Genomic DNA, 259,406 nt, shown 5'->3' on the forward strand with positions numbered 1-259,406 from the left:
GCAGCAGTTCTCTATCTGCACCACAGCACGTCAGCAAATTTACTTCAAGTGCCTCTCTGATGCCTGCACAACCAAGCACAGATTTTCTACATAGTTCTGGTAGACTTAGGTGCCTAAAACCTATTTAATTGCAGTTTAAGTGCTTACAGCCCTTTTTGCAGGTACACATGCTTCCAGTTTTCCCCTCCTTCCCTGCCTGTTGCTGTCCCATATGCTCACAAGCAGCAGCCCAACAACTTTTCTCTGTCTTAACTAGACCTGAAGCTAGCTTATTTTCACATGGCATGATCCTGAGGCGGATCAAGAGGGCAGGGCAACATTTACTTTCCCCCTCCCCTCTTCTCCTCTTGGAATGTGGGTTGGGGAAACCCATAATCATTATGGCTTGTGTGCAAAGGTTGATCTATTAGCAGATGGATACAGTTTAGGAACCTGCACAGACTGAACCCAATCAAAAACAAACCCTGAAACACTGGGGAGGGATTCTTCCCCTAAACTATTTTGCTATTTTTATCTGGTCTTTTACTGTCCTCCTGCATGTCCCACAGGACAGTTCCGCGTACTGTAATTGTGTATCACTCACTTGACTGACTTATGTGTTCCTGAAGCTGTATTCAGCCTTAGCTAACTCAATGAAGTCAGAAGGTAACCATCTTTTTTTGTGCAGCAGTTTGCGAAGTTTCTGCTCTCTGCTCAGTAACCCTTCCTTAATTTTTCTAATCTCCTAGCACTATGAGTATTGTCTGGTAACTGTACTGATCATTACTATAATTTTAAAATCTCTTTAAGGTCTCTTTGACCCCTCAGAATGAGCCTCTTAACTTTGCCTCAGAACTGAAATCATCAAAACGATTAGAGTTTAGTTGCTTTATAATGCACCTTTCTCCAAACATAACCTTCCTGAGACAGTGACCCATGCTCTGTGCAGTATTCTGGAGGGGCCTAATAACCATCTTCCCGAGGACTGTATTGCCTCTTTCGTAGTGCATTATAGCTCACTGTTCCATCGGTCTAGTGTCTTGTTTGCCTTTTTTATTGCAGCTGTGCACTGAAGTGACGGTTTCTATGATTTTTTTCCACAGTAACCCCTTTCTCTCTCTGATCAGCGTGCTGGATGTAACACCCATTCCCTACATTTGCTCTTTGTTCCCAGACTAATTACTTTTCATTTTCTATACCAAGCAGCATTTGCCATCTGCTGGCTCATCAACTAAATGATCCAAATCCCTTTTGAATCCGCTTGCATTGTTCCTTATCGCTTCTCTGTGCTTCCAGTTTTACCATCCAACCAGCGGAGATTTCACACACACAGAGCTCTGCTGAGGCACAGGAGCAGAGACACGGGAATCCACAGGATCTTCTCACGCCTTGGGCAGAGCGTCCCGCCTGGATTTGCCACTTGCTGCATTCATATAGAAAAGAAGGGCTAGCTTTGGCAAAAATTAGGCTCACATATGCTTCAGGCTGTTTGAGATAAAGGGTGGCTTTAAGCCCAGGCCCTGCGCTGGAGCACAGTTCAAGGCAGTGTCTTAGACCAGGGATCCCAAAGATTGTGGATGGGCTGCTGCAGCTTTCAGACACCCCAACTGGTGTGTCCGCACCGAGATACAGCACGTACTCCACGCCCCACCTCAGAGTTCTCACTTACTACTGCTGGAAGGAGAGGCACATGCTGCACCTCCTCCTCGCACCGCCTCCTGTTTTGTCTGTGTGTGTGTGTGTCTGCACGTGTGTGCACATGGGGAAAAGGAAAAAGGAAAGAGGGGCATGGAAACGTAAGAAGGACATGGACCTGTTGGAACTGGTCCAGAGGAGCGCCACGAAGATGATCAGAGGGCTGGAACACCTCTCCTAAGAAGACAGGCTGAGAGAGTTGGGGTTGTTCAGCCTGGAGAAGAGAAGGCTCCAAGGAGACCTTATAGCAGCCTGTCAGTACCTAAAGGGGGGGCTACAGGAAAGATGGAGAGGGACTTTCTACAAGTGCATGTAGTGATAGGATGAGGGATAATGGCTTTAAACTCAAAAAGGGTAGATTTAGATGAGATGCAAGGAAGAAATTCTTCACTATGAGGGTGGTGAGGCACTGGAGCAGGTTGCCCAGAGAGGTTGTGGATGCCCCATCCCTGGAAGTGTTCAAGGTTGGATGGAGCTTTGAGCAACCTGGTCTGGTGGAAGGTGTCCCTGCCCACGGCAGGGGGGCTGGTACTAGATGATCTTTAAGGGCCCTTCCAACCCAAACCATTCTGTGATTCTATGAAACAAAATGAAACTTCACCTGTATAGAAACCAGCACCACTATAGCCCCATAGGCAAAATACAAATTTTCTTTAAAAATTTCCTGGAATATAAATTTCCTCTCAGCCCAACAGTGCAATTTCTGAAAAACCATTACAAAGAACTTGTTCTGAATCGCCTCAGGAAATGTTCCATGCATGGAAAGCCAGAAGTGTGTGGAAGAAGCAGGGGTCAGCTGGGGACACACACTCTTTTCCCAGCTCTGAGCACCAGAATAGTGTGGGCTAAGCACTGATGCTTTTAAAGCAGGGTTTATGGGCAAGCCTTATGCTGTGCTGATGCACATGCCAAGTAGCATTCTCTTGGAAACTCTTTTCTGTCTTATCAGCAGCAAGCCTGACCTGCTGGTCTATTGCCTTTGCCTCATTTTGTTCGTCATTTAAGGAAAAAATTGTCTTGGATTATCCAGAGTGAGCAATCTTTTGAATGATCTTTTCCAGTCTTCCCTTGCAAGCATTGCACACACTTGAGCCATTATCAGTTGCCTATCCAAGACACACTCGGGTAAGAGAAGAACTAGACAACCTGTGCATTTTCTTGCAAATTTTCTGATCATTTATTTATGTGGAAAATGACCAGAGTGGTCAGTTCAGAAAGTTAAGATTTTGCAGCTGGTTTATGGTGCACATGTAAAAACATCTATTTTTTTCTTTAAAGTGCATTGACTTTTCTGAATGCCAAGTTCAGATAGACTGGGCTTGATTTCAAACAACATTTGCTGCTCCCATTTATAGCATTTTTACATGGTGATTTGAGTTAGGAGCACAAAATATGGATAAATCTTTAATAAACTACAGACTTCAAAGAAATAATTTGTGCTATGCCTTTCTCGGGCAGGAAACCAGCACACCCAACCTAACTAACCTGCCCTTGGCTATAATTGTGATTGGAGACACTACATTTTATCCCAAACTTTCCACGCACTTAAAATCAGCTGGTTCTAGGTGCTCGGCATTTCTGAAGAACAATTTTTACCTCTATTTGAGCATGGAAAAATTAGCATTTGCTCTGTACTACACTCAAATCCTCTGTTCTGCTTAGGACATAGTAGGAAAAAAAGAGTTTTGCTAATTCATGGCAGCATTCTGTTACTCTTTATTAATACGTAAGTCAAAGGAATTCATCACAGGCATGAGTGGAAAGATTTTTCATAGTCTTCCTCTTAGTCTCAGGTCTCTAAGAAGAAAATGAACCTCCAAGCCAAATTTCACTTAGTTTCACGTCTGAAGAGTTTGCATTCTGGCAGAACAGTGACAGCCAATATTCAGTCTTTTTTAGCAATAAAACTCCTGCAATCCGGTTTAGACCTGTTCCTGTACATCACAGCTGTATGATTTGTGCAGCATGAAGCCTCATAGAACTGCCTGGAATTCAGGAGTGTGATTTAAGCATGCATCTGTAATATTATTCGATTCACTGAAACTTTTGAAAACCTCCACTACCACAACGTTTAGACGCAGCCTGGCACCTCAGTCTTGCTTTCCCTTCTAGCACACCTGCATCCAGTGAAATGTTCCCTCAATGAAAGTACAATTTTCCCTATCTCATCATCTGAAGCAATTGAAATTCTCTCCAAGAGCATTGCAGAGGCCTCTGCCTACATGCAAAAAGACCCTATATTGATTAGTCTCTTTCTCTGGATCACAAACATCCTCCAGATCTTTTCCTACCTCTAGCCTCAGCACAAGGTTTTTTCTTTTCTACTACTTGCTCGGTTGTAACACACATGCCATTTCATCCTGCTCACATGCTGTCCTCTTTTCCTCATGTTACCATCCACATTCTACTTGTTTATCCCTTCCATAAGCGCTGTGGCAATTCTGTCTCTCTCTGGGACTCCACACGGGGCTGAGAGCCAGAGTAGGTCAGACCAAATCAAGAGACTGCTTTCTCAGGAGCTGCCAGTGGGTTTCCCGGCAGCCCAGAACAGTCAAAGGATAAAGTGGTCCCAATTGCCCTGAATGTGCCTTTGAGGCACCGAGACTTGCAGGATTCACAGGAGTGTCCAGAGTTGAGTTTGAAGACATTGTCTTACTTACCAAGTTCTTCTCATTTCAGACTCATTAATTTCTCCCACAGTACATTTCCCAGGTAGCCGTTATACGTGATACTTGGATGTGTAGCAAAGACATTTGTTTTGCCTTATCCAATTGTTTCTTTTCTCCCTAACCCTTTCTTTTCCTGTATCTTTTGCAAATAAAACAGAGACAGGTTCTGATCCTGTAGCCCATAATCTGACCTCATGTAAGAAGACTGTGATGCATGGCAGAGAAGTGAGAAGAAGATAAGAGACTGACTTTTATGAGTAAGATTCATCTTAGTTAATATCAAACATTCCAGAGTATAGACCTTTACATATGAGCTAGTCACCCTAGGGTCTCTTTATAGTCAGTGGAGACAGGTACATTCAAGGCTAGCACAGCTGTAGGTATCTAAATTAGGAGAAATCGATTCAATTCTTCATTTCTGGTTCCAATTGCATCTTCTGTGTCAGCATTCACTAAATCCACTGCATCCACTTCACCAATGCCAATGGCATTTTTCAACACTCGCATTCCTGGAGATACCACAAGACGTATCATGCAAAAAATTGCCAGAGTGCAGTTCTGTCTTCCAAATTACCTCAGGATCCTTCCTGGATGTTAACTGGAAGCTGCAATAGAATCCCTATAACTTGTTTGTTTGGATATGGCACTCACCATTATTCAGGTACCTTGAACCCTGAGAGACAGGACAAATGTACTGACTAATTTCCACCACTGAAAACCTGAGCTCTTCTATGGCTTTATAGAGAAAGAACCCCAGCAATAATGCCTTGCCGTCTGTGCAGAGAGTATGTAAGCCTGTTTGAATGCTGCCAATGGCACCCGTTAAATCCCTGATCACAATGCAAAAAAACCCCTTGGCAGCACTGAACGGAAGTAAAATGTATAGATTTCCATATAACTGAGATCTCAAACAATTCTGAGGACAAGGAAGACACTGACTCCAAGTAGAAAAAGGGAAAAATAGAACAGGGGGTAACTGACCTTGTAACAGAAAAATCCTTCCCCTGCCTTAACACAAATACAGACTACCTGGAGTTTACAGCAGAAAACTAACATTTCAGAGAGAAGAACTCTCCTCCTATGTAACTTGTAAACAGGCAGACAAGAGCCTGCCAAGTCCTGCGGTCAGGAGAGAGTCCATCTGCTTGGTCACTGTGCAGAGAGATCCACGTTTCTGAGAAACTGGGGAGTTAGGTGAGACACACAGCTTTCGGCTTCTTTATATTATTGTGATCCAATACACCTACCTAGGGTTTTTGTGTTGGTTTGGGTTTTTTTCCAGTTGCCTAACAGTGACTTTGTTGTTTTGAATAGACCATCCTCTGTTGTAGCACGCACCTGCTCTTGGCAAAACTCCATAAGAACGTCTGTGTCCAACAACACTCCAAGCTCAGTTAGAAATGATGAAGAAACTACAATAAGAAACACAGCAATTGAAATCAAGGACTCCATCTCAACTTCTCTTTGAAGTGGAGATGCAGAACTTATAATCAATAAGTGAATATTAGCCTAGGAAGGCTATGAAAAGGTCAACGGCATAAAGGCACCCATTATATTGTATCTATATAAAGCTAGTATATTATTACCTAACAATATCATTGAGTACTGAGTCATGGTTTCAGATTCATTGAGAACAGGGCTGCAGGTGGCAATCCACTCATGTATATTTGCTCTTCACAAAACCAATTTTGCATTGAGGGAGCTACTGAAATGGAGATGCCAGAGCGCTATCAGGATGATGTAGAAATCTTTGCAGATGTGCAATTTTCATCTAAAATAAGTTCCACTGCAGTGTCCTAGACTGCTTCAGCACAAAATTAGCCAAAATAAAACTTATTTTTATGTAGTCTTCCCAGTTCCAAGGGCAGATGCAGCCCTGACGTAGGACTGGGGGAGGACTCTTCATCACTCAGCTGTGACCACAGAGTCTGCACCAGTTAAGAGTGTTGCACCCGTCAGTGGTAATGAGCAAGGGAGGAGAGGACCGAGGGCTCTTTAGGCTCTGCAGTAAATCCACGCTTTGTGCAAAATAGGCCTGATGCATTGGTCTATTCTGGCCACTTTTGCACCACACCAAAATGACTACTGGGGAGTAAAGTGGGTTGGTAAAATAAAGCCATCAGAACAGGCTCACGTGCCAGCATTTTTGCTCTCCTTAGTTGGGCAGGTTGAAGACACAGCAGAAGTATCCATTGGTGACAACTTTCCCTTCAGCCACTGGTCTTGTGGACTGCAGCAGTAACGTAACAGCCATATTGCTCCATCATTAGCAAAATGCCTGGAGCTAACTGTTGGCTCTGATTCCTTCCAACAGCCTTTCCAGGTTTGTCTGTTTTTCATATTTGTTTTGCTTCCCACCATTTCTTACCTAGATCTTTGTTCTTGTCTTGAGAGCATCTTCTGTGCAAAGAGCCCCACAGCCATTTCCCCCAACGCCATGCCCAAACATAGACCGCTGCTCTCTGCAAGTTTTGATCTTACATTGTTTTATCCTTTCAGAACTGTGCTTAATAACATGCTCAGAAAAAGAAGGAAAACAGAAAAAAGATTGTTTGCAAGTATAGATTATCCTGCAGAGTTTTCTGTGGTGTTTAAAAATCATGCCAGAGAGATGGGGATTTCTATCCCTGGCTAGAAATCTTCCTTAGCTTCTTTCACTCTTGAAAGAGCAAGGGCAGCTCTGCTTAGCAGAACTAATTAATTATGATTGTAATAAAACATATATTCCACCTAAAAATATCTGACTGCGTTGCGTTTTAGGAGCTAACGAAAACTGTAATCACAGTTAAAAAGTACGCGTACGTAGCGATAGGCCTTACATAACATACTAATGCTAGAACCAAACGCTGCAGATGAGATTTTACAATAGCAGCTTCAGTGGTTACCATGAAACAATAGTGCTTGGTCAGGAAACTACTGCAATAATCCTGCAGCTTTTACATGTCAATATTTAGGGCATCGCTACAGTAGGCTGTGTTACTACGGCATTGCAGGAGTTGTGAAATGTGTCCCTGTCGTTCATAATTACCTCTACCCTGCGAGAGACGGGCGAAACCGCAGATGAGCACGTCCTCTCCTTTCCCCCTTGGCTGTCTGGCCCGTTATTCACCGGCGGGGGGGTGGGACGGGGACGAGGAGGGTTTTCACCGGGTCCGTTTAAGCGCTAACCCCGCCGCATCACTGAAGGACGTCAGGGAACCGCAGCCCGTTGCTCCCCCCCCCCAAACCCCCAGCTCCGAGGCGGCGGCTCTGCCGGACCCACCTCGCCCGCCCTGCCGCACAGGAGGGGCTGCAAGCCGGGGTGCAAGCCGGGGGTCCGCCGCCCTGGGGAAGAAAGGCGGCCCCGGGGAAGGGGGGAGGCAGGCGGGGCGGTCTGCGCCCGCAATGCAGCACCGCCTCGCCGGGAGAGGCCGGCGGAGCGCCGGGCTCCCCTGCAGTGCCGCCGCCTCCCCGTTAGGTGCTGCTGCCGCCGGCGGCGGGCGGAGGCAGGCACCGGGCCCTCCGTGCTGCCCCGCGGTAACCGGGGACTGAGCCCGCCTCGGAGACCGGCCCCTCCGCTGGGGTCCGGCCGGGGGGACCCCGGGTCGGTGCACCGTTACCTGGATGAACCCGTCCGGCTGCAGGCAGCTGGCTTGTTGCGGGAGGCGCGGGCGTACGCAGGTGTTTGGGGGTAAAAGAGCAGCACGTTGAGGGGCCAGGGCCTGAGCGACTCAGGGGTGGTCGTTTTGGGTGGGTTTGGGGATAAGTGCGCACATCTGTACAACACAGCCTTGTGTGGCTTCTGGGTAGAAGAATACCTGGGTGGATAACGCTGTATCAAACTGCTGAATTACAGGGCTGAACCTATCCCTATTAAAAACTCCAGAGAGCCCAGCCAACACTTGGAGGTGAATTCAGTGTCCCCCTACTCTCATCTCCATGCTTAGCTGAATAAAAAGCACCTCTGCATTTACTGCTGAAAACTGAATCTGAGTTGGTAGCCCACCTGGCATGAATTCAACACAGGCGACTCTTCCAAGAGCTCCTCGACCAGCACAACAACAGAGCGAGAAGGATATACCTACCCTATGACAAGGAGAAAGTCCATTAGCTGTCACATTGCAGCCATTCTCAGGTGGTTATTTGCCTGTCAGGGGACTGCTGCCACAGAACAAGAGCTGCAGAAGCTGCAGGCTGGTGACTGGTATGGAAAAAATCAGAGAGCAGCAACGGGTTGTCAGCTTCACGTTATTGAGCCTTCTTTTACTGTATGATCAGCTTGGCTCTAGAAGACTCAAGTAATTGGGAGTGCTTTTCTCCTTCAACTACCTCCAGACCAGCAACATAGCAAGCAATGGAATAGCCAATACTATTTTTTTCTCCTTTCTCTGTGGAATAGCAAAAGTTCGGCTCTCTGTTGGCCCTGGTGTTTATATGCACTATGACAGCCCAAGATCACTCTGGGAAATGCGTGAGACTAGAAGGAACACAGAGAAGTATCAGCATGCGGCGGGATCTTCTGTCAGTGGTTTTACATGCCTTTTCTGATGATGAGAGACCCAGGGTTATTCTATATTTATGACAGCAGCCTTCAGAGGCCATAGCAGCCACAATCACTGTTCGGTCATGTCTCCCATATTAGGCTGCAAGTAGCATGATGCAGAGCCTCTCGTATTTCACCTGGAAATTCCTTTGTGCTGAAGTTACTGGAATTACATCAGATGTACTTTTTGTACATTGGAGCAGATTTTGACTTAGGAAGTGGGATTTACAGGTAAAGGTTGCTCAACAATAATGCTTACCTCATTGAGATGCCCCAGCTAAGACCGTAGTCCCGCTGAAGGGAGGCCCATACATAAAGTGCCTCTCCCCAGCCCCAGATTTGATTCCAAACTCGGTGAAGACAGCAAGAATGCTTTTACTGAAGTCAGCACACTTTGAGCCAGGCTTCACCCTGTAAATATTTACCAATGAATAAGCATATGACCCAGTTCCCAATCTGGCTGCTGTAACCTAAGATGTTTCTCTGTCAGCTCAGGAGCAGGCTGGTGCAGATGCATTGCAACACGAGGGCTTTACAAGACATAGATGATCATTTACTCCTGTTAATATTTGGTCCTTTTCCTAAACTTTCCCATTTTTAACCTTAATTCCTTTCCTTTTTCTGTTCTTCTTAAACTAATATTGGCCTATTTTAACTAATTGCATGTAATCTTTGCTGAAAGTATAGGAAGGCTACTTCAGGCTTTTTCACTGTTAACTCTTACCCAAGCTTTACTTCACAAAACAAAATAGTTGTCCCCACATGCCTCTCTAAATAATTGTTGGCTCCTCTTATAATTTGCTTATATGTCAGCTTCTATTTAAAAATAAAATATAATCATTGACTAACCATTTTAAAGCTGTTCTTGCTAACCTAAATTAATCCCTATTCCACTTGTCTTTCTGCCTTTCTGCTCCACAACTGCCCCCTAGAGAAATAGCTCTGTAAGGAAAAAAATAATACACACATCCAGTCACGCAGTACTTTTAACAGTTAGTTTGCTCCAGACTGGCAAGGACTGAGATTGGTAGAGGCATTTCTCAGCAAAACTGGAAAATGCTGGCCCAGCAAAATGGATATATTTTAGATAACATATCTTTTCTGAACAAAGTGTTTTTCAGAACCTTTTTTTTCAGGTAATATAACTGCCGATGAAAATTAGACAGAAAGCAGCCAGCTACAATGTCTCAAAAATTTAAGAGGATAAAGCTGGTCAAAACTCTAGTTAGTTCTTCCCTCTGGCAGAGAACACCCCCATTTTGAAGATGAGTTTCATTAAAATACTGAGTCAAACCCAGATATTTGGGGTTTTCTCATGAAGGTGTGAAGAGGTTTCCTATAAATATTTTTCTAAGTGAAATGAAGAAACCACATCCTGGCTAAAACAGCTGATGGTCAACTGACCTAGGTAGACCTGAACTCGACTTTTCCTTATCCTACCTGGATACCTTGAGCAGTATGGAACTAGCTATGGGGAAAAGTCTGGATGTTCATAAAGGTCTTGGTTTTATCACTGTGCAGAGCACAGAAATACTTGAAATTGTAACATTTTTCACAGAACAGGACAACTGTTCCTCTGCTCTGGCAATGCAGGTGGAGAAAAGAAGGCTCCACATAAGCACTCTTCTTACAGAGAGAGACATGTACAGCTTCATCCCTGGAACTGGGTGCATGTGGGTTGACTTATGTGCTTCTAGCCACACTGGACTGTTGCCCAGTATCAATGGGGACTCCTAGCAGATCTAAGTGGATACAGTTTGTCCCGGTTTCAGCTGGGATAGAGTTAAGTGTCTTCCTAGTAGCCAGTACAGTGCTATGTTTTGAGTTCAGTATGAGAAGAATGTTGATAACACTGATGTTTTCAGTTGTTGCTAAGTAATGTTTAGTCTAAAGTCAAGGATTTTTCAGCTTCTCATGCCCAGCCAGCGAGAAAGCTGGAGGGGCACAAGAAGTTGGCACAGGACACAGCCAGGACAGCTGACCCAAAGTGGCCAACGAGGTATTCCATACCACGTGACATCACATCTAGTATATAACCTGGGGGGGCGGGGGGCATCGCCACTCGGGGACTAACTAGGTGTCAATCGGCGGGTGGTGAGCAATTGCACTGTGCATCATTTGTACATTCCAATCCTTTTATTATTACTGTTGTCATTTTATTAGTGTTATCATTATCATTATTAGTTTCTTCTTTTCTGTTCTATTAAACTGTTCTTATTGCAACCCACGAGTTTTACTTCTTTTCCCGATTTTCTCCCCCATCCCGCTGGGGGGGCAGGGGGAAAGTGAGTGAGTGGCTGCGTGGTGCTTAGTTGCTGGCTGGGCTTAAACCACGACAAGTTGTAGGACTGGGACTATTTTCTATTTATAAAACACACAGCATATAACAGAATTAGAACAGGTAACTTGGTAACTAACAAGTTTTCTGTAAGTAGCACAACTAATAAGGCCTGGTTTCCTACGGATTTGTGTCTTATTTCCCCTACATTCCCATACCACAGCAACACACACTTTCCTATACAAGGATCCCCACATACCCTTTGCCTTTCCCCAGAACTGGTCTTTCCTTCCTTCCAGCCTCCCCACAGACACACTTCACAGTATCCCCAATGCTCTCTCATGAGCTGTACCTGGGGAAGAACTGGAGGAGGGCCCACACAGGCTGTGACTGGTTTGCCACGAGAGCGTGACGGCTGGTGCTAGAAAGCTCGGCGAGTAAGTTACCTCACGCTACCTCACTGCTGCTCTTTCTAATGAAACTGGTGAAGCTTCACATTGTTGAGGCTGAGATCCCTTCGTCAAACTGGGCTGAAACGGCTGCTGGATTTTAAAGTTAGCAGGGAAGAGCAGGTAGCACCGCTGCACTTCTTTCAGAAACCTGGTTAATTAAAAATGCAGAATCACGTGTGAGGAGCCAGCGGGTGTTACTCTCGTCCCCAGCGAGCAAGGGGAACGAGCAGCCCCTTTTCCTGGGGGAGAACCCCCTTCCAGTGCGAGGCTGGGGAGGCCTGGACCTGGCTCAGCCACCAGGGCCCAGCCAGGGCAGGGGCCGGGCCGGGCCGTGATCCCCGCCAGCCGCTCCGAGGGCCCCGGTCGGGAGGGGGACGCTGCAGGGCCGGCCTAGCGCAGGCCCCGCCGGAGGGCCCAGCCCGAGGCGCGGCTGAAGTGCCGCCGCCACAACCCGACTCGGCAGCCCCGGGAGCAGCAACGGGTGGCGGAAGGGGGCGGGGGGGGGGGAGCAGAGGTTTGCCTCCGCTGCGGCGCGGCGCTGGCCGGCCCCAGGCAGGCGGGCCCTGCCCCTGCCCGGAGCAGCACTCTCCCCGCAGGCCGCCCGCCCTCACCGGGTCCTGCCCACCGCCGCTGCTGCCGCTGCCGCCTGCTGCGCTTACGGGAGACGCGGCCGCCCTGCCGATGGCTCCCGGCGGCCCCCGGAAGCGGGAGGGCCGGGCTGCGCTCGGCACAGTGATCCTCTCCGGTCCCGTCCCGTCCCGGTGTGAAATGTCCGCCCGCGCCGCCGCTGCACCGGACCCCGCCGTTGCGGTGCAGCCGTCGGGCCGCCAGGGGGCGCCGCCGCTCCGCGCCCTCCGCAGCCCACCCAGGCGAGGGGAAGCGGGGGGAACCGGAGAGGCGCGCGAGCTGCTCGCGCCCGCCCCGCCCCGCCCCTCCCCGCCGTCACGTGCCCGGTGTGAGCGCTCCCCAGCCCTCTCCGGCGCGAGCGGCGGTGGCGCCGCACGCGACTTTCCACGGGGCGCGAGCCGCTAGGGGGCGCCCCGGGGGGGGGCGGGCGGGCTGGCTGGCCTGGCTTGCCCGGCCCGGCGCGGCGCGCGCGCCGCTTGTTGACCGAGCGGCGGTTGGTGGCGCGAGACTCTCTCGTGACGCGCTCGCAGGAAGGGCGGGGGGAGGAGGGGCTGCTGCTGGGGACACCGAGAGGGGGAGGAAAAGGAGGGGGGAGAGAGGGAGGGAGGAAGGAAGGAAGGAAGGAAGAGGGGGGAAGAGAGAGAGAGAGGAGGGAGACCGCGGCCGGGGCTGAGAGCTGGGGAGGAAGAGGAGGAAGAAGGCGGGCAGGAGGCGGTGGTTGCTTGCGTCCGTGCCGGGGGGAGTCGCGATGTGAAGCCCCCACACGGCCCGGCAGGGCAGGCGGCGGCGGCGCCCCGGGAATGTGCGTCTGGGACGCAGCAAAAGGTGAGCGGCGGCGGGGGGGGCTGCCGGAGCGGGCGCCTTCCCCCCCCCCCCCTCCTCGCAGCGCGGCGGCCCCCGACCCCCATGGCCGCCCGGCGCTCGCGAGCGCGCCCCCGTGCGCGCGTGCGGGGGGCGGCTCGGGGAGGCGGGGGTGGTGGTGGTGGTGGCGGCGGCGGGGGGGAAGGAAGGAAGGAAGGGGGAGCGTGAGGGAGCCGCGGGGCCCGCCGCAGCCCCTGCCCTGCCTCAGCCCCTCCCTGGGCCCGCGGCCTGGTTCTCCCCCTCCTCCCCGCCGCAGCTCTTCCCCAGCGCGGGGCGGGTGGGAGGAGGAGGAGGAGGAAGGAGGAGGGTGGCGGCGGCGGCGGCGCGCGGGGTTATGTAACCGGCGCGGGGGCCTTGCTCAGCCCCGCTTTGCCCGCGCGGGCGGGAGGGTGTGCGCGCGGGGGGGGGGGCTGTGGGGGGGAAGGGACGAGGGGGCCGGACCCCTGGGCGGGGGCGCGCGCGCGCGCTCTGCAAGTTGCCGAGGGTGTGCCAGGTGTGTGTCTGTCTGGGTCGGGCAGCCCCGCTCGTCGCCATCCCCTCCCCCGCCGGCCACGGCACCTGTGTGTGCGTGTGTCAGTCAGCGTGTGTCACATGGGGCCTGCGCCTCAGACACAACACGGTTCCCGAGGCAGAGCCGGAGCGATGCTGCCAGCGTTTTGCCAGCTAAGGGGTCATTGCAGGGAAAGAGGTTGGAGGAGGAGAGCCCAAGCCCTGGTGCAGCCTTGCCCTCTTGAACACACCATTGCGCTGTGGCACTCGGCTGTAGCAGCGTGTATCTGTCTGCGGTTTTCCGTCGCGTTTGTCTCAAGTTGTATTTGCTGAGCAATAGTGCTGGATGTACCCAGTGTGCGGAAAAGGAAGAGGACCTCTGCTTGATAAGTAAGCCTGTGCTTACAAACACAGAGGGACAAATGTGTTCGCCGGTGCTTCTTCAGCCCTTCCCCGCCTAATGTTGATGCATTTTGCTATACGGTTACCGCTGACTTGACCTGTGATACTAAGCAAAAAGCCCCTGATGGGAGATGGGCGGTAATGGCAGAGATGCGGGGTAATGGCATGTTAACCTTAAGAAGGGAGAGAAAGATAATATCAGAAGCACGTGATCTTTTGGTAGAAAATCTGTGTGTTGTATGCTGTAATATTCCATTATTTCTGATGCTTTAAAATTAGTGTCAAAGTCTTCAAAATGACAGGGCTGTGAATACTCTGCTTGTGTTAATCAGAGATTTTTCTTCATGAAAGGATGAGTTAATGTTTGTTCTGCATCTTGGTTTAAAATCCTCGTCCAATCTCAAATTTGATACTGTAGTCCGAAGAAGCAAAACCAGGGGATTGTAATTTTACAGTCTGAATTCTTTATTCATTTAGATGCTATTGTTGCTCAGATAGAACCATTTTAAGCAGTTGCCTGATTACCATTAGCTGCAAGAGGTTATAGTTAAAGTTTATTTCTGGAACAGTCCTGTATGGTTTATGGTATTTAATACAGAAATCCAAATGTCTGACAAATTCTTTGCCATCTTGTCTCAAGCGTGTAGTTATTACCCATTCCCACCATATTGGTCTTCCATTCAGTCCATTTCTTCCACTGGACAATGTACCAAATCCTTGTTAGTAAATAATCCCAAGCTGTCAGACTGGAGGTCATTGGTAGGACAGTATTAGTAGAGGCACAGTGCAGACACCTGCCTTGTAACTCACTGAGGTTTAACTACTTGAAGAAAGATTGTTTTAAAAGTAAAGCTCTAACAGGAAAAATACATTAGCATATTTCAAGCCTCAATAGTAAACTGATTGTACATTTTTCTGTGTACAGTATATGCATGTTCAATACATTCTTCAGTAATTGGCCTTTCAAACATAGCACCAGTCCATCTTTCTGGGTAGTATGTACGTACTCTTAGTCACAGCTTGTTCTGATGCAGCGATAGTATGTTGTAACTGAGTGCTGATTTTGATTAGTCTTTTCTGATCCCTTAACCCAGATGTCTTTTTAAAGAAGTTTCATGGCAGATTTTCAATCTTTCTACCATCCCTTTCAGTTACTAGAGAGATATCAAAAAAAAAAAAAGTAAGAATGATTCAAACACGAAACCTGGTTTTGAGTAGGTAGAAAAATTTAATATGATTACACAGACTTTTTTTTTTTTTTAATAAATCAGTTGTTTAGGACAAGCAGGAAAAGAATAACTTGCCTGACCCTGCTGTGTGCTTTCCCCATTTAATTTGTTAGCTATTGTTTATTTCATGAAGAATGACTATTTTGTATTGAACATTTTTCTGTTTTAATTAAAGGTGTATATTATTATCACTGAGATCTCTGTCAGCTCTTAGCAGCGTGTTTGCCTAGTATAGATGTAACAAGGGAGCTAAATATCCAAATGTTGAAGCCCTCCCTCAAGAATACAATGTAGATTAATTTGGTGATAGTGCCGTGTGTTTACCTAAGCATAGCAAAATGGGGAAAAACTGGGAGCAAATAGAAATGAGAGTGGCCATGGAGTTATAAAGAAAGTTGAAAGTAAGAGAGCAAATCTAAGTGAGTGCAAAAAAGCGTGAGGAATTCTCAGACACGTGTAATACAGTATACTTGTGGAAGTGTCTTTTTTTAAGAGATGAATTTGTGCAGTGCTTCTCCCCGAGAGCAGCTTTCTGCTCTGTTGTGGAAACCAGACAGCATTTTAATTGGAGACACAAATGATTTTAGGGAGGAGGGCCTCCCATGTCTGTGGTCCCCCCACTTCTTCATTTTATGTGGAGTAACAGGTGCTCATAAGATAGAATTAGGAAACCCTTCTTCTTTCTCACTCTTCAGTAGAAGAGAGGTGAGTGTGTAGAACAGCTTTAAATTCTGGGCTGTGATGATAACTACCATTCCTGTGACTTGTGTTTTCAAAACTTACTGAAGGACTGCTGCTGCTGTAGTAAAGGAATCTGTGACCATTAAATTCATCTAGGAGATACTTTTAGTTTGGTATACCCATAGAAAGGATTGTTGTAACTTCCATATTCTTTTTTTTTTTTTTGCTGGGGTGGGGGGAGCTCCTTTCCTGTCTCAAAGCTTCAGCTCTCCCAATTGGTATTCTACCTATTTAGTACTGCTGAAGCTGGTGATTTGAAATTTAGTTGCTTGCATAAGTAAAGCTTAAAGCTTAGCTGTATTGTAGCCAACACTTTGTGTTGGTTTTGCTTTCTGTTCCCAGCTATCTGTAAATACTTCGACCAAATCCCAGCGTAAAGGAGTTATTGGTTGTAACTTCCTTATTTGGTTTGCTTGAATTCACGCAGACCTTTTCAGCTTCTTGATTTATGAAAGTAAATAGTCCTGAAGAGAAAGCTAATTTTGCTTAGGAGAAGGCACTGCTCAGGTACCTTGCAGAGTCATTCTTGCAAATGCAGGGGGATTGGTTTGAATGCCAAACATGAAAGTAGTGCTGAAGCTGCGCAGCGTAGAGTTGAGAACTGCTCTAAGGTTTTTCCACATTGACTTGGAGATTGGCAGCACTCTGGCAGAGTGAGGTATGCGGTGTATTTTGGCAGGATCCTGGGGACTGTTGCCAACATTTTTGGTCAGGTTTTAGTTGTCAATGAATATCCAAAGTAAAATAACATTCTGTCAACAATGTTCATGACTTCATCTTTTTGAGGTGACTCAGATCAGCTGTTCGTCGAGGGCATGATGAGTCAGCATCTTGGACAAATGGTTGTACTCCACTTACATCCTTTTGGAAACCTAGGAGCTGTTGCTGTTTAAAGGAAGTCATGAAATTGCTGATAATTCTTACAAATAGGAAAGCCCATGACCCCATGGCATGTAAGGTAAATGGTTAGTGCAGTTAACCAAGTAGAGTGAATGTGTTTTACCTTTATGTGCTTATGAATGCAACTCCCACTTGAAGTAAAGAACTAAAATAATGGTCTCTATTGAAAGGATATTGTTCCTTGTTTCTGAATCTGCCTGTTGTTTTCAGGAAACATTAGAGCATAGGGAAACTGGAAAGACTGGCTTTTCAGTCACTATTTCCTAGATTTCCATGCTGCAATTGCATTATTTGGTAAGCAGTTCCAAGAATCCTCTTACAAAACAATACTGGGGGAGAGGTAGGGGTAATGACTTTTCACTAATTTCTGGCTGATCAGTGTTGTGGTTTAACCCCAGCCAGCAACTAAACACCATGTAGCCGCTAATTCACTTCCCCCCCCCCCCACCAGTGGGATGGGGGAGAAAATCGGGAAAGGAAGCAAAATACGTGGGTTGCAATAAGAATGGTTTAATAGAACAGAAAAGAAGAAACTAATAATGATAACACTAATAAAATGACAACAGTAGTAATGAAAGGATTGGACTGTACAAATGACGTGCAGTGCAATTGCTCACCACCCCACCGACCAACACCCAGCTAGTCCCCGAGCGGCGATTCACCACCCCCACTTCCCAGTTCCTATACTAGATGGGACGTCCCGTGGTATGGAATACCCCGTTGGCTAGTTTGGGTCAGCTGCCCTGGCTGTGTCCTGTGCCAACTTCTTGTGCCCCTCCAGCTTTCTCGCTGGCTGGGCATGAGAAGCTGAAAAATCCTTGACTTTAGACTAAGCACTACTTAGCAACAACTGAAAACATCAGTGTTATCAACATTCTTCTCATACTGAACTCAAAACATAGCACTGTACCAGCTACTAGGAAGACAGTTAACTCTATCCCAGCTGAAACCGGGACAATCAGGAATTTGAAGTTACAAGTGTTGCCCCTCCATAATGATTCCTGTAACTTCTATGTTGATTTTTAACCTAAGTTCTACAAGCATCGTGTTTGCCTGGGATAGGCCATTTTTGCTCTGTAGACTTTTTGTATCGATCTGTCTCCACTAAGCAGCAGTGTAGCACTGTTGTTTCGATATCAGAGACACTTAAAATATCAACTTAAAACCTCTCCACGTCAAGAATGCAATTTAGATTTGAGTTTTATTTGGGGATCCTAAAGAATTAGAGCATTTTTGTTTCGTCCTAAGAACTTAGAACTGTGTTACTCCTGGAAAACACAGAAACGCTGTGCTCTATCTTTTCACTTTCCTCTGAATCTAGGAGGAAACTTGAGAATGTATTGGATCAGATCAAAAGTTCACCTAGGTAATAGTAAAGAAACAAACATACTGAGATTCTTTGCCTTTATATTCTGACTTCCTGTAGTTTGTTACCTTTTTTAAAAAGAAAAAAAAAATGGCTTTTTATTCCATTGATCTGTTCAAACCGTATGAACTTTAGCATCCTCGGTGTCCTCTGTCAGAAATCCACAAATAAATTAGGCAGTAGATGAAAAATGTTACCATTTGTTTTGATCTCTTCATTTACTAGTTTCATCTGATTCCTCCTGATCCTGTTGGTCTGCGTTGATAAAAGTAATATTCATGGACTAGCGAAAGATGTAGAAAACTTGAGTAGAAACTTAAAACTTCAAGGCTAAGCATAGAAGCCATATCTTGCAAGATTTTACTTCAGAAAAGATTTTGCAGCTTTGAGAATTTCAAAGGCAAATCCAGGAAAACATTTGGGAACTTGGCTACGCAATGTCAGCTGGAATAAAGTAATGTCAATCAAAAGCTGCCATGAACAGAAAATCTTACCTATTTAAATACTGAATCTGTAATCATCAGTACTTTTGCTGGTAAAGTTACTTGAGTTCTTAGAGTTTTGCTGCTGTATATGTTTACTGCTGCCCTTATGTGAGTAGAGAGATGGTCCTCCTTAGTATCTGACATCAGCTACCACTTGAGATTCGCAAAGTGGATGTCTTATCTCTTTTTTTCTCTGAAAAGCCTGGCCTGATCAGCACCTGCTCAGTGTACACTGATAACATTGATTTGAGCATAAAGCACAACTGCCCTGGGCACTTCTTCTAAAAAAACCCCAAAGATTTGTAGAGAAGAAGTGGTGCCTTCTCATTACATTAGTTAAAGCGTTGGCCCAGAGAGTGGATTTTTTTCCATGCCATTCTGTATTACCAAAGCAGTTAATCTGGGTAGCGAACAATCAAATTGGTCAGCAGCAATGATAAGGATTTTTGTGTGTATATACATGCACAGGTGTGCGCACACAAAACACACACACAGATATATATACATATGTATATCCAAACAAATACATACAATCAATCAAAAATACGTAGTCACTTTTGACAAGATTTCACCAATCTGCGGGCCTGAAGTCCAGGGAATCTGGGGGAAGCTGAAGATAGCGTGTCTCAGAGGTTTTCACCAGCACAGTTCCTCTGAATTCAATGTTAACAAATTCAGAGCCTTCACAGATTCCTTGCTTTGATCACCTCATGAAAATTTTCCAGTTATTTATTTTCGAACTGTTATACCTCCACTTACCCATTTTTCCTGCCTTATTCAGTTTTTCTTTAGCTTTACAAGGACACTTCCTTAAGTTGTGCCTAGGAAGTCTTAGGAGGTCCTAAATCATTCAGCAGCAGCAACTCATTATTTGGGAAAAGGGATCATGGCTTACTTATGCTACCTCCTGACTGCTTGACATACACTTCATATGTAAGACGTGAGTTGTGGGACTGGATTGTCGTCAGACTGAGGAGTGCGCAAACTAAAAACTTCCTAAACAAGTTCTGTTGATTTGTTAGGTAGAAAAATCAACATTCCACTCTTCCTTTTCAAAGAAGAGAGTAGCACAGTTCTCTGATCTCAAATACTGTAGACAGCTAAACATAGGAGCTTGAAGGAAGACTACCCAACTCATATACTTATTCATCTTGTTTATTGTTTCAGATACTGAAGTCCAAGAGAGAAAGAGAATTTCCTTTTGGTGATTTACAATCCATTCACTATGTTGCTATTGAGAGTCCTAATGCCACAAGCTATGCTTCTTATTCTGATTTTACTTAAATGAATTTTATTCTGGAATCTAGGCATTTAGAAGCTGGCATAAAGATTGTGAGTGTGCGAAGTCCTCTTGGGGTTGAAGCCCAAGAGAATGTAAATGCAGAAGAGAAATAATTAAGCCAGTTGCTGAAGTTGGCTGAAACATGCCAGTGTATTGTGGCAGTAAGAACAGTTATATTAAAGAGGTGATATTTGAACTAAAAAGTGAATTGAGCTACATGGTTAAATATAGCAATGAAAATTTATGAAGAAGAGCCACTCATCACTGAGGAACTCTGAAAAGTGAGGGGGAAACTTTATCAAAAAATGCAGAAATGTTGAAACTGAAGCCAGAGTCTTCTGTGAGCAGAAGAAAAATTCAACCAAGTTAAACCACTACTTGTGACAAGCTCCAAATGGACTGTAGCTGCTACTGAGTGTTATTCCTAGAGGGGAATGAAACATTGACAGTTGGTCACAACTCGAATCTGGCTTGCTATTTCTCAAAGAACTAACCATCTCAAATGCCACGTATAAAAGCAAAAAGAGTATCTTCTTGGAAACAGATTGCTCAAAGCTGGTGCAGACTGTGCAGTGATGCTGTTTTCTGTACCTCGTGCTCATGGTTCCTTAAGTTGTGACAATTAAAACAATCACCTGTCCCAGACTCCAAGTCAGTTTTGAAATGGTCTGAACACTTTTGTCTTGCAGAGCTCTCATATAAATGGTTACCTGCTGTACAACTGCTTTAGGTCATTGTGATGATTTGCCAGCAAAAGGAATGTATATTTCTTAGTTGTCACTTGTATGTAAAGTATTTAGTCCTTGATGTTGAAGTAAACAGATCTGAAGTAAAGACCATTTGGAGTTGCAAAAATAGTCAGTTTGGAAACTGGATTAGTTTAGCAAAGAGTTCCTGTGTTTCTATCTGGGAGAGTGATTGAATTGAAGGTCAGAGTATCATTTCCTTGCTGTCAAGCTCAAATGCACAGTTTTAGAATAGTCATCTACACATAAAGGAGTTGACTCTGAAGGATTTGATTTTTTCCATGCTTTATGTGGGCTGTATGGTATTTCACCTTTCTAGCAAATGCCATGGGTGTTCATATTTTAGAAAAGCACTATTTCTAAATTTCTCATTCTCAGTAACAGTTTTGTGTCTAATATTTAATTTTCCCAAGATCTTAATGATTGTTCTTTCCTAATTTATACTCTTAAGTTTACTCACAGGAGATGAGGGTGGTGTTGGGTGTTTTGGGGGACAGATATTTTTCAAGTGTCCTTCAACTCATTTCATTTCTGTTGCTCTAAAATATCATCAAAGATTGAACTGCAAAACAGAACTTCCTGGTTGACCCTGTAACATCAGGTGCTTGTAGTTAGAAGTGATTATCGTATTGGCATATGTGGTGTAAGATGGGGAGCTGTTCAATTGTAACTTTCTTTGAAAACTCTTACCCTATGGAAAAGGTAAGGTAGCCTACCCCTCTTGTTTATTGGGGGGAAAAACATAAGCAGGGCTGGTTGGTGAAGAATAGCTAGCTCGCTGCAACTCCATATCCACATTTACACGACAGTAAGTTAGTTATAGCCATGATCCTAAAAGTCATTTTCTAGAAATGGCTAAGGTAATCTTAAGATCCCACTGGCAATGAAAGGAACAGTTCCATCCATTCCTCTATTCTGGCCTGTCTGCTTTGGCTTTGTCTGATGCTTTTGTGAGTCAGTTCAGCTTGCTGAACTGGCAGGAAACTAACCCATAAAATTATGTCAATTTTCTATTGATTTAATGAGCTGAATTGCACATAGCACCTATATGAACATAGCGGTTGTGAGTTTGGAGGTAGTGTAGAGAAGGGATAAAGCTTGTTAGGCCAGCAGAGGTTGAAGAGCAGAACCATCCGTTTTGGTGGCAGTCAGCCATCAAGTTGACTCAACCATCTAATGAAACTTCACCCTGAGACTGTTTCCTGCCTAGAATAAAATTCAGTTGCTTTGCAACATACCGATTAGTTTATTTTTATATGCAACAGTATGAAGTGTCCAAAATCACGGGGATTTAAAAATACAGTATCTTAGAAACAAACTTTTCAACTTTTTTTTTTTAAGTTCTTTTGCTGGATCCTGAACTTTTCAATATGTGGTAGAAAACAGCTTTAGACCCTGTAGCAGCAGCTCTTTTCCAGAAGACTCAGCCAAGAATAGGACTCTCTTGTGCTGAGAAATGTGTAAACACGTAAGACAGTTCGTTCCTCAAAGAGCTTGCAGACTAGTGCCAAGTAGAGTGGCGAGTTTGATGTGGGAGCTGGAATGTAGATGCATGAAACTCAAACAGGCCACAAAATACCCACTTGATGGAAACAACTTTTAAGCCCTGCTGAGCTGGGCTGGATTCAATCTACAGTTCAAGCAAAAGATTCTGATACTCATTAGCAGTGGCCCAAGATATCCATACTTCCGTTAGCAGTAGAGTTACACCTTCAAGAATAAGGCTTGTGGTGTTTGAATATGTTAATTAAATCAAGTTCTTTTGCGTTAGAGGACATTGACAGGATGTTCACTCTGGTCAGAAATGCAAAATAGCTGTTACAGTGTGTTATACTTTCACTCAGCTTTCAGTTACCCAAAATTGGATTATGTGGATTAGAAGTTACTTGTGCCATGTATTTAGACACAAGTTTGGCAGGGTTATTTGTTGAGTCACAGTGCAGCCTCATTTTGTCTTTGGAAATAGTTCATATGCTTTCCTGTAGTACAGAGCCATAAAGTGTATGTTCTGCCAGATTCAAGTTGACTACTTGAAGAGGCAGCAGAAACGTCTCTGTGTCATATACCTGGAAAAGGGAATGCTGAAGAGTATGGCAGAGACAACTTAAGTTTGGGCAGGACTAGTACTGACCTGGAATTAAAAAGCCTATCGGGATCCATATTCACTTCTTACAGAGTCATTGAGGTCTGTATTCTGTGCTTCCAAGCATTTTTCCCCATAATACCTGTGGTTTGGTCTGGGTTTTTCCGTTATCTGTGTTATCTCAGCTGCCCAAGATAATGGAAAGCCACTTGTCTTCCAACCACACCATCCTGAATTTAAAGTATTTTAAAGAAATAACTTCCCTGCATGAGACTGTATGTGCTACAGATGAGATTAAAACAAATATTAACATCAACATTCACATCTACGTTCTTTTTTGGGGGATCTAAAATCTCACAGTTGCTGTGCAGCTCTTCTATACGCTCAGATGTGTTTATAGAATTCATAAAATGTAGACTTAACTTTTCATTCCATTACCTGATCTGTAGGCTTTGATTAACAGTCTTTAATAATAGGATTAAGTGCTTGTGGATTGGGAAGTATAATGCTAGGCCTATGAAGCAGTGTGCAAAGGGATGTTGCATATCTTTTCCTAGTGAGCTGCATTGAGTATTTCTGAGCCACCAGTCATTTACAAAGCATAAAAACTCTTGGTTTTTCTTCTAGCTTCAGTTTTGAAAAGGATCACCCAATAGAAATTTGAATTTTAAAGAACCCTATTTTGTGCAATGGTAAGGTTTTACCATTTGTATGTGGTCTAGAAAGAGATGCAGGGCCAAATTATGTTAATTTTGATCACAGGAGTTCTTAACTTGACTTTTTTTTCCTTGAAACATTGTTTCTCTTGCACTGAAAACTTGGATTCTGTTCCTAGGATTACTGTTTCTACCTTTACAGGCTTTTGTGCAGTTTCAGTTTGTTGAAGATTTCTTTGCATTCACAGGTCCAGACTGAGCATTTCAGTTTTATTTAAAAAGCTTTTTCTCTGGGCGAAGGGTCACTATAGCTTGTCTTTCAGGCTCTGGAGATACCCTGAAAACTGTTAATTATGGTGGTTCACTTTCACTGAGTCACCGTGCATTTGTGCTCTTGAGTTTGTGAAAACAGAGAAAACTGTTCTGAAACAAGTTAGATACTGTAATCACAGAAAACATGAACTCTTGTCTAAAATTGGCCTGCTTGTGATGGCTGTTTAAGTCCCGTCTTGATTTTCACCACCACCCCCAGCCCCCACTTCAAGGATTCTTTACAAAGCATTTCTCTTACTTATCCCTTCATCATGATTCCTATAGCGGGAGCATTGTATCGTCTTTACATTTCTTATTTCATGAACCAGTAAGCATGTTTCAAATCTTGCTTAACTCTTCCTCTGATTGTCTGTCACACTTATTTGTTCCTTAGGTTTCAGCAAGGCAGCTGTAGAGGTTGTCTTCATTCTCAAGGAAAAATTCTCACTGTAAACACAAGTCTTTAGCAGTGGGGATTCTCCTTAGTCCTGAAACCTTGGTTCATCATTTAGTTCCTGGAACTACAAAGGGAGAAATTAGCCTCCTCGGTTTTCATATCAGCTGTAAGAAAATAATCCATGACTCTCAAGACTTGAGCCAGAGGCATCTAGTAATCACTGAAGTACCATGTTCCTAATTCCTGTGTTTAGAATTTAAGTGGACTGGCTGAGTCAAAAATCATATCTGCCAAGGAAATGGTAAATCATTATCAGATGTTGTAAGTAGGCATTACAGCCTAGCTTCTCTAGTTTTGCAGGCTCTAGGAAGACAACTTTTGAGCAGTTGATGTGTCATGTTTTTAACACACTAACCTGAAGTAGTTTTGTTTTCTGATTCCTAGTTTTAATCAAACCAGGCATATACCCATGATTCTGATTTTGATTGGCCCCACTGGTTGTGGTGTTCTGATCTAACGGCTTTTAGACTAGACATCTTTCTTCCTCACCTCCCAGTGTCCTGAATAAAAGTTAAATGTGTTTCAAGGTTTCAGAAAAGCTTACCCTCATGAAGGCAGTTCTTCAGTTTATCAGGCATTAGATATTTTGGTTTAAGCAAGAGGTTGTCTACAATAGGGGTCAGAGTTAACTACCTATCAAATCCTATCTTCTCAAGAACTCAGTGATTGGAATAGAGAACATCTTTGTTAGACTGATGTTGTGATGACTTACAGTGTTCATTTCATACAGTCTTGAAGGTTCTTTGGTTTCTTTTCAGAGTAAGAATTTCTTTTTGTATGAGATTTTCTTTTTGATAGACTTAGAATCATAGAACAGCCCAGATTGTAAGGGTCTTTAAAAGACTATCTAGTCCAACCTTTCGTGGGTAGGGAAGCCTGGATGAGATTATCTAGCACCCTGTTCAGTTGCAGCCTGAAAACCTCCAGTGATGTGGGCTTTACTGTGTCCCTGGGGAGGTTGTTCCAGTGATTGATTGTTCTCACTGTAAAAAATTTCTTTCTTATATCGAGGTGAAACCCCTCCTGGTACAACTTGTACCCCTTGCCTCTTGTCCTCTCTTTATGGCTCCTTGTGAAGAGAGAGTTTCTGTCCTTGTAGCCACCCTTTAAGACTTTGTCAACATTTATTAAGGAGAAAGGGTAATCAGTAGTTAAAATTCTGGTGTCTCTTATGAGCTCATACACTGATACCTATAGTATCTAAAAACACTAGATGACATTTCTATTTTTTTTTTTCTTGAACTTATACTTTTCTGTTTTCTCCAAGAACTTCTTAGCCATAAGTGATAGATTTGAATTACAGTTGACTTCAGCTGATGGAAACATACAAATTTTCCATATAAAAGAAACCATCTAGCCATTTCCAGTATGCACTGTCCTCTACAGGAAAAATGTCAATATTGTGTTTCATGTGGTCATCTAGCTCGTCTCCTCTCATTTTTCTCACTGCTCCTTAAGAGTTCTGTGGTATCTATGAGATATAATCCAAACCACTAAAAATTCATTTCAGAAAGCCTTGTGTCTTGGAAATTGGTCTCCAGGTAAGAAATGCAGGTACCTAGAGAGAAAATACAACATACTGAAGAGGGGTTGCTTTGTTTTGGTTGTTGGTGTAGAGCTTATCTCCTTGACATGTGATTAATCTTCATAATTATATATGTGTGTAGGTTAAGTATCAAATTACAGCAACTATAAGAAGAATAGAACCAGGTGCATCATGATCTTCCTGTGTTTGCAGAGGTCCTGAAACATACAACTGAAGCTTGTCTTTTCAAGGTAGTTATACCTGCTTTGACTATAATTCTATGGTTGCTTAATTTGACATATTTGCAGTATTCCATGAAAATAATTTATGAAAACTTTCCTGTGGCTGTGTCTTGTTCTGTAATCAAACTTGCCTGCAATCCAGGGTGGTTTAACTGGATTTTAGACTATGCCTGCTTGGTAACTCTAGAACAAAGGGGATTTAAGAGACGAAAGCTAGGATTCAACTTTCAGCCAGGTTCAGAGTAAACAAAATTTTAATGTGATAAATGAGGCAGTCTCCAGAACAGTGCAGTACAAGGCCTGGATAGGAATATGACCAAAATGCATTGTTATCTCCATCCACAGCTCTTTGTGCTTTCTGGTAGGCTGGAGGCTGAGTGAAGCTTATGCGCTGTGTTACTGGATGATGCTATGGGTAGTCCAGAGAATAGGTATCTTCTCAAAAGCAGACAAGCATGAAAAAAACCCAGTTGACTTCCTTCTGTGTATTAACTGTAGTTTTGTGCGGTTTTATGGAGGGTAGAGGAATAGAAGTTAAATATTTAATAAAATAAAGGTGACTGACTTAAATCTTCTGCCTTTTAGTTTTAGTGTCCTGTCCTCACACTCAAAGAGCTCATAGCCCTAAAAGACAAAACTGTTTTTATTTAGGGAACAGGTTAGAGTAGAAAGTGAGAGATGTAATAGCAGGCAGTGACCTCATGATCCTACTATATCATTAATCAATATTTTAAAATTGGTGTTACAACAGCTGTAGTTAATGTGAATCACTGGGGTGCAGTGAACAGTTGGCCACAGTCCAATACATTTCTTTTTCTCTCCACCAGTTCTGTTCTAGCCAACTAATAGCTCATCTGGGGACACTGCTGTGTACAGCTCATGGTCCAGGGATAAGTGTCTTGCATAAAGGAAAACTGCAGTTTGGCCGGTTGGGTTTGTTTATTTATTTATCTATTATTAAGCAACACAAACAAACAAAAAACCCAAAGAAACAAATCACAAACCTAGCTATAGATCATACTAGATCATTTAAACAACTGGCTTTTCATTGACAATAAGATGGCCTTTGGTTTTTTTGCTTTTATGTGATGTGTTGCATTGGAGCAACAAGTATTTGGACCTTTATGATTAGCTGTAAATCCATTGGTGAAATTAATCTAGTGTTGAGTACCAGGAGGTATTTGCCTGCATCCCACCATGTAGGTAGTATCAAATAGGAAATAAGAGTTTGTTCCTGACTTGGGCAATATTTTGCATGAACGGTGGCAATTGTTTTTAAGAACCTTTTATTACTGCTTTTTCATAAGAGATGTATGATGAGCAGGAAGAATTTAATAAATCATAATGGAAACTGAACATTGTAATGAGTTTTTTGTATTCTGGGCGAATAAAACAAAAGGTTCATGTGTGGTTTTTTGATACATAGCAGGAGCTACAGTATGCATTACTACAAAATTGAGGAACTACGTTTTTATGCAATTTTTCACTTCTAGGTTAACTGTGTAGCTCGTATACTTCAGTGAAGCCCATTGAAAAATGTAATCTTTGTGATAATCTGTAGATGGCCCGTAATGCATCATTGAAATGCCACTGATGGTATTAGTAAACATCTAATTGATCAAGCATTGTTCTTCTATGCAGAAGCTTCAGTATGAGGCGGGGTGGATGGCGGAAACGGGCTGCTGATGGCGATGGCTGGGGAATATGGGTATGTTGAAAAGCAAGTGGCTTTTTTTTTTTTTTAAAGAGGTAAATGGCACTGTGGTTAAAAAGGGTTTACAGTTTTGTTATATATGCTAAAGGTATGCTATAAATTAAACTCTTTCGCTTCACTTGAAAACACATAATTAAGTTCAAAAGAAATTTTTTAAATTACCAGGTTTTGAAGTCTTCGTTCACAATAATCCGCTAAATTGCATTGTTAATAATCGCAGACCCTCAAATAGCTTTAAATCACCGTTTAAAAACTAAACTAAGTAATTTTAAAACTATTTATGGTTGTCTCCACCACATTCTATATAGTGGGACAAACAATAACTGAGGCACCTAATTTACATAAATATTTACAATACTACTGTCTCATATATATTTAAGAACTGAAAATACATGGAGCTTAATGAATATTCTTTACATTTTTTCTTTAGGCAATGAGCCTCCAATTCAGCATCCAAAGTTGCATCGTTCCCTTTTTTTTTTTCTTCATTCTTTTTATTCTATAAGAATTTTTATATAGATAGAATCTTTTTCTTATAGGATAAGATGAAAGAAGTATGAAATAAATCCTGCCATGTTGGTAACAAGATGCAGTTATCTTGTAGATAAGAATTTAGGGTGGAGGATTCGCTATTTTTCATTTGGAAAAAGAGTATGTCTTTTGTATGTCAACCAAAATCAATTTGAAGGAATGCTGCTTACCTTTCCAGTCTTAAAATTGACGAGTTTCTATCTGTAAATGTTAGAAAATAAGACTAGCATCATGGGTTTGGTTTTGTTTTGTTTTAACTTAAAAACTAGGGTGGGTACATGTCGGCAAAGGTTAAGAAATTGGAGGATCAATTCCGGTCAGATTCAGCCATACAGAGGGATGGAAATTCATCAAGTATCTTCAGTGGAGTCGCCATCTATGTCAATGGCTTTACAGGTGAAGTTTTTGTTTTTTTTAAGGATCTGTTCTGTTTTGTTCTAGTGTCTGTTTACCATCCTAAGTGGAGTAAAGAACTAAAACACATGAGTTTGCAGCAACTCAGTTTGCAGCAAAGTAAATGCATAACAATTACTGTATGTGTTTAGTATATTATGTTCCTTTGTATTTCAGGATTAAGGTTTTCAACATAAAATCAGCTTTAGGTTCTGAATATAAATATTACTTTACTAAATCTACATGAATGGTCACTGATAGAAATAGGAGTAAATTTTTCCACCTTTCTGCAATCTTATTGTATGAAATGAAACCTTTTAACTTCCTCCATACTCCTACATATATTAATTTTTTAATTTTCCAAACTATTGATGGTTGGAGTATATGCATTAATCTTATGTTTGGGTGGATATACTGGGGTTTTCTTGCTCAGAGTGGCATAATGCTTGAGACAGTGAACCCATTAATAGTTGAAAGAGGAACAAGAGAAGAGGTAAGACATATATATGCATTGTCTGTAATGGACTGATAGTGCATGTTAACTGGAGTAAGATTTTTAATCTACCATACTTACATTCATATTTCTCCTGGGTTCTGTAAAGCAGCTTAATAACCTTTTTGAAATTTCCCAGAAGCCTTTTTCAGGGACCTATGCCAGGAATGTTGTGACTATTACATAACTGACACATACAGTTTCTATGATTTGGAGCAGTACTGGTTTGAGCACAGGGCTCAAACAGACTGAAAAAGGTTAAGGTGAACATGTTAAACTATTAATACATCTGAATCAGTTATTTAATACAGGTAGTTTCTTTAGTGAAAATCTAGCATTTCCATATTCTTCAAGGTGCTAGTTCCTAAATAGAGCTCTACAAGATGGTTGTCCAAAAGGCTGGAGTATGAAAGGTAACGCTTGGAGAAAATGTGTGCTATTTTTAGTTGAAAGTTAGAGGCATAATCAAGTGTTAGAAATATTATGAGAGTTGACAATAGGCCACTGGGAGGAATTGTAACTGTATTCTTTAAAAAAGAAGTCTTCCTTCCCATATTGATTTTTTTTTTTTTTTTTAGTATCTTGTGCCAGATGTACTCTTCAGAACATTGTTTGTGTTGACCCAAACCTTTTAGTGTCAGTGTGACACCATTGCAAAGGTTTTCCAAAAGCTAAAACTCCCCCCCCATAGCTCTGCTTGCAAAATAATAAGTACTCTTTTTAACATGATTGAGGGGATAAGAAGAGATGTTAGTTTTTAAGGTATTCTCTGTTCCCTGTAACAATTCAAGAATAACCTGGTAAAGAAAGAGTGAGTTAACTGCTTGAGTAAATCAGAAATTGTATAGTAGGAGTTCTGTGCTTTTGCTAAACCCTTTTGATGTTAATTATTTTCTATTATTTCTGGGTATAAACTACTCTCCCAAACTCTGGTAAAAAGGCAAGTGAGTTAATCTAATTTTGTGTTACGTTGATGTAAATTGTTTTTTAATGTATGTTAGCATTAAATCTACTTGAGTATTGCCCCCCCCCCCCCAGCCCATTTATGTTGTGGAAAGATCCTCTATAACAAGTAGAATGTTTACATGTTGAATCAAGTCTCTTCAGAAACAGTTTTCTACATTTCAGAAATGCTTTTCTGATTTGTTCTTTGAAGAACTTGTAAGGTTTTTCAGGAGAAAAACAATAGTTTGCACTCTTTCTGATGATGGCATCATATTTCTTAATTAAAGTTGTTTTTCTTACTGTACTTGCTGACACAAAACAGGAATATTTCTGGTTTTAATTTTATAGATCCCTCAGCTGATGAATTAAGACGGCTAATGATGTTGCATGGAGGCCAATACCATGTGTATTATTCCAGATCAAAAACAACTCACATCATTGCCACAAATCTTCCAAATGCCAAAATAAAAGAATTGAAAGGAGAAAAAGTAGTTCGGCCAGAGTGGATCATGGAGAGGTAAGTTTAGGTTTACTGCTTTTGGAGATTTCTCCTTTTAGAGGAAAAAAAAAGAAGAAAAATCTGGAAAAACAGCATTATAGAAGATTGCATTTTGAGATTATGGTTTCATTTAAAATAAACCTGTCCTTGCACCAGCAGAGTAAAAATACCACTTTTACATTGAAGATATGCTTCTTAATGATTGTTCCTTAAGAAACTTCACTAAGAACATTCAGAAAGTCTCAGGCATATCAGGAAAATTAACATTGCCCTTCTGATTCCATTTAATATTCAATCAGCCTGCATCTCAGTATGTTTAAATAAGTGCGAGGTGATTGTTTTTTAACCTCTTGCCTTGTGTGTTGCATAAGTTTCATCTGTAAATAAAGAAGAATGTCAGTTGAAAAGCATTTTCATAAAATTGAAATTAATCTATCTAAACATTTATTATGTTGTGACTTTGTAACAAAACGAAAGCAAAAAGAAAAAAAACCCCAACCCACTAGTTTTATGATAGCCAGGCTCAGAGCAGTTAATCTGGCTTGCATCTGTCTTCTTCCATCTGAGGAACTCATGGGAAATAGAACAGGCAGGAATATGTTCTGGAAATCATTCTGTCAGTGTCATGCTATTCTTAACTAGCCTCTTTCCTAGATGACCAGCAGAAACAGGCAAGGAACTGTTCTGCATACATGCTTGTAAAATGCTATTTGCAGTTCCTATTTTCAGTTTGCTGATTTTCATCCCTTTGGATTCAGCTGTTTCATATTATGTATCTTTACGGTAAATTTTTTAAACTTTAGTCAGAAATTATAGGTTCCTCAATTTGAAAAAGACTTTAGGTACATTTTTTTTAAACAGTTTCAGGGCCTCACCCATGAGTTTAAGGACTTCAAAAACTGGTGATAGGTGTGTTTTTATTTGAAAGATATGGCTGTTTTCATTGATGCCATTAAAGCTCGTTATGATTTTAACCAAGTTGGAAAAATCAATTTGTATACATTCAATAGAGACTTGCTAGAACCTAATGTATGAAATGTCCCAAAATTTTCCTTATGTCATCTTCTGTTCAGGTTCTGCATCTCCTGGTTCTAGAAGACTGTACTGTAGAATAAGTCAGAAGAACTGAGTATAGACAGATACATGGGGTTGGGCACAAGGAGACAGGGAACTCACTGTCTCAGTAAAACAGGGTTCATGTCAGAATCTGGAATAAAAGCTAATTTCACAACAACCCCTTATTTTTTTTCCTTCTTCTCAACAGTACTGAAGAGCACTCATTGGTTAAATACTCCATCTCTGCATATGGAATACCAAATGATGTTCTCCTCAGTAGATTAGTTGGTAAAAATCAGTGCAGTGGATGTAGAGGTTCCAAATTTGTTGAATATTCATGTGCACATCATGTTAGTGCAATATGATGGATTTGGGGTTTTCTAGTTTGGTTAAGAAACAACCCTAAAATGTTACTGTCACAAATTGCTGGTAAAGCAGTGTTGTTACATCTTCAGTCTTGTCATCCAAAGTTGCAAAAGATTGTTTGTCTGCGGAGTTTTGATTTATTTCTTTGTGTGCACACATTATGATCTAGTCCTTAATTACATGATCACATGCCATCTTTTTTCACTGTGGTACCTGCCACATTCTCTTCACAGAAAAGACTGAGTTCAGGCTGCAAATTGCTAATATGGTGACTTGGGTTTTGCTTCTTGTCTCTGTAACCCTGTTCCTTACTTACTGCATGTGATTCAAATTCTTTGCTGATAATGGAATGAATAATTAATTCCTGTCTTTTATTGGTGCTTATCACTCTAGCATCTGTCTGCTTTCCAAAGATTAATGAACTTACCACGGCACTTATTACAATGGCTATTATTTTCATTTTTTGTTTGAGAGCCATCAAAAAGACATTAAGGTAAAACACAAAAAAATCTCAATAATCTGGAATATGCTATGTGAACTGTGTAAGATAAGAAGTTTCAGCCTTACTTATACAAGGATGGGAAGGCATATTTTGAAGTTCATTGCTGCATTAAAAGCTTTGCATATTCTGAACTGTGAACATTCTGAACTATGGTCTAAAGTCAGACTCTCATAAACTTGTTGTTAAATGCAAGTAGCTCTAGAATTTTGGTTTAATTGGCATCACATAGAGATCCTGTGGTAACAGTAGTTGCAAAATCCAGTATTGCAGAGTAGTACGTGGTTGCTTTAGCAGCAAAATCATTCCTTCTGCACTCCCCTTGTGTGTTTTTGCTGCCTCTCCATTTCTGCAACAAATGAAGGAAGAGACTTGCAGGCAGACCTCCTTTCTAAATCTTTCTTCCTTTATTTGAAAAATAAATGACATAATTAGCTTGGCAAGGTTGTTGTGCAGTGTGCAATGGAAGCCAAATTAAGGTGATCTGAGAGCTTTACTTTCAAATTTCAATACTCTTTTAACAAACATTCTTTGACATTTATAATAAAATTACCTTTCAAAGGTTGAGGATAACTAACCACTAAAAAGAGCTACCCGTAGAGTTTGTGGATTCCTTATTTTGAGTTTCAGATTGAGTGAATGTTTTTCTTAAAGATCTGTGTTAATCTAACACAAATGTGAAGAAAATAGTTTAAAATAATTTCCCCAGAAAAACAAAAAACTAGTCTGGTACATCTCACTTAATTTCCTTTTTCTGATGAGGATTCAGAATGCAAAGTATTTGAATAAATAAAAGCTACCTGTCTTAAAAGAGTACAGCTTTCAGAAGAGATGCCACATTACTTTTACACAGTAACTTTTTTTGGAAACTAGCAAAGCATTGAAGGGGAGCGAGATGGCTTTTATAGCTATATCAGAAGCAAATGGAGCAGGCCTGCTGTTGAATAGTGGGGCAACCTCATGATAAAGGAAATGGAAAAAGTTGAGGTACTCAATACTGCCTTTTCTTCAGTGTTTAGTGGCAAGGTCTGCTTTCATGTCGTGAAGGCCTGTATACCTAGTGGCAGAGTTTGGAGAAAAGAAATGCTACCAAAGATACAGGAAGCGTAAATTATGGTTTACTTAAGGAAACATGACATATACAACTCTACAGTACCAGATAGAATGCATCCAAAAGAGCTGAAGAAGCTGGCTGATACCAGTGCTACACCACTCTGTCATCTTTGAAAATTCATGGCAATCAGAGATTTTCCAGAAGGCTGGATAAAAGGCAGATGTCATGCCTGTCTTCAGAAAGGAAGAAAAGAAGGATCCAGGGAACTGCACTGTGATCAGCTTCACCACAGTCCCTGAAGACTATGGAAGATACCTTCCTGGAAGCTATATATCTAGGGTGGCAAATCATGCCTGACCAGCCTGGTTGACTTCTATGGTGACATGATGGGATGATAGGAGAGCAGTAGATACCATTTGCTTTGACTACAGTAGGGCTTTGGACATGGTCCCCCATTGCATTCTTTTAGTCAAATTGGGGAGATATGGATTGGATAGTGGACTGCTAGCTGTATGAGGAAATGGCTCAACGGCCTGGCTCAGACAGTAGTGGTCAAGAGTTCACAGTCAAAACTAGCAAATGGTTACAGGTGGCATTTCTGAAGGGTTGATAACTGGGGCAAATGCAGTTTAATGTCTTCATTAACCATATAGACATTGGTGATGCAGTGGAAAGTACCTTCAGCAAGTTTGTGGATGACAGCAAATAGAAGGGAACAATTGATACAGTGGTGAGCAGGGGTGCCCTTTGGAGAGTCTCAACAACTGGAGGAATGGGATGACGGAAACCGTGAAATTCAGTAAAGTTAAATGCAGAGTCCTGCACGTGGGACAGAATTAATTCCATGCAACCAGACAAGCTAGGGGCTCACTGGCCAAGACACACCCTTGTAGGGAAGGACTTAAGGGTCCTGGTGGACTACAAGTTGACCATGGAGCAGCAGGTGTGCCCTTGTGGAGATAAAGGCTAACAACAGACTGGGTTACATTAGCAACACCACAGCTGGCAGGTCAAGGGGAGTGGTTCTTCCAGTCTGTTCGGCAGTTCTGAAGCTACATCTTGAATCTGTGATTTCGGGCTTCTTGGTACAAGAAAGATACTGACAAACTGGAGTGAGTTCAGAGGAGAACCACCAACATGAATAGGGGCCTGGAATATGTGATATGTGACAAGAGGCTGAGGAAGCTCGTTTTGTTCTGCTTGGAGAGAATACTAGGAGAGGATCTCATTGTTGTCTTTCATTACCTGTATGGAGGTTACAGAGAGCGTGGAGCCAGATTTTTCTTCAAGATACACAGCAAGAGGACCAGAGGCAAGTTGCAGCAAAGAAAATTTTAACTGAGTATAAGGAAAAGATTTTTCACAGTGAAAGAGAGTAAGCAGTGGAACAGTTGCCTAGAGAGGTTTTGGAATCTCTGCCCTTGGAGATCAGCCCTGGGAAACCTGATCTAACTTTAAAGATAACCCTGCTTTGAGCAGTATTTGGACTAGAGACCTCCAGAGGTCCTTTCCAACCTAATTTTTTTTAGTGATTATGAATTCTGTGATCCAGGGAGTGTGGAATGGGGAAAGATGTTGAATGATGCATCTAAAACAGGATTCCTGTTGCTGCATCTTAATACAGTTTGGAAAAAACCAAACCATGTATTGATCTAGTAATGCAGCTATGCCAGTAGCTAAAACCTTAGCATAAACAAGTTCTTAAATAAATGTGGGGTTTTTTATCATCTTGAAATTGCAGTAATGATTTCTGAAATGTTACCTGGGCTGTTATGCACCCAGGTTCACGCAGTGTTACAAGAAACAGTCTAACCAGCCATTGTAAAAGCTTAGCTGCTGCATCACCACTTTCTTTACAAGAAAGCTTTGGAACTCTACCATGTGTATTTTTAACTCTGTTTGGCATGTTTAATGTAAATGTTGTTCCTTTATGAATGCTATATATTCATGTATCAAACAATATTTAATTGAAGTATTTTTAGGGCTGTTTTTACTATTCCATTCCCATAGAAACCTTACCAGATCTCTATGTATATGCCTAACTAGTTTTAATTTATCTAATTGGGAAATGCGATCTCCCACTATATTCTTCTCTAATTGCAGCAAGAAAGCTCCTAAGGGCTTTTGTTCCACTGTCCAGCTCCCTTGACAGTAGTACAGATTTGAGCTAGTTAAAAAGCACATCTCCAAGAGAAAGCATTCAGGTGTTGAAGAACAGAAAAACAGTATCTGTCACTGACCTAAATTCTCTTTAAAAATTTGAATCCAATTGTATCTTCAAAACTGAACACTGGTATTAAGTTTCTTTGATATGAGAGAGGTTCTGCTGCTGTAAGAAGTTTCAGCATCTCTGACCCAGTGTTCAAAGTATAGGCCGGGAAGGCTGTTATCTCTACTGCCAGCAACAGGCGTTGGGGTGGAGAGATGAAATCATGCTGTGGTGTATTTTTGAGAGGATTCCACTTTAAAGTCCATGACTTCCCTAAGGAATTTAGTAGTTATTGAAGTATAATTGCAGTTTCAGTGGAAGAAGAAAAAGAAGAGGGAGATACATAGAACAGTGGAACACACAGGACAGAACTGGAATGATTGTGGTAGATATTTATGGAAGGTCTATTTGGAAATTATTCTTCTGTCTAGCTTTCTTCAGTGAATTTTCTCACAAGAAGGGGTAGTTATCCTTTTGGAATGGAAAAAGTAGTTCCTTTAATAGTGAACCACATCCTAGCTGACCTCCTTCAAATTCTGCCCATATTGGCTTAGAACACATGCATTTGCATTGTTTCAAGTTAAAGAGCTCAGTCAGCATTGTTCAGTTAGAATAACTTGGACCACTCAGCAGGGTTTTTTTGACTGGGCGTTGTTTATTTTGTTTTTGAAATTAAATAGTTAGGGGAAGAGAAATGGATGTAGACAACTGCCCAACACAACCGTGCAAATGTCTTTTGTAGTACCAGTCTCCACATGACAAATTACTTTTCAGGTCAATCCAGTCAGTAGTGGGAAAGGGGTTGTGGGACTGCAAGTACATATAGCAGAACAGCAAAAGGTAATGACCAAAGTAATAGTTTATTGTATATGAGGTATTTTTTAGCGTAGAAGGTTGGGTTTTTTAAAATGTCTTAAGTAGTAACCTATTCCTTTTTTGTTTGTTTGTTTCAGCATTAAAGCTGGACGTCTCCTCTCGCACATTCCGTATCAGCTTTACACCAAGCAGTCAAGTGTTCAAAAAGGTCTCAACTTTAATAGCATATGCAAACCTGAAGATGCCATGCCAGGTCCAAGCAATATAGCTAAAGATCTCAACAGGGTGTAAGTGTTTCTGATCTTGTAATGCAGATGCTAATCATTCACCCATAATGGGTTTGCATTTATAACTCTCTAGCATTTTTAAAATTCATTTCAGCTTTATAAGACAGAAGCTCTGAGGCACTGAAATTAAAAAGAAGGTATAGCTATATGAATAGTTGAGGACAGAACTACAGTTACCTTGACTCTGAGCCTTGTCTCTGGTCTTTGGACCACACTTTGCTTGATAACATGACCTGGGAATCCTAGGATGTAGCATATCTGTATAGAAGCAACAGGCATACATTAACAGATTCTGACTAGTGACACTAAAAAGTAGGTCTTTATTTCAAAAACAAAAAGCTGGTATGATTTGATTACTTTTGCTAAAGGTTCCTAGGAACAAATGTAAATGCATACCAGTTAAGTTCTTTTTTAAAAAAAAGTCACAGCGTACCTTAAGTATGCTAATACCAAGGTTTAAGTCATGCTTGAGAGAGAAGATGGATTAAAATATCCAATTACAATATAAAAAATTCTCCTAAAAGACCTTGAGAAGGGAATAGAACAGAAAGCACCAGCAAAACTTTTAACTGGTAGAGGAATACGAATTTGGAAATAAACCTTCCACTTGAACAGACTATTCTGTAGATTTTTTTAAGAGGGTTCCTGCATCTTTTTCAGAAGCACATGTTTGTTGTTTAGAGGCAAGAATCATAAAATTATAGAATGGTTGAGGGTGGAAGAGAACTCTGGAGGTCATCTGGTCCAATGCTACTGCTCAGAGCCAAGGATACTGTACAAGATGTTATACTTTCTGATTTGTGATGGTGATCTGTGTTCTTCCACAGTCCGCTGATCTGTTTAAAATCCAGTTCTGCAAAATGCTGAGAAGACTCTACCACATGAGTGGGATTTGACTATATATAGGAAAAATAAAACCAGTGCCACAAAATGAATATCCTAAGCAGTATTTCTTACCCATATTTTAAACAGAGTGATACAAGCACCAGCACCTGTTATTATTGTATTGTTAATATTTTTCAAATGAGAATATGCAGACTTCCAAAAATATCAATTTAGTCTGAAAAGCATTAGTTTAAAAACGTGCCCTAGCCACTGATACTAAATATGTACCACTGGATATACCACTTTCAACCATGAAACTCCTCAAAAATATTCTGTTTAATTTATGATTGTGATAATCTTAACCAAATTGTTGTCACAGTTAATTGGCTTTCTGATTTCACTGGTATACTGGATAGCTGATCATTTCCCACCTTTTTTTTGTGTACTTAAATTGCTACCTTTGCGAGTTGGGAGTGATGGTTGGGGTTTTTTCCGCAGATCAGGAGTATGCACAACCCTTGAAGGCTTTGGTTTTAATTCCACTTAGGGTTTGTTACACAGTTACTTTTTTGAATGAAAGCTTTGCCTCTATACTGTCAGAGTAAATGTAAATTGCCAGTGCATTTGTGGCAGAATACTTTGGTTTATATGCTTAAAAGATGAAAACTAATTTGTTTGGGTTTTTGTCAAAAGCCAAGAATATGTTTGATTTATAGAGTTTGAACAGATTTTTCCTTGAAAGAAAATAAATCTAACAGGTTAATCTAAAGTAAGTTTCTAAAAAATGTAAGTTTTCTATGTATACTTTCTTTTTTTCTTTGTTTGTTTGTTTGTAACTAGATAAGGAAAATCACATCTCTTGATAAAAAGATTACTCCTTCTGATGGTTTGCATATTCCTGCACTGTTCATGCTGCCCATGGTAGTACAGTTCTGTTAGCAAATAAGTAATTATTGTAATTCAGTTGGAGACTGCTGGTCAAATTACAGTCCTTGGAAATAGCTTTTCTAATGTGAGCATGATTTTGGTCACTCCTGTGTAAACTTCTGGTAGTGCTGCATTAATAATACACCAAATCTATGAAATCTTTTGTACAGCAATACAATATTTTGTGACATTGAGAGGACAGAGTTTGAGATAATTGTCTTGAGGATGTAAAAACTACTCAAGTATATACTGATAACAATTAGGAAGATAAATACTTAGCACTTGAAATGACCTGTAAATGTGCCTTTTTTATAAAAGATATGGTATTAAATAATCATATCTGTTTCAGAAATCATATTAACAAATGTGAGATGGAAAACGAGATCACACCTAATGGAGTAAGTAGCTGGAATGAAGAAGAGGAAGAAGAAAGCAATGATTTTGGGTTTATGGAGCTGGAGCAGATCCTTCCTGGACGGAAACAAAATGGGATTCAGTCTCACAAAGACAGCACTGCCATTTTTAATGGACACACACATACTTCTACCAGTGCCTTAAAGACACAGGATTGCTGGGTGCCCTCCGGCAACGGTGTTGCAAGTAGGTTCTCTCCAGGCCCTGTGCAGGAGGAGGGGAAGACTGAAAAAGGCATGGTTGACTTTAGAGACTGCACAACGCAGCAGTTGCAGCAAAGCAACAAGAATACAGACTTCTCGTGGAATCCACATAGGACTATGAGTAATTCATCCTCATCTTCATCTTTGCACAGTAATGCTAAAATAAATGGTGCTCACCACTCCACTGTTCAGGGGCCTTCAAGCACAAAAAGCACTTCTGTACCTACTCCTAGCAAGGCAGCTTCCTTACCTGTGTCCAAACCTTCAGATTGTAGTTTTATTTCTGACTTTTATTCACGTTCAAGACTGCATCATATATCAACATGGAAGTGTGAATTGACAGAGTTTGTCAACAGCCTGCAGAGAAAAAACAGCGGTGTCTTTCCAGGAAGGGAAAAATTAAAAAAATGGAAAGCAGGCAGGTCCGCACTTAAAACTGACACAGGTAGATACTTGTTTAAGAAGGTTTATGTTGAGAAGGTGACTTATATCTTTGTTTGTACATTAAAAGTCTAACTGAGACTATGTAGGTTAGTATTCAATATTTACATTACAGTCAGGCTATGTGGAAAAGTTTGGTGACTTTGATGCACTGAAAACTAAAGAATCCAACTGCTTTTGGGTTTGGTTGGTGTTTTTTTAACTTCAAATGTGACTTAATTTGATACTCTGGTCTATGTTCAATTCCTCCTTGTAGAAATAATATTCCTGACTTTACCAAGATACGTGGATTGATCAAGGGGAAAAAATACTATATATATCTAAATACACAAGTCTGTAGTTGCTGTGTGAAAATTGAAAGGGGAAAAAACAGAAGAAAAACCTTGCTGCTTATAGTTTAGTGTGAAAATTTAAAAGATGAGTAACATGTGGAAGTGAACTAAAATCTAAATTTTTTTGTTGTTGTTAGTAAGAGTTTTATATACCTCTGGGTCTGTTTAAATGGGTAGCAATGTCATATGAGACTTCTGAACCTGGCTTCTGACAGAAGAGAAATGTTTTATGTCATTACATCAAGGGCCAAAATGAAAAAATATGTGTAATTCATGAGAGACAAAGTGTTACAAGTACAGATAAAGTATTTTGCATCTTTAGAATCTCTCATTTACAGTCTTGCTCAATTAAAAGGCTAGCTCTGTACCATCGAAGAGATTCTGACTCTGTTGTACTGTAAAAATACTCACTTGTAATCTTATGAAAATATGCTTGACGATAAATTACCACATCCTAAAAAATTACTGTTTAGATAAATTAGCTGATTCTGTGTTTGTGCTAGGACACCCCAATTATAAAACATGTTAGCTTATGAACTACCTTGATGTGTATTTTTTCCATCAAATTATGGTATAAGCTAATATATTTTTATTTTCTCTTTGATTTGGCCTAGTGTATTCAAATAGTTAATGACTGTGTTGCAGTTGATAAGTAGCAGCTTAAGCATTAACTTGATCACTTGATTTGTAAATATGCCCTTTATAAGACAGTCCTTATTTTTCAAAGAATGAGTTCAAATGGTAAATTATTAAAAACAGGAAAACATTTTTCAGATTACTCAGTAATTAACTCAGAAGTTAAGCAGAACAATTCATTTGATGTATTGAAGTATTTTTTCACTGTTATACTTTATGCATTGTTCAAGTTAAGATGTTGTTGTTGTTAGATATAGCCTCCTCGGGTAGGTCAGAGGAGACATGCAGACGTGAACTTCTAGAATACTTGACACAAGTGTTTCTAGTGCTTTAGGCATGTAAGTTTTTCAGTCTGGAGCTATCTTGCTCATCTTTGCTGGACGTTTGCATGAGTGTAGGTACAGCAATGACAAAATCCAATTGCCTGAGAGGTTTAAAACTAATTTTGGTGTGTTTCATGAAGAATTAATGGTGGCTCTTAGTGCAGCTAAACTTTTTTTTTATCTTTTGGAACAGTCTTCTGATTGATGAACAAAAAGAAGTAAAGTTCTCTGTTCCAGATTCAGTGTTAACATAGCGAAATTAAGATCCAGTTCCCACAACGTGCATTAATCTCCTTGGACTGGGGGAACTTGTTAGGTATAGGGTGTTAATTATGAGAAAATAAAGTAGAAACTTTAAGTTGATGCATTTTTAGGCTGTTTGTCTACTGTTTATGTTTACATTTCTCTGAGAATTTTGTAAATGTAAATATCTTCTTGGTGAGAAGAAACAAAATTCTTTATAATTTAACGTTGTAAAAACTTGATAATAGTCCTTGATGACTACTGTGAGTAGTACCAGAGTGTGTAAATTAGGGTTCAAGTTTTCTGTTGGTGTATCTTCATACTAGGTAATGTGTCTGTTGCGAGCTCAGCCAAGCCACAGAGCTGTATAATGCACGTGGATATGGATTGCTTCTTTGTGTCTGTGGCTATCCGAAATAGACCAGATCTCAAAGGTCAGTATTTAATTCTATCTACATGTTACAGTTTACTCAGTTAAGGCTTTAAAAATAAAACCAGAATTGCACACTTACAAAATGAACTTTCCATGTTAATCTCTTTTACTGGCATCTTTGATAGTCAGACCGTGCAACTTTCATATTCCTGCTTACTTTCTTACAATCCAAAAGCAAGTGGAAGAGAGAACTGGAATTCTCCTTGTTGTCGTCTTTCATTATCTAAAGAAGAGAGAAGTAAAATGTGGAGCAACCATTCTCTGTAACATTGCACGTATCTTACTGAGACTTAAATCTACCATATTAGAAATTGGAGATCAAATTCTAGTTGTACCAAAAGTGGGTTTTGGTCACTCTCTGTTAAAAAAGAAAAAAAAAGGGGGGGATATCCTAATAGTTTTCCTGAAGTAACATAAGGAGCTTTGTTTAACTAGAAAAGTGGAAAGGTCAAGGCTGAGAATTAATTGTCTCTTTGCCCGATGTATCTTTTTCAAGGGAAATTTGCTTCTCCTTCCCTTTTCTATCTAAGCTCTTACACATGAAGTATTATAAGGCCTGGAGGATGAACAATTCATTTGCCATTTAGAAGTCTGAGTTGTGTGATCATCATTAGGGCATAGGAAGAGTTAGTGGAGCTCCTTAGCAAGTTTTGGTGGGTTTTTTACAAGTGTACAATTCAGAAGTGGAGATAGTAGTTGTCCTGTGCAAACATTGAACTCTGGTCATGCACAAGTCTGAAGATTTGGTGCAGTGGTGACCATCTGACACCCAGCTATTGTAGGCCCTGGGAAAGAATAACCTGTTATATACAATTCCTTTGCTCTCTTCTGTCCAAAGGCAGGAGCAATTGTATCAGAGATACTCCTGGTATGTTTGGGTCTTTAAAACTTTATTTCCTGCCAAGTTTCAAATTCCATTACTGGAATATAAAGAACCTAGGACTTTTCTGCAAATATTTTTTTCTGTTCCATGGAAGTCTGCCAGAACTTCCAGTGCATAAATTAGCTTCCTGTGGAAAAATTATGGAGGTGTTGATACTACTAAGAAGTCAAAAGTTTATTAAAGATTTGATGTTGTACAGTTAATTAAACAAGTGGAACTGAGTGTGTTGGTATGTGTATACTCTCCTAGTTTACTTAATAAACATGATAAAAGTATTTAAAATCAGTACACTGCTGTGTCTTAAACTAATGAATCGTTAGGGTGTTGGTGAAGTTTCACAGCTTCCAGTTATACTTGTTAATAAAGACAAACTAGTATGGCTGTATTTCCACTGTTTAAAAGCATTTGTTTACACGTGACTGCGATTAAGACAGCAAATTGATAGTCACAGTGCAAAGTCACTTCATAGCTGTTTCCCCCTTAATGCTGTAAGAGTGTATAAGCTTGAAAAAAATTATAAAAAAATAAAGCGGGCATCTTTATGATCTTACCCTAGTTTTGCTATTATTAAAATGTAAGCTATTATAGATGTTGACTTACAAGTATATGCATTTCTTCTCCACAGGAAAACCAGTAGCTGTTACTAGTAACAGAGGTGCAGGAAAGGCACCACTGCGCCCTGGTGCAAACCCCCAGATTGAACAGCAATATTACAAGAATAAGCTATTGAATGGCAAAGCAGGTACAGATAAGTCTGTTTGTTTGTCTGTATGTTTTTAACTGTCATTATTGAACACTTTTTCCTTAAAGTTATTAATAAAGTGCACAGTGGATGAATTTGATTTTTTCATGCAGGGGATTTCAGAAAAGAAGTATATTTGGACAACATGGTGCTCTGTGGCCTCAGTAATAACATGCCACTGTGACTTCTTGTTAGTTAGCTTTGCTCAGTATGGATGAATTATTTTAGAGTAGTTTTAGGTTTTGCTCACATTCGTTGAGGTTGCGTATAAGATATAATGTTAAGTAATTATTTAAAATAAGAAATAAATACAGATTGTCTGAGATCACTTTGTTCTAAGTAAGTCTATTAACAGAGAAGGTACAAAATAAATTTTAAAAGGCTACTGAAACGTTTTTTGCTATAAAAGTAGAAATGACAGCACATGGCCAGTGAGAAATTGATTGTTTGAAGTTGGCTTTTGAATTGCTTGTGTACAATATCTGTGTACAATGAGTTAAGTTGGGTGGTCGTAAGAGCATTTTACGTTTCTAGAAAGTCTGTGCAACTTCATGAGTTCTGTCTCTCCAGTACTTTCTTTCTTCAAAACCAGGGCATCTGTCGTAGTTGGAGAATTCCTTACTTGCCTGAAGTAATTCAGAAATGTGTAACTTTCTGTGTCCTCAAGTAGTAGTATACTAATGGAAACAAAGCATACTTTTATTACCAAGTTTTATTATTATTATACTGCCTGAACTGCATTTAGTATGAGAAAGTATATTGCTAAACATAGGCAACTTGTTTCTCTTTTTTTCTCCACCACTCTGCTTGATCAGCTTGAAACTTAGTTTTTACCACAAGGTTGGTAAAAAGTGTATATATAAGGGGCAGCTGCTATTTCATTTCAGTTTAGATGTGAAAATTGAGTTTCTCCTTTGTCCCTCGTACATGCACTTTTTACCAACCTTGTGGTAGCAAGTACTATTGTTAAAAAGCTTACAACTCAGTGTTATTTTGTTGATTCAAGAGGTGGATAAAGACAGGTTGTTCTTCCATGGTTATTTCTGAAATGTTAGTACTTTAAAAAAAAAAACAAAAAACAACCAAACTAATAAATTCTGCCAATTTTCAAAGACATTTGGAAACAAGGTATTACAGGAAGTGATGCCATTTTATTTGTCTTTGTTGCTGTAGTTTTAAGAACACTTCAAAACTGAGGTAGAATATACGTTTGTGGAACCCACTGGCCTTTAACTTTTTAAGGACTTTTCAGAATCCTCCAGACTTTAGTTTCTGCTGTGTTGTTTGCAATGCCATATATAAGTGCGTAACAAAGATAGCTGTGGTTTTTATGGAGTTGGATTTTCTGTAGTATAGCTTGTGTATGAACTATTTATTGGTAGTTCAGGTTTAGACAGTGACTTCATAATTTTTGTTAGGACCTTAGACTGGATAAGGGTGTGACTTCATACAATCAAGCAATGTTTGGAGAGTGAGGCAGTTAAATTACAGAAGTTTAGCTGATGCCTAGCATGTTCTTTGTGATTCACAAATTCAGTAGTATCTCTTCTACTATATTTATTACTTAAGGCTACAGCAGATTTCAGCCTCATTGTATAACAAACTCAGTTTCTTACTGTGGCAGCTTTTTCTGGATATCCACACATTCATTTCTTTAACTTCAGCATCCAATCTCACTGGCTTGCACACAGGCAGGCAGCTAGCTCTTTCTTTCTTGATACTTAGTCTGATTGTGCAACCTATTGTTTTGGTGAAAGGATTTTTTCCTAACACTCTTTTTATAATCTCTATCTCATTAGCTGCAGTTCCTAATATTTTTTTAGTCTCTTTATTAATTTTTTATCTCCATGTACAGTGGTTTTATCAACAAAAAATAAAACCTGTTGTTTCTGCTTGCATTCTCATATGTACGTGGCTTGTCTTCCTTTTGGGGAAAAGAAATTACAGTTAGTTATGGTCTTAGATGAAAAGGTGGAATTGCAGGTTAGGCTGTTCTAACATTACAGTATCTTAGAAAGTTATGTGACACACTTCACAGCATGTGTTTAATTTTGCCATTCCAGAGGTAAATATGGTCCAGTAGGTACATGTATCACATGGAAAAGTACTTTTTCTAAAATATCAAAAATACAGAATGCTAAATTATGCTGTTAAACATACACAATTCTGTTTGGGGACATGTTACATAAATGAAATAAAAAGGTAGTTGGGACCAACTTTGAACATGAGCATATTTTTACATCCATGCTTTAACATGGAATCCACTTCATTTTTTGATGCTTCATGCTTTCCAGACTGTTCTCTGATTTTGCCTTCTCCAGGTCTTGCTTATTAGAAAAAAAGTTCCAAATTAAAACCAAACAAACGAAACAAAAAATAAACAAAATGAAACCCTTATGAATCACTTTTTACCAAATACTGGATTCTGCTGCTTCAGCTACTTCTTTTTTTTTTTTTGCAAATTACTTCTTTAGTGGTACTGGTTCCTGCCTTTGATCTGCATTGCTACACAATTACCTAGTGTCAATAGAATCTTGAATCTTTTATGCAATACTTTCTTTTTCTTGTTTGAGTTCATCCAAGATTGTATAACTTTTAAATTTAAAAACTTGCTATCATTCTCACCCTAAGTCTCCGAATTGGAGATAGACTTTCTGGGTAGTAGAAGTTACTTCTCTACATACATGCCATCTTTAACATTCATGTTCTAAAGATAGAAGATTAACATATGTTAATCAGGATTCATAGTTTGGGGTCTCTTTTCCATGGCCAGAATGCCCAAGATGTGAATGTTTTCTAGGCTTCCTTTCCCTCAACCCTAGTATCTCCCTTTTTTTCATTCTAAAGAGCAGCAGATTTTAACCATCATATTAGTCACAGATTTATTCTCAGCGATTTCTTTTTCACAGACTTGGGTCCTGGCCTCTGATTTCTCCATCCGTTGCTCCACATTCACCATGTGCCTGTCTAGTTTCCCAGCTTTTGATGAGAGGTTCTCTACCTTGCCTTCCATTGAGGACAATGTGTTCTGCATTGCCCTGAATTTCACATGAAGTGACTCCATCAGCTCATGGGGGGATCTGCTCTGCTGCGATGTGGAAAAAGTCGACGAGTCCAATGAAGATAGACAAGATGACAGCATCATCTCAGGCCAGGGCACAGGAAGGCATGGACTAAGGAAATTGTTCTTGTCATTCTTGTCTTTATTTGGGGCATAATTTTGCTCTAATTTTCAGTTGCAGACATCTTAGGTAACTTACTGAGCTCATCATACATTAAAATATTTAAGACATAAAAAGGTGCACGAATTTAGCAGAAATTCTGAATAAAAGCAGTTTTTCACATGAGTCAGGCTCTAACCCTGCTGTCTCCACTCACTCATTACAACACTTTCTCTGGTCTGATAACTACTCGTGTGTGCACATAGCTCCATGTTTCCTTTCAGTTAAATTGTCAGTGTGTAAGTTGTTAGTACCATGAAATATAATGAAGCATTTTGGCACTCTGAAGAAAACTACCTGTTTATTATATTACAAAGTTGTATGGTATTAAACAGACTACAATAATGAAAAAGAACTATAACATATATATTAGATTTCATTTTAAGTAAATAGAAGCTTTTTGTCTGTATGATACCTTGTTGTCTTGATTCTGATGGGGAGTTTGGGAGGGCATAGTAGTTTTTGCATCTAGCCTTTTTTTCAGGCTGATCTGTATTTAGAGTATAGGCATGTGTCTTTCAAGGTTTACATACTGTGAAAACCCAGACAGAGAGAAATAGAAAATGCTTTACTTGATTCCAGTATTCAGTGTCGTGGAATTCTGTTCTAGTACCTAGTATGCAGTGGGCCTGGAGGACTCTTTAAAATTTATCTAAGAGCATGCAGTGAAGTTTTATAGAATTAGGGAAGGTCTGTCTCGTTTTCAGTCTGGGGTCGCAGTATTTGTAATTGTATCATTTTGATCCAAGATAAATTTATGGTGATATTTGAAAGAAGTTGACATATCCTAATAAGAGAATTATTAGGAAGTAACAGCAGAAGTTTTGTCGATTAATATTCCCCATAAGAGTGTTAAAGGAAATATAAGTTTCTAGCTAGCACTTTTTAATTTGAGCTAATTAGCATTCTGGTTATTTTACTTTTTAAAAATCACTTTGTGGTATCTAGATTATTAGAAGAGTTTTAAGTAAGAGGTTTTAAGTATGATAAAATGTGGGTTTCTATTCTGAATTTAATTTCTGTGTGGTAGTTGTGCTTTTTGTAAAAAGAAACGTAGCTAAGTGTCTTCTTGTTCAGCCAAGCAGTTGGTAAATTTTTGAGTGTCTTGTATTCGTTTACAGGATGTGGTTGTAGCAGTGAGCCTCAAGTGTTTGACCATTTTTATTGTCATTAAAGCTAACTGAGATCAGTCTTACTTTACAGTATAGTGTATGTAGTCACCAACAAGCTTCTGTCTAGTAATTAGCAGGAAAACAGACATTTTCTGTAGCTTAACACTCTTCTCAGTAATATGTACATACCGATCTGCAGAGAGAGATTACTATGTGGGGGGTTCTTTTTTTTTTTTTTTTTTTTTCCTGGACCATGATATAAATCCATATAGTATCAAGAACCTCTTCATCAACAGGTAGCAGTATAGAAATTGTATAAAATAAAATCCATAATTTTTATTTTATTCACATTCATTCTGTTGAACTCTTAAGAAGAATAACATAAAAACAAATGTAAATGTTATTTTCCAAGCAGAAATTAGAGTACCTGATAAGTTGGACTCATCAGTTTGGGAGCATCCAGATTCCACACATGTGAATGGAGCTGACTTTGATCTCACTGTTCTGTCCATGGCTGAAATAGCTTCTTGTAGTTATGAAGCCAGGTAGGTAAAAGTTACCTATCAAGTTGCTTGAAAATCTCATACAGATAGGCATAAAATGTCCAAAAATAGCAGTTGTTAAGTCAGTTTCTTTAAATTTAATCTAAAGAGGAATTTGGGGGTTTTTTATGTTTTCTAAAGTTGTAGTTATATAGGTTGTTAGAATTTAACACAAGGTCTTCCCTATGGATGCTGCTGCTTTTTAAACACTGCTTAATAGCTCTCAACCTAACCTACATGTTACTTGAAACAAAGCCTGTTAAGGAAAACCTTACGCCATTCACTGTGATATTGTTGATTTCATAATGTTATCTTCACTTCTTTGTATCAAAATTGCATTCTTTTATGGATTTAAGAACACTTCATTACTGAAGGTTTTAGTTAAAATCAGACAGTAAGTGTGATTACTAAACTTAAAAACCATTTCTTGCACAGATTACCTTGAGCATCCCCAATAACATAGCTTATAAATGTTCAGAGTATGAAACAACTTGTCATAAATATAAGCACAGTGTTGGAAATACGATTTTCTTCCCTGATGGAAGTAATACTCCAGAAATTACTCCTTCATTGGAACCTTTCTCAAGTGTGCTAGGAAAGGCAGGCTTAAATTTGTATCTCAAAAAGTTAAGAGTTTATTTATTACAGGAGCATAATTTGGTAAGCTTGCACAGTGGAATATAAGATCCAGTTACCTTAGTCACTGTAGTATATGCGTGGTTTTAATTTGAAACAGAAGATAGCAAGTAGTGCATTCTGGAGACTTTTTCTTAAGCATATTCCCAAAGGCAGGCTCTCCATGCTGCATGCCTGAATATTATACAGCTAATTCAAATACTCTATTTGCAGTTATTTTTCTTACCTATTAAATTGCTAGCAGTTGGACTAAATTCCTTTATATTGATAACTCTTTTTTGTGGGAAAAAACAAATACTTCATTCAGGTATACCCCATATTAATTTGTGGAAAAGTTGGTACTGTGTTTATTTGGGGTCTTTTATTATTTAATTTTAGACAAGTCGGCATAAAGAATGGAATGTTTTTCGGCCAAGCAAAAAAGTTGTGTCCAAATCTTCAAGCAGTTTCGTATGATTTTGACGCATACAAAGAAGTTGCACGGACAGTATATGAAATATTAGCAAGGTAACATGTGCTGTTTGTTTACATGATCTTTCATGGTAAGGTTATCAGGCATATTTTATTTGCCACTGCTGAATGCCATTATTTGATTTAGTATTTTCATCTCCATGTTACTCTTCAGCTTTAATAAAGCCATTCCTATTCAAGAACTTCCTTTTGTAGTATTTTTGTTATTTTGAGCACCGTGCTTTCTCTGAGCATTCTTTCATCTTGAAGCCAAATCCTGTAAACAGTCAACATCTGACTTCCAAAGGAGTCATTGTTAAATTTTTTACTGATTACACGATGAGAAGCAGATCCCTGCTTATTAGTGAGATTCCTCCAAGAGCTTTTTTGAGTAACTTCAGAATGGGTTACTAGAGTAACATCTATTAGAAACTACTTTCTGGTTTAAAATGCACTTGAACAAAACTGGAAATTTATTATTCTCAATGAAAAATAAGTATTCAACTCCTTCTCCAGCTGTTCCCTTTAAAATCATGATGCATGTTCAAATTAGTCATACAATAGTAGTGTTGCTGTAATTTGCTGGTTTAGCATTTTTAATATATAAGCGATGTGTGATACAAAATAAGCAGGGAAATGCCAACACAAAAGGAAGACTTTATTTGCTACATATTTGTTTTAACAGATGGTGAGCAGTTGCTGGTGTTTCACCTCCTTTACTTTGTGTTGATAGCTATACTCATAACATCGAAGCAGTCAGTTGTGATGAAGCACTAGTAGATATCACTGAAATCCTTACAGAGACCAGATTGACTCCTGATGAACTTGCAAATGCTATCCGCACCGAAATCAAAGCCCAAACTAAATGCACTGCTTCTGTTGGGATGGGTAAGTACCTATTTCATTTCTGTTTACAAGAAGTGCCTGCTATTGTTAGGTGTAGCACAGCTATGTAAGATTGCTAAAACTCTTAAGCGTTTATGTGGTACAGAATATATTGCCATTTAAATTAAATTAGTGTAAATAAAAATGCAAGAAAAACTTCGTAAGTGGAAACTTTTAAGCAAAAATTTATAAAATTGCTATCACTTCTCCTTTGTTATCTGAACAGTATGCTAAAATTCCATCTGTATGATATTCTTACATTCATTTTTATGAAATGCTACTGTATTTTTCCAGTAAATAGAAAAATTAGCAAAGATTCTGTTCTTTATTGGAGATGGCAGTAAGAGTTTATAGGGTGGTATGATTTAGCATAATTATTAGAAGGTATTGAAAGCAAAGGTTTGTGTGATTTGTAGTAGGTGTTGTATATGAAATAACACATCTGAAAAGACTTCCTTGATTTCTTTTCACTTGGCCCCTTCCTTTCTTGTTTGTTGTCCCTAATTAACACTAGACTTGAATATCTGTAAATAAATATACTGAGTGTATATAAGTGTATGAAATCCACTTACTAGACAAGCTGAAATTCATGACTGTAAGCAGAATTCTTCCTTTATTTGTTATGATATCATAGTACAGAGATTGTAATTCCCTGGATTCCTGTTTGTGTCTTGTTTTGACTTGAAACACATTTGTAATCTGTTTTATATGCTTATTTAGTGTGTTTTTTCTATAGAAAGAGCAGAATTAGTTTTTAAACATTTATTTTCTAATTTGATATCATAGTTCTCTTACTGATTCAAAGAGGCAAATAACTATGAGCATTTTTTTTTCTTTGCTAATAATCAGTTTGTGTGAGATATTGGAGAATTATTTTGGTATCCTTTCTAGAAATTCATATGGTAGGTACACAACAAGGACTTTGTCTCTTCACTCATCATTCATTAAGTAAATAAATTAGAGGAAACAATTGTACTATTACATGAATGTAGAGACCTTATTTCAAAAACATGGTCTGCCAGAAACATGTATCTTGTGTAAGTGATTTATATGTTGCCCAGTGCGAAAGTTTTACCCATATAATAAAATGTAAATTTGAATAGATACTGTTATACTATTGAGATCTCCTCTCAACACTGTTGTCTGATTGGAGATAAACTTAAGAAGCTCGTGCTTAGGCCAGTTGGATAAATTTAATTTTTACCGTAAAGATTTTAGTGGCTCAACTAAACTGATTTAAACAATGCTAGTGAAAGATTAAACGCTCATCTATAAACATCCCATATCTTGGTTTCTCATTTGTTAAGTGAGGTATTAGTTGTTTCCTACTTCACTTCAGTGTTGTGGGAATAATACATTGCAGAAGGTAAAGCACTGAGATTCCATGGTATTAGAGGCTATGTTGGTATGTTTGATAGATAAGAGGATCAAAAATCTTCAGTACTCTATAGAGAAAACATGGATCCCCAAGGTTAAACAGGAAATTGAATGAGAAATCTGTCATTAGTTGTTTCATCAATTTAACCTCTCAGGAGAAACAGTGGACATAAAACTCTGTTACTGTTCTTAATGACTAAAATTTTAGAATAGGCAAAAAGAATGTGAACACAGGTGGGAGGAGAAGAACAATAGTAACACACAGTGCTGTGAGTCGTGAATTCCCCTGTCCTTTTATTAGTTTGCTTTATCTTAGAACAGGATGTTTGAGTGGCAACAATGAATGTGTTTGGGTATCATTCCAGAGATCTTATTGGCTGGGCACGAATAAGCCTGTAAACAGGGAAGAAAAAGTGCTGAAATAGGTCTTGTTCCCACCACACTTCATGAGTGCATATAATAATTTAAAAGTCATTGGGTTTTTTTAGTGAATACTCAGGCCCAAATATTAGCTTAATTCCAGTATTTCTTGTATAATATACTTGATAGAATTGTCACCTAAGTATTATTTACATTGAACACAGTGGATTTTTTTGAAGTTCTGCAGTGTCATTTGCACTTAACTGTTTATCCATACCTCTACACATGTAGAACATAACCAAGACAAATAAATACAGTGTTCTTAGTGAAGTGTCCTGCACTTACTTCTTGGTTGGTTTGGGGTTTTTTGGTGGGTTTTTTGTTTGGTTGGTTTTAACTCTGCAATTGCAGTTACCAGTACAGTTACACTGCTGTAATCACAAATATGGCTAGCTGCTAATTTGGAATTAGATAACTGCAAATATATATGAAAATATTTCATTAAATCCTTTGTAAAAGATAAAGAATTTGACTGTACTTTGTGCATTTTTTTCCTTGACTGTTGAACTGCAGCATTCTACTTGAGAAGACAGAAGTTAACACAGACATACTTTGTTGTTTATACAGGTTCCAATATTCTGCTGGCCAGAATGGCAACTCGTAAAGCAAAACCAGATGGACAGTATCACTTAAAACCTGAAGAAGTGGATGATTTTATCAGAGGGCAACTTGTTACCAGTCTTCCAGGTACTCCTTTCTTTTAGAGGACGTTTTGCCTCCTGATATTAAAACAGTTTCAGCTACAAATCTGTGTGCTGGATCAAACAAGATTAGATGCTATTCCACGGTTATGATCTGAAAACAGAAGATATACTGATTTCTGAAAATTTCTGAAATTTCTGAAAAGAATCTCTGTGACTTTTTTGTACCTTTGAGAAGCATCTTTTTTAGTAAAGAATTTTATGGATTTACACAGCATGCTCTACAGAAGAAACTCGGAGTTTAGTATGTTATGCAACCTTATATCCTTTAATAAAATTATTTAGATGAGTCAAGTGAGTGCTAGCTTGCTGTATCATAATGAATGTAATAAAATGAGTAGCATCAGGTACTTATCGTTGAGAGAGGCAGGGTTTGCTTAGAACTAAGAACTAGTCCAAGAGAGTAAAAAGGAGCATATGAAGTCAGGAGTTGGAAAAAATAGCACAGATGCCATAATAAAACAGAATATCTGAAGGGAAAAAATGAGAGAGAGAGGAGTTTGTTTAATCTCTGCTGCATCTAAGAAACTCTGAGGGATTTCAAAGAGAATAAGGACAGAAGGAAAATTAAGAAATAAAATTTGGTGGAGGAGAATGTTACCGAACTAGAGAAGTGTTTCTGCTTGCAAAATGAGCTGTATTAGAATGGCTGGTAAATAGAGAGGAAGGTGGAAAGTAAGGCTACTGTGGGAGTATTACCACTGTTATGCTTTGCATCCAGCTATAGACAGTTTTTGGTTCTGGTAGAACACACATTAGGCATTTGTTACACAGGTAATTATTTTTTTGTGTAAGAATCTTTAGTCAATGGTATACTGCAAACTGTGACAGAATGTGTTGATTCTTTTAAAGAACAACAGGTTTGTCAAATTGCAACTGGTTTTTTTTGCCTAGTTGTCTGAAGAAATGATTGTGACAGTGATTATGATTTCTAATTTGCAAGTATGAAAGTATTAATAGTTTTATGAACTGTTTGGCTGTTTCAGCCAAATCTTGCTGAGGGAGAGAAGTGCTAATGACATAATGTTTCCGCAACTTTTGTGAAAAATGACAGCTTGACAGAGGAGAGTGATCCAAGTGAGTACATCCTTTGAGGGACAGGCAGGCAAAATTCAGCTATTTTATGTTTTTGCAGTAGTTCCCAGTCATCATATGTATAGCGAGAGTATGTGTTTTCTGTCCTGCATTCCTGGGTCAGATAGGAAAGAGAAGGGTATTTCAGTAAGGGAGAACTGGAGCGATTGAGTGGGATGCCTGTGGATATAGAGAAGACCAAGGAGAAAGCTGGAGGGCAGGAAAGAAGCATTTCTGGCCCACAGATTTTAGGGAGGTTCTCCAAGGCATAGCAACATTCACAGAGAGATGGCAGGGAACTGGAGTTACTGTGCTGGGAGAGTGATAGACAGTAAGGACATACAGAATACACCTGTATGAAAACAGGCTTTATAGTTTTTTATTGTTCTAGGAAAATACTTTAAAATGGTTGTAAGCGAAAGTGTTTATTGGCATGTAATTCTGTATTGTATTGTTATTCCATACTTTAGCAGTATAATGTGACACAGACATAGTGCAAAAAGTGCTGAGTAAAACACTCATTTATGCTTTGTATGTTTGTGATCAGCTGAGCTCAGCTTGCGTGTGTACGCACATATTTAGTGTTAAATGTTCAAAATAGTATTTTTCTCCATTTAAGAAAATAAAAAAAGAGAAGGGAAACAAAAAATAGACAGCAATAGACACTGAAATGACAAAGTGGTAGGAATAGCATACATAGACAGGTGCAGGTTTACCAGAAATTCTCTTTATGTATCCCCTTCCATGGCCAAACATAATATTACAGCACAGCACTATTTCTCTTTGGCATAACTTATAGGAGATATTTTTCTTCTAGAAAATTATTCATATGGTACTGTGCTTTGACTTGAGTATTTTAAAGTTTTCAGAATTCACCTTCATGTTCATAGTAAAAACTTCTTAAGTGTTCCTGTCAGTAATGCCACTTGGACAAAGAAACAGATTGTTAAAGATAGCAGCTGATTACCTGAGATTTCTAACTTTTGCTGACTTTGGTAAACTCAAAGGACTAATATTTTTCAGAAGTAACAGGCAATCTCTCCAAAACCCAGAAATATACTTAAGTTTATCACACTTACATATGTGCTGTTGCCATGGATACCTACGATTTCTAGTGCTTGGTAATTCAAAGCACAAGTGATATAGGTATGCTATCACTTCTACTTGAAATACTATTTTTCTACCTAGGAAGCAGTGGAACAGTAGTCAAAATATTAGTTAGTTTTCTTTTAGATTAAATTACTTGTAGTACGTTTTGCCATAATATACATGTTGGACACTCTTTGGACTGAGTGTTGTGGTGTTCAGAGCTATATACTCTGTAACAGGCAGTACCTTGTCAAGAAGATTTGCAAGCAGGAGTCATTCACATTTTACCCAGAAATAAAGAAACATGCTGCAGTATGACATCTTAAAATAAATATATAAAATAGATTAAAGAAATACAGGTGAAGATAGCAAAAGTTTCCATTTGAACCATGTTTTATTGAGTGGAATTTTTTTTTATGGTGTATATTTATTAATTTGATAGGACCTGGTATAGGTTTAAAAAGACAAATTTTATTCGTTCAAAACCTGACTGGCTCTGAATTGTGTAGAGTTAACAGAACTAATTGCTTTGTTGTTAGGGGTTGGCAGGACAATGGAATCTAAGCTGGCTTCTTTGGGAATTAAAACCTGTGGAGATCTGCAGTGTGCTTCAATGTCAAAACTGCAAAAAGAATTTGGTCCAAAAACAGGTCAGATGCTCTACAGATTTTGTCGTGGTTTGGATGATCGACCTGTTCGTACAGAAAAAGAAAGAAAATCTGTTTCAGCAGAAATCAACTATGGAATAAGGTTTACACAGGTAAATTGAAACTTACTTCCTTTTCTGCAGTGAATTCTTTCAGCTGTGGATGAATCTTCTCATATTCTGATTATTGTCACTTACACTTTGATCTGTTAGAGCACCATCTTAGCCACCAAATAGAAATGAGGAATATGAAGAGGTAGGAGACCACACGATAAAATGGGAGGAGAGACTGCAAAAGTATTGGACTGAAAAGAACCTAGCACAAAATTAGCTGGCTATTCTGCATTCATTATACAAGTCTGGTACAGAAAAAGAGAACCACAGTAGGTTTGTCAACACCTGGCATTTTCTTTCATTTAAATGCTGATTATTCCAAGATGCCAGTGCCTGAAACCATAATGAGCTGCTCCAGTACAACATTTTTATTAGACTTTTTACAAATATTGTAGAGGGGGGAGTGTTGTTGACAAAATTGTATTAAAAAATAACTCGGCTCTTTGTTGAGAACTTAAGCATTTATAGAAATTATAGAAAAATCAGCTTTGGAGAGACCTTATGATGTTGTGTAGTCCAGCCTTTTGCTCAAAACAGGGGAAGCTATGAGATCAGACCAGTTGCTCAGGACCAGTCTGGTGGTGGAAACCTCCAAGAACAAAGACTGCACAACTTCTCTGAGCAACATGTTGACTGCTTGACTTTCCTCATGGTGAAAAAGATTTTCCTTATAAGCCCTAAGCTCTTCATCTTCTACGTGTGTGCTTAAAGTTAGACTTGCAATTCTGTGTTGGCGTTTCTAAATACTTTTTTTTTTTTTTAAACACTTATTTCTAAAAGGACTTAGTATTTCCTACTTATTTCAGCATTAGGATAGGAATCTACCATCTCGCCTAACTACAGCGACCTACAATGTAAACAAAACACTTGAAGTTAAATTAAGACAATTGCCTGTGAGTCAGCTTGCTCTTTTCAGCTTACACAATCTGGATTGCATTAACCCTTAATGATTTACCTTCAATATTTGAAAACTGGTAATTATCTAAACATATTGTTGTTTTTCCCCTTCAGCCTAAGGAAGCAGAAGCTTTCCTTCTGAGCCTCTCAGAAGAAATCCAACGTAGACTTGAAGCTGCTGGTATGAAGGGTAAACGATTGACCCTTAAAATTATGGTCAGAAAGGCTGGGGCGCCAGTGGAGCCTGCAAAATATGGAGGTCATGGAATCTGCGATAATATCGCCAGGTAACTACACACAGAAAAAAGAATGGTTGGTAGTAGTCATGAGCACACTTCTGCAGGATGTTGAGTACCAAAACTTACAGAAAGACAGGACAGAAATTTTAAAGTGCTTGGTACCTCTTTGTCTACGTATCAAACCTGCACCAAAATCAGAAGTAGAATATTATTATCAAAAGTCATCTGTGTTTGGGTTGTACATATGTGGTCTTCTAGTCATCAGCATGGAATGTAAATTCCCCCAATGATAAAAAACAGCATATTGGGAGGAGAAGGAAGGAAGAGACTAAAGTATCTGAATCGGAAGGAGAGAACAATTTTAACAGTCATCTTTTACCTTTGAGTTTCTTCAAAGACAAAAATGGGCAAAAAAGAAAATACATCAGAAGTTGAAAAGTTTTAGGGCATAGAAGAAACAATTTGTGGTTTTCAGAGGAAGCAGGAATGGGAAAGAAGGAATCTGACTCCACAAATGTATTCTTTGTGGTTTGAAATTGCTTTCTTGAGAGAATGTACTCTTGCATGCCTGTGGATGCTACTTAAAAATTCAAGTGATTTAGTGAAATATTTTCAATGAATCATTGTGACTATCCACTTCTCTTGGTAGGGAGGTACATTTTTTTTCTTTTGACTTCAATAATCTGTAGTTTAAGGTTGCTTTTAATTTGATGATAGTCTCATGAAATACTAGCTAATAGAGGCATTTGATCTTTTAAAGGATTTGTCTTCAAACAGTAATACGTACATACGTGTATATTGTTGGTGTACATTTCTCCAGCTTGCTTAATATTGGAGCTGGTTTTCCTTTCGCAGTACTTGTAGAAGACATATTTACATCCTGCACTATGACACGTATGCAGCAGTATTTTTATTTCTTTCAGTGACCAGCTGAGTTGAAATGTTCTGCTGCAAACTGTTTCCTCTCCCTGAGCTGTGTAGTGTTGAGTACTTCCCTTTTCTTGAGGGCTTTCTGCTGTTCTTTGATAGGTTGTTCGTCACATGCCAATTGTGACAGTTGGAGTCACTTCTCAAAAGAAAATTGCCTTTGTACTTGTCAAGAAGGATAACTGATCAGTACCATTCTGCTTCAAGTCTAGAGTGCATGGGGACTAGGGCAGTATGTGCAGAATTACTTGCTGCAGAAGAACCAAGAGGCCACTTTGGATTCTGAAGATTGGAGCTGGCATCAGACAGCTTGTACTGCAGTTGTCCATCTTAGTACAGACAAGTTTCTTTGTGTCAAATCTGTCTTTCGTGTTGTGTCACCAATAAGTCTGCAGAGAATTTTTTTGGTCCCGGAAGAGAAAAGACAAGCTCCAGAGTGGAGCTAAGAAAGTTGAACCTCAAAATATCAAGGTCAGAGACTGTGCCCCATGTTTTGGCTATTCAAGAAGGCAACTTGTTCGTGTCTCTTGACAGCTTAAGAACATACTTTTAGGATTGAGGGTGTGTTGAGATAGAGCTTTATGCCTCCTTTATTGGAACTAATGCCAGACTGCTTTCTCATGAACAGGTCAGTGCCTTGGACCTCATTTCGGTGGTCAGGCATGCTAATGTACATGTGCCCTGAAATTTCCTTAATTCATAAAGTCTTCATTAAGGTAAGGTGAGGGGGCACCCAAGGATGCTAAGTTGTTCACACATAGCTGAAGCAGTTCTGATGTCAGGATCTCATTTGGCAGTGTCTCTGTTTCTGCTTCTGGCTTTACTAATGAACTTGGTAACCCCAGTCAATCCAAATTATGTTATTTGATGATATAGGTGTTGTTTTTGTTAGAGCATTTCTGTTCAGTCCAGTGAAAGGCTTTTTAGCAGTAGCAGGGTAAACTCTGGAAGTTGCATCCAGGCAAATGAATTAGAATCAGAGGAGGGTGGTGTTCCCTCAAGTGTGCTTTCCCTGTGTACAGACCAGTTCCAGCAGTTTAGTATTATTTACTGGAGCTAAAAGTGACCAGTTTCTCTCTTCAGTTGAAGATTTTATATGTAGCTATAGTTCGTGACCCATTTCTTGCCCCCTTACTTCACAGGTGAATGAGTTGCTATGCTTTCTCATCCTACAGGTCAAGATTTCCTAGAATGATAATCATAGTCCTACAAAGGATTCAGACTCACAGACACACCTAAAATCAAATTCAACTTCTGAGATATTAATGGTATTTTTACTGCATCATTGATATCAAGTCCTGATAGTACAGCATAGACCTTTGTAAAATACTCTTCTGAAATCATGTGTACCTTTAAACCCATCCTGCATTTCTCCCTGATATTTTGCATAGTTGCATCTTAATGGTGATACTGATCTCCTTTTTCTTAAAAATGTTAATGTGTAAGACTCAGAGAGGTCTTCATGCCATTCACAGCAGAAAGGTTTTTCCTTTCCATATTAGCAGAACCAAACCTTTCTGGATATAGCTTGGCTGTTCACAGTGGTTTCTGACAGATTCAAAAGTAGAGCAAAATTTAAGGAGACACCATCAAAGTATTTAGTAAGTTGTCAGCATGGCACACTGTCAAAACACCAAGGTGGAATTTCCATTTGTCCATAGAGCCCACTCCATCAGAGTTAAAACTGCGTCGGTTACCTCAGTGAGAAGACTTTACATCACTCCCATACGTTTGATTAGCCACCTGAAATTCTGTCCTTATCTGTCTCAAGTGTTAGGCCATTAGAGAATCCAGAACTACCAAGCACTACTACTGCCCTACCAAGCTCTCAGGTGGCAATCTGTAAAACCCATAACCAGGTAATTTTGTGAGTTGTTGCAGAAAATCGCTCACGGTGTAAGATGTGTATTTGGAATGTTGTTTAAAGCTACTTACCATTAATTCCAGTTCTTTGTAATCCACATGCACATGCCTATATCTGCTTCTCCCTCAAGAGTTCCTTCTGAAACTCATGCTTTAGACATTTGACAATTGACAACTGAAATAATACTGAGCAAACTCGTATGAACCAAGCTTGAGTGAAGGATAGTGCATGAGTGCATTTCTATGAGTACTGTAAAGTGCAGCATTTTTGTCTGGCTTCAATAGGTAGCATGTATATAAATATATATTGTATTTGACAATTTAATGTGCGGACTGCACACTGAGAATGTTCAATTAGTAAGTAATCTGCTTTTTTTTCTGTAGAACATGCTTAGTTCTAATTACCTTTAAAAAGAAACCACAGAACAAAAAAACAGTGTTCAGTTTCTGTATGCCAAGAAATTATGATCTGTCTTTCTTTGAGGTCCTCTCTGGAATAAATACAGAATTGTTGCTGTCTTTAGGATTTGTGAAACAGTTTCCTTTTTAACCATACTTTTTTATTCTTTGTAGGACTGTGACTCTAGACCATGCAACAGACAGTGCAAAAGTAATTGGAAAAGAAACTCTAAACATGTTTCACACAATGAAACTGAACATATCAGATATGCGAGGGGTGAGTTAATGGGAAAACTGAAATTTATTCTCTTTATCAACCTTCTTTGTTGTCTTTCATAAATTTTCAGTTCTCCAGGGTAGACATTAACCAAACTGACGCAAAAGTGTGGATAATTGTAGTGGTTTAACCCCAGCCAGCAACTAAGCAGCACGCAGCTGCTCACTCACTTCCCCACCACCGAGTGGAATGGGGGAGAGAATCGGGAAAAAGAAGTAAAACTCACAGGTTGCGATAAGAATGGTTTAATAGAACAGAAAAGAAGAAACTAATAATGATAACACTAATAAAATTACAACAGTAATAATAAAAGGATTGGAATATACAAGTGATGCACAATGCAATTGCTCACCACCCGCTGATTGACATCCAGTTAGTCCCTGAGTGGCGATCCCCCCCACCCCCACTCCCCCCAGTTTATATACTGGGCATGATGTCACATGGTATGGAATACCCCTTTGGCCACTTTGGGTCAGCTGCCCTGGCTGTGTCCTGTGCCAACTTCTTGTGCCCCTCCAGCCTTCTTGCTGGCTGGGCATGAGAAGCTGAAAAATCCTTGACTTCAGACTAAACATTACTTAGCAACAACTGAAAACATCAGTGTTACCGACATTCTTCTCATACCTAACTCGAAAACATAGCACTGTACCAGCTACTAGGAAGACAATTAACTCTATCCCAGCTGAAACCAGGACAATAATACAAGGCTTATGTAAGTTAGGCTATGCAATCATATTACGTTTTGTATGTTTACCTTTGAAAAACATGGTTACGAAGCCATAAATGCAAAAAAAACCAACATTTTATTGTGATATGGATTAATCCACACCTTAAAACAGCCTGAGATAACAAAGTTAGACTGTATCTTCTGCAGTTCTGTTAGCACATGTAAACTTTATTTTGTCTTAGAATTTTCTGTAAACTTCTGCACAGGTATTAATGAAGTAACTAATATAAATACTGCTTGTAATGCCAATCAGAGATACAGATCAGAGGAGCTTTTGCCCTAGACTGGAAGTCTTGGGGCCAGGAAAGTTAACCAACCCATGGTTTGGCCTTTGTTTGAAGGTGAATTGCTGGCTGTTTTGAATTGTGGTTTATTTTAGAACACCCTTGCTCATCTCAGTTGTTTTGTCATAGTAATGTGAACCCATGATAAGACTATTTTAGCATCAGCCATTTGTCAAAACGGAGCACAGAGGTTTTCTAAAACAAACCTGCATTTATTGGTCATCTGGATGTAGAAGTAGAGTTTTGATTCACAATTTTGCCTTGCAAAGTCAGCTCCATGGCTTGGGTTTCTTCTTGGAGTTGAGGAAATATTTATCATCCTCTCCCTGTCTTTTTCTAGTTTCTTGTCTGTCTCCTTTGCTGTCTTTCTTGACTTCTTACCTTGTTCTGTTTCACTTGATTTCTGTAGCCCTTGTTTTAGAGGATTCTTCTTTAAAGTTAGCATCCTGTGGGTGTTTGTCGTGGTTTAACCCAGGCCAGCAACTAAGTACCACGCAGCCACTCACTCACTCACTCTCCCAACTCCCAGTGGGATGGGGAGGTGAATCAGAAAAAAAAGTAAAACTCGTGGGTTGAGATAAGAAAGATTTAATAACTAAAGTAGGAAAAAGTATAATACTAACAATAATAAAATATAATAATAATAATTGTAATGAAAATTAACGTAACCAAAGAGAAAAAAAAACAAAACAAAACAAGAAAAGACAAGTCATACACAATGCAACTGCTTACTCGCTGACCATGCCCAAGCTGCGATCTGCCCCTCCTGGCCAACTCCCCCCAGCTTATCTACTGAGCATGACGTGCTATGGTATGGAATATCCCTTTGGCTAGTTCGGGTCAGCTGTCCTGGCCAGGCTCCCTCCCAGCTTCTTGTGCACCTGATTGCTGGCAGAGCATAGGAAACTGGAAAATCCTTAGTTTAGAATAAGTGCTACTTAGCAACGACTGAAACATCAGCGTATTACCAACTTTATTCTCACACTAAATCCAAAACATACTGTTCAAGCTAATAAGAAGAAAATTAGCTCTATTGCAGCCGAAACTAGGACAATGTTGCACATGTTGTTTAGCAAGACAGTGTACTACTTGTGAGCAGGTGGCTCTGTTCCATTCTGGAGAGGCCATTCAGTTCTAGATGATATAATAAAGTGCAGCTATATCCAAGGTCCCTTAGTGGTATTCCTTTGAACTGACTTCAGACACCTCCAATGTATATGTCTATATTGGAGTTACTCCCCTTAAGCTTTGCTTATACATGAGGTGAGTCATGCTTTAAAGTGTCCTTTTTCTCTCAATATCTAGAAAAGGTCCTAAAATGATACCCTTAGCTGTTCGTGCCCACACTTGGGCAGGTGAATCTACTCACTTGTCCCATAGACTTCACATAACACTTTAACTCAAACGCTTGTCCTAAAAGGCAAAAAAAATCAAGGCAAAGTTGTCATGCAGCACAGCAAACACAGTATTGCAAAGGCTTCTTTTAAGTTCTAGAACTCAAATCTAGAAGTATTTCAAAGCAAAAAGATACAAGTGCAAAGAAGAGCTTTTTACAACAATGTTTCAACATCCCATTAATTGCAACTAAGAAAGTATTAACAAGCAAAATCCTTGCTATGTAATTAAGAGGAAGACATCGTGGAAATACATACACTAGCTCCTTCATGCTTTCTGAGACCTATATACAATTTTTTTTAAGTTCTGGGTTTTTTTCTCAATAATTATTGAGGATTAGCAGTAAACTTGCAAAATGTACCAGTGCATTTTTAGATGAACACAGTTTTGAACCCCTGTTGATTTGGTATTTAAAAGTTAATGAAAAGTGAGGATGTCTTTCAAAATGAGGAACACCTCATCTGATAAAGACTACTTTCACCAAAGTACTTTCATCCATTGAGACTTTGCGAGAACCATGTCTAGCAGTGAAACAACATTATTTTTCTCATTTGTAGACTGAAGTGATAGATTTAGTATAGATTTTCCTCAGGAAAAACATTCCTTTCTTGTACAGGTAGCCAGATTTAATACTAATCACTTCCTGGTCAGTACTTCTATATCAGTGTCTGAGATATTTCATAACAAATGCCTTGTTTCATGATCCTGTTGACAGCACTTTTCTATATCGGAGAAGTTAAGATGGTATTGTCTTTGTAATTTCTTAGTTGTTGGATTGCAGTGGATAATCCTGGGATTTGTTTGGGATGTTTTATGGAGCTATTTATGTGTATTTCAACATACTTTTATTCATTCTCTCCCCCACCCACAACAGGCAGACAATTTCAGGGAAGGCAATGCTATTATGAAAGAATTACAGAAATTTTGTGTTGTGGTTTTTTGGGGTTTTTTGTTTTTTTAAACTTCATTGAATGAATGTATTAATGTTTTGGATTTAGGTTGGAATTCAGGTACAGCAGTTAGTTCCCATCAGTAAAACCACTTCGGCTCACTCAGCAGTACAATCTGGACACTTACCTGGTGGATCGCATTCAGTTATTGATCTTTTTCATGTTCAGAAAGCAAAAAAGTGCTCAGACGAAGAACATAAGGAAGGTCAGTAAGCTTTGTACTTTGCATGTGTGATAATGATCAGTTCTGAAGGGATCCAACATCGATTACCTTTTGGAATACTTATTCAATATTATACCAGTACAAATTAGTTAACTCTCTGAGAGCAGGTTTTGCTGCTGCAAATAAAAATGGTACAAATAAAACTTCGTATAGGATCGTTCCAATCGTTTTTGAAAGTTAATAGTAACAAAGGATTCTTTGAAATAGAAAGTATTGTAATTATGCTATATATTGTATAAACTATTTAGCAAAGAGAACTGGAAATTAGCTTCACTATATCTTGAATCTTCAGAGTATCTTTAACTATTAGATGATCTTTCTGTATTTTGTTTTCATATGTGTAGTATTTGTGGCTGCTATGGACCTTGAAATATCTTCTGATTCAAGAACTTGCACTTTTCTTCCATCTCGTGGTACCCATCTCACATCTGGTGTCAATTCTAATGTTAACAACACTGAGTCTGCTGTCAAATGGAATGGCGTGCATTCTCCTATCAGTGTAAAATCCAGGCTTAATTTGAGTATTGAGGTTCCGTCTGCTTCCCAGGTAAAACCTGAGAATATAGAACATCTGCAAATATACTGTAATAACTTGAGGTTGTTTATCTTATTTGGATAGAGCAAAAAAGTTACATTACACTTTTTTTAAATAGAAGGAGCTCTAGTAGACTATGATGCACAGTAAGAAACTGTTATTGATGCAAAACTGTTTTGCCTTAATAAAAGGATTTTTTAAAAGCAGTCATTTATAGGCTAACTCAAAAAAGATTCTGTTTATTCAAAGGAAAGACATTTAGTTTTCCAGTATCCTTTTTCCCTTCCCATCACTTGCAAAAGGATTGCAATGGAACAGGAATGGAAAAGATGCCAAGGATGAAATATTAAAAAACATTGCCTTTCACAAACAAAGCCTAGTGCCTAATTATAAAAAACAAGCAATAAGCTTTAGGAAAACTTCCATCAGAGAAATTAGACACACTCTATAGTTAGTGCTCAATGTTTATGTGATTATGCTATAATGCAGATTTGTAAATTCCCTTTTCTTATGTTAGCTCTTAAAAATTATTTCTGATTAGCTTACTCACTGATGAGTGGCTTAAGAATTTTGACAAGTACTTTGTGTCATTTTCATGAAGACAGAACTTTTAAATGTTTTCCATCCCTCTTTATAGCAGCAATATTCTTTGGCACAGATGCCAATAAATGATAATCAGGTAGTCTTCTCTACATAATTTCTTAAAGTCATGTATTCTATATCAGTCTTTAAATTACAGTATAAATCTGTCTTCAAGCTTTACTCAGTGAGAAGGAACTGAACACCAACTAGTCTTACACTACCTCGTATACTTTTACAATGGCTGTGCTCTAAGTTTCTGCCTAAAAGAATGTCAAACTTGTATTTAGCTTTAATTATCCATCTTCTTGTGTTTTTTTCAAATTTACTTCAAATAATATTGAAGTGAAGATACACACTTAACATTTGTACAGGGTCTCACCTTTTAGATGAGAGGAGGACAATCTTTATATAAGTAAAATATTTCTGTGGAGTTTGGGCAAGGGTATTGTGTGTTTTAACAAAGGAAGAGCCTCCTTATTTCCACCCCACATGTTATTCAAGCAGACATCTGTTAGAAGGGTCTGCTATGAGCAAGCTGCACTGAATTCTGTAGGTATTTTAGGTATAAGCAGATTTACATGCTTTTCTGTAAAAATCTGTAATTTTAATTTCTGTAATTTAAATCTGTAAAAGCATTTGTTGGTGTTCTGTTAACAGCTTTCCCAAATATTTATACATTTTTAGAAGCACATTATGCTTCTGGCAGAAAACTTTTGTCTATGATGCAATACCCAAGCTAGCTCAGGATCTGAAAGCAACTTGGCTGAACAATATGAAGCTCCATACACTCAGATTCTGCTATAGGAGGAATATGTTGAACAAGCAAAAAATGCACTAGCTGTGCAGTAGAGTTCCTAAAGCCTTGGTGGCATTAGAGCACAATATGCTCATCTTTCCTTCTGCTTTATAACCATATTACAGTATGGAATATAATATGGAACTCAGTACAAGAAAGGAGTGGTGAGAGTTAGTCGCATAGTGCTGTTTGCCTACTGTGTGCTAGGAAAGCAACAGCAAGATATTTTACACTCAGGATTTCCAGAAAATGTTTATAGAGGTATGTATGTAGCAAATTTGGAAAGAGGGAACACAAACAGAATGTAGAAGAATAACTGAAGGGATTAGTAGTACAGACAGCTTTCGTCAAAACCTCTTAGTTTACCATAAGCCAAGTAGCTTTTCATAGATATTTGTAGTTCTTCTGTGTAAATCCAGAATCTGGTCATAAACTCCACATTTTCTTTTTAAAGGTAAAAGATAAAGTTTTCTAACACTGCTATGGAGTCTTATTTAGCAGAACTTACAGGCAAACATTAGCATTTATCTGCATCGTTGTACTCAAATTTTACTTGTGAGAAAAATGATGCTGTACATCTGCTTGTCGGTTATATTCATTCTGTCACTTGTGCAGCTGTCATTGTATACAGCAACTTTTAGGCACCAAGGGGTCATTTCAGTTGTTTCTAGTCCATAATTGATGGTAAGTAGCAATTAACAGCAAGCAAAAATTTGAATCTAAAGCTTATTTCATTATCAAAATCTATGACAAGAGTCTTGACAGTATGCAAACATACGTAATATCATTAAAGTAAATTAGTAACATGTATCCTAGAACTATATAAAGAAAGAAATTAATTGCTTACTGCTTTGTACCAATTTAGTATTCATATCAACACATTGCCTATATAATTTGAATTCACAATTTGGGTTTTCTTTTCACTACGTAGTTGTGAAAAACTTTTCACTACGTAGTTGTTGAAAACCTTATATATGATTTGTGATGAGAACACTGAACATTGTGAAAAGATAAAACTGAGCATTCATATTTACTGAACTACTTAGTCTTAAATGTTATTTTTACATTTTGCTGCTGCAGAGTGTAACTGTCAGATTCCTAAGTATGTTTGCATACACAGATTGAAATTATTTTTTTAAAAAAAACAATTTGAGAACTGTAGAACTAATTTTTTACTAAAATTAATTCTTTTATCTATTCCTCAGAAAAATCTAAAAGCTTTTATATATTTGTAGCTAGATAAGTCTGTGCTAGAAGCTCTGCCACCTGATCTCCGAGAACAAGTAGAGCAGATATACAGCCTTCAGCAAGGAGAGAGTTACGGAGATAGCAAAAAAGAGCCAATAAATGGATGTAACACTGCACTTCTGTCACAACCAGTTGGAACAGTGCTTTTACAAATACCAGAGCTCCAAGAACCAAATACAAATACGGGAATTAATGTAATAGCCTTGCCAGCTTTCTCACAGGTAGGATGTTTGCAGAGTACCAATAAACATCAACCTTCCACCCATAGGAAGAGTTAACAGTTTTTTCTTGAGACAGGATTAACTAGAATCTTTGACTTCCCAAAATTATTTATGGTCCTTTAATATCTTTAAAAAGTCTGCTTTCAAACGTTAGTTAATCTACCACAAACATAGTGTGATAGTATTTGTTAAAGATTTGTGGTCATCAGTTTGCCTATGTTTTTGCTGTTGTTTAATGTAAAACCTCCTCATTTAGACTTTGCTTTGCAATCTAGTGTGTAAGTAGCCTTTTTTTCTGCATTGCAGCTGAGTTACACTGCACCATAAGTCTGAAGCAGTCCTAAAATCTTAGCCTAGCTAGTCACAGGAGATAGCAATACTCTGTTTAAGTGGATGTTTTGATGGTGTAAAGCCAACCTCCTAGCTTCTGTAGATGCAACTGTTTATATTACATTCCCGGGAGAAGGGCAGGCATGGCTAAAGATTGTGCATATCTCCATAATTGCTAAGTGAGCTCATGTACAGCATGTCCAGGATGTGGAAAGTTGTTTCTCAAAACAGGGGCCTGAACTGGGGAGTAGGTAGCAGTAATGATGCTTCTAATGATATTCCACCCTTCAATCCAAGATGGTGCTGAACAAATGTACAGTAATAAAAAATCAAAGATTGGGTTACCCAGAAATACGATATCTTGCATATGCATCATTTAAAATAGAGCAGTATTTTTATTTTTCTATTTGCTGTGCCATTGCTCCACTGCTGTTCTCAAACAAAATGATATCACCTAATTGGGTTTATAGACAGATATTTGTTGCTGTTTCTAAGGTGTAATGCTGCTTAGCTGACAAAGAATCCAGATAAAATTAGATAAAAATTCCTGACCTGTTTTCAGTAAACAGTAGTTAATGCATAACTGTTATTTAGATGTGTAGTCTATTTGACTACTAAAATTTCTTCACCTTGATTCAAGTTCATTGGTTCAAAACAGCTGTGTCACTTTTTATTCCTGAACTGCAAAGTTGGGTTTCCTCTATGGAAATATTGTGTGAATAGTATATGAACTCTCCCTAGCCCAGCTGTTTGAAATTATGTAGTTATATTCATTCATAGGCAAGTTGATCTTGGACTTGTGTGTTAAATTATGCTGTGTTTTAAAGTACACCCCTCCCCACTTGTTTACCACTCAGTACTGTTTTTCAGGGTAAATTTTAACTGTACAGGGCTTTCTGTAAAAATTGCATTTAGTTTGTGTTTATGCTTTATCTATCTATTAATTAGGTAGTTGAGAATTGATTGTTGTTTTTTTATAACAGCATTACTTCTTGAAGTTGTCTTGGAAATACCTAATTTACACACTCAAATGCACTGGTTTTCCTGTCTCTATCTCCTCATGCATTTTGTGACTGTTTTACTTGATCCAAAAATGTCAGCTTAGCAGAGCAGTCTTTTTGTTTGAAGATGTAGTTCAAGAAGAATTGGCTACTTCCTATTTATGTGTCAGGGATATTCATACTATCTATTTTAGAATGGCTTATGATCGTACTCCAGATTTTCTCCTGAAAACCATTCAGCTTTCTTTATTGGCAAAAGAGAACTAAGATTTACAATTTTCATTTCTGAGTTAGGTCGAAGTTTAATACCTAGAATAATATGGTTGAATAGCTTCCTTAAGCTTGGTGAAAAAAATGCTAAAACCAGTTCATTAGAACGGGAGGAATTTTTTCTGTGTTAGAATCAAACATGAACTTAATTCAAAAATACCATCTTTGTCTAAATATAGTTTGACACATTTTTTTAATTGTTAAAGTCTTTGTGGGAGTGTATATTGTATGAGTGCACACAAACATTTAAGATTACTTTCTTTCAAATGATGCAGTTAACTAAGTACTAATAGGTTTCAGGTACAGAAATATTGCAAGCCCCTCCAAATTGAGTACTTTAGCTACATCAACTCAGCAAATGTAAATGGTGCCATGCCATCTTTTTGTAGCTTAATTAGGTCTGTTTTTCAACCCTTCATTCCTTTTGTCTGAACTGTGTTTTTATGACCAGGTGCCAAGTTAATTGGCTGATAGTGATTTATTCATTAGAAAACATGTGGAAAATGTCCTTTGTTGGGCAAGGTTCTCCCATAAAAAGAATCCAGACAGGTTGCGTTCATTTCCATCAGCTGCTGAAGTAATCTTAAAATTTAGAAGAGCTATGTATCTCTGTAGCAGCTGAATACTGTAAAAGCATAGAATGCAGGAAGAAAAGATTACAGATGCTTAGAAATTAATGACATTTCTAAGTGGAGTTAATTACTGGTGGCAAATTTACACCTTGTCCTTACATTGTCTTAATACGGTATAGATTCCTTCTAAGGAAATTTATACAGCACACAAAAATACTGATAGCTGTATGCTGAGGTAATGCATGAGTTTATAAAATCAAAGTTCTCCGTAATGTGAATGTGATACAGCTATGTGAAAGCTATGTTAAGACAATCTGGCTATACAGTAAATTACCTGAAACTCCAATTAATTAGTGTAGAATTCATATGAATTTGACTGATGGCTCTTCTAACCGAATTTTTACATGTTAACACTTTCAGAGGGCAATGATAGGGGGAATAACAAAAACACATCCAGTTCCCTGTACTGCATTATTTCTGCATGAATTATTAACTGGTGTACACAAAAACCAGTGTTAATTCAGAGCCTCCCAAATTCCTGACTCTCAAATGCTTAACCAGAGAACACTAACCTTTTTAAAATAGTTTTAGTAAATAAAATCTATATTTCAAAAATAGCTTAAGCCTCTGGACTTAATTGGCTACATTCCACTACAATGCTTTGTTCCGTGCAATGTATGCAGTAATTGAGGTCAGAGTTGTTCCCATTTCCTCTTTTAATTAGCGCGTATTTTGTGTGGTGAAAAATTTGTGTTGGCACATGGAGTTCTAAAAATGGAAAAAATGTTGTGCTAAATTGATGAGTTTTACCTGTGGGAGCATGTTCATGTTTATTATCTATATAATTTAGACATCATACGTGTAGATATCACAGCCTACCTTCCTGACATAACATACATATTTTGGTTTAAAAAAAAGATCAAATCTCTATTGAAAATCAGAGGTAACTTTTAATATATATGCATACTGCCGTATAATAAATACAGTATCTCAGATAATGGTAGAAACTGTATTGTGCCCTTAGAATAGTAATAGTAGTTTTGAATTTTTTTTTTGTTGTTGTTTGTGCACATCTCTGAATTTTACCACTGAAATTAAGGGTACTCTCCCACTGGGCAGATTTAATCCTCTAAATGATAGGTTTGCGGTTTTGAATTAGATTTTGCAGATTATGAGCTGCAAACACTGTCCGATAATATTGGGAAACTCAGAATACGAGACTAGTCTGTCACTAATTTGCTACTTCAGATACACAGTGAGGGAAGATAACTGGTAGATAATACATGAAGTTTTACTTTGTCCATATGAGTGTATATGGCAATTGGCAACAAATTATTTCATGTCTAGAATTCAAGCCCCTAGGACAGTTGGAAAGGACTGCGTTTTCATCAGTCAAACAAGGGGTGGACAACTGTGGGAGAAAGAATTTAAACCCTTCTGTGTTGGTTCAAAATACAAGGTAGCTGGACTTGTGTTTCCTGTCCCTAAAGAAGCAAGACTATTTCCAAGGATATTTTGTTTGAGGACTGTAGCAGCTTCTAGGAAATAGAAGTATCAAAAGAAAAGGAGGAACAAAAGTCTGATTGTCACAGTGTTTGAGTTTGGAAATTTGAAGGGAGTGTTCTCTGAGTTAGGCTTAATTGTGCTGTTAATATAGCTGTACTGTATATCAGTAGGTGAATAAAGATAGTGGTCAATAAAGTAGGTGAATAAAGACGGTTAGTGTATTATAGGCCCATAAATACTAATTTTATAAAATAATAAATGTAGAGTAATGTTAAATGGAAAATTTTATGGTTTTTAGCAAGCTAAACTACATGAAGATGATGTACAACATATTTTACAGCATTTCAGTTATATCTCATTTATTTTTGCTTGGCATAAAATGTCAATACCTTTCTCATGTGAGTGATCTGGAGGAAGGCAAGCAGTGTTGCTCACTAGTAAAATAATCAAATGAATCTTTTGTTACTGTTCAGGTGGACCCTGAGGTTTTTGCTGCGCTACCTGCTGAGTTGCAAGCAGAGCTGAAAGATGCATATGATCAAAGGCAAAAGCAATCAGAGCAGCAACCCGCTAACACTTGTGGTGAGTATATATAGTTGTACAGTAGTTCTGTATAGGAGTTGTTTACTATTCAAAGAGAGTTATGCAACTCTAAATAACAAACTGGAAAATTTAACTAAAGCTTCTATGAAGATGCTGTGTTAAATCGAGTTTCTGTATTTATTTTTGACAGACTGTCAATTACAACCAGCTGTGGTCTCATTTTGCAAGCAGATGCCTAGCTTTACTTAAATGGGTAATTAATTCAATTCATGGGGACCGTGGCACTCAACTTACCCATGTCCATATGTTTGCAGAATGGAATCTAAACTTGATATGTCTTGTGATTTAAAGTATTGCATCTTCAGTACCTAAGTTAGTTAAACTATGTTCAGACAGCATTCTCATGGTTCCCTGAAACCCATAGCACTGGTATGGGTTTCAGGCAACTAGAGATATGATACATCTCACCATATGTCTGATAGCCAGATGGTTTTACTCTGAGCTGATCACCCAGGTCTCCCTTTTATAATCAGTAGAAAGAAGTAAGATTAATTCCCTGTGAACATGCTTTCTCATAAAATAGGTTGGAAATGTCGTTGTGTTCACTGCCAGTTAAATACTGCATTATTATAATCAAATCTTGATGGAATAAGAGCAATTTCCTTGGTAGACTACAATAAAAGCAGTTTGGGGAGGGAGGGGGGCGGTAGCTGCTGGTTTTGCTGATACCCGCTAAGGCTTCCCACCAGTGGTTATCTAGGTGGGACAGTGCTCTGATTGAGGCGAAGCAATTTGTCCAGTAGGCTTCAGATTTCACCAGCTGCTCATACTCAAGCACTGAAATGCTCGATATTAAAAGGCTTGTGAATAGTAGTTGAGTATCCTCTGAGTACACTAATGTCTAGCAGTGCTTTTCAAATACTTAAAACATTGCCCATATCTGGAATGGCATGTGAGTGTTAAAGACGCATTATCTAGGTTATGTTGTCCCAATTGTTCCATAGATTTTTATGGAAGATAGAGTCCCCCTTTCAATGGAAAAGTATTAAATTTTAGATGTATCAACCACTAACTATTCCTGTGTGTTTCAGTGTCAAAAAATCCTTTCCTACACCTGAAGCATGCAACAATGAAAAATAAGAAAAAAATCAGGAAAAAAAATCCAGTCAGTCCTGTAAAAAAGATTCAGAGTCCTTTGAAAAACAAATTTGTTGGTAGCCCAGCAAAAAACATGCTGTCTACATCTGGAAGCCCGCAGAAGCTAATAGATGGTTTCTTGAAACAAGAAGAAACAGCTGCTCAGGTAATTTTAACACTAACAGCTTTCAGTAAAGCTATGTCTGTTTCTTTAGACAGTCCATGTTCACAAATGCAGCTTGTTTTCTTTACTGGATTCTTTACTAGGTGCTTATCTATGTATATGTATGGTGTTACCATATTTGTCAGACTGAGCATTATCAACTTTTATGTTTGGAACAGCCAGAAGCAGTTCCGTCAACTTCAGATTCTTCAGGCCCATCAGCTCTGCAGACTGAACAGGCTGGTTCATTTAGGCCACAAGCACCCAACTTAGCTGGAGCTGTTGAATTCAATGATGTAAAGACGTTGTTGAAAGAATGGATTACAACTATTTCAGGTATGGGATGTCATGCTAGTGGTGTTCTTGCATGTATCACAAGGAAAACTTTCTCTTTTAGTAGGCTTTTTGTACTTCCTTCTTCCTTCACTCATCCTTTCAGTGGTTACTTTTCACAGTAATCTTGAAGTCTCACTGCCTTGCAATCTTGGAGTAACTTGATTCTTCCTACTTGGTTGTTATTCTGTGTTTTTGCTAGCTCCTGTTTCTTGCTTAACAGGATGAAAATCTACCTGCTCTCTCTTCAACCCATTTGTCAGGCCCTTGTCTTATGCCTTGATGTTACTTGTGGGGGAAGTTTTCTTATTTTGTCCAACGCATTACAACCACTAGGATGAAAACTATTGAAAGGGAATTCCTGTTTTATGAAAATGTCATTTTAGAGGCAAAGGAATGTGGGGGTTTTTTTCAAAATAACTGCTGGAAAGAATTCTGGAATAAAGTGCAAAAGTGTAACACCATTGCTAAACTGTGATTTGAATTTTAACATGTCAAACAATTAGCCACGGTTTAATATCTTGGGAAATCTGACCTGCAAGATCCTTCGTACCCTGGATGTTGCTATTCTCCTAAGAGTTTCTAAACAGCCATTCCATTCTAAATCCCTATTTCTTTTCCTTTTGGTTAATATTATCTTGGCTGTCATTTGTTCTTACTGAAGAAAAAGAAGAGGTCTACGAGACAGATATTTCAGGACCTTGCAGCCCTTTTATGTACACAAATTCTGATGTTGGGGGGAGGTGTGGGAATACAGCAATTGTCAGATTGGCCCCTGATGCACTAACACTGCAGAATTTCTTTCTATTATATTCAAATTATTCTATGATTGTATTCTAAGTAAAGTTCTCTTTTTTTTTAATTACAGATCCTATGGAAGAAGACATTCTACAGGTTGTGAAGTATTGTACTGATCTAATAGAAGAAAAAGATTTGGAAAAGTTAGATCTGGTTGTTAAGTACATGAAAAGGTAGCTTAATTGCTAGTATTTGTGACATTTGGACTATTTTTGTTATAATTTATGCACTAGATGCTTCAGTGAGAGGCCACAAGCCCATTAGACATTCCATTGATAAGTGTAAATATTTTAAGCTTAAATTTTATTCAAAAACAGGGTGGGGGGAGAAGTTGGGCTGTTAAAATAGGTAACTTGAGAAAAATTAAGAGTAGCATTTCATAGTATTTGCTACAGTCTTTTGTTTCTAGACAAAGGATATCGTTTTTGCCAGCATTATCCCTTTTCTTCATCCTGTTTTCATTCATTTTTGGTGGCACCTTAGATCTTTCCTTTGTTTCACCTGATTTCATTCTCCTGTATCCAGATCCTGTCTGACCGCCAACCTATTAAATCCATTTTTAATACTTAGTTATTGTGCTCCTATTACTCTTCCCACGAGTCAGGAGGCCCAAGTTCCATTTATGAGTTGCTTACTAACTGATACTTAACGATAGACTCAGCTTTCTGTGTCTTAGATCTGGAAAATATTTATTTCACAGAATTAACACCCAAAAGACTACAGCAATGTAAAAACTTCACTATGCTTTTATATAATGGGATGTCTTTAGGCCTCAGAAAATGCAGTGCAGTTAACTGCTTTGTTCAATGCTGTCTAGTAAATTCTTTATAAAACCCTTCAGAAAGCATCCTGTCCTGTTCATGTCCCATTCCTGGTCCCTGTATGTGAGATTTGCACCAATAGCAGTGTGTCTTTCCAAAGCCTGGTAACAAGCGTACGACAAGGAATCAGGAGTTGGGTGATACACAGTTGTCTGTATGATACTGAAATTAGGTCTTCTAAAGCTGTAAGTGTAGGAACCCTCTGCTCTCCTGTAATAGTGATGTGGAAGGGGATTTTGAGAGTACAGAGCTGCTTTGTTTTCCTTAGGCATTTCCTTAATTTGCTTCTAGAAGCAGCTGAATGATAGACTTAACTTGTAGCTCTCTGTGGGCCTCCATGATTTGGTTCCATTTTTAGCAATAAACACAATATAGTGCCCCCCAAACCTATTATTTAAATGTCTTAATCACCCTTGGCATTCATTGGAAGAAAAAAGTAGTGTATATGTCTTGGGATGAGGAAGGAAAGGTCAGGATCCAGGAGCTTCCCATTTCTGATGCTTCAGTATGAAGTTGGTAGAAGGTCACCGGTTTAATCCCAGGCTTACAACCACTTTAGAATGCTAACATTTACAAGCTGGTGTGACACTGCTCACATCAGAAATTTCACCACTGAATGGCAGAGGAATCTGCGGCATTAGGGTAAGACTTGTTATGTTTGGAGAGATAGGGTTTTACCAAGATTGAATCAAAATACCATTCATAGTGAACTGTTGTGATCTTGTTCTCAGCATAAAAACCAAAACTCACTGTAAAAAAGACTGGTTCTGTAATGGTAATTGTCTCCCTCTTCTTCCTTTTCCCCTTCAGGTTAATGCAGTCATCTGTGGAATCAGTTTGGAATATGGCATTTGACTTCATTCTTGACAATGTTCAGGTAGTTTTACAACAAACTTATGGAAGCACATTAAAAGTTATCTGAACTTGTAGTAAAGAGCTTGATGAGAGCCTGGAGCTCTCTGCTAGCTGTGCCATAAGTGCTTGTGAGGTATTTGCAAAGTGCATGATAGTAATGCCCTGAGTTTTTATAATTTCAAATTTCTTTTTAAACAACAAAGTGTTTTGTACATTTCTTTTCAGAAAGTGCCAAATTTGTCAGTATTGCATGTAAATAATAATTGTGTTAAAATTCTTTTATTGTAGTATAGAATCTATTTACAAAATGTTTGTTTATAAAGTTTTATGGATTTTTACAGTGAAGTGTTTACAGTTGTTTAATAAAGAACTGTATGTATATTTTTGTACTGATTCTATTTTGTGATGCTTCAGTTTGAATATAGCTAATCCCTTTTATTAAAGCTGCAGCTTTGATTAATTTCACAAAGTTTTACACAGTGATACTGCCTGAACACACGTAAGAGACTGCTGTACATTCACCTGGCTGCTTTTTGTTTCTTCTCCCACTGACTTTATTACAGAGTTTAAGCCAAGGAAAGAATATTAGCTCATTTTCAGTTTTATCTTTCAAAGACAGAAACCAGTGTGGCCAAGCCACTCCCAAAGCACCCACGGTGCTAGCTGAAGTGTAAGTGTGTGCTCTGAGCTCTGTGTATTCAGGTGTGCTGTCACCTCTGGAGATGTGTGCTCATGGAGGAGAACAAATGGAGATTTTTAAACAGTTACCCAAAAGAAGCACTGTAAAGGAGCTAGGGAGTAGCCTGTATTGGTCCTCTGCGTTGCTTCTACTCAGGATAAGAGCCACGTTCCACTTGTAAAATACCATAGTTCTCCCCAGCCTGTGACATGCATTTCCTTTATGTCACCTAACAAAATAGCTTGTAGCGAGTAGCAGAAGAAGTGAAACAAATAGTCCTCTCTCTTTGTGTCCGTGGTAGAGAGGGGTATGCTTGCATCTCTGCAGTTTCTGTTTTGGGCAAGTCTGTTTTTTCCAGATGTACACCAGCCTCCTATAGTCATATTTGGCCCAATACGTTGAAGCAAGGCTCTTCAGGTGCCTGGAAAGAATGAAGACCACTTGAAGAAAACCCAGGTGGTAAGAAAAATCTTTTCATTTTCTGAAGAAATGATGGGGGCAGGGAGAGAATCAGAAGTACCCCACATAATCCTGGATGGGTGTGGGCCCACCTGACTGTAGAATTGAAAGCTGGAATGGAAACTGGAGCTAGCCCTGGAGCAGGATTTGCACCACTAGCTTAGCTGGAAGCATCTCAGGAGAGGAAGCACAGGGCAGGAGCTGCTGCACTCTCAGGAACGCTCTGCAGTCGCTTCACTGGCTGCAGCACAGGTTACAGCAGTGACAGCATTTTTTAGCTTTACTTTGTGCCCTAGGCCTCCCTTGTAAGGCACGCTGGGGGAGGCACCAACCTGGCAGCCTTCTACAACAAGGCGAGGGATGAGGGAACATTAGTAGGTGTTTCCCTTGACTTTAGTAAGGCTTTTCATAATATCTCCTGTAACATCATCACAGACAGGCTAATGAAGTACAGGCTTATGGATACACGGATTGAAAACTACCTGGACAGGCAGGCCCTGGGCATGGTGATCAGTGGCACAAAGTCCTGTTAAGAGGCCAGGCCCAAGTGGTGTGCCCATACAGTCAGTACCAGCTCCATGTTCAGTGTCTTCATTAATGACCTGGATGATGGGGCAGAGTGCACCCTTGGCATGTTTGCTGATGAGACAAGATTGGCTGATGAGACAGAGGGCTTTGCCGCACCTGGAGACCAACAGGCTGGGAGAAGCAGGCTGCTGGGAATCTTGTGATGTCCAGCCAGGAGAATTGCGAAGTTCGGCACCCAGGGAGGATCCACCCCAGGCACTGGGGGCCAGCTGGCTAGAGACCAGCTCTGCAGAGAAGGAAGGCCCTGGGGATTGCTTAAGCCAGCAAGATGCCCTCACAGCAAAGGCAGCCAGCAGCCTCCCAGGCTGCCTGAGGAAGAATATCACCAGCCAGCCAATGGAGGAGATGGTCCCCTCTGCGCAGCACTGGTGAGATACAGCTGGAGTGCTGGGTCCAGTTCTGAGCTCCTCGGTACAAGAGGGACATGGACATACAGAGCAACTCCAACACAGGGCCACAAAGTTGCTTAAGGGAGTGGAGCTTCTCTCACCTCATCCCACAGGGAGAGGCTGAGAGAGCCGGAGAAGAGGCAGCTGGCGGGGGGTAAGGAAGCCAGAGACAAGACACTCCTCTGGGGTATCAAGTGAAAGGGTACAAGACAATAGGCATCAAGTGGTACAAAACATTCCTTTTCAACACCCCCCCCACACCTCCAGAACAGGCTGTCCACAGGCATGGTGGATCCTCCAGCAGTAGAGATGCTCAAAACCCAAGGAGACACAGTCCTGGGCAACCTGCTCTGACTACCCCTACCCTGAGCACAGGGAGGTTGGGAGTTGGTGACTGCAAGCAGTGCCTCTGATAAGGCTGATTTTTCCAGCTCAAGTTAGCTCATTAGGTATCTGTCTATATAACTGCATCTATTTGTAGATATGTATCTGTGGGGGGTGGAACCTTATCTGAATCAAGTTGTCTAGGTTTCCACTAGTTTCTAGCTGGGCAGAGCCTCAGTGATTGCTGCTTTTGAAGCTCCCTTTCCCCCCCCCCCCTCCCTGTTTAAGAAAACTGGCATGCTAGCTGTTCACATAGCAAATACATTCCTCTGAAATTCAAGCAAGCATTTTACTAATTAGGTTTCAGGTACACAGCTCAGGTTTTGTGCTATTAAACTAGCATTTTAAAAAGAAATAAAACTCAAAGCATTACTTAACTGAGCAAGTCTATTTGTAATTATATTTTCATGATCCCTGCTCCAAGCCCTTATATATTACATTCAACAGTTATCTGCTTCCTTAAAGCCTTTTAGTGAAGGTATTTCATAAGTTCCACAACAGCAACCTGCAAAAATAGTATGACCGTTTTCCCAGAGTTTTTACCTGTGGGAAGAACACCCTTCCACATTCAAGGAAACAGTCAAGAATACGTCAAGACCACAACATTTGACATCCATGTTCTTAAGAACTTTTTATTAGTGTAGTTTTCATGATTGCATAGTTTGCAAAAGAAAATTATTACAATTAAATGCAGTTTCCTCACTGTGATCATTCTGTTCTGAACCACTGACACACCCCGTGATGTGAATTTGCACCACGCACCAACCATACTGAAAAGGTCCTGTTCAAGGGCAAGGTTAAAGTCTAACAAACCGAAAAAAATCCAGTAAGTTAAATTCCATTGCCAAAGGAGGTAAGTTATTAATGTAATGGAGTCTACCAATCCCAATTATAAAATCCAGATTTTTCCTGACAAAAAAAGTAATCTAAGTGACAGAAGTCATCTGATCAAACTGCTTATTGCAAGTTAAATTGTTGTAAATATTTTAAATGCTAAAAATCTCAGCTACATGACAGATCGTTATCGATTTTGTTTCAGCTTGTGCTTTGGAAAAAGTGTTTGTTTAGCTCCTCTCAGCATGAGCTGTAAGTTACCAGGAGACTACCTGATCAGGGGTACAGCAAGCTGTCATCCTAAGCAGGGAACCACAGGGGAAGGAAGGAAGGGTAGGAAGATGCTGGGATTACAGACTGACTCCTGGTCATCACAAACATCATCAACCAAACGCCTTTTGAGCTGGTTCAGTCCCATCCTGTCAGATGACTCAACAGCTTTGATGCAGCGTCCAAAGTCACTGCTCGCTTGCAGACAACCGTTCTGCAGGTGCTTACCACAACTCTGAGCAGCAGCTAGAGAAGAGATGCCACCTCTAAACTCCTCCCAGCAGAGCCTCTGGGAATTTTGCCTTGCTAAACACCTGGCCTGCAACTCCAGTGCTTTGGGAACACAGTATGAGACACGAGCCACCGAGATCACCACCACGTGCAGCACGCGTTACACCAGGGGAAGAAACGCCTTTGCTGGAACACGCCTCCATTACTGTGCCAAGCACAGAGAGGCAAGCCTCCGCCTGGCATTTCCACATCTGTCAGCCCATGAAGTGAAACTTTGTTTATTGAAGCAAACTGTAAAACAAATGGGCTACTATGTCCATCTCCTTTATTTGTGGCTCTGCGTTATAATGATTACAGGTCGGCTTTCATGAACTGTACAAGCAGTAAAAGGCGGCCAACTATGCTTTACATCATTGTTTCACACAAAGCAAATACAGAAATATCCAATTGCCTAATTTTTCTATTTAAAAAAATTCCTATAGGCACAAAGCAGAAGAATGTTGGAAAAGAGCGTCAAGGGAAGAGGTATGCATAAATAAAGAAGTAATTCTTACATCAAAAATGTCCCAAGAATCACAAAGTCTGCAGAAGCTTGGTTAATCAAATACTGCAGTACTGATCTCATCAGTATAAAAGTGAAAGAGCTTTAGTTCTGTAATAAAAATTCAATTTATTTTATTTTGGAGAGAGGGAGGGAAAAAGGGTGGAAGGAAGGTGTAAGAGAAGGAAGGGCAAACTTTAAAACAGCAGCCAGTATTAGGAAGGGCAGTAGGAGAGGTGAACAGGCACATTGGAACCATGGGAACATGTAAATTGACCACTGTCAAACCAGTGTAAATTTCTTGGTTTCTCATGGAAAACATTTTATCCACATATTTTCCTCCCAAACATATATCCAACACTGTCTTCAATATGACTTTGTTGGTAACTTTTAGAACAGGAATAGCGCATTTATTCCTGCCTCCCCATTGCTGTAAAAAGTTATCTAGATGATTTCAAACACTTTCTTCAGCTCTACTATAAGCTGCCAGTCAGACTTCTGCATTTCATCCCTGAACCAGTCCTTCAGGGCATCGATGGACTGACGACTGATCTGTAATACACAAGACGAACCCATCAGAAACATACACATGCATATTAATAAAGGCAGCTTTTAGTGCATTGGAAGCAATTAATATGAAGAAAGGGCATCAGCTTGCACAGCAGGAAAGCTCATTCTAATCCCAGTTTTGCTACTGATCTGCTGCATAACCTGTCACATTTGTGTCCCTTCTTTCTCCTCGCATCCCTTAGCTGGTCTTCAAGACCACAGCAGCGCAGACCATATTGCGCCTCATGCGGTAAGGCAAGAACCTGTGACTGAAGAGGATCTCCCACTGCCCTCAAGGCCCCCAGCACCACTCCCAGTCCCTGCATCTCCATCTGAAAAGCCCCCGTGGCTACTTGCCCCCCATCTGTGGGTACATGCTCCCAGTCTGTGTGTGACAGGGGGTGTCTTACAACACGGTAGCTAAAGCAGTTAGGAGTGTGGAAAGCTTGGGAGTGTGGAGAGCTATGGCTTTGCTTCTGACAGCAGAAAACTGAGCAAGGGATCAACTCCTCATCTAAGCCCAGTGTTCCAGAATGAGAGCAACTAAAGTATTGCTATTTATTGCACAATTTCAAAACTAGGCAAACACAATCACACTGTAATGCCATGGGAGATTGCTAAGCTGCTCTGAGCACCAGCTACACACAACAGTATGCAAACAGCTCATTTAGCATTTTGCCCTCTCAGGTGCAGTAAGCTGCAAGGTATTTTTAGCTGCAGTACATCATTCCTTCAGTCCTCAAGGGGCACTACTACAAACCTCAAGACAAGGCTACAGAAAAACTCGGCTGAGCAATGCCACACACAAACCCATTTCAAGTGTCTGTTAGTCTCTGATGGAAGGTTCCTAGTCTGTTTTTCAGGCTTCATGTAACATTTCCACTTCAAGCAAGCTACTATTATGTCAAGCCCTCTCCAAAAAATGCAGATTGCTTTTACCTTACTGACGAGGATATCTGTTGCTTCAAAATGTCGTCCATACATTTTAGGTGATTCACCAGGAATAGGTTCTATTTTAACACATACTTCTTGGCCTTTTTTTGCAACCTCCACTGGTTTATGGTTTATTTCAATACTTGTAACTATTCCAATTTCAACAAACTGTAATGCAATGAAGAAGCTGTAATACACATCCACAAAACCTCTGTGCACACACTTTAAATTCCTGTTTATATATACAGACTTGCTCATATGAAGTACTGCACTAGTGCAGCAGCCACTTCAGAACTGGCAAAGCAAAACATATTGCACTGTAAGCACATCATACTGAAAAGGGCGGTGACATCAACCTATCCATAAGTTGATCTGCAATAGCCCATTTGTTATCCTTTAAAATGTGAGGAGTTACTTCCCCCCTTATTAGCTACCAGGAATGACAATTTTGCTTGTTACTTTATATCGTAATACAGAAATCACAGCAGGGGGAGGAGGGTGGTTGACTGGCAGATATGCTCTAGCCACACATCCTGGCAGGGCCCTGCAACACTTGGGAGGCCATGCCCCACTACAGGACTCAACTCTGTTGTAGCAGGGAACAGTAGGATGGCTGATCACCGGGAAAGAGACTTGATCTAAAAGTCTGAATCTCATCTCCTACCAAAGCTCTGTACGCCAGGGAAAGACATGCAAGCATTTCCTGGTGCATCATCCCAGGAACTACCAGGTAGATCAAATGTCTGCTGGGAAATGAAGCTCACTTACGTTTTTGCTAGGTACACACATGGGAGTCCCCTGCTTCACCTGGCCGGCCTCCACAACTACACCCATCACTATTGGGTCACGAGAGTTGAAAATGAACTGAGGGAGTATTTTCATCTTGCAAGGAAATACTGCTATATGCCTGGAAGAGGACAAAGAAAAGGCATTTTGAAATAGGTACTGGAAGAGTGTACAACAGCAATCAATAGTTCTGCGTTCTCCCACACTTCTTGGGCATTTACACTAGGATGTCACTTTGGGAGAAATCAAGCAGGAAAACACTCTTTTCCAATCTTGCTAATTCTAGTCAATACTTGATCTTCAAGAACTATAGGGAACAATAATCAAGCATGGCTGGCATGGATTCTATTTTGACTCGCTTGGGCAGTCAACTAAGACCAAGACCAAAGGAATAGTAATTTTACAGTATAATTATAGTCTCAGAAGAGCACAGGAATAGAAATATTATTGCCTCGATGCATCACAGGGACTCCAAAAATTCAAGATTTTTGTTTGTAAAGTGAACAAATAAGTTTAAATGCTGAGGTATACAAACTCAAATTGGGATCAATATGAAATGAAATACACTTTCATTTATTTTGCGTGTCCTTACTTTACTGAGGATCAGCCAATGACACAGATTCCAAAAATTAATTCTGGGTCCCTATAAATTCTTAAATGATTGCATATTCATATTACTGCAGTCAGAATTAAGCCCTGTACACTGGAATTGCATAAACATGAAACAATAGAATCCAAATCGCTTTAGTTTTGTTTTCTTAACTCTGCAAGACTAACCCATCTGTCACAAACTAGGAACAGAAGCCAAGTATACAAAGCAAATGTTAATAAGAACGCTCCACATTACATGACAGTTTTAGCTAAATCTTGTAACTGCTTCACAACTCTCACCCTACTAAGCCTAATCCCAGATGTAAACAATTAGACTGGAGTTACTGTCCTATCCTCTTCCTCCTTTCCTTCCTTCCCATCAGAACTTCATGCTAAATAATAATATGGCAACAAAAAGTTAAATACAATTTCATTTATAATAAAACAATTAAGAGACATTTATTTGGAAAGCATCCAGAACAGGATTGCTCTTACTTACTTGAATTCCTCTTGTTTCTGTTTTTTGTAGTCTTGTCTATATTTTGTGAAGGCATCGAATAAGTGATAAATTATTTCAGCACTAAAAATTCGAACTCCTAAACTATCAGCCATTTCCTGTGCATCACGTTCAATCCTCACATCAAATGCTAGAATGACTGCATATCTGTAAGTAAAAATAAGTTGGTTTACTAGACAGACCATAGAACCAGAGCTAAGGAGGGGGCCTTTCTGAAACACCATTGTGCATTTATCAACATAGTAAAGCGAAGAAGTTACTTACTGTGGGTCATGCTCCAACATAACTGATGCCTTCATAACATCTTTTTTATGGACAGGACCTATATTAATTCCTGAATACTGTTGAAGAAGAAAGCCACATAAATCAGTCACTAATCTTTCTAAGTCAAAAGTGAACAGTTACCAACTAAAACATAGAGACAACAACATCCGACACAGCACAGAAGTACTTACTGGCACTTCTGATGTTTTAAGAAATTCAAGTAATGCTTCTAAAGAGCCTAAAGTAGAAGCCTGGACATAAACACCTTTCTCTTCTAATTTGATTGCATTCAGTGTTTGCTTCAGTTCATGTATTAGTTCATCCTTTAGGACAAAACAAGGAAAAAAGCAAGTTTTAGTTCTATTGCTATTTATGCCTTTGGGTACAAAGTCTTTCTGTTCATGAGCTGCTGAAAGTATGACAGCCATACTGATAGGTACCAACTTACAAACCTGCAGCATAAGTCATGCCCAGCCCTGTGGTACACTGCTGCTTGTTTCTGGCATTAGAAAAGTCTGAACTGAACTTGAGGATTTTGCAAGAAGGTGATCATAAAACACAAAGCAGATGCCCATCTTGGGAGTTAGTAACATTTCTCTCCAGACTATGCATGGCTCTCCCCAGCACTTTAAGTTTCTGCTGGCAAGACTGAGTGAACACACATCCCTCACTGTGTGGCAATATCTTTGGTTGCCTAACTGAGGATCAACAATAAAAGCAGATGCTCCTAAAACTGTGAGCTGGAAAGGATTCTGAACACTTTTTAGGCCTAGGTACGAAACAGAGGATGCAAGAGCAGCAGGGCCATTTTGCTGCTGTCAGAGAGGTTAAAAAAACAAAACAAAAAAAACCTAACACATTTTTAAGAGCCCATGACTTTTAAACCCAAACACTCAAGTCTCTTCCTCTGACAGATAAATGGGTGTTGCCATTTACTTTAAGTCTTCACATATCTACTACTAGTGCAGTGCACATACATACTCTCATGTACCCAGCAACAATGTCTGTATTTGGAGGACCTGAAAGATTAATCTCCCTTTAGAAGCAAAGATAAGTAGACAGAAGGCAAAAGTAAAACTATGGTTAAAAGTAAACTATCAGCATGTGAGTTTCATTTTTAAACTAGCTTCCTGACTTTGGAGAACAGGAGCATCTCATGTCAATTTTGGCTTTAAGATAGCTACATTCTTTCCTCTGCCATTTTTAAAGTGTAAGTCACAAAAGAAGTTTACTATAGAAGTCTTACATCAGCTTTGAAATTATGATAGTTTGAAGAACTTCACTAGCAGATACTTGCCTAATAGAATTTAATTGAATTATATGCACAAGTTACTACAAATACCAAATCAGTAATTAACATATAGTCAAACTATGCTATGATACTTGTTTTCAAACCTTATTCTACCAGCAGAGATGCCCCAACAAAATATCAGGGAAAAGCTAAGGGTCAAGATACTAAAAACATTACCACACTAATGCTTCACATGGACACAAGGCTACAGCATGATCTTGTACCGTTTTTAAAATGCAACCAAAAAAAGCCAGTTACTTGCATACTGAGCTTTCAAGATTTGAATGAGCTTCATCATCAGAGAACTCAGTTACCCTTATTTCAACATTAGCCATCTCACCTTGAGGACTGGGACTTCATCCTCTTTATAAGCTACAAGTAATGGCAAACCAGCCAATGTTTTTTCCAAATCTTTCCCAAGAATCTTCACACCTTGAGCAGCAACGACCTCTTTGTGCTTTTCATACTGGTTCTGAAAAGGAGAACACACGCTAGCAAAGAGTTCACATAGATGCTATACAGCAGTACGAAGTAGGGCTGAGCAGCTAAAGAACTTGCCACCAGCAAGCACAGCAGAGAGCATGACACTGAAGCCCAGCAGCTCCCATCTTCCATCACTGATCTTCTCTACTTTGCATTTGCATGTTTCAGTCTGCATGCTCCTCTCCCTTCAGATACCCCCCCACCCCTGCCAAGAGAGGCAGGGCAGGGGGAATCATCTAAAAACAGAGAGCAGGTGGCCAAAAAGGCATTATACACTAGAAAAGAGTGAGCAGTGATAGGCAGCTGCTCACTAAAGAAAGAAAAACAGCAACTCAAATTCAGCCCCACAGGGAAGTAAGGAGAAGATGCTGACAGCTCAACTAAAGCACTAAAGCTTAGCTGATACAGCCCAAGGCTCTGTGCAGGAAAAGCCGACTCATTCTCCCAAGGGAGGCCTCCCATTCAGCCTTCTCATGTACATAGTTCCATGCTCGATTTCCCAGGTGCTCCTCCCCACACAGGGGAACCTCGAAGATCTCTCCCCACTCAGGGCATGGCTCTAAAGCATCACAGAAGCAGTTATTTCCTGACGACCTTTAAATCAATGTTGGAGGGATCTTTTCATTTGTCTTTATTTCTTTTGTTTAGGAGATGTCCCATCCCTTTCTTAAAACTGCAAGGCAGCTTCCTTCCTCAGTAAGCACTTTGTTCCTGCAAGCCTCTATTTTTTAGCCCTCCACCCCAAAATTTGGGTCTTATTTCAAGGATGACAATTCCCCACGGATAGGCTGAATTGAAATGTATCCTCATTGCCTGCTTCAAGAAAAAACAGCTCCCTTAGATCCAGTTCCACAGCTAGAGGTTCCCAAACCCAGTGTTCTTCATCGTGGTGCTGGTACCCTATACTCCATCTCCCCACCAACGTGAGAAACTCATCTGAAGATCTTGTTGATGGGAACCTGTGATCTGTTATGTTGCTTTTCAGTCCCACAAGAAAACCTCAAGTCTCATAAACTGGTCTGTGAAACTCTTATCTTCTGCTTTAAATAAAGGGAGGCAAATAGATGGAAATGCTTTCGATTCATTCCTCACAGTACCAGAATATATTCAACAGCTTCCAACAAAACAGAGAACATAACCTAAGCATAAATGTCAGTTTTCCTTTTGCCATTTTCTAGCCATTATCAAGTTATTACTGTAAAGCTGCGCTCCACAGCAGGAAGCCTGACTTAGATTCTCCAAGACAACTGTCCTACCCCACAGCTGATTAGACTGCCATACACACAAGTGGAAAGAGTGGCTCTTGTATTCCTATTTAAAGCAGGCCAAGAAGCTCTTGCTCAGATTCCACCTCAACATCAATACTGCAGCCTTCAGCACCTCTGAGGCCACAACGGTCTCACAACAGAGGACCACTATAGCAGAGAGAGAACAACAATGTCAAACCAGGCCCCAGCAATTATTAGTGCTACTTTACAAGAGTATCTAAGTTTAGAGGAAGGAACTAGATTAAACACTAAGGACTACAGTGGCCTGCAGGGACAGTTCTCCAGTGAAATGAAGCACACCACAATTGTTATAGCCTTAGATTAGGACCCCAACACTAGTTTTCCACCTCTAAACCAAACCTTTAAGGCCTGCCCTATGACATTCACCTAGGTTATCTGTACAGTTTTCTTTGTCTTAAGCAAAATCTGTGCAGACACTTATTCCTCCCCCTTGAAACAGGAAAAATCAGAGCAGCTCTCTTCATCATCTTTTAATTTTATGTATTAATATTAATGTATTTATAGCTGTTCATTTCTGTGGCTCTCCTCCTTTCATGGAAAGCAATACAGGCAGGATCTCAAATTCAGTGTCTCTCCCCAGTCTATCAAAACTAGGGCAGCAAAAACTCCAACAACTCTTGAAAATGACAAAAGGCTGCAGATTCTGCAGGGATCCTGATCATCACCACTCACCAACTCCTAGAAACTCACTTACACACTTAAGATTTGAGAAAAGCAAACATGATTTTTGTTATTAAAAAAACACTTTTATTAATAATATGTACTTTAACTCAGAAGTCACTGTACTAGTACACTCCAATTTCCATTTAAGATGGGGATCTCCCTCTCACACATAGCCACCTGCTTGAATCCCTTATTAAGGCATACACATCTTAATCCTCACTGCAAGGCAACTCCTTGATCCTTTTCTTTGCCGCTGTTATAACAGACACACCAATAGGTATATACAAACACATTCACAAAAACACTGGATCTGCACTGTCTTCCCCTTTAAGTCATCCTTAGATACTGCTAATTTAACTGCACTCCACTACATTCTCATTTTTTATAAAACTTGGCGCTTTTTTTTCTGGTTCTGAATCTTCTCCAAATGTCAATACACTAACCAGTTTCCATACCTTAACTCGTAGCTCCTTCATAGGAGGAGGTAGCAGAAGACCTCTAATTTGAGTTACTATAGGACCTTCTACCCCAGGAACAATAATGGTGTCTCCTTCTTTCAGGCGTCCATTAATCAAAATAACATCTATAGTGGTGCCCATGCCTGGCAGTGCTTTAACCTGAAGGAAAGGGGAAAAAAAGTTACTCCCTATTTAAGCACTTCAAACACACTTTTTTTTTTTAACCAGGAAGAAGGGTGCAGGGAAGGGAGAAATTTCTAGATTAATTTCAAAGAACAGCTGTTGAATTACCTCCATGACTTGAGCTCTCAGCTCCTGACACTCAGCCAGTCTCTTGGTCAGCATAGTTTGTGTTAGCTCAACGAGAAGAGCTATCAGACTTCCCATGCCATCCCCTGTGTGAGCAGAGGTAGGTACAAGAGAAACAAAAGTGCGGGGATCCTTATTCTCATAAAACAAGGCAGCGTTCAAGCCCTGGAATCAGGATTAATAGTTATATAGGGAAAAACATACATACACATCCATATTAACAGCAACATTAAACCCCAGTCAATTCCTATTGCATTTTTTAAATCTCAGTTAAAAAAAAAAAACATTGTTACTGACAGTATGCTATGGAACATGAAGCCTCAACCCACACTTGGAAGCAGTATGGGATAACTCTACAAAGCTAATTACCACATCTAGCTTCTAGACAGCATTGTTTGTCTCCAACAGAAGTTCCCAGAACTGATGTGATTCATGCCCTGCCAGCAACCAAGGGAACAAGAGACAGATGGGATTCTCTCAGGCGATTCCCAAAGAGGAAAAGACTAGGGACAGAAAACTTAATCTGCTATTCATGACTCCATTGACCAGGCACAGCAATTAGCTGCTACTTTTCTCCAAAGTAGCACTTTAAGGATGGAGCAGTTAAGAGATTAATTTAACAACAACAAAGTTTGGTTTGAGAGGTAAACACCAACATGTCAGAAAAGATGCAACAGTTTTCTTGATATTCCAAGTTGTTTTGTGGAAAGAAAGGGAAAAAAAAAAAACAAAAAACACAAACAAAACCCCGAGCAAAAACCCACACACACAAACCACACCACCCACCCACCACCTTTACTATCACTTTTGTTAACCAAAGAACCTTCAATATTCCAGCCTACCTGCTTTGCAAATTCCACGATGATAGCTTTTGCACGTTCTTCAAATTCATCTTTCGTATTCTTTTTCTGTTTCTTTAAAGTGACAGCTACATCTGTATCTGGACTTTTTTTCCAGTCATATAACCTATCAATCTTGAAAATACAGTAATATGTCATCTTACACAGCTTACAGAAGAGCATCGTTATGCTTATGCCACATCATCTGTGAGAAATGCTTTACCAGCCAACATAGCTAGCCATCTATTTGCTCCAGTAATCAAATTAAATCTTTTTATTTGCTTTAGCTGCTATATTTATCTCTGTTAATGTATTTACCCAATGTCAGACAGTATTTCATGACAGCAATACTACTTCAGGTTTTAAAAATTCAAGCTACAATAATCTAGGTTCATATGGGAAAAATTCATATACATTAATTACATCAAGTTTGAGGTAAAACATTCAGAAGACACCAACATATACCTTCACATACATAACAAAAAAGGTGGGGTTTTTTTTCCTGAAAAGAGACTGTACTAGTTTTGCAAAGAACGTTTAAAATTTACTGGTGAATTTGGGCCCTTTACCATTTTGCTACAGAGAAGGGATCACAGGGGGGTTGTTCAAAAGTCACAACTGCAGACTTCAGAAATACCTCCCTAAGTAGTTTTCAAAGCAGGTCGGACTTAGTCCAAGAAACTATTACATTTGCAGTACAAATCAAAACCACATCTTTAGAAAACAGATTACAGCCTGGTCAAATGATAGAACTATAACCGGAAATGCAAGAACTACTGGCTATTTAATCTCAGACTCACTGTAGGCCTTAACACCTCTCCATCCAATATTTTTTTTTAAAAAGCAGGTGTTTTCAGCAATGAAATAATAGCTGCCTCAGTTTCAACAGCCTTCAATCGTAATGCTTATTTCATTTTTTGAAGTGTACTGCAATTTTGATAGTGCACATGAATACCCTTCTGTAAGTTCTCTGTCAGCATGTCAGATAGTATCCAAAGTCATTGGACACAAGCAATTTCCTTATGGTAACTCATGTAAGCCATCACAAACAGCCAGTGTAATTTTTCATGCACAGGATTTCTAAAAACAAGGCTGAAAATAACTGGCTTTACCATCTAATATTGCAGAGCCTGAAATACTTCCCACCAGTGATCAACATTACTGTTCCATGAGCTTAAAAGCCAGCTTGTCTTCAAGTCAAACTAACAAGTATCAGTAGCTAAAGTAAGACTTTTCAACACAAAGCTTGTCTTTCAATTTTATGAGAAAATGCACACAAATCCATATAAGTAGGTGCAAGAACCACCCCCCCCCCCAACTGAAGTACAACTTCAGAAGTGTGAACCATATACAGAAGTTACATAATGTAAAGAAACTTATCAGTAAGGACTCTGATAAGAACTGATAGATTGTTCTGCAAAACTCCTGTAAAGCCATTAGGGTATCAACGACATAAAAAAATGCAATAGAGAGGATCTACGAGCCACCGCTTTAGACTTCACACAAACAATTCAAGTTCATGGAAGAAAGCAGAAAACTGTCAGATGCCAAATATACTATTAGAGTAGAAAAACACACTATTAGAGTAAAAAACTATCTTACCTTGTTGAGAGCTACTATAAAGGGGCATTTCTTCGATTTCAACAGATTTATTGATTCAATTGTCTGTGGCTCCAAACCATGCATGATGTCAACTACAAGTATAGCAATATCACAAAGTGAGCTTCCTCTATTTCTTAGATTGCTGTGGCAGTAAGAGGGAAAGAAAAAAAGAATCAGTCACATAGCAACAGAACTTTAATAAAAACACCAAATACAATGTCAAACATACACTGACCAACAAAAAGCTAAAGCTGATCAAGTAGTTATTTTTCCCTCAAAAATGTAAACTATATCAAAAAATATTCAAATCATACTGTGTAAATTCCATTTAACAGAATATGTTAGAGTATGTGTAAGCAAAAATAAGAAACTAGTATTCTCCCAAGAGTTTTCCTATTATTCTATATTTTTTTACAAGTTGAGATGTGTTCTGATTTTTCCTGAGTGAGAATTCAGATGGTTACAATGAAACACAGGAGTGCAAAATCGAACAAGATAGTGTTTATGTACTATTGTATAATAAACCAAGATTATCAGACATCTTTGGTGCCAAACAAAACCTGGCTAGAAGATGAAGAGCTGTAAGTGGTATGATGTGAGGAACTGATCAGAACATTACCAAGTGCCCTAAGACATGGCACTGCAATGCTTGCAAGGTTTATGTTTAAGAATGTCACATCAAAGTCTTAATCCTTCTGTTTGGAGACTTCACCTGAGCACTACCACATGAGTAGTTATGCATATCACATTTTAAACTTAGGAGTTGATTTAGTGGCTTGCCTGCATGCCACTGGTGTTCCTAGACAGCATATGATCTCTGCTAAAGACTCAGCTGACTTGTGCAACTGGTTAACTTTCAGTCTTATGAACTCAGTTACCTTAACTGGGACACTATGAACTGAAGGCTAGGACAGAAGTTTTAATTTTTCATAGCAGAGTACTTATGTCACCTGAAATCCTCACCTTTTCTTCTCCAGCTAGCTTCCTGCTTCCGTCTTTCCTCTTACACTAACTATTAAGAAACAGGTTATTTACATGCTTTTTCAGATAATTCATGGCTCAATTGGCACAAAGACAGAAAATTAACCAGATATAAAAAGCACCTGCAAACTAAGCAAATCCACTTACTCCTCTACTTTAGGTTGTTGGTTTTTTTTAAAGTGAAAAGAAACACAATGGATTAGGCAAAGACCTAGCACTTTGTTAAAAATATATCTAGACACTTTAGCCATCACTTCTGGAAAGTACTATATTGTGAGAAAACATTACCTGAAAGACTCGTGTCCTGGAGTGTCGATTATCAGCATGCCTGGAATTTTTATGTTCTCTCTGTCAAACTAACATTTCAAAATATTAGCCATCTTGTAAAGATTACAGAAGAAGAAAAAAAAATACACCACAAACAAATAACTAAGAGCTGGCAGCATTACTGACAGCCTTTACTTTAAAATTCCAGCTACATATTTTAAGAAAGGCCAGCACCCTCCAAACCAAATCAGTCAAACCTCATTTCAATATAAAAAAAATGATGCAGCACATTCCCCTAGGTATCAAGTGGCCATAAGCTCAGCTAAAATTTGTAAGACAAGACAGCCTACAAAGGAAAAAATAGTTCAGGCTCGTGAGATTTATCATTCTTGTCTTGAAGATTTCCTCCTCTCCACTGACTTTACATTTTTAATAAATTGAGTAAAATCTTGGAAAAAGTCATCACTACCAAGGTTTTTCAGTCAGCTGCTGCTGCAAGCAAAATAGAATATAGTATCCAAAACAAGCAATACAGAACAGGTACTATTTCTGTAACAAAATAAAATTCATCACCCAGGAATTGGCCCAATTTCAGCACACACAGTAAAAAGGTAAGTTTTTAACAGAAAATACACTCAGTAAGTTTCAAAAGTCTCAATTTACAATCAAAATACTGACAAATAAGCAGTCTCTGTACATATGTGTACTGTCCAGAACAGAGTGAGCAGTATTTGTGTATTTTTCTGAAGAAGTAGCAATGCATTAACTGAAACCAAACATATCAACTAAAATGAAAAATGAGACAGCCTCCCCTTTGGGTAGGGGGGAAGGATAGGAATTAAAAAACAATCAACCCCAATATAGAGATGGGGGTAAAGTACATCTGCCCACATCAGGAAATCTCACAAGGCCTTAACTAGTTTACATTTCGTATTTTTTAAAAAACAGTCTTCGAAGTGCTACAACTTACATTTTTCACCATCTTAGTTTGCTCATTAATAGCTTCAAGGGGAACATTAGTCGCACCAATCTGCTGAGTGATACCACCAGCTTCACTGTCCTGTACATGAGTATGGCGGAGCTAAAGACATAAAAAGACCAGAAATACTTACATGTAAGAGACTAAAGTAATCTCTTTGAGTATACTTTAAGTCTATTTTCAACAAAAAAAACACATTCATAAACAAGATGCACAGGCAGTGCCTTCACATTCCACATCTTACCTTGTCTAAAATTTTGGTCTTGCCTGTGTCTACATGCCCCAGGACACAGATAACCGGTGCTCTAAGCTTTTCAGTGTTCATATTTTTGCTGTTTTCAGCTCGTCGCTTCTATGTAAGAGACACATAAAAATTGCTAAGTATAAACCAAAAACCACAACTCACCTCTTGACTTGATTACATACATACATAAAACAGTTAACTGGAACTTAAGTTTTCAAGGCAGTTCAACATCTGTCATCCCTCTTTTGGCAAATCAAAAATTTACAACTAACAGTTAAGTTTTTGTTCAGTTGGGTTTGTTTACATTCTAGTAGGCTAAGTTGTTATACCCACTAACATGTAGCTTTGTTGATGGTGCATTCTGAAGAAGCACCTTGGGTAAGGAAACAGAAGACATTAGCAGCTCCAAAAATGTTGAACAGTTTAGAAACACATCTTTTAAAACTCTGAAATATCTATCTGTAAAGGATAAAAGCTTCCTTCTCCAGGAGGGGGAGAGGTGGAGGGGAACAACACTGAAGTGCACATTCTTTGTGATCTAGTTGTCTAAAACCAAATACTTCATCTTCAGGCAAAAACCAGGTATTTTTTCTTAATGAACCCAATTTCTGGACCTGCCTAAATTTTAGTCATGACACAGCCATCATTTTGACAAATATGGCTGAAAGACTTTTCAATGAACTGAACATTAAGTTGTTTCTTATACAACACAGGAGTCCAGCTGTTCAAATAAAGCTGTATCTTAATACCTCGATTCTCCGTTTAGCTTTGTCATAAGCACGCTCTTCCTTAGTGCGGTCATCATCAGAGTCGTACTCAGAATCAGAGCTAATTTCCTTGCTGGGCTTTTTTTCCATAGATTGCTTTCCAACAGCTTGGGAGTCTGCCTCTCTCTCATCTGAAGTCTTTTCATCCTCATCTTCACTCCCTTCACTATCTTCAGATTCTTCACTCTCTTCTTCATCTTCCTCCTCATCTTCTTCCTCCTCCTCTTCCTCATCCACTTCATTTTGTTCTTTGACTTCAATATGGACAGGTTTGCTCTCTGTCAAAAAAATCCAAAATCCAAAGTAAAAATTCTCTATCAAATTCACACTTGCAGGGGAGAGGGCAACAAAAAAACCAAAGAGAGACTACAGTAGAAGAGTGAGGACTGAGAGTAGGTTCCAGTCAAGAAGTGCTATTCAAGATAATTCTTAAACTTTCAATATAAAAAAAAGTGTTTCATGTTCAGAGCTGCTGACTTGTGTTTAGAATCTGTGCAAGCAGCCTGAGTCTGGGGTGAGGGGAGGAATGATATTATCAGCACACTTAGCATGACATTGTTTGCAAATATTCAGATGAAGTGACATTCTTTAAAGCTGTATGCTCTTCATAAAGGAAGGAATGCAGTAACACCTTCAAACAGAAAGCCAAAATACTCCAAAATTCAACACGATATGGATTCTGTGTATTACTGATCAGGAATGCACATTTAAGCAGAAGTAACAAATCAGAACAAATAGCCTCTTGTACACCTTTTAAAGATCTCATCTTAAGGTTCTCCTAGACTGTTCAGATAAGATTAATGTTTTTCAGAGGAATTCTTCAGTAAACAAACAAAAAGAACTATCAAAAAGTAATTTTCTTTCTTTGAAAGCTTCCCATTTATCATACTTGCAAAAAGCGTAAGAGACAAGCTAATGAACACTTTAAAGCCATGCATTCTCTTCCTTACAGAGCTGCTAGGAGGCTCACTGCTCTTAGAGATTAGTTATGTTTCCTTGCTACACTGAAAGTCCATCAGCTTAGTAATACATTAAATGTAATTCCCAGGAAGGCTCTTTTTCTGGATCACATTGCCAGATCCTTGAAATCCAAGCAGCAAGAAGTGGGACATGACATTCTCCCCAGGACAGTGGCAACACTACAACAGACTTTCAAGAAGGTGAGCAGCCCTTAGAACTCAAAGTAGAGCAGTCCAGCACCACAGGAACACACACTTGTGCTGAAATAAAATCGATACTGCTGTACATGTATGTATATGAAGTACTACACTTAAAAGCACAGCTGCCAGAAGCATAGGGCTGAGCAAGACAAAAAAATACTTGATGAATAGTCTTTTATCTTAAGAAACAATGAAGACGCATCATGGCAGCGCTAAGAACAGTGATCAACTCCTGTTCAGGAAGACTCGCAGCAAAATGGCTTTCTCCACCACTGGAAGAAAACACCTGAGAAGTTATCCCTGCATTCTTGTGCGGCTCTAACCTCCCCATAAACATTGCTGTTGGCCACAGACAGAATACGGGCTTTGGCATATAAGCACAGGAATATGAACATTCTGGCAATTCTTTCCTTTCTTCTGCACCTGCCTCTCAAAGCAGCAGATGAGAGAAGGTATCTAGAACATACTATTAATGCATGCACACTAACCTTCTCACCATCTTAGTCTCCCACTTTGAAAACTTGTCTCAAAGGCACTCTCCTAGATGTTGCCAGATTTGTGTAGTAAAACAGTTATGGCTTTGGAGTGGTTACTAGTGGAATACAGTACCAAGTAAAAGGTTTCCCTAAACTCCCAGAGGTGGTTTAACCACATATCAAGAGAAGAGGATTTTTACTCCCATAAATATGAACAAAAAATTCCAATGGATTTATTTTAGGTGATAACTGCACATATGAGTATTTCCAAAGGGTGGTCCTTGAGCAGTATTTGTACAGTTTCTGAAAGCTCTGCCTTTGAGAAGAGGATCTTATATCTATTTATCATCACTCTTGCCTCACAATTTATCTAATGGGGCAGGGGGAGAATCTAAATACAAATTGTTTTCTACAGAAACAAAAAACTCAGCCCAAAGAAACCTCTTAATCAGAAAAAGCATCTGTTTGGTATTTACATGCCCACCTTTCTCTCCATCTTCATCACTAACCATAGCTTCCCAGTCATCCAAACCCGCGTCTTCCGTTTCTTCTTCTTCCTCCTTTTCTTCTGAAACTAAGAAATCCAACATTAAAGGAAAAGAAAGAAAAAGCCCAGCAACATACAACATTTTTAGATGCCCCTTCCTTTGACATACTGACAACTGCAACTTACAGTTTGCTGCTACCACAATTCTACCAAATTATCTCCATGTTCCCTCAACAGAAAATGCTGCATACTTAAGAAATAAATAATCTTCAGTTCTCTCCACAAAATCTTATAGTGTTAGCATCTTTGCCTAGCAAAACATATTTTTAGAAGACATAGCTAAAGTATTCATCTAGTTCCTGTTTGCATATCACGCAAGTGCCTACATAATGCATGCCACACAAACCTCTACCACAACTACGTTCCTTGAAAGGAGCTGCCCAATTAACAATCAGCCATGTGTAACAAAGTGACAGAGAAAAAGAAAACAAGTTGGGTTACAATATTAATTTTCATTAGTGGGAAAATAACAAATTTTCTATAAAAAGTGCTATTTTAGGACTCCAGGTGCCTTAACATAATTACACCATGGATTCCAGAAGCATTAAATATATTCATTCCAGCAGGAATTCAGTCAGATATATGAAAAGACTGCAGCTCTTAGTAATAGACAAATGGAAAAATGAAAACTTTTAACCCTCTCCAAAAGAGGCATTAAACAATATATATGTTGCAGCACAAGGAGTGTCATCAAATTTCAGCTCTTTGAAATGAAGATTAAGTTCCAGACTGCTAGAATATTAACTGGGAACTAATGTTCTGCCAGTGAGCCCTTCTTGGGGGGGGGTGGGGGGGATGTGGGGGGTGGGGGGGGGGGTGTCTCAATTGCTCCTTCAAGAGATAAGTCAAGCTAGAATTAGAGTACACATTCAGATTTGTTTTCAAAATGCTGGAAATTTTGTCAGTATTTGTCTGACTTGAGAATAAGGGTAGAAATTGAAAATCTCCTTGCTGAGGAAGAAGTCCAGTACAAAGTGATTTTGCCAAAACAAGTACTGTGTGTAGGCAAAAATGAGGGCAACAATCACTTGCTAGGCTGAAACTCAAGTTTCACAAGCTAACCCATATCCACTGCATTCAGCACTTGTGAAAACAAAACATTTGGGATCAAGAATACAATCACTGTGAATACTCCAGTATCAATACTAGAAGCAGCATATTTCCTCCCTGCCCCCTCCTAACCACTGACAAAACAGCCTTTTAGAAAGCAAATGAAAAGTCAAGGGAGCTAATCATAAGGCACTGAATGTGCTTATTTGAGATAGTTGCCTAAGCCAATTGAACACTGGAGTTCACCCAGAATAAGAGACCTTTACACGCTCATTTTGAAGCTTCATGCCTTTTTATTCCATAAAATTCCATCAGTTCCTCCCTTAGGTAAAGAAAAAAAACAGCAAGAAAGGATGGCCACTGAGCCCCCATCCAACAAGGTATGATAGCTACCATGCAGTACTGCCACACAGTCTCATGTGTTTTAAGTTTATTAGCATTACTACTAACCTGGCTCTACTGGAAGAGGAGTCTCCTCTTTTACTGGTGTTTCCAGTTCTACCGCATCTTCAGCTGGGGAAGTTACCTCCACGCTTTCTGAAACTGCAAAAAAGCAAATTGTTTGCTACATTCTTCCAAAGTGCAAACCAACTTAGTTAGACATACAGCTTCGCATTTAAGTTCTATTTTTAAGTTGTGCTGTTACAAGTAAAGAAAATCTGAATTTGTGTAATACCAAACTAACTGAACTCCCACTTACTGAGCTAAAACAAAGTCAGAGCATGTGGCTTATATGAAAAGCATTTGGCTTTGTAAGCAGTTAAATAGATTTATGTGATAGGTCAGTTATCGGCTAAGAGGATTACCACTGCTTTTGAACATTAAAAAAAAAAAAACAAAAAACAAAAAACCTAACTTTCTTTAAAAAACAAGAGAAAATGAAGTCATACTAATGAACTACGCACTCTTGCTCTACTGTTCCATATTAAAAAAAAAACAAACCCAACACTAATACGATTCAGATAAGCACCATTCTCAATTCTTTATACACACTCTTTAAGTCGTAAGTAGCCACGTAACACTCATGTTGAATGTAAAAAACAGGTAAATTAAAAAAAAAAAAAAACACAAAAAACAACACCAAAACGCAACCTTATACAAGGAGGGTTTGGTTTTTTTTAAACTAAGGAATAGTCTTGAGAAGAGCCACAGTAAAAACCCCACAGGAAAACCATGAAGCACAAAAGTAAACAATTCTAACACATTCACTTTATGTCTAGCTAGTGCAACAAATTCTAGATTTTCAAAAATGCAAGCTCTCTGAACTAGTCATGCCCTGGAAACTGAAAACTGTTTTTATATACAAGAAAAGAAACAAACAAAAAATTGTCTCCAACTTAAAAGGACTAAAACTAGGATCAAACCCCTTTCATCCTGCAACATCAACTTAAACTTAATTACAAGTCATTATTACTTATACTACGTTGTATTTAACCTACATATGCACACAAAGCATTCAGCCTCACATTTGTAAAAGGCCTTTACATTCTGCACATCTCCAACATTTAGAAATTCTAAAGAAAATACCCTGGTTAGGAAAAAAAATAACAGCCAAGTAGATTGTAAAACAAAGCATTAAGTGAGCAGCCTTCAGGATTCTAATACATCAGCACTTGCATATGGGGGTAGGGGTGTCAAAAGAACCTCACAAGCACCCTGAAGCGCAATTAGTTTAGGATTATCTGATTTATTCCACAAACACTTCCGGAAATGTGACTAATCTATTAAGTATCCCTATACGCAAACCACACCTTCTTTATTTTCGGGCTGCTGCTGCTTCTTTTTCTTTTTGTCTTCATATATTGGCCTCTTCTTTGGCACAGAGTCTTTGGATGGCACTTCAACACCTGCAAAAAAGAAATTGTTAGAAAGAAAATTCAGGTGATTAATAACTAAACATAAGCTTTGGTTTAAATGAGAAACATTTTCCAAAATCACAAGGTGGGGGAAGGAAAAGAGTGGAAAGTATGGTCAAAGCATATTTTATGTTTTTAAAAGTTTGATTTTCAAAAGCTGCAAAACTTGAGCAAAGTAGAGTTCTTCAGATACTGTGAATGCTCCCAAAAAGAAGTTAGATTAATAATGGGGGGAAAAAAATACCACCCCACCCAAAAAAGCAATCTCATCCTAGACTCCAGGTTTAAAGCTATCACATACTTATACAGGATTTCATGAACACACATACCTCAAGTTTAACAAGCATATGTCAATTTAAGGTCTGTTATGCTAAAACTCACTTAACACCAGTCTGCCAATCATCCTACTTTCAGACAATCTGAAGCAGTTAAGAGGCACAGCTCTTCTTAAAAGCTTAAGGTTGTTCTCTAGATAGTATTTTCCCTTTTGCTCAATGTTGGGGTTGTTTTGGTTTGGTTTTTTTTTTAACAACATAGATGGTTTTAGGTATTAAAATAATGCCAGGTTCAATTCATCAGCTTCACCTTCACCCCACCAGAAAGACAGCACTGTAATGTTGGAAGGGATTCAATTAAAAACAGAAGTTTGGTGCAAAGACAAATTAATAATTTAATTACTGCTGCACCTTCTGAAACATTCAAAATTCCTTCAGGTGCCGTGTGATTTACAGTGTGGATTTGACAAAAATCCAGTTGTGGCAGCACACAAATAGACGGATTCCAATACCTACAGCAAGGACTGAAGGGAAATGGCCTTTGTGTATGTTTAAGAGCTCCAAACATTTTCTAGCTACAGAGATTCCTACCGTTACACATCCACCTACCAGCAAAGTGTCAGACGGTGTTCTCTACAAATACAAAAAGAAGGCTACTCAGCACTCAGGAATTCATTTCTTTCCTTAACCACAAACAAGTTACCAGGAACTTATATGGGCTTACAATACATTGGATACGTTTACCTCATTGCAATGGAAACAGATTATATTTGACAGAAAAGCAGGAAAGCTCCTACATACCCTTTTCCTGAAGAAAATGCAAGAGGACAATATACTGTTCCCATGGACTAGCTAACTTGAAGCAAAACAATGCACTTGCTTAAGCGAGCACATGAATTAATTCAAAAGGATCTAGATCACTGGTCTTACAAGATACACAGCACAGCCTATCTGATTTTCCTGGCATTTGGACTAAGCAATGGAAAGAAGTGATTTTTCCTAAGTTCCATAACTAACATCTTTAAACCACAAGTGGAATGTATTAAAAAGTTGGATATTTAAAGTGTAAGATAAAAATATACAGACATTTAAATCTACTTAAAAAAAAAAAAGGGGGGTGGGGTGGGGCACACACACTGCCTTCCTTGACAACAGAGCAGCTTGACATGGAATTACTCAGTATTTGCCCTCCTAGCTCCAGACAGAACAAACACACACAGAGCAACAAGGAGTATGATTTTTTTTTTTTTTAATTATTATTTTAAACTTTACTGCTTACCCTGAGCTTGGAGTAGTTTAAGAGTAGCCTCCGCTCTGGCTCTGGCTTCTCGTTGAGCTTTTGTTAAAAGTTTTCCCTCCTTCTTCAAACGCTCCTTCCTCTCTTTTTCCTTCTGTTTCTTTCTTTCTTTCCTCTCTTGCTCTAATCGTTCCTAGAAAAAGGTTTAAAAAAAAAAGTGGAAATTTTAAAGCATGCTTTACACAAAAGCTGGCTATGTGTATATTCTGTTGATGAGAAACATATTAAGGACTAATCCACCAACAGCACCAGTAAGGGTACAGGTTAAGATTATCCTCTCCTTTATTCTATCCTCAGAGTAAGATACACAGTACCTCCTCTTTGCGCTTCGCTTCTAGTTCCTCCAGTCGTCTTATGCGTTCTTCCTCCTCTCTTTTTGCCCTTTCCTCCTCCTCTTTCATTTTAGCCAAGGCTTCTTGCATAGCTTTAACCGTGGCTTTACTGGGACCCTTCTTCTTCTCTTTCTCTTTTTCTTCTTTCTCACCTTTCTTTTTTTTCTTGTCTTTTTTCTTTTTGTCCCCCTCATTGTCATCAGCTATAGAAAGAAAAGGCATACATTCAAAGATCCCAGAAATTTTGAAGTTATTCTAAATACAATTAATGTTTCAAATATGAGAAATAACACCAAATGAGGAACATTTTTACTGGCTACTACATAAGCACTTCATAATGAAAAAAAAAAAATACTGTCTCTTAAGTTACAAAGTCAGGGCCTGAAGTCTTAAAGTAACAGAATAACTAGGAAGTGAAAAATGTATGTTTGCAATACAGAACTGTAAAAATATATCATAATGAGAATTCACCACCTGGCTTTTGTTTTCCCATGTACCTGAACAAACTACAGGCCAGAAAAAACAGCCACATGTGAGCCAACACAAAGAGGCAGACAAGGCTACCAACTGTCCAGTATTCCAGATTGAGAATAAAGCACCAAATCATTCTCACTGCCTGCAAACTCTTTGGCCCTCTTACAAAAGCTACAATGTTTAAATTACAGTTTTAGAAACCATGTTACAAACCCTCTGCTCCTGCAGGAGTCTCTCCTTTCTCCCCAGGGCCAGGGGCTGCCATGACTTCAGGAGAAGCCTTCCCTTCAGCTTTTTTTTGAGCTTCCTTTGGCTTTGCTGGTTCTTTACCACCTTCTAATTCTTCCTTCTCTTTCTGCTTCCTCAGTTTGGCTTTTTCTTCCTCACGTTTTTTCCTTTCACGTTCTTTTTTTTCTGCCTTCTTCTGAGCCACTGTTTTTACTCTGAATGAAGGTTCTTCTTCATCATCGCCACTTTCAGCAGCAGGAGTGGACTTTGGTTTTTGGTTTTTCTTTTGTCCTTTTCTAGATTGGGAGACTTCATCTGATTCATCACCACTCTCACCTGTAGACACTGCCCCTGCACGGTCTTTGCTTTTCTTAATGTTAGTTTCATCTTCTTCTGACAGATCATGCTTTTTATTTGACTTCTGAGTTTTCCCTTTGCTTTTCTTAAGCTGTGTCTCATGATCATCATCATCACTGCCAGAAAGCATGTCTTGTCTTGCTTTCTGAGTTTTTTTAGATTTTTTATCTTTATCTTCCACTTCCTCACTGTCATAGTCATTTTCCAGATTAGCTTTTTTACTCTTTCCTTTCCTTTTTTTATCTTGTTTTGATAAGCTTTCTTCATTGTCATTTTCAACCTGGTAATTAAACAATTCAATAATCGGCCATGAAAAATCACTTGCTATTGTGAGCTAAGTAGCAGCATTCAGAGATGTCAAGAAAAACTTCTTTTATCGAAGACAAAGTCTGAAAGCAGTAACTATTTCTGCTGAGTGTACTACACCTCAGCCCACAACTAAAATTTATTCTGATTGGCTTTGAATAATTATCAGCATGAAGACATGGCTTCTGGTAAAATCTTTCACAATTGACTTTACCATGAAAATACAATCAAGTATAATTAAAAATATATGCTAGCTGCATGTTTCACATAGGAACTCCAGCTACACCACAACACTAGAACTTTCCTGGGACAGAGATATCTCATATTTCAACTATTTCCTATTAAATAGCCCACCTCCCTTTCAGTGTTCACCTTTCCTGTAGAAGGTTCCCTGTCAACTTTCCCTCCTTGTGCCTCTATTGAAAGTTCTTCCAGCTCCTTCAGGATATCATCTTCACTAAAATAAGAAAGAAGTTATGATACTTAAGTAACTGAGGTTTTGTATAATGGAATAAAATAAGACAGACAGAAAAAAATACAAGCTTACTCAAAATCCTGTTTCTTCTTCTCTTTTTTCTTTTTGCCTTTGGATTTCTGAGGCTCTTGCTCCTTTGCAGCTCCTGCACCTTCTATCTCAGCAGCAAGGGCATCAATATCAATATCATCTTTTGCACTAAAATGCAAAAGGAAAGCAGCGTTATCAAGGGTTCAAACGTTAAGTTTACATAAGTAGAAGCCATCTGCATAAAACAAACAAAAGCTTCAAAATGTAAAATCAATCACAAAACATAAACAATGCAGGGGCAAAACCACATTTAACAAACCATTATGCACTATTACCTTATTCCATCCAGTAGGACGAAAAGGAAAAATCTTCACACATGTCATTTGCTTGAAGGGAGGTGGAACAGTAAAATATGTTCAGTTCTTGCAATATGACTTTAAAAGTTTAGATGGGAGATTTGATAAAACTTCTTGGAAGAACATACCTGGACTGTTTCACTTTGTTCCCCCAAAAGATAGATTGTTTAGCCCTTCAAATCATAGTGTCATTGATAGAAAAGCAGCCCCCACAATGAAAGTGTAAAAATGAAGCACAAATAGAAGAAATCTTGCAATTTAGTAGCCAGGAAATTCTATTAAGAACCACTCATCTGCTCCTTTAAACACCCTTTAAAAAACAAAAAAGGTACTGTATTTTTATTTAGCAAATAAGTGGAAGTTCTTCACAGCTTCCAACTTATGATGTACCAGTTACCTATGCTTTGCCATCAGACTGAAAAGTTTTATTCTTATCTTTCAAGAAAAGAAGTCACACAGAACAGTTCAGCCCCTAGCCAGACTCAAAAGCAGATCATAAAACATACCAATGCAGTTGGCACACAACCATTTCCACTACTTGCCTTAGTGTTACCTCTCCCAGACCTAAAGAAAGCCAAAAGAAGTTTCACGAGGCATCTGCAATATGCATCCTTCCTTATTAGATCTTCATTATATCAAGTTTCTCTTTCAAAAGCATTTTCTTTTCTTGCTATAAATAACCTCTCATCTGCAACTGAGCAGAAGTGGCTTTTTTCCTGTCCTTTATCAATAGTTGTAGTTCAGATGCACTTTTTTCTTGACTTGTACCACAAGAATTGAGCAAAGACTATGTCTAGTGTCCAGAGGTTTTTCTACCTAATCACAATCACAATACAAATTTAAGAAAGGAGACTTACCTATTCCCTGCTTCACACTTAGAACTTTGCTACTCAGACCAAAACTGGTCTATTAAAGTAGCAAATATTAGGATGCTACTTTCCTCACAGCTTGAAGTTTCAAAACCCATTTAATCAATATGCTATTAGTATCTCATCTAACTCTCTCTTGGATATGTGGGCAGAAAACTGTTGTTTCACAATTTCACTGTCTTAATTATTATTACTGACTTAAGACTAGCCAGCCAAAGGGTGACCCACCAAATACCTGAATCTATATCCAGAAAATAAGGGAAATAAATTTCTTCCAAATTCAGGACCTCTGAGACATCAGGCAATTGTAACCTACCAGAGCTTCAGCCTTGCCAGTTTACAAACCCAGAAGTTGAATATTAATAAAGAAAATCAAGTACATACTTATTCCTTTAAAGAGTCTGAAATTCAGTAAGTCTAAGTTGTATTTCCCTTTGCAAAAGGAGAGGGCCGAGAGAATAATTTTACAAGTTTAAGTTAATGCTGACATTCACAAACCCATTTTATCCCAAATATCTGGCATAAGCAAGTCACTAAACACTGTCTGTATAGCACAAATAAGCACAATAGCACAAGTAAGCAGCAATGCACATCCTTTTTTTTTTAAAGGCGAAGATTGATTATTTAAGGTCTTAAATTTTCTTCTATATAGACTGAACAATACAAATAAAAAGCAGCACAAAGAAACACTTCACTGTACAGCATCTTCATTATGAGAGATACTTACTTTTAGTCAAGAGAAGAAAAAACATGCCTTGGATATACCTAGTAGTACTTCTTATGTGCTGACATGATAAGTAATACATTTTTCAAAGAAATGTAACTCTCAAATAGTTAATGCAAGATTTCTAAACCAATCCCCCCCTCCCTGAAGAGGAAAGAATAAACTTTTTGGCCATTTCCACCTTAAGAACAGCTGACTTGATGTTTCAGCAATTTTAAGAGCTGTTTTTATAAGCACTTTAACTGGCTGTGCACCGGGGGTAACATAGACAGCTGAAATAAAAATGTCAACAATCATCTCTACACCTACAGTTAAAGCCCTAATATCAGGCTAACTATATTACATCTAGGCCCACACATAGGCCCTCACACTTCTTTTTGCATTAAGTGCAGCATATCAGTTTATTAAGCACACTTGCTTATTTCCTTCTACTCTAGGAGTTAACAGAGAAGATTGAGTCAAATCCAAGCTTGAAATAGTTTGAAGAGACCAAAATATAAGCTCCACTACTACTTATTCCATGGCTGTACTGCTCCCACTACTACAGGATCTTAACCATATGGTTGTAGTGATATTAAAGAACCAAGCCTTTAAACAGCTTGTATTTTACAGGGATATTCAAGACTGACTTTTGACATTGCAACTTTGCAGAAAGTTATGCCCAAACATAAAATACATGGTTTTTATGCTGCTAGCAAAAGAGGATGCTTATGGTACCTTCTGTTTTCCAGGATACAGGCTTTAAGGGGGTGGGGGTTTATTTGTTTTTAAATCAACCCACTTCAACTGAACCTTGAAGAAGAAAACTTCTTTGGGGAAAAAAATCTCTCAAATCAAAAACTGAAAAAACTAATTCATAGACATTAAGCTTTAACACCCACCAGGAAGAACAGTCTAGGAATAATAATGAAGACTGTTCAGCTGTCACAACAGTGGCATAGTAGAAGAGTCTTTCCAACCTTTGCTTCCAGTGCTTAACAGTCAATGGTTTCCAAGAAATCTATATTTTCCGCTACATTTCTACTTACTAAGAAGTGACACAGCAGGCTTCAAACATTTGAGCCTCGATGAAGTAAAAAGTAAAATTAAGGCTGCACTTGTATATACAGCAATATATACAGTTATAATTCTTCTTAAGAACCAAAAAGCAAGAATATCATTGGAAAGCCAAGGAATTCAGATATTGGCTTCCATTACTAAGAGGTTATTCCCATGCTGACTTTGAATTTCCTTACCTTTTAAAAATCTAACAATATTCCACTAGGATTTCATAATAAAAGAAAGTTGAAAAGAAGACTGAGAATGTATGCTCCTTCCCTTCCTGAGAGATTCTTATGTCATAAGGAACATGCTGCACTTAGATACATAAGAGGAGAGCTTCTTTCCTATTGGCATTGGAAGATACACCTAGGAACTTTTTCCTGTCAACTTTTTTAAGCAGTCCCATGTTTCAGAAACCCAAACACTCTTGCAGGAACATCGTCCTCCCCCAAGTCCTCCAAAAGGTCTCCACACAGCCTCTCTTGCCCCTCCATTCAGGCTTTACAAGGGTCCTAACCCCAACTCTTAAGAGCGCCTGATACAGGAACCTGAAAGCACCAGTATGCTCAGTTTTCAATTCTGACCTTGAACTGCTTTTGCATGAAGGCTTCATATTTGCAGCCTCACTACCTTAGGCCATTCAAGCTCAATGCTTTGGACTCAAAGGAGGCTTGCTGTCGATCAGGTTCACACACCAAGATAACCAGTCCCATGTTTCCCCAGCACAAGAGGCTCAAGGAGGTCTGGAAAGCGTGAAGCTGAAAGCAAAGTGTTACCGCACTGCTGAGAAGGGGTTATGACCCTGATTCTCTTTTGTCTCCCTTTCAGAAATGAAGGCTGAGCCACCCTTCTTATTCACGTACTTTTGATTCCAGACCCTATTTTTGCTGCCAGATATGAAAAGAGTTCCGATATTGCTAAAACAGCATTTCAATGCAGTAAGCGACAGCAAAAGTTAGGTGTGTGTACTTCACACACAAACCAAAACAAGCAATTTTCAAAACATTAAATGGCTGCAGACATTCCTCCACAGAGGTCTGTGCCTAATACAGGGCAAAACTATGCAGCGGTAGAAGACACAGCAGTCAGGCTAATTAAAGGAGATAGCAATAATCAATAACAAGTATGTAGAGATCTCCACATTTCAGATACCAAGCAAAACTATTTATCTTTAGAATTCTATCACTGATTAAAAAAAAAAGTGCTCTACATTTCCCCTACACAAGTTCACTGCCTTTTGCCATTTAAGCAGGATTACAGCAATACAAGACTTCAAAATATTCCAGAGCATTTTAAAAGTAGCATACAGAAATATTCACATACTTTATACTGAAAAATATTGACCTTACTGCCCTAGAAATGAGATTAAGAAATCATCTGTTGCCCAAAAGGCTCCCAGTAAAAGTTGTCTGTGTAGACTACTGAAAACCTGCATTACATAGGGAAAGCCACTTATGAATAGATTCCTAAATATTCACTGGGTCACTAGTTAAATGCTGTGTTAGCACGCCATTCTGTACAAAACCAGGAATAAATATACCCAGATCATCCCAAGTAAGTGTTTGGAGATTTTTAAAACAGGCATAGGCAACAAAGGAAATTCAACATCTCTCATGCAATCAAAGCATCAAATCAGGCCAGTGACAGAAAATGAAAAGTCCAAAACACAAGCTAAACTACTTGGTGTTACATGTTAAGCAAAACCACTGACAAATAAAGCTACAATCCCAAGTCCTGCCTATTAGAGAACGTATGAAACATTTCCAGTGTGAAGATTAAAGCAGAGTTAGGAAATAAATGAAGAGCTGTCACCTACCGCTGCTCAGTCAGATGTAAAAAGATGGCCAGTAGCTCTCCTACTTATAAGATCCCACACAGTTGCAAGCTATTGAGTCAGAAAAGTGGAAAAACCTCGTGACTAATAGATGCATGGTCCGTAGAAAAAACATCGCAGTGTTTCTCTTGCTATTACAGCAAGGAAACAGTATTTAAGACTAGAAACCCGGGGGGGGGAACACCACATACACAGAAAACCCCCCAGCTATTACATAGCATCTGCTGAAAAAAAACCAAACACTAAAATAGCACATACCTTAAAGGCGTGGGGCTTTTTTTTTTTTCGGGGGGGGGGGGGGGGGGGGGGGCAGGTCCTTTAAAACCTGAGAAACAAGCACAGTTTTGGAGCAAGTTCTTTTTCTGATGCAATGGCCTGCAACAGCCAGAACCTAGAAATTCCCTATGGAAGCCATCATGAAGCCAGAGTTCATCCTAACACAAGCTTTGATTTACAGATGTTCAAGCTTACCTTAATCCTAGTTTCCACATACTAGCGTTTGCTTTAGTCTTTTAAGGGCATGCTTTGCCATTTTGCTTACAAACACTTAAACTGTAAAGTTTCATAGTTTCTAACACTTTTGCAGAATTAGCAAGATGTATTTTTGAAGTTTGAAGTTTTACCTTTTCTTTTGCAGTCTAGGATATTACAGATGTTAATTAGTGCATATTTCACCAGAGCAAAAGTTGTCATGCTACAAATCAAAATTTAAACTTACAATTCTGAAATAAAATAAAAACTATCAGAGCTTCCTAACAGTATTTCAGAATAGTTACAAGTACATTTTAATTATCTATCACCTCTCTCTTACATGGAAGGTTAAAAAAATGACTCCAACTACTGGCATAGTTCATATATTTATCACTAGGGATTTTCACAGTGTGAAGCTTCCATACTAAGGACAGATACTGCATGCAATATAATCTCTGTAACAGACAAATCTAGGCATCGAAACTTGAAAGGCTTCCTGGGCATTGCCCTGGAAAACATGGCCAAATGTGGGGAAGACAGGACTACAGCTATCGAAATAAGAGTCAACAGACTTTTAGCATTTTTCTTTGCTCGGTGAACTTCTGCAGCTGAAATGCGTAACTGCCTTCCTTGCCAAACAAGCTCCTCCAGCTTTCCATGCAGGTTCTAGTGAAGGACACAGCCTTGCAAGCCAACTGACACCAACAGCATTTCACAGGTACTCTTTGATAAGAGGCATATTATATTAGCAGAACCACCAGCAAACATGCATGTTTTCCTCATGCTCTTTCCTAAGACCACACTTGTTATAGTACCTACATTACATAGCCCCAAACACAGGGCAAAATTTCATTATAAATAGGCACCACGCGTCTACATGTGACAGAGATGGCATCCTGACTAGGCAGCAGTAAGATAAAGAGCAAAGGAAACTATTAATCCATACATGAACTGAAAGAGTAGAGCAGCAGGATTAATTATCAGTATACAAAGGAGCTGAGTTGCCCTCATTTATATCGATTTCACTCTACTGAAATTAGTTAAATGAAACTGCAGAAATTAAATGGAAGAATTCAGCTTAAAATGAGAAGGCGGCCATAACTACTGGAAATCCAACATCCAGTTTTGCAAACAAAGCCAACAGGATAACACTCTCCTGCTGAAACCAAAACTAAAGGATACACACAAACTCAAAGATTACAAGTACTTTTTGATCCACTGCACTGACCGACACAAATATGATTACTAAAGCTTGCCTTCATCTTACAGCTAACTGAGATAACAAGCTAAGTCAAATTACACTAAAAATATTTTAGTTTGGATTGGTTTTAAGCTGTCTCTGTGAAGATAAAGTTCAAATGTCAGAAAACACTGTACAATTAAAAACAGACACAAAAAAACCCCCACACATTCACGTGCATGAAGCAGAAGAGTCAGTAAGTCCACACAGCAAGAAAGTTGCATCACTACTGTGAACTCACTGCCCACATTCCTACATAATCAGAAGACTCATTTTTGCTGAGACAACTTTGGAGATATTTCATCATTTACATGACACCAGCTCTTCTAACCACCTTCAAAGGAACATCACTGTCATTAAGTTATGTTCTTTTGCTTAAAAAAAAAAAAAAAAAAGAGCCCTTGAACTTCAAAAAGACTGAAAAGAAGCTGAACCATCTGTTTCCATGTGTTTAGTTTTGCAATAGTTTTAGAGCAACTGAAACTAATACTTTTAGACAGCTCTTTACCATTATTCCCCTACAGCACCTTACCCACCCCCTGTATATGTGGGTCATAAGCCCAGTAATAAGGATGCATTTCTAAATACAAGCTTATGCAAACTTAGCAAGTTACCAATGCTGAATGGCATATTTGTAGTTGGTTTTACTTGTAGGTATTAAGATAAATTGGCATTCTGTCTTCCAAAAAAAGTTCTTTTAGAACAACTGGTTTAAAATGCTACAGAAGATAAATCAGTTTGGAAGTAATTATTTAATTGTTCAAAACCACGCACCACTAACTTGTTCTTTAAGTGGGTTATGAAATTGAAAATGCAAGCATCTGCTGGCTCAGCAAGGCTATTCAAAATATGAAAACAAAGCCGTGGCCTTTTTCTCATTCTTACCTATCAAAGAACATGAGCACCACAAACTTTTTAGTGTAGAAGCAGCCACCTTGTTTTTCCTGCTTAAAATATTTAAATTACATATGCCAGAGACAGCCTGAAATTCAGGAAAGAATGAACTGCATGCCTTCCTCAGCCCAAGAAGTGAAGGAGTGTTCACATGAGCAGCAGCTATGCAACCCACCACTACAGCCAAGAGTGGCTTAAAAAAAAAAAAAAAAAAAATCACAGCCCCAGAAAAAGGCCACCCTCCCCTTGCCTTTTCCTCAAACTATGGGGCAGGGGAGGGGAGAAGTGACTTCCTTCCCCATTCCCAGCAACACTTTCCCCTCTCATCAGCTCAGGCAATCCTGTGCCCACAAGTCCTTGCAGAAAACACTTTTTTGATGGCAGATCAAATCACACACTGGAGTTGTACTGTGGGCACATAAGCATTGAATCCAGTGCAACGGAAGCAGTTACAGCATACAGCTGGGGACAGCAAGAGTAAGAAAGACCACAAGGTTTGAAACGACTGACAGCTCAACTGAATTAAGTGTGATGTGAAACTACACCTCAGCTGTTTTTCCCTAGTAAGATGAAGGAAGCTGGTGAAGCTACCTAATTACATGAGACAGCAAGGAAGTAAAATTTGACTAAAAGGGTAATTGCTTTTTATTCAGGCTCCCAAGACAATGATTCCATTTTTAATATTAAAGAGTCATGCCTTCTCTTTCAAGTTTGGCTGGGGAAAAAGAAGGATGGAATAACTATCAGCTAAGGAAAACCTTCTAAAAAAAGGCATAGAAAACATAACTTTTAACCCCAACAGATTCTAGAAAAAACAGAAATTCGCCTTTATACAACTCAGATTTAAAAAAAAAAAAAAAAGAAGAAAAAAGAAAAAAGTTCACCACAATCTAAAATTCCCATTTAAACAAAGATATAACAAAACTTCAAGATAAAAAGCTTCTTTTGTGGCTAGTAGCTGGCAACACAGAGCTCTGGATGAAAGCAGTTCTTCAAGGTTCAGTTTAAGTGGTTACATCCCAAGAGAATAAGATGACTAAAAGCATAGAATATGAAACACTAAGTAAAGAACTAGTATGTGGTCTTCCCTAGACTAGTTCTTTTGGGTTTTGTTTGTCTAGAAAATGTGTAAAGATGACAGAAATTACCTCCAAATCCAGTGTTTCACAACTTCCATATCCTATGTATTTCTCATTGTATAAAATGAAAATACGTCACAAAAATACCATTTAGAACACTTCATAAAATACATTTTTGATTGTCTATAATCCTGAAGAGCAAAGGATGCCCACCTACACTAACTATAGTAAAAACCAATACTTCACCTTACAGTGTGTATCCAAAGAAACATATTTCAGTGTTAAGATAGCAGATTCATGTTTAAAATCTCCACTAGGCTATTGTAAAAGAAAAAGAGAAAAAAAAACCCACATAGGGGAAAAATAAGTCATCAGTGCTGTAATCACCAGGATCATCAAAACACACATCTTCCGTAAGATACCAACTGCTTTCAGACCAGAACACCCACGAGACTGCACTGTACTCTTTAAGCAAGCCAAACTTAATGACTGGATTAATTATTTGTACACATAATTTATGTGCAGAAAAATTACTTTCTCTACCAGTCTCGGGGACTATTTTGTGGAGGGAATCAGAAGGAGGAGGAAAAGGAATATTACGCAAGCGTTAAAAGTTACTAAACCAGAGATTTTGTCTAGAACTGTAACCTTCACTCCTAGGCAGCTTTTAAGTGATGAAGAGCACAGAACAAATGGAGAGCAACGCACATGAGCGCAGAGTCAGAAAGACATGACAGTACTAATGCAATTAAAACCGGCAAAGGTATGTAGAGCTGTCAGCTTGTCTGGTTTGATATTATGAGTGTCAACAACAACAGCAAAGTTTAACTTACCATAAACCTCTCTATTCTGAGCGAGGTTTTCCAGAGAGCTTCAGAGAACTGAAAGAAAAGTTTCTGCAATTCCTGCTGGCTTGCAACGTACTATTTTCATACTTTTCATAAGCAGTATAGATAAGGTTCAGATGCCTTCATGAAGGTAACAGATGAAGAGAATCAAGATTTCGACAAGAAAAGCTTCTAACAATCTACTTCATGTACTGCAGTGCTTTTTAGTTTATGTTGCCATTACCACAAATATTTGAGGATCCTTACACTCTTTTTACAATGATGCTTTGCTTAAAAAAAAAATCCAACAAATGTATGAAAATAGTTTTCTTATAAATATGAAATGCCTGTGGTAAAAACTATACATTTGAGGGGAACAGAAATACACATTTGCGTAGAAAAAAACAATAAATTTCTGTAACAGAGAACTTATTTTGCATTGTTTTACTCCATCGTTCAATACAAAACCATGGCATCATCCAGATGAGATTTGCAAAACAGGGATTTCAAGGGTTTATCAGCTGTTCTCCTTGACAGAGCTGCAGAAAGCTTTGCTTGTGGAAATGTTTTTGAGAAGCAGATAGAGACAGTTATTGTAAATTTTCTGGTGTACAGAATGTTTCTGAACCACAGGTGTTCGTAGGCTTTCTAGCCTTCACAGAACTTTCCTACACAACATTAAGATGACTTTACTTCACACACTAATAAAAAGAAGCCAAACAGAACGACTAGTAGACAATGCCAACAATCTAATTTGCAGAAGAGAAAGCAATATATAGCATCAGCAACAGCGCTATAAGTCTTATTTTAGCAGCAGTGTTCACTCTTGGCTACAGAGTCACAGCTGGCACCTGTAACTTTTAAAGCAATATGCATGAATGATCAGAGTGGTATGCCTAGGCAAGAGTTCACAATATTAAAGGGCACAAGAATAAACACACCTAAAGACTACCTACTGGAAGCTAAGGAAAACTACCAAGAGAAGAGGAAGATGACTTAAAGCTGGGAGAAGAGGAAAAACACATGAAAAGCTAACACTATCAAGGGGAAAGATCCATATCCCAGGCAGAAAATAATTTCTAACATGCAGCATATAGCACACTTACTTGGAAATCTACAGCAGCAGTTTGAGGCTTGAATTCAAAGCACAGTTCTGTAGCTTAAAACAGCCTTTCTTCCCACACATGTAAAAAAAAAAAATCCTACACTAAATTCACAAAGACAGCAGGGCAGAACCGTGACATACCTCCTGCCATTACGGCTCTGTCCAAGAACCAAAGCATTAACACATCACTCCCAGGAGGAGCTAGACTACACATCAGAACACCTACTCTTCCATTAGGAAAGCCTGAAAATTCAGATGCCTCATATTTTTATTGAGGGATTTGCTATGAAGTTTCATTTGAAAATGAGTGATCAACACAACCGTAAAACTTCCAAAGAGGAAACAATTAAAGCAACTTCCATATGGCTTAGGAGCTATTTATGACCCAAGACACTCTCCACCTTTAAAAAGCACCCTCTAACACACCACATGGAGTTTTTCCTGCAGTGACCATATATTTGACCATTCTAAATAAATATGTTCTTCACTGACAGATGCACAGCAATTAAGCGGCAGGAGTCAATAATAGTTCCAGAGGAGCATAACAGAGTCGCTGGTATAGTAGAAACAGATTTGTAGGTGTATCTGTTCAGGTAGCAATCTGTATTCATAATGGACAACAGTCCTGCATTCCCATTCTTTCCCTGCTCACCATAGCTACCATCTTACACAGGGTCTTTTGTCCCTATGTACTTAGAACCTGTTCCCATGACAGAATTCATCCTCACCCTCTTTTACCAGCACATTTCCCGGACATATATGAATACTTATCAGTATGACCTCTACTGTACTCAGCAGAAACAAGGCAGGAGGAAACTACACAACAGAAGTCAAAGCAATGGCGGCGAGGGGAGAAAAGCAGAGTAAAGATGACTTGAACCTTCCGTAACTTGTCTCAGTATGTCAGAAGACAAGCAGAAAATCTCCTTCCTGTCACATCAATTCTCAAACCAATATTCACAACACAGACATACCACCTGCATCTTCCCACATGCTTCCTCTGCACTGCAAGTTATGCCCGTGAGCTGCCACATGCTTTGGGAGCTGCAGCCAAAAGGGATGCAAGGAATTGTATCTGTAACATAATTGCTGGGGAAGGAGAGAGGAAAAGGAGGAGGAAACAAGTAATACTGCATAGCACAGAACTGAAGACGCAGGAGGCAAAACCGACTGGACGCCTTTGATTACACTGTGCCACTCCTCTCTCACTCTACTGGGAATGGAAGGGAGACTGATGGGAGATGTTGAAGCCCAACTTCAAGCTACAGATGCAAATATGCGATGCAGCCTCTCCCCTGAGGGAACTTGACATTCACAGGGGTGTCACCTAGAACCAACACCACCAGATGATGACAGTACCTCTGCAGACAGAGCCTGTTCCAAAACATCACTGGCCTTCCAGGTCCATCCTCACTCCCATCCCCCTCAAAGTCCCTTCTGCAAAACCATCCCATCCTTCTTCTCAAACTCACATCTGTTTGAATTCTTCTTCCACATCACCCCTCCCATTGCCATACAACCGTGTAGCCCTGTAACACAGTATTGCCACTGCTAGTAGCAGTCTATAAGCTCTGTACTGCATTTGCAAGGCCTTAGGGCTAAAGCCTGTCAGGCTTACTTTGGCTGAACTTTTCTTGACCTGCCTGCAACTGTTACTTGATTTAGCTGTGACAGCAATTTCTCTGATTGACCAGGTGCCTATGCCTAATTGGTTCTACTTTTGTTTACGCAGGCATGCTGCAACCAGTTTCACATAGACAGCAGTAACAAGCAGTTACTCTGTATAGAATGAGATATTCACAACTCTACAACAATGATGTAGCATAGAGAAATACAGGCCTGGTATGGTAGCAGAGGCCTTGAGAAGTGGAGAGACAGGATGCAGTGGAGAGGTGCGCAGGCACGGGATAAACAGAGATGACTTCTACAGGACTCGGCACTGGACACCCCACAACTCACCAGCGGTTAGCTAAGAGAAATGCAGACCTGGACAAAACTGGTTTTAGGGCTAACAAACAAGGAAGAAATAGTATCTACTATATAGTGCCTTTTACATATTTGGATGTAACATGGAGCTGCAAACCAATGAAGAGCAAAGGCACACAAGCACGTTAGCAAGCATATAAAAATGATCTCAAGTGGATCCTAGAGCGAGGAAAATGAAGCCATCAACACGAACAATCATATTGCTCCTTGTGAAGGACACCCGACACTGACAACTCACCGTAACAGCTCACCACCACCAGGATGAAACCACTGACCTCAGGACTCAGAGCAGCAGTGAGACGGTGAGTGCAACTACTTTAACTGCATTATCGCTCTTTCTTTTTTTTGTAACAATTGGATCTGAATTAGTAATCATTAGGCTCTTAGGATTTCAATTACTCTAACACTAAATTCTTGGCCTCCCTTAAGTTATGCTTCCATTTTTTAGACATAAATGAGATTTTGTGCGTAGTACCCAAGAAAGGCCCATGTTCAGTAATTTACTGACACGAAGAAATACATGCGGATACACACAAAGAGAACAAGGTATCCATCAGGCATCAAGACTCTCAAAGCGTCCCCTGCACACCAGCCGCTGTCACTGGAAGAGCCCCGAGTAGCAGTGCTTCAGTACCCGAAGGCTTCTACATGATTCTGGCATCTACCACACCAGGTAGAAAGATGAGCAGTAGGCCTTTTTTCCCTTTAGAGCACAAAGATCCAACCCTTCCCTCCTCTTTTTGATATCGCACTTGACTCATCTCCTCACCAGAGCTGCTCCCAGGATACACCTGTGAAACACAGCTGGTGAAACAAGCTGATTAACAACAGACACTACAAAGCAGCATACCTGGTACAGCAAAAGGTGTGAGGGAAAATAGTCAGACAAGCAAAATACCTTGCTAGCAAAATACTCATTACCCGGAAAAGACTAGAGAAACTATAACAGTTTACACCCTAACCTGGTTAAGGGTAACAATCTTAAGTCACTAACGTCAACACCTTAATGCAATACACATGTGGCTATAAGAAATGTCAGAGAGGAAACAGTATTTTGTGAAATAGCCACCATAGGGAGTACTTTCATAAGAGAAACACTTGACGACTCAAAAAAAGATATACAAAATGAGCAGTCTAGGTCAGGAAAAAAAGTTGTAGTTTCCAGTTCATACAGATTTTAAGACGTCAGTTTTCATTTAACTCCTTGTCAGTATTAACAACTAAAAACATTCTCCAAATTGACTGCATTTTTGTATTTATTGCTTTATAGTGACAAGGAACAGCATCTTTTCTGCTGCTAGCATATATATGTTATTCGGTGTTCCATATGGTTAATATAGCTGCCATTATAAGAATCTCTTACACACAAAAAAAGTTCACAGATGGGGCAGTATCCAAGAAGATAGGCACATAACTGTAGAAGTGATCCTCTTACCCTCCAGCCACTAAAATATCTGCGTTTATTAAACATACAGAAATCACTAAGTTACAGCGTGATCTACAGCGCTGTCTCCCGTTGAAAAAAAAAAGATAAAATAAAAAAAAAAACAAACCCAACGGAACACACACACTTCAGGCACTGCAACTGAACCAGGCAGCTGTTTTGAGCTGACAACCGAGATCCGCGCTCGCAGCCAGCGGCCCTCCGTCCCTGCCTGCTCCCGGACAAGCTGCCCCAGGAGCCGGGCGAGGCTCAGGCTGAAGGAATCGCCTTTCGGAGGGAGCGCTGAGACGGCGCCGGCAACGCAGCGGCTCCCGCGCCGAGGGCCAAGTTTCTCCTGCGCGGCCGCCAGCCTCCCGTTCCGCACCGCCGCCCGCGGGACACCCACCCGCCGCCGCCGTCTCCTCGGGCCTCCGGCGCCGGTCGGGCCCGCACGCCCGGCCGGTGCCGCTCTCCCGGGCGAGGGACGCGAGCGGGCCTCTTCCGCCCCGAGGCCGCCCGGCCAAGGGCCGCCGGGCCAAGGGCCTACCGAGCCGGGCCTACCGGGCCGGGCCCGCCCCGCCGCCGCCTCCGACGAGGCCGCGGAGCCGCGGCAGGGCCTGACTCAGCGCCGCGGCACCGGCGCTCGCCGCTGACTGTCAGCGGCCCGGGATGGGGACGAGGAGGGGACCGAGGAGAAGGGGGAGCGAGGTCGCTGCCGCCCTACCTGTCCTCGCTCTTGTTCTTCTGCTTCTTGCCCATGGCGGCGGCCCCGGCGCTCGTCCCCCGCCTCAGCGCTGCCCGGCCGCCCGCCCGCGCGCAGCCCCGTGCATATGGTAAAAGAAGCCGCCTCCCCCCCCCGCCCCACACACACACACTCTGCCCGCCCCGCCGCGCGCCGCGCACGCGCCCGCGCCCGGCCCCGCCCCCCGCCGGCCCCGCGCCGGCCCAGCCACGAGAGGCGGCCGCGGCGCCGGACGAGCGGCGCTTCCCCCGCGCTGGCGCCCCCTGTCGGCCGGAGGGGGGAGCAGGCGGCGGTGCTTGGGCCCAGGCCCGGGGCCCAGAGGGGGAGGGCAGGCCGGAGCCGGCGGGCCCCCCGCCGGGGACACGGCTCCTCTCGGGGATTGCAGCCACCGGCTTCTTGAAATCGGCTTTGCTTCCACCCGTTTGGCCCTCAGGCAGCCCTGGAAAACCTCTAAGTCATGCCCCAAATCCATCGCTTCCCTCCAGTCCTCCCGCCTCCCCAGAGAGCAGCAGAGGCCCAGAACTCCTGTCAGGATCGTAGCCCATTTGGCCACAAAAACCGACCCAGTACCCAAAGTGAACATCTTTGTAAAGCTTTTGTCTGGAGGTAAACGGGACAGTTAGGTCAAAGTGGGGGAATGGAGAGGATAAAGGGAAAGCTTGTAGGGTGCATCATGGCAGCGCAGCGATCGGGCGGTAATCGAGGCACGGGGCACATCATCGGTCGCTGCCCCGTTGCCTCGCTCTTCCTGCTCCGTGCACGCAAGCTGTGCTCCCCCAGCCGGGCTCTGCCGGTCCTTTATCCCCAGCACCCCGCAGGGCGCAGGAGGTGAAGTGTGAACAACAAAAGTCCAGCACCTTAAGCCCGTGGCGAGTGCCCTCCCGCCAAAACGGGGGGTCTGAGGCGGCAGGGTTGGGTTTACAGCTCAGAGGCAACCATCAAACGAGGTTCCCCTGCAGGGAGTCAGCAACATTAAAAGTATGGCATGCCCTTCCCTCCTCGCCAGATTTCCTCAGCGTACAAAGCTTTTCCTCCCTTTCCCGTCCAAGAGGCCTTGCACCACGAGAGCCGAACCGCTGCTGCGCTCTCTCACAGCAGAGCCTGGACACTGCTGCTGCAGGGCAGGATAATGCGGCCGACACTCACAGAAACACGGCACGGACGTCAGACAGCAAACACTGCTTGTTATGGCAGAGGGGCTCTCGGGTGCAACCCAGTCTCCCTCCTGGCCGCGTTTCTCAAGAGCAAAGCAGGATGGAGCAGGAAAAACAGCATTCACAGATATCAGACTATTTAACGTGCTTTGAGAGCTTCACGTTTTCTGTTGATGTCATCAACCCGTTACAGTAACTCCTTCTGTGGACACAACAAGCCTCACGGTTGACTTCACCTTTCAGCCTCAGGATCACCACCTCCATCTTGCTTCACTCCCTAAACCCCTCACTTCCTACTTCTGCCTTTACACAGCTACAACTCCTTATCAGCCTCTCCCACCCAGCCTCCCAGCGGACTGCAGATGAGGCCAAGAGTTATCTTCCCTCCCCACCTTCCTCATCAGCATGCTTCAGTACCGGGGAGTCAGGTTTCCAGGAAACAAGAAAGCAGAACACTTGGTTTTTTGAAAACACACTTTAATATCCCATTATTTCAATCTGTGGATCTTCTAGCGCACTTGCAAGAAGAGCAAAGAGACGACAAGCCCCGGCTGCTCCAACAGAGCCGTCTTCTCACCGAGACTGCCGGAGCGGAGCGGTCCGGCCGAGCCACGCCGCCCGCCCGCCCGCCGCCAGCCCCGCCTGCCCTCGCCGAGGCGCCGCGCGGGCCGCCCTTACCTCACGGCATCGCTCGAGGGGCCCGGCCCCAACTCCCTGCGGGGGCTCGGCCTCACACGCCCAACCCCGAGAAGGAGGCCCCCAGAAAGGCGCCGGGCCTCCCCCCGAGCTCCCGCCGGCAGCCTCACCCGCCGTTACCGTTGCCGCCGCCGCGCACCCTCCCCTCAGCGGCCGCGCACTGAGGTGGGCAAGGGGCGGGGCAGGACACGCCCCCTGGCGGCCAAGCCCCGCCCAGAGCAGCGCGGCGGCGGCGGGAAGCCAGCAGCCTGGAGCGGTCCCGCTTCCGGGCGCCGGGGGCGCCGCGCTGCACTCCAGTCGCGTCATTTCGGCGGGTCGGGGGAGGGAAAGGTGGAGAAAGCGGCTGCCAGCGGGATGGGACGTGGGTGAGGCAGCGCGGCCCGGCAGAGGCCGTCCCCGCGGGGCGGGACGCGGCCACACACACACACGCATACACCCACACCCCTTCTCGCCCGCTACCTGCCGACGCAACACCCACACCGGCTGGGCACACCGGCTGGGCGCATGCGCCCTGGGCGCCGACCGCCGCGGGGACGCGCCCGCCGCCCCGGCCAATGAACGCGTCGGGGAGCGCTGCGCACGCGCGCGCGGCAGCCGGCCCCGCCCCGGCTCTCGCGAGACGTCGGTGGGGCGCGGCCGGCGTGTGAGGCGGGAGGGGCGGGGTGGGGAGCGGCGGCGGTGGGGTGAGTGTCGGGTCTGTGTCGGGGCTTCGGTTGCTTGAGGCGGGGGGCGGCGCGGCCGGTACCGTGACTGGGGGAGGCTTTCCCGGGAGAGCTCGTCAGGAGCTGGGTGGGTGGGTGGGTGGGTGGCCGTTGTCTGTAACGGTCCCACGGGGGCGCGGCGGCGCCTGCGCGACGCCCCGCCGTGTGCCGGCCCCCACCTCGCCCCGCAGCCGGCGCGGCGCCCCTCAGCCCCGTGGCGGGCGGTCTGCGGTGGGTGGCGTCGGCCGGGTCCCCCAGCGCCTCCTCCCTGGGGGAGCGGGCAGGACCGCGGCCCTGTCAGCGGTGCCGAGTCCCCCGGGGAGCGGGGCCTTGAGCGCAGGCCCCCCGCTGCGTACGAAACGCTTGTTGGCACCCGGGCTTCCGCGGCCTGGGGAGCCGGGAGCCTTCTGGGGGCCTCGGGCTGTAGCGGAGAGTGGCTGGGGGTGGTATTCCGTTTTCCTTCCTGTTTGCTTGGAAGACAAGCGTCCCTTTGGCCCGGCTGAGCAGAGTTCCCTCCCTCTCCTGAAGACATAGTGGCCTGTCATTTGCGTTAGCCAAGTTTCTATTTCCTCTGGAAATACAAGAAAGGGCGATAGGAAACACTAGCGGAGAGGCTTTGTAGTTACCAGCTTTGGGGAGAGGGACTGAAGGTGCTGCAGGTCAGAGCAAGTGTGGCTGTGACACGTGTGGAGTGTGGCAGCAGGCTTAGCACTGCTGATGTTGCATTACACTTGGAGCGCTGCTGTGATGCTGGTACTTTGCCCGTTGCTACTTAAAACGCTTTCTTACCTCTGCATGCAAGGTGTTTACACAGCCAATGGCACTGGTAGTTTGGCTATCTTGAAATACAGCCAGGAGTACTCTGGAATCCAAATGCAGCACATCACATCCGTGGCCTGCAGGTTGAGAATCTGATGAGGGTGACTGTGCACTGTCCCTGTTTCAAAACTGTCACTCATTACAGTGACAGTTTTTTGTAGTGTAAGTTTATTGGGGAGAACAATCAGTTATGTTGCCCCAGCTCTTCATGCACCCCAGTCTTAGTATTTTGTGCCTTTTGAAGTGTTTGGGCAGGGAGAACTTTACAGAAAATGATTTTAGCTGTGTTTCTTCACGTAGCAATTAGGTAGTGGTTGTTGGGGCTTTTTAAATCCTTTCGCTGGCTGCCATAGGGTGGTGTTTGCAATGGCAGTTTTCTTGTACTAATTGAAGCAGTGTATTGGCCTAAAGCATTTGCTGTTGAGTACCTTGTCTGTCTTTTAGCTGAGGAGAGAGGAACGTTAATTCAGATTTAAATACATTAATATGCATTCGGTACTTAAAGTAATTGCATTTAAACTATTGGCGGAAACTTTGACTTAGTTGCTTAGACTTAATCTGAGACATCTTACACCTCCTCCCAGCAGCTTGGAGCTTTCCAATTTCATCTTCTAGTTTCAGAATGTTTATTAAAGGTACATGGCTCTGCCTCAGGATGAGTGTTCCTTTGGAACTGGTGAAATTTCCTGCTTTATATTGACAAGTAATTTGAGGTTCCTGTGCGCTTTCAGCAGCTGCCTTTGGGATTGAGAGAATAGGACTTGACTGGTATCTTTGTTACCATCTGTGTTCGTTGTAGAAGCATTCTCCAAAGGGGGTTGCAATATAGAAAAGAACTATCTACTATTATCTTCAAAGAGCATAGCATTTTGTTTCTCTACAGCGTGAACTGCAAGTAAGAAAGGTCAGGCTTTTAATTAAATGTTGGTATAAACGTTAATTCCATGCGTCACTATTTCCACAGCTTTGAAGAGATCACTTTCTAGTTAAAGATGGCTGCTGATAGCTCTGTTGAAATACTTCAAAAAGTTCTGGAGAATGAAATACTTCAGACTGCCAAGGTTGTGGAAGAACATCTGGATGCTGAAATGCAGAAGTTGGACCAAATGGATGAAGATGAATTGGAATGCCTTAAACAAAGGAGGCTTGAGGCACTAAAAAAGGCCCAGCAGCAGAAACAAGTAATTTCTGTAGTAATATAGATTTTTGATGTGTACAGTGTAACAGACTTTTTGGAAGTCCTAGGGAAATTGTATATGTGAACTAAGTGTTTTGGGGTTGTTTGGGGGTTTTTTTCTTCTTCTTCCTCACCGTTCTGTACTCGCTTTCCTGGATAATTTAAAATGAGTGAGTGTCTGTCTGTGTGTGCTTGCTTTGTGTTTTTTAACAGGAGGAGAGTACAACCTCTGTGATTATTTACAATAAGGATAGGATAAAGAGTCTTGTAGAAAGATTTGAGTGTGTCTGTGTTCACTGAACATTACTATCTGGAAGCATAAGCCTTGTAGGCAACCTAATCATAAGCCTTCAGGCTCCTTAAGCTTCTGAATTCTGGACACTGTTGCTTATGGCATGTAAGTGATGTGTGCTGTGCTGTTCGCTTAAGGTATTTTGCAGAAGAATGATACAGGATCTTTCCTTGTTCCTGGGATGGAATCATTTGTCTCACTCCTTTTAACTCAATGAAATGTTGTCTTTGTATGACTGCTCATTTATTCTTGCAGGAAGGAAATTCTGTTTTGGTCCCTGATACCTCATGCTAAATTGTGGTCTTTATGCTCCCCAAAAAGTCTCTTTGAACATAGTTCTCATCAAAATTTTGGTAACATGTGGTGTGAGACCTGAATTGTAAGTAGGGAAGCCATAGGTTTTTTGGCTTACTCCATCTAAGCAAACCTAAACGAAGAAATAGACTGGGTTGCGGGGAGGTGACTGGGTTGCGGGGAGGTGACTGGGTTGCGGGGAGGTGACTGGGTTGAAAGGAGATGCTGTGGCTGTGGTGGAACCCATAAAAGCTAATGCCATACTTTGAAACAGGAATGCAGTAAAATGTCATGGCATGGTTGGGATGCTGGAGGACAGGCAGTGTTAGCGGCTTTGATTCTCTAAACAGAGAAGTAGCAAGTGGCACACTATTTCCTTGTTTTCAGAAGTTCAGTTTATATTTGATTCTAGTGTTTTCTTTTTTCAGGAGTCGTATCACTTGGATTTTCTTGGATGTGAACGTGTGATAGTTCTCATGCAAAAACTTTTTAATGTTGGTTGATCTTAAGTCACTGTTCTCATGCATTTTCAATGCAAGTTTGGAAGTAGAATGCTGCTCAGTAAAAGGAGTACGCTGCCACGCTATTCTGGAATAGGATTGTGTAGAAGGGAATTAATGCATACCCACTTTTGAAGGATAAGTCAGTTCTTGATTTGCGTCATGATGACTTCTTCATGTGCTCATACTTGTATGCATTTTTAATATGTACACTGTTCAGGAAGTTCTTTGTTCCATCCTAATTTAGCTTACAGGATATTTTTGGTTTGCTTGGAAACTCTTTTTTCATTCTGCTGAGACAAAACTGCAACCTCAAGAACAGTGATTTATCTAAATTTCCCCCTGCCCCAGAAACTAAAGGGTTTTTTTGTCAAGTTCTATCATACTGCACTACTTCTAATCATTTAGCTTGGTCTGTACTTGTTTTAATACACTACAGTTAACTTTCAGTATTGTAGAAGCTGGACTTTTTTCTTAAGTGCATTTGTTGAAAATCTAGAAGATTTGCTTTTTCTAAACTGTATTTGCACACTTAATCAGGCAGCTTTGGAAGTTGCCTGTAAATTTTATCTTGCGAAATTCTGTTTCTCCATACATTTTATGGCTAATGGTATGCATCTGTTTTCTGAATGGTTTTCTGGAAGCCTGGCTCACACTAAGATACTTCCAGTGTGTATTTGGTAGATAAACATCATCTGTTGGAGGTGAGTTAGCAGGCTTTTTTTCTCCCTGATTTTTTCATAGAGGGAAAAACTAGAAGAAATCTATTTTAATACATATAATGACTTGAATCGGTTTTAGACAAGAGTTCTCTGAGAGTACAGAAACATTTTAGAGAGAGTAGCCCAAGCTGTCAGTTAGCAGCTTTCAAATGCTGAGAGTTTTCTGTCATTGGTGTTCTCTTTGAACTAGTCTAGTCTTACTGAGAGGCTGCACTGCAGAAATCTGTGCGGCTCTGTACAAGATTTGTATTTCCAAATAAGTAACGTAGCCTTACTGCTCAACCACCTATCTGTTGTTGAGAAAGGGGCAACCCAAAAGTATCGTCTAGCCTAGTGACATTTGCGTATTTTGAAAACAGAACTAAAGGGGGAAAGTAATTTGTTTCTCCTTCTATTACTGCATGAAATGGGTTCCCACTGCAGGCCGCCTCTTTTATTTTTTCTTAAAAGCTGTAGAGCTTGCATGAGAGGTGTAGGACTAACAAACTCCATACTAATTATTTCCTTTTATGTTTCCCAAAAGGAGTGGCTTTCAAAAGGACATGGAGAATACAGAGAAATCCCAAGTGAGAGAGACTTTTTCCAAGAAGTCAAAGAAAGTAAAAATGTGGTTTGCCATTTCTATAGAGATACAACGTTCAGGTAGAGTAAATAAGCTATGCTCAAGAAACCTTTTGTTTATAGATGTCTACAAAAACAGACACATTCTTTTGTTCTTTCAAATCCCATAAATAAATGGGCATTTTTAGAAGTATTCAGATTCCTTCATTTTCCAAATCTTGCTCCCTTCTCAAGACATTTGATTTTTTTTTTAATATTTTTTCTCCATTCTAGTTAATCTGAACATGATTTGACAACAATTAATACTCTGTCATATAGTTGACTAGAATATAAATGTATACCTTCTCTGACAATATTTGAGAGTGCTGTGTTTCATTATTGATTTAGTTTGAGGGAGCCAGGTCTGTAAACATAGTGACCATAGAGGAGCAGTTTTTCAAAAAGATCACCTTGCTTATTCCAGACAGAGATGTTCTGGACAGTTCTGGCAAACAAAAACAAAAATATAAACAAAAACTTGTCTAAGCATCTTCAGAATTTAACCTTTTACTTTGAAAGGATCTGTGGATACCAATTGCAACTCCTTTCCATTTGTGCCTGTGCCTTTGTGATTATGTCACTTTTTTGGGATGTGAGACACCTAGATCTGAGAATATGTCCTGACTCAGAATAGGAACCTAAAATAAGATCTTCCACTGCCTTGGAAGAATTTCAGAAGTTCTGGGTTCCTCAGTGAGTCTGTCTCAGTGTCTTCTGTTAAAATGCAGTTGCAAGGTAGAGTAGTTTGTTGAAGGAGGAGCCTTTTGTCCTGTTTTTTGTTGGTTGGTTGGGGTTTTTTTCCCCCACAAGGTGTTAGGTTTCTCTAGCTTATAGAATATAAACAGAAACAGCCTCAATGTGAGAAATTGAAAGAGGTCAAGGCTGGATTATGCAGTGAGGTATCTGCATCCTACATTTTCTAGATTAAATGCTTAAGTCTCAAATATCTGAAGTGGTCATATTTGGCTAGCTTTTACTCAAAGAAGTTGAAAGACTTTCTCTGCAGATGAAGTAGCTTAGAACAGGTTTGGGGGGTTTGGTTCTTGTTTCTTGAACCATCAAAGTCTGTAGGCTCAGACAGGAGGAGGAACTTTATCTAAAGTGCTTTATAAAATATGTCGTGCTGAGAACCAGCTTAAAGCTAGTATGTCAGGTTTACCAACCACAATATCAAGTTGCTTTCATCCTTGCCCACTCCAGCTTTTTGATCTGCTCGGCTGTCCTCTTGAGTTAAAGGACAGTCACATAGCAGAGTTCATGCAGCTAAGCCAAACTACTTAAAGACGACAATCCAGAAAGTCCAGACTGCAAGTGACAAGTCCACAAATCTCTGCCATCTGACAAGCATTTTGAGCAGTTCATGTTACTGTCCCTTAGCTGCAAAACAATAATTGTATGCTCATTCCTATTCCATTGCAACAGAAAAGTGAAATATTTTTTGCCTGTAGCACTACTGAAGCAGCCTATGCAAATCACTTCCCTCTGGCCCTGTACAGCGAGTTACTGCATCTCAGTTGTGGATGTAGTAACTGAAAAAAAACCAAAATGCTGTAACATGTTGAGAGTACTTTTCTGAAGATGTGAAGTTCATTATAGAGAAATTTTTCCAGCTGACAGGCAGTGAAGCTAGAGCAGGAAGAATAGAAGTCAGAGGGAAATTTCATCAATAAATACAGGCATCAAGAAATGAGAGGGGTTTTCAGGTGCCCGTGGGAGTAATTAGGAAGAAATGAGAGAAATGGATGCTGTAATTGTGCAATAAAGGTGCTCGAGATTGTTACTCTGTTTTGAAACACAGTTTCTCTTGAAACTAAATTCTTAATTACAAAGGTCATATCTGAGGAATTAACATGACAGAACTAGCCCTTTACTGTTCCTTTTAAACTTTCTTTAAAATACATATTCTTCAGCTTATTGATTCTAACACTTCATATATTTTGGGCTTTTTTCACAGGTGCCAAATAATGGACAAACATTTGACTGTATTGGCCAAAAAGCATGTTGAGACAAAATTCTTGAAATTAAATGCTGAAAAATCTCCTTTCTTGTGCGAGAGACTGCGCATCAAAGTAATTCCCACTCTAGCACTATTAAAAGATGGAAAAACACAAGATTATATTGTGGGCTTTACTGATCTCGGTAACACTGATGACTTCACTACAGAGACCTTAGAATGGAGATTAGGCTGTGCAGCCATAATTAATTACAGGTAATTAATTTTTTGTGATTGTTTTATTTTCAGGTACAGTGCAAGGAGAACATGCTTGCAGACAGGAGAATCTGTAAAAGTTTGTAACTTTGGCTGATATGTTTTATGCTTAAGACACAAGAGTTTAATCGAGTTATTTAATCTGTGTACTTTGGTGAGGGAAAGAAGAGAGTATCTCTGGCAAAGTATTGAGATGTTATAATGAGCATTACATTGTCCTTTTTATGCAGTATAAAAATAAACAAGAGTTCTTGCTGAGAGGTGTATAGAGGAGCTACGCTGCTTTGATATGGTCTCTGAGTCCTGCATCTAGTGTAATCCTTTCTAAATCAACTATAGATGCTTAGATGTCACAGTGGCAATGCAATAGTTTGAGCATTTTTAATCCACTTCAGAGAAAACTCAGCAAGTCATCCTTAAACTGCATGTTAGTCCATAATACACACATTAATATGTTTTTTTTCCAGTGAAAAGAAGGTGAAAATAAGTTGCATGAAGTGCAAATAAATTCTTTGTGTAGAAGTACAATGTAATCATCATAAATCCCACATTTAAGACTACAGGATAGAAGACAGTAGAAGATAAATGTCACCCTAATAGCCTAACTTGATGGGAGAATCATCTACTGCAACTTTCCGCTTTGTTTTTCAGTGTGACTAAAACGTCATCTTTATCTTTTTAGGTTAATTTTGTTCTGAATGTCTTTGGCCTTTTATTTTTTAAACTTTATTATCTGAATTTATTTCAATGTCTAATTTCCAAATTTTGGCAAGAAGTATTGTTGTATCTTAAAGGCAAAGAAACTATTGTTCAGTTTAGTTTAGTAGCTGTTGAACTTAAGATGAAATGAACTGAAATGAAAATTTATAATTCAGAACAAGTGGTAATACCTACTTCCCAGTTCAGCAACAAGGAGATATGCAGAGGAGTCAAAGACAGGGTGGGTATATATCCTAGACAGCAACAACCTTTTATAGGAGGAATCTTTCAGTGGAGTTGTACCAAGCTGCATTGAATTTGCTAAATGGTAGTACATTGGCTTACAGCATAATTTTACTTCCTACTTGACTCTGCTAGTAATGTGTAGTCTGCTCTTAGCAACTTGTGGAGCCGGGGAGTTGTTTCGTTCTTTGTTCTTTTTTTGTCAGATGCTTACTTTGCTGCCCTGGCTTTGCAAAGTGAGCCACAGTATCTGCACAGCCCAGGAGATCCATTCCAGGAGACATCCATTTATGTACAAGTGTTGCATTTCCATACTGCTCTGAATGTAATGTCCTGCTCTCTCGAGTTTCTGAAAAGGAAATAGTGCTCCTCAGAGCCTAGAAACAGCTCTTTTCCTTCAGCCTGTAGGGTAGCAGATGGTGAAAGCATACACTGTATTTAGGGGGAAAACTGTTCAGGTCATATTGCTTGACCAAAATCAGGATTCAGGTGGTGTATTGACTTATTACTGACATGTAATTAACTAGCAATCAGTGAACTGTACATTAAGGATCAATATTGGCAAAATGTTATTTAAAAAATGTTAATACCTACATATTTCAAAATGCCCTTCTATAGCTAATTCTAGAAGGTTCTGATTGCTCACTCACTCACTGACACTTAGATGCAAACACCTCATAGGTTATGCGAGTGAAAGCAGGCACACCCTTTTCTGAGCAAGGGGAGGGGATTCCCCTCCTTGCGCACCCCTGCCATAGGAGATGTGGGTGCTCCAGCTTTTTGTGAACACCTCCTGTTCCCAACATCCCGTGGACCCACACGCTGGTGAGAAAGCCCCTACAGGGTCATACATGCCCACTGAGGCGTGAGTCCCTCCGTAGTCCACTAGCCGGAATGCAGTGTCCGATGGGAAAGCTGCTCTGTCTGGCCTAAGCACAGATAGTACAAGGTGACTTCTGGCAGTGCAAAACCCGGGTCTGACTCATCTGTTTCTATTCCAAAGTCCCTCTTACAAAATTTTAGCTTCTTTTGTACTTCTGGCTCCTCCTTTGTTTTGAAAATATCTGTGTTATGCCCTGGTTACTGTTTAATCTGACAGATGGTTGTCTTTAGCATGATCAGTTTGCAGCAAAAGCTCTTTCGGACAGTTTTTCTCTAGAGTTCCTCACGGGTGCTGTTTACACTCACACTCCTGTCTTACCTACAGTTATCCAGGCCATTTTGTCCAGGATGTGCTATGCTAGCAACACCACAGTGCTACTTAGGGTGGCTTTAGGGAGTAGGGGCTGTGTTCTTTTACAGTGTTTTTCTGAGAAACAGATAATTAGAGATGCTACTTACTGTCTGCATGAATATGGCTTTAATCAACATGTCTTACTCTTTTCCTCCAGTGGAAACTTGATGGACCCACCTTTTCAAAGTCAAAAGAAATTTGGAACAAGCTTTACGAAGTTGGATAAAAAGACCATCAGAGGAAAGAAATATGATTCAGATTCTGATGATGACTAGAAGAACAGCTAAATGTATTTGTAAATCATCTTTTGTTTATGCTTGGTACATTTCTAAGAATGTTTTTTATAAAGCTTACTGCTTTTCATTACATCTGCACATAATGCTCATTTTTCTATACAGTTTTATACAACTGAGTCATAGCAGAAAGAAGCTTAATTTTTTTTTCCCCTCCTTTGGAAGTCATTTGTAATCCAAAAATCTGAGACCTTCTAACTAAATAACGTGGCAAATGATGAACTTTGTCTTAAGTTTATGAAGTGTTTTGAAATAACTGTTAGAAACAACTGTACCAAGTCAGACCAAATGTCCCTCTGGCCCAGCATCCAGTCTCGGTGGCCAAAAGCAGATGCACAAAGAAGAGTAAAAACAGGGTGAGCAGACAGCAATGCTTCCCCAGAAGATACTTTAAGCAATCTGTGGCTTGGGGAACTCTGTATCTGAGACCATTTGATGGTTAAAATAGTGGAAGAAAAATCTCTTTAAATCCTCATAGTATTCTAGCATCTATATCATATGGCAAGGAGTCCACAGTTTAACTGTGTTGTGTGAAGAACTACTTCCTATTGTTTTCCTTGAATCTGACAGTTCCAGGTTTTTTTCTAATTTTCTTTATTAAAGGAGGTGATAGACACTTTTTAAAAAGATTTTTCCCTATCAGTTCCTCTTCCAGTTGTCTTTTTACATTTATTATTACTTATATTATCAGTAAAGGGCCACGAAATGATTAGTAAAGGTATTGTGCATTTTAACAAATGATTGCTTACCTTATGGTGCCATATCATGACATTGAATAACTTAACTGTGTTGCACTATAAGTTGTAAAAACAGTCATAACTTCTGTGAATTCTGAAATAGATGGTCAAGAGAAATGCCCTTTTACCATCTATGTACGCTGCATGTTAAAGCTGGTACAGCAGGTAATAGCACATAGCAACAAGCATATTGAAAAGAGCCTTGTTCATGGGTTTATATAATTCTGTGGTTTTGAATGTGTGAATTTTATAGCAGATGCTTTGTACAAGAGAGTAGAATAGAGAAGAGTATTTGGGAGAAACCTTGATCCGTTAAGTTTAGATATAGCGCCGCATACTGTGTGCTGTTCTTCAGTAATGGACAGAATTTTCAAGGTAGATTTTCCTTGGAATACAATGTAAAATTTCTGGCTAGGTGAAGAGTTGATGAGTTTTCCTTTTGTTTCAAAACAACAACAACAACAAAAAAGTTTGCTGTGTGCTGAAGGACCCTTTTGAGGTGGTACTTTGAATCCAGTTGGTCCAAAAAGCAGTGAAGTGGGTCTAGTCAGTCTTGCTGCCTTGTAGTAGAGAACACTTGTGACTGGGCCAGCCCAGCAATATATCTCTGTAAGTAAGTTTAAAAAATTATATTTTATTTCTGTTCATGTACATTGAAATAAAATTATTTTAATTCTAATGTTGACTTCTGTATCCTTTCAAATAAGGTGATCTAGGTGCTGTGGATTATTTTTTTCTTTTAATAAGGTCCATCAGAAAGCTGCACGTACCCTTTCTCGATTTCTAGCGAACTACATACAGTTCTGTCTAACATTACATTGCTTTGAGAAGGCAATCAGCTTAAGATGTACACAGCTGCCCGTTAATCTAGTAAAAGCATAAAGTAGACTTGCTTCGAGTTGATCTCCTTTTTAATGCACAAACTCTCTAAATGCACTAGAAAGTGCTTTTCTTCTCTCTCTTTTTTTTTTTTTTAATCCAGTTGCATGAAATTTAATTTAGGAAACCAATGTTCCAACAGTATTTTAAAGAGTGCCTTAGCAGGACTCAATTCTGAGTCCTAATTATGTTGAATAGGCTGTGGGAGTATAAAATCACATCTAATGTAGTTGCATGCTGTGTGGAAACAGTGTGGGCTTGTCGGGATTCCAGCATGGTGCGGTCATTCAGTTCCATGTGTGGATAGTCCCATTACAAACTCAATGCAAATCCTAGTCAGAGTCTGTGGTTTTGTGTCGCTTTAAGCTGCTGATTTTTTTTCTAGGTTAATCTTCAGTTGGACCTCTTCCTTCATCTGGCTTGTAATATGGCCACACACATTCCAGTGCTGATACAAGGAATTTGCAGGAATGCGTCGTTTGGGCAAAAGGGGAAGTTGAGACTGTACTATAAGTTTAAATTTATTTTGAAGTAGCAGCCTCATAAATCTGTCTGCTTCAAGTCTTTACTTTCATGTCTGCTTTCTGCATTTGTTGTCTTCAGTGAAGATTAAAACTGTCATTGAACGGTCCTCTTGGTAAGATCTCCATTCTTGATCTGCGTATTTGAGATGAACAATCCAAATCCAAGAATTTTATTTTGGCTGGAACTTAAAAATTCTTTAAGAACTGGAAAATTCTTCTAGTTTGAGTAGGGAGGAACAAATTATTCTTCTATGGTGGAGCTCAGTGATTTTGCAGTGCAGACTAAATAATGAAGCATCCATGATAGTAAGACCTGGGTCAGCAAACTAGAAGCATAAACAATACAGAGAAGACCAACTCAAACAAATGTCAGCTGTACAGACTTGAAAAGCATGAAGCTTAACTTTGTCAACAGTGATCTAGTGGCAATATGGCTGATAGATGAGATGATGATGATGATACGCAGTATCTAGAAAGGACACAGGTTGCATGCGATTAATAGTTTACAGGAGATAGATTGTATATGTAAGGACATGACTAAATAAGGTTCCTGAGCCTAGACGAATCATAAAATGGTACCTGGTCTGGCATGTGTTAGCCATGAAAGGGTATTATGCAATAAAGAGATGAGAAATGTTCACATATAGCTTTTGAAGTTGCGGGGCTTATGCATGAACTCAGCATGTAGCTTTAGTAATGATTAGTGCTTAAGTCTGTGCTTGATGCTTGCATGAAGTAATCATTAAAGAAATGCATGGAGACAATAATAACCAAACAAGATCTGTGTTGTTCAGCTCTTAATGCTAGATTATTTGGACTTGACTGGGCACTCTTTGATTGTTGATTGATCCTGCGTTAGGCTTGTGATGGTCTGCTCAAGAAACCTACCTAGAAGTTAAGTGCTGAGTTGAGATTTGGGATTTGGGAAGTGTGAATAAGTCTGGTCCCTGAAAGAGATGGGATGAGAAAAAAACGCCAGAGGGCAACAACTGAGTAGCTGCTCTCCAACCCCATTAGTAGGTTGGATTGCCTGTGACTGTAATAGGGGTCCCTGAGGGAGGCCAACTCAAAAAATGAATTGATGTCTTGCAGTCCTCGATTCCAAGTAATCCACATTGTGCTATTTCCTGTCTAGAAAATCTAAAAGGAATACTTTCCTACAGAAAATTTGGGCTTTGTACAGTATGGTTTCTAAAACAAGCCCTTTGCATTCCACGTAAGAGTAAAGCCAGTGTCCTCAACCCAGTGTGAGGGATGCTGTCATTTTTGTCTCGTATACACACGCGTACACAAACAAGCACACAAGCTGATGCAGAAATAATATGGCTTTTGTACTCACTGCATATTCAATAGCTGTGTATTCCACTTTTTTAAAGGAAAATTCTGTCAGTAGTGGGTTGATCTGTCTGTCTCTTTAGAACAGCTGCATACAACAGTTTGAGAGTGAGGGTTACACTCCAGAGTTTAAGGAAAGCCTCTCTAGGAATCAGAAGTGGAGGGTACTTGATGTTACAGTAGAATATTGTAGAACTGTTCTGAGGGGGGTGTTGCCCCTGAGCCCCCTTTAAAGGATTAAATAGATAAATAAGTTCCACCACATTTGAACAAATTACTGCTCTGAAGGTCTGCTCCGGTCTTTTGTTCTTGGATCGTGCTTTGGAGCTTTCAGTGTTAAGCCTGTCTAATATGATTGTGGTGATCCAAGACGTTCCAGTCTCCCAGATGCTCCTTGTTATCCATTCCCCTTGGAGAGCACCATTCTGTATCATATGCTGCAAAAGGGAACATATGCCCATACCTTCTTCATCAATGAAAGCTAACACATCAAACTGGCTAAAGTAGTACATAAGAGACCAGAGCATCACCCAAAAAAAACTTGTTCAAATTTGGTGGATTAATTCTAAGTGCATATACACTGAGAGGTATTTGATGCTTGTTGATGGAAAGGAAGTAGTTAAGAAAACTTGCTTTTAGAGATCCCCATGAGGTGCATATTCTGAGGCTACATTTTTGGGGATTAGCTATTAAAGCATGGCTTGAGCTGCCTAAAATAAACCACCACTGATCCAGGAGCCATGTAGCTGTGTCAGCTCAGTGTTGAATCTGTGTTAATGTACTTTGCCTTTTTGAATACAACATATTCAGACATCATCTGCCTGGTGGTATGATTTCAACATGTGACTCTTATAAAAAAAGGTTTAAAAATTAACTTATCTGCTTCACAAACCATGCAATCTCCAGTAACCATTGGCTTTTCCCAAGATGACATTGTATGAAAAGCAGGTGATTGTAATACACAAAACCACATTAATCCCTTTCCTGATCTTCTTCCTCCTTGCTAATTATTTCTTTTGTTAGTGTGCTGCCCTAGAAAAAAGTCTGAAATTGTTTCCTGTTTGGTTTCTAAAATGTTGGCAGCCCTCAATGCTTTGTGTCATGAATTCCAGGCACACAGACACGCTCTTAATAATTATCATAGAATGGTTTTGGTTGGTAGGGACCTTAAAGATCATCTAATACCAGCCCCCCTGCCATTGGCAGGGACACCTTCCACCAGACCAGGTTGCTCAAAGCCCCATCCAACCTGGCCTTGAACACTTCCAGGGATGGGGCATCCACAACTTCCCTGGGCAACCTGCTCCAGTGTCTCACCACCCTCACAATGAAGAATTTCTTCCTTACATCTAATCTAGATCTATCCTCTTTCAGTGTAAAGCGATTACCCCCTGTCCTATCACTACATGCACTTGTAGAAAGTCCCTCTCCATCTTTCCTGTAGCCCCCCCTTTAGGTACTGACAGGCTGCTATAAGGTCTCCTTGGAGCCTTCTCTTCTCCAGGCTGAACAACCCCAACTCTCTCAGCCTGTCTTCATAGGAAAGGTGTTCCAGCCCTCTGATCATCTTGGTGGCACTCCTCTGGACCAGGTCCAACAGGTCCATGTCCTTCTGTTGGGAGTCCCCAACATGCCAGTAGCAGTACTGCAGGTGGGGTCTCACGAGAATGGAGCAGAGGGGGAGAATCCCCTCCCTCAACCTGCTGGTCACACTTCTTTTGATGCAGCCCAGGATACAGTTGGCTTTCTGGGCTGTGAGCACATGTTGCTTCTTGTCAACCAACACCCCCAAGTTGTTCTCCTCAGGGCTGCTTTCAGTCCATTCTCTGCCCAGCCTGTATTTGTGCTTGGGATTGCCCCGACCCATGGGCAGGACTCTCTCCCAATTCGAACTTCAAATGACTTGTTTTAGGTGATAGATCTGTCTTTAAGCTGGGATGTGAACTGAGGTCTCTCAAGATCCAGTCCAGTGACCTCTTTGCTAGAACACATTTCCTACAGTAAAATTCAAAGTCTCATTTCAGAGAACAGAAGGAAAGTATATTTTTCCTCCCTCATAAACCCTTCCGATCTTAGTTATTTTACAGGATGGCTAGAGAGATCCTTTGTGCAGATTGGGATGTCATTTTAATGCCCACCTGCATTCTTCAGAAAGGCAAGATAAAGGAAGAGATTGGGGCCTTCAGCACCTGTTCACTTCTGAACACAGTGAAAAGTAAGACCATCATGTCTTACAAGTTTGAAGACCTTTGCTATCATTACATGTATACTAGATGTAGAAAAGAAAATTTATGGAAATGTATTTATTAAACTGGCTGTATCCCTTTAAAAGTTGGGAAAGACAGCTCTCGAGGGTTTGTTTGAGGTGATGCTACAGATGCATCTTTAACTGGCCAGTTAGTGGTAGGCATCCAACTTACGTCAGCTTTCGTGGGCAGCTTCCCTATAAAGTCTGTGAATACCTGGTGTTACCTATAATTAAATCCCAGACAAAAGAAACAACCTGAGAAATGCATCTACCTGCCAAATGTTACAAAACCAGAGCTGAAACTCACAACAGAGATAGTAATTAGTATGGGTATTTTTCCGAGTAATTTTAGATAGTATACTCGCCACCCAGTGAAATGTGATGCTATAACCTGAAGGAGAATAGCATGTGCAATACATAAAGCTTTTGAAACTGATGCTCCATTTTGATTGCATCTCCATTAAGTGGAATGAAAAAAACCCCTCACCCTGGTACATCATTTGGCATGAGGAAAAAAAATATAAAGTGAGAAATCTATGAGTAGGAAAGAACTGGTGATATTGAACCTTGGTGTGCTTTAGATCTCAGGTGTGCTCCTTTCTAGGTTATGTAAAACAAGCGGAGAATGCGATTCTGTCAGGTAGCATTTTTTGCCCACTCTGTACTCTCTTTCACTCAGTGTAACTAACAGTGTCAGCGAAAGACCACAGGGAGACTGTGTCTGTGATCACCGATGGCAGCTTATTGCCAGGGTGCCACTGTGAATACCAGGAAGCTTTCCTGCTTCTTAAGTTTAAGAAGGTGGAGATACCATTTGACAAGTGAACTCCTCTTTCCTTGACTTTCCATCCCTTCCCTCCCAATCACACCCTGTGCTGAGCAAAATCCAGCACAAGGGGAATACCTACTGGCATCCTTTATGTTTAAAAATTACACAACAGCAAAAGGAGTTTAAAATTACAGGTTTGTTGTTTTATAAAAAAAAAATTATAACATTTGTGTCCTTTAATATTAATTTAATAATATCATACTTTCATGGCTTTCATATATTTTTCCTCCTAGCAAGCATGAGGGCTAGCAACTTGCTATCCTTCTAAAGGAGAGTCTTGCAATAGCATATGAATCCAAAAACCTGTGCTTCTAAGCAAAATACCAAGAATAATAAAGAAACATATAAAAAGAGGTATGGTAGTGCTATGAGAAGGTAACATTTTTCAGGGACATCTGTCCAGTGCATTTTTGAATATCTCTTTATGAGGTCCAGCCATTTAGAAAGAGCTGCTTTAGTCATATACACAAAGATGCCTTCTAACTCATCCTCTCTTCAGCCTGGCAAAAGTAGCATCATATCACAGCTGTATACATCCCTTCTGTCAGGTTATGGGCTGTCAGAGGTAGAACTTACCTGGCTCTTGACATAATTTTCCAAATTAAATCTAGTATAAAAATGAAAAATTGTGCCGTACTAGTGACAGATGCAGCCCACTCTCATTAAGTGGTTCACCTGAATTTGATCCTCTGGGTTTACAGCCCCACAAAGACCTTTGAGCAGAAGATGATGTTTTCTAACGTCCTGCAGGTCCCCTTACGTGGTGGTGCCTTGGACAAGTGCACCAGTTTAGAGCCCTGCCCCATTCAATGTATGTGAGCACAACTTTTGTTTCCATAGAGGCTGCCTGCTTTGGGCATTCACTCTAAAAGGCAGTTGGCAAATTAGGTGAGGATAAAGAGGTTTTTAGCAAGAAAAAGTCCCATTCGTAAAGCTGCTGAAAATCTTCTTATTTGGCCTTATACTGGAAATTGTGTGAATACAAGGAATCTGTCCCAGGGACCTAAGGGCATACAGCAGCACAGATAAAAATAATTTACTTAAAACATAACATCCACCATTCAGTGAGTAAATAAAAAGCAATGCACTGCAGAGCAGGCTTTAAGAATTCATGTGACAGTACTGTGAAATGTAGAAACTCTGTGATTACATGGTTTATAAATGGGAGAGAAAATACATAGCAAAGACAAGCAGTATTTAAATTCAAAACTTTATCTTAAGGACCATCAGCAAGTGGCCAATGCATTAGGAAAGAAATCTTACCTAAGGTCAGAGGCTGCTTTTCAAAAAAAGGTCCCAAGTCATCAGCATGAACACAGATTCAGTGACAGGAATGCTAGTTTATTATCACTAACCTGATACTGTTTTTATAAAAGGTAACAGGATGTTAATACTAGATTATTTTCATCTATTTGAGAGAACACATCTCTTTCTAATACAGATTATCTTGTTCTATAGAAGGCAAATGGATATATCTACTGGGTTTGTTGCCATCAAGCTGTGCACTCTGATCTTTTCCCAGCTCATTTCTTCTGGCTTGCCTCCCCTCCAGCATTTCTTCAGTCACTATTTCCTTTTGAAACAATTAAAGCCACACTGTCCATGTGAAGCCTATACTTTCTACCTGTTATTTCCAAAGACACCACATAGATTCTTACCTTACATTATGTCAAAAATTACCTTTTACTATTGAAAATGTTAAACCCCAGTAAAAGAATTAAGTCACAGTCTAGTCTGAGATACCACAATAAAATACCAGGTTTGTACATGAAGAATGAATGCCTAGCCTTGTTGTAATCTTTGGGAAGATGTCTATTATTTCCATGTTTCACCCAAATAAATGAGTTTTATACTTAAGACTCACCTTACCTCATATCCCACTCATGCCCCAACCCTCCTGTAACAACAGGGATAGGTTCTCCAGTGAAGCTTCCCTCCTTCATACTATCTCAGGATCTAAGTCCATGATATTTGTGTTCATTGATTTTTAAGGTGACAAGGCCCTCTTGATCATCTCCTGTGCTTTACAGACTAATAACCATTGCTTGGTTTTGAAGCCAGTAATTAGTATCTGGCCAAAACAGTTTCCTACCCGCCACATCTCAAGCCCAAAAAAGAGCAATAGGAATAGACGGATTTGTGATGTATTAAATAATGAAGAGAAAGCTACTGGAAGAAAACCTTGCTTTCCTAGCCTCCACGCATGTTTGGGAAGGCGGCAGAATTGAAGGGCACTGGCATCCCAGACCGTCTTTCCACCTCCAGGTGACTCAGATGTTTTACATACGTGACAAGTATCTCGGCCACAAAGTGCAAGTCCTTCAGAGACCCTCTGTGTGCCCCCACTGGCTTCAGCTGCTGAGACACCAGTTCCCTTCCTCCCCATTTCAGCTGCAGCATCCTGTCTCTCCCCAAATCTGAAAGTCAAACCCTGCCTCTGCTCTCAAAGTATTCAAGTCACCCTCCTGAATTAGGCTTGCTGTAAGCAATGAAGCAGTGAGATGCCTTTCTTTAATTGTCATTTTTAGAATTCATATGAAAGTATGATACTTAATTAAAAGCCTGCCAATCTGAAATCATTGAGGAAACGAGACAAAAAAATCCTTCCAGAAATGTGTCCAGACTGATCTCAGATGCAAAGCAAGGAGAGCACTAGACAGGGATCTGATTTTTGCCTGACCTATGCCGCTGATTCACTGCAATCCTTTCTGCAAGTCATTTATTGTGCATCAATGTGCTTATTGATGGAGGGAAAACAGTATTTATTTCCTTTCACAAAGTTGTCTTGAGTCTTACTAACCACCGATTGTGCAAATCTTTGGATGAAAGGAATAGTAAGAGTTTTAAGCTCTTAATATATATTACTTATTGTACTTTAAAACAAATATGCTAGGTAGGAATTAACATTCCAAAGCCCATAGGGTGGGTACCTTTTCATACACATATATATAAAAGTCATCAAGTGACCTGTCTCAGAGGAAGGCCGACTGAAGACAGGTGAGTCTGAATTTACTCATAGAATATTTATTTAGAGCCAGAAGCCTTGATTTTGTTTTGATTTAGCATTTCGTCAATATTGCAATTGCTATGCTGTTTCTACCTAAGGCCTGTGATGATTTTTGTCATGGGAGGGGAAAAAAAAGGATGATAACTTGAAACTTTATAATCTGACAATTTCCTGCATGTGGAAACAGCTACAGTCTGTAGCTTTTGATGGGGCCCAATATGGATCTGCCATTGAATTCATAGGTATTGGGTCAAGCTATATTGATCTGGGCTTGCGAATACTCAGTGTCAGAGCTCAAACTGAGCTACTGCATGTACCCAGCTCTGGCCGTGGGCATTTGCTGGCCTGAATAAGCTGATTAAGGACAAGGGAGTCTTTCCAATGACACCAGTGGGCTATCTGTGTTTCTGCATCCATGCAGTCTGGTTTACAGTAGAAATACAGGCTAGAGAAAAGGTCACACATTATTAAAATCAGTAAGGCATTTTAAAATATTAATAGCATTGCGCAATGATAGCCTACAACATTCGTGGCGTGTTTTTCATTTGAAACCCTCTTGGGAAAAAAAAACATTTGTAAGCCGTAAAAACTGCTCAGTTTAAATGTATTCACCAGCAAGGCAAGTACAGTCAATGGGTTTTGCAGTTGATAGCTATTATCTGATGACATTTTGGAATTTTATTAATAAGCAAAACAGGTGCATTTGTTACTAAAGTGATTATCTGCCATTATCACACACAGAAATTAACGTAGAAATATTATTTCAGCAGATAAATCTTGGAGTTTTGTTGCATGCTCTTAGCAGAGAATTAAGGGTGATACTGCTTGATTTCTGAAAACATGGTTTCCCAAAAGCCAAGCAAAAATCCCATTGCCTTTTGAACAGAGACAAAGGATGTGTGCACTCTGTAGCACATTAGGCTTCAAACACCTTTGTAATTAAAGCAAAGGTACTGTATCTTCTCATCGTAAAGACATGCTATGGGTGTTCAGGAGGGGCCATGTGAGCAAGTGATGTGAAGTGACAGCGCCTAAAAAAAATCTCTGCTGGCCCAGGCTGCTGACGGAGACCTCCCTGCTCCCGAGCTCCGCGGGCTCGGCCCTTCCCTCTCCACGCGATGGTGTAGTGGCACACATTCAGCCTCAGGGGAAGCCTGTATCCCCCCAAACAAGGAGGAAATAAGGAGCTGATGGGGCTCCCATCACTTGCTTCTCCTCCCACCACCACTCTCTGAAGCTGGCAGCTGTGTCCCGTGCTGGGGCTGAGGGGGGGACCGTGCAGCGGAGGGGGTCCCTCCGCTCCCCAACCCGTCCTCAGCTAACGTCAGCCCTGTCTGGTGCCTGGGGGTGGGAGTTTTTGGCACGCAAACTTTGCTACAGCCCTGATCTCTTCACATTTTGCAAATCACTGTGTTTCCAGGTCTCCTGGGGCCACTGAGGAGAGCCATCGCCATGATCCCCGCACTGCTCTTGCTGGGCCTTACGGCCCTCGTCGGTGAGCCGGGGTTTGGGTTCGGGTTCGGGTTGCTGTCGAAAGCACCCCGGGAACTGTTTGCAGAGGGGCTGCGGAAAGGAGGCGTGCAGCCAGGCCCGAGGTCCCCCTTCCGCGCGTGCTGTAAAACCCTGCGTGGCTGAAGGTCCTCGGCTGCCGTCGGAGGCTGCTTGCCGCCCACGTGTGTCCTGGGGTATGGGACTGACACCAAAAGGGAGTCACGGACACACCTCCTCTTGATTTTCCCAGCTAACCTTATCCTATCTCCCTGCCTACTCAGAAATGGTCTCACAGATGTGGCAAGCTGTTTGATGGAGGCTATTCGTTCCTCATTTACTGAGGAAGCAGGGTAATTTGCCCAGGCTGAAGCAAGTGCTCTCCTAATTAATTCCTCACCAAATTACAGAGGGACACAGGAGATGCTCCCAACCAGGGTGCTCAGGTACCGCCAGCCATCATCTGAGGGGGCCCGGACATTGAGGGGCATTGAATGGGAAGAGCCCTCTGAAATAAATGCAGGAACTGTGGTTTCCCCCTCCTACACCAGCCTTTAGACCTAATGGGGCAGATGCTTATCCACCTAAATTGTCATTAGATTCATTCGGTTCAACCTCTTCAACTGGAAAAGAACAAATTTCTGTTCTCTAGCTTTCTTTGATAATGTTACTGATGGAGAGCAGTGGCAACCATACAAGCATGGCTAACACAGGGCGATGTGGATTACGGGTCTGGATGAAACCCTCACGCTTGACTTGTATGCGCTTGCAGCACGCTGTATGATATTCCTCTGAGATCTTATGTGTTCAAACACCTCCGTTTCATCTTTCAGCTCCATCCATGAGTTACAGTTGCTATGGCGATGTAAGAGCTCTTCCAGCCCCTGCGGTCCCCTGTACAGTCGTAAGATCCTCAGACTGTGGTAGGTATTCGTTGCTTGATTTGACAACCTGTTTTTACCTGATAGAAAGATGCTTCACCTTCTGTTATTGCCAAATTAAATGTGGTGCAGCTGTTCAATTAGCTGAAAGGGAGAAAGCAACATCTTCTCTCCCAAAATGGCAGGTGCTGCGAAGCCTCCAGACCTGGTGGGAAGTGGGAGAACAAACTTCAGGTCCCATAGTCAGGGTCCTCAGCCTCTAAGCAAAAGGATGGCACAACCCCTTTTCAGTTAAAACAGCTTCTTCATCAGCCAGGACTTCAGCATCAGCATCTTCAGAAAACCCCAGGGCCTGTCTGCTCGAAGGGGAAGATGCGCAGAGTCAGGTCCTGAGTGCTGGTGTCTTAGCTGAGGTGGCCGGTGGTGACCTGCCAGAGACACAATTTGCAGGGGGGAGGTCCCAGATGTGTAGCCATCCTACCTCTGGGTGACCTGTTTTTGGTAACTCTTTCCCATTTCCTTCCTTCTTGCCCTGTGTTATTGCCCCATGTCACTGTACAGCTGACTACATCAGGTTCATACTGCTGAGACCTCCAGGGACTTTGCCATGTACTTCAGACACAGGCACCTCCAGGGCAGACACCTGACTGCGGCTGTCCAAGCATGGATCTGAACCTGCTTGGTTGTTTCCAAACTTTTCCAAAATTACTTAAAAAAACCCCCCACCTTTCTATACACAGACTAACAACGTAGCTGTTACTGCAGTTTGGCCGGTCAGCAGAAACGCATCTCTCAATTTTTTCAAATGCAATTTGAAATTTCACTTTTCCGACTCCAGAGCCACATTTCCAGTGGTGCATTTCCAGAGCTGTATTTCCACGAACATGTGGTCCCACCTCCTGAGAAGCTGCCCTCTTTCCCTCGTCATCCTTGGGTACTAGCACTGCAGCTCCCTGGCCATGGTCAGAGCCAACAGGGCTGTGCTTTTTCCTCAAGAACCACTGACCAACTTGGTGTAGCTGTGTTTTCTTCAAAACTCAAGTTAGTCCTTTGACATACCCAGTCAAGGGGAAAGCAAGGGTTTTGGATGGGAGGGTGCGTAAGTCTGCCTTTTCCTACACTGCAGGACCTGCCATGGTACAGAAGACTGCTGAGGCAGACGTTGTACGCCTGAGAAAATATGAGATCCCGATTAAAAGAGTAGCCAGAAACCTGTGCTTGGACCCGGCACTCATCGCTGCCATCATGTCGCAGGAGAGCCGTGTTGGCCTGCTCCTGGACAATGGCTGGGACCAGGAACGGCACAAGTACGGCTTGATGCAGGTACATCGGGGTGATAAGTATGAGTAGCAGAACAGTAATGTAGCATATATCCCAGGGCCTTACCTTAGCAAATGACTGTTCTGTGTTCAAGACAGCACTTAAATGCGTTCCCTCTACATCAAAGGTTGTGCTTAAGTGTTGTCCTGAATAAGGTCACTTCAATGAGTCACAACCTGGGAGTACAAAGAAGAGGGGGAAGCTACAGTGGTGGTTGTTTTCAGAGGGAAACCCATTTTCTCGCTTGACTTTTCTAGCTTGGTGGGCAGCAACAGCCTTTCGGAGGATGGGATAGTGAAGAACACATAAATCAGTGCTCAACTATCCTGGTTCTTGCAATTAATGAAGTACGGGCAAGACATCCTACCTGGACCTGGGACCGGCAGCTGAGAGGTACATGATGGGCTAAATACTAGAAAGGGACATACTGAGTGATGGGAGTGCTGTGCATTTGTTGGTGTCACTTTTAAGGGGAAAAGAGCATCTGTCTGGCAGATTTTACAGCACCTCTTACAAAAAAACCCCACCAACAGCGTTTTCTAATTTGAAAGAGGCAATCCCAAAACAGCAGATGGGCAAGAGGTCTGAATATAGACGCAGCATCCCAGCTCAAAGCACCCTTCACAGGCCTGCCGTGTTTCTGCCTGCAGAAGACAGACTGTGGTGGGACACCAAGCTCCTTGGCAGCTTTGCTGTAGTAGGGAACAACGGGAAACCAGCTCAGCCTGGGAGCTGCGGCAGCAGCATGGAGGCACCCCGTGCAGGGCTGGGCGAAGGTGTCGGGCACAGCCTCAGCAGGTTGCCTCTTGACTTCAGTGGCAAACACCCACAGAGGGCCACTACATTTAGCAGCTGGGCCACCACTGGTGAATGGCCAGATCCAGGATCTGCTTAAATTCCCTGGAAAAAGCATTGTGCTCAGTGAATGTGAACAGGTCTCAAGTTATCCTTTTCGCTGTTCATCCCACAAGTGAAATGGCTGTCAGGTGGATAAATAAGGTAGAAACCAACCAAAAAAAAGCCACTGGGGGAGGCAGAAATTGAGGCACCGCAACACAACAGGCTAATCGTGGCAGGCTGTTAAGTTGTGTCAAGGAAGCTTGGGATCCAGGTTTGCTTGTAGTCCCTGTCATCTGCATGCTGGTCTGTTCACCCTATGCTATTTCTTACTCTGCCATCCTTGCTCTGCCACTGCCTTTTTAGATTACATTCTTTTCTGGGACCAGCGTGCCATTCCCATCTGCATTTGAGACAGTCATGGGGTCCTTCACTATAGAAATAAGGATTTTGCAAAATCAGTCACTTTTCAAAAATAATGCACAATTAGCAATTTCCCAAGCACTTGTGTAGGTTTGGTGAGACGCATAGCACTTTTGGCTAGGAATTTTTTTCTTTTAAATCTCTATTTCTTACTTATAAGCCTGTAACAACTCCTTCTTAACTCTTTCCAGGGGGAATCTGCACCTACCATGCAAAAATGGGCAACATCCAGGTCTACGAGGATGACCCATGCGACAGAGACAGCTATTACGCCAACAGTGTGATTAGGCGAGCCCAGTACTTTAAGAGATATGGTTTCTAGCTCATAAACCTGCCCTGCCACCAAGCCTCCCCTCTACATAGACTAGCCCAGTAGTGATTGTAGTACCCAGAGCAGTTCCTCAGGTCTCCTGGCAGGACCGATGCTGGTGGCAACAGCAACGGCACCTTGTTCACTCCAGCAAGCCCCAGCTCCCCACTCGCCAATGGGCGAGCTCAGCTCTGCTTCCTAGTGGACCGCAGGGACAAGATAGCACAAGCTTGGGGCCTTTGAAAGGCAGATGGGGACAGACCAGCAACATTTAAGTGTCAGGTGAGGAAGGTGCCTCTTCCCATTCGAAGCTGAACCCGGGGCTGTTCATGCAGCCCCCAGGCATGCGAGCATCTCTCCCTGGGCATCAGCTGCGCTCTTCCCATCTCCTCCATCCACCTCCTTTCCGCTCCCTGTCCCCCGAGTTAAAGTCTTTCTTCCCCTTGACTGTGCTGGCTGCAGGGCAATGAAGAGACTGCTTGCCAAGCCTTTGATCTCTGCACGAGCTGTGTATTCCTGTGGCCACCCTCGTGGGGGACAATGCTAAACACACTTCTGTTAGTCTCCTGAGCCCTGGAGCCTGCGGCCATGGTGGGGCTGGAGACTTCTTTAGGGTGAAAAGCAGCCTCACACAGGGGAAATCCTCTCTATGGGAAGTACTGCAGGTGCCACAGCAGGCATACAAAACACCTTTCCATCAGAGAGCAGCCCTCTGAGCAGGAGCGAGCCCTGTACATACCTGCCCCAGGAGCTGTATCACAACAATAGTGTTGGTAAAAAAACCCACAATCTTTCCTGCTTTAGCTTTGGTACGTTTATGCCGGGTTTTCTCCAAGTTTAAAAGCATTTCAGCACCTGTTCCTCTGCCAGGAATTCCAACTTCTAATTAGGAGCTAATTAACTCTGGGTTTATAAACTCTGTTTGAAAGTATTCTTCAATGTGGTTGGATCTGGGTGCAAATTTAGGTTTACTGAGAATAATACTGAGAATGAGAGAAAATAAAGATAAATGTTGAATCCCAATCTTTTTTTTTCCCCCCCCCCAATTTCAAGGGGCCCAGTGGGCAGCAACCTGCAACTTGAGTAAATAACCCAATTTGATACTCTTGGAATGGGTCTAAAACTCAATTTGAGAGCACGGAGGGGAAAATGGTGTTTCAGACTGGGGTGGGTGAGAAGAGCTGGTCTGGGAGGCAGGGCACAAGGCAGCCCCAGCCTGGGTGCTGCCCCCAAACCTGTGAAAAGAATAAGAACGTTCACATTTAGCCTTTTGAATAACCATTTTGGAGGCGTCAGGGCACCTTTCTGCCAGCTGTCACCATTGCCGATGCAGAAGCGACGTGCCTGGCAGTTTCTGCCTGGCAGCACGGGGCTGCACCACACGTGTGCCTGGGCTGCTGGGCAGGGTCAACGCAGGCAGCATGGGAGCTGGTTTGGAGACAGCTTTTGCAAGCGGGGTGATTTTAATGCTGTGCTCTTTGTCTTGCCAGTCACTCATCTGCTTACAGTCACAGCAAGGACTGCGCATGATTAATGTATTTGCAAGCAAACTCATTCTATCATCTCTGGAGACCAGAGGGAGCTCTAGGATTTCTGTAACGTTAGTGATTTTTTTTTAAGTCTACAGGAAACAGTTCAGTGTTAAGCAATGGCAGGTATTAAACTACATATTATTTAGTCTCTAGTGAATTCTGCACAATATTATGATAACTTCAGTAAAATCATTACTTTGTCATATAAACTTATGAAACATATCACATGGTTTGATCCCCGCTACTTGTAAGCTTATGTAAAATTCATAGGATGAAGTCTTTGGTGCATTATGTTATATAAACTTCTGTGTTATACAAACCTCTTATGTAAAACCTATGAATGCATTTTTGGTAGATCAGTATAAACTTCAAATGGGGCAGGGAATCTCATTGCTGCCTACATGTATAAAGTTGTTTTTTGAGTTCAGAGGGTGAACAAAAGTGGAGCTTTCTCTGGTTCCCTTCATGTCGCCCTTAATTGCTGCCACCAAGTTCCCTGTCACCACTACTGGTGTTGCCATCCCTGCAGATCTGTGAGCTCCTTAGGATTCCCATTTCTACATGCACTACCTATGAAGCTGCTGCTTTACATTATGGTAGCAACACCCAAGGGCCTGCAGATCTGCCTGCTGGCTAGTGCAGCATTGCCACAAAGGATTATTTATTTTTTAAGTGTATTTAAGAGGAATTGCATATTTTGTTGCAAATATTATTTTAGGGTATCAGCACTTTGTAGTGAATAAGGAAAATCTCTGTAGAAAACACGTTGAAATATAAAGTGAAATCGATAAATTGGCAGGAAGGAGTAAATAATTAAGGAAAGTTTAACAGTGACACACTGCCTGAAGAGTTGAGCAAAAGCTTTCTTCACAAGCAGTGAGTTCAGATTGCTTTTCCCTCTGATCTTTTCTTGGTCACCTGTGTCCCTGTTACTGGAAGTTACTCATCTGGCTGGTGTACACAGGGCTGCTGCAGTCGCACTCTTGGTCACCCTTTTGACCTGTGGTCTATTAAAAAAAACAGGCAGCTTTTCCCCATAGCAGCCCTCCTAGGGCTGTGCTCTCTATTGGGAGCTGGAAAGGCGTCGATAACCCACCGGTGTTTTGGGCGCTGCTGAGCTCAGGGCTGTCTCTCCAACATTCCCCCCTCACCAGCAGGCTGGGGGTGGGCAAGATCTTGGGAGGGGACACAGCCAGGACAGCTGACCCCAAATGACCAAAGGGATATTCCATACCATATGACATCTGATCTGCAACAAAAGCTCAGAGAAGGGGCGGGGGGGGCATTCGTTATTACGATGTTTGTCTTCCGGAGCAACTGCTACATGTACCGAAGCCCTACGTCCTGGGAAGTGACTGAACATCGCCTGATGATGGGAAGTAGAGAATAAATCTTTTGTTTTTCCTTTGCTTCTGCACATGACCTATGCTTTTGCTTTATTAAACTTTTGCCTTTATCTTGACCTGTGAGGTTTTTTCCATCTTACTTTCTCCTTGGCCTGTCCTGCTGAGGAGAGGAGTGATAGAGTGGCTTGGTGGGCACCTGGCATCCAGCCAGGGACAACCCACCACAGTAGGTAAGGAAAGAGAAAAGCCGAATCAGAGGGGAAAGAAAGGTCTGGGGAATTACAGACCAGGACACCTGGCTGCAACACTGAGGAAGATGCCAGAGTAAAGTATTGAATGATTCCTTCGTGAGCACCTGGGCAATGACAAAGCAGTGAGAAACAGTCAGGAGGGCTCCGGCAGCCTGGCTAGGCAGGGAAAAACCACCTCAGGCCAACCAAAAGTCCTTATCTCACCAGATAAGTGGCCAAAAGAGAAGCTGTGGTTGTGCCATCATGAGCTCGATAAGGCTTTCGGCAGCAATCTGAAGTTCCCTCTGTCATGGTTTAAGACCAGCCAGCAACAAAGCACCACGAAGCAGCTCACTCACTCCTCCCACCCGGTGGGATGGGGAAGAGAAAATATAAAGAAAGGCTCATGGCTCGAAACAAGGACAGGGAGGAATCACTCACCACTTATGGTCACAGGCAAAAAAAAGACTCAACTTGGGGAAAAAACGAAATCAATTTAATTTACTACAAATCAAATCAAAACAAGGATAATGAGAAGTAAACCCAAATCTCAAAACACCTTCCCCCCACCCCTCCCTTCTTCCCGGACTTAACTTTACTCCCAAGTTCTCTACCTTCTCTCCACCAGCGGCTCAGGGGGACGGGGAATGGGGGTTGGGGTCAGTTCATCACATGTTGTCTCTGCCGCTCCTTCCTCCTCAGGGGCAGGACTCCTCACTTTTCCCCTGCTCTGGCATGGGGTCCCTCCCACGGGAGACAGTCCTTCACAAACTTCTCCAACATGGGTCCTTTCCATGGGCTGCAGTCCTTCAGTCACAGACTGCTCCAGCACGGGCTTTGTCATGGAGTCCTGGCCACCTTTGGGGGCCTCCACTCCCCTCCATGGGCTGGGGGGGAACAGCCTGCCATCTCACCAGGGGCTGCGGGGGCATCAACCTCCTCAGGCTCCCCTCCTTCCCCTCCTTCTTCACTGACCTCGGTATCTGCAGAAGTGTTCCTCTCACATTCCAATCCCCCTACTCACTGCAGGTTCCCCTTCTTAAATACGTTATCCCATCACTGATTGGGTCGGCCTGGGCCAGAGGTGGGTCTGAGTTGGAGCCAGGGAAGATTCTAGCAGCTTCTCACAGGAGCCACCCCTGCGGCCCCCTCCCCCACTACCAAAACCACACCACACAAACCCAAAACACCCTCATAGGGCCTTAAGATAAGTACAAAAAGCACTGGTTATCAGCAGCTTGTGGTCAAACTGGTGAGACATTTCAAGTGGACCCACGCAAGTCTGTCCTACACCAGTTTATCTCAAATTCGTGGTCAGAAAATGAATGGTGGACAAGAGCTATTAAACCATGGGTTACGCTGAGAGGGAACGTGATCACTTCCACTGATGGTTAAAAACTACAAAAACCAGTTAGGAACCAAAGTAGTGAAATAAAGTAAACACAAGTGCAAAACACTTGAGGAGCTCAAAGAGCAACGTAAGTAGGGGCAGAATGGGTGGGAGACCTTCCTGCGGAAAGGGCTGGGGGGTCCAGTGGGGACCAAACAAGTTGATGTGAGGGGAGAGGGGGAAGAGAAAAAAAAGAAGAGGGGAGAATCCCATCTGGGGATTTATTTTTCTCATAGCAGTGTATATGAAGCACCTGGGGTAATTCTCCTCTCAGCTATCAGCATCAGTGAGGCTCAGCTACAGTGTTTGAGTCTGTCACACCAACAAAAATGTGCTCAGGAGGATCACAACTCAAATGGAACGTACAGCCTATAGGAAACAAGGAATTAGATTATTTTTTTTTTTCCAGAAAAGCGAAAGAGGACACAGTCATGATTTTCTAATATGCAAAAGAAATGGAGGGCAATGACCCACGTCCTTTCCTTCCCCTTGAGGGTAAGGCAAGTAGCATTGAGTTTGGCAGGTTTGTGTTGGATACTTCAGAAAACTTTCAGGGTAATGAAACAATGCAACATTCACTGGGTGTTTTAAAGAACAAAGGCCAACATGTAAAAGTAGCTCTATATCATGCTGCTGTGGAGTGGGGAAATGCAATAGGTGTTGTTTAAGGATCTTCCCTGGCTAACAACGCTGCATCAGAATCAGCAGTCAGCAAATCGAAAAGACAACAAATGACAGACAGGGAAGAAAAATCTTCTCTGTAAGGGTCCTATGCTTTGGTTTTACAACCAATGTCAGTATTGGGAAATGTATTTAAATGTGCTTCTTACAATAAACAGCAAGTGTGAGGTGGCAAGCTTTCTCTCTCATCGACTTGTTAAGCTGCAGGTGGTATGGGCTGATCTCTCCATGGCTCAGGGATCTGTCTGAAGTCTGAGGCTGCAATGACTGGCTTTCATAGACACCAGGTAGAGGGAGCAATTAAACAACCTGTTTCAGCAGTAGCTGAAGCAGTAGGAAACCACTGCCAAAAACAAGTCCCCATGGGCTAGAGCCATAAGCCATGTGAGTGAACAGATTGCTCTGATGACTGACTCTGAATGCCAGAGTCGGAATGGTTTAAGCCACATGTCCATGTCTCTCTCTCTGAGACGTGCAGAAAACAAAGGGAAATGCCACCACAGCAATGCAGTGCTGAATAACTGGTTTGTTCTCCTTTGTTACTCATTGAAAAAGTGGGCTGGGATTTCCTAGCCAGCAAGCTGTCCCCAGGACAGTGCTTCTCTGGTGGTTGCCTTGGGCACACTCGGGACCGCACCCCAAAATTCTGGGCTCATCTTATGGGGTTTTCTTCCTGATAAAAACAACCTCATGTTTTATCCAGGCTGGAAAGGGCAACACCAGCCCTACTTTAAACTGGAGATGTCAGACAAACATGAGAAACCGTGTGTGAGTCAAACTGGTGGTCAGTCACCCCTGAAGTCTGCCTCCAGCAGCAGCAGTAGGACATGCTGCCTGGGGAGGACACATGAGTTTGGCTGCTTTCTGTGGTCCATTTCCAGCCCAGCACCCCCAGCTGTTTAACAGGGGTGGCAGGAGGCACATCCACCCTTTGTACAGTGCTGTTGTCCATGAATCCATCCAGCCGCTTTGGGAATGTGCTGGTGCTGTTGGCCTCTACAGCCTTCTGGGTGGCAAAGCCATGGCCACAGGTTCCTTCATAATACTGGTTTGAATCTTTATAAAATCCTTTCTGAGGACCTAGCTATACTTCACCCACTGGCCTTTATCCACATACTCGCTGACATCGTCCCAGAAGACCATCAGGATCCAAGGCAGGATTGCCCCTTATGGGAGCTGGGCTGACCATCTCCCAGCTGACCAGGTTTATCCATCACCTCAGTGATCTTACGTTTAACGTACACTCTCCTATATTGCCCAGGACAGGCACCAGCTTGTGGTCCCAAGGACCCTTCTGGACACCAGGCACCCACCAGCATGCCGGCACTGATGCCGCCCGGCAGCAGAGCCCTTGCCCAGGCTGCCTGCTCTGCTGTGGCACAGCTCAGTGCCCCCAGCCAGCTCAGAGTCACTGGCAGGAAGGCTTTCTGTTTGCTCCAGTACTTACTTCCTATTTATACTGAGTTAATCTGACTTCTGTCAACTGTCCCAGGGTGGGAACCTCCCCACAGCCTCCACAGTAAAGACCGGTAGGAAGGCTACAAAGGACTACGAAGGCTTTGTCACCCCTGAGTCCCCCTTTCACACCTTTTTCACCAAGAGGCCCTGACCTTCCCCCAGCTGCTTGTCATGTTTTGCTAACAGTTTGAGCATCCCTTGCAAGGCACCCTCCAAGGCCTTTTTCAGTCCTTTTCCTTGTTTACATGTGACCTGTGTTTTATGTCAATTTAACACCAGTTCTCAGATGGACAAGTTTTCCATTTCCTGCAGAGCAGACTTTTCCCGATGGCAGTCACTGTAACTTTTCCTTTGAGGGGACAACATTTTGTTTTCTTCTTGAGTTGTGGCATTCTTTTACTTCTAACATGGTATTTTTGAACAGCCTCCAGGACGCTTGCAGGCTTCTTTGGTTTGGAGCTGCTCCTTTTTGCTGGGGACTGTTGTTTCTAATGCTTGCCTTAGTTTATTTAGTTGCCTTCCTTGAAACTGAGTACTCCCATAGTGGATGCACATGGCCTGTTTTTTTCCCATTTCAGTGTTAAAAGTGATCATGTTGTGGGATTGTAACCTCAGAGCAGTTTCCCACTAACACCCGTGAAACAAAGCCATTGTACCACTCTTTAGCGTTTGTTTCTGTGGGTTCTTGGACCAGCTCTTCCTGCAGGCAGGGACTTATTGCAACCAAAAATTCTGCTTCTGCATCTTATCCTGACAAGGCATCGATTCAGCCTGTACGCAGGCTCTCACTCATACCACCATCCTGTATTTACTTCTTCTCTGGTCTCACTGACCACTCTTGCTGTCCTCCTGAAGGATCAATAGTACAGTCCTACTACAACATTTTTGTCAGTAGTGACTAGGATTTCCACTCACAGGTTTTTAGGATGCTTCTCTTTTCCTGTAATATTTTTATGCTGTTACATTTTTATTCTTCACATACGGCACCAGTCCTCCACCTCTACATCCTACTCTGTCGCTCCTATAAGGCTGGCAGTGCTGTATCTCATTGGTTTCCTAGCCTCCACCAAGTTTCTGAGATATCTTCTATCTCAGGGTTGTCATTTGGCACCAGGCATTTGGGTTCATCCGGCCTGTTTTTGACGCCTCTAGGATCCGTGCAGAAGCACTTTTAAGTTCGCCCTCTCTTCATTGCTTAATATTGCATGTGCCAAACCCTTGCCACTGTATTATTCTATTTTGTCTTTCTCATTTATTGTGATCATGGTGCTTGTTTCCCTCCTGTTTTTTTCAGAGGTAAACTGAATGTCAGCCATGTCCACCTTGTAGAACATGTCAGTCCTCTGCATGTCTCAGCTTCCCCTGCTTCTAGTGGAAATACTCTACAAACTCTTTAATTTCCAGTGCCACAGCCTGGCTGTCTTACAGCTCAGGTGCAGCCTACCCCTTCTAGGCTGCTCCTCTCATCCATGAAGTTTTGCCAGTTCTTCCCATGCCTCAACCATCTACAAGGCCCTGCATTTCCCCATGAGGCCACTGTGATGAGGGACCTGCCCCCAGCACAGGAGCTCCCAGCACCCAGAGCATCCTGCCTCCCTGCCAACGGCTGGGTAACCTCCCACAGCTTAAATGGGCTTGATTGCTTTGGGAAGCTTCTATCAGCCTAGTGTCTGCCCTGAAGGCATAACTAGGATCACTCATTTCTTACCCTACCCTTATTAATCTAATTAGCAATAGAGGAGAAAAGTTCAAGAGCATGAAAAAACCCACACAGCGAGGATGCAGCTGACCCGAGACTCTCGTGCCTTCACACCACGAACTGCCCTGCTGCAGCCCTTAGTCTTCCAGAAACACTTCATTTCCAAGAACTGGAGAGGTTTCTTGTTGCAAGGCAGGCAAGGAGAAAATTGGTCCCATTTCTGTCCTTTAAATCAGGTTTTATTTATGAATTCCCTTCCTATTAAGTCACACCTCAGCTGATGCAGATCAAGGAACTGACAAAGTTCAGGAGGGGCTTGGATATGTGCACAGTTAGAGAAATCAGGAATATAGACTCCTGTCATAATAATAAAAATCCTGGCAGCGTATTTTTTGTACCTTTTCCTTAGAAACAGAGACAATCTCTAACAAGATGTGGCTGCATGCCTGAGACACAAGGGCCATATAGGGGACCAGATTATCCCACAGATGTCTGCCCTCAGCATTTAATTGCAGAAGGCTGTCCCTCCCTCCTGCCATACACAGGAGAGAAGAGTAAAGAGTAGCTGGTACTGGATCTGATCCAGTGCCCTGCAGTCTGGCTTCTGGGTAAAGCAGAATTGCCTCTCCCATGTGACTGCTGTGATCAATGAAGAGCTGCCTACTGATAGTTCATGAATACTATTTATTGACTCGATCATTGTGGCCCTTGCTATATGTACTATAGGTAGGTGTCATGCACTTACCACATACCCAAGCTATTTCAGTAGAAGGACTGTCAGATTGCTCTATATGGAGGCTGAAAAGTTAGCTGTGCTGTTGTGGCCAAAGGTTGATGACCAACAGTTCAAAGCCTTGCTGGTGGCCAGGTACTAGGGGGATCCCCTGGGGACTGATCCTGCAGCTAGTACTGTTTAGTGTCCCCAGCACCAACGGTTCACAGGTGCTTGGTGGGACAAAGCTGCCAGTCAGAGGAATGTGGACAGGCTGGACAGGGATCTCATGAAATTCAACTGCAGGCGCTGCCAAGACCCGCACCTGACACAGGAAAGTCCCAAGCACCAGTACATGCTGGAGACCAGCCAGTTTGAAAGCAGCTCTGTGGAGAAAGCTGTGGGAGTCCTGGTGGACAGCAAGTTGACCACAAGTGGGTAACGCACCCTTACAGCAAAGGCAACCAACAGCCTCCTAGGCTGCATTAGGAAAAGCATCACCAGCAGGTCCAAGGAAGTGATCCCTCCCATCTACTTGCACTTGTGCTGAATTTTGGGCTCCTCAGTACAAAACGGACCCTGATATGCTGTAGGCCAGTGCAGGCCACCAAGCTGGAGCACAAGTTATACAAGCAGAGGCTGAGGGAACTAGGTCTGCTCAGCCTGGAGAAGACAAGGCTTTTGGGAGACGTTTCCAGATACCTCTGTGGAGCTTATAGAGAAAGTGGAGTCATACTTTTCTCAGAGGTGCACAGCAAGTGGGTCAGAGGCAACAGTCACATGTTACAACAAGGCAAATTTAGACTTGATAAAAGAAAAGGAGTTTTTCACAAAAAATCATGGGTGTTTAAGCACTGTACCAGGTTGCAGAGAGAGGCTGGGGAATCTCTGTCCTCAGAGGTGTTCAAAACTTGGCAGTGTAAGGCCCTGAGAAATCCAATCTAGCTTCAACGTTGGTACTGCTTTGAGCAAGGGGTTGGACTAGAGACTTCCTGAAGTCCTCTCCAGCCTCCATCACTCTGTGCTTCTGTGGCTCTGTGAAGATGCAGCCAGAGGGAAGAATAGAAAACACAGATTTAATCTTCTCAGCACACATGGTGAGAGACGATGAAGGAGCTGCTCGCCTGGATGCTGCACAGCTTGTCGCACAGAGGAGCTCCCCGCGTTGGCTCTGGGAGCACCAATGTGGCTTACAGGTCAGTCAGGGGCTGGGCAAGGGAGAATCAGCAAAACAGTGATGCCAACACCCCAGGCGTAATGGGCTTGGACTGAAAAAGCTCACCTAGCATATCAAGTGGCACTTTGGCATCTGTATCCCTTCTCCCCACAAAGCTGGGCTTTGCTTTTAGAGGTAAAGAAGCAACATTTTAAGAGGGTTGTTTTGGCCCACCTCATTCCTCTGACTGCGGACTACCAGGGAGAATAAACTGCAGGGGCAGAGGAGAGCAGAACGGCTGGGAAAACCAGCACTGCAGTCCCACCATGGGAGCACGAGCCCCGTGGGAGAAGTGAAATCATGGGGGCTGAGGGGGTCCTTGGGGAAGACAGAGAGGGTGCAGAGAGAGGTTCAGCTAATCCGGTGACCACAGCAACCAGTTAATAACGGACTCAGTGTTATTTGCCTTGCTCCAACTAAAAGTGGGGGGAAATTCCCACTCCACTATTCATTATCAGCATCTCCTTCTGTGAGATTTCCAAGAGATAATGTTAAAATATCAGTCTTCTTCAGCAAATATGCCAGGTCCACGAGGCACTCATCTGCCCAGGTATTAAATAATAAAGGTAAACCTGGGGGAGCAGCGTGCCGCTTCTTTAATCACAGCCAGCCTTGTGCAGCAGCTCCATCTTGTGAAGATGCTGTCAGAGGTGGGATGAGACCCTGTGCATCCACACCATCGAAGGAAACAGGGCTTGCAAAGAAAGGCATCAGCAGAAGAAGTCGAACCCACTGCTAATAAAGCTGTACCCAACAAGCCCTCCTCCGCTTTGCTTTCTGACCCCTACACGCCTTTTGGAGACTAACTACAGCCTCCAAAGTGTAGGTGACAGATATTTGTCTTAACATTTCTTGGCACAGAAGAAACCACAAGATGCCCGTTTACAGGGCAGAGCCCTGCACACAAGAATCCACAGCCTGACGCAATAACTGCCAACACATTACGGCACAGGCGCAACGAAAGGTCGTCTGGTGGTCACGGCACTTAATGGGGGGACCCGACAACCGACGACCCCCTAAAAAACACATCCGCATGCGCAATGGACTGGAGACACCACACGATCGTTGTGTGGGTACCAAAGTCTCTGTGGCAAACGTGCCGTTGCCTTGACTACTTCTTGGAACCGGGCGGAGACTTTGGGACTCGGACTGTATAAAATGGTGCCATCAGGAGCTAGGGGTGGGATCCCCCACCACCAAGACACCAATAACCAACAGCACGCCGCTGGATCCACGGGTGGTGATAACTTCTGTGTCTGTCTCTCTCTTTCTCTCTCTCCTCCTCTCTTTATACATGTGGTATGGGACTTGTTTGTGTAGTTGAGTTGTCTAGTTAAGTAGTTGCCATTTAGTTATTGTATCTACCTTCATGCCTTGCATTCTGTATTAATAAATGGTTAAACTAGTTGGCTGGTGTCGTTTCACCTTAATTCAGTCCAGAGCAATCACGAACTTGGTCCCAAGGGGAGGGAGGTCATCCTAAATGACTCCTTTCAGCCCCAACACAAAGACACCAGCCAGACTCCCCCACCCACAGCGGGCAATACTTTTCCCCCCTGTGGTATTTTTGGCATGTGAGGTGGCAGGGAAAGGGTTGTGAGTGTGCAGAAGTGCGGCTGGGAAGCAGAGGGAGAGGTCTCTCGAGGACAGGCAGGGAGCTTGGTAGACGGAGGCAAGGGCCTCCAAGACCCTCTGACTTGGGCAGCTGCAGGCAAATAACCCCTCGTTAATGTGACACCGGTATCCTTAGCACTGGTGTCTGTCCCCAGGTGGCAAACGCAGTTTCGGTGTTTGGAAACACCCAGCTCATTACAGTCCCTCTACTCACAGGCAGGCATATGCCAGAAACCTCCCACCTTCACAGCAGAGAGAAATGTTGAGGCAAAGTGTAAGGGTTGTCTGAATCATTTCAGAGATGCTTTGGACTCGTTAAAAGCTATTACAAAAAACAAAAAAAAAGCTGAAACAACAAGGTGTCATTATTTTTTTTTGCTGACAAGCAATATCGGCAGAACACACTGTCTCGGGAGCACTCCCCCCAGGCAGGAGGAGATGGGCCACCAGCATGGACACGGCCAGTCTCTCAGGAGAGTGCTAGCCCAGGCAGTAGGGCTACATGCCCCTCCGTGCCACGTGGCCAACAGCCCAGGGTCAGTCCCAGCCCTCTTTTCTTGAGCAGTAGGGACACAGCCCGGGATGCTGGGAAGGGACTGAGGCAAACACTTGCAGAACAGCTGGATGCTGGGTCTTTAGCTCAGCCCTCACCATGGCTCCTGCCAGGAATAGGGTGTGAACTATAAGACGTAGATGGAGAGACACCCAGAGAAAAATCAGGTGTTTCTTCTTCTCTTTGGAAATCTGGGAAATGCCACTCCTGAGTACATACTTGCCACCACACCAATGTCTATAGTGCTGCAGGTTCTGTTTACATGAGAAAAAAGTGCTGTTAAGTCTGACAAAACCACAGCCCAATACATTTCATCATAGTGTCGTATTACCACTGAACGAAAGGTTGCTTTCCCTATATATTAAACTTCCCCAAACCTCAGTCCTATGCCAGAAGCTGAGCTGTGGACAAGTAGGTAAGATACCACTGCTCAGGGTGGGAGTTCTTCTCCTTCCCTTCAGCAATACCACCTCCTTGGCATCCCAGAGGCTGCAGCTTTTTCCTGCCTGAGATTTCTGCTTGAATAAGGATACTGATATTTGTCCTGTAGTTCTGAATTTAGGTCACCTAAATTTACATGGCTCTCATCCATACGTGAGCCTATCTCCCTAGGCTCCCCTCACAGCCCGTGAGGGGAAATGGGTGTTCCCAGAGTACAACTCACCCTAAAGTAGGTAGCCACAATGGTTTAGACAACTTGCATCTTGAAAGTGCCAGTTTCTCGGTACAAAGAAAGTCTGAGGAGATTCAGGTGAAGCTGTCCAGGTATGGCAAAGGTGGTTTGTATACGGAGTAAGGGCGTTCATGGTGGGAGTGCAGCAGCACAGGGCACTGAACATTACTAATTCTGTTTTCTGAGTTAAATATTGGGGTTTGAGATTTGGAGGAAGTTACCAGTGTGTTGTAGAAGAGATGGGTTTGGAACGCCAGCAGAAGTGAGAGGTCACAAATCTCTTTTGAATGGCTGCAGCCTGGTTTGTGCCAGAGCAGGAGAGTTGCCATTGGAGTCTCTTATAAAAAGAGACACAACTCCATCTGTGTATTGCTTTGCCTACCCAACCAAGAGAAACACCCCATCAGCTCAGAAAGAGTTTCTTTGTGTTTATTTGGCAAGCAGTGCGCTATATCAGTGCCTTCATGCGTGCCAGTGCTGACTGATTGATTTTCAGGCTGTTTGGCATGCTCAGGAAGAACCGCTCCACGTACACAATGCTCGTGCTGCTGGGCCTTGCTGCCCTCCTGGGTAAGTCTGTCACCCCTCGCTGCCTCACCCCAACCAGCCGGGCACACGCTCCCCGGGGCCGGGAAGCAGGAGACATTGATGCGCTTCCTCACCTCCCTCCCCAAAATCTCGGTTGCCACTAAAGTCTATGCAGGGAGAGAGTGCTTGGGTCCCCTCGTGAGTCTTGCAGAAGGAGGGGTGGCCCCTGAGGGACGGGTGGGCGCAGGGTGCTGGGCGCAGGGCAGGACCTCCCCTCCTCTCCATCACAACGAGGGACAGAGGCGGTCCCGTGTGTCTCCCGCACCCCACAGCCCATCCTCTCCGGGGTGCAGCCTCCCCTTGGGTTTCACTTGCAGCCACAAAAGGTTTTTACTGCTTGAGCCTTTCCGTGTCCCCTCTGCAGGTGCCTCCCAGGGCCGCACGGATTGCTACGGCAGTGTCAACAGAATTAGAACCCCTGGGGCTTCAAGGAAAACTGCAAAGCCAGAGGGTTTACCCTACTCTGGTGAGTATCCCTCTTCTGCCAGACAGCTCCATTTCTCCATGGGACAATAATGCCAAATCCTTCACATTTCCAAAGCGCTGAACACACACTAGCTGCTGAGCCTGCATAATAGCCCTGTAGGCGATCATCTACCTCCTCCCAGAGGCAAGGCAAACAAAATGTTGGTGTAATTCTGTCTGTATTAGAAAGAGAGAGGTGAAAGACAATTCTGAGTTTTAAAAGTTATTAAGCAATTATCTTTACTTTTGATTTTAATTACAGGAGTTAGAGCTTCAGAAAAGATCGCTGAACGGGACCTAAGAGCTATGGATCAATATAAAACACTCATTAAGAAAGTTGGTGAAAAACTGTGCATAGAACCAGCCCTGATCGCTGGCATCATCTCCCGGGAATCTCATGCTGGCAAAGCACTGAAGAATGGCTGGGGAGACAATGGAAATGGATTTGGTTTAATGCAGGTATTTGCTGATACTCCACTAAAACCTGATAAACAAATAGCATATAAATAAAAGTAAGACTCCTAAACTTATCATCCATTACAGCAGGGAAATGACTTCTTTTTGTTGTTTTGATATTTCTAGGTTGACAAAAACTCACATAGACCTGTGGGACAATGGAACAGTGAAGCTCATCTTACCCAGGGCACAAACATACTTATCATGATGATAAAGACAATACAGAAGAAGTTCCCACGCTGGACAAAGGATCAACAGCTGAAGGGTAAGGTACAAGCCACAGGTTTTGTCCAGGAGAGAAGAAAAACTTTAGGATGAGAACATACTGAATTAGTTCCCATGTTTCTCAAAAACTACGTTTCTAGCAGGCTGTGGCTTAGCTTTTCACCCCTCTTTTATTTCACCGGCAAAAGACAAGCTTTGTCAATTCTGTGTAGTTTCTGCCTTTCCTTAGTATGGCAGTCTTGCTGAATTTTCACCACCATGTGGCAAATATTTATACACCTGAAACCTAGTCTATATAAGAGCTGAGCTTTAACTTATCTGACCATGAGGAGTCTCCTACAGCCGTTCATGTTAACAAATAGCTCCGTGGTTTACTTGAACGGGGCCAGCAGTTCACTCCATATCTCTGTTGACAAAGGAGATGAGTTGTTTGCTCTCAAGGAATTGCAAAATTGTGCTGCACAACATCGAATAGCTGCCCGCTTCAAAGCAGGCTGCACCCTGCAGCCCCCTTGGACTGCTGGGGTGCCACAGCAGGTTTGTTTCACAGCTACCTCAGATACCTCTGCTTTTCAACACAGCATATGGAGTAGCATACACACAGCTGCGAGACAAAGATAAAGCAATGTATTAGTGTGTTTCAGCTCTCCTTTAAGAGCAGTAGTTTTCAAGAATGAGTGAGAAGTTACAAGGATGATGTTGGATATGATATGATATTATATGACATGAGATATGATATGATATGATATGGTCCCATTCTATTCTATTCTGAACAAGCCCAGTATAAATGAAGGCCTTGTGCTGGGCCAGGTAAACGGTACAAGTTCCTCAAGCTGCAAATATCTGTGAACACAAAACCTCAATATCTTTCAGATGTTTTGGTGGATTCAGGAAAAAATGTAAGCTGTTTGCAGAGCCCCATTTAAGTCAAAGAAGATCTGATAACGCCGCCTATTCCCCTTCCAAAGTCCTGATAAGTGAAAGCTTTCAAAACAGTAAAAGCTGAACACATCAGGCTGGAATTTTCCCTGGTTTTTTTAAGTCTGTATGAGTTCTTTTGGAGTTTTGTTTCAGGTGGGATTTCTGCCTACAACGCTGGTCCTAGGAACGTCCAAAGCTATGACAGAATGGACATCGGCACCACCCACGATGACTACTCCAACGACGTGGTTGCGCGAGCCCAGTATTACAAGAAACACGGATACTAGACTCTGTAATCTCTACTGAGTAACTTCCTTACCATCACCTGCATGACAACCCTGAGGGAGACAAGACACAGAGAAGCTGTACCCTGCAAATCCATAGAGATGCAAATGTACAGGAATGATTTACATGAATAAGAATTTGCAGACTAAAGCCCTGAATTTTTAAAACAATATTCAGTAAGACACCAGTCATATAGTTTCTTTACAAGCAATATGGTTTGGATTTTACAAAGGGAATATTACCAAAATCTTAATGTTTTTGTCTGCTATCTACTTATTTCTCTGAGTTATGAGGAATACCTTGTTTCACTATTGATAATTTGCTGCCTTCCAGATCTTAAAATACATTTCTGGCAAAATCTGTCATTCTCTTAAGAAATCAAAAGGCAAAATACTTCCTTGGGTATTAGCTTCATGATTTATTTTTTCAAAGCTGCTTGATATTTACATTACGCTGTGGCATAGTCATTTTTTTCTGAATGCTAATTTTTCATATAAATGCATAGAATAGACGGATGCTTTCAGTCATACAGAAATAAGCAAACAGAAATTGAATAAAATTGTTATTAGCAAACAAAGCAGGACTCCAATGTACTCATATTGTCATGTGTGTTAGCAAAGTTTGGATAAGTCTGATGTTAATTTTAGGTAGATAGAGAAACAGAGAAGGGAACAGGATGAAATACATGCTTGCACTTCACAAAATTCTTTGCCCTCTCTGCTGCTTGAGAAGAGTGACACTCAGGGAAACAGCAGTCTTTGAGTTTGGTATATTTTGGTGCTCCTATTCCTTCTAGACCCAGAATTGAACTATGTTGTGGTTTAAGCCCAGCCAGCAACTAAGCACCATGCAGCTGCTCACTCACTCCTTCCCCCCAGGTGGGATGAGGAGGAGAATTGGAAGAAAAAGTTAAAACCTCATGGGATAAGGAGAGCTTAACAGGGCAACACAAGCAGGCAAGAAGTAATAATAACAAAAATACTAATAAAAGAATGTATAAAGCGAGTGATGCACAATGGAACTGCTCACCACCTGGAACCCGATGCTCAGCCTGTTCCTGAGCTGCGATCCCTCTTCCCTCCAGCCAGCTCCCCCAGTTACATACTGAGCATGACGTCATATGGTATCAAATATTCCCTTGGCTAGTTTGGGTCAGCTGTCCTGGCTGTGCCCCCTCCCAGCTTTCTTGTGAAAATTAACTCTATCCCAGCCGACCCCAGGGTAAACAATTTTGGGGGTGGGAGGGTGGAAAAGCAACAGAAGGAGAGGGATAGATGCATGCAGGACTGGGTGACGCTCATTCTCAAGGGCCAAAGAAAGAGTTGGGTTTGGTCTGGCAGCGAGTAGTGCAAGCCATGCCTTTCCCACCAGCATCCACTTGCATGCTGAGGGAACTTCCTTTATTCTTCCATGATGAGCTTCTGGGACTGGGAATAACTGTATGTCAAAATAATTAGAAGAACCACTGGCTGCAAGCATCTTAAATGGATAGGAAAAAGCAATCCAAAGCCATTAACAGTGCACAGAGTTATGATACACATCCTCCCAGGAGCAATTAGAGACCATGCTGAAAACATCCAGCATAGATTTAAACAGGGTAAATAGTGCTCAGCCAACCTGTTTGCCTCCTGCGAGATGACTGACTTTTTGGAGAAGGGGAGAGGAGCGAATATGGTATACCTTGACCTGCCAAGGTCTTTGCCCCAGCCTGCTGTAGTATCCTTATAGCAGACTGGTGAGACATGGACTGGGTAGGTGGGTAGAAAATTGGCTAGAAAGTTGCCAGGCTCAAAGTATGATGGTCAGTGTCAGCTGGTGGCCAGTTGCTAGTGGCATCCCCCAGGGACAGATCCTGCAGCCGGTACTGCTTTGTGTCTTCAGCAGCAATTCAGACTAGGGACAGAGAGCGCTTGCAGAGAGCAAGTTCACAGATGATACCAAATGGCAGGTCCTGGAGAGGTTGGAGAAATGGGCTGTTGGTAACCCCGTGGTGATCAATTAAGACAAAGGCAAAGCCCTATACCTGGGACAGAATAACCCCATGCACCAGTACAGGCTGGGAGGCAACTGTCTAGAAAGTAAGCTGTGCAAAAAGGGACCTGGAGGTCCTGGTGGACACCATGGGCCCTCACAGAGATGTAGACTAAGAGCACCCTGAGCTGCATTAGTAAAATTCTAGTCAGCAGGAAGGGGAACTATCATTTCCTTCTCTTTCATGCTTGTGAGACCACACCTGGAGCACTGTATGCAGTTTGGGGTTCCCTGACACAAGAGCGACACGACATGCTGCAGTGAGTCCAGAAGAGGCCACCAAGCTGGTCAAGGGTGGGAGCACAGGACACACAAGGAGAGGCTGGGGGAGCTGGGTCTGCTCAGCCTGGAGAAGAGTCAGCTTTGAGGTGACCATGCTGTCTGGGGCCCTGACCGCACTGATGGGCTCTGCAGCCCCTTCTCCCTCTCTCCCAAGGGTCTGGCTGCCTGCATTGAAGGTCAGCTCTGATACTGCAACATGGCGAGCCTCATCTGTTCTGCTCTCCCATGCACCTTTTGCCTGCTGGCTCAGGAGCTGCATTTAAGCTCACAACCTTGCCCTGGGTCCTCACCTCAGCTGCACTGGAAGTCAGCCCTGTGCCTGGCTTTGTAACCTACTGATCCTGATTTTCCCTTGCTGACTTTCCTTCCTGGCTTGCTCTTGAACGTGTCTTGTAATGACAGACTTGTCCTAGCAGGTCATCTCGATTTGGAAAGACCTTGCTTGCCATCACCACAGCCCACGTGGTGCTGTGAGCAGTTTGTATGGGAAGGTAGGCTGGGAGGTGTCTGCCTCACTGCCACCCTGGAGGAGCAGCTGTCTGACAGCATATGCTTGGAAATTCAGGTGATTCACTTAATTTTTTTAAATACAGGCTGCACAAATCACCCAGAAGTAACAAATGCTGATGACTATTCAGCTCTTAGATCAACCCATTAGTCCTGCAGAATGACTCTGAACAATCACCTCTGCAGACACCTCATGCCACTAGTTCCTGGGACCAGCACGGAGGGATGTCCCTGTCCCACGGCTCACCAGCCCACAGGCTCCATTAGCTGGAAGGCACCTTGCTGACACTTCAGCTAGTCCTGCTATGAAATTACTTGTGTTTGTTGTGTTTGTTATGTAAAACATACATGTTTTAAAGCTACTTTCTCTTGTCTTGCCTTGTACCAAATTGCTCAGTAGTACCTCTGAAGGCAAGGTCTTAGCACTGGCAGTCTCCATACTAACTCCCACCGAGCCCATACAGCCAATGTCAGGTGAGATAAGGGCTGTTGTGCATTTACAGTTAAACATGAGCACCTCAGTATTTTCTACCTCCTGGCAGTTTTCCAGTAGTCATGTAATAAATACATGCCGAAAACATCCCGCCCTTTTTCTTTCTTATTCAGAAAAAAAATGCCAAAGCTGTGTAATTTGCCTTAGCAAAGGTATAATTGGCTTAATATGTATCTTCACAAGGTCCTCCTTACATACACACAGAGATGGCTGCAAACCTCACAGCAGACGTTCACTGCAGACATCCCTCCAGGTGGACGGGTGGCAACTTCACCTTCTCCCCATCCATGCCACCAAGGTGGGCTGCACTCTGCATGCCAGGATTTGTCTCCCATAGCTACAGAGGGCATTTAGTCTCCAACATCCACCATCTCCTGCCCTCTGGCCCAGGGACTAACACTGCCAGCATCCCTAGCCCAGGCCCAGAGCAAGGCAGCGCAGTGGGAGACGGGAGTGGGGAGGGCAGAAGTGTCCTGCTGTGGTGCAAAGGCAACCACCACACTAGGATGCACAACATCATAGTGTCTGCAAGACACATGAAGCCTTTGTGCTAATCAGCACCAGAAAAGCCTCAGCTAAGGACTGCGTTGGGTTCAGGTAGCCATAGCTCAGTGAAGATGGAGACCAACTGGAGAACCTCAAAACCACAGCAACAACCATGATCAGAAGTGAAGAAAATGTGACCTGAAGAGACTGCAGAACTGGGACGGCTTAGACAAGAAAAAATGTGCTAAGGACAGGTATATCTGTCTATACGCAATAGACAGCCAGGAAAGGGAAAGAAGTAAAGAGGTTTGCCACGTCCATGTGGACAGAGTAGAACAACTACACATACATAAATGCAAAAATACATGTAGTTTCCCATTTTTGGCTTTCATTTTTAACTAGAAATGAATACAAAGCATTTAAGTATTGCAGCATTTAAGTATTGCTCCTTAGTATTTATCTTACAACAAGAACAGCCTTTGCTGTACTTAGGTGAGGTCATGAACAAGACTTCCAAAATACTGGAGAATTTATCTAAAGTCTCAGCTTGGCTTTGCAAGACCCAAGGTTTGCAAACATGAACTTATTACAAAAGACACTGAAATTTGTGCAATTTGTGTAAGTTTCATGGCTCTGTCCTGTTTGCGCTCTGCAGCATGGGGCTTTACATCTGCTTATGGGACAAGTAGAACTGCAAAAACTACTGGGGACTTTTGAAACCAAACCAATAAATAAAACCACCAGGGTTTTGAAACATATGGTGAAGGTTGTTCCCTGTAACAGCCACAGCCTTCTTTCCTTGTTTCAATACTCTTTTGGATCTGCACTAGCTTTTTGATTGCTTAAATGCTAAACTATAAAACTAAGCTTTGCTACAATGGTGTCTTAAGTTAATTCCTCAAATATGAACTGTTATTACAGAAAAGAAAAAAAATTTACCAAAGCAGTAGCTGAGAATCATGTATCACAAAGGGTATAGTTTACTGTTGGGACTACACTACCTAAAAATTAGATGGGAAAAAAAAGGAAGTGCCACTTGATCCAAGTCAATTTAAACCCACATCCAACACTGAGAAGCCATGGGTGCTTCTAAAATAAGTCTGCAGCAGCAAAACACGTGAAGAATAATCCACTCAAAATTTTTATTACACTTGGACTTGTGTGATTCTTTGTGAAATGCAGGAAAGGCCTAAAAGCATGTTCTTAATTTTCTTTATGCTGCCTTAAACGCTGTTTTGTATCAGACAGGTCCTGAGTGACCTCCTTGGGTGTCTCTCATTTACAGAGAGAACATCTATTAAATGCATGCCAAAACTCTCAACTACTGGCTTACCAGAATGGAAGAGAGACTTGTTTTATTTTACGAGAAGAGATCCTTACTACTCATTACTGAAGATAAACAAGAGCTAAAAGTAACATAAATCACAACGGTCATCACACATTGTTTAAACATTTCCCAGCAGGCTTACCCAACTTCCACCTTCCAACCTGAGAAGGTCACTATTTCACTGTTCCTCTGAGTATCAAAAATGCTGCAAAGCCAGACAGGACACACCCAAGGACAACACAAGCAAAAGTAAATCCAGTAGAAACAAATCAAGTCACGCTCCTACAGTTAAAAAACTTCTAAATACAGTTTAAAAGCAGTTAAATATAAAATAGTTAAACACAAATTAAAAATAGACTAAATTTTGTTCATCTTGGCAGCATGATGTTAAAAAAAAAGCACACTAGTCATTGCTTTTCCTTTAATTGAAAACATTTCCAAGCTGCCTTGTCCTAGGCTGTGTGATATCACCTGCTCTCTCAGGAGCTTAACATGGATATTCTTCAGAGGAAGCTTTTGCAGGTGAGCCAACACTCACACCCACACTGAGAAACAATGCTCTGAATCCCTTTCAATTAATGCATAATCTGCTTCTGAAAAATGCTAGGGCCTGCCTCCACAGCTATTATCTCAGTTCTTACACCAAATGTTTTCAGTTGGTAAGTAAGTCTCTGTCTCGATAAATGTCTCACTCATGGAAACCAGATTTAACCGACTCACTCTCTTCCACCTCTTTCTTTCAGGCTTTTGCCCTCCTGACAGACAGTCAACAAGTTAAATTATTCCTTCGGTCATGTATGTGTACCTTCGGATCATGCCCTTGCCTTCGGCGCCGTTGCACAGACAAAACAGACTGAACTCAGCAGTGGTTTCTGGGGAGGGAAGAAGCACCGGTCCCCGGTGCTGCAGTGCGGTAGGGCAACCCGCAGCCCACAGCACTGGCTCGTGGCGCTCTGAGGTGAGCTCAACACGAGAGACCACGTTTCATGGCAGAACCACACTCTGACAGGCTTTTTGTAGTGTTTGTGAAAGATGGAGAAAAACTAGGATGAGCTGGAGCTGAACTGGAGGTTGCTGAATGCCTCAGCTAACAGCGAGTACAAGGGGAATCTGGGACATAAACCATGATTTGGGACACTTTTGAAGCTGCCCAAAGCCACAACCTGTACCCCTGACATCGCAGGAGAGATTGCAATGCAGAGTGGCTTACGTACTGCCTCCTCCATGGCAAGTGAGCAATGGGATGAGTGAGAGATGATGCAAAGAGCACCGGCAAAAGCCATAACCGGTTTTCCGACCCCGGAGAACCAAGCCTGCGGCAGCTCCCGAGCTCTCCCTGCAGCCTGCTTGACACCGCACGGGTGACAGGGCTGTTGTTACGAACCACCGTGCTGACATGCCATTCTCACCCAGTAGCCTGAGTACGGGTTTGTTGAGGAAAATACTTCCCAGGACATGCGAGACTCCATGCACGCATATATGGTTAAACAATAATTTCTGGATAGGGCTCCAGAAAACATGGGAGATCTACCTGCCTGCCTGAATTACAGTGATGTAGAAGCAGCAAACTGGTACATCCTTCATAATTGTCCCCCAGCAATAAGAGAATGGTAGCACAGGCCGTTCGGAGATTGCTGGTTTGTGAATCATCTTCAGTGGTATCCTGAATTTTCAATATTTTTTTTTAACGTCACTTCTGTATGAGCCATATCTGTTCTATTTTCCTTCCTATCAGACGTACTTGCTTCTGTTTCAACCTTCTTTATACTCACTCATAATCGTGAACATGAAGAGCTCCATGCATGGGCTGCTGTGACTTTTTGCAGCTGGTTCTCTATGGGAGGTATCAACAGTACGGGAAAAATTTACAGAACTGAATCTTTCAACGCGGTGACATGGGCTGAATTCCCCAGCTTAAAATGCGGAAAAGCTGATGAAAGAGCAAAACAGCATTTCAGTCTCACAAAATTTACCGCGGGGCAGAAGCATGTCGGGATGGATTAGCAGTGATGGGGAGATCTGCCACCCAGTGGCTTTTTTCCATACTGCTGAACAGCTACAGTAGCTTTAATCCACACTGCCTGCTGATTTGGGCTTGCGCTTTCACCTTTGTTGTGGCTGTACAAGAGGGGATAACAACAGGGACCTGGCATAGTCCCTGCATATCCAAATTCTCAGCGGTTGCAGCTCTGTGTCACGTTATTGTTGCTGGATCTTTGCCTGCAAAAACTTTATTACAACCAAAAGCGCAGGTTCCTGTTTCCCCATTGTCAGCACATTATTGCTTCCAAAAACTGAAGGTGGGTGGTTGTTTTCAGACGAGGCTCCTCCTAGTTCCAAACTGTTAGCAACGGGGGTTTTAAATTAAATTAACAGGTATTTAATTTTTAAAATCGTCATTGCGTTTGTGCTGCAGAGCAGAAACCCTGTTGTGTTTGGGTGGACACACAAGAAGTTGTCAGGCATTCCTGTTTCCCGTAATACCAGTGACATGTGGGAAGTGCACTGAGTCAGCTGCTCTAACACGCCATCAGCAGATAAAAAGCCCGTTTGCCTCTACAAAGTGCAGCGAGAAAGTGGGGAGACATCCTGCAGCAAACATGTCAGGTCTGTGATGTTTGTCTGATATTCTTGTAAATAATTCACTGTACCAAAGTCTTTTTTCCATTAACTGCTAGGCTCGGGTTAGCATTGTTCCTCTCAGTTGCTGTTTGCATGTTTTCCCTTCTGCAACGGTGTGTTTAGACAACAGATAAATGCAGATAAATTGCAAACTGCAAGTCAGAGAAATTGTAATGAATTTGAAGGATGTTTCACTTCGATTTTTCTTGTTGACAGTAGCTATGGAAAAGCAAGCTGGAGCCAGTAAGTGGTAGGATTTCTTTTAATTCTCACAGATTTTTTTTTTTTTTTTTTGGAATAGAAAAAACACCTTTTGGAGGTGCCTTTCTCCATTGGCTATGTGGGCAGCCCAAGTCACAAGATTAGTCTAGACAGCTAAGTTTTAGGCAAGCTAAAATTTGAGGAGATGAATTGTGTACAAGCTAGTTCACCTCACAAGCTACACTGTGGCTTTATGATAGTGTGACTGAGAGGTAATCCCTTCCAGCGCATGCGATACCATGACTGCATCTGCTAGCACAAATGCCTGCACTAGTATCAAAATGATGCCATGGGTTTCAGTCACGGATCTGAAAACATTTCAACGGCATGCATCACACACTACGCTGGCCTGACATCTGGTTGTAAATACTGCTCATAGGCTGTTTGGACCGTTACGGGAATATACTGAATGTTGACACAACTGGAGCTTCGGAGGCAACTGCGAAACCAGAAGGTCTGAGCTATGCAGGTAGGCACTAATTCAGTTGTTCATCTCCCTTTACATCCATGCACAAGCTCATGCCTATTACAGATCCCAGTCTCTGGCTGTCCGTCATTGCCATGTGAGCAGATTTTTCCACAACCAACAAAGATCCTACTTGGGCATGTAAGTTTATGTTGGGAATAGAGTTGCCTTTGAGATGATATTCAAGACCATCACAGAGAAAATGCAAGGTCTGCCGGGTGCATCCAACACCTGCCATCGAGCCTGCTTTTCTCTCTCCCTTAAGAGGATTTCCCTCATGATCTAAGTTTCTGAATATTTCCTCAGTGTAGTCCTAAATTAAAAGAAACTAAATCTGGGACTAATCCACCCAAAGGCTTAGATTTAAAACAAGACCTGCCTTTTAGTCTGCACACTAGAGAACTGCCCCCTGTATTTGAAAAAATATCTTTTATATCATCTGTGTATTGATTTCTAGGGCACTTACCCTTCAGCAAAATTGGTCAATTCTATCATTGCTTGTCTCTAAACAGATTCAGAAGGATTCAAAAAGTCAGCTCAGTCATAATGACTGTTAGAACAATTCATTTCTGATTTTAAAAATGAAAGGAAAAGTCACGCACATTGTGTTGTAGGAGTTCCTGCCTCAGAGAAGATTGCAGAAAAAGATTTGAAGAACATGGAGAAATACCAAGCCAAGATTACACAAGCTGGCAACCGCAAGTGTGTTGATCCAGCTGTGATTGCTGGTATTATCTCTCGAGAGTCGCATGCTGGGACAGTGCTGAAGGATGGCTGGGGTGACCATGGAAATGCATTTGGTTTAATGCAGGTATGGTCAATCTTCTTAAAAACACAAACCTCATCCTTCTTTTGAAGCAGAAATTCAGAAGAGTAGCAAGGTCCCCATTGAAAGGCAGCCCCCTAAACCTTTTCAGCCAACTCTTTGGCCAGAATAAAGCCAACGCTGACCCAGCTGTCAGCTCCCAGCACCAGGGAAGGACTCCGGTCAGTGTCAGGGCATGAGCAGACTGCTTTTGCACTGTGAAACCACTGCCTGCTTCCCAGCGCGCTCTTGGGAATGAAGAGATTAGTTATTCCTATTTCATACTTTAGACAATAAATCTTGTTTCAAAAAGCATTTTTTTTTTTAACTAAGCACGGAGGCCTGTAGGCTGCAGCTACATACAGTCAGGTTAATTAGCATTTATGCACCACAGGGGCCTGGCTAGTGGGGGATCTTGCTTCATTATTCACGCCTACATTCACGTCTCACTTGTTTGCCAAGTTGTATGCTTATCCATACAATCCCTAAACATTTGCTGCATGCATTGGGATCTGCTTTTGTAACAGCTCCAGCCCCCTCAGACTTGCGCTTTACTACCCCATGGAGAAGAGGTGGAGGAGAAGGAGAAGGAGAAGGAGAAGGAGAGCAGAACTGGGGCAGAGATCAAGGGGAGATCCGTAGGAAAAAAAAAGGGGTTTTCCCACCCTTGATGCAGCTGGGGAGGAGAGGGGCAGTCACCTTACAGCTGGAAAAGCTTGAACAGCAGTAAACCCACTTTCTGCACCCTGTCACCTTTACAGCAGCAGCTGTGTTGGGTTTTTAAGGCTCTGACAGACAAGGAGGTGGGGCAGGCATTCCTCTTCAGTGCCCCGATAGTCTGCTATTCACACATCTGTGAGCTTCGCCTGCACTTTGAGCTGAGCTTGCTTTCTCTCTACACAATTACAAAAGAGGTAAACCATGAGATTAAAGATCAAAATGAATAAAAGCAGCCTGTAAGCAATGAAGAGCTCTGGATAAATAGCGGGGTTTCTGGTGTGCTGATACTGCTGTCTCACTTTCAGGTTGACAAACGGTACCATAAGATTGTCGGGTCATGGGACAGTGAAGAGCACTTAGCACAAGGCACGGAGATTTTATGTGGGATGATAAAGGAAATCCAGAGGAAATTCCCAAGTTGGACAAAGGAACAGCAGCTCAAAGGTAGAGTTTTGTCAGCTTTAAAACACTTCACACATATATAAGTCAAGCGCAATAACGCTGTGAAACCGAGCACTTCAGAAAATTGAACACATTCCAGTCCCTCTGTTTTATTGAGGTGTGGAATAATATTCCTTAATACTCACTGAAAGGAATAGAGGAATAAGAGTTGGTTAGCTTTCTAGCAGGCTTTTGGAAAACTTGGCAAATATAATGACATTTTTCAGTCGCAAGGAGTAAGGGTGGGTTTTTCCCCACCTTCTCCATTTCATTTGTTTTGTGTTTCTATACCCACCTACAAAGAGCTACTATCCTGGCAACTCTGAAGAAGGAACACATTAATTTTGAAAACGTATGGTCCTCTCTGGAGGAAACGTATTCTTGAGCACCGATTACAGCTGAAGCAGTTGTGGTTGGGTCCCTTTATTCTAACTACAACACAAATATGCCTGAGGTTATTAATGTGGGTAGGCATGAAGGAATACGCACAAAAGGAAACAGTCATACAACTGAAGATGTTAACATTAGCAAAATACAGCAAGGGGACAATGATCACCAAGTCCGGATGTAAAGGAGGAAATTATGATTTCTTCACAAAGTTAAAACAGAAAAGGAACGCCTCAGTGACAAAAATAGCTGGAAACGGTAATACTATGGCCAACGGTACTCGTGAAAAGAGAGCTACAAAATAAAGCAATGCATTTAAATTGTGATTTTTATTTGCTTATTTACTGATGAAGTATCACCTCTGTTTATGTGTGTCTTTCACTCGCATTTCAGGTGGGATCTCAGCCTATAATGCGGGAGCTAACAACGTCCAGAGCTATGATAGGATGGATATTGGCACAACCCACAATGACTATGCCAATGATGTGGTTGCAAGAGCCAAGTTTTATAAGAGAAATGGATACTGAGATACCCAAGTGATGATTAGATTTGAGTCACTGGTTGTGTACTTTGCTTCTAATTAAAAAAATTCTGGATTTCTCCCCCAGAAGGAGTAAGAATGGGGGAGGGCAATAAAGCCAGAAACTAGTGCAAGCTTTCAATATTTTTTTTTCAGCTAAGGCTAAAAAAATCACTTTAAAAGGTAACACTGCTAATAATCCAAACTGCAACCTATCTTTTGCCATTTATTTTTTATGTCACTTCATGAGAATATTCTAGCAGTTTTCATCTGTGCTTGCAGTTTCTCAAGCAGCAGATTAATGCTGCAAGAAAGTTGTAACACTGCTTAACAAGATTTTATCTGCCTTAGATTTTTATCTGTCAATACATATGTCTAACAGCAGTACAAAATTGGTTTTTAACAACTTGCAATTTTGGAATTGAGCATTTGCAATAAATATTGCATATGTTTAATCTACTGGAAGAGTGTATCACAGTGTATCATATCCTTTCAGAATACTTGCTCTTAACTTTGGTGGTGTGACCCCAAAGCGGCTGTTTATTGTGACAAGAGCAAAAATACTAAGCTATCCTTGACTTTTTTTTGCCCTTCATACTACATTTTAAGCCTTTACAGTTGCAACAATCTGTAAAACTCAAGCTGCTGTAATGAATACTTCTATTGAAGCTATATATTATCTTCAGTGCAGGGTCTGGAGTAAGAATATGCACATTTCATCATGTTTTTAAAGTGGCATGTAGTTTGTAAAATCTGATGCAAGTTCATGCACAATAAACAGATCCTTTTAATCAATCACATAGTAAAGCTTTTGGGGAACCTTAGCTTCAGAGTTGTTGGGTCTATTCAGCCATTTCAAGACACAGGAGAAAAGCAAGTAGTTTAAAGTGGTTTAAAAGAACCCTCAAGTGTTATCACTTGGGGCTAAAGGAGAAATAACAAAGAGCACAGGGGGGTTGGTTGGTTGTTTTAAATATGGTGCATTTTTTTATAGCTAGTATTTTGTACCTGTGATTAAATATATCCCGATGCTATTATTAGAATTGTATTGATCTACTCACACGACAGTATTAATTACCAAATCTGAAACAGTAAGTGAACCTGCAACAGAACAATAGCACAGAAATAAATTTATTCTTAAAACAGTACATTTCCACATTGCTACCACATATTGTGCCAAAGATTTGTTTGAATATACTTTAAATGCCACTGCAGGTAGACACAGCAAATGGTTCCTCCCCAAGAAGCAAGCTCAACATGAGCCAGAAAAGGCAGCTAAGGGTACCCTGGGCTGTATGACCAGAAGCACAGCTTGACCGAGGGAAGGGATTACACACCTCTACTAAGCACTTGTTAGACCACATCTAGAGTAGTGTCGTTTTGGGCCCCCTGACCCAGGAAAGGCCAATTAAGTAGAGCAGAGAGCCACCAAGGTGGCTGGGGCTAGAGTGCTTGCCCCATGAGAAGGGATAGCTTCAGGTGGACCTAACAGCAGCCTCACAGTACCTACCTGTGAGGGATAACTGAGGAGATGGAGCCAGGCTGGCTCCTCCTGGTAGCACAAGGTGGGAAGAGAAGTGACAACAGGCATAAACTGAAAGAGGAAAGGTTGAGATGGGATACAAGACTGTATTCTACATATAACCGTTCCCCGTGAGGACAGCCCGGCAGCAGAGCAGGCTGCCCTGCCCCTGTCCTCAGAGGTTTTCAAGACCCAGCTGGACAAAGTCCTGAGCAACCTGGTCTGACCTCAGCGCTGGCCTTGCATTGAGCAGGAGGTTGGACTAGGGACCTGTAAGGTACCTTCCAACCTGAATTTTGCTATCATCTTAAGGCAGCCTGTTTGTTCCCTGGCAGCATCTCTTACCTGTGCTTCATGAAGATTTACATGAAGCATTTACAATGCTGCATTAATGAAAGTATGTGGACACACACCATGTTTGTGCACCCTGTTGGTTCAGGTCTTAGACCTGAGAGGAAATCTTTAGAGAACGTATGCCCTACACAGAGAAGGTTTAGGATAGCGGATTTGACTGTATGACAGTTGTGACCTTGGAGGAAATACAATTTCAGAAACATCCAAATTTACACATGTATTAAAGATTTTAAGAAAATACAATTTCCTTTTTCATTAAAACTGCCAGCTTTTCAATTGAAGACAGCTGTAAACAGCTCTTGTAGCTAAATCTTACCCAGAAATAACATATACTATCTAAAGCATTTTCCATTCTCTATATTTGGGGAGTAGTTGTTAGCTCTGCTCTAACTTAGGTAGTTTATCACACACTTTTAAATTGTGCACGGTACCAAGCAAGTTTGTTCATTAACACATTCTTTCCAGTTTACACTGCAGTACTTTCGAAGGTTGTAGCATCTGTATAGTGTAATGAATAGAAGATCGATATTCACATACATGCTGTCTATGACAGAACCGGCAGCACTCCCTGTGTTTGAGATTCACCATGCTGTAGTGCTGTGGATGCAAATCCTGAACGTGCTTGGTAAGGCTGAGTGATCTTGGCTATGGTGCTCCGGGCCACCAATCCTGGTACTAGTCTTGTATTGGCTATCCCTCAGCAACAAGACCCACTTGCCTAATTTTCTGGGCCCTAGTAGTTGTGCCATCCTTTTAAGCATGCCCTATAGCTTGGATGCACTACACACGTCTTTCAAAGGGGCTGAAATTTCAGCTTGTCCTGAGTACCTCCCTGTGGGAACATGATCAACACCACAGAGAGACTGCAGTTAAACTCACTGCAGTGCAAGATGCTATGCAGATACTGGAAGGAAGGAGGGAGGGAAGAAAAGCAACATTCATTTATCTGCTTCACTTTTTCCTTGCTATTCTATATACTTCAGACTGACACCAGTATTTTCTGCGTCATTCCCACTACAGCCTGCAGCTTGTTGAGAAAATTGAGTTTTTTAGCCCAATTTTGCGTTTCTGCCTTCAGCCTGTCCGAAGGAACCATTACACTCTTCAATGCCACTACCACAGCCTATCCTTCTTTTTCCTCTGCACACAGTGCTTCCAGCTTTTATGTCCTTTTACTGTTATCTCTATTCCTTTGAACTCCTACTGGTGTTTACTCTTCTCTGCAAGCATGCAGAAAGGATAAACAGTCATTTTCAGCAATTGTATCCCTCTGATCTTCTCACAACATAGAGTCATTAACTCCTCTAGAGCGTGTCTAGTGTGGGAGAGGCTCACACTGTAGTAAACTACGGAATTTATGCTCACGGGAATGAAAACTACTTTATCATTTGATACAGCAGCAGCTTCCTAACTTTGGCCACAATTCTTAAAACTGTAAATAAAAATATGCACACAGTGCTATTCAAGATCTTTCAGTAAAAGGTATTATTTTATAAACTTGCAGCCCGTAATTACTAACTTGCATTAAAGAGGTATGCTTCCGGATCTCCAGATTTCTAAAGTCTGCAATTTTATAACAGGAAAAGCATCAACCTTCACACAGACTGCAGCTCTTAGGCTATTACTATTAAACATAGTAGTGTTTAAACATGATTTAGGATCAAGAAATACGTATGAAGCAAGATAGCATGTTTCCTGAAAAAAAAATTATACAACCTACCAAGATGTGAATCACTCCTTCTGTTATTCCCAAATGGAGAGTTCAGGTACTTTTTAAGTTACAGAGGAGACCAGACTGTTGGCTAAGGAACAAGCGTGAGATCTGGATGACCAAGGTAAGTCACCCAAATGCCTGCCTCAATCAAACGACACTCTTGGTGGATAGCCAGTCAATTCTTGTGTAACTGGTAAACAGAGAGCTTTTCAATTCCAGTTCCTTCCTTTGCGCAGCGAAGGTGACATCATGCACCACCACTGTAAACCTTTGCTGTTAGCTGGGAAACGTCCTCATTATCATTAGTTAGATCTAGTCTACTTACTTCTCTGCTTATTTGACTTTTATAAAGTTTTCCAATAGCTAGCCATAAACTGCAGTAATGTAGCCACAAAATTAAAACACAAGGACAGAAAGCCTATCATTCATTTAATATTTCAGGCAAACATGACCAACACTGAATTTTATATTTGTACACATGTAATCCTTCTTTAAGCATCAGTGTCACCTCCGTTACTCACACCAGACACAGTAAGAAGTAAGCTTACATTTCATAAACAAACTCTTAACTTGGGAGTTAAATTATTTATTTTATAAAATATAAATCCAACCAGCACACCTTATGACTTAATTTCTTTCTGCTTCACAGGTTTCAGATGCCGTTTAATGACAAGCTCTCCGTTGCTCGTAAGAAAGGTGTCTGACATTTCCTCTTCTGTTGGCAACCCATAAGGCAGTTTCAGTGGCTGTATTCTACAGGCAAAAGAGTTTGCTTAGTGAAGTCCTATGACTAGAAGAGAGTTACATTAAGTATTCCAAATTAAAAAAAAGTTAACAAACCTTATCAGGTGTTTAACAACTTTCAGCCTGGAATTCACAGAAGGGATATTTTTGTGCAGTCTTGGCTGATGCGCCTATATAAAGGATAGAATAGGTTTTACAAATGCATTGCCAAACCCCAAATCTCTGTTCACTGAAGTTTTCACACTATCAGTAAAACTACAAACCGTATTTGCAAATATAAGATTTAGAGAAAAATTATGCATCAAGAACATACATAAAAATACAAAATCAAAACTTGATCAAACTCTTGATTCCATTAAAATGACAAATCCAGATTTATTCCCATTATATTATCAGTATATTCATATATCTTCCAACTATTAAAAATACTCTAAGTGTAAATACAGTAGTTTAGGAATAAGACTGCTTGCTTCAGTTAGATATTAAATTGATCAAGCAAACATTGTTTCTCTGCAATATAACACTGACTAGACAAATTTTTGCACAACGTGCAATTGGCCTGAAAAATTTGGATACACACATCTTTGGCACAAACTCTTAAGAGTCTGTTTGAAAATTTATCATTTGATTTGGAAGCATTTTCAATAATAAATGAGTCTAATTTGCCTACCTGCAATATCTGAATAATATGAACCATAGTGAAAATTGAACTCAATGAATTTACAAATCTATTTTTATTATTTTAGCAGAATTCTCAAGGTAAGGTTCTCCTCAGGCAGGCACAGAAATACCATACAGTGGTATTCTGAATTCCCACCAAATGGGCATTTGCCATTAATGTTCTTCTCACCTCTTAACTGCATCATCGATTTCTCAATTACATTTATTTTATAGCAGCTGTAAAGCAATCTGAGTTCTGTGACTGCAAAACTGAGGTCCTTAAAAAAACCCGCCACCTTAATTCTACCCTATGTTTACACATTTCTGATGTACACAATAAGTATGAAGAACAACAATCATACTTTATCCAGTCCAAGATCTTTTATTATCTTCTTTTCCCAATACGGGCGACCAATTACACTTTTTATTCTAGTAATAACATGGATTTTGTGGGGCTGCTCAGGGTCACCTCCATACTTTTCATGATCTCCAGGCTGTGGCTGAAATACCTAGAATAAAAAGTTCACAAAAACAGAGGGTTTCTTCCTAAATATCTGAATTATTATAGTTAACAAAATAACTTTCTAAAACATATTTCAACCGTGGTAAAAATTCTTACATGTTTAGCTGCCTTTCTTTTCAGAAGGTCAAAGCACCAACAAGCAACCTCAAATTTAGCTTTTATAAGATTAAGTCAAACATACTTTTATAAACGTTTGTACTCTTGAGTTTGGCTGTACAACTGCATAGAAATACATGGACAACACTATGCCAGCACAGCACTTAATTCACATACATCTCATTGAAGAACCTCTACTTAGCCTCTGAACAGTAAGTTTTTCCAAAGGCTTTAAGAATGATTTTAAGGAAAAGAGTCAACTAATACTAGATGGTATCTTGCAAAAATATAAGCTAAAAATTTAAATGTAAAAATGTACAATGTAAGTCAAACTTCCAATCTCTTTGGTTTTAGTTATTTATTGAATAGACTATTTTAGTTGGAAGGGACCTACAACAATCATCTAGTCTAACTGTCTGACCACTTCAGGGCTGTCCAAAAGTTAAAGCAGGTTAAGGGCACTGTCCAAATGCCTCTTAAACACTGACAGGGTTGGGACATTGACTCCAGTGTTTGACCACCCTCTCGGTAAAGATATGCTTCCTAATGTCCAGTCTGAATCTCCCCTGGCGCAGCTTTGACCCGTTCCCATGTGTCCTGTCACTGAATCCCAGGGAGAAGGGATCAGCACCTCCCACTCCATGTCCCCTCCTCAGGAAGCTGTAGAGAGCAGTGAGGTCGCCTTCAGCCTCCTCTTCTCTGAACCAGACAAGCCCAAAGTCCTCAGCCACTCCTCATAGGACATGCCTTCCAGCTCCTTCACCAGCTTTGATGCCCTCCTCCGGATGCACTCAAGGACTTTTAACATCCTTCTTAAATTCTGGAGCCCAGAACTGCACGCAATACTCCAGGTGAGGCTGCACCAACGCTGAATACAGCGGGATAATGCCTCTTTTGACCAGCTCGTCATGCTGTGTTTGATGCACCCCAGGGTGTGAGTTGCCCTCTTGGCTGCCAGGGCACACCGCTGACTCATGCTGAGCCTGCTGCCGACCAGCACCCCCAGATCCCTTTCCACAGGGCTGGTCTCCAGCCACTCCTCTCCCAATTTATACTTGTGCCTGGCGTTACTCTGTCCCAGGTGCAAAATCTAGCATTTGTTCTTGTTAAATTTCATGCCATTGATGATTGCCCGGTGCTCCAGTCTATCTGGATCCCTCTGCAAAGCCTCTTGTCCCTCAGGAAAGTCAGCAGCACCTCCCAGTTTGGTATTGTCAGCAAACTTGCTAATGTTGCATTCAACTCTTGCATCCAGATCATTGATAAAGATATTGAACAGAGCTGGCCCTAGAATTGAACCCTGAGGAACACCACTGGCAACCAGTCGCCAGCCAGATGTAGCCCCATTCACTATAACCCTTTGAGCCCTGCCGTTCAGCCAGTTCTTCACCCAGCGCACCATAAACCCGCTTATCCCACAGTCTCTAGAAAGCTGTCATATCACAGACAGCACAGAATTAAGCAGGCTAATACCTATTTTTCACTTTCTCAGCTACTGAAGCACATACCGAGTCTGGAATTCTCGACCTGGTAAAGAGACAACGAGCCCACACTGCAGACGCCATCCCCTCCATCCTCTTCCCCAGCATCTGCAAAGAGATCGGGACATAACTCGTCGGACTTTCCTTACAGCTCTTCAGACTTGCGAACGGGTTACACAGCCACTCACGCTCAGGCCGGGTGAGCACATATCCCGCGTTTATCACGTCTCTCGGCGGTTGAAGAACAGACTGTGCTGACACCGGGCGCCCGCGCTCTCCTCTCAGGGGAAGCGCCGACCGGGCGAGGGGGCGAAGCTGGCAGCAGGGTGAAGCCAGCCCCCCCCCGCTTCTCCTTCCCCCCCCCCCTCAGCGGCGGCCCCCATAGCCGCTCCCCACCGCCCCTCATCGCTTCACGGGGAAGGCCCCCCCGCCGCCGCAGGCGGAGCGCCTGACAGCCAGCGCCGCGTCGCGCCCGAACCGAACAGAACCGAACCCCCAACCCGCGCCACCACCTGCCAAGCGCCCGCCTGCCTCAACCCGCCTCCGACCGCCGCGGCCGCCATCTCCGGTGCGCAGCCTCCCGGCCGGGCACCAGCACCACGGCACTTCAGTTCCGCGCCGGCGGAAGGACATCGGTGAGACACAGCCCCCCCTCCCAGCTCCCCCCCCCCCCGGTTTCTAGTCCCCTAGCGACGGGTGAGGCGGCGCGCATGCGCAGCTTCCCCCCGGCCTGGCCCGCGTCCGTGCCGGAGGCGTGGCCGCCGCGTGCCGGTCCCCGTCCCCGCCGCGGCCCCCATGTCGCGGGCGGGGGGCGATGGCACCGTCGCGTTGGAGCGGGCCGGGGCGGAGACGGTGAAGCGGGCGGTGGAGCTGGACCTGGCGTCTCGGTTCCAGGAGTCGTTGGTGTGCTACCAGGAGGGCATCGACCTCCTGCTGCAGGTGGTGAAAGGTACCGGGCGGTGGGCGAGGGGCGGTCTGGCAGCCGTTTGCTACAGCCGTTGAGGCGGTTGGTCGTTAAACACGCCCCCCCCCAGTCCCCCTCCGGCCCTGTCGGAGGCCGCCAGCCGCGGGCGGTTCTGAGGAGAGACGAGCCGTGCTTGCCGCCGAGGGCCCGCTCCCGTCCCCCGCCGCCTCCCGGGGAGGGAGAGGAGAGCCGGGGGTCTCTCCCTCACCGGGAGAGCGGGGTCCAGGCAGGGCTCAGCTCCCCGTCCTTCCCCCCGCCTCGAGGAGAACTGGCCTGCGTGCTTTTGATTCACAGCCACGAAAGATGAGGCAAAAAAGCACCGTTACCGGCAGAAAATATCCGAGTACATGACCAGAGCCGAAGACATTAAAAAACACATTGAAAAAGAGAAACAAGGTACGGAGCTGCAATGTACCCCTTCGCGTTTAAATACCTGTTGTTACGTGAACGTTTTGTGGGTGAGGTAGTTGACGTGGGAATTACGCTGCGATCTTTTCTTTTCAGATGGCAAATACCATAAGCAAATCAGGATAGAGGAAAATGCAACAGGTTTCGGCTACGAAAAGCTTTTCCAAGAGTACCTTAGTGAGATTGTTTCTGAAGTTTGGGTGGAGGACCCGTACATTAGGCATGTTCATCAGGCAAGTAGATATTCGGTGTAACTGATGCAGATGTAACTACTAAAAAAAAATCAAATTACTAAATTAAATAAAACTTTTGCAGTTGTATAACTTTCTGCGATTCTGCGAGCTGCTAGTTAAGGGGCCATGCAAAGTGAAAACAATCCACCTCCTCACTTCCTATGATGAAGTAAGTGTCTACTCTTTGGTTTCTGTTTCCTTGTAGTCAGGTGATACTGTTGTCTGAAAAGCGGATTCGTTAGCCGGTGTGCAATGAGCCAATTATCACACACGCAGGAGAGACATTATTTATTTCGTATTTGCACAAAGATGGGTGCTAAGTGGTAATTCCACAAAGGTAGCACGCCCTGCAGTTAAACAAGCAAGCAATTGATACAGTTTTAGATTCACCCACTTAGTTTCCAGAGTCCTTCCCCAAAATCATTATTGGTAGTCACTTACCTGCCACCATTTCTATTGGGCTAAGGTTTTCTCCACTTCGAATTAGAAGTACAGTGTCCTACACTGCATGCTCAAGGAGTGTGGGGGGGTAAGTCTTTTAGGTCTTGAATTGAGTCAGTGGTCATGATCTCCTCCTGCCGCCTTTACTTTTCCCCTAGTTCATGCTGCTTTGGCAATCATCGGGTGCCTTCTGGAGCAGGATGTTTCCTTTTTATCAGTCTTTAGTTGCTTCTTCAAGAGTATACTGGCTGGCAAACCCTGCATCGTTTATACAAAGTAACCAGACCTACATAGTGAAACTATTGAGTAATGGTCCTCCTTAAAGGACAGTGCATGGTGTTTAACCCTAAATTGAGCAGTACCACCACAGTTAGGCTGTAACTCAAACATATGACCACATGCAAATATATATATGCGCACACATATTTATTTTTAAATACAGATTTATTATTAACCGTACTTGTTAGACTGAGGCTCTGACACCTTCAGCAGAAAACACGAAGAGCAAAATAAATATATGATTGTTGAACATAAGTAACTGCATAAATTCAGGCTTTCCTGATAACTAATAAATTCTTGGTAAGCAGGATCTTAAATGGAAAAGATATTTTTGTGAAAGCTTTGTTGTGGAAAATATCAAAACCAAAACATCTGTTAAGATACCTTTTTTCCCCTCTTCAAACAGCTGTATATAGTTGTCATTTTAGAGGCTTTGATGAGCTAAAACCTCTCAAACTATCACTGCATGTATTTTGCTTCAAATAGTAACACATATCTAGTTTCAAGGGGCTGAGAGTGACCTCCTCCTCCACGTTCTTTAGCAAGTACCTGTAATCTGTCTGCTTTTTATCCTGTCTTTGAAAGTGCAAATCCACCTTCATCCAAGTGACTTTCTTTGGGTTTAAGTTTTTACTAAAAAGCTTTTGTTGGTGAGTTTAGGAAGAAGTGACCAAAAGTAGAATATATGTTTAAAAAAAACCCAAACCTTCCACATTATTTTTACTTTTAACAGGGCAGTGGGAGGAGTCAACAGATAAGTGGCTTGGAAGAAATACAACAATCACTGAGGAATTATGGAGTAACACTGAATATTGCATTTTCATCTTCAATACATGATCGAGAAATTAGGTGGGTGATACAAAAAATTAGTAAATGCCAGTTATTTGAAGTCAAACTACGAAACCCTAACTTACAGCTGTGGTTAACAAAGTGGAAGGCAGTGGCCCTCACTTGGTAAAATCAGCCCTCTGTAGTTTCATGTGTTCTAACTGAACATAATAGTAGACGTCTCTGTATACAGAACGGTGTCTTCCCTGGTTCATATAGGTATTGGTGACACTAGGAAATATTGAAACAAGAAGCTTGTGCGTCATGTGGGTATAACTTTTTTTTTTATTCAACATATTCATGGTTTTCACATGTGTGAATTTTTAAAACAGATTCAACAATGGATGGATGATTAAGATTGGAAGGGGTCTTGATTATTTTAAGAAACCACAGGTAAGAATGCTTTGATCTTTTTAATTAACTTATACTGTAGAAGAGCTCGTTCTATGTTCACCATGTCAATTCTGTTAATTTCTGCAGGGTCGTTTCAGCATTGGATACTGTGACTTTGACTTGCGACCTTGTCATGAAACAACAGTGGACGTCTTTCATACTAAACATACAAAGAAAATGTGATCAAATATGACTGCTTTTAATGAGTTTTTTTATAAGCATCAAAATGTAAGACTAGAAGATGCTGCTCGAGTCCAGCTGTCCACCCGCGGAAGCAACTCTTCTAAGTACTTGGTCCAGCACAGCTTTTATAATCTATAGGTTTAAGAATATTTGAGACTTTTCAGGCTGAGAAAACACAACTGTACAATTCCTCCACTGTACTTCCCCATAATCTTAATTAACACAATTCATGTCTAAATTTGATCTTGATTTCATAACAGACCCTCAATACTGTCTCTCAAAGGTCTCTCTACTGTCATTTCTTTTTTTTACTATTGATTTTGTCTTGAGCAAATTTTTTTCTTTCTGTCTTTAATTGACCACCTCACAAACATTTGAAGCTGGACTGCCACGTGTCCTCTTTTACAAGCAGCCTTATCTATTTCCTTTAATTCCTGTATTCTAGTCATGAATACTGTTCTGCTGTGTTTTAGTCAATCCCATCATACCTGATTTCACAGACTTTACTGGTAACCCCAAATCTAGCATTCTGTTCTCCAAGCTCCTTGCGTACAAACATTGTAGCGTTCAGTATACAAACATTTTAGGTTCATCTTACGTGTCTCTGCATGATGGATTTGGGGTTGGAAAGGATGCAAACAGCTGTATTCTTTTCCCTGTCACTCCTATATGTTCTTTTATTCTGTGATGTATGGTCATATACCTGATTAGGCGTATGATCCTCTCCCGATCTTTTTCCCTGACTTGCAAGTTTAATGTCCTTCCAGCTAGTCATGCCAGTTGGAACTGCGATAAGCTATTTCCCTGCTACTAAGATAGTTCCCTAAAAAAATAATAATTGATTTTTAAATTCCAGAAGTTGGATACCCTGAAACTTTCTTGTTGTTAAGGATTCCAAGGAATATGCTAGTCTACTATGCTAGTAGGAAAAGTCAATCTTTTCTTGTCTTCCCTTCATCCTCTGCAAAGCGGAAGGTATCACCTGAGCTGCTGCTGCTTTTTCTCCTGATACAAGTGTTCTTGATTCTTGTCAACAGGAATCTGGCAAAGTTGTACATTCTGACACGAAGAACAGGCAGTGGCCTCTTTTGCAGGTCCCATCAAAATCTTTTCAGCCTCAAGACTGATAGGTGCCTTACGCTTTCTGCACCTTGTGATACAATATGGCTCCATATTCTAGTAGCACATTCATTGCTAGAACTTTTTCTCTCTCCTATGTTTCTTTTTCCTGATGGCTGATATATTCCATTATCCTTTTTTTATTATTTGCTTTATTTTTCTTTCACCTTCTGTCATCTAATGCTGCTATTCTTTTAGTCTTGCCTCTAACACAACAAATCTATTCCACAGCTATCAAGAAGAAACAGAGCTGGTCTTTGCCTTGTTCTCTGGGTCACAATTTGCCAGTGGTCTGCCTTTATGCTTTTGCATAATAATGTCTCAGCTTTTCAGTGTCACATCAGCAAAAAGAATAACATACGTGCCACAGAAGCTGTACGCTATCAGTCGATCCCCCCAAACATTCCATAGATGCTCCCTGGCTTGCTGCTGTGATACTAGGTTTCTGGTCACTGTCATCAGTTTTATTCAGTTGTGTATAATACTTGCCTGTTTTTAATGGGAATAAAGAGGTTTTTTTATTATTTGTAGTTTTAGTCATCTGTTTGAATTTTTCTCTGCGCTGTATAGGGTAATCCAAGGAAGCTGGGTAATGCCTTATAGATCAGCCATTTTTGGGAGAAGGTTCACTGTAAGTACAGTAAGTTTCCCAAATGCGAAGCTTTGTATCTTTTAATCTACTCCAGCAATTTCAAACATACAGGGGCAAAATAAAAAGCCACCTTAAATATTTTAGATCAACTTTAAATTTTAGTACTTAACTGGAAATCAAAGGAAAAATCTTTATGCTTTCTGCATCTTGTAATACAATATGTCTCTCTGTTCTAGCAGTAAGCCCCTCTGATGTCGTCCTCTACAAATACCACAAGAGGCAAGCATGGTCTTCCCTCTCTTGCCCGTTTGTTGCTAGAACTTTTTCTCTGTTTTCTAATTAGACTATAATTCACTAGCTAAGACTGCAGATTTCCTTGCAGACCCCATGGATATGCAATATCTGCATATATGTACAACTAAGCCTTTAGTGACATACCAGTTGGCACTGCACTGCTGTTGTTACCTATAAGATCTTTATCTCTGAATTGCTCCTTTTACTGTCAGTAGGAACACCATGTACAAAGAGGAATGGGTGTCAATGAATGGAAAAAAAAAAAATTATCAGAGCAATCTAAGAGTACAGTTCCACAGTCATTTTACTGACTCCAGGCCATGTTATTCTGTGCTGCCATTCACACTTACGTAGTCAGGTCATCACCAGGATTGTACAGCCAGGACTGTCCCTCCTGGCATCATCTGTGGAGATGAGCTTAAGCCACCTTCCCCGCTGGAGTCAGCTGAGTGCCGTTCAGGGCTGGATTCAGCCCTGTTCGCTGCTCTCCTTAGCTAAAGGTGGGTTGCTTCTGCCATGTGATTTCCTCCGACTGAGTACTGGTCAACCAGCCATCTTTTAAAGGTGACAATGTGGAAGTAACATAGTAAGGCATCATAGGCCTTTGCAGGGCTCACTTCTTAAGACGTATTTGCAGGTAAGGGTCTCATCTGGTTGGCACAATTTAATTAACAAAGGAGGGAAGCATTCGTAAAAGCATATACTGCCTAGGGCTTCCTAATCTGTCTAGAGGCTCCTTACCTGAAGAATTTCAATTGCTGCTTATCTGACAGCTTGGTGAAGAATGAATTGTATAACCTAGCAGTATACAAACTCTGTAACTGCGTTGCTTGGGCAGAGTTCCTATCAGCAGAGGCTGTCTCTGCTGTTCTGTGTTCTCTCCTATAGTAATAAACTGCTGCTGTTCTGACCTGATCAAAATTGCATTCCAGTTATTCTGCGACAGAATTTGGTGCCATGGCTTGGATTCGCGTGTCCTGCTTCTCTTGGGAGGACCACAGACTGATCCCTGCCAAAATGTCCTTGTTGCCACTCAGAAAGGTAAGGGACCTTTTGAAATCCCTACTGGAGCTTCAGCCAAGGGTTGTCTGTCTGGACAAGGACACTGGAATCAGAATATCCTTACAGACCTGATAGTCTTTTAAGTCTGGTAGGATTCAGTTGCCCTAACTTTCCACCCAACTCTTCCTTCATGCCGCAGCCTCAGGAATGTGTTTAGGACAGCCCCAAGGACATTAACATCACTGCTCCTTTACTTTCCTTAGGCCAGACTGGTCCTTATTTATCTTGCCCTATTAACAGCAATATTGTTTCTTGCCTAATTGATACTGGTGTTTCTTGATCCACTTTATCTCCCTCCAATTTTCCTGCAGCTCCCTTCTCTTCAGGAGTAAAAGCTGTTGGTATTTCAGGACAATCTGTGTGTCATCCAGTAAAAAGCCCTTTGTAACTATCTGCCTCATTTCTGGATACCATGCTTTCCTTTTAAGTCCTACCACCCCAGTTTACCTTCTGGGAAAAGACTCTGATGTCAGTTGGGTTGTACTACATTTTGTGCCCTGAATGGAATTTACCTTGATGTGGTCACACCTCAACAGGGTGAATTTATGGCTTTTTTGCTTGATGAACCTCCCACTTCAAATTTAACTAACTCTACTATTTGAAGGCAGTTTGGTGAAGAAAGAGTTGTGTAACATAAAGGTATATAAACTCTGTAACTGCCTCATTTGGGTAGAGTTCCTATCAGTGGAGTCTGTCACTGCTGCGCTGGGTTCTCTCCTACAGCTATAGCAATAAACTGCTTCTGTTCTGACCTGATCAAAATCACATTCTGCTTGTTTGGCAACAACAGTGAAATATATCTTGAGCCTTTCTTTCATAATGTTACTTTATAGCGAGCTTATTTTTATTTAACATGAAAACTGTCATTTTCAGTTCGCTATTGCCTCTCATTAGCAAATTTTCTCCTAGGTGGTAACATAAGGAACCTGTTTCTCCTAGATCTGTATTTGCAAGTGTATTTCCTAATGTAGAAGTATTACTTTTAGCCTAGATACCAGTACCTATGGCCACAGTGACACCCAGCTTTGTGCCAGGCAGTGCAAGTACAAAGGAGGCACATATGGCCCAGTTAGCCTCTCCTGCCCTCATCACATAACTGCCCACACTGAACTTCCTAATCCTTCCCCCACTTCTGCACATGCATGGACAAAAGCCCTAATCCAAGGTAGAACTGCTAGACTGGTTCACTATACATGGTCTTTGAGCTACTATCCACAAGGAGCGGGATGCAGGCTGGGGGATCCAATGCAGCAGCACAGGGGCAGTTTTCCATCTACCCTATCCCATCTGTGTCAGCCATTTGTACCTTCTCTGTACAGAGCCAGTTTGGGATGCTGCCACCATTTTCCCTGGTTTAAGCAGCGACGCTGTCTGTCAGCATGGAGCGACACAGGGCTGTGGTCTATCACAGTGGCTTACATCCTACAGTTTGGGAACCGCAGGTGCCGGCAGCGTGAAATCTAATTGCTAGTAGGTAATATTAAGCAAAAGCACAAGATTAAACAGTTTTAATGACTAATAAGAGAAAAATTCAGCTTGTAGAAATTAATGTTTTAATTTTGTTTTCAATAAATCAAATAAAAAAGCAGCAGCAGTTTAACTTGCATTTTCAAAATGCAAGTCACATTAACATTACCATATTCTCACATAGCAGGTTCCACCTGTTGTGCAACTCGTCATCTTGTGGACACACTCCTAGTAACGTTGTCGCTAGCGTAGTGGTTTCATTTGGGCAAAACTTACTGCCAACAAGGCTCTTCACCAGTTCACTGCATAGTGCTGGTGGCAGCCACTGCTCCGGCAGATCAATGTTGCATACTTCAATCCTTCCATGCTTTACATCCATATCTACTTTAACATCAAGAACAGAGTCTTTATAGACCATGTTAAAACAAGTGCTAATGCTGAACTTCGGTGTCTTTCCATACACCCATTCCCAGGTTTGTAGTTCCTTAGTTGTATTATTAATTCCAGGAAGCACAGTCTCATCAGCTGGATTTATTAAGGTGATGTGATGATCTATATGGTGTTGTGTAGCATATTCTTCAGCAATGGCATCCAGGAGCACCTCACAAGTTAAACTAGGATCCTCTTCAAAGAGATTTTTCACTGAGGCAGGCACACTAGGAGTGGCATTGCTTTTTAGCCCTTTATAAGGACTTTTTAGCACAGAAGATAAAACAAACTTGTCTGTGTTACAGAGTAAGGTACAGTGGTGATAAGCAGTTGTCCTTCCCAGCTTTGCAGCAGTACCTGAGATTTTGTATTGCCTATCTAGCAAGATGTCGTATCTGTCACTGACATGTACATCTAACTGGGGGCGCAAGGCTTTCAGTGCCTTCACAATTAGTTTCAGGTTTTCCATTCGTTCATATTTTTTTCTGGTTGTAAAGAAAGTCAAATTGATATTGCCTAAGTCATGGTAAACTGTCCCTCCTCCACTTCTTCTCCTGGCTAGTTGTATACTTTTTTGCCTCAAGAGCCTGAGGTTGCATTCCTGCCAGGGGTTCTGATGTCTCCCTATTACCACAGCTGGGGAATTTCTCCAAAGGAAAAGGACCTGTCGGTTCTCTAAATTCACGTGGTCATGGATCCAGTCTTCCACAGCTAGATTTTGATAAACATCATTAGAAATAGACTGGATAATGAGGCTTCCACTAGTTGTGCTTCTGAGGCCAGCTTTTGGAGTCCTGAGGATGCAGGATAGCTGAAGGCAGTTCTTCAGCGATGACTGGAGTACCATGTTTTTGATGACTGGACAGCAGATGGAAGGAATGCTTGATCTGGTAAAGCTGAATGCGGCACATCTGCAACCTGCTGTTGTGACAGAAATGAAACGCTAGTGGCAGTGACGATGCAGTCACGCTCTTCCCAAAGCAGCCACGCTCCTGAACTGATGTGGGTTACGAGGCACGCTTCTCTTCCTGAAGCCAGTGATGCCGTTCAGCTCAACGTAACAGCTGGGGCTGTCAGAGTAGCTTCTCCTTGCGGTCCCTGGTGCCTAAAAGACCAAAGGAAGAAATGAAATTAAACCGTGCATCTTCCCCTCACTCAATACAGTCCTGCTGATGCAATTTTACTTAGTGGATTTGGCTAAACTTAACCTGAGCGGTCCAGTTTATTAGTCTTTTTTTCATTGGTCTGATAAGAAAAAAAACCGGCGCGGCAAGCTGACGACCTTGCTGGGTCAGTGCCGATCCAGCCAGGCGCAGGCCTTGCTGCCGTGGAGCCTGCGAGCGCCCTACCGAGAGGCGAGTCGAGGCGAGCCCCGCGGTCTGACCGGAGCCGGTACCTCCCGCTACCGTCCCGCCGCCATTTCCTTCTCGGCTCAGGTCTTCCCTCCGCCACGGCGGCCTCCCCTCACCGCGGGGCAGCCCGAGCGGCAGCCGGCCCCGTGCACCCCGCCGCCCAACGGCCGCTCCCGCGCGCGCCGAGCGCCGCTCTCTCCCGGCGGGACGGGGCTGCGCCCGTGGCCCCTCCGTCCGCCCCTCCGTAGCGCCTTCCGCTTCCTGAGGTCAAGGCTGCGGGAGCCGGGCGGGCGAGGGGGGACGGCTGCCCCGCGGTACGCGGGCGCCGATGCGAAGCCGTGAAGGAGAAGGGGAGGGGGGCGGGAAATCCAGCGCCCCGCTGATGGCGGAGGGGGGCGGGCGGGCTTCTGGTGCCCGGGTGAGAGCTGAGGGGAGCGGCGCATGCGGGTGCCGCTGCTCACGAAGGGCAGTTGAGAAGGGGCGAGAACGATCTAGCCCGGCGAAACAAAGAAGAAACCTTCTGTGGTCCGAGAGTGTAAACTGGTCAGCGGTACTGAAGGAAGTAGGCCGGCGCTGATCCGTACTGCCTCTGCCGGCGCCGTAACTGCGACGCATCAGACGGGTCACGCCAACAAGAGGCGGGTGCGCGGCCGATAAAGCGGGCGATTTCCTCGTGCGAGACCCGGCCGTGCAGTTGCTCGCCACGGGATGCTCTGGGTGCTGGAGGCTTTCGTGAGTTCAAAAGGACACCGAACAAGTTAACACAAATGCACAGAGCCCCGTGAAAAACATAGCAACTGTCCACAAAGATACAGAAACTGAATGTTGATAGCGTAATTCATTAACAAGCTGGAAGTGATCAAAGACTAGGTAATTAAAGTTGTATTGCACGCAGCAGATTGTCTTCAGATTTGCACTGATTTAAGCCATTCTTAAAGTCTGCCGGACCTTAGCTATAACTCTTCTTCGAGAGCTATCGTCTGTATTTAAGCTTACGCTGCTGGACAATGTTCAGAGCCAGCAGCTGAAGTTTTTATCCACGCTAGTATCTATATGGGCAAATGTGTGCTGTATATCTCTTGCTGGTGTATGTGTATTCCTAAAGGATTGCATGCTTTTACCTTCCACCTTAATACTGGAGTCCTAAGACATGAAGGAATTGTAGAGAAAGAGGTTGGTAGAGGGGGTTGTGAGAATTCGCATAGGCTATTCCTCTTGAACAGTTACAGGTAAATAATTTTTCTTCTTTCTGGTTCTAGGAACAAGTGTCTTAAGAAGAAATGCCAAGTTGATATCCTTATTCAGATGAAACAGTGAAATTACTTGAGGAGGCAATTTGGCTTTAGGTATGTAATTGAGTGTTCACCTATTTGCTTTACCAATAAAGAAAACCGTTGATATGACCTGAACTGCCTTTACCTTCTAATTGAAGAAACAGTACTAGGACAGCTGTATTCCCTGAAAGGTGAGGGACAAAAGAAGGTGGATAAGGGTGAAAGACTTCCGAGATGAAAGATGCAGGCTTGGGGTGGTTTCCTACTGAAGAACTGGATCATTAAGAGCAAGACAGTTCCTTACCAAACTCTCAAAGGAGATGCATGGATGTGGTAGGGCAAGCAAAAAGTAAGAAACCGTCACCACATGTGTCCTGGTGGTGATTAGCTGGAGGAACAGACTCTTAAAAGAAGCCTGACATGATGTGTGCCCCAGCACGTGGCATGTTTTATTGTCACATTAAAAAAAGAAAAAAGTTGGGAATTATTTTAAGCAGTTTGAAATGGGGATAACTTGTTGCTAAATTAGACGGGTGATAACTTTTCACTGGGGTGAACTGTTCTGTAATGCATAGGGTAAAAAGCATGCAAACTTTAATTGACCATAGAAACGTGCTGATTTAGTGTTCTAAATATTGAAAAATCAACTTCTGAGGCAGTTGGCAAAATGCAAAAGTGAACTTGGGCACTTTAACGCTGGTCAGAGGAAGTGAAATGCATCTTGTGGGACTTCTGATGTTACTAAAAAACAAACAAAATGTGGGACCGTTTGTTTCCATTTTGGCACTTGACTCAGAAATTTGCAATGTGTCATTTTGCCACAGGGTGGCACTAAAAACATACTGTGAGCTGTTATGCTCCAGTGTTTTTCTAATTGAAAACTGTCGGCCTAACCAAGGCAGCTCGTTCCCTTAATTAGAACCAGAATTTGCTAAAATATGTGAACTGTGCAGAATACTAGGTGGACAGGTAAAAATGTCATGGGTCTGTTTCTGGTATGCTGAAGGACAGAACACACGTGCAACAGTAAACACCTTTCCTGAAAAGTGGCTATTGTTGAAGAGAAACTCAGCAAGATAATTAGAAATATTCTGGTAATAAGCAAAAAGTATGAATTTATAGATACACACCGTGATTTATTTATCTCTTCATTCAGTCAGTGAGGAAGGAAACAGCAAGATTTGGAGGGCGAGGTTAATATAAGAGAGGTAGCGCAAAACTATACTAATGCCATCTTCTGTGTGGACCTAAATAACCACCTTTCTGGATTGGGCTTCTAAAATTTCTTTTGTCTCAACTACTATCGTATAAATTGCATATCTGCAAAATACAGCAATTATTATTTTTGCTTTTGAAAACAATCCTGTGTATGATTTTCGCTCTTTCTTTGATCAACAAAGCTTTGTCTGGTACACAAAAAGCAAAGCAACTGCTCCGCACAACATTAACCAGCATTAACATATAAGAGAGAACTCACCATATGTCACTCAGAGAAAACCATAGACATACAGAACAAAACCGAATAAAAATATATCATTTCACTCCTAAAATGAATTTTCATGAAGAATAATTTTGGTAAAGTTATGAAAACCTGAAATGCTCTTTTCACATCTCTTTTGGAGATAAACATGATAATGCAGAGTCTTCTCTGATGATTTCCACCATACAAAAACCAGAAAGGAAGACTTACAAGAAATCCAGGATGGGGAGAGGAAAAGAAAGACTTGTTTCTTGTGCTCTCTTTCTGGAAGTTAACGTCTTCCAATTTCTTCTCTGTTTTTGGGTGGGGATCATATTTGAGAGGTATTGCTCACTCCTCCAAAAAGGTGAGCTCTATCCATGAGTGCTTAATAGTGGCAGCTTGCCAAAAAACCTTCTCATTCACCCAGCACTGTCTCCAGAATATAAAATCTGTGCCAATGCCTAGCAGGGAAGAGAGTACATTTTCTTTGGTTTCTCAAGCTTGACTTTGGGACTACCTAAAGCAGCCTCTTTCAAAGACTGTTTATATCCATGCCAGATGTGAGCAGGCAATAGGAGTCAGAGGATTCAAACAGCCTCCTTACCCTTTTCACATTGCTTTCTTCAAAGGCACCAGTCTTCTCGTCCCTGTCTGTGCTATTCCAAGAAGAGATGTGCAGCTAGAGGTGCTGTAAATAAGAACTCCTATCTCAGGTTATAAGAAAACATAAGAAGACATTTCTCTCATATGTTTTTGTTAGTGGAAGAAAGAAAAGCATAATTAGCCTTGTAATACCTTGATGTTTTAACTTTACAATGTTTGTAAACCAGTTAATATGTTAGTCCTAGCATTAAAAAACAGGAATGAGTTCAGACTGGGTTTTATCGTATGTGCAAAGCTAATGCCTGACACTGTAAAGAAACAAGTGTAATGTTAAAGGTAATATTTATTCTGGACAATACAACTGGCACATCTATCTGACATATGTAAATTAGATGGGTTTTGGATAGAAGATAAGGTTTAATTAAAGGAAGGCTATTTTCACAAGATGAAGTCTTTCTTATCTAACACTTGTTCTTGTCAAGCCAGAGAGATTGTATGGCAATTGCTGGAGTTTTAATCTGTAAAAGTGTCTCCTTGGATATTAGTTTCTGAAGGAGATGAACCTAATTAGAGGCTCAGCTCAGTTCCCTGAGCTCACTGTCTGTGCCGGCTGATCAGCTGTGGCAGTTTTAGAATGAATACCATCTTCTCTCCTGGGGCTGGATTGACAAGGCATGGCTGCTTGGCTTTGTCTCTGAAATGTTCCGACCTGTAAGCATTTGCGTGCTGCCTTTCTCTGAGGCTTTCAGATTAATCGGGGTGAGGCCTATGCTGCATGTGTGCAGAAGGGCCCAGGGAGGTTTGAATTAAAGGTAGTTAAAGGTGCTTTAAAACAAAAGAGTTCCACTCAAATGAACAATGGAAGGTATTGCATATGTTGCAGTATGCTGGTCTGCAACATTGACCCACCTCCCTGTCTCCATCCCCAAATAACTATGAAGAATTGAACTATTATTTGAGGAAGTCATCTTTTTATCTGTCAAGGTCTGGAGAGAACATTATGTCACTTCAGGAGTGGCTTGGCTTAGCCCCCCCCTGCCAACAAAAAAGCCATTCAAAAAGAAATAGCAAGCAGTCACTCAATATTCATTTGTACTTAAACCAAAAAAGAAATATGAGCACCTTTTCTTGACTTTAGTAATGTTTTTAAGGAACTATGCTACAAGTCATAAACCTGATATCTGAAAGTTTAAATTTCATAGATAAGAGTTACTCAAAAACCTCCCAAGATGAAACCAAGTTGAGAAATAATTAAAATTTCTATGAAGGCAGTGCTTATAAATATTTGTATCAGAATTAATGGAAAAAGGGTTTTGCTGATAATTTGTACAAGACTTTACAGTGCATCATATTTTTTTACGATTTTTTAGGATTATTTCTCACCTCTCATTTGCTTTTGCCTCTAGCGTTTCAGTCATGCACACCTGTAAGGACAACAGGTATTATGATCATCTTGGAAAGCAAGGTTAAAGAGAATAAAAGTGCAGAGGCCGTGCGCTCGCTACGCAGAGCCGCTTAGGTCAGCTGCTGTGCTGGTACAGTGCCCCGGGTCGGTCCGTCCGTCCGTCACAGCTGCCTGGCCCCTGTCCTGCAGGACTCCCAGCCCAAGGAACTGGAACGGCCTCGGGGGGAAGGGCAGGACGGTGAGAACGTGAAGGATACGGGTCGCTTTTCCTTCGCGGGGCGAGCTGGAGTCGGGGTTTCCACGGGCTCTTCACAACCATCCGGACTAGCCAAGGCTTTCACTCGGCCACCTGGAAGAAGGTGAACCGCCTTAGCCGCGCTCCCGCCGCGGAGAGCTTGGGCCCACCGCGGCCGCCGGCAGGCGAGGAGATGGCTGCTGGCGCGGAGACCCGCGGCTGTCCCCAGCGCTGAGGAGAAAGCCCTCAGAGACGTGGGGGCGCGGCCCCGGGCAGGCGAATGGCCGCGCACGGCCGGCCCTTCCCGCCGCCGGCGGCCCCTCGGCAGGCTGAGAGGGGCGGCTGAGGGGGCGAGGCCGCCCGCCGGCCGTTGCCAGGCGCCCGGGGAACGCGGCGGGCGGGCGCCCGCCCGCGCGGGGAGCTTCGCCGTTGGGCCGGAGCGGAGAGCGGGCGCGGCGGCGGGTGAGTGCGCGGGGCGGGCCCCGGCAGCCTCACCTGGCCCCGGCAGCCTCACCTGGCCCCGGCAGCCTCACCTGGCCCCGGCAGCCGCCATGAGCGGCCGGCGCTCCCCAGGGCGCCGGAGGGGGAGAGCGGAGAGTCGCCCCAAGGTAGAGACCGGCGGGACTCGCCTGGGTGCCGTGCCCCGCCTCGGGGGGTGAGGGTGCGGGCCTTTCGGGTACTGGTGCTGCGTACGCTGCGGAGAACAAGACGGAAAGCTGCATCTTAAACGGCTAACCGCTGGAATTACTTGGAACTCAAAACCAGTTTTGAGGACTTAATCTGTCCCAAAAGTTTAACTAACTCTGAGTTCTTTTGGTCCTGCTGCCAGTGTCTTAGTGCTGCGTCAAGCTTAGGGTGGTCTTGGTGTGAAGTTTCATCCCGGTTGCACGGGGTTTGCATTATCGCAGTTCAGAGGATGGTGGTGAAACGCGTCAACAGCGGTAGTTAAATCTTACCGCTTGTAGTGGTTTCAGCCCAGCCGATAACAAAGCACCACGCGTGTGGCTATCGGTATTTTTTGATAGTGTGGCATCGGGTTTTGAGTCTGTAAAGCTGTAAGTGGTCGGTAATTTTGTCTGCTTAGGGACAGCTTTCATTGTATAGCATTGTGAGCACAATTGTAATTAGTTAAGGTGCTCAAATTATAATTCATGTCTGTATAAAGAGGAGTAAGTTGCTAAAATGGTATATTCCATGAAGAACCCTTAATTTTTGTAGTCTAAATACAGTATCTGTGAGTGCTCGCCAGAGCTTTCTTGGTTATCTTAAGAGAAGATGAGAGGGGAAAATCATAGAATTGTTTAGGTTGGAAAAGACCCTTAAGATATGATACAGGTTGGCCGTATGGAGCAACAAAACCGCTTTTGGTTTAGTCAGTTACTTGAGGCTTAAGGGTGTAAATGTGACTCAGACTTCAATTTTGTTATTTTAAGTGTTGTTTGTACATTCAGATGCAGAGTAGGATTTAGCCTCCCTGCCCTTCATTTGCACTCCTGTTCCCACTGGGTAAAGCAGGCATTGTTGTAAACTTCCGCCGGTAATAGCAGAGCTGTATTCTCGCCAGATTTTATAACTTAATAAAACTGCAGGAATCCCAAAACACAGATGTACAGATGCTGTCTCTATTGCCCTTTGTGGATGCTTTTCCACTCAACCAATCCATAATTATCACGTTTTCAGGTTTGTAACTGTGCTTTGTTATTAATTCAGTAGCATTAATTCAGTAGCATTAGCTGGATCAGTGGCAAAATTAACTACCAGTGAATTTAAGACCACTGAATTTACCACCATAAAATTAACTAAGAAGTGGCAAAATTAACTACCACTGAATGTCACAGGACAGAGAACACCCAGAAGGCTTTTTTTCACAAAGCGTCTTTCAGGTCTTCCTAAATAATTCAGAATGTATTTTTGTGCACTATTAGCAGTACCTGAAGAAAACTCTGACTACTAGAATCAAGTGAACCTCACAGAATTCAGTATTCAGTGATGCTGATTTCTCGTGCATTACAGGATCAGCCTGTGCAAGCAATGGAGTTTCTGCATTGCACTGTATCCATATCTTGATTATGCTGGGATTTTAGAAATCTGAGGACTCAGAAAATTGGAAAACTTTATGAGGCAGTAATGCTCCCATAGACTGAGGTGTTAAAATAAGTTGATAGTGCCAAAATGGTTAGCAACTTATGGTTTCTTACAAAAAGGCCATATAATATTTTTTAAAAAAGACAATATTGTTTCAGGAAAATTATTAATCTTATATTGATTAATTGATGAATTAGTATGAATACTTGATGTGCTACATTTCTGCTGGCTTTTGTGAAGTATGTGTGAAGGATATGGGCCCAACTCAAAGAGGATGATTGAAGGGCATTCCTAAGATCTAACAGAACCATTGTGACCAAGGCTGTTGGAAACTTGAGACCAGGCCTGGAGATGCATTTCCTCTCACAGTGCTATGAGAGAATAACTGTAATAGCAAGCCCAGCTTGAGGCAGTTTTTAGCATAAACGTTAAGCATCAGATTCTCTACTGTCCAGAACACTTCAAAATTAATTTGTTCAGAATGGTGCTAGTAGTGTGCATATTATTCCTTGGTGAATAATGTATACTGATTTTTTTGTTGTTGTTAAGCATAAATTACTTCTTATTATTAAATACTACCTGCAAATCCTTGAAGATGAAGTAAAATACTTTCTTCCTCCTTGTCCTTACAGATTGAAGATCTGAAGAAGATAAACCATGAGCTAAGGCAACATGTCATACAACTTCTTGATAAGAAGCAGGTGGTGGAAAGTCAAGTGGATAGGTTCACCTGTAAAAAAGATCATCTGTGTAAAGAACTGGCTGTAAATGGCAAACTGTCTGAGCAGCTGGAGAAAGAATTGCTGTTCAATACTGCTGATAATGAGCTTGAGGAAGCAAAGGTATCTATTTATTAGAATTAATACTGTCCAGTGATATTTTAATGTTGGATGTGTGGATGGTTCAAGGATTAAAATCATGCTTGCATTTGGAAAGAGTGTAATTTCAGTGAAAACTGCTTTTGATTTCACAGGATAATGGAAAATTGCATTCTATGCACATGCAATTACGTAATTTAGTAGTAGTAGTCAGATGGGAGAAAGCATATTCTTTGTTTGCCATTAGTGTAACCACATACTTATTTCTTTAGCCCATAGGTATAGTCAAACTGTCCCTGTTTTAAAAAGTTCCTCCATAAGACAGTTCTAGGAAAACATATCCCATACTTCCTTTTTCATTCACTCACCTGAGAGTAACTCAACTGTTAATGTTTTTCCTAATACTGGACTGCATCTGAAGATAAAACTTTTAACTGATTCCCTTCTAGATTGAGTTTATTGTTACTAAATAGTATGTTTTCAGCCTACTCAAACTAGAAAACATGTACAAAATGCTTCTTTGGACTAGAACAGTTGAGCTAAAATGCTGGATTTGCACTAATGATTATACAAAACTAATGCATCTCTTGCTCTCAATTTTTTTATGGTAGATTCAAATTCGACACCAGCAGAACGAGATAAAGAAGCTGGAACATACAGTGAAAACACTAAAATCTGTGAGTTAAACATGTATCCTTAATATATATGTAGCTATGAAATCAGGTCATTTTCATATGAAATTAATACTTGTACAAGTGAATTTCACTTGCTTTGTTTTCACTGAATGACAGTCAAGTTATAGAATGGATAAACATATCTGTTTTCTTGTAGTTCTCTGTCTCTAGGGGAATGGGAATCTGTTTCTGTTTTGCAACTAGCCTGTAATGATTTTGCTTTTGAGAATCTTAATTTTTTTACAAAATTGCATGTAACTGTTTTGAATACCTTGTAAATCACTTGCAAAACAGAAAGAAGTAACATTTTTTATTTAAAATTTTTATCTTAATATTCCATCTTCCTTAAGGTGTAATGATACTGTTGGAACATTTCGAAATGTATACAATGATGTAATTTTAGAAATATTTGCCAGTAGTAAATGTAACTTAAATTAACATTTGAATTTATTAAGTGGACTCATTAATTTGCTTCCAGTATAAATTGATAGGGAATTTTTTTTTATGTGTTCAAGATAATAATTTCTTGCTGTAATTAAAAGATTTGTCTTAAATTTCAGGGGGGGTGGGATAGGTTGTTTTTTTTCCTTTCCTGTATAAAATATTTGACCTTATACCACAATCCTGCAAAGAACCCCCTCTGGAAAAAAAACATTCTGACCATATAGAGCTTATTGCTCAATTACCCTGGAAAGATTTTGATCCTTCAGCCAGAAAGCTTGGGATTTGAGAGCTAGATTCACTGAGAGATTTAGGTGATTAATTTATAACTTTTCAGGGATTTAAAGACCTACTTCTGCATGTGTCTTAAAAATAATAAATTTGCAGAGTTTAGTATTCCTTAGGTGCTTAAGCTTTTATGAGTCCAGGTATTTCCAAAAGATAGATTGTAACAGAGAGGGATTTGGTGTGCAATTTTGAACTTTGGAATTGTTGTTGTTTGGAATCTATTTTAGGCCCCTGAATGGCTTCCTGGATTTCAACAATACTTATTTGCACATTACTTTATTTCCATTTCAGAAATTCACCTTTCATGGATCTTAAGCAAGCATAGTGGCCTAATTTCTTTCATATCTAAAAATTCATTAGATATTTCAATACAAATCTACTTAATTGTCCTCCTTAGTTTTGAATTGATATATTCCAAGTTAATTAACACTTAGCTTTTATGTCCTTTTCTGTCCTTTTAGAGTCCTTTTAGAAGGACATTCAGACGTATTCTGCAATATAACAAAAAAGAGACATTCAGAAGTTAAAGTACTAATTAGATATCTGCTTCATCTTCATTTTGAAGAGTATGTTTATCCATTTTACACTGAAGTATCATTCATTACAAACGTTCTATTTCATTGAATGAATTCTCTCATATTTGCACATGCAGATTGTTTTACAAACAGAAGCTGAAATAAAGCAAGGGAGGTCACCTTCAAGGCTTGATACCTTTATTAAGACATTGGAAGAGGACAAAGATTACTGTAAATGTGAGACTGAGAATTTGCTGAAGGTATTTCGAAACGCGTTTTCAAGTCCTAAGCGAACCTCTACTTGTGGCAGCATGTCAAAAAAATTTTCATCCATCCAGGTGAGCTTGAGAAAACACTTTGGAAAAGGAGGAATGCATTTTTTAGAATGTTGGTTTATCTTATGCTAAACTACCAAAGCCATAATTACCAGGAAGAAAAACTAATTGATTATAAATGGAAGGATGCATAAGATGGGAATGGGCCAATAATGTGAACTTAACTGCTGCTTTACACTGCATGCATATATATCACTTTAAATAGTTACTGACAACTGCTTACATTTTATGTAATTATTAACATGATTGTCAGTACCATTTGTGATAGATGTTTGCTGCTCAAAATAAATGTGTATTTTAGAAAATGGTATGTGTATCTGGTCTCTAATACTAAGAAATATATATGTACAGTCTTGGCTATCTAGAGGTTACTAGGTTGAAGGCTTATTAAATCTTTCATAGAAATTTCCAAACCAGATATAATAAGAAAGCATATCAAGTTTTATTTCTCTACTTTAATGTTATATCACCTTATTCTTTAAGGGAGTGAGTTCTGATCCAGAAGTTTTGAAAATACTGAGAGAAAGTGAAGAACTGAAGTCAGCGCTGAAAAAATATCAGCGCCATGTGGCAGAAATTCAGGGTAACTTCAAGGTTTTAACAGCTGAGAGAGACAAAATTGTCAATCTTTATGAACAGGTAATTTTATTTATATTTGTATGATTAATTAAAATAATTTAAGGTGATGTGCAAAAAAATCCTATTTTTGGTTTTGTGTGAAAAACAAAAAAGATGCAAAGCATTTGTTTAAAAAATAGAAAAAAAGTTATGGAAATTCTGTGATTTGAATCTGTTGGTTAAATACAAGTCTGTAAGTGCTCTCCTGAGTTAAGAATGCTTTCCTGCATTGAGGAATATATGCACAAATCATTACTTCATCTTTGATACTACACAGTTTCTGGGATGCCCTGCATTACTAGCCATATGCCATAGGTATACATTACATTGTCTATTCCATATTTCTGTTATGCTGCTGTTTTTAAAAACAGGCACAGGAAGAGATTTCCCGACTTCGTCAGGAAGTTATCAAATGCCCCAGGACTCCTAAAAGTACTGTGACAGCTCAAGCTATGTTAAGACATGTGGAGATAGAAAGGGATACAGCACTGTCAGATTTCCGAAGGATGACTACAGAACGTGATAGCCTCAGGGAGCAGTTAAAGGTTTGATTCTCCTCCCCTCCTCCCCACTTATTTTAACATGAAAACTGCTTAGTAGTCTAGTTAAAGTTGCTGAAGATTTCTATTCTAATCCTGAGAGTTAATGGCATTACATGTCTGGTGAGTTCAGACGTGCTCTATATGTGATTTTGTTGTTGTTTGATACAGATTTCCCAAGAGACTGCATTTAATGAAAAGGCGCATTTGGAACAGAGAATTGAAGAGCTAGAAACGACTATTCAAAATGTAAGGAAAAATAATTATTTATGGAATTGTAAATGTAATACAGGTGATGTTCATGGTTAACCCTGCAGGACCAACCTGACCGCTTTCTATCAGGAAACAACAGGCTGAGAGCAGTGGATGTTTACCAATACTGTAGCAAGGCTTTTGGCACTGTTACCCAGTGTTCTTGTATCCAGGTTAGGATGTTATTGTCTGGATGTGTGGACAGCTAGATGCGGAAAAATTTGACTGGATGGTCAGTCTTACCAGGTAGCAGTTAGTTTGGTCTGGGGACTGTTAACATGGAGCACCGCAGGGGTTTGTTCTGAGGCCTGTCCTGTTTAACATCTTTATCAGTGACCTGAAGGAGGCAACAGAATGCGTGCTCATAAAGTTTGCAGATGACACCAGATTAGGGAAAGCCGTTGATATACTCAATAGCAGGGCTGTCATCCATAGGCACCAAGACAGGTAGGAAGAATGGACAACAGGAACCTTATGAAGACCAACAGGGATGAATGCCAAGTTCTGAATTTGGGAAGAAGAGCCACTGGAACCAGTACAGGTTGGGGACCAATGAGTTTGGGAGCAGCTCTGCTGAAAATTCAGGCCCTGGAGGCCTTGGTGTACAGCAAGCTGTACAAGAGCCAGCAGTATGCCATGGTGGCAAAGAAGGCCAAGAGGGTACTAGGCTGTGTGAACAAGACACAGCCAGTAATCAAGGGAAGCTATTGTCCCCCTTTGCTGAGCACTCATTAGACCACATCTGGAATACACCACATCCAGTTTTGCCACCATGGTACAATAAACACATTGCCAAACTGGAGTGAGTTTAATGGAGGACTCCCACAATACTTGGGGCTGGAACACTTTCCGTATGAGAGGAGACTGGTGGAACTGGGCTTGTTCCACCTTGAGTAGAGGTGGCTTAAGGGGGATGTAAGTCCTACCAGCCAGTACTCATACAGAAGTCAGAAACAGGCCTTTCATAGCAGTGCATGGTGGAAGGATGTGCAGCATTGGGCATCAGTTGAAACAAGAAGGGTTCAGGCTGAGTACAAGAAATTACTTCTTTCCCATGAGGACACTTGAGCAGTCCCCAGCCTTGGAAATTTTCGAGACCTGACTGGACAAAGCCCTGACCTCAGAGCTGGCCCTGCTTAGAGCAGGAGTTTAGACTAGAGACCTCCTGGAGTCCATTCCAGTGTGAATTATCTTATGATTGTATATTGTTAAGACCTGATGCTCCAAAACCAAATGTTACTGTACTGTTCTGGCAAGTCCTATTTAATATGGTTTAAGTTACTTGTATGTGCAATTGTTTGCTAACATATGGCACTAAAATAGAAAATGAAAACATTAATACAATGAATATAAATCTTAAGTATATTTACAGTCTTGTTAGAACTTGATTTTTAAATAGATTAACATTGATTTCTGTAGTGTATCTTTCTTCTAGATCTTATGGTTATAAATTCTGGTTCATTTTCTTTTTCCCCTTCAGCCTCTTAAATCCTACCAAGTTTATAAGTATAGTTCCAAGGATTATAATATTAAACTGAGTGCATCTGTGATGAAGAATACACTGTAGGCTTAAATAGCTCTCTGTACTCTGAGTAGTAAATTAGCTTTAATCACACGCTTGACATATGATGTGTAGTGAATATTGGGTATAGTCCTGTTTTAGGTACATCATCTTATTTCTTCAGTTCATTTGGTACCCTTTGAGGGCGATACATCAATATGAAAAATTTGGCACTAGTATTGAAGAAGTGACTGTGTACCAGAGGCTTACGAACTTGCTCTTCAGATGTCTGACCTTTGATTATAGTAGCACAGAAATTAGTACTGAAAGAATCAGTAAATGAGGAGAGGGATGAGGTGAGAATTTTTTACCTTGAAAGAGCTGTTTCAAATACTTTATAAAGGACAGTTCTTTGAATGTTACGTGTAAGCATTTTAACAAAGAAGCGCATCTTTCTTTAAACTGGAGATTTCAAACTAATTTTGCTGGAGTCTGTGCAAGAGGTTTTGGACCTGTTCTTTGTTCTATGTACAGAAGGTACCTAGAGGTAAAGACCTTGTTGTGGTTACTTGGTCATATAGTGCTTTATGCGAGTGTTTCACAGTGATTTCTCTATCCAGTTATCGGCATAGCTATATAACTTAGTAGAGGCCTAAAGCTGTCATTGGTAGTGTTGTATCCTGAACTGGGGTTTCTCCCTTCATACACTCATAGTGATGTCTTCTGTTATGTTATTTTGCACTGCAAACTTTTAATGTTGATCAATGCCAAACACTTTTGCCCTTGGGCATAATTACCAACCTAAAATTTGCATTAATAAATCAAAATATTCCCAGAGATCTGAAAGACAGGAAATTGATGGTTGTCCTTCAAAGGAAGTGAAAAATCACATTTCAGCTCTTTGCCAACTACCTTCAGTAGACTTGGAGTCAGGCCCTGAGTAAATGAGATACTTGGACATTTCTTCAGTAAAAGATTTGTGCTAAAAACAGAGTAGAATTTGAGTTAATAGGAGAAATTCTATGTATAAATTAGCTTTTTTTTGGCTTTTAATGTTTAATTTATAGTTAGGTAGTGAACAGTTAGAACAGATGTCTGAAGTGGCGCTAATGAAAGACACCATTGATTCTCTGGAAACTGAGATGAAAAGATTGGCAAGAAGAGCACTGGACTCTGAAACTGAGCTGAGCCGACAGGAAGCTGAATATGTTTCACTTCGGTAAGTAAAAGTATATAATTGCATTAGTTTGACGAGTAACGTCAGCCTATATTCATTGGTTTTCATAACTGTTATATAGCTCAAAGGCAAAGGAGTTTACGATAGTTGTTCTTATGAGTCATCCTTCTTTTTGGAATGAAATTGTTTTCCTCATTGCTTATTTATATGTAAATGTTCTTGGCTTGTTGATATTATGATATGCTGAAGACCATCTTCAGTGAAAAAGTAAAATTCACTCTGACTTAGAGTTAGGAGCTTTCTATTAGAGGCTTCAGGGATTGATGTTTTTTGGTAAATTGCATATGAATTAATATTTTTTTTTCATTTTTTCATTGTTGCTTTTATAGAGGCAAGCAGACACACATAAACTAATGAGTGTCATGTGTAGTTAGTTTCAAACATCCTTTTCTTAGTCTTGGAGCTTTTTCATGAGAGGAAATAAAACTGAAGCCTTGCATAGGGTTTATGGCCTGCTGCTCAACTGGAGTTGCTAACCATGTTCAGAAGTATGTAGTGGGACTAGGCTCAATCGAAGCCTTTAGGGAATAAAGCATAGGTCAGTGAGTGCAAGATACAAAAGGATAATTTACTGACTGGAAGTAAAGATCAATCATGTGTGAAGTTTGTGTGGAGAGATACGAAGGACTAGATCACAGACTGAACTAGGCTACAGAGTGAACAGATCGCAAGAGAAGATACTGGGACTATGTCCTCTTGTATTTCCTTAAATACAATTCAGTTAGGCAAACACTATCCTACACCTGTGTGTCCTTACAAGTGACTGGTGTACTTGACACATGGGTGTTGTAGGTTTTTTGTTGGATTTTGATTGGTGGGAATGCTGGGTACTAGCATGCAGTGTTGTGCTGGCCCACAATACCTTTCTAAGGATACTGTGATTTCTAAAATAACATGAACTCCTTTGCAAAATCCAGTTCTGAGTTATTGCTGCTTTATAATAAATTATCAGATTTATGAATACTGTAAAAATTGAGTTGTTGAAGATTAGTTGCTGCTACTGAAGTATCTTTTTCTTTTCCCCCTCAAACTAGGCTGATAGTTCTCGTCAGTTTCTTCAACAGTTTGAGAATCATTAATATTACTACATGATTTGAACGTATTAATATTACTACATTGATTTGACTTGGGTATAACTTGAAATAGGTGAGGCGTTCTAATGTATGTCCCAAGTGATGATTTATATTTTTATAATTTTCGAGAAGTTTTTATGTCCACCTGTTATAAAGGATTTTTCTTACTTTTCTGTGATTCTTTACAGGAGTATTCAGACTGTAATATCCAGAGATTAAAGTTAACATCAATAAAATATCCCAAATAGTCTAAAATATACAGAAGAATCTCACTTTTTCCTAACTTCTGCAATTTTAGTGACATTTCAAAAAGGAAAAAAATTAATATATAAACATCTGAATTCTCCTGTTTAATGCTTCTGCTTTTCCAGTTTATTGAATGAAAAGACAGAACAGAGTCTTTCAGAGACTCAGCGAAGCCTTGTTAAGAAAAAATATGAAATGCAACTTGCCCAAGAGAAAATTATGCTTTTGGATGAAAAAATTGGTGAGTGACAGATACTGTTTTTTTAATAAAATTCAGTAGGCTAATTGTTAATGCTTTTTTCTTTTTTTTCCTTATGGGTTGAAAGAAAGTGTCGAATGCAAATAAACAGACTTTTGACAGTTTTAACATTTCATGTGCAAAACATTTGTTTTCATTCATTACTGGAAGGTTTTTGCATTTTAAAATTATGTAATAAAGCTCTTGCAAGTAAGTTTCAGTGACAACACATACTGTCAGCTGAACAAGGTGTGTTGGTAGCAATGTGCAGTGTCTGAGCATATCAGTTATATTTATGATCCACTAAGGCAGTGGTAGCACCTCTCAGCACCATGAGATGATGATGATGGAATGAGGAAAACATCCTTTATAGTATATATCCTATACTGTGTGTTGCACCTTTTTTATATTATGGAAGTAAAGGAGGTGGATGCAGAGTATTCCTGTAGTGCCAAGGAATATGTTCTCAATTCCAAAGTTACAACTGTATTATTTCTATAGATGCAGTTGGACATAATCTGTTCTCAAATGCAGTGCTGAATTTGTGAAGGGAGAATAAAGCTAACCTATAACTAATTACATTTAACGTTAGAGCTGACTAATGCTATTAAAATACCTTGTTTTCTGTTAACTGGAGTTTGAAATTTGTAATTATTTGGATTTAAATATTTCATTTGAGGTGAACATTTCATTCAAATGAATAAGCATTTCATTCAAAGTGAACTTATTTTTTTTTTATGTTTTGGCTAAGGTGTTTAAGCCACTCCTGAGAAGGCTAGAGAAAAAGATGTTTTGTCCACATTTAAAACAAAATATGTGCATTTTGAAGTCCTGTACTCCTGGTACAGTAAAGTAGGGACTTAATGTTTGATAGGCATGTCAGCCTATGTGTTGTTGCATGCTTTTGGTCATTCCCAGGAAATGTGTCCGAATTAAGTGTATTTTAAGCCTAAAAAAAAATAATTAAAAAATCAGTTCATTAAAGCTGAATAGAGACTTCAGAATTTGGCATATGAGGTCTCATATAATCTGACTGAAGCATGTTCTAATCTAGATTCATTAGCATTTTTCATTACTGTGAGGCAAGTCCAGACAAAGAAACTTGAAATTAATGGAGACTGTCTGTATTGTGCTATTATCCTGTGACCACAGGGATAACAGTGGAAGATGCTGAAGGAGAGGAACCACAACATATGTGTGAGGAGAGGATGTACTGAGAGAAGAAAGTTGAGAGGTTTTAACCGCAGGATCAACAAGGAGAGGATACTAAGATTACAATTTGGATGAGGCAGCATAATCCTAGTGAAATAGGTAGGAGAAGTAAAGTTAATAAAGACCTAGGAGATAAGTGAAGAATAGGGATATTGGCTGGATAAGAATTTGCAGTGAGGAGGATTGGTTGTCAGAGGAGACTGTATGTGTGAAACAGTGAGATTGGGAGTCAGTGAATGGAGAAACAGAGTGTGGATGTGGTACCAGGGAAAGCTGGGGCAATGCAAGAAATCAGAGTCTGAAAATTAGTAAAGTGAGGGGAGAGGGTGAAGAAGGATCAGAGACATCCAGTGAGAAGAGCTAGTATGAAGTGGTTAAAGAGGCTGGAAAGATCCTCAAAATTGGATGACTAGTTTGGAGATTGTGGGTAGGACTTGGAGCTATTGGACATGCACCGTGACTAGAACCTGTGAGCAACTATACACACAGGATATTTAGGACTTGGACAGTAATGCTGAAAGCAGGAGAAAGATTGGAAGTAAAAGGAGGTTGAGATGGAAAATGTGGATTTAGGAGTTTAGTATCAGTAGGGAAGGAGTCTAGGATGAGAAACCTTAAGACTTGGGGCTGACCAAAGTGAAGAGAAAGGATAAGCAGGTAATGGTATCTTCTTGGAGAGGTAGAATTGGAGAAGATGGAAGAAAAGTGTGTGTGTCCACTGGAGAACCTTTTCCCTTTTTGGAGTCTGGAATGGAACTAGGGATTTCCAAGTCTTGTGTTTACCTTATCTTGTCAGCAAAATAATGTACACTTGGCAAAGTGTCTCTTTTCCAGTGCTTGTCTGCAGAGAGAACAGCAGTATAGTCTCACAATGGTTTGTCTTTTATGTCATGTGATGTGACACATGATGGGAATCCAAATGGTGCTTTTTGTTTTTCACACAAATTAAGTAACTTATTTCAGAGACAAACACTAAGAAGTTGGGAATGCCAGTCTTAAGGTTGTCTGTACTACTTAATAAATAAACCCCAGGTTAGTTTTTAACTTATGGTATTGTTTTTAATTACACTATCATGTGGTGTCTTTCTATAAGAATCTTTGTGCCAACTTTTGCAGAGTTTTGTAGGGAGTAAATCGGTGTTGTCTAGTGAAGCAAGCTTATCTGTCAGATCTTCTTCTTAGCCAAAAATACAGTGAATAAAACAGGTAACTGCAGAAAGAGAAAGCACACGGTATTTAAACTGTTAAAAATTGTTATGCAGTGTTTTATACTATTGCTGTCTGTACATTAGAATTTTGGGGTGATGCACAACCAAACTTTTCAGAATTGCTCAGTAACTACACATATGACCTATTTTCTGAGTGCCTGATTTGAGGCTTTGGTTATTAATTTTCAGAAATGTTGAGTACTTACAGCTGTGGCAGCAATCCATGGTTGTTTTTTTAACATGTAATACTTTCTATCCTGAAAATTTAGGTCACATTTTGAGCATCCAAAATAATCAGATAGCATTTTCAATTGATCTTTGTGCCTCCATTCCTCCTCTGTAAAATGATGGTAACACACTGTTGCTTAGAATCACAGAATGGTTGAGGTTGGAAGGCGCTTCTGAAGGTCATCTTGTCCAAACTCTCTTCTCAAGCAGGGACACCTAGAGCCAGTTGCCCAGGACCATGTCTAGATGGCTTTTGAATATCTCCAAGGAAGGAGACTCTGTAACCTCCCTGGGCAACCTGTTCCAGTGATCAGTCACCCTCATAGTAAAAAAAAAAAGTGTTTCCTGATGTTCAGAGGGAACCTCCTGTGTTTCAGTTTGTGCCCATTGCCTCTTATCCTGTCCCTGGGCACCACTGAAAAGAGCCTAGCTCTGTTCTCTTTGCACCCTTCGTTCAGGTATTTATATACATTTATAAGATCCCCCTCTGAGCCTTCTTTTCTCCAGGCTAAACAGTCCCAGCTCTCTCAGCTTTTCCTCATAGGAGAGATGCTCCATCCCTCAATCATCTTCATGTCCCTTCACTGGACTCCTTCCAGTATGTCCATGTCTCTCTTGTACTGGGGAGACCAGAACTGGACCCAGCACTCCAGATGTGTCTCATCTGAGCTGAGCAGAGGGGAAGGATCACCTCCCTTGACAAGGTGGCAATACTTTTCTTAATGCATCCCAGGATACCATTCACCTTCTTTGCAGCAAGGGCACATTGGTGGCTTATGTTCAACATGTGTCCACAAGGACGCCCAGCTTTCCTGCCAAGCTGCTTTCCAGCTGGGTGGCCCCCAGTGTGTATTGGTGCCTGGGGTTGTTCCCCCCCAGGTGCCGGACTTTGCCCTTCTCCTTGTTGAACTTAATGAGGTTCCTGTCAGCCCATTTCTCCAGCCCGTCAAGGTCCCTCTGGATGGCAGCATGACCCTCTGGTGTTATCAGCTGCTCCTCCCAGTTTTGTGTCATCAGCAAAATTCCTGACCGTACGCTCTGCCCCATCATCCAGTTCATCAGTGAAGATGTAAAACAGGACTGGACCCAGTATTAACCCCTGGGGCACACCACTGTTTATCAGTCTCCAACTAGACTTTGTGCCACTGATCACCACCCTCTGCACCTGGCTGTTCAGACAGTTTTCAGTCCACCTCACTGTCTGGTCATCCAGCCCATATGTCAACAGCTCATCTATGAGTATCTTATGGGAGTGTCAAAGGCCTTATTGGACTCAAGGTGGACAACATCCACTGCTCTCCCTTCATCTACCAGGCCAGTCATTTCATCATAAAAGTTTATCAAGATGGTCAAGTATGACTTCCCCTGGGTGAAGCCATGCTGACTACTACTGATGATTTTCTTGTCCTTAAAGTGCCTGGAAATTGCTTCCAGGATTAGCTGCTCCATCAGAGTTTTCTTTAGAGCCAGGTTTGAACACTGTCTTAGCAGGTTCCAGAGCCATGCATCCAAAAATATGAGGTGGAAATTTGAGCGCCTTTCATCTTGTGTTTCAAAATAGGGAAAGATTCTGTGGAAAAAATAGAATGTGAATACATGCTATGATGTCCCTGAAAGGACTGAGCTACAGATCATTTTACTTTGGATGTTTTATCTCCTGGAAGTGGTTAATAAGTATCCTTCAATAAGCCCAATTACACTGATATTTAAAGAGTAGTTTGCAGCTTGCATGGTTTTTATAAGATGTAAGGTTCACTGTAAGGTTTCTGTGGTTCTCCTCTGTGAATGCAATGTATGTAGATCATATAAGGACTGATTCTCTGAGCATTTAAAGGTAAATGTAGTGTGTAACACCTTATTAGCTGAATGAAGAGAGGGAGAGACATCTTTTAGAATTTGATTTTGTAATGAGTAGATTGCTTTTTTCATTATTATCTTTGCAATTTTTAAGTGGTGTTGAATTTTATAATTGCATCACTCTTACTCACTTTTACATAAAGTTAATTTAAATAAAAAAAATTTCAGGAAAAACTAGCTAATATCAGGATATCAATCTCTTTTACTTCATCACTCATTACATGCTGTAGTCTACATATTGCTTCTGTCTATAGTAATTCTGTTTAAGCCTTTATTGTTATAATACCCAAGAAAGTTATTTTTTAATGATCTAAACATTCGTTTTGAGCCAAGTAATTTAAGGCCTTGATCTAAGGAAGAATGCAGTTCCAGAAATATCAGGATTATTTATATATTTCAAAAAGGTACATGCTTCAGTGTTCTCTTGAAGGGGAGCTTTTGCCATGTTCTTTTACGCCTTAGAAGTGTATCAAAATAATTTTTATTTCAAATGCTTGAATTAATAAAAATGAGACTTTTCTGATTGTGTCCAGATAACTTTTCAAGACAAAGTCTTGTACAACAAAAGGAGATCTGTGCTTTGAAAGAAACAATTGCACAACTTGATAAAGAGAAGGCATCTTTGCAAGACTGTGTGGAAGAAGGAAGAGAGAAGATTGTTACTTTTGAGGAAAGCCTGGCAATTAAAGTATGTTACAACATGTAAATAGTTACAAAAGGTAAATAGGGCAAGGATCTGTTGGGTCATCACACCTATCTTATATTGGTATCTACAACAGTGCTCAGTGCTGACCTAGTTCTGCTCCAGTTTCAAGGCAACAATAAAACTCACGTTGACTTCAACAGCAGTAGGTTGGTGCAGTGTTGGTCATCTCATGTTTGATGTTTTGTATGGTTTATACTTATCAAGAGAGGAGACTTTAAGTACTTTCCTGAAGTGGAGAAGAGTAAATTAGCCAATAAAATATTTTGTTTATCATAAAATTTAGCCTAAATTCTTCCTTGGGATCCACTGATGTTAAAGATGCAGGGTGCTAAATAATATTGCCTTTGTTGTCATTGATGAAGCATCTGAATTACATTTTTTTCACCTTAAGGTATATTGCACAGTGTGATTTCAAACTATATAATGAAGCTGCTTAGTTCTTGGCTCTGAAATGTTATTTTTCACTTCAGCTTAAGTCACCTGGATGTTGATTTAGGCTAGACTACAGAAGGTATTTTTTAACTGTTGTGGTTGTTAACTCAAGAATTTGCATTGATTTGTAACAAAATCTTAAAGAAAAGATAATTGCAGGACAGGCTAAAATCATCTTGCCATAAGCACTAACTTTGTATTTTTAAAACTGTAAATTGTAAAATTATGTCGGTTTAGAGAAGAGATGGCTGTCTCTCACCTCTCTTGTGTCTCCAGTGGAAGGTATTTTCTTAGTCTATCTACGCTTCTTTTAATATCTGTATCCAAAGACAAGGGAGTGAATTAATATACTTTGTGATGGAATTCTTTTTTTATCAGTTACACGCCACCAGACTCTGATAGTTTATTCATTGTAGAAAAGCTGTGATAACTTATCTTACAGGCAGAAGACATCATTTAGTTTTGGGAGTGTGAGCCAAATGCTGCCTTTAGAACCACAAAGGATTAAAAAAATCTAATTAAAATTATTATATTCTGCGGAAGATGATAATATTTGTTCCTTTATTTGCCAAATTAGATTATCAGAATTTTCAGCTCTAAACAGTACATGATGACACTTGGAAAACCACAATCCATTTTGCCTTACACAGTTAAATTAATCAGCCAGCTGAATAAAAGGAAATATAATGTTTTTTCCCATTTATACTGAAGAGTGGTAAGAGGTTTATTTTAATTTTGTATTTCTTTTCAAGGAGAAAATAATTTCGGATTTCAGGATTCTGATTTCTGAGTTGGAGTGTTCCACAAAGTAAGGATGAAATGTCAAGATCATTATAAAATTTTGATTAACTTACAAGATTAACTCAAAAATTGAATCATAGGATGTGCTAATGTGTAAATATTTTTTAGTCTATTAAATATTAAAATGTTACAGCTTTGTTTCATGACTTGCAAACTTAACCACTTGAAAAGCTATCATTTGTATTAGGTTGGGCAGTATTGTTGTACCTGAAGAACTTTTTTATTTGCTGCATAGAAAATCTGCTGAAGCACTCTGTAACTGTGAGAAAGATATCACCAGTTTGCATCAACAGCTACAAGAAACCAACAAAGAACTTGTACAGACTAACAAGAACAGAGAATCATTAGCTCAGGAGAATGACAGGTTACAAGAGCGTCTTTCTAATATTAAGCAAGAAAATCAGGTATATTTGTACAGAGAACCTTTGACTAAAAAGGAAAATGGTGTATTTTTCAAGTAGTATGTAGAATTGGTGTGCCCTCATCTGAAGTAAATCTGCAAACTAGTTTTTAAGCTCATTTTTCAAACTCTGATTTTTCCCTTATTGCTCAGCTGACTTGTATAAAGATGACCAGCGATTCTTATGTAATAGTTTGGATGTTTATCTTGAGGAACAGCTAATTAATGTTTTTTTTCTGATCTTCAAATGAAAACAATGTGGCCGTTACAACTATTGTTTATATGGAAAAGTACTATAAAGGAGCAGCAAGTATTTCTTGTACTGTGCTGTGACTGGCCTAGAATACTTAAAAGCTTATGAATTTGACTTGCTAATAATTTAACACAGTACACATTTTAATAAGATTCAAAACTTTATTGATAGTATTATGTTCCTTTGAAGTGGCTTTTGGATAAAAGATGCTGGAAATATTTGGTTATAATACAACATTATATTATCTACTGTGTTCTTTGTCTGTGTGCAGTTCCTAATGAAAGTAGTTAAAATACTTAAAGTGTCATCTCATGCACACACAATGCTCATGCATCAGTGTGTTTTCCAGGCAGCTAGGAATTAAGCTTAATACCTGTAGTAGTTCATTACTGTTGTGTTCTGTTTTTTCTTCTCTTTCTTCAACTTCTTGCCTTCATTTAGATTTTCTGATGCTTTATCTTTCTTCTCTGCACTTATTCTACTGCTTAGGATATCTTTGTCTTTGAAAATACTTTCTGCTCATCTGGCTTTCTTCTCTAGAAGCGCTACCCAGTTTTGAAGGAGCAAATTAACTTTCACCTGATGTTAGGTGTATATAAAAGTTTTAAGTCATGAAGGCTCCCTTTTAAGTAAAGAAAAGTCCTCCAGAAGGAGATTCATCCCATCCCAGTTTTTAAAGCAATTCATTCTATGTGTCTCTCTCCCTTCATTATAGAGGAAGTCTAGCTAACTAGTTAGATCAGGTGCCTCATTCTGCGGCGCAAAAATTAGGTGAGGCAACTCTCATTCTAAATAACTCATCTCTCAAACATATTAATCATTTCTATTTAGCACCCGAGTATCCTAGAAAAGTCAAGGCTCGTAGTAGCGTTAACTGCCAAAGGTTCTCCAAGGAATCACTATTCTTTACCTTCTCTCAGAATCACAGTTGATACTGTTGAGATCAGCTGGTACAAAGCACAGCCTCCTGTTGCTTCTAGCTACTTTTGAAAGCTTCACGGTTTTCTTTGCAATGCCTGGGTGCTTGTAGAAGCAGTTCGAAACAAAGTCTTAGCCTCACAAGATCAACTACTTTTTAATAGGCTTGCATCTATAATATGTATTGGTTCCTCTAGGATCTTCCATTGATTTAGGTGATAAAGTATTTAAAGTAGCATTCTCATTTATTCACTTGGGCTTCCTGGAAAAGTTCACAGATTTCCAGAGCACCTTTCTCAGCAACTCACAGCCTTTTCACAGCAGGAATAGGGGTTTCTCCGTAGCCTTCTCCACATCCCGCCCCCCCCCGCCCCTTCCCCAGTTCTTGCAGCTGAATGTTCTAATAATTTTGTAAGGAAGGAAGGGTTTCTGAACGGAGCAGTTCAAGACAGCCTTTCTGCAGTTTTTTTCCTCATTCTGTTCTTTCTCAAGCAGTAGTTGCCAGAAATTCTGTGTGCATTCTCCTAATACTTGTGGCTTTATTTCTTCTGATTAGGAGATAACCACATAATTAGTTAATTCAATTTTTTAGCTTTCTTCTGCTTTTTCAAATGTGGGCTTTTAAGAGACTGTAACATGTAGAAAAGGGGGAGCTGACTCTGAGCCCTGCCTCTTATATGGGGCAGGTTATTTTGTTATGACCATCTAGCTGCTAAATAAATCGTCTATATTTTTCTTCTTAACTGCTACATTCTTTTATTGACATTTTTCTTCTTTTTAAGAAGACTTAGCATTATTTGTAAGTTGAAACAAAATATTTTTGACAAATGCAAAGTTTTTTTTAATAGAAATATACATGGTTTAGACTATATAGCCTTTAAATAATGAGTTAATAAAGCCATAGGTTTTAGATACACACTAATTCTATTTTTTTTGTAAAGGTACAAACAGTATACTTTAACCTTATGAAACAAATATTTCTTCATAGGCATTACATAAAAAACTGGCAAAGTACCAAACTGAGCTTGATGATATGAAGTTGAAAGCCCAGGATTCAAGTACAGAAATTGTCAGGCTGAAGGGTGTACTGAAGTCTACAGTGAGTATATGGATTAAACTTGTTAATAAAAGCTGGTGGTTTAATTAAAAATGAAATTTTAGCCATATTTCCATGGAAGAATTTGCTTCCTAGTCAAAACTTACTTGCATTCTACTAATATGTTTTTATTAGTTTGAACACATTTTATTAGCTATTTTTGCAGTACACAAGTAATGAAGTATATTTCATTGTGGTTTTATATATATATATACACACATGTATGTGTGTTTATTAAACTTAAAAATTCAGATAGTGAATAATACAGAGACTTGGAACTCTTTTCTCTTTATTACCATATGGGATTAATAGTAAAAAAAAATATATTTCTGCAGTATATTGCTATACCTTGTATTTGTAATGTTAATCTAGCCATTTTTAACAGGTGTGTTTTGAACATTAAAATGTGGCCATCTTGAACAAAACACTGTTTCTTGAGAAGGCTCTTGATATTTTGGCTAAATGGCAAAGTTTTCAGTGGAAAGAGAACATCCAATACCTGTAGATCTATAGATATCCCTATTTTGTGAAGCTTGCTGTAAATTATTAAACAAACAAGCTTTATGTGTTAGGAGAGAGAGAACTGCGAGCTTTTGGAGAATTACCACAAAGCCCGTGAACAAGGAGAAAGTTGGGAAGCAAAATATCATCAAGCAGAAGCAGATTGTAGCTCTGTTAGGCTGACACTGATCAGTGCGGAGTCTGAGAACCGCAGATTGAAAGAGAAAATGGACTCCCTTGAAACAGAGATGGAGCAAGTAAGTTGAAATTGTTCTTTCCATAGTTCACACTGGAAATGGTCTGGTAATATTGTAAGCCTGGAACTGTTTAAAATTATGCTTAATGCCACTTCTCAAATTTTAGAGATATGTGCTGTAGTGAGCTGTATGGAGTTTGAATTTATTTAATAACATGACTAGCACTAGTCACACTTGGAAAAAAAATCTTAAAAAATAATAGCATATTTCAAGGAAAGAATATATATTATGAATTATAAAATGCTGTCATGTTTGGAATGACTGAAGGCATAATGTCACACACAACTCTACAGCATACCTGAAAAATACCTATTGCTTTGTCACCTGTTACGTTCCTGTGCCTGCTTTTCTCACTTCCAGCTTTACAACCTTCTTTCCACCACTTTAGATGTCCCAAAGAGCCTCTTCCCACTTGAAGATCTGAAGAACTTAAAAGGAAATGCACAGCATGGCTTTGAAAATACATTATGAACATATAAACTATATTCTGATTTTGGGTTGTTACGGTTTTTGTTGCAGCTCATCTCTGCTTCCTGAATATCACATAGGCTACTGAGGGCTATCCATGCACATTAGATACTCAAGAGGAACTGAACTGCTGCTGTCCAAAAAGTGGATGAGAACATAACAGCAGCAAAACAGCACAGGAAGATTGCGTGACAGATTTTGACATTTTTAAAATATGATAAAACTGGTACATGGTCCTAATTTGTCCAGTGAGCTTCAAACAAGTAGAGATTTCATCCTTCTAATTCCTTCCTACATGCCTGCTATTAAGTATAGGAATAAACTAAATAAAAGGCCTCTTCATGAAAACTGTGTCAACAAATTGAGTCAGAACTCCAGTTGTCACGTTCAGGTTCATAGTAGTTATAAGGCACATATCTAAACCAGAAGTTTTTATCAAAAATCATAAGGTGCTTAGTAGTGCTCTGTGTTCCTTGTGCCTTTTTTTAGGCAAGACAGCTAGAATTAATGTAACGTGCTCCCCCTACAATTATCTCTTTGGATCTCATTCCTAATAAATCCTTCAAGGAGGTCACAGTGCTTTATCTGTCCCTTTGCTCTGTAACCTCCCAGACTCATTCTGCCACCCACTGAAAATTAAGTAGTTAAAAGTGACCAGAAATACCAGTATCACTGGGCAAAGTACAGGCTTTTTTTCAAAACAGAAAAACATAAGTTATATTAATTTTAAATATACCAAATTCTAAATGCTTTTAGTCAGAACTGCTGCTACTGGCTTGTGGACTTCTCTTTAGTGTGACTTCTGTCATCTCTTAGTCATGCCTGAGTTTATGGGTGGCAGCAGTATAAACATGACTGACAGTATCTCAGCATTCACTTATCATCTACATGCAAGAATACATTTTATTGCTAAAATAAGAGGGTCTCATCTGAAAATGAAATGTGACCCATGGCAGAATTTTGAACCCTATTAGCTCTGCAGAAGGAATAGAATTCTAGGAATAGAATTTAGAATGTCTCTAGCTGATGTTGCTGTCAGAAGCAAGAGCTATTCTCTTCTAGTTTTTATATATGGGAGTTATTTAAAGAAATAACTTTGAAGTTTATTCCAGAATAAATTACTGCTGCCTCTTAAAATTCACCACAATTACATAGGGATATTTTTGTAGGATTTTGGAAGCAGTTTTAAATTTTCTTTGCAGTAGAGTTTTGATTATCTGATACTGCTTTACTGTAGCGTTTAACAACAGAAGCAGCATACAAGTCTCAGATTTCTGCCTTAAGCAAGTCTCTTGTGAAAATGGAAGGAAAACTTCAAAAATTACATTGGGAGAGAGTCTCTATACTTGCAAATCTCACATCTACATAAGAACTTTGCATTAAACTAGATGCAGTCAAAGAACTATTAAATCAGCAGTTAACTTCCTTAGCAGAGAAGGTAGAAAGTGTATGTGAAATGAAATATATTAGAAAAATAAGTTTATGTTAACGTTTTACTTAAGGGATCTAAATCTACTTTGGGGTCTAGAATGATCAAATAAATCCTTACTGATGATTATTGTTTCAATTTTTTGAATGTTTAATTTGGCGTTCCTCAGGGGCTTGCTACTCAGAGGGTGGATGCTGTATACTATTTGAAAAGCATGCTTCTTTGAAAGGTTTTATTATGAATACTCAAAAGTCAGGACTTAAAATTACTGCTTGTTTTCTTGAAACATATCTTGGATTTTACATCTAGTCACTAAGTAAGCAGAATAGCTGGAGTAGTTTATTAGCAAAAAAATTTGACATGGACTTTAAAATGCTTGACTGTTTCAGGAAGTATCAATATCTCTTTAATAATCTTTCCTTAATTTCCATTGAAAATCAATTTCTGTTGACCTTGATTTTTACAAAAACTACAAAATTAATGTTTGATAGGCAAATTTTTAAAAACTTAGCTTGGATAAACTCTGAAAAATTGTTCATACATACTCAGATTATTCAGATATTTCCAGTATGATTCTATCACTGCCCTGTCCATCGTCTGCTCTAGCTGAGATAATTTCTTGTTCTTTACAGGCTTCCAGCATTCTCTTTTAACCTTTATGCCTTTTCCGTACACTATGGGTAAAGCTGCTGTTTGACAGTTGGTTATTTGTTGCAGCCAAACGTGTGTAATGTCTTTTGTATGCTTGTGGAATCCTCTACAATGCTTTTGATAGGGAAGAGTTCCAGCATATGACATTTGTCTGAAGCTTTCATGAGATCGGATATGACTAAGCCTTCCTGGATCCTTCTGTCAGATTGTCAGTGAAGGGACTTGCTGGGACTGTGGAGAGCAGCAACAATTTCAGGAGAGAAAAATGCAGAAATGCAGTTGGAAAGTTGGAGAAAAGTCTGAAGTTGGGAAATTTTAGCTAATTTTTTCGTACCTTTCAACCAGTAGTCTTTCATCAGCCGTGTATAATCTTCAGATAGGGCTCTTATTTTACATAGTATTCTAATGCAGAAGTCTGCATTACTAGACTGCAGCATATGTATATTCAGAAGTGACAACTAAACCTGATGCTGAATAATATTGTTCTTTCAGTGTTGCTAATACTGTATATTTTCCTATAACTTATGCTGTCTGCAGTTTTCAATATTCTTTTGTTCTGAAATACAAAAGTAGAATATCAAAACTGTTTATCAGCAAAAGAACTAAATTTTTGATTGACAGTTAGTAGAAAATTGGATCTTTCAGACTGAAGAAACCTTTTAGTTTAGCTTGGTAAAACAAAAAAAGTTCTGCTTTAGAAAGTGAAAAATACTTTTTTCTTTCTTTTTTCTTTTTTTTTCTTTTCCCCTCCCTGTTGGCCTATGACCTGAGTTTTCTCAGTACCTTCCTTGTTTGAACACATAAATGGTTATCTTCTGAAAATTCTGAGGAATGTGCTGGAGAGGTGGGGTGTTTGTTAAGATGTCTCAGTTCATAGATTTATTATGACCTTTGGGTGAGCAGTATTGTGCTTAATGTAAACTAGGTTTGAGTAAAATACAGATAAAAGTGTTTGCAGCACCCCAAATGGACTCGGTTAGAGATATGCTAAAATGCATACACAAAAAGAGGAAGGAAAAATAGCATCCAGCTTATGCTAAGATTAAAACAGCCAGTTTTCTGTGTGTCTGTAGCTGACTCAATACAGATTTTCCTGACTAACTGTCTCTGGAATTATTTTTTTTCTTTTTGTTAGTTATGTCTCAGGTACGTCCATTGTTCCCTTTGCAGTGGAACATACTAGGTTTTATGGGTATTCTTCTTTTTTAGGTTCCCCCAAGAAATATAGATACTTAATCTTTTGGTTTGGATTTTATTAATTTTCCCCTTCCCCCCAGATTTATTCTTGATGTTCCTTTAAGTAAAATAAGTGTAATCTCACTCTGCTGGTGATGCAGATATTGGTTTGTTATACTGGGTGTCATTTCCTGCATGCAAATGGTTAATCAGTAGTTTCTTGCCCCAACAAAATATAGAACTTCCTTCTTCCTCTTTAATGATTCTGTCTACAATCTGTATTCATTGATATGTATATTTCATGGCATTTTGTCATTTGTATGAAGTACATTTATATACAGATATATACATTGGGTGGATTTAAAAATCTGACACAGGATTTTGACTGAGGGCAAATATAACACTAATCATCCATCCTGGAGTGAGAGCAAATTTTGGTCATTGATTCCAGACTTCCTTTTTTTTATCTGCCTTTTTTTTTTTTTTTTAAAGTTACCGTAATAGATAGTCAGTAAGCTTAACAGACATACATCTAAAACTTTAAAATTTTTATTTAGCTGCAGAGCAAGTGTGAGTCATCCCATTATGAAATAGAGCTGCTGAGAAAACAACTGGGAAATGAAAGAGCATCTATGAAAAACCTGGAATCTTTGCTTGTGTCCAGTCATGAGAAAGAATTTCAGTCACAGATAGCAAAGCAAGAAAAAGACTCTGAAATTCAGTTTCTCAAGGAACAGCTTGCTTTAGCAGAAAATAAACTGTGAGTAAATGACCAGGATAATATCGCAGGTTTTTTCATTCTTCCCAAGTGTATATACACAGAGATGGTTTTATATCTAGCCGCATTTTCAAATGGCAAATGTACCCTGGTTACCTAAAGAGCAGAAGATAGCAAAAACCTGCTTCTGATTCCTCAGCTATACCCTAATAGACTTTTCTGTGTAGTGTTATATTTTACTCCAAAAAATGTTCTTAATCTCAATTGCATGCTATAGCTGCCCTTTTAATTTTGGTAACATGCTTGGAGGATTATAGTTGCTATCTAATTAAAGTGTATGGACTTTACAGTGCTGTGCAGAGTCAAGATTTTACTCAGCTCAGAAATAGAGCAGCTCAGCTGGAGTCAGAACTGGCTATCACCAAAAGACAGCTGGGGACTGAGCGCTTTGAAAGGCAAGTATATGTGTTTGTACTGAGCCTCCTGCATCGAGCCTCCTGCATCTAATTGGGGTGAAATGCAATGTAGTACTAAGACTTAGACTAATTAGTAGGATAAACAGCAAAGTTTGGTTTTGCTCTGCTGTACATTTCCTCTGTGTTCAGAGGCTATTCGTGTCACTGAATTCAGTCTCTGTAGCTGTTACACATGCTGTTTGAATTAGTTGTCTAGGTTCCCTTTATAGCCAATGGAACGAGACAGTGAGATAAACTGCCCTCTAGGATTGCCTGTTATAGGATGGGATGGATTACTTTCCTGAAAATGCTTGTCTGTCTTCACTCATATATAGTGATGCCTGTCTTGATCTATAGTGACAGTCTAGGTGACTAGTTGGCCAGAAAAGTGATTTATAGACTACTAAGTTCTTTTGGCTACACCTGTGCTAGTTGAACTAAACCAGGTCAGAGCATTGACTTGAGGGGTACACACAACTGTATTCTTGTCCGTACAGTTGAATTGTTAGTACCCACTCTGGAATTATTTTAGCCTGTACCAACCCACATTCTCCCAGGTACTACTTGGGACACAGAAGGTGGTAGGGATGGTTCCCAAATGGCAGTATGGCCACAGTAATTTTTTTTTTTTTTTGGGGGGGGGGGGGAGCACGACACACACGGGGATGGGGGAGTTTAACAATATGTACAAGCTGTTTCATATGATTTGGCCACAGTCCCAGAGAACGGTCCCTAGCCTGCTTCATGAGTTAATCTATATAGTTCTGGTGTCTTAAATGGTTTTCTTATCTGTGAAACAACAGTACTTCTCTATTTCATGGATGTATTGAGGATAAAATATTACTGTGTCAGGCATTACTTTGGGTATGTAAAAGAGATGGCTAAAAGAAGCAGAGTGATGTGATTATGGCACAGGTTTGAGAATCAAATGTCTTGTTTAATTGTAGTAAATTAGTTTGTTGATAATCTGTTCTCTCATAAGTAAGGACGAGGGTTTTGGAGGGGGCATCTCTATACCTGATATTAGGTCTTTTAAAGATGGATTTCTTAAATGTCTCAGTGTACGTTTCAATTTCAAATTGGATTCTCCTTTACCCTGAAGTCATAGCAAAAAGTTATAAACTTTTGGGTTAGATATGCAAGTCAGTTTAAAAGGTGGCATCATTTGTGCTTCTTCAGCTGCATGGAATGAGCCAGACTGTGCTAATACAGGAGTGCCTTTGTTTTAAAAGAAATTCGATCTTCTTCGGATTGTCGTTTCTCTACTCCCCCCCTGTGTGAGTGCATCCATCTCATGGTGTATGGGTGCTCCCTGGTAGGGACTGCAACTCTTTCTTCTTGAAGTGTTCATTGGCAGAAAGTTGAATCAGCCTCCATACTTAATCTCTTCTCCTAGTTAAGGATAATTTGTTATTCACATGGTTGTTCACAGCTGGTTAGCAAAACAAATATTAGAACGAGCCTATGCTGAGGCAAAGATCGCCAGTTTTCATTCTTGAAGTGAATTTCTCTTTTACATAAGAGATTTACAAACTTAATTATCTGAATTGTTTTGGAAAGAACAAAGCTAGGTTCCATCATGCAGTCTGTAAGTCAGTTGCAAAAACAGTATGCAGAAATCTTAAATAGCAAAGACTGAAATGTTCTTATAAAAATCTGAGGCTGACATTAGATTTAGCTGTCTTTGAAAGGCTAGAGCTTTGCTTTTTTTTTTTTTTTGATTTTTCATAAAATTGAAACTGTGTCTCTTCAATGTCCCGCAAAGGTTACAAGAATTTTATTTCTTTTCCGTTTTTCCTGAGAAAGTCATGCTTTACAAGAGCAGGTATCGATCTCTCTTGCTTGCAGGGAAAGGGATCAAAGCTCCAAGTTGGCTTCTTACAGCCAATCTATTTTTCTGGTACTGGCAAGTGAAAACCAGAAAATTAGCCAGAGAGGAAAAAATACTATCATTAATGTCAGTATCATGATAGTATATAATGGAAGCAGCAGATGTCAGTACTGACTGGGTTTTTTTTGTTGTCAGTTTAAACAAGTGGGTAGATGATATCCTTGTTCTAAGACTGACTTAGCTAGTCATATTGATTTACTGCCTTGGTGCAGAATGAAATAATGCCTGAAATTAGGAGGTGGAAGTGCCAGTGCTGTCAGGCCGTGAACGAGCACCAACACAGTGATACCAGGAGGCTTAAGCTGTCTGTCTGGATTTTTCTTTACCAGTCAGTAAAAGCATCTCCCCATCCCTCCCATTCTCCTGACTGTGGAAATTGTTTGGACTCATGTGGAAACAACAGGTTTGATTTATTGTCCTGTTTTGGCTTTGGTGACCAAGCACAGGGACTGACTTTCAGGTACCCCTGGCCAGCCCCAAGTGAATGACTTGCATATCTTTTTATCCCTTTCTGTTTCTTCACCTTCCTTTTTGCTGCCTTTGTACCTCCTTTTCTCTGCCCCAGGTTACTTTTCCCCATTGGTCATGGTTTTGCTACATTCATACCCAAACGTGGTATTCTACAGGGTGATGTTACCTGTGAGAGGTGCAAGCAGCTGCACTCTAACTTCCCACCATTGCCAGCACCATCTTGACCATTAAAGACGGTACAGCATGTGTATAGTAAAGCCCTTAAAAGCAATAATGCTAGTAAGACTAGCAGTCAATGTAGATAAGTCTGGCTCTATAGTCTTTACAGTGCAGATGATACCTCCCCAGGCACAAGGTTGTGGGTTGTTGGTAGCTAGGTGGAAGACTTATGTTTCACTGGGCTCCTGCTGCTAGAGCAAGCTCTTTTTCTTGCCTGTAGATTCAGCTCTGTGAGCTGGTGCTGGATCTGATTGCTCTCCTGTAGGTTTTGGTGATCTGCTTCAGTGGTCCACTCCATAGGTAGGCCTGTGGTAATGGCTGTCACACTGGGGCCAGTTTCAGTTCAAAACCATACAGGCAGTCCTTGTTATACCTTCATTTGCAAGGTTTTGGGCAACTTGGAGCCCTTTTTTCCAGCCTGGGTTAGTGCTATCCTCCCAAAACACCCATTCATTTATAATAAACCATTGTCAAGGTTTTACTGGGGTTATACACTGAAACTCAGGGGTTGTTGTAGCTACCCTTCCTAGTAGTTTCCCAATCCAACCCAGACTAGATTCTCCTTATGAAACAATTGGCAGCCTGAAACCAGGATCCCAGAATGAGTATGTACCTCCAGAATTTTCCAATGTATTATCCAATCCCACATACTTCATCCCCGTACATCCAGATGCAGGAGTTATGGATTCATCCAGTATCCAGGCCTCACCCCTTGCAGTCAAAATGACCAGACTACTATTTTACAGCTTTCCCACTGGGGAGTCCAGCATCTCTTAAATATGCATCAGTTTCAGGGCACTTCAGGTAGATTCTAGTCCATTGGCTTTGCCAACTCAAACAGCACAAGAATACCACAAACAACACTGTTCTTACATTAATATCATTGCTGATTTTAGTGATTGTCCTTATGTTGCAGACTTGTGAATAACCTTAAAATTAGGCTCTTCCTCCCTGGAGATTTTTACAATTTTTAGAGTTTAACCTGCAGCAACCATGGCTAACTTCTCTCTTTTAGGGAAAATAGAGACAATGGATATGTAGAACTAAATCTGAGTAAGGGAGTAATACAGAGTCACTAATCTGGCTTTCAGAGAAGTATGTAATGAACACCACTTCTCCTTTTAAAATACAATAAAAAAGCTGACAATCTTGAATAGAAAAAAAAAAGATAATGACTGTGAGATCATTTTGATTATTTTTGAAAAGTGCTTAGTCTCACTGTAAAATAATGTTTATTTAGGGAATGTGCTGTACAGGAACTTCAACGCCAGAATTGTACAATCTCGTATCAGTTAAGTTCTACGTTAAGAACATCATCACCTGAACATTCCCATCATCGACCTCCTGATTGGTCTCTGGACTGGTCCCTGGAAGGGTAAGTGGTTCAACAACATTTAAGTTCCAAACACTAGGGGGGAGGAAGGATGAAATCTGGTATTTCTTGTGGAAATATTGACTGAATTCCATGGAATTACATTGCTCCAAGAAAAGTTACAAGAAGATTCAGGACCACAATCTTTTGATGATACTCCTTTTGTTTTATTGAGCTGTATCAAAACTATATGGTTAATAGCAACTAATTGCACCAGGCTGCTATAGTCATAAATTCTTAAAACAGTAATAGAAAAAATGCTACAGAAAATCTCTATTTGACTTGCCACAATTTTGTGCAGGTGTAGGTGTAAATATTTTCATCTTTCCTACATAAAAGCTCTTAACTGTCCAGCCTTTCTTTATCTAGTTGTTTTCAGATAGTTTTCACTCTATATATGTGCATTTTTTACAAGAAACATAAATGCCTTCTAAAAGTCTTCAAACACTTGTAACCCTGAGGAGGAGCAAGCCCAGCTTTCCTTTTAACAATCAGTAAAATGGAGCCTCCACAATACGCAGCTAGTCCCCTGTCAGTTTCAGTCTCAGCTTAGCTTCATACTTGGTAGCTCCCTGCCTGTTGCATCACACTTTTTTGGTAGATTGATGGCAGCATGCATTAACAAAAAATTTCCAGTTGAGGGGGAAAAAGTCTCAGTTCACGACTTACAGGAAATCATTTCTGCTTTCAAGATGGTTAGGTACTTCCAAGATGAATTTTGTTAATACTTTGTTAACTGAGATTATTACCTCTGGCACTTGATTAATCTTTGTTATCAAGGGCTTCTCTAAGTACATAGATCCTAAGAATACAAGACAAATTTCCTCGGGTCAGTGAGCTGGTTCTGGTGCCCTCAGTAGGGAAACACAACTGTGCAAGACAGTGATTTTGTAGCTATTGCCAGTCCTTGATAGCAAGTACAGGGAGTCTTCATTCCTCTGATAGAGCCACATCTACTCCTCCTCAGTCTGAGTACAGTGTAGCTCTTAAATTTGTTGAAATAAGCATTGTATTGTTTGGAATGGTTTAATTTACTTCTAATTACCGTAACACTTTCTTCTGGTTTTGATACTGTATAAAGAAAAGGGGGATCAATCCGTGTAGTCACCACACTGATACTAACGATTTTGGTGCTTTTTCTGTTTGTATCACTCCCTTTTTAGGGCAATAGAATTCCTTCCTAATTAGTAAACTTCTGGCTAAATACCAAATCAAGAGTAATCTTCTATAAGCTAGATTATGAATTCAACTCCTTTCTTGTTTGCTTTTTGGGTTTTGTGGAGTTGGTTGGGGTTTGTTTGGTTTTTTTAATTCCTCCTGGCTAGCCTTATGTGGCATGATCTGCTAGGGAACAATGAGTTTAAGGAAGGACTAAAAATTAAATATGTGAGCCAGGTATAAATACTTTGTTTGCTTAAAATCTTCAGCTGGTTTAAGCTAAATCTTTCTCAATTAAATCAATGTAGCTTTTGAGTGCAAATGAACTAATTTTTTTTTCTGCCTAATTATTTTCCATTTTTGAGTGTTCAAGATACTAATATAATACGTAACTTTTTTCCTCATCCAGCTCTTTGTTATACGTTTTTTGGCTAAGTGGGAAGAACTAGGGTTGCTCCAGACTTATTTATTTATACTAAATTGTTTAGGATTGTTTAGATTAAAAAAAAATGTGCAATAAAAGCACTGAAACTTTGGCAGTCTACTATGTTTTAAAAGCTTAACTGGAAAGAATTTATCAGATTTGTGTAATGTAATGATACAGTCATAAGTAAAATAGCCTGTTTGATAAGGCTCTCCTGAGATGGAGCAGAGATCTGAATCTGGATCTGCCTGCTTTGTATAAGTGATTTACACTTGATGTACCTATGTATGGGTGAGTTCTTTAATGTCCAGAATACTAAAGTTCTTGATAAATTTTATGTCGAGAACCTAGAATCTGTATCAAAAGATGGAATAGTAGAAATGTCTGAAATATTTATGAACGATGAAATCATTTCCCTCCCAACTAACTCTAGAAAGATTCAGAAAAATTCATTGAGACCAGAACGAAACAAAAAACAATGTAAAATACAGCCTGAGAGTAAAAGCAAGAATATTAATGCAAATATTTGAGTGTAATCATCAGCAGAATCACAGAATTAAGACTTTTAAAATAGATGTATGGGGAATTGATGAAACATGATCTAGGTGTAAGTTCCTGTTGAATTTAAAGCAGAATACTATTAGAAATAGTCCTCTAGGAGGTGAAATTTAATTTTTCAATTGCTTGAAGACAAGTTACCAGGGATTGACAAAGGTACTGTAGAAACAACTATTCATTGGTAGAGAGGCTTCTTCCACAGCTAATGTCTGACTCTGCAGCCCATGAAGTATACTGAGATACCAGTGCTGGAATCACCATTAATACTCTTCTTCCTCTCCAGTGTTTTGGTGCTATTTTAGCAGACAGACTGTGATAGGAGGCAGACAGTCACCTTTTTATTTTATTGATAATGTGGTATCAGAAGTAAATTGGACAGTAACTTTTTCTTATTCTTCCATCTTTCTCCCTGTCTTTATTGCACCAGTCTCCTTGTTTCAGTAAAGTGAAAAGGATGTGCCTTGTAGTTTGTCTTGTAGACCTAGTGGGGAAGACTTTTTCTGTCTGACTTTCTTAAGTGATAGGAGTCCAAAGCTTGCCTTTCACTTCAAAGAGCATTATAGCACTTTTGTACAATAAAAACTAATCCTTCAAATGATCTGGATTGACTATTAAAGAGACTGGGAAGCCTGCTCAAAGTGCTTTCAGAATCAAAACCTTAAAATTTTGCACGTGGAAACATCAGGATGTATTTCTGTATTCACTGAACATGAAACAAATTAGATTTCTTTTTCTTTCTAGGAATTCTTGTTTCAAGGATTTATAATGTTATATTCACAATGGCTTGTGAAGACTCTGCACACCATCTGGAGAGTTAAAGCTTAATGCTCATTTAATTATCACTTTTCCCTGCTGAATGCTACATTTCATTAAATCTATTTCACAAATGCTTGCACAGGTTTTTCATCACTGTTAATGTTGTTCAGTGGGAAGAAATCAGTCTAGATAGCTTCCTTTCCCACCCTTCTCCCAGCTCTTGTATTATTGTGTGAGATGGTCCATCTCAATAAACAGAAAAAAACCACAAGTTCCATTGACTTTACTAACAGTGTGCTTTTATTTTAGAAATGTGCATAATTTTAAAAGGTTACTGAAAAAAGGGAAAGAAAATAACAATATAAAATTTTGTTGAGGGGAAAAAAGAGTCTGTATTTAGGTGTTATGATTTGGATGTATTTTTGCTGAACTATGTGAATATTATTCTTGAGACAATGCTGTGCCATCTCAAGATAGGAAGAGTTTGGGGGTTTTCCCCCCCTTAAAACCTGACTGACTTATTAATCTGGATAAATAAGATAGTAATGCCAGCAGTTACCAGTGTTTCAATATCCATCTATGAAGATATGTATTTTTTTGTATGTTTCCCTGCATACTGGAGGTGTGTTCAACAGTTTTATTAAAACTGCATGAAGTGTCTAGTTAGAGTTCTTTAATATGAGTGAGTACTGTTTGGTTATAGTTATTGGCACTTAAACTTGCTCAGAATTTCTGCACTTTATGTCATAACATTTGTCTATGTTCTATATTCTCACACTTTAAATGCAAGAGAAAATGTAAAATTCTCTCCTATAAATCATCTGGGAAATCTGTACTTCTGTACTCGGAAATAGAGAAGTAATTCCTGTTTAATTCATTTAAATTATCAATTTTTTTTAATAGATTCATCCTTCTTGCTATCTTCATAAAAGAATTTTGAAAAAGGTCTCCAGTTTATTTTGCAAGCAAAGGCACGTTGGCCATGGTAATGGTTCAAACGTACATCTTGCATGTATGTTCCTGTGTATGAATTTGGTTTGTGATAACCTGACTACTAAACATTAACATTCGTATCTGAGTAATGATTAAAGACAGCATAACCCATATGAATGCTCCTAACTGCCTTTTAAAACCTGTTGATACAAACTGTAGATATGATTCTGTGTTGCTTTTTAGGAACAGGTAGCTTTAAAAAGCCTTTAAAAGTATTTTGATGAATAATGTAAAAAAAAAAAAAAAAAGTAAAATATACCTGTAACATAACTTCTAGGATTATCTTCCATAAGAGCAACACTATTTTTCACTAAAGGTGACTTGAATTTAATTTTTAGGTCCTGATTCTTCATTCTCTATTTGGCGGACAGCCACAGAAGTCATTTCAGCAATCACCAGTGTTAATGGGACTATTTGCAAGTAATAAAGACTGTAAGATCAGACATAATGATATTAACCATTTCCACATTATGCAGTTATTAAAAGGCATATGGTACACTTTTCCCAGATGAGAGAAGATGATCATCTCATCATCCCAGAAGATGAGAAAGTGATTTGTTGTTTTGCAATCATATTGCTGTATTGATTTTTTTAGAAGATGATCACAAAAAAGTTTAAGAAATGTGATCTTAGTCTGCAAAACTAATACCCTATAATTTAGAATATGAGAAGGAGAGAGTAGATAAACATAAAATAGATAAAACTGATAATACTGTGCAGAGGCCCATGTCCTCAGACGTAATTCCTTAGTTGCAATAATGATAGTTTTTCCACATAAGATCATAAAGAAGTCAGTAACGAGGTGCTCCCCTACAAAGTAAAAGCGCAAGATCCTTAAGCAATTTGGACTTTAAAATTCTTAAGTAGAGAGGATTAAGGGAATATGAGATTATAAATATCAAGCTGTAATAAACTTGCTTTTTGTAGAGTACTCTGATAAAGTAATAGCCTTTATTATTAGGGTTAGCCTTCATTTAGAAAATGTTACGAAAATGAGAACCTTGTTTTTCTACAGGCAAATTACAAAGGCATCATCAGGTCATGGATGAGGCCCAAGCAACTCTTGTCAATGGTGATGGGACATAGACTTCAAGTGACTTCTGACAGCAATTAATTGCTATGTAATTATTGATGGTAAAAAAAAAAAAAATCATTCAAGTGAGTATATTCAGAGAGCAATATCACTGTAGTGGCACCCCCCCCAACTGAAAGAAAGAAAGAAAAAATGAAAGAATTAATTGAATTTGCTGAAGTTTGCAAATAAAACCTTTTAGTTTAATAAAAAAGCTGCTTGTTGGCAATGTCTGTAGTAATAGCCCAAGAGGACTTGAACAGTGTTTGCTGGTTGGGAATTGTATGTACTGCTCCAACAGTATATTCTAAAAACCTTCAGACCATTGCTGAATATGAAACTTTGCTTCATCCTTAAGTAAAGATAGATAATGAGCTCAAACAGAATATTTACAGTTCTTTACTTTTGGTTGCAAACTCTCTAATCTGTAACACACCTTAATTTTTTCAAAAACTGGGAAGTACTATTGAATATACCCAAACTGAAATGCATTACGCATTTTGTAACACGTGTATTTCCCCATAATGTGGGTTACTCATGATAGGGCGATTTTCTTGTTGCTTTATTACAGTATTTTGGTTGGAAAGAAACATACACCAAAAATCTATTTATTATTTGTTTGCATTTGTGACACTTATTCGCAACTGTGAACAATGCTATACTTGATTTTTATACATTTTTTTAATTGCCTTTTACAACAATATTTTTACATGAAAATACAGTTTGTGGTTTTATATGAAATAAGAGCATGTTAAACTTGTTCTCAGCTACTCTGTAGTGAGCTAAAATTATCCGGTTTGCATAACAAAGAATCCTATAGTATTTTAAAAAGTATTCATGCTTTTCTGCAGCAGTATCTTTCTATTTTCTAGCCACTGGTTCTGGAGTTCTTTCCAACCGAGTTTGCTTACCCATGGCAATGGAGACTGTCACCATTAATCAGTAGAAGGTATTTTACTTGAGCATAACTGGTTTACAGGGTTTGTAGAAGAAAGAATCCAGTGCCTCTGGTATCCTCCCTCCTTAGTCTCTTTTTCTTCATACTAGAAGAGGAGCTACTATGTATACAAAACAGTGTCTCCATTGCTGGTACAGTCCCACCAAGGATGAAGAATTCATTGTGTGTTGCTGGGTTGAAGTATTTCACTGCTTTTTGTAAACTCTATGCAAGCAACCTTTCAGCAGCCTTTGGAACCATATATCTATGTGATTTATCCTGCTGTTTCCACTCAAAGAAAACCAGATTTATTTTTTTCCTTTCAGTCACTAATAAAGCTTGAACTTTAGCAACGTGTAATCGGAATTGAGATTGTGTTGTCTGTGTTAAAGCAAGGGGTTTTAGTCTTTGACCAGGAAAAATGCTCATGGTATGGGGTACTTTTTGGTAGTACTATGGCTGAGGTTTTTATTTAATCTCCCTCCTTTCTTCTGAGAACAGCTAATCCCTTCAGTGTCAGCATAGGCTGTGAAGTAGTAGAGAGCCACATGGCTATCAGCATCAGATATACTTTAGCAGCTCTGTTACTCACTTGCTTTTGTATATTTATTTAATCTGATTTTGATATTAGCAGATCTTAAATGATACAATAGAATGCATATGAAGTTGGTATATATGCAATATTTAACTAATTCATTTGCATTAGCTCTTCCTTCCATATCTTAGTCATTTCAGTATGAATAGCCTTGCAACAAGGAATACAAGTTGTTTTACTGATACAGACTGGAGTGTCTGTAAGGAAGTGTGATCTTTTAATAAAAGCAGCAAGAGGTTTTTTTAATGTATCTTGCACTCTTAATGATCTTTCCTCTGATCCACGGAACTTTCATATTCATTTCCAGCAGAGGGAGTATGTGAAATGAAGATGAATGAATTATACATGGCTTTGTGGTATTAACGTACAGAGTTACCTGAACACGCAGAAAGGTATTTCACAGTTAGTTTTACATTTTGGAACTTCCCACACAGAAGAAAAGTAGCAAGATGGATAAAATTTTCATGTGACTTGACTCGGATTGACAATGTCAAAACCTATATCCTTATTTCATGACAAGGATCAGATTTTTTATTAATAAACTTTGAAAAAACAAAGTGTGCTTATAATTAAAATATTATGTGTAAGACATGGCCTGAAATTATGTTTCCATCCAATGGATTTTTCTTCACCTGACTCCCTAGTATACTGCAATTCAATTTTTCTCTAGGCTGTCCCACATTAGACTTTATTAAAATCCATGAAGCAGTTTAATCATTTATTTCAGCAGATGCAAAAGTCCAAGCTTAGTTTTAAGTTTCCTAGCTTGTGCCTCTCATCTACATTGTATTTTCAGTGGTTTTATTTCCTGAGGTGGAAGAACAAACATTTTTTATCTTGAATGCAGCCTACACCCAAGCAATGATACAGAGCACACAAAGCAGAAAACTTGCTTCTCGTCAGAGTGGCAGTGCAACCTAGCAGGTGAACAATGTGCTTCTCAGATTTGCTTTACATGAGGGTACGTCTTTCCTGCACACGGTAACATTTTATAAAATTACTGTTGCCAGAATAGCACTGCATTTTAAAACAATGCTACTTACCCAAAATAAAACCTATAATTGAATTTCCTTTTTTGACCCAAGAGTGGCTGCTCTAGAAGTAATGTTGAAATGATTTCTCATTTTAAGACTGAGTGAGTGTGCACCAGCTTTCCATTTTCATTTCTGTTCCCCTTACCACTGCCCTAAGAAACAAGCAAGCTCCAGAGGATTTTTCATTCTAACACTTTTACCTTGGACTGTGAGGCAATGTAGTGTGGCGTGTGTTCTTTTTTCAGGCAACACCTTTATTTTCTGCAAAACTGCTTTCCTCAGACTCACTGACTTTACACCAGAGAGACAAAAACATGCTTGTCCTGAAACTAGAACTCACAGCTTTGAGAGAAATTTACTGAAATAGATGCCAAAGCGGGAAACTACTCCATTGATGTAATTTTTGTCAATTCCTCCAGCCTTCCTTTCTCACCTCTTGTGTGGAAACTAAGCTTCAAACACACTATTTGTATATCCAATTGTACTACTGTTCACGGCTGCAAGCAACTTCAGCTAGAGCCTTTCACTCCAATACCACTGTAAGGATCTTGACCGATTTTCAGTTTGGGTCTGATCTGCTTTTAGCAGATGTACCTACTGGCTGTAGCTGCCTGTTGCCATTACCTGGCCAACCTCCACGGCCTTTAACTTGCTCGAGAAAAAACCTGGAGAGGGCCAGCTGCTACCTTAAACCACTGAGGGTAGACGAAGGGGAAAGAAAAGCCAAGGCAGAAAGCTCTCGTGGTGAAACAGCTCTTTCACCACGACTGCTCTGCTCTCTCCTCCTCAGCCCCGTCTACCTCAGGGACCCGGCCCCGCTCAGCGCCTTCCCAACGCCGGCCCGAGGCGGGGGCTTGGGCCCTCCCCGGCCGCCGTGCCCTTCACCTCAGCCCCGCACCCCGCCCGCCCGCCCGCTCCCCGGGCAGGCCGCCGGCTCGCCTCGCCTTTGGCCCCGCGGCTGCGGGCGGGTCCTGCGCCGCAGGTGGCTGCCGGGCCCGCCGGGGAGGAGTGAGGTAGGGCGGCGGGCAGGTGGCCGCAGGTCAGCGGCTGTGGCGCGGCGCTGCTCGGATGGGCCGGTGCCGTCTGGCTCGCCCCCCGTCGCCTCCCGGGCGCTGCCAGCCGCGGGCACCGCTCTCCCGGCGGCGGCGGAGGGCTGTCCCCTCGCTCCTCGCACGGGCCTCAGGTGAGCGAAGGCAGCGCGGAGCCCCCGACGGAGCCCCGCCGCCGGCAGCGTGTAAGTCAGTCTCCGCGGAGCGGCGGGAGGCCTCGGCGGCTCTGCCGCTCCCCGTGTTGGCCGCGGCCCCGGGAACTGGCCAGGAAGCGGCGGCAGGTGCCCGAAGACGGACGCTGCCGGGGCGGGGGGGGGGGGCAGCCGCGCCGCAGGCCGTTTTCTACCGGCTTGGTCGTGGAAGCGGGAGGAGGCAGAGCCGCGTCCTGCGCCTGGGCGGCAGCGCTGGGCGCCCGGGGAGGGGGGGGGGGGGGTCTCCCTTCAGCCCGCCGGCGGGACTCCCCGCCGCTCCCTTGCCTCAGAGCGCCCGCCGGGATCCCCCTTCCCTTCAGCCCCATCCGCCGGGATTTCGCCGCCCGCCTCAGTCCGCCGGGACGCTGGAGCCCGCCGGGGGTCGAGGGCAGCTCCGCACGCCGGCGGCCTCTCGCCACGGAGCGGGCGGCGGGCTGAGGTGGAGCCGCTGGCGGCGGGGGCGGGGAGGCTGGCCGGCGGGGGAGGGCTTTGTCTCCCGGAGCCTCTTTTCCTGAGGGTGGGGTGGAGGGAGACGCTTAATCTGAATCAAAGTAGGCGTTTAATTTAGGGGCCGAAGGCACGTAGTGGGCACACACGGGCACCCCTTTCCCCGCACGCAAAAGGCTGTTCGCCATCGCCGTTGGCGGGTTATCGACGGTGTGAGCGAGAGCGAGGCGGGCGGGCTGCCCCCCCCGCCGGCTCGGCGTCCCTCAGGAAGGCCGGGCGTAGCTTGCGGGCGTGTTTTCTTGGCCCGAAAGGCTGTGGCTTTCCCTCTCCCATTCCTCAGACGTCTGGCAAAACGACGTCTGAGCCTACGGCCTGAAATTGCCCTTAGACGTTGTGACTTCTTCCCCTCTTTCATACATTTTTGGACGTGAGACCCGAAATGTCACGAGTCGGCTCTTCTCATTATCGTATTAGCTTCTATTGACAAGCTTCACAGTCAAGAGGATATTTAGTGTATTGAGTTTTGTTTGCCATTGATAGATCTTAGGTCACCGTACGGGAATCTCTTCAAAAATATTTAAGAGCGCAGTGAAATTTTAGTTGTGAAAACATCATCCTGCCAGTTTTGCCATACAACTAACTGAAAAAAACCCCCATATGTTTAATACCAATATAAGCACTAATTATTTGCATATTTTCACGCTAGTTAAAAACCTACATTTTTTTCTATAGCTAGTTTAATTGTATTTAATTTGCATAAAATCATGCATGTCTTAGGCTGTATATGCATATAGATACCAAAGCAAAATAAATACCAGCTAGAAGCATGCAATGGACTATACATTACATCCTTTGTCTGAAAGAAAATTGTTATTCCAGGTTGACACACACAAGGTCTTCCAGAAGTTTTTCCTATTCTCCTGTTTTTCCATTATAAATCTAACGTACCATAATTAGCTCCCATAAATCTTTCTTCAGTTGGACATCATGTTCTCCAGTCAGTGCTGTATATTCTTCTGTATTTGTCATCATTAAAAAGTTCATTTGCTTTATCACTCACATATCATTAGCTTCCAGAAATAGTAACCATGCATCAAAGCTTGTTTGATACCGCTGCAAGGCCGTATATCATTTTTGCATCGGAGTAATTTCTCATTCCTCATATCACCGTGCCAATAAATACTGGGGCACTGGTCCTTTTCCATGCAACATGATATGGATTGTTTTTATGTAAATTTTAAGTGGAAGTGAGCTCTCATCAGCAGTTTCTACGGGGCAAAGATTAGATTACAGAAGGAAAAATGTAACATTATTACAGGCACTTGCCTTGTAGCTCTTTAATCATTGAAAGAAGGCAGTTTCATGGCAGGAGTTGGCTTATCATTAAAGGAAAGGGAGCAGGTGCATCTAGCTTCATGCAGTGATGAAGTAGGAACTTTCTGTGGTTGTAGTGATGGCTAATTAATTTGTCTATGTACAGATATCAGAGTTTATAGACAGTAGAAGGTCTTGTTTCTTTGCTTTCACAATGACCTTGTGAACTTTACTATGTTTTTAATTAAAATGTTTTCTTTAGCATAAAGTATACTTGTGGCTGTATAAAGTCAGACTCTTCTCTTGGAGAAAAAAAGGAACCTGTGCAGTAGTGGCTGCGGCAGTGTTGCTTCTAAGGTAGTACATAGAAATTTGAGTGCTCTCCAGAGAAAAGGGCTCTGCTCACATGTGGCCTGTAGCGGTGCTGACTTCTCCTGCTTATCCCTTCATGCAGGACATGAACAGCTTTAAGTTCCTTGGCAGGCAGATTCAATATTTATAGTCATGACAGGAGAGTACCAAAGAGGAGGAAAGAAAGAGCTCTGTGGTAGCAGGGACTGGCACTGAACTGTTGCTGAGGAACTGAAAATATGATTAAATTATGGAAATGTCTCAGGCAAATAATGATTGCAGTAGCAAAGCTACGTTTCAGATTCAGCAGGACTAAAGTGAAATCATCAATGTCTAATGACGCAGAGACAAGTTCTCCCTGTGTTTGTGTGAAGATTTAATAAATGGCCATTGCCTCGTAGAGCATCTGGCCATTCCGCTCTTGGGTGTCAGATGCATGTTGCTGGCGCAGCCAGTCTCTGATTAGGACATTATAACCAAATTACACTGTGGATAGGGACCCTGCAGAGCACTCGCTGTGCAGAAAGCAAAGGTGTCTCCTAAGTCTGTTTTTATTAGTGTCACAGATGTCTTGTCCAGTGCCCTTAAAGGACATCCATTTGAACATGGAAATCTTTGCTGGAAGGCAGTAGAACGAAGGCTGTACATGCCAGGATTGTAACACACTCCTATAGGAAAAGCTACTTCATTTCCCAGCTTTGCATACCCTGAAAGAGAGTTAACAATCACAGGAGAGATGGAAATTCAGTCATAAACCACCAAAATGTAATGTGTCCAAGCTATTAAATATACAGTCTTCTCTTACTGAGAGATTTATGGTTCTGTATTACTAAAGACAAAAGAGAGGCTATGCAAAAAGGTCAAGGAAGGAGACCATTTATTTACCCATTTTGTTAGAGTGAAATATCCATTCATGGACAAAAATGTCCCTTAAGGAAGATGGCTGTATCTGTACTGAAGCATTTCTGTGGATTGCTACTCATCCTAAAGCCAGCAGAACTCCCTCAAAATTATGTTACTCCATCCTTCAGCTTTGGGTTTGATAAGGTCGGGTCCTCTCAGTTTATGTTTTTGAATCAGCCAATACTGGCACATGTCCCTCCCCAGTGCCTTCTCAGTGTAGTACTGCAGCCTCTCTCACTCCATCACCCCATGTGAACAGGGTTGAGCTAAGATATGCTCATTAAATGTGTGTGATCTCATATAGTCGTTAATGGAAAGATCTTTCTAATTCAGTATCAAATTAGATTAACATTTTGCAGGTAGATGTGGATAAAAAATTGCAATGTAAGAGGCAAGGGGGTCTTTGGCTACTCTGAAATGCACTTAAAATGGAAGGTTTTAAAATTAAATATGAAAGTGAACAATGCAATCAGTACAGTAATTCTCGAGTACTTTAATTTTTGGTGTCTATAAAGTGTGAACAGTGTAGAATTCTGAGTGTAAAATGCCTACATCTGTTTGATGAGTTATAACAGGGTGAAACTAAAAATCTTGGCAGTTCAAAAACAAGCAACTGGGTCTGCCGTCACCTGGGAAAATACAGACAGCAGTCTGGGAGTATAGCATAAATGTATTAGTAGATGTTTCTGCAAAACCAATCAGCAGCAATGTTTCCAATGAAGCTGAGACTTAAATAATCATTGTCTTGATTTCACAGGTAACATTTTACTGTGTTCATACCTCTTGCAAGTCCCATTACTCCCAGTGCCCGTACTCTGTATAGCTTCAGCTGGAGCCAACAAAATTCCTCTTGCCAGTAGTAGCTTATCCAGTAGTTGTAGGAATTTAACTAACAGAAAACTTGTCTTAGAGCCCTTTAAACAGCAGATGGTGTATCTACTTTTGCAGACTGTGTTTAAAATGTACCTTGGGAGCAAGTTTCACTGTATGCATTGGTGGTGCCTTAAATTCTGACAAATTTTGAAATAATTCAAGAGGATTATTAAATCAATGACTCAGAGAAGTATGCGTCAAAACAGGTATAAGAGAGACAGTGGGATTTTTTAGCAGTTTGTCACCATTGACTCTTCATGACCTTGAAAGAGTCTAGTGAAGTGTAACTACAAGAGTATTTACTTAGGGCAAACAGTTTTTTAACCTGTGTGTTGATGTTCAAAGGGAATGAGATGATTTATCTCTCAGGACACTGATTTCTTTGGTATTTCTTCCAGTACATTTTGTTTCTCAGAACTCTCAGGCCTGTGGTTGTCCGTGCTCTCAGCTGCTTCAGAGCAGTCTTCATCAGTCAGCCCCACGATTATGGAAAACCCACATGTGTGTAAGCTGGTACGTACTTTCAGTGGTGGCCTCTATCAGCTGGTTTTCTGATGAAGTCTGTTGCTAAGCTAAGACAGAAGCAGCTTAAAAAAAGAGTCCTTCAAGTTAAATATCCTGACCGTACTGAAGTACAACTTTTTCTTTTATGGATACACTTATCATTTTAGGTATGATGTGCAAGTCTGAGTTTTACAAGGGAAACACACTCTTGAGAGTACACAATTATAAAAAGTGCTTTGGCTCGCACTGCTAAGCTACGGTCTCCATAAACAGCTTATTATATTCTATGGATAAAAATACACAATAGCTCTGCTTTTTTTAGACAACAAAGGCTTTTTTTTTTTTTTAAGTCAATTTATTTTGAATGGCGTTATTTAATATTCCTTCCCTGAAAAGCTAAAAACTCGATGTGCTTTGGTTTTTTATCTCTGGCACACGAAGGTACTGGGCAGGGGAGACAAATTGCAGTTTACCCCTTTGTATCCGAAAGTGATAAGTGAGATGGGAAGATTACCCATTTTTTCTTTTTCCATGTCATTCTTCTTTTATCACATCAGCTTCAGCAACTCTGCTATTTAAAGAAAAATAGAATAACAAAGGAACAGCTTCATCTTCTAACTCATTGTCTAATACAACACTATCAGCTGCCTGTATTTTAGAATTGTGGGGTTTATTTGATTCTACATTTGATTAGATTTCTTTCCTTCCTAAAATGGAAAATATTCTAGAACTGAAGAAAGAAGCTATAACTACAATATAATATGGAATTTAAAAGGACTCAGATGTGTAGATAAAAGGGCAAACATTTTTTGTATGCCATCACAATTGATAACTCCTGAAATCTTACAGTTGTGACATTCTTTCCTTAATACTGGAATCAGTATTGCTAAGTTTTTTGTGAAGTGTTAGGGGTTTGGGCAGAAGCAGAGGCTGCACTGCATTAGCTGACCATGGAAACATGCAAGAGTTTCCATAGTTACTTGGACAAATTGGAGGTTAAGGAGGGACAGACACACTGTCTGTCCTAACTACTTCCACTCCTAGAAGAAGAATCAACTGCTGATTTCTGCAGCTACAGGCCTTCTGAGTTGGTATAGCGTTTAATGCATCACCGCTGAGTTGACAGTTTCGTAGCTAGGAACGCTGTGCAAAACATCCATATGGCTTAGGTCTCTGCTTGTAAGACTACAAACCAGAGAGATTCTGAATTTACATCACTTCGTGTGCTGCTTTGCAACAAAAAGGCATACAAGTCTGTTCTCATCAAGATCTGTTTTTTACTTAATGATATGTTAACTTAAAAAAATATTCTACAGAAAAACATTGGGAGAGGAAGAGAATTAATGTCACTGCTTAGTGGTACTAATCAGTGTACAGAAGTAGAGCATGAATGAAATATATAAAGGAGTAGCTGGTGAGAGTTCTCCATTTGGCCTCACAGAAACTTTAGATTGGCTTCCATCTCTGTCTTCTGTAGACTGGTTGTGTAGTGTGCTCAGGCATGCTCTCTGTTGTTTGGAAGTAACCACTCATGCTAGTTTGGTAAGCACTCACCTCAGAGTCATCTGCTCTTCTCAGACTTGCTGACAGCTGCTGACAGTCAGGGAACATCAGAGCAAGCAAAACTGGGAAGATCTTTGGGACTGGAAATCACAGAGGAGACATGACAGAAGATTGTCCCCCCAGACCTTTTATTTCATGTTTCTCTTGGGGGGGAGGAGTGTTGAAGGCCTTATCGAAGGATAAACAATGTAAATTTTATAAATTTAAATGAAAATCAAAACTGTGCAGGGGTAGTGTGGTGTTCAGAAAGACTATAGGTGGCAGCATCATAATAAAATAGAGTTTACTTGATGTCTTTAGCCAAACAGAGATCAGTCCTTTGTTCCTTCAACAGCATGTCACAAACAAATTTACAAAGGAGTGTGAATCAAAAAGAGCAGATGAGAAACTTGTTGGAGTTGATCATCGTTTAAGGAAACAGTTAAAATAGGTCACTCAATCTCTTAAATCTCAGTTTTGTAAGCACTAATGAACATGGACACTTGCAGAGATCCTCCTTCCAGTTATCTTGCTTGGTCCATTCAGGCCAGCAGTGGTAGCTGGATTTTGCTACCGTGGCACATAATCCAAGCATGAAAAAGAAAATGCTATCCTCATCCACAGTATTCTCCCAGGATTTTGAAAAGGAGCTTTTGAAGAAGGACAAGTTAGTGTATTTCAGTGAAGTGTTCTGAATTTTCCTAGGTGGCTAGTGTCTCTGGGACACTGAAGGTAGATGGACTCTAAAGACTGATTTTTTTCAGAGAGGGGTACTCAACAATTTATGAAAAAGGAGCCTATCTCAAGTATTTGAAATTTGGCTTCCAAACTTGAATACATCCAAGTTAATTTTGAAAAAAGATGGCCCTTGTTATAATAAGGAGGATAACATTTTTTACTTCTGTCCTTCCTGCTTACCATTAAGGTTTATGGGAACAGTTAATGTGGCGTATTATCTTGTGTCAGTGTGTGCTATCGTTTTCTCCTAGTGTGCTAATTGCCTTATAGCAGAAATGAGAAAATTTTTTTCCACAGCCCAGGGAGAACTGTCAGACCCATTTGGCAGGGCACAGATTCACTTTCTTTCTTGTCCAGATACATCCCTCCAAAATCACTCAGCCCCAAATTATCAAAGTGAAGTCATAGACTGTGTCTGGTCCATGGGTTTCTTGTTCCTTACTAACCTGCTTTATAAAAAGATACTGTCCAGTTTACTGCTCTCAAATACTCACTTTGAATAGGTACTTATTTCAAAAGTTACTTGTTTCAAAATAATGGGAGCTATGGTAGACAGTATGTGTTTGGGTTTTTTTTAATCTTATAGCCTAGCTCTTTTTCACATCTTTCTGTGAGATGAAAGTTGGAAGAAAGTATGCTGCAGACTGTAAAGGCAGCTTATCTAATCGCTGGTGAACTGACTGATGAAGAGTGCTGTGATTCTTTACTAGTTTAGTTTTTTAAAGTGAGGTGAAAACTGTATATTGGTGTTTTAAATTGATTGTGCAGATTACAGAGTTCTGGATAACATGGATCAGTGAAAGTATGCTGGGGAAAAAAGTAAAGTGTCACTGTGAAAATTATTTGTTCTTTCTCATGACTTCAGGTTCCTTTTTTTACTTACTTCCACGAAACCCCTTTGACAGAATGCCAAACCAGTGTGAATTAAACTACTTAGCTATTTCTGCCTGTCTTGTGTCTCATGCTACCAGGCAATGTTGAAATTTACCTTAGCAGCTTCCATGGGACTTCCATTTATTTGCTCAGAGATAGACTTGAAGCAAGATCCCAAAGGTGGAATATGCAGGTGATATTTTTTATTTACCCAGGAGAAGGAGGAAAACACTTGCTTGTAGTATGACTTCCGTATTTCTTTCTTTCATAAGCCAGCAAAATGGATTAGAGACATTGTACTTGGGTGCCAAAGGATAACAGAGGCATCTCCCTTAACACGGAAGCTTTTAACACCTTCAGGGATGTAATTCCAGTCAACTGCAATAGGATTGAGGCACCAAACCTGAAAATCCCACTGTACATCTTATCAGCTAATCATTCCTGTTCACTGCAAGAGGTGATGGCTCCCATCTCTATCTTTAAGCATTTAATGGTTCTGAAAACTTGACTCTCTAGAACTATATACCTAAACAGTGGATGCTTGGAGTGAGTACTTCTGAACTTCTGAGCACCGAATGTGCCACATCTGTATCATAGCTCTGCCTGAGTAGTAGCTGTACGTGTGTTATTTTCATCCTCTTTCCTTGTTCACGTGCCTTGGTTTCAAGGAAAGGAAATTTGGTTCTGTGAGCCAAGGCAGCTGTCATGCACCTTGGACATACCCCAGATCTGAACCGTTTGGGTTGCTGGCCAGGGAAGATGCATCTGTACTACTGAACAGTGCAGGGAACATTCCTGAGTCAGGCTGTCACTGATGACTTATCCTCTTGGGTTGTTAGAACAGCCCTGGACACCGTTCTGGTTAGATAGGCTGGTGATAGTTTTCAGCAAGCAGTGTGGATGTAGTCACTGTCTTTCAAGGACCATGGCAGTTTAGCAGTCTGGTTTCAAGCCATTGGCTTCAGTGCCATAGAAGAGTCCTGAGAGCATTTCATTTACAAGAACAGATGCAGCCTGAGGCATGCTGCAGAGGTGCCTAGATAGAGGCTAGGCTGTATCAACCATACCAAGCAAAGTGATTTTTGTCCTCACCCTGAGAGATGTCAGTAGGCGAGCATTTAGTTATATTGAGGGGAAGGGGAAATTGCCTCTTCTGTTTTGATGATTTTTTTTTAAAGTACAGTTCTATTTTCTGTGCCAGCCTGTGGTGTATTTTTTAGCACGGTATGAATGATTTGTGTTTGATCCCACAGTTAAAGAGAGGACATCCAATCTGTAGGGCAGGAGAGGTCATTTATATGTTGCTGTGAAAGGCTGTGGGAGCAAATGCTGAGCTTCTCTCAGTCACAGCTGACGCTTCTCTTGACATTTCTGAGCTCGAGGTAAGGTCCGTGGGCAGCAGGGTGCTGATAAGAGTAGGAGTTCACTGGAACAAATGAGTATTCACCCAGTTAACCCTTATTACCATCTTATTTTTCCCCATAAGATTATAGTCCCTAACCCAAAGATGATCTAGCACAATGCTGTTCTAACAGCTGCTGTAAGCGGAAGACATTCTGGGTATAATCGGGCTCTGTACACTGATGACTGATCACACGAATCTGATAAATTCTTATGACAGGATTTGTGGCTTTGAGGTTCATTGTGGAAGCCAGATTGTGCCTTATTTGCTGTTAAAGCTTAACAGAATTGCCCATTGATTTCTCTGCAGCCAGGTCCCCCAAGGGATTTATTCATTCAGGGATTAAAATTGTTCCACGGTTGTCTGATTTGTTTAAAGCTCATGCGTTACTCTTAATTGGAGACAGTGACCTCAAAAATAGCTGAAACCTTCCATTATCCTTATGTGGAGGAAAAAGGTGTACAAAATATCATATTCTAGTTAATGAAGGCTTTTATACCTCTACTTTTTTACCTCCCTGCTTCTGCTCGCTTGAGTCAAAAATGAGTTGAAATATCTGCCTGATGAGTTTGTTTGGAGTGGAAGGAAGCCAAGAATTATTTTAACAAATGTTTTAGCTTGACACTGAGTATAGAGGCTTAGTTTGCCAAGCTGGAAAAGTTAATAACTAGGCAGTTTTTGTGAGGCTTATATAGGGTGTGGGTCATCTTAAATGTCAGTTCCAATCTGTGTTACATATTTGTAGAGGAGCATATATTGTGAATGAATTGACACGTTCTCCTCATAAGTTTCATGTTTCTCTGAAACAACTGATTAGTTTTGAGAAACTGTGGCACATACTGCAATCAGCTGAGAAACCTAAGGGACTTCAGGAAATCTGCTCTTCTAAATGCTGGACAGAATTTCACAGGTACCTGCTTCCCCTGTACACGTGTCCCAAGGAGCGCCGTGTTGGGTGCCGTGATGGTGTGAAGGTAACGTGTCTGGTAAGCTGGGATGCAGAATACAGTGAGGAGCATTACTGGCTCCTGTGAAAGATTGCTGGAGTTCAGCACATGAGAAGGGGTCCTTCTAGCACAGCTCCTGCGGATGTTGGGTCCCACTGGTTGGTGTGGTGCGTAGCTGTCCACCTGTCTGTGGCCTCATGGCTGTAGACCAGACTCACTAGCTTCTTCTGATAGGTTTGCCATTATTAATTCTTGCCACAGCTGTGACAGAAATCAACAAAACTCAGCTGGAAGTGGATCTGTTGCTGCTTCCTCCACTTTTGCACAGGCAATTGAGAACATGGAGTAGCATGTACGAATAAAACTGTACTTGGGCAAGACAGAACAAGGAGCTGCTACAAGGTCAGAATTGGGGTTGTGACCCTGGATTCACTTGAATTCAGGCTGTCAAAACTTAGGTCAAAACCAGGCAATTTTTAATTAGTTTTAGCTAGTGTTGATCCGGTGATGAAGCCAGATCCAATTCTGATAATTAAAAAAAACAACCCAAACCTTGATACCATGGATGAAATAGAATTCCACTAAGAGGAGGGAGGCTTCTCTGAGCATCACTGCCTACTTTGTTCCACCACCAGTGAGGTAGTGCTCTGTCATTAGGCCTTTTCAGGGAAGTTTTCCCAACAACTATTCTTGCGCTCTCTCAGACTTTCTGCTGTCTTTCCTGTATTGTTTTTCCTACAGAGCTTCCGCTGCCCTTCCGCTGCCCTTCCGCTTCCCTTCCTCTTCCCTTCCTCTTCCCTTCCCTTCCCTCTTCCTTGGCCCACAACATCAGTTGCTTCTTTGGATGTGCCATGCATCTATAGATGATGGTTCCGTTGCTCTTGTCTTCTTGGATAAAGAAGCTCTATTGCATTTTACACTTGCTCTGAATTATAGACATTGCTTCAGTAATGCTTAACTCAGTCACAACAATGACTTCGGTTATTAATTTTCCCATTGGCTTTTAGCTTGAAATTTAACAGTGAAAGGTGATAGGAGAAAAAAAGAGAGACATTTCTTCCCTAGAAGCAAGTTGAAATCATGGGTGTGTAATAATTTAATACTGCGTATCTGATATTCCAGGATCCCCCAGTGGGCTTCAGCCCTTGAACAGGAGAAGTTCAAAGTTTTTATGGGACTGAAGGTTGGTCCATTTCAGAGATACCTGAACCAAGCAAATGGTCTGGCTTCTCTCTGAAATTTGCAGTGAGTCTGCAGTATATGGAAGGATAATGCTAGCTGACCTGCTGTTTTGACAAAATGATGCTCTTAACAGCTGGTTACCACCTCTTGTGCAACTCAGCACTGTTAGCACAAGCATATGAGCATTCATATTTGGACTCTGGTGGAGTGCTTTAAGGAAATGCTATCTGCTCGAGAGTAAAGAAGTTGTTTCCACAATCTTGCTCATGGTGAGAGGATTTTTTAGTAAAAGCTTGTCTGTTCTGTGTATCTGATGCCAAATAGCTCTATGAGCAGAGAGCACTGTAAATTGTTTGTCATGTGTACACAAATGATTTTTGGTAAGTTTTCTTGAAACTTTCCAGAAATTTTCCCTGCAACTCTTGCAATGAGCCTGATGTAGTAAGTTTCTTAGTCAAAGCAAAATTAAATGGATTTACTGGCAATTAGACTGTAACCTTTAAGTCTAATTCTGCAATTTTAATTCACATTGCTCCAACTGTTTAGTTTAATAGCCAGCTCAGCTGCTTTGCAGTCTTACTCTGAGTGAAAGCCACAAGCTGTAGCTCAATCACAATAATTTGGGTTATAAAAGAGGACCATGTATGCCAATAGGTACGTCTCAGTATGAACCTTCCTGTTGGACTTACAGGGACTTTGGATCTGTGGGTGATGGTGGTGGGAGCCTCCAGCAGGGGCTTCCTGGCTCCATCTCCACTAAACAAACTTGCAAATTCTGCTGAAAATGATTTCATTGTTTTTCCAACCACATCTGCTCCTACAGCACTAATTTTTGTCAGCTGTATCTCCACAATGTAAAGCCTCATTTCCTATTAGCTTTTCTTATCTGACTAGTTGTTACTTTAATAGTCTCTATTTCTGAAGCATAAGGCAAAATAAAAGTGACCAACATACAGTTTTCATCATAATATTTGTAAGTGATTACATCATTTTATTTTCTCCATCCACTCTTCAGGATGGAATTAGGCTGGAATTTACTATAGCACTCAGCATCATCCTCACTCTGTTTACTTTGCTATCAGATTTGGACTAAAGCTGAGAGCTCGTATTAGCTCAGCCCAAGAGTCTGCTGTGGTGTCATTAAAATATTATATTCCACAACAGGTCTGTACAGCGTGCAGTGATCTGGACACAATATCTGCTTTAATAAGTTAGGGAAAGGAAGCAAAAGCCATTTGCTAGTGTAGGTAAGAGAGCTACTGCGATAGGAACATGCAAGCGGTCTAGTTACATGAGAAGGTTTTTAATCAAAATGAACTTCAAATTTTAACTAGTCTTCCTGATGTTTCTTATTAAACTCTCAGCCACTTCGCTTAGGAACAGCACATTGTCAAATACCAGGGGAAACCACTTCAGTTTTTAAATGTTTTAATTAATTATGTTGGATATGTAATGTCTGATAACATGCTGTGTGTAAAACCAGAACGCACTGACAACCTTGTGCAGACTGCTTGAAAAAAGTGTTACTTACTTTGCTGAATCAAAGCACAAACTTGAGTGTGTCAGAACCAAGGTTCATTGTGCACCTGTAACATGCCTCTTGCATGTGGGGTGGACTTCAGTTACACCATCCCAAGCTATTCATCCTTTTGCCCTCCCACCCAAAGAACCTAAAAGTTATACCACCTGCCAAACTTACAAGCAACTAAATATAATGAAGGAAATTAATACAAGTATCACTGCTATCTCATCTCTAATAAAGTATCAGTGGCTTACATTGAAAGCCTGAAGGGAAGTTAATCAAGAAATAAAGACATTGTGTGCTGCATAAATCAATGCTTATTTCCTGTAACTGTAAAAGTGAAGGGGTAAATTGTTTACATACAACTGTCAATTCCAAGACTTTCAAAACGAACTGAAATAGAGAGAAAATTACTTTTTCCTGGGCTTATGTGTCATCGGAGAAATAAAAGGTACTTAAGTCCTATTTTCTTAAAGTCACTGTAGAATTTAAGAATTTATTCCAGATTAGGAAGGTAGTTTGCTCTGCTGTATGATTATCAAATCATATGATATTTAGTAACAAGACCATGCCCAACTTATTTTAGAAAGGACTATTAAAAAAAATACCCTGTAGATAGTATAGGATAGAAACAAAAGATATATTTAAAAAGCAGAAAGAGCTTTTCTGCTCCTGTTTAGATGGCTTTTTGGGTATGTTAAGGCTTTATTGCCTCGGTTTTCTTTCCCTCCCCTTTTCTTTTTAATGTCACTGTTTCTTGCCTCTAGTGAAGCCCAGGGAGAACCTGCAACAGGAATGAGTGAGAAATGGACCATGTGCAGAGAGCTGTCAGACTCACAAATGGAACAAACTGAAATTTGTGGCAGGGGCAAGAGAATAAGAAAAGGAGATTATTAAAAGTAACTGTACTTGTACTTTTCATCCTGCTGCTTCAGAGGTTACATACAGCAACAGGGCAGATGGTCCCGATTTCTTTTGTTCTCCTTGGCTTCCTGCCTGGCAGCTCGGCACACAGGTACCCAGCAGCCAATCCGTGTGGGCTCAGTTCAGCGTCAGCCGCAGCATCGCCTCTTGCCTCAGTGATAACTGGAGGGAACTGGAGAAAGATGATGGCTCTGTGAGGGTCTTTTGGGGTACACAGAGGAGCAGGAGCTCAAGGGGTTGCCCTTTGGATCATTAGAGTAATGCAGTAGGCACATGTGGGAGGAGACTGGTATCATTGTGCATTGTATGGAGATCCTGATCATTTCATTGCTTATGCAATAGCTTATTCTTTCACTGGACATTGTCCTTTGACAGTAACAGAACTTCTATGAGTAGTTATAAGACACTAAAGATTGTCAAACCTTGCCTAGAGCGGATGTAGTTGCATCATCATAAATGTATTCAGAACATACTCATGTACACAGAGAGAAATGAGCTATACTGGTACTTTATACCTAAGTGCTGTATATTGATAGCTGCATAGCAGGACATTGTTCCTTTCTTTAGCTTGCATGCCCCAACCAACGAGTGTATGTCTTGGGTACTATGCTGTGTTGTGTATATTATAATGGGTTGTCTGTAATACAACTGGGTGTGTTTGCATCAACTTCAGCTTAGGTGGAACAATAGCTGTGAACATGCAGAGACATGGACCACAGTGCAAACTAGACAAGCCCTCTGAAAACGCTGATGAACCCCTGTTGCTCTTTTTCCTCACTGCTGTTGTTATCCGGGGGTGGACACAGCCCCAACCTAAATAATCTCGCTATATAATGTGAAAGCTGTTTAGCCCTATTGCAAAGGGGAAAAGAAGAAAGCTCCTTTGTTCCTCATCTCACCACTCCTTTCCCCAGGAGATCCTCTCTTGGTTACCATGGATATGCAGACTGGTGGTACAGTCTTCCTGTCCTTTATTCAGTACACCTACTAACATCTGTACCAGTGCAGCTTTCAAATATAGACCTGGCTTGTGCTGTATCTGGCTAGATCTGGTGCCGTTTTACACATTTCTGTGACACATTGTTTTTGGCTGGTTGTTCTACCTTCTCGAGCAGATGTAACATTTCATAACTTGTCACTGAATTTTTATCCTTCCATTCATGGTGACAACCAGAAATCTGATTGTCGTTTCTTTGTGAACCGCTAACATGAAGTACATAAAGCAGCTTGGGAATTTCAAGAAATCTGTTTCTCAGCACCACTCCCTTGAACACTGGGTGGTGTATGAAGTATCAGATTACCCAAAGACCTGGAGAAGGCGGGTCAGCACAGTACAGTTCAATAGTGAAGGAATTTGCATTGCAAAAGAATTTATACATCTTGTTCTTCAGTTGTACTCCAGTCTAATTGTGCTTGATTTGACGCTCACTGGGTAATAAAGGAATCTTTCTTTTGGCTTCAATAGGCATTGGATCAGAGCTGCTGAGACTAAGGACACCGAACAGCTGGGATAGGTTTATTAGTTTCATAACTGAGGTTGGAAGCTCTGGAAAACTAAGACCAAGTTTGTAGTGTCAGCATTTATCTAAACGTTAAGAGATCTAGATGCTGCAGACCTCACACTGTTCCCACTTACTTCACCATGTGCTGTAAACCTGAGAGCAGGCAGGCTATTTGGATGTCAGCTGAGCCACCAAAACCACAAGAGAAACAGCAAAAGGCAAGTGTATGTGCAAATCTAAGCATACGGAGAAGCAGTGAACTAGCAGTTCTCAAGCTTTTGTTCATTTAGACTATTTGGATAAACTGTTGGTCTTTTGTGGCTTTCAGATATGAAATTAAATGAATATTTTTTCCATGAAAGGGATGGTTTTTTCTGTCTTCAAAATACCTTTAGTATTTAGAGAGAGCAACAGTAATAATGAGAGGATTAGAAAATTAGAAATGAGAGTGTTGGTGTGGCTATGATTTGTCCAGAGCAATGTGAGATCTTCTCAAGTATGAATAGCATCAAGCTTTTTACTGCTCTTATTATTTAATTGTATTCTCGTAGTGTTCAAAGGACTCAGCCAGCACAAGGAGCTATTCTGCTTGGAACTGTGCAAACACTCCAAAGACGGAATCATCTCTAAACAATGAGTTTAAAGTGACGAGATGGGTAAAACATGCATATTCAGGCAACTCAGTAATACCTTGCTCTTAGGCATTTAGGCGGGGTCATAGCAAGACTTTTTGGGACCTTTCCCTTCCTCCTCCCTCCATGCTCTTCCTCACACCCTTCCCAGCCAGCTGCTGTTGCAGTTTCGCAGGCCCCTGTCCTGTCCTTTCCCTCTTCCTCCAGTGCTGCCCAGGCTGGGTGCCCTGCAGGGCACAGGCACGGTACCCATATTCACATCAGTTATTTCACAAAAGTCCCTGTACCTTGTCACTGAAAAGAGCAAGACAGTTCAGAAGCTGCTGGAAAATGATTCGGAGGATCTAAGTCAAATTTTTTTTCCACGCAGCATTTGTTTCTTTTGGAAATGCATGTGCAATTCTCTGCCATTAGCCGCTGCACAACATGATGTCTTCTCTTTGTACACGGCCGCACACCACTGACTGCTGGGGCTGCAGATCAGCTTCCAGGCGACAGCTATGGCACAGACCGCTTCCCATCGTTGAGACAACATGGTTCAGTTCCTCTTGGTACTTGTCTTTCGTTCTGGCTTTGTGCTTTGTTCCCTCTTACAACTTTGCTCCTGCGGTAATGGCTCTCGAAGGCACAAGGAGGAGAAAATTGCTGTTGCTGGAGCGAGGCCTTACCCAGACCTGCCGGTCTGCCTGCCGTACTATTTTGGACGCCAGGTTGACAGCAAGAATGAATCAATGCCGTGAGATTGAAAAGCAAGTATATCATTTAGCTGTTTGGACCAGCAGATGGCAAATGTAGAGGGAGAAAATCAATCTGAGAGGCAATCCAGGGAAGAGACATTAAATGAAGCCATCTGGCAAATGTATGAGGGGGAAGAAAAAGATGAGACCGAGTTCTGCTTTAAATATCTGCTCACAACCAAGAGGAAGTTGCTGGGAACTCATGCCATGGGAGAGCAGACTTTGACCCTGTAGGAAGTTTTGTGGTGTGTCAAAACCTTTGGCAGTGTCGAGGACTTAGAAGACTGACCCTAAATTGCCAAGCAGAGGGAGCCTAAGAAGCAGCTGCATTTCTGCCTGTGTGAGACCCCAGTGACAGTCCATGTAGAATAGTGAATACAGGACTGCTTGATCCCCCATGATGGGATTGAGAAGACCACATCTAAGAGCCTGTCTTGTAGAAGAGGACTAAAAAGAAGAGCAGGGAGCAAGCAAAAAGGGTGATCTAGTATATCCCAAATTCTGAAAGGCATTGATAAATCTATTTTTATGCCAATGCCATGACAGTTTGTTAGTTTGCCCTACTACTCTTATTCCCAGAGAAGAGAGATGTACTTGGTTTTGCACTCAGGCTTTTAAGTAACATTTCAAAAGAGAAGCACAATTAATTGAAAAGGGAAATGGTATCTTACATAAGTGCCCAGCCTTTCTTTTGGAAATTTGCTCTCAGGGAATGTGATTTCAGAGCCCAGAAGTCTAGCAGATGTTATTACTATTTCTGTTTTACAGGTCAGTGCTTTGGTTTTTTATACTCTAAGAAACACACAGCTGCTAGCCTGTCTTTTACATTATAAGAACAATTCTGTATCTTATTCTTAACTTATGTGTGCTTTCCCGCCCCCCCCTCCCCCAGTAAAATGGGGGGAACTGTGGCACATCTTGAAAATTCAGGTTCTCTAGTAACCGACAGTTTTGCTGGCAGGCTGTGTTGTCTTCTTATTCCCATAAAGAGCAATGGTGGATCATTTTACAATGAATTTTGATCTTGATGTCCAGGCCTGTGGCTTTAACAGAAAAAATAATCCCACCACTCAGACTTAACTGCAATAAAAGGAAAAAATTCAGTATTGTAATGTCATTTTTTTTAATGCCTTTGTTGATAACGAGGTTCACGTCAATGATGATGTAGTAGCTATGTTTTGTACGTTAACTGTTGGCTTTGGACACTTACCTGGAAAACGGTTGCCAACTCTCACTGAACAAATTTTTCAAGTATCTGCTTCCTTTCCATCTCATCTGTGTTGTTACTGATTAGTTATTGTATCTGTGAAAGTTGTCTTTAGTTTCCCTCAGCATCTAATAGCCAGACTAACAAAAAGGCAGTATTTCTGTCCCTCTGCTCAGATGAATAATTCATTGCCCTGCACTTCTTGTGTAAAGTAAATTTGAACTGTTTCTTTTGTAAAGATTGTTTACAAGAGAGTGGTGGACACAGAAATTCATTTGCTGCCTTCAGGCGTGTCATTATCTTCTTACTGTGAGGGAAGTAACAGTTTATTTCTGTTAAATTTTGGTTGAAGGATTTGCTATATCTAGTGTTAGAGGGGTGGTATCCTTTAATTGGGGAAGTCGGAGTTTGGCAGGTTTTCAGTGCTGTTCTGCTGCTATTCTCCCCAGCTTAGACGAACAATGGGCTGAAGGGATGCTGGCAGTGTTGCTTGGTTACAATTCATCAGTGTGAATCAATGCTTCACGCGGCTCCTTCTGTGTCTGAACAACCAGGAGACTTCTTGGTACTGTATTACTGATGTATGTGGAGATGTGACCGGATTACGTACTATCTCAGTTACTGTAAAACTATACCTTTGCTGAGAGATTTGGACAGCAGCATTTGACTTTCAGTGGTTGAAGTCAGGCAATTTCGAACTGTCGGTTTTACATGGCTTTACAAATACTTAGCTGAGTAAAGCAAATTTTTAGCAATGTATTTAGTTGCAAGGTGTGTTTGACGAGTTTGGTACTTTAGCATCCTTCTGTATTCATCAGGAAGATTAAATCCTTCATTAAGTATCTTCCCCTGGAATAGACACGTGCCTTGCTGAAACCTGCCTGCAGGCAAAGTGAAGCGTGTAAGAGGAACTGCCGCCTTCTTCTTACTCAGTGCATTTGGCTAGATCTTAAGCTGGCATAAAATGAAGCTGGTGGAGTTATGCCAGTTTAGACAACAGGAAGTTGTGACAGGTTATTTTTAACGCTACGGAATGGCTTTTCTGTACCCCACCCAGATCCATTTTACTACTCACCCATTCTTGGTGCTCAAGACGCGGAGAGGAAATGCTGACAAGGAGGAAAGGAGTCCAGTTTGGGCTCTCTCTTTAATCAGCATTTCCAGGAGCATTCTTCCCATTTACACCCTTTTTTCTAACTTTTATGTAAAACTGCTTTATTGTTTTGTGGTTCTCACTGTTTTATTGCCTGTTATCACTCTGCTCCATGTACCATTCACTCCTGTTTTCTGCACAGGAGAAGTTTAAAACTCCTGATGAATCTTCACAGCATTTTGGTTATGCTTGAAAATACCTAATAAAATCAATGGCTGTACGATAATGGGCAGCTTTGCCAAGAGTGTCAATGACAAATCACTGACTGAGCTATTTGCTCATCTGACCAGGAGATCACTGGATTCTGGCACCTACCTGAGGGACTGTCTTCATCACCAAATATATCCTGTGGCTGTCGACCCACATGACAGTCCTGGTACATGTCCTTCAGTCTGTCTACAGAAAAATCCAGAAGTATTTTTCTCATCTTCCTCCTCGCCTTTCACATCCAAAATTCTTGTCCCTGAAAAGCTTTCCTTCTCCCTCTCTCCTTCAGGCTAAGCAATTCTCAATTTCTTTTCAAATTTTCCATCCTTGCATCTTTAAATTTCTCTTTGCCTCTATTAAGGGCCTCATTATTAAAAGCTTATATTTGCTGCACCTTTCATTTTGCCAAGCTTCATCTGTTTTCTCTAATTTTTGTTGTTTAGTGTTAGCTTGTTGTGTTGCTGAACATTAAGGCCATTTGGAAGAATTTGTAGGAAAAAATGCACTGAAGAGACATCCACTCCACTTGGTTTGCAAAAGAAGAATTTATAGTAAAAAAAGGAATCTAGTGCTATCTAAAATACAAATATTTCTATGAGTAGGTTCTCTGCTTCATTCTGCCTGCTGGTGATGGTATCTTTAGGATTGCCTTTCATAAAGAAAATTGTTTCAGACTACCTGCACTACTTAAAATACAGTTGCACTGCACAGAGCTATGATTTCTGACTTGCACTCACTATTCTCTTACGTGGTCAGCTTTTCTTTAGCAGCAGGTAAATATATTTTTAACATCTTAAATGTTCAGTTTGTTTCCTCCAAATGTTGCATAGTTATCTATAAAGATTTTTTTATTGTGACTCTCTTTAAAACCTGGATTAATTCTGCTTTGCTGCTCCCTGGGTCATGACATGTCTAATTATTTTGTTTGGAAATTTAAGTACTTTTGGGATATGACTTAACACTGAACTCTTCCTTTACTGCAAAAAGATGAGAAAAGGGAAATGAACAAAAGAACTATAATTTTCCTATCAACGTGATGAGCTTTGGCTGTTGTTCAGAAAGGTACCTGAAGCACTGTAATACTCATCTGCTTTTGGGCAGTTATAATTGCTGCAGGGATAGACTGATTCCCTGGGTAAATACAGACATTTATGGGGGAGGGAGAGATTTCAAGCATAGCTAAGAGACTGTTGCCTGACCCCAAGCCTGTATTGAACACAGCTATATTGGGCCACTGAACCTGGCTGAGTGTAATAACGAAAGAAGAGCCTTTTGGGGAGTACACTAGACACATTCGGAGTAAGAATTAGGTGTGCCATAGCATATTTGAGAAGGTCTGACATTTCTGCAAATACACTTCTGTGCATTTCCATTCCATTAAAACATGGCTTTGTTTTTAGCAGATAACAAAGCTGTCTTAAGTTGTGGAGTAATTCCCTTTCAAGGTCATAACTGGACTTCTCTAGGCATGAAAGGCCAGTCCTCCTGTGCCTGAGACCCCTCTTTAAAAGACCTTTTGCCTGTGTGGCGGCTGGGTGGTAGGTATACCCACTGCAGATCTCTCGTGCAGACAGCATGCCCTACAAAGATGATACCGGAGCTCCTGCCCTGGCATTCCTGTCTAGGACTGGCAGTGACTGCCCAAGCGAGGAGGGAGCTGCTCACATGTGAGAACGTGCTCACATGCGATGGGGAAGTGTCCGTCCGAAATGAAAAGACTTGTTTCTGCACCGACAACCCTCGTCCCTCCTGGCCTCACCAGCCCCTCCAGCCTGCAGGAGCCATGCTGCACGTGGTGTGCGCAGCATTGCTTTCTTGCCATTTATGCCAAGAAGATGGATGTTCCTTGGAGTCAGTAGAAAGCAAATGGGCATTTTTTTTCAGATAATCGGGTCTGTGTGCTGCATTTGCAGCATGTGCTGCGTTTAAGAAGTCATAATTTCCTTCCACTATACAGGATAACTAGGGTCAGGTATACCCCATCCAAGGGACCCAGAGGTGTTTTAGCTCTTCAGGTCTAGTTCAGCTCTTACTTTTCATTTTTTAGAAAATGCATGCTGAGGAGGTTGCAAGCTGAATAGAGTAATTAACACAATGGCATGGCAGTAACTTAAAATATTTAAAAGGTCAGAAAATGCAGAGTTCTTGTGTCATTAACTATCCTGATTTGCTTCTCTTTGGCTTTGTATGTTATGAGTTTGGCTTTAGATGATGCTTCATAGCATACATGTCTGGAATAGCCTTAATTTCTTGATTTTCATATGTTTAATATTCTGTTATTGCATTTGTTAATGTTGAGGCTGTGCACATGGTGGGTGGTTTCTTCCGCTTTATCTAATGACCAAATTTGAAATACAAAGATCTTATTTGAAGGTTAAAAACTTTCTAGTTTCATTGGCATGAAGAACAGAAAATTCACTCTCCATTTTTGCATGTGTGCTTTCTGTTTTCACAACAGGTGCCTTTTTGTCGTAAAAATAGCACAGCTGCTGTCCCTTTGTCCTGGGTGTTGCTACGCAGTGGCCTTTGCAAAGCCAGGAGTAACTTTTCAGCATGTCCCTGCCTTTCCAGGAAGGACCCAGCTAAGCTTCCTGAGCAACATCAGCCTCCGCTAAGAATTCAGGTCAGGATCTCCCTGCTTGTTTCCTAGCAACTGGGGGATACTGGTGCTTTCTCCTCTGACTGACTCCTTGGATCACTTGGTGAAGGGATCGGGGCAGTGCTAATAACTCGTGCTTTGGGAAGGCAGAGCGTAGCCCGGTGCTGGGTAACTGATGAGACGTAGGGTGCACTATCCAAGTTGAACCGAGTCGAGACTTTCAGAATCCTCCGTGCAAACTTGAAAGGGCCTCTGCTGTTTTTGCTACCGCTTAAATGTCTGGCAAGGTGACAGATCCCTTTTGAAACACCAGTAGCCTTTTGTGTTACCTTGAATCTGGCAAACAGGAACGTACACAGGTAAGCAGCTGAAGAAAGTTTGTATCTGAGTTGCTTTAAAGGTTGTTTTCCTGCAGGCGTAATATGTTTCTTGGTTACGCAGATGCACAACATTCAGTTGTGCAAGTATTGACCTGCCTTTGTACTTATTAAAGTTTCATCGGATGGTAAGTAAAAAAGTTAAGCGGAAAGATGAACTGTCTTCCCTAGTTCCTTGTGGTGTCTGTCTATAAAGTGCTGAAAACAACCTTTACACTTCTCTAGTTAATTTATTGTAGCATTGGCTAATGAAAAATCCTTAAGTGATCAAGAGTTATCGGTTGCCATGCTCTCACTGCAACTGGCTCCTTGTAGCACATTTACAAAATGGAAAGCAGCAGGTGTCTATGTATTGTGGGCAGAGGCCAGCAATCATTGCCTCTGGTTGGTAACACAATTGCATTTGTTACTGCTTTTTGTTTTCCTTTGATAGATGACAAGTAGAAGCCTTTGACAAATGTAAAAATTAAAGCGATGTGCGATTCTAAAAACGAATTTTGAACAAAAAAATTTGTCTTCCTGGTGCTGTAGCCTCTCTTCTCTACTCACAGATAGCAGAGATGGTGGGAAGTATACCATGGTATATTCATACCTAGTGCTGGTACAGGGCTTGCCTGATAGTTTTCTGAAGGACCACTCCTCACAGAAAATAGAGTTTTCGTATTTTGAAAAATCTGGAAATTAATGTCTGCAAGTGCATACAAGCTATTTAACTTGCCTTTTTCAGAAGTGTATAAACAGTTTGTTCCAGCTCTTCAGTGATATGATTTGGTACAGCTCCAATTAACTTCAGCAGAGGCCTGCCAAGTGACATCAGCCAAAGATCTGGCTGCACGTCTCTAGGACAGGTATACTGCAAGCATGTTCATAGGTTTTTTTGCACAGGAGGCTGTAGTGGTGTATTCTGTAAAAGACCAGAATTTTTTAAAGCCATATATTTTCATTATCTCTAATATGAAGCTGTTAAATTTGAGTCTGACTCTAAGGCAAACAGGAGCCTATTTCTTCAGAGAGACTAAGTAAGTGCAGTTTCAATTGATATTTTCCACACTTAGTATTCAGAAAAACAGTTCCCAGAGTCTCATGTTGCATACCTGATACAGCGGGCCCTTTTCAAAGTGTGCATGTCTAATTTGGTATCCCAAGCTTTTTTGTCTCACACATACATATGGGAGAGCTCATACATCCATTCCTAGGTCCCACAGTGTGTGTGTCCACTTCAGAAGAGAGCAAAAATCTATACCATGGCAGGATCTTCATGCCATTCAGGATGTTCTTTATTACAAAAGGCTCTCCCAAGTATGTAACTTCACACTACTGTGTGTTTAGGTAATGTAGGACAGAGAAGGAGAAATATCTGTTTGAGGGGGTGCTTCACATTTCATTTAATTGTTCTGGTCTCAAGGTCAACAAATTTCAGGAGATAGTTAACAGCAGAAACCTCTTTAGTTACTTTGATCTAGCTGTTTTAGTAAAGCAGCACCCTCAGAGGATAGTGTGGAACCTGAGAGAGTAAGTCATCCAGCACTCCCTGATCTTTCTTCTGTTCACAAAGCCTTGTAGTGTCCTCTTAGTAACGCTCTTCTGCCAGAGCTGGGAGCTCTGCTAGACATCTCATTCCCTGCTCATTGCCATGACTCACAAATATTTTCAAAATGTCTGAAAAAAATGTTAAAAGGAAGGAGGCCTCTAAGCAAAGAGGGTCAGATTTCCCTCAAGCTTGAGCTAGTGCATTTGCCAACTGCATGTAAAAATATTTTCCTGTTACACCTACACCAAAGACACTCTGCAGATACACAGATGGCTGGGCCCTTGCAAGTCCAGCCAAGGGAGCGTATGCCGGTGCTTCGGGGTTTGAAAAGAAGCTGGAATGGGTCCTGTAGTCGGGTATTGGCAGCCAGTATCAGCGATCTGGGTGGCTGGACTTAGGAAAGAGCCAAGCCTCTGAGGAGGTTATTGGAACATAACGGCTTGCACAGAATGGCATTTCTTGGTAGCAAACAGCTCGGATATGTCCTTGGACTCTGCAGTAGAAAGTGGGCTAGAGCTGGAAGGTGAATGCTTTCCTCTCTGCCTGTCTGCCAACCTGTGCAAGTCTAGCTGGGAGCTGGCAAGCTTAAATCCAAGAGTGACCTCCATGTCATTTAGCTATAGAGGCTGCCTGGGATCTAGCGTCTGGTTCTGGATATCTGGTTGCCAGAAGAGTTGAGCTTGGAGTGGGATGGGTGCAGAGAAGGGTTAGTAAGATGGCCAGAAGAATGGAGTGCTTTTCTCTGGGAGGAAATTAAGGTGCCGTGCCTTGTTTGGCTTTGCATGTGAAGGATGAAAGGGGAGGTGGTGTCTTCTCTAAATACCCCTGGCAGGAGAGAAAAATTGCCTCAAGAAAAGGATTGCGTTGGCATGAAAATAAATAGGTATAGACTGGCCATTTACTCTGGGAATTTCCAATCATTAGAGTTAAAAAGTTCTGGAATAGCATTTCAGTCAAAGGGATCGGGAAAATTTAATAGTTTTCAAAATAAGTCTTTAATCAGCCTGTGAAAGGATTATATAGAGTGTTTGCCAGCAACAACAGGGGACTGAATGCTCAGGAAGTCCCCTCTGGCAGTATGTTCCCAGGTTTTATCCTGACACACCTACGTGAAGCTCGAAGATTTAAGGGTACCAAAATATGCCGTTCCTCAGGAGAGTTTTACCATATGAGAGAACTGAAAAAGTCCAGGCAATGCATGGAGCCCCTGCGCTGCGAAGGGGCTGATAGGTGGGGTGCATGTGATAGTGATAGGTCTTGCAAAAACACAGAGATAAAGAGCCTTCACAGGCAAAACAATTCATGACTAAAATATGTAAGGGACTGGATGGGTGCTGACTGTCTCTTCTGTGACTTTGGACCTGCCTAGGGGATCAGGAAAGGCCAAGAAGTGCTGAGACCCTTCAAAGGTGCCATGAGACCGGTCATTTTGGACATGAGTTTTGAGTTGTTCCTGTAACTAGCTCTGTACCCACAGATTTTTTGCCTGCCTCACTGGGAAAGCAAGCAAAACATAGCAGTTTGAGGCAGGGAGCCCCCTCCCCAGGAGTGGTGGGATGTGTCATAACTGAGAGACAGGCTGCCACTGAATGAAACCACTTCAGTGGTTTTACTCTGCACTGCCTGACTTGGCTGGGATCATGGCAGACCCACAGGAGGTGGGAAGAAAGCCCACCACAAGCAGCTTTTTCTTGCACAGCTTTGCTTTCTGAGCTTCGTTGAGGAATGCTGCTCTGCCACCCTCTCTCCCAATGGTGTTCCTTTTGCTCCCCATGGGGAGGTTGTGTGCCTTTCTGCTCCTCTTCCTACGTCCGAAAGAGCATGCTCTTAAGTTAGATTTTTCTAGCATCTGAATGCCAATGCCATTTAATTTATGAATGCTGCAGTATATTTTGTTGTGCTGATTTAAATCAGGCAGAGCTCAAGTATTGTACAGTCATGTGTAAAGGTGATGGCAGATGAAAGGTCTTTATGTCATGCTGGATTTCTGCAGCTCACTTACACTGTATCTGCCAAATTGCAGGCAGGAAATTTTTGAATTAATGACAAATATTTCCCAACAGTAGTTAGTTAAGTGCCTGCACATGTTAAATTAACCATAATAATCTTGTCATAGTCATAAACTAATAACCTGCATCTCATCAGGCTTTTGAGTATTGAAGAAAGACATTCATGCCGTATTCAAAGAAGGGAGCCTGGGGACAAATGGGGTAGGTCTCCAAATGGGTCTTTTCCGTTCTGCCCCTTTTAAACATCATTTTCAGGTTCCTGTGTAGCCTTTAGGACTTACTTGGCACAGGGGGGTAGGACAGTGGGGATGGGGATGGGAATGCAGACCACCTAATCATGAGCTGCTAGGTAACCCTGGCTTCCCTCTATCCTCTGTAGAGAGGCATCTCCTTGGAGTAAGGTGATTTAGACCTATTAATATCTGAAGTGTCTTCTTTTCTCCATTGCTTAGAGGGAGATGCAGCCAGGGACAAAAGCGCACGTGAGAGCTTTCTGCCAAAGAGATCTTAAACCACCAAGGGTTTCCATAAGGAAGGTGCTCCTCAGGTCAGAGGAGAGTAAGGAGAATGTCTGCCTCAGTGGCAGAAACGAGAAGAGACTGAGAGCAAGTGGTGATGTGGGAAAAGGGGGAAATTTCCCCCAGTGTATTACCTACCAGTGGTCCATGGGACCCCTTCCCAGGGAGATCCAGGGACCGGGATCTGGTTCCCTTTGCCTCCTGCTTTCCGCTATGCCACAGGGTGCCATGGGGAGCTGGGCCCTGGACCAGAGAGGGCACCTCAGTCTGCACCATCAGCTCCAGCAGAGCTGGACCAAGGACAGGCCTGGAGCTGAGCACCACTCCTGCATGACAGACTCACTCTGGTCCCTACTCTTGAAGGACATTGGGAAAAAGCGTTTAATCTCTCTGTACTTTTGTACTCATCTGTAAAATGTGGGTGCCAACAGTTATTTTCCCCCTTTGGAGAGCCTTTTCAAGTTGTAGGCTGGTTGTCATCTCAACATTGTATATCTATGGACAGTTCAGCATAAATTCATCGTGGTAGGCTTTGTAGTGATATGAATAGAAACAACTGTACGTTTGTGGTACAGTTTCTTGAAACGGCGTGATGCTCTCCAGAAAGTCCCACATGATTTGAGGTCGGGGACAGGTCTGAATCTTAGGTCTTTCAGAGAGCTGCAAGAGCTGGCAGCTGCCTCTTCCACTCTCTTTTCTTCTCTCCACCTCCAAGTAAAGCAGCAGCATCATGATAACATCAGCGTCATTCTCTAAACAGCGGCTGGCTTCCGCCAGGCCAGTAATGCTCCCCCGCTACAGTATGCATCCCCACCATGCGATCTCTGCAGGACTTCCCTTCTCAGTCCCTCCCTTCTCCTCCTGACTCTCCGTCATACCCTGAACTGTCCATATCCTCTAACCACCAGCCTGAAGGCTCATCAGGGCTGTGCCTGGGCTATGGGTGTACTGGCTGCTCAGCTGGCTAGCAAGAGGAACAAGCAACTGCTTTTCCTCCTGCTGTCAGCTTTCCTGCAGTGGGGACTCTGCACAATCATCAGTTTTTTACAAAACTGGTAGGATCTTCATAGCTTTGAGATGCGTCTCTCCATCAAACTCAGCTGAAAAGGACCAATGGCTTCAAAAGTGGTGAGGAAACAGGAAAATGGAGTAGGATAGACAGTGCAGTGACATAAATGTTTTCCTTAGGAAATTAAACCTAAGGAATAACAGCATCATATAGTGATGCTTATCACCTATCCTCCTGCACTGGTTTAAGATGAAAGCGCTGTCAGGGCTGGATCCATCTCTTTTGCAGATGAGAGAGGATGCACAATCGGTATGACACTGTGACTGGTAGCATATACTTCTGCTGCTCTGGATAGATAAGGAGCAGGAGCCCTCCCAGTGTCCCTTATTGTTGTAAACACTGTCAGGGAAGGTTTCAGCTCTTCAGTGCTGTCCTTTCTTGTACTTTCTCCAGTCCCCTCTCCTCGTTTTGTTCTGCGTGTAACATTTTTGCATATAATCTTCTGAATATATGGGCGCACATGCTCACTGTTACTTGTCCTGGACAAATTGGCACGTGCAAATGCTTTCTACTTCCCAGTCTGAGGGAATGAGTGGGCTTGTGCAGGTGGTGTAGGGTGCACTGGAGCCTTGGCTCTGGACTTCTGACAAGGCAGCAGTAGAAACTATTAAGGCACATTCAGGGTACTGACTTCCAAAAGTCTGCAAGTCTGAAGTGGCAACTGGAGGTGAAATGTGTGGAGTGACTCGCCAGAGGTTATTTTCACTGAGGTTATTGCTGCAGGGAAGGAGCGAAGGGGAAAATGAGAATCTGAGCACGTGGCAGTTATTTCCATTTGCTCATATCCTTGTTTTAGAGCACAGACCTGCAAGTATATGGGGAGAGAAGACCTACAGGAAAATATTTCCTCTCTTTCAAACATACAATTACAAATATGTCCTGAATGGATAGTAAGAATAGAAGGTTTGCAAGTACATGTCGTGAGGGAATAAATTACAAAAAATTAGAGCTCTTAAATTTGTGAAATCCTGATTG

General features: G+C 41.1%; 10 protein-coding genes and 1 long non-coding RNA gene across 31 annotated transcripts; 8 read left to right on the top strand and 3 right to left on the bottom strand.

Annotated features, from left to right (window-relative positions):
- Positions 1-12,801: 12,801 nt before the first annotated feature.
- On the top strand, positions 12,802-75,802 carry REV1 (REV1 DNA directed polymerase). Of its 7 annotated transcripts, none has more exons than XM_075057430.1 (24): positions 12,812-13,047; positions 25,899-26,007; positions 27,640-27,706; positions 28,513-28,639; positions 30,423-30,591; positions 36,711-36,860; positions 38,962-39,674; positions 41,531-41,638; positions 43,146-43,262; positions 48,008-48,140; positions 49,152-49,280; positions 49,957-50,111; positions 52,473-52,592; positions 55,309-55,529; positions 56,541-56,713; positions 60,029-60,131; positions 63,536-63,692; positions 64,055-64,257; positions 66,859-67,092; positions 71,245-71,353; positions 72,406-72,617; positions 72,794-72,950; positions 73,816-73,918; positions 75,377-75,802. In XM_075057430.1, exons 3-24 carry the CDS (start codon positions 27,650-27,652, stop codon positions 75,486-75,488), a joined length of 3,762 nt encoding a protein of 1,253 aa, XP_074913531.1. In that variant the 5' UTR covers positions 12,812-13,047; positions 25,899-26,007; positions 27,640-27,649; the 3' UTR covers positions 75,489-75,802. The 7 variants fall into 7 exon arrangements, with proteins under 7 accessions (XP_074913532.1, XP_074913531.1, XP_074913533.1 ...); XM_075057432.1 differs by having other exon boundaries at positions 48,011-48,140; XM_075057431.1 differs by lacking the exon at positions 25,899-26,007 and having other exon boundaries at positions 12,802-13,047.
- Positions 75,803-79,563: 3,761 nt separating this feature from the next.
- On the bottom strand, positions 79,564-117,158 carry EIF5B (eukaryotic translation initiation factor 5B). Of its 2 annotated transcripts, none has more exons than XM_075057306.1 (24): positions 117,045-117,158; positions 102,514-102,639; positions 102,339-102,423; positions 101,289-101,940; positions 100,584-100,804; positions 100,252-100,402; positions 98,593-98,688; positions 97,292-97,384; positions 95,729-95,818; positions 93,591-93,886; positions 92,842-92,949; positions 92,589-92,699; positions 91,640-91,707; positions 90,371-90,512; positions 88,772-88,903; positions 87,912-88,094; positions 87,618-87,779; positions 85,068-85,199; positions 83,628-83,759; positions 83,437-83,513; positions 83,155-83,319; positions 82,047-82,185; positions 81,285-81,446; positions 79,564-80,348 (listed from the first exon to the last, which is right to left on the bottom strand). In XM_075057306.1, exons 1-24 carry the CDS (start codon positions 117,077-117,079, stop codon positions 80,241-80,243), a joined length of 3,666 nt encoding a protein of 1,221 aa, XP_074913407.1. In that variant the 5' UTR covers positions 117,080-117,158; the 3' UTR covers positions 79,564-80,240. The 2 variants fall into 2 exon arrangements, with proteins under 2 accessions (XP_074913407.1, XP_074913408.1); XM_075057307.1 differs by lacking the exon at positions 117,045-117,158 and adding an exon at positions 102,807-102,869.
- A 2,351-nt stretch (positions 117,159-119,509) lies between these two features.
- TXNDC9 (thioredoxin domain containing 9) lies at positions 119,510-130,111 on the top strand. Of its 3 annotated transcripts, none has more exons than XM_075057311.1 (5): positions 119,510-119,606; positions 121,405-121,613; positions 123,941-124,059; positions 125,972-126,226; positions 128,560-130,111. In XM_075057311.1, the coding sequence occupies exons 2-5, from the start codon at positions 121,425-121,427 to the stop codon at positions 128,675-128,677; spliced, it is 681 nt and encodes a 226-aa protein (XP_074913412.1). In that variant the 5' UTR covers positions 119,510-119,606; positions 121,405-121,424; the 3' UTR covers positions 128,678-130,111. The 3 variants fall into 3 exon arrangements, with proteins under 3 accessions (XP_074913412.1, XP_074913409.1, XP_074913411.1); XM_075057308.1 differs by having other exon boundaries at positions 119,550-119,595; positions 121,397-121,613; XM_075057310.1 differs by having other exon boundaries at positions 119,581-119,601; positions 121,397-121,613.
- Positions 130,112-139,677: 9,566 nt separating this feature from the next.
- Positions 139,678-143,525, top strand: LOC142044809 (lysozyme g-like). Its single transcript, XM_075057698.1, has 5 exons — positions 139,678-139,749; positions 140,576-140,665; positions 141,750-141,946; positions 142,201-142,336; positions 143,395-143,525. The coding sequence occupies exons 1-5, from the start codon at positions 139,707-139,709 to the stop codon at positions 143,523-143,525; spliced, it is 597 nt and encodes a 198-aa protein (XP_074913799.1). The 5' UTR covers positions 139,678-139,706.
- Positions 143,526-154,880: 11,355 nt separating this feature from the next.
- Positions 154,881-160,128, top strand: LOC142044614 (lysozyme g-like). Of its 4 annotated transcripts, none has more exons than XM_075057252.1 (6): positions 154,881-155,031; positions 157,114-157,187; positions 157,570-157,671; positions 157,933-158,129; positions 158,253-158,391; positions 159,426-160,128. In XM_075057252.1, the coding sequence occupies exons 2-6, from the start codon at positions 157,124-157,126 to the stop codon at positions 159,557-159,559; spliced, it is 636 nt and encodes a 211-aa protein (XP_074913353.1). In that variant the 5' UTR covers positions 154,881-155,031; positions 157,114-157,123; the 3' UTR covers positions 159,560-160,128. The 4 variants fall into 4 exon arrangements, with proteins under 4 accessions (XP_074913353.1, XP_074913355.1, XP_074913354.1 ...); XM_075057254.1 differs by having other exon boundaries at positions 154,907-155,017; XM_075057253.1 differs by having other exon boundaries at positions 154,907-155,014.
- Positions 160,129-167,078: 6,950 nt separating this feature from the next.
- LOC142044681 (lysozyme g-like) lies at positions 167,079-171,989 on the top strand. The gene is made up of 5 exons (XM_075057382.1): positions 167,079-167,290; positions 167,946-168,035; positions 168,647-168,843; positions 169,863-170,001; positions 170,779-171,989. Exons 1-5 carry the CDS (start codon positions 167,284-167,286, stop codon positions 170,910-170,912), a joined length of 567 nt encoding a protein of 188 aa, XP_074913483.1. The 5' UTR covers positions 167,079-167,283; the 3' UTR covers positions 170,913-171,989.
- Positions 171,990-175,091: 3,102 nt separating this feature from the next.
- MRPL30 (mitochondrial ribosomal protein L30) lies at positions 175,092-178,590 on the bottom strand. 2 transcript variants are annotated; one of them, XM_075057383.1, is made up of 5 exons: positions 178,512-178,590; positions 178,027-178,107; positions 176,262-176,408; positions 175,336-175,409; positions 175,092-175,248 (listed from the first exon to the last, which is right to left on the bottom strand). In XM_075057383.1, the coding sequence occupies exons 1-5, from the start codon at positions 178,560-178,562 to the stop codon at positions 175,116-175,118; spliced, it is 486 nt and encodes a 161-aa protein (XP_074913484.1). In that variant the 5' UTR covers positions 178,563-178,590; the 3' UTR covers positions 175,092-175,115. The 2 variants fall into 2 exon arrangements, with proteins under 2 accessions (XP_074913484.1, XP_074913485.1); XM_075057384.1 differs by lacking the exon at positions 178,512-178,590 and adding an exon at positions 178,188-178,223.
- Positions 178,591-178,728: 138 nt separating this feature from the next.
- On the top strand, positions 178,729-183,371 carry MITD1 (microtubule interacting and trafficking domain containing 1). Its single transcript, XM_075057624.1, has 7 exons — positions 178,729-178,948; positions 179,258-179,359; positions 179,468-179,604; positions 179,687-179,773; positions 181,058-181,173; positions 181,485-181,545; positions 181,633-183,371. Exons 1-7 carry the CDS (start codon positions 178,795-178,797, stop codon positions 181,726-181,728), a joined length of 753 nt encoding a protein of 250 aa, XP_074913725.1. The 5' UTR covers positions 178,729-178,794; the 3' UTR covers positions 181,729-183,371.
- A 2,954-nt stretch (positions 183,372-186,325) lies between these two features.
- Positions 186,326-188,770, bottom strand: LIPT1 (lipoyltransferase 1). 4 transcript variants are annotated; one of them, XM_075057623.1, is made up of 2 exons: positions 188,561-188,770; positions 186,326-187,796 (listed from the first exon to the last, which is right to left on the bottom strand). In XM_075057623.1, exon 2 carries the CDS (start codon positions 187,536-187,538, stop codon positions 186,417-186,419), a length of 1,122 nt encoding a protein of 373 aa, XP_074913724.1. In that variant the 5' UTR covers positions 187,539-187,796; positions 188,561-188,770; the 3' UTR covers positions 186,326-186,416. The 4 variants fall into 4 exon arrangements, with proteins under 4 accessions (XP_074913724.1, XP_074913723.1, XP_074913720.1 ...); XM_075057622.1 differs by lacking the exon at positions 188,561-188,770 and adding an exon at positions 188,088-188,386; XM_075057619.1 differs by lacking the exon at positions 188,561-188,770 and adding an exon at positions 188,041-188,386.
- A 12-nt stretch (positions 188,771-188,782) lies between these two features.
- On the top strand, positions 188,783-191,685 carry LOC142044784 (uncharacterized). Its single transcript, XR_012654424.1, has 3 exons — positions 188,783-188,913; positions 189,303-189,389; positions 191,409-191,685. It is a non-coding gene; the product is annotated as an uncharacterized LOC142044784 (long non-coding RNA).
- A 1,409-nt stretch (positions 191,686-193,094) lies between these two features.
- TSGA10 (testis specific 10) lies at positions 193,095-228,850 on the top strand. Of its 5 annotated transcripts, XM_075057616.1 has the most exons (18): positions 193,095-193,146; positions 195,740-195,949; positions 196,537-196,602; positions 197,981-198,181; positions 198,662-198,817; positions 199,168-199,341; positions 199,507-199,584; positions 202,156-202,307; positions 203,770-203,885; positions 208,921-209,075; positions 210,278-210,333; positions 210,562-210,730; positions 212,886-212,996; positions 213,566-213,751; positions 218,033-218,235; positions 218,544-218,648; positions 222,470-222,604; positions 226,401-228,850. In XM_075057616.1, the coding sequence occupies exons 4-18, from the start codon at positions 198,155-198,157 to the stop codon at positions 226,435-226,437; spliced, it is 1,860 nt and encodes a 619-aa protein (XP_074913717.1). In that variant the 5' UTR covers positions 193,095-193,146; positions 195,740-195,949; positions 196,537-196,602; positions 197,981-198,154; the 3' UTR covers positions 226,438-228,850. The 5 variants fall into 5 exon arrangements, with proteins under 5 accessions (XP_074913717.1, XP_074913715.1, XP_074913716.1 ...); XM_075057614.1 differs by lacking the exons at positions 193,095-193,146; positions 195,740-195,949 and having other exon boundaries at positions 196,558-196,602; positions 226,401-226,482; positions 226,829-228,850; XM_075057615.1 differs by lacking the exons at positions 193,095-193,146; positions 195,740-195,949; positions 226,401-228,850 and adding an exon at positions 225,483-226,195 and having other exon boundaries at positions 196,558-196,602.
- The last annotated feature ends 30,556 nt before the right edge of the window (positions 228,851-259,406 follow it).

Source organism: Buteo buteo, chromosome 25 (genome assembly GCF_964188355.1).
Source record: "Buteo buteo chromosome 25, bButBut1.hap1.1, whole genome shotgun sequence".
Taxonomy (NCBI): Eukaryota; Metazoa; Chordata; class Aves; order Accipitriformes; family Accipitridae; genus Buteo; species Buteo buteo.

What these genes read in the sequence shown, in the direction of transcription:
- MRPL30 (XM_075057383.1), bottom strand. Translation starts at nt 178,562, where the DNA reads ATGGCGGCCGCGGCGGTCGGAGGCGGGTTGAGGCAGGCGGGCGCTTGG. An exon ending in AAGATCTTGGACTGGATAAA is followed by an intron (nt 175,410 to 176,261) that starts GTATGATTGTTG and finishes TCCTTTATATAG; the next exon opens with GCGCATCAGCCAAGACTGCA. An exon ending in GTTGTTAAACACCTGATAAG is followed by an intron (nt 175,249 to 175,335) that starts GTTTGTTAACTT and finishes TTTTGCCTGTAG; the next exon opens with AATACAGCCACTGAAACTGC.
- TXNDC9 (XM_075057311.1), top strand. Translation starts at nt 121,425, where the DNA reads ATGGCTGCTGATAGCTCTGTTGAAATACTTCAAAAAGTTCTGGAGAAT. An exon ending in TATAGAGATACAACGTTCAG is followed by an intron (nt 124,060 to 125,971) that starts GTAGAGTAAATA and finishes CTTTTTTCACAG; the next exon opens with GTGCCAAATAATGGACAAAC. An exon ending in GCAGCCATAATTAATTACAG is followed by an intron (nt 126,227 to 128,559) that starts GTAATTAATTTT and finishes CTTTTCCTCCAG; the next exon opens with TGGAAACTTGATGGACCCAC.
- MITD1 (XM_075057624.1), top strand. Translation starts at nt 178,795, where the DNA reads ATGTCGCGGGCGGGGGGCGATGGCACCGTCGCGTTGGAGCGGGCCGGG. An exon ending in CATTGAAAAAGAGAAACAAG is followed by an intron (nt 179,360 to 179,467) that starts GTACGGAGCTGC and finishes TTTTCTTTTCAG; the next exon opens with ATGGCAAATACCATAAGCAA. An exon ending in TCCTCACTTCCTATGATGAA is followed by an intron (nt 179,774 to 181,057) that starts GTAAGTGTCTAC and finishes TACTTTTAACAG; the next exon opens with GGCAGTGGGAGGAGTCAACA.
- LOC142044614 (XM_075057251.1), top strand. Translation starts at nt 156,331, where the DNA reads ATGCCAGAAGCTGAGCTGTGGACAAGTAG. An exon ending in GCTGAGCTGTGGACAAGTAG is followed by an intron (nt 156,360 to 157,113) that starts GTAAGATACCAC and finishes ATTGATTTTCAG; the next exon opens with GCTGTTTGGCATGCTCAGGA. An exon ending in AAAGGATCAACAGCTGAAGG is followed by an intron (nt 158,392 to 159,425) that starts GTAAGGTACAAG and finishes GTTTTGTTTCAG; the next exon opens with GTGGGATTTCTGCCTACAAC.
- REV1 (XM_075057431.1), top strand. Translation starts at nt 27,650, where the DNA reads ATGAGGCGGGGTGGATGGCGGAAACGGGCTGCTGATGGCGATGGCTGG. An exon ending in GCTATTGAATGGCAAAGCAG is followed by an intron (nt 43,263 to 48,007) that starts GTACAGATAAGT and finishes TTATTTTCCAAG; the next exon opens with CAGAAATTAGAGTACCTGAT. An exon ending in AAGAAGAAACAGCTGCTCAG is followed by an intron (nt 72,618 to 72,793) that starts GTAATTTTAACA and finishes TGTTTGGAACAG; the next exon opens with CCAGAAGCAGTTCCGTCAAC.
- LOC142044809 (XM_075057698.1), top strand. Translation starts at nt 139,707, where the DNA reads ATGATCCCCGCACTGCTCTTGCTGGGCCTTACGGCCCTCGTCG. An exon ending in GGGCCTTACGGCCCTCGTCG is followed by an intron (nt 139,750 to 140,575) that starts GTGAGCCGGGGT and finishes TTCATCTTTCAG; the next exon opens with CTCCATCCATGAGTTACAGT. An exon ending in ACAAGTACGGCTTGATGCAG is followed by an intron (nt 141,947 to 142,200) that starts GTACATCGGGGT and finishes TGACTTTTCTAG; the next exon opens with CTTGGTGGGCAGCAACAGCC.
- EIF5B (XM_075057306.1), bottom strand. Translation starts at nt 117,079, where the DNA reads ATGGGCAAGAAGCAGAAGAACAAGAGCGAGGACAG. An exon ending in AAACTAAGATGGTGAAAAAT is followed by an intron (nt 91,708 to 92,588) that starts GTAAGTTGTAGC and finishes TTGAAATGTTAG; the next exon opens with TTTGACAGAGAGAACATAAA. An exon ending in TTATAGTAGCTCTCAACAAG is followed by an intron (nt 88,904 to 90,370) that starts GTAAGATAGTTT and finishes TGTATTTTCAAG; the next exon opens with ATTGATAGGTTATATGACTG.
- LOC142044681 (XM_075057382.1), top strand. An exon ending in ATGCATTTGGTTTAATGCAG is followed by an intron (nt 168,844 to 169,862) that starts GTATGGTCAATC and finishes TCTCACTTTCAG; the next exon opens with GTTGACAAACGGTACCATAA. An exon ending in AAAGGAACAGCAGCTCAAAG is followed by an intron (nt 170,002 to 170,778) that starts GTAGAGTTTTGT and finishes CTCGCATTTCAG; the next exon opens with GTGGGATCTCAGCCTATAAT.
- TSGA10 (XM_075057616.1), top strand. Translation starts at nt 198,155, where the DNA reads ATGTCAAAAAAATTTTCATCCATCCAG. An exon ending in AAAAATTTTCATCCATCCAG is followed by an intron (nt 198,182 to 198,661) that starts GTGAGCTTGAGA and finishes TTATTCTTTAAG; the next exon opens with GGAGTGAGTTCTGATCCAGA. An exon ending in GCCTCAGGGAGCAGTTAAAG is followed by an intron (nt 199,342 to 199,506) that starts GTTTGATTCTCC and finishes TGTTTGATACAG; the next exon opens with ATTTCCCAAGAGACTGCATT.
- LIPT1 (XM_075057623.1), bottom strand. Translation starts at nt 187,538, where the DNA reads ATGGTACTCCAGTCATCGCTGAAGAACTGCCTTCAGCTATCCTGCATC.